This window comes from Strix uralensis, chromosome 29 (assembly GCF_047716275.1).
Source record: "Strix uralensis isolate ZFMK-TIS-50842 chromosome 29, bStrUra1, whole genome shotgun sequence".
NCBI classification, from domain to species: Eukaryota; Metazoa; Chordata; class Aves; order Strigiformes; family Strigidae; genus Strix; species Strix uralensis.
In genome coordinates this window covers 3,009,697-3,270,302 of record NC_134000.1, presented here as the reverse complement: position 1 = coordinate 3,270,302, position 260,606 = coordinate 3,009,697, and the positions used below count along the sequence as shown (strand labels likewise).

The 260,606-nt window shown below is 45.8% G+C and overlaps 3 protein-coding genes across 6 annotated transcripts; 2 read left to right on the top strand and 1 right to left on the bottom strand.

The window, feature by feature from the left end:
- The first annotated feature begins 28,261 nt into the window (after positions 1-28,261).
- On the top strand, positions 28,262-44,276 carry LOC141935878 (1-aminocyclopropane-1-carboxylate synthase-like protein 1). Of its 2 annotated transcripts, none has more exons than XM_074852524.1 (15): positions 28,262-28,953; positions 30,090-30,706; positions 32,205-32,264; positions 35,044-35,114; positions 35,664-35,733; positions 36,886-36,952; positions 37,405-37,502; positions 38,072-38,149; positions 39,947-40,047; positions 40,734-40,823; positions 41,854-41,899; positions 42,047-42,188; positions 42,788-42,930; positions 43,310-43,463; positions 43,683-44,276. In XM_074852524.1, the coding sequence occupies exons 1-15, from the start codon at positions 28,317-28,319 to the stop codon at positions 43,979-43,981; spliced, it is 2,673 nt and encodes an 890-aa protein (XP_074708625.1). In that variant the 5' UTR covers positions 28,262-28,316; the 3' UTR covers positions 43,982-44,276. The 2 variants fall into 2 exon arrangements, with proteins under 2 accessions (XP_074708625.1, XP_074708627.1); XM_074852526.1 differs by lacking the exon at positions 28,262-28,953 and adding an exon at positions 28,995-29,160.
- An 8,460-nt stretch (positions 44,277-52,736) lies between these two features.
- Positions 52,737-134,687, top strand: EXT2 (exostosin glycosyltransferase 2). Of its 2 annotated transcripts, none has more exons than XM_074852503.1 (14): positions 52,737-52,871; positions 54,853-55,412; positions 55,585-55,674; positions 60,669-60,785; positions 65,434-65,629; positions 68,987-69,126; positions 69,971-70,064; positions 91,183-91,314; positions 102,294-102,483; positions 116,199-116,365; positions 123,456-123,599; positions 124,150-124,278; positions 125,477-125,559; positions 131,854-134,687. In XM_074852503.1, exons 2-14 carry the CDS (start codon positions 54,877-54,879, stop codon positions 131,990-131,992), a joined length of 2,157 nt encoding a protein of 718 aa, XP_074708604.1. In that variant the 5' UTR covers positions 52,737-52,871; positions 54,853-54,876; the 3' UTR covers positions 131,993-134,687. The 2 variants fall into 2 exon arrangements, with proteins under 2 accessions (XP_074708604.1, XP_074708605.1); XM_074852504.1 differs by lacking the exon at positions 52,737-52,871 and adding an exon at positions 53,901-54,035.
- A 9,628-nt stretch (positions 134,688-144,315) lies between these two features.
- On the bottom strand, positions 144,316-184,192 carry ALX4 (ALX homeobox 4). Of its 2 annotated transcripts, none has more exons than XM_074852515.1 (4): positions 183,660-184,192; positions 155,251-155,561; positions 147,316-147,444; positions 144,316-145,252 (listed from the first exon to the last, which is right to left on the bottom strand). In XM_074852515.1, the coding sequence occupies exons 1-4, from the start codon at positions 184,063-184,065 to the stop codon at positions 144,929-144,931; spliced, it is 1,170 nt and encodes a 389-aa protein (XP_074708616.1). In that variant the 5' UTR covers positions 184,066-184,192; the 3' UTR covers positions 144,316-144,928. The 2 variants fall into 2 exon arrangements, with proteins under 2 accessions (XP_074708616.1, XP_074708617.1); XM_074852516.1 differs by lacking the exon at positions 183,660-184,192 and adding an exon at positions 179,447-179,556.
- Between the last annotated feature and the right edge of the window lie 76,414 nt (positions 184,193-260,606).

The window sequence follows — 260,606 nt, the reverse complement described above, 5'->3', positions numbered from 1 at the left end:
AGTGACTCTGACACAGAGCGATGGTGACTTTCATCTAAGGGCATTCATATTGCTAAAAGGCACAAAATGCCTGAAATAGCTGCTCTCTGGGACTGTCTTTTGTGGCTGGGAAGGTGTGCATGGGTTTTATCCAAGGGATACAGGCTACGCTCAAACCCATACACATGAGCACGCGCTGACTTCTCTATAAAGTCGCCTGCCAAAAGTACAAATAGTATACAGCTTTCCAGATACCTAAGTGTAGGTCTGTACCTTTATTCTGCTCTCATTTACACTTTTATTTCAGCACTGCAGAGTGTCGAGTCAGTAAAAGGGCAGGCTCAAGCCCGAAGTTGCTCATCAGTTTGTTTCATTCGGACCCAGTTAGCAGTTTGAAGGCTGGGTGCAGGGGGACGATTGGGAGAGCTGAGGTCTGTCTGTTCTTTGACTTTCAGGATCAGGCTTTAGCAAATCACAGAAGCTAATGAGAGGGGAGCAGGAGGGTACGCCTGGGACTTGCATGGTTGTATTGTGTTAGTTTGAGCCTAAAATGGCAAAGGGTGAGGAGCAGTGACTGATGGTGGCTGTACTGGTGTGTAACGTGTCCATGCTGGCTGGAGTGGGGGCTGGAGGCAGCAGTCAGTGGGGAAAGGGGCTTTGATGAGTTTGTGAGAGAGGAGCAGGGAGAGCCTTAGCCATGAGATGGAGAGTGCTTGACTCGGCCGTAACTGGTCCCTATGTTTCAAAAGTCCATGTGATGAGTTGGAGGAGATACGTACCATGAAAAGAGGAGGAGGGTGGGGAGTAGCAGAATATGAGGGCAGTGAAAATGGGTGGGAAAGTAGGAAGGGAAAAGCTGGAGCGGTACACCCCTCCTGCAGAGGGACAGGTCAGGTCGGTGAAAGATTTCCCATGTTGCTTGTTGAAACCTGTGAAAACATCCAAGTTCTTCTAAATATTAGTTATGCATTCAGGCACAAAGGGACATGCAAAGAAGCTCAGGTTTGAGAGTTTTGACTTGTCTGCTTCCCTGTCTCTTCTACTTGTCCTTTCTTCATCTGTTGGCCTCACATTACGCCTGAAAAAAGCTGGAGGTTTCCAAGCTGCTGCACATGAGTCCCGTGTGGAGTAGAGAGCAGGGGGAGAGCCGTGCTACTGGCAGCCACTGTGACTGCTGCCTCCCCTCCTTGTTCCCATGAAGGGACCCATCATTGCTGTGGGGCATGTGAGAACACAGACACACTGGAGCACGCCAGGCACCCTCTGATCCAGGCAGTGGCCTATCAGTTATGTGCCTGAGAAACTGATGACTGAGAAAGAGTGGGAGAGTTGTGGGGGTGGATGTCAGGAGTGGGGGGAGGGAGGGGTGCACTGTATGGCTTTGGTCGCTTGAGATAGCCAAGTGCTCAGCAAGGTGCTACCTACACTTCCTTGCCAACATCCACAACAGATGCCCCTGTTGCCTGGGGATCACAAGCACGGCCATTCCTCTGTTGACCTTCAGCATCCCTATGGGACTATGCATGGAAGGGAATAAAAGCCAAAGGCACGCATGTTCTCCTGTGGTGGACGTGAAGCCATGGAGAAATGCTCTGTAGCCTCATACGAAGGTTACCTGGCAGCTGTCTGACAGCGTTTTGCCCCTGTAGAGGCAAGTGTTGGGTTGAAACTCCAAAGGTGGAATAATGCTCTATTAAGCACCTCCCCATGGAGCTGCCTTGTCTGTCGAGAAGGTCCTGGATATGCCACGCTCTGCTGAGCCCAGGCTGCGTGGCGTGGCTCTTGTCTCATGTCCCTGTAGAGTGTTGGATCCCGGGTGCAGTGGCAGCATCTGGGAAAGGGTCCTTTAAAGGGGCACACCTGCTCCCTTGGGCCTGCCATCAAACAGCAGTGCCTTCCCGTAACGCCCAGGTGAAGCTCACACGGGCTTTGTTCTTTCCACACGTGAAGAGACACCTTCGTGGTGCAGACTCACAGCTGGTTCAGTTCACGGCATGCATCAGCCTGTTATTGTTGTGACACTGCTCATGTATTTCCTCTTCTCACCCACTGCCTTTCCAAGGGGAAGCTGTGATAATGATAGGACTTCTCGTTCTTTGTCACTGAAATTGGGGATAATTGCTCCATTTCAGCGGCTTTAAGAAGTGCAGCAAGGGAACAGGCTGGATTCTTTCTTAAGACATCAGTCAGCTGAAGCATTTGGTAGATGGCACATCGGGGCTGGGAAATGACTCAACCGTCTTTGTTAAAAGCAATCTTTGGGTTCTGGGAATAAAATTAGAGGGAGAGAGCTGAGGGGGGTGCGGGAGGGGAAAGGAGACTTGAGCAGCAAAAAGAGATGCTGTGTTCTGTGCTGCCATCGCAGCACGAGAGTTTCCTTTCAACAGAGCTGTGTCTGAATCATCCCTTCAGTCGAGAAGCTGTTCGTCAGCCAGCCTCCCCGCAGCACAAAAGGCCAAGGTGTCCCAGGGGGCAGAGGTGGCTGGGGGTGCAGCTGGGCTCAGCACAGCCACGCTGACACTGTCAGCAGCACGGGGCTGTTCTGAACATCCCTGTTCTCGGGGCGTACAGGAACCTCCAGGTGAGCCTTCTGCCCAGGGGCAGCAACATCTCCCTGCCGGTGTGCTACTGAGCCGCAGCCTCGCGCTCCTCTCACAACACGGGGAACACCCAGCTTGGGATAATGCTAGCCAGGAGCCATTTCTCCTCCTGGCTGGGCTCACAGAAACCTTGTTGAGTTGGTCTTGCTTGCCTGTGAGTCTTTGCGGGTCTTGTGTGACAAACTGCTGATGGCAAAACAAGCTGCTTCTCAGTGGGCGTAGCAGGGACTGGCTTTGTTTGTTTTTCCTGCTGCCAAGGCCTTGCTTATCTAACCTCCATTTCAGTCTTGTTCTGCCTGGAAATATTCTTATTTGTGCAGCTGGGGCAGAGGCCCTTTTTATTTTAACTCTCTAAGTTTGAACTTGCGGAAGAGAAAATCTCTCATGGTGGATGAAATCCTTCTGAGGGATGAAGTGAGGTGCCTGATACAGGGATTGTACAGATGAGCACAGGTCAGTAAAGCCTGCCGTTCCCTGGTCAGTAATGAGCCGTGGTAATGTTTTCAGTGCATTTACACATCTACTTAAACGCATCTAGCACAGCTAATCCAGGCCTCTTTGGTCCAGAAGTCACCCCCGTGACAGTGACATCAGGCTTCAAGCCTGATACAAGCCAATAGCAAGAAACAATCCCTGCTCCAAAGAGCACTCAGAGGCGGAGGTGCCACCACATCTGGAGGACTCTTTCAAGACCTCAGAGTGGGTCTGGAGACCATGTCCTGGGATGTCACATGCCTGGGCACATGTTTTAGGCCACTCTGCAGTCAGGCTGGGGGCTTTCTGTGAGGGGGCAGGTCATCGAGCAGGCTGTGCTCATAGCTGCTCTCAGACCATATGTGAAGACGTAGTCACGTATCTAGCAGGCCCTATCACTTTGTCCTGCTGTTTCTGGCTTTACTCAGGGTACCAGCATTCCCGATTGCCAGCAATGATTTGGCAATGACTATGGTGACAGCGGGGACCAGATGGTCTTCACGCACTGTTGTGACCTCTTTGACTGTGGGAACCAAGGTGACTGTATTTTCTGTTATAAGTTAATAGAGAATTTAATCATTTGCAGAGCATCTTATGCCTCTCAGGATGCCTATCACAGTGTGAGAGCTCAACGGCCCCGATACTGTGGCTGTACCAAGTGCTGTGTGTTCCTAGGTGGTAGTGTAAAAGGATGCAGAAATGAGATTCCTTTTATAGTCTCTCAATGCACTGCTTCGTGTTTTTGTTTAAATACTCCAAGCTCCAGGTTTGCTTTGTTCAGCAGTCTGTTTGACACAAAAGAAAGTCAGTCATTAGTGGTTAATTGGGATGTGTTTTTCTTTCTTAGCTGTCCCGGACTGTCCAGGTGCTTGTTTCCAAAACAAAGTTGATCTCTGTGGCTCCCCTCTGAAAAGCATCTACCTATGCTAGATTATGACTCTGCAGTACCCAAGGAGCAGTCGCCGAGCTGGCCCATGCTGTCTATTTAGTGTGGCCCAATGTGTTTCCAAGTACTATGACAAATTGGTTAAGGCAGCACGTGTGCACGATTTGCTCCAGCTGATGTGACAGAATTAGACTGACCATCTGCATGCTCAAAGGATCTGCATTGATAAGGTTCTAATGACAGCTCTCATGTAGCCTGTATGAGAAGAAATTGTAATTTTGGGAGCAAGCAGAACTGAATACAGCTTGTTAGGAATGTTTCAACAAAGATGAAGCACTTAGAAAATGTGTATGTGTTGAAGCAGAAATATTTCATGGAAACATATGTGGTTTGACAAACTTTAATTGTCAGTCTTCTGCTGGATAACTCCCCTGTTGTATCGTAAGTTTGATCTCGGTGCTGCACAGAAACACAGCTTCCAAGGTTTGCCTCTGAACTACTGCTCTGTAGTCACAGTCCTGGCATCCTCTGGCTGGCCAAGACGGGACTTCACTTGTCCCGTACAACCTGGAAACTTGGCTCTTGAATGAAGCTGATGTGACTCTTCAGTTTTGTTGCTCACTCCCAAATAAATTTGCTTTTCCTACTCAGTGTTGAGCAGCACTGCTACTGGGAGAAAAACCCCAACTATGGTAATTTTACTCAATAGCTACAGAAGTCCTGGGCTACTTCTGATATTTTGGAAACACCATGTATCAGTGCTTCTGAAAATAAATTTTACAGGATTTCTGTTTCATAGGAGACTTGCAAACCTTTTTTTATGCCTGTTTGAAATTATGTTTCAAGCTATTGAGAATTTCTACAGAAGGGGAATCCTATTATTTAGCTAGTTTGAGTCTGACTTCCACCTTATTGTTACCGAGATTTTGAGCAGATATGGCTGGGGACGTTGTGACAACCACTCCACTCCTAGATAGCAGTTGCTTTATTGCTGTATAAAATACGATGTATACTGAGGTTTGCTTGCCCACGGGCTCTGGAGGCTCATTCAGTGGAGACTAAGTGCAGAATGTGTTTGGCCATTTCTAAAACTCTTTGCAAGAAAGAAAATTGTTTTACAGGCTCTGATAAGACATTGCTGTGTTCTGTCTCTACAGAATGAGTCTGAAGCTCAACAGCAACAAAAAAAATATTAGTATTTTCTACAGTCAGGAGATGTTACTTTCTTGGGAATTTGGTCACAGGTATATTTAGTGCTTAAAAAAACCCCACACCAGAGAACTGAAACCTCTAGGGAAGTTTGACGATTGCCTAAAGAGATCCTATGACCCAACTCTATGCAGCTTTATCCCATTGCAGACTGAAATCAAAGCTGAAATATTATGACTCTAAAGCCATGACATACCTACCACCTTCATTTCCAAGTGGCTTCACAGGACATAGAAATTATACTAGCTGTGGGTTGCTTAGTTTCTCTGTGCAGCAATTTTGCTGCCCATAAGTAAACAAAGACTGAGATCTTAATGAGGTGAATTCTAAGAACTACAGTCCTGCAAGATAAATGCAAAAGTCACCCACATCCATCAGTATTTACCTTCTAGATCAAATCTCGGGTCAAGCTGGGAGGAAGGTGTTAAGGATTAAAGTCCTGCCCCGAGGACAGGCCAGCTGGGTCTGAGTCAGCTGCTCTGCCATCAGTTTTATGTGCAAATTTGGTCAAACGCTTTTATTTCACCTATTCTTGGATCCTCATTTTCAAAGCGGGGGCGGTAGTACCTTTCTGTCTCACAAGGGTGAGAATACAGTACAGCTTGTGACGCACTCAGTCGTTACTGGTTTGGAAGTACAATAAATCCACCTGTTCTGAGTACACAGATGGCAGAGGCAACACAGGGAGTCAGCTTTAGCTGAGGCTGTACTAGGAATGATGGACTAGCTGGTCTAGTCTGGGAATAACACATTCTTATGGCAGATTACATTGCTGTCTCTGCTATGCTTGGCTTTGCATCTGTGGTGCTGAGGAGTTCCACCTAGGAGAGGTTTTTACCTCCAGTTACTCCCCTCTCCTTTACCAGCTGCAGTTTTTTCTGGAAGTGTTTCAGATTAGCTCGGTCATTAGATGCTCTAATTCCTTCAAAAAAGGTTTGTTTTTGCTTTCATATACTGACAACATGCTGATGCTTGTCACTTGACTTGGCTGCATAGCACTTCCCATGACCCCAGTAAGATATTTTGGAAAGACTATTAAAACAAGCATAAATTGGCCCTGAAGGAGAGTGTGTTCAGTAAGTGTGTGTTGCAAGCACTTACGTCAAGGAAGTTAGAAAGCTGTGCAGAATTGTTCTCTCCCCGAAAGCCTTGTCATGAGGTAATTTTTTGAGGCGCTGACTGCTGACACAAAAGGACCTTGATGCTGTTTATGCAAGATCTGGCTGGCTTTCCCTCCAGTATCCACAGCACCCTCATTGGTCCCACGTATCAGTGGAACAGAGGAGCTTTGCTCCCATCTCTCTGGGAGCGTTGCACATCTGCCTGGTACCACGCAACTTAGGGGTCTGACACACAGTTGATTTGCCGTGTTCAAAGGTTGCTGACAAAGTTGCACGTGGTCAACAAAATGTGTGTTTGCCTTGGTCACTGACTAAAGGAAAGAATAGTTAATGCAAAGCTATGAGAGAAATTAAAACCAGAAACATGTGCATGTTCCTTTTTTGCTCCGTCATAGGAGATTTTTTTCTTTTGCTGCCAAAGCTTGCAGTACCTGATTGCTCAAAATGATTCATTAGTTTAGGTAAAAATAAGCAGATTGCTTCAGCTATCTATGGCTGAAATGTAGACCGACCTATTTTTTGATGTTTCTGTAACAAGATGTTTCAGATCCTAAGAGGATCCTAAGAGGAACTGGCTACCAGTTACTGTTGGGATTTCCAGCCCAGTCATGAAGCAGAAGACCCTTTGGTGTGTGAGATCCACGTCCAAGCCTCCTTCTGCAAAGACTGACGCCCAGATGCTTCGGTCACCAAGCTGTTGTGCGATGCTGTCTCTGTTACATGTTGTGATAGCTGTGGATGGGTGGGATGGCTTCACATGAGAAGCCCGAAAGACGTGCGTAGCGTATCCAATGGTTTGGTGTCGGGACTCTCTGATGGGAAGGGCAACCAGGGTGTAAGCAGAGAGAAGTACATGTTCTGGTTCACATACATGAGGTTTGAACTTGGGATGATGAAGAACTTGTACATGATGAAGAACCAGTACCGGGGCTACTCTGCCCTGGGTAATAGGGCCTCTAACCCTCCCCGCTGAAGCTGCTCTACTTCATTTCCAATATCTCCTGAGGTCAGAGGAAATGGTGGCTCCACGGCCAGCTGCTTAGTGCAGCCTGCGCAGCACCACCTCTCTCCTGCAGCCCTGGGAACAGTCTCCCCTCCCTTGGGAATCCAGCCATTTTGCCTGATTCCTTTGGCTTTTGTAGAAAATGCCCCCCAAGGGAAATTATTTGTTTTCCACCTAATAAAGCATTTCACATAATCTGAAGCCAAATGTTTTCAATTTGCCAGAGATTCCAAAATATGTCAGCTTCAGGGGGACCCGCAACAACACCTCCTCTTTTTTTTTTTTTTCCTGTTCCATGACAGAACAGAATTAATTAATTAGTGCCTCAGCCTACCTCCTCTCATGCTAAAGGCAAGGCAGTGAAAGTATGGCAGCACTATCTCCCTCCTTGGAGCAGACAGCCGTGCAAAATGGGCTCAGGCTGAGGGAAGCACTGGCCTGGGGGGAGCGATAGGGGGGCACCCACTGACCCCAAGGGCTAGCTGGAGTTTGAGAGGGTGAGTCACACCTGCCTGTTTGCTTCCCAGTGAAAAAGCCACCCTGCAAAGCAGGAGGCGAGCGGTTCATAGGTTCAGGGCTGTCCTCAGGCAAAGGGGTGACTTTCACAATATCATCTGTCCTTCGGGCACCTTCCTCTCTATCCTCCGACAGCTGAACCACCCAGCTCACGCACCCTGGGGCCACTGAGGTGCTGCTTCCTTCAAGTTATCTGTCTTGTTTGAACAGTATCGAGGATCGGGGTTCCTGCTGTCATGACAGTGACCTTCCTCCAGGCACCAAAGAAAGTGTCCAGGGAAGGATGTGGTGATGCTGTGGCCTCAGTTACTTTCCTCTCCCTGCAGCGGCTGCCTCTGGCTCTTGTGTCCCAGCAACTCTGCCTGACAAGCATGATGCCTGTGTGTTATGGGGATACCTTCACCTCCGCATCCAATGTCAAATCTGTGCTTTTACTCATCAGTCTTTTCTCTCCTCATCTGTTATTTGGCCCGTGATAATGCCCCTATCCTCCTTACGAAGGCTAAATGGGGGGACAAAGGAACACGCTGTCTTCTAGCAATGCAGGAACATAAAGCTGCAGCCGCAATTGCAGTTACCAAGGACATAAAAGCCGTAATTTCTTTGCCAGTGCACAGTCCCCACCCAGAGACAAAGCCTCTGCAAAGCCCTGCTGGCAACCACCCCAGCCAGAGACATCTGCGCGGCGCATCCCTACAGGGGAGTAGAGCGGAGGGGATGATGTGTCTCTACTCTGCAATTAAGGCTTTCATTTTCTCATTTTTATTCCCTTCTGGTGGAAGCCGGCAAAGCGCTTTACTTCTTCCCATCTCCCACTCCCACTGCGGTGCCTTACGGTGCTTGGGAGCTCCCTGCCCGCTCTGCAGAGTGGCTGTCACCGTGTGCCCTGTCCCCAGCCGCCCTAGCAGGGCTGGGTGACCTGCCACCCTGCCCGCCCGCCTTCAGATGAATGGTGCCCTGCCTACCTGCCTGCCTTCAGATTTCAGATCCTTTTCCCTCCCGTCCCTTCTTCTGCTTTCCCGACCGCTGCTGGGAGGCACTGTTCAGCACAGGACCCTGCTGCCAGGAAACCTAAGCACACAGCCCTGCTCAGAGGCGTGCTGCAAAGGCTTAAGTATGTTTGTTTGCTTCGTGGGTTCAGAAGGGCTTCCCAGGCTTTTCCCCACTTTTTGTTATTTTTTTATTTTTTTTTTTTGTTTGGTATGAATCCTCTTTTTCTATGCCTATGATTTAAAGTACTGCGCTGGAGGCGCCCATCAATCCTCTTCTACCTAATGTTGTGCTGCCAGGGAGCTCCGGACTGCTAAAACCTGAGCAGATGGACTGAAGTGCTCAGCTGTTTGGATAGACACACAGGTTTGCTTTTGGGATGTTACCAATCTGGTGGGTTTCAAAGATTTCACAGAGACTGAAATCTGGACAGAGCCTGGGAAGAAGTCAGACCTCCTGCACTTCACTGTCCCATGACATCAACGTGCATCGCAGGTTTTCTCTCTTCTCATCTGAGAGATGGTGTTGTACATCCTTCCTCCTCATGCACAAAGGTCATCTCCAAGCAGAGTTGTACTTCTCAGTGTCCCAAACGAGGAGTCACCAGGCAGAATGAGTCACTAGTGCAATTTTCCATAGTTTAATATAAACTTTTAGGGCCTGATTTCATTACTGTTTCTTACGTTGAGTACTTTCTTCCTGCGTGCTGAAATCAGCAGGATTACTTGGGTGGAAGGTTTTTAAAAAAACACAGGTTGTTTTAGGTCAGGATTCAATTAGGGGAAGAAGTGCTGGACAGGTAAACAGGGCTGGTGATGAAAGCTGCCTTCGCACAACCTTTCCTCTGTCATGTGTACTTTTATGTTACTTAAGCACTTGAGTGGTTTAATAACTTCTGTGATGTCCAGGCTGGAGCAGATGGGCTGGCATGGAGTGGGGCGGAGAGGTGCGATCCAGTGGGCCATGAAGAAATGCCAGGTCTCTTGGGGAAACATGCAGTTTTTTGGAGAGCAGAGAGTTGGATGCAGTGATGTTCTTTACATTTTCTTGCCTGATAAATCCTCGCTCAAGAAATGGAGTAACTTCCCCAGCACATCAGAGCTAGTACTCCAGAAAAAGCATTTAGGTCTTTGAAATGAACCAAGGACCTGACGCCCTTTCCTCACAGCCCACAAAACAGATCTCTGCTATTTCCCAGAGTCACAGATCATTCCTTTTCCCTCCTGTCCCTCCTTCTGCTAAAACAAACCCCATCCCTCTGCAGAATTTCTTAATATCTTGGCCAGTCTAACTTGAAAAATACTCTTGTACTGAAGCTTTCAGACCTACTGTATTACATGATTTTTCTTTAGTCACGCCTTTTTTTTTTTCTTTCTAGTTAAGTCCTTTTCACATGCATAAAAAAATCTTCTGCTTATTTTTGCCATACTTGCAGACTTACTAGCATATCTGTTTTGTCTCTCAGTCAAATGGCAGAGAAAGCTCAGTTCTGACAGTCTAGCTCAGTCCTCTCTCTCCCGTTTGTTTCTATTCTCTGAATTCCCACTTTGACAATGTCTTACTGGTAACGTGCTGCCCATAACTGAACAAGAGTATCCCAGAGAACATCACCCACAGATCTTAACCAGAAGGCTGTCCCTTCTCTCCTTTAGGGCATGATGTATTTTCTCAAATTCTGTCAAAAAAAATCTTTTGCAGAATAACGTCTCTCCCCCCACTACCGCAGATTTGACTTTTTTGGGATTCGCTGAGGAAGGTTTGACTGCGCCAGATCTAGGGCAAGAGACACCTGGGGACAGCAAATCGGGTGCTGGACCCCACTGCACTTGCGCCAGAGCACTGGCAAGGCAGGTTGGCTCCTGTGTTCCCCAGCGAGCTCTGTCCTACTTCCTTTCCTTCCTTTATCCCCTTTTCTCTGTTCCTTTTCTCGTGGCAAAAGCAGTTCAGCCCCTTTTTCTTGAGTCAGTAACTTTTTTTTTTTTTTAAAAAATTCAGTTCAGTCTTCCCACGCTGCAGAGATTTTTTTTTCCATGCTAGCTGTGATATAACTCTGTATGGAGACTCTTCTTTTCCTGTATCCCCTGAAACTGTGGGTGAAAATGATAGCATATATATTCAAATATTTTGAGAAAGCATATAATAATAATAAAAAACTATCAAATTATTATCAGAGGCTTTGATGTTCTAATTGTCAAAGCAATTAGATAATAGAGTAGGTCAAGAATATGCCTGCGCCGCTTTTTCGTTTTCCACTTTCCTTATGTCCTTTCTGTAGCTTTTAATCCTCATAATAGCTAATCCTCTGGGAGTGAGGACGAACCCCTTGAAACTAGTGCACTTGGAAGGCCTGCAGTAGCTTTTCCTTTTGCAAGCACTAGTTTCACCTGATTGCATAATCTGTGTGGCTGTTCTCTCTGGCAGCCTATGTAACCCATAGGACCTCTCAGATTGTTATTTGCCATAGAATAGTTTTGATTCTTAAGCTGAGGCACATGGGTGATGAGTAAGAATTGCCCTTGCACGTCATCCCAGCTACTTACAAGCACTGATTGGTGTTTTCTGTGAGGCAGTAGCAACACACAGGTGAAATCCAGAGTGGAGGAGAAGGGAAGGAGACCAGAAGTGGAACAGGCTGGGTCATGAAGAATAAACTAGAAAAGGGAAAATTTTTCCCACCCGGTTTAGCACAAAGTGAATGAGGGATGACAAGTGGGGTGAGCACAGCCAGCGGAGCTCCTCTTCCCAGGTCTGTGGGTGATGCCTGGGGCTTTGGCAGGTCCCCTGGGGACAGCAGCTGGCTCTGCTTCCTCTTTGGCTCTCTGTAGACTCACAGCTGGAATAGTCTCATGGGCTACTCGGGCTCCATCTGCTCTCTGTTTATACTGCGATACGCTCCGCAGGGCCAGACATGCCATGCACCCATCGAAACAGGGTCTTTGCAGAGGAAGCGTCCCCTGTGACTCGGCGTGCTGCACTACGGGGGACGGGCATAAAGCTGCCGCCTCCTGTCAGAACTTCCGCTGGCTCAGACCTCCCGTGAAAACGCAAAAAGCTCAGGTCAGGGGTTTGTTGTTGCCGTAGGTTTGAAAAATGTTTGTTCGTCTGTGGCTGGTGCCTTTGGGGATCTAACACAGAGCTGTGAAACTGTGCACAGTGCACCGCCTTCTATAATATTTACCAGGCCACAGAAAACTAAAAATCCTTAGAGGAAATGTTGCCCTTACGGCGCGAGTGCCCTGGCCCAGGCAGGTCCCAGAGATGGGGCTGAACTTGCCAAGTTCAAACCGTCATCCAGGGCTTCGTTTGGCTTCGTTATCGCTCTGACGCAACTGTATCTGGAAAGGGGCTTTGGGCAGGTCCTCCTTGCTCATTCTTATCAAGATCAAGACTTTCAGGTGCCTGTCTGAACTGTGACCTGAAATCCCAGGTCAGAGCCTGCCTCACAACCCAGCCCACCCATGGAAATGGGAGCGAAATTCCCAACACCTCTGGCTGCCTGAGCTGCCTGGATATTTACCGAGTTCTCCCACACAAAGTCCTCTGAGAAAAAACCCAGCTCCGGATCTCTCCGCTCTGCACATTTTTTCCTCTCAAAACAGTCAGACTTGATCAAAGCATAACCCAGTTTGACAAAGCATTTGTGAACTTGAGCAGACCTGGCCTTCACTGCAGTTTGTAATGAAACCCCAAACCAGCGGCGCCTCGCCTCGTTCCAGGCTGGGTTTTGCTCGGTTGCTGGGTTCAGGGCAGCCTAAGCCGGTTGGGTTTAATTGCTACAGACGCCGTACTCTGCGCAGCGGGACGCAAAGTGGAAAACAGGCTTTTGCCCCCTTGTACTCTCGACAGACAAACACGAGAGGGGTCCAGTGTCTCCAAAGGGCAGAGGGTTTGGATGGCAGTTGCGGGGAATTTGCAGGGGGAATTCTGGTGGAGCTGGGTTTGCGCAGGGGCCAAGCGCATTCCTGGTGCAACGCTGTTGACGTCAGCGCCCCGTGCCTGGTTCAGCGTCAGATCCTCATTCGTATTTTCTCCTGAGCGCATAGGCCTGGCATCTGGTTTGTGCTTTTGTTACTGCAGCTGTTTGCTGGTCTGGCTGCTTCAATAATTTCCCGGGTCCCTGGAAAACCCACCGGCAAGCCCATCTCTAGAGCTCTGTGATTGCTCTGTTAAACACGCGCTTCCCAGATTGGCTCCCTCTCCCCAGACTAATTCATCTGACTAATTATCCCCTTTGTTGGTGCTAGTTTGTCGTGAATGCAGAAATTTGGTCATTACAATTTGTTCTATTCTTGAAAATTCCAAAGTCGTTGAATAACAATGAATAGAAAAAGCCTTTTGTTAATTCAAATTCAGCAGTGAATAGTGGCAGCCCCTCTGATGGACCTGGCATGTGAGGCTGTCTCTCCTGAAAATGTGAGGCTGGGGCAGCAGAAATTTGGGAAGCTGGGCAGGAGGCTTCCCTGTTGTCCAGTGCTACAGCAGATACCGCTCGCAGGCGCTTTCTTGAGCAAAATACTGGTGGATTCTTGGGAGATTTTCCAGTAGAAAAGATGAAGGAAAACCACTGGGACCTAGAAAAGAAAAATGGATTTCCCTTGGCGGAAGTGGTTTAGAAAACGAAATGTCTACCAGCACCTCCTCAGTGCAGTGTCAGTCTAGCAGGACTCAAGCACAGGAATTGCCACGCTGGCTTAGACCAAGGGCTCATCACTGCGCCCAGCCTTCGTTGCTTCAGCAGACAGCGTAAAATACCATTAAAACGGGCACAGGGTAGCACCATGTTAATGACCATGTTTATCCGCGGAGAGTACTTCCACTCTTTGCATAAATCTCTGCTGGATTCTTTGCATTCCCGCGAGCGCTTTGTCCAAGCAAGTTCTCGAGACAAGGACTGTGCCTTTCAAACTCCCGTGGAGCCATCTGTGCAAGCGTGCTCTGCACATTGTAACTCAAAATACTTTGCTTCAGCTCTGTTTCACTAGTGAGTGGCAAGGTCTGTGGGCGGCTGGGACAGTTTTACCCTTGGAGCTTCTTTAACTGGGTGCTCGCTGGGCCTGACATTTTAAAGTGGGGTCATTACGTACGCCTAAATGATCTCTTCCACAGTTACGTCTGCCCCCTCATATCCCCCTCCACCTGCATTCTTTCTTTTCTAAAAGAATCATTTCTTTGCATCCCTCTGTATGTTTTTGTATGGATAATTTTCCAGCCTTCCTAGTGCCTCCTTTGTCATTTTCTTATTTTGGCCGTTTCTTTTGAAAAAGAAAACTGAACACAGTTATTTCAGAGGATGGACTACTATCATTCCTATAATTCCAATCTATATTCAGTATTATCTTTGTGATCTTTTCAGCATGCCTTAAGATTGATTGTTTTTCACCACTGCTGAAACTTGAGCAATATTTTTACAGAATCATTTGTAAGTGGTTTAATTTTGCTTTTAAAGCACCAGTAAAGGCAGTTTGCCTAGTTTCCCAGTTCTCTCTGAAAGTTAGGACCTTCTGAGACTCTTACAGTTGCCTTTTCGTGATGTCGGGGGTAAATGATGCAAATCCTAGTTCAGATACTTCTATGCCAAAAATGAGTGGTTATGCCAGATCCCTACCTGCTGCATTTTTGCTGAAATGGGCATTCTGAATTTATCTGGATGAACATTCCTGTCCCAATATCACCTAATTATGAGGAAACTGAAAAAAATTATCAGCACCTATTCATGCATCTCTGAGAATAACTCATAGACATTCCTGCTTTCTAGAAGGCATATGGTTACAGTGAGGTTTTGGTTTCATGGAAAGTCAGTTAAAGCTGTAATTCCCTGAAAGAACATAACACTGACTCAAAGTCCACGAAAACATTGTTATCTTAGGACACCTCTGGAAAGAAAGCAGATCCTTTTGCTTCTCTCATGTCCTTGACTCTTTCTTGAGGCCGTAGTGATCAAGTTCTCACCTGGTGCTGTTTAGTGGCAGATCTCAATCATGTTCTTAGGGGGCAGTTCTGTTCCACCCAGAAACCACCACTACAGCTGTCATCTCATTGACCACATCAGAAACAAAAGTGAAGCTTGAAGGAGAAACGGAGTTAATTGCCTTCTGATCTGTAGATGAAAGGTTGCATCCTTTTCCACTTGCCTTAAACATGCTGGTTTAAAGGAGATCATTTTATTATTAATCTATTAGCTCTGGGGCTTCTCTTGGTAGGTCTCTGGTAGGTTTCTTCTTCAATATTGTGTGAGATGCAAAGTGACTTTTGCTCAAAGTATTTGGTACAGTTAACCATAGAGAGGACCTGTGAATCTGGAATCAGCCAACGGTGGGGAAAAAAGACCACTGAGACATGGTAATCAGAAATGGAGAGAATTCCTATGAATGGAAGATTTCCTATAAAAGGCCTCACACTCTTACCTGCTTATTCCCATTTGTCTCCCTGGCAGGTTTGAGATTATGCTGGAACGTACAGCTTTTTCACATTCTTTTCTGTGTATCGTTTCCTCCTCTTCCTCCACCCCCTTCCCCCCATCTCTAATATTTGTGTTTAAGTTGGACACAGTGGGAGAGAGATTGAGAGATTTGAGTTCCCCCCTTATCTTCTCCTCTGATCTCTCATCTCTTATTTATGTCTGTAAATGTTTTGTTTTATTTGATGTACATTTGCCAGAGAAATGCTGGGCGAGCTCCAAGCAGTCTCATTTCCCTCTTCCATCTTGAGACATTCCAGACCTGAAGAGCGTGATCTTGCACAGCTAAATATTTAGGAGAAAACAATGAAACTGTGTCACCAAAAAGCTCTGAATACTCCTCAGAATAAAATGAGATTATTTAGTATGTGCAGAAAAAAGACGTATTACACCTTTTCTATGAAAAGTCTTGGAGCAGACTAGAAAACGCCTATACTTAAGCTACCAAACATTGTGATCAACATAGCATCTCACTTGGGTCTCATATGAGAGAGAAGGTGCCACCATATTCAACTCACTTCTAACCCCAGACCAGTGGAAGATCCCAGTGTGGTGGTGACTTCCTAATCCAGTACGGTTTCAGACCCTCCCGGCACAGATCCAACTTCTTTCACTGAAGATCAGCATCTTTGTGTTTCTTCATTTCATTCCTCTTAATCTTTCAGTACTTTCTATGAACATGGAGAGAAATTATGGCAAAGCACACTTCACTTGGAGCACAGGCACTGTACTGCTCATCTTTGTTAAGACAAATGTCACCTACTGCTGTGAGTTCTGAATCTGGTACCAGCGGCTTCGTCTGCAAAGGTTTCAGAGATTTCTAAACCTCAGAACCTGGTGCAGAAGTTTGCCAGAGGTTAACACAACCTGTACGAGTGATCGTCTTCAGCAGAGGAGTAAAACAGACAGCTGGGACTGTCTGCCTTACTTATACCGCTGCTGCTAATTTTGGCAGAGGCTGTGAACCAGAGCACGAAGTCTGAAGAAAGTATCAGAGGTTTGGAGTAGCTTCTGGACATTAGTGCTTGTACGAATCAAGCTCCAAGCCTTCAGACTGGACATGTCCATGAAAGCAGCTCTTTCTCCTCCATTGCCACATGCCCTGGGTGTGATGGCAGTAGAGGAAATTGAAAGCAAATGGGATTCAGGAGAAGGAGGTCAAATTTATCCTCAGTGATGCTGCAGCAACTCCACATGGAAGCTCCTTCATGTCCAGATGAGCGAGACAAGACAAAGACCGGCTGCCTGTGTGTGCTTGCCCTGCCTGGTAGTGGCTACAGCATGCTGCATCTTCCAGTTGCCTCCTGCCCGTCGTCAAGATTTTTAATGTTTCTCTAATCAAGTAAGGACAACACTGTATTTAATAAGTTGCCTGTCAGCTGGCACAAGGCCTTGAAGTGGTTTGGAAGAGGGAGGACAAACACTGCACACCTGCTTCCAGCTTCTGCCCAAAACACACTCGGCAACATCAAGCACTGCCGTTCCGTTTGTTTCTGAGTTACAAATGAGTATTAAAACAGGGCTACTAGTCACACAGACATACAATATTTTTGCATCAGCCTAGGCCCAACATTTTACTTGGTAGCTCATTGGTCTTATGGGAAACATCTGAAGCTTGGTCATTCGCGAATAAATATTCCCAGTGGATGAGAGGGAGGGAAAGGGAGAGAGAGAGAGCTAAGCCAACAGCCTGACTGAACGCAAATGGGAGAGAAAGAGAACCAGCTCTGCATTGCCAAAGTCTGGATTTTTCTATCAACCTTGTGATTGGTTCTGCTTTTCTTAATGTCCCAGCTCCATGGAAATCAGTGTGTATTTATTCCTATTTAAATAACGCATTCCTAGGTCTTGTGCTTGTAGCGTGAAATGAGAAGTGGAGTAAGTCTAAACTCACTAAGACCCTGAAAAAACACCAAATTTATTATTATTTCTCAAAAAATGGAGCTTTAAGGCAAGTCTCCTGAAAAAGGGAAGTCAGGATGACTGGTTTTGAAAGTTTGCTAACTCAGTACATTGATAATAAAATTTTTGGTGGAAAACAGACGCTGATTTTAATTTCTGGTTTTATTAATTGGAGTGGGGGATACACAGACCTCAGGGAATTACATATTTTTGTGTATATTTTTATACACATTTTTCTTTTAACTGAGCAGATGATGGAGAAAAATCTATGAAAGCTGTAAATAAAACTTCTTTTCTTCCTCCCTTCTTGCAAATTGTTCTGTAAATAACTACGATTGGTTTTGGACCAGAGGCCAGACCTTGACTGCTTAATCAGTGGATCACCTGTGCTTTTTCCTCAGCATCACCTGGGAGCATCTGGTGCGTTCTCCACGTGGAACAGGCACGTGGCTTGTACCTGGGTTTGGAAGGGAGACAGCAACGATCTCTCACTCTTCCCCCAATGGTCTGGAGGACAAGAGAGTGCCCGGTGAGACAATACAGCTAAGAGGTGACTCCCACTTTGGCGCAGGAGGTCTTCCACATCAGTGCCTTCTGCTCCTGGAGACATGTAAGTGATAGGCAACGCTGCCTCCTGGACACCGAGCAACCACTGCCATTTAGCAAAGCCCCTGCCTCAAAGGTTGGTAATGCAGATGAGATTTGGAGTGGTTTAAAACTAGCTACTACTATTAAAGCAGATTAATGTTAGCTTAAATAGACTCTAGTGCTTTCTGAAAGAGGTATCCTTCTGTCTGCAGACAAAGAGGTTTGAAGTGCACTAACGAGGAGAGCTGGTTTGGAAATCTGTGCTGTCTCTCTGAATAGAATACTCTGATTTCTATCTTTTTGCATATTTGAATTTAGTGAAGTTTAAGGAGTTTCATGAAGATAGACTGAATTAAATCCCATCCGTCAGGCTGAAGCAGCCTGGGCACAGGCAGAACATAATTCCATGTATGCTGGCTCTGTTTGCCAAAATATTTCTTGCTTCCAATTGGAAAGAGGCAGGTTTCCTTGTGGGACAAACAGCCTGCTTCAGTCATGACCTCTGGGTCAGTGACAGACTTAATGGTTTTTCTGAGGTATTCATCATTTCTAAATAACTGGCTTGAAATGTCACTAATTTCCTTCATAAACATTACCATAATTTTGGTCACTTCTGAACCAAAGCAGTTTCAGTCAAATTGAAAAACAGGAAAGCAGAGAGAAGAAAGGTGGTGCTAATGCACACATTTCAAAGGGAAGGTTTATGGGTGCCTTCCTTGATAATTACCCTATTCAGTTGCAACAGATCCAAAACTGCAGAAGGGGTGAAGGGAGATGAACTAAATTTGGCCAGTAAGATAATTTTTTAAGGTTGACTCAAATTTGGGTTCAGTTAAAGCAAAGTCTCTTAAGGGTGTGGAATATACTCCTGGAGTGTACAGTCAGATGATAACGGGACAGAGTGAAAGGCTGAGAAACTGGGAATGTGACGTGAAGGGTCTTGTAAGTCTTTGATAGTATTGCAGGTGAGATCATGTTTTCTCTCTCCCACTTGTCCTTATTTACAAAGGATGGAGGCTGCTACTACACTCTTGGTTATAGACACCTGACTCAAATTTGAGCCAAGTAGCTCACATCTTTAACACTGGTGATCTCTGTTTCTTTTCCTGTGTCGGCAGGGGTGATGGTCCTGGACATGTTCCAGTAGTCTGGATGGGAGGTTTGGGTGGAACTGGCCTCTGCTCAGTTTCTCTGAGCACAACTCCCATGGCACAAAAGCAATTCCCTTTCTGAAGTCTTGCCAGATGCACTGAAGACTTAAATAGAGACTGAAAAAATTTCTTTCATCTCTTGCAGTCACCCACAAGCTGTGCAATGATGGCAGGGCAGCACAGGGAAAGTTTCCTTTGTCAGCTGAGCATGACATGCCCCTTCTGGCTGTATTCAGGGCATGAGTACCCTGACTCAGTTCAATGGCACTACACTTACTTACTATTTTAAAAAATTACTTAAAAAAACAGAACAGATTCTTTTGCTCCCACCATGTATCATATTTGGAAAATGATGTTAACATGTCAGCAGCAGAGACTGGCTTTTGGCAGGCTCGAGAGACCCTGCAAAGGGTGCTGGGTCTCAACTCACCAGAGATTTATTAGTTTTGGAAAGAGGGGTCTCAAGTATTCCCTCAGGCTCAGGGATGGGAATTTGCTGTGACAGTCTCAGGTTAGGCGGTGACCTCTGCAGAAACTCTCTAGTCTTTGCAAAGCTGAAGTTAGGGGTTGGAAAACGTAGGTAGCATTGGTGTTCTTCAAGGCACTGACGTCTGGTTGTTACTGGCATCTGGACAGTAGCTGATCCTGTCACTTGAAGATCTAGAAGGATTTTCTTAAATGTTTTTAGAACCTTTTGTGAAGTTCCCTAGAATGAATCACTGTTTAACAACAGCTCAGTAAACATCATACAGTTAAAGTGACTGAACACGGTACAGTCTGAATTGAGTTCTCAAAGAAAAGGTTTGCCAAAAACTGCAAAACAAACTCTGTTCTTTTCCTTAATGCAATAAAATCCCTGTCAGCCTCCGAGGAATCAGATTTTCAGAAATTTCTACCAATAGCTATGATTTCTGAATGTTCTCTTCCACCCTAGAGGGCTCACACCCAACGATTGATAACCAGTGCACATGCTGCTCTTTAAATACTACAAGGAAGGGCACGTGACCCGAGCCAGGGGCGCAAGGACATGGCCTCCGATTGGGAAAACCTTGCAAGGGGGGGTGTGATTCTCACACATGCTTTTCTGGGAGCTCCTTGATGCAATCTGAGTCTAATGAACACACCTGACAAAGTAAACAAACACAAAAAAGAGCACTTCCTCAGCCTTTTTGCCAGAGTTATAACTGCAGCTGTGCCCAGGATCATAAGGCAAAACCTGACTGACTGTCTGCCAGCCAGCCCATTTCTATTTCTGCTAGCAAAGTCCACAGGTAAGAGCAAAATATTAGTATCTTCTTTATGTACATGGTTTCCCACTGTATATAAATACTTAATTTCTTCTGCAATTGCAAAAAAACTGCATTGACACACCCTTACTCCCCCCCCCCCCCCGTTTAGAAAAGACTCAGTGTGAATGAACAGATCTTGCTGGGGGCATGTTAGAAGTATCCTGCCTGGGTTTTAGTCAAGCTACAGGAAACAAGAGCCCAATTTCAGCTTAAGTAGTTATTTCGGGCAGAAGCAGTGTAAACTCCTTACTATTACAAATGAAAATACAGAAGAATTCTAAGCCATGGTTTTATCTAGAAATTTATTCCTGACTGTTTTCTGTATCAGACCAAACATGGAGGTCTCTGTGTCTATCTTTAGTATCAGATAATGGCCAGTTTTTTCCTTCGGCCTGCTTTAGTATCAGATAACAGCCTGCTTTTTTCCTTCCCTTTTGGCTTTTCTCTTTTAAGGCAAATAGTGACAGATTCTGATTATGCCTTACTTGAAACTAGAGGGACAAAAAACCCTTATGGCAACAGAAGGGAATCCACGGAGAGGGATATGGGCTGATACCTGGTTTTGTTGTGTCATTACTTGGATAATTTTATCTCTTGCATTTACCTCAGTGATGCAGTTTTGGTGTTAGCATGTCCTAATTTTTGTAGAACACATAGCAACACATATATCCCTGCAGGTTGTTGCTGTGTTCCCAAGCGTATTAGCTACTCTTTTAATATCTCTTTCAGGATAAAGGATAATACCATCAAAACACGTAACTTTCTGTGATAAAAACAGTAACCTTATCTTATCGAGCTGAGATTTTTGTGATCTGCAGCTGTGAGTTTGGAGGTCACAAGAGGGGCTGAGGGGTTCATGGCTCCGTGTCTGTGGAATCTGAAATGATCCATGTTGTTTTCTGGCAGTAGAGAGGGAGAAAACATTTGCATGTCTCCTTGCAAAGAACTCACAGTACAGACCAGAGCCAGCCCAAGAAGCAGCAATGGCCAAAAAAAGAAAGAAACCAGACAAATAAAAATGCATGACTGGCTAATATAAACAGCATGTCAAGAGGGAAGCAAGTTCGAGTGCTCATTTTCCAGCTAGAGTCAGTATCTCTTCTTTTCCTCTACTCTCTTCAACATGGTTTTCCCCTGCAGCCTTCTTCCAGTATCAGTGACCATGAAGAAGCTGCAAACAGAGGTCACTTCGTCAGCTGCCACACCATGGTGAAGCCTCTCAGAGTTTCTTTCCCTAGGGCAATGCAAAATCTCTGTGTTTTAGAAAGGAGATGTTTCAACCAGCCCTGCAAAAAAATTAAATGTACACGTGAATCTGCAAGTGATGAATGCCTTTGCTTGCCTTGGCCACGAGGTGCCTGGAAAGCCTTAGTGGAGGGATGCACGTGACGTGAAGCACAGCAAGAACTTTCGCTACATGTAGGATGACAAGCGTCAGTGTCATGTGGAAAGTTAAATTTATTTACCCTAATAGACACATCGGGTTTGATTTCTTGCCTGGGGCATCAGACACTGTTACTTCACCCTGAAGAAGAAAACACAGACCCTGTAACTCCCTAGTTAACTGTGGTGTGCTCATCAGTTTAGCAGAAGTGCAGTCTGCTGCTGCCCTGAAATTTGTCACCATTTCATCAGTAGCATAGAGACTTTTTCACTCACAGCTGACAGAAATTGTATTATGGCAGCTGAATCTGTAGGAATTTAAGTATCTTAGAAGAAGAGAATTGGTCTCTCTTCATTTCAGTCCTGACCAGGCATGAAACTGCAGAAGTAGGCTTGGTCACAGAATCAGGATCTCTTTCCTGAATCCCTCTAACATGAATTTAGATGCTGAGGTTCACTTTATCTCTGTTTGTTATTAGTCACAGGCTTAGCCAGTGCTTAAAACACCCCCAACCCAATCACCGCTTCCTGCTCCGGGGAATACCATTCACTAGTTGCATGGGATGAGTAAGCAGGCCTGGCTCTTATCAAAGTAATTTGCACAGAAAGTAGGAAAACCGGAGTTTCTCAGTTGTTTGTGTGGATGTTACACTGACTGTGAGGGTGGAAAACACTCAGCACTTGCAATAATAGCTCCCTCTGTCCACAACGGGACTGTGGGTCTGCCCAGAGTTTCACAGAAAACGCAATGTGCTGTTTAATCAGTCACAAAATTGACACTTGAAAAAAAAAAAAAAATCAGCCCCAGAAAATCTAGGTGCTTAATAACCAAATTCTTCCTTTCTTCTGCAGTTGTTCTTGTCCAGCTCTGCTTTACAAAAGGTTTTTGAAGACTGTCCTACTGCCCTCTGTGGGCTTTGCTGTAAAGTACCTTAAATAACCTTTTGGGATTGAGTCCCTCAGAAACCTTTGCTTCTCTTGTCTCATGTCCATGCACTGAAGCTGCTTATTAAAATGATGTCTTAATTTAACAAAGCCAGCTATACTCCCGCTGTGCCTGCTAATGAAATAAGGAGCCTAAGAGAAGGCATCTGTAATGGTGGTTGGGGTTTGCTTGCTCTGAAAACCAATGGGATATAAACTCATCTCCAAAGAAACAGACATGATGGAAGAATTAATAATGAGTGAGGAAGGAAGATCCTGGTACATACGAGATACTGCCCTAGTTTTGGTTTAGGTGCTTCATTTCAGTCATCATTTTGTGGTTTTCAGGGGCTGGGATGAGTGTTTTTGCAGGAGGACTGAGTAGATAATCAAGATTTATACATCCAAAACTCTCTGTGAAGCAGAAAGGGTGTTTTCCAGCACTTCTCTGCAATGGTCAGTTTTTAAAGAATGTAAAAGTAAATGCTGCTTGATGGCTTCAGCTGCTCAGTGCCCCTTGGCAACCTGGGGAATGAGATGGAGTGCCTAGGTGTGGTCTTCCACATCATCTCTGGCCAGGGCCAGTGCATCCTCTCAGATCCAGAGAAACTAAAAGAATCGAGAGAGTTTCATTTTTTTTGTGGTTTGTTCAATAACATGGCAAAATCTCACATTTATTTATACTATCTGCCAAACTAGGGAGATGTAAGAATGTTTTTGTCTCAAACGGTGTATTTGGATTTTAATTTCTGAGCTGCAATTATTGCAAAGAATTTTTACCAGTGTCATCTCAGGAACTAGACCTGAGTCTGCTCAGCTCATCTGACTCCAAGTCTGTATGGAAAGAGGCATCAGATGGTTGCAGTTTTGGTCAAGGTGCTGCTGGACTTTAAGAAAAGCGCTATCAGCAGCCACTACCCATCCCGGGGAAGTAACCTTCCTCTGATCGACAGCACTGTAAGGGTCAAACCAGCATCCTTTCCCACATCACAGAATCACAGAATCATCTCAGTTGGAAAAGCCCTTGAAGCTCCTCCAGCCCAACCATGAACCTCACCCTGACCGTTCCCAACTCCACCAGATCCCTCAGCGCTGGGTCAACCCGACTCTTCAACCCCTCCAGGGATGGGGACTCCCCCCCTGCCCTGGGCAGCCCATTCCAATGCCCAACAACCCCTTCTGCAAAGAAATCCTTCCTAAGAGCCAGTCTGACCCTGCCCTGATGCAGCTTGAGGCCATTCCCTCTTGGCCTGGCGCTTGTTGTTTGCGTCAAGAGACTCATCCCACCTCTCTGCACCCTCCTTTCAGGGAGTTGTAGAGGGCCAGGAGGTCTCCCCTCAGCCTCCTCCACACTAAACCCCCCCAGTTCCCTCAGCCGCTCCCCATCAGACCTGTGCTCCAGACCCTGCACCAGCTCCGTTGCCCTTCTCTGGACACGCTCGAGTCATTCAATGGCCTTTTTGGAGTGAGGGGCCCAAAACTGAACACAGTCATCGAGGAGTGGCCTCACCAGTGCTGAGTACAGGGGTAAGATCCCTTCCCTGTCCCTGCTGGCCACGCTATTGCTGATCAGAGGCTGTTGAAAAGAGTTGGGTTTTACTCAGCTGCAGCAGAAACTTCCTTTCATACCGAACCATGGAGAGCCACGTACGGAACTTAGGGAAAACAGGTTGCCAGGCACCTGACATTCTGGTTAAATCTCTTGCTCATGCATAAGAGGTAATGGCCTCAAGTTGTGCCAGGGAAGGTTTAGACTAGATATTAGAAAGTATTTCTTCACAGAAGGGGTAGTCAGGCGTTGGAATGGGCTGCTCAGGGAGGTGGTGGAGTTCCCATCCCTGGAGGTGTTCAAGAGGCGGGCTGACATAGCGCTGAGGGATCTGGTGTAGTTGGGAACTGTCAGTGCTGGGTTAATGGTTGGACTGGATGATCTTCAAGGTCCCTTCCAACCTAGATGATTCTGTGATTCCTAGCCTGCCAAGGTCCCCCTGCTTGTGATGTCTCTAGGAAATTCTCTACTCTATTCTGAACGTGTAAATAGAACAATGAGAGGGGTAGCTACTGATTCAGGATTGTTGCAGTCCGAAGGAGGAATGGGAGATAAGGGAGTTACTCCAGCTTTGCATAAACAATACATGCATTGCTAACGACTGTATTTGTGAACAGGAGCTAAAAAGATTGGTGAGGGCAACATCCTGCCCCAGAAGGCAGCAGGGGCTGGATCACTGTCTGAAAAGTCAGTGAAAATCTGCAGTAACTGGGGGAAAGATAAAGGCGGCTGGGGAAGAGTGGGGGAGACTGGGACCACCGACTCAATGTAAGACCCAAGAAGACGCGCTCCCCCTGCTTTGAGTTTGCGCAGGAGAATGGAAAGGTGCTGCAACTTTAAATCGAGACGGGGCATGTTGTTAAGCAGTGAGGGCCAACACTTGCCACGTGTGGGTTTCCAGGGCCACCAGCAGCAGGAGGTTGCAGACCCGGGTGGCCTGCGGCGGTGGAGGAAGGTAGCCGGGGCTGGAGCACCCTCTGCAGGGGCCTTCTCCCATCGCCGCACCCAGGGCCCCGCTGCCGGCCCGGGCCAGGAGCCTTTGTAATTATTAAAAAAAAAAAGCTGCTGTAGTTACAACAAAAGAATTTATTGTTACCATCTGACATTTAATTGAATTGCGAGGCCTCCCTTTGCTTTTGTGAAAGTTTTCCCTACCGAAACCGCCGTGACGGTTGTCACATTTCCCAGCCCAAGGCCTGATACTCAGTAGGCCCCTTCCGCTCAGCTTGCAAATGCGCTGTAAATAAACAGAAATTTCATCTTCCAGCGCTTTTATTTCAGTGCCGTCTGTGGCCATGCCATTGAGCTAGGCTCCAAATTTAATGAAAATTTATTTTGAATGTCGTTGTCTATGGGTGCTGGCAGGAGAGCCCAGTCCCCTGCTCCGACGGCCTGCGATGTGTAGGGCACGCACTCTCGTCCAAGGTTTAGCTGATTGTCAACTAGTTGCATCAATGACTTGGAGACCTACAATAAACTAAACTTAACAAAATAGTGAAGCTTAACACCATTTTTAAAGGGGGTATTTTCAGGATCATATGTCACAGCTTGTTAGAGAAGGAATGGTGGTACGCAGTTTGTTCAGAGAAGGAATGCCCTGTAACTGCGGCACTCAGCTGCCCACGGCCGAGACAAAACCGAGGCATGACATTTTCAGAGAATAAAGAAGGTACTCTGTGATAGCGTTTGGTTTGCACCCCTGAGCTTGCTGCGTGAAAAGGAAAGGTGGAGAGGGGTTATTGTCAAACCAGTGTTAAAAGGATTAGCCTGTCTTAGATTAGGTGGCACCTACACTTCTGTCACGAAAATAGGTGTACAGGCCAGTTCAGAACAGAATGTCTTTCTTTTTGGTTTTGCAGTTCTCAGTGGCTTCTGTGTGCATTTCAACACAGGAACACAGCCGCTGTCAGTCCTCTTTTCCATCTGAATTGGAAAAGCATCTCAAAGAACTGGCAGCTCAAACCATTCTCTCAGCAATATAACAGTATGTGATATTTATTACTGAGTGCCATGTCTACCTGACACATGACTGCGAGGGAAGCTCTTAATTTCATTTAAAAAATCAAGTTTCCACTTCATGTAGCGTAAAAAGGTGGAAACAACTGAACCGTGAACAATAGTTCAATATTTATTATTATTTTTTTATATCATGAGTTTAGGTCCCATCCCTTTTGATGCTTGCATTTTGGAATAGTGGCTCTTTCTGAAGCTGGGGCGTATGTCGAGTTACTTTTGAGAACGCTCTACTGCTGCCTGGCTGTTATGGCCCTCAGGTATAACAGGCTGTTGCCAGGCTCTCAGGCTTCTTTGAAAAGCTTTTAAAAAGACTATTCCCTGCTGCCTTTAATCTATTTATATTTACTATTAACCTTCTATCATCAGTGGCTCTATTCACTGTTGCCCTGGTGTTTGTGTACTCCAGCACACGGTCAATGTAAATGTCCTTATATAATTAAGTCTGTATTTGTAGAACACAGAGTGCCCATGCCATGAAAAACCCTAGGGAAGGAAAATCTTTCTTATGGGGCTGTGGGAGTACAAACTCTAGTTAAGCAGACCTGTGGAAAAAAATCCATGCTGTGAGATCATAAGTTCTTAGGAAAGGTAGTATTTTTAAAGCTAAGTCTTGTCTCTTTTTTCCCCCATAGAGACAGTATTCAAAGTATTTCACACAATATAATGAAGATCAAGATTTTTATTTCTGTTTCACAGACTGAGAAACGGAATCACAGAGGCTGTGATTTATTAAAATCCAGAGGGAAGCTAATGAGTTGGATAAAAACCCTGCAGCACTGCGATGAAGCAGATCTTTCAATCTAAAAGGAAAATCACAAACCTAGCATGTGCTTCGCACCCTGTACGCGGGCCATCGCACCTGTACGCGGGCCATCGCACCTGTACGCTGGCCATCGCACCTGTACGCGGGCCATCGCACCTGTACGCTGGCCACGAGAACTGTGGTACAGCATATGGACACACTGTGTTGCGTTCCATTTTCCTCATAAATTACTGGGTTTATGTTCCTACTCGCTGCCTTAGGGCTCAGTCCTTACCCTGCCAGGCTCGGGTCTGGACTGAAACTGCCAAACCGATGGGTCATGGGGCACGTGGCCTCGGGCACAACACGCTCTGTCCCTCAGCGTGGCTTGAGGCCACCTCCGTGGCTGATGCGGCAGGACAGCTCTGCAGATCCCTGTAGGGAATTTGACCTGCTGGTGTAGAGGGAAAGCAAGAAATCCTGCACGTGCTCGCTGCAGTCAGTCCTCCACCCCATTCAGGGCCGCAGCAGAGGATGGGGTGGGGGGTGCTTGGAAGGATTTGAACCGTGCCACTAAGGGATGGGGGGAGGGGAACAGAGGGGTGAAGGGATGCGATGGCGGGTCCCTCCGTCCCCGCTGCTCGCTAAGCTCGCTGCCTGCGGGGGGGAACCGGGGGCCCGTCCCCAGGCCGTGACCCGGGGGGCTGCCGGGGGCTGAAGCTGCACACTCCGCTCCGCACGCCCCTCTAGCCAAGCCGGGCCCAGCATTAAGCCGGGCCCAGCAGTAAAGCGGCCCTGCCCCCGCCAGCACAGCTCCCGAGGGAGCGCCGCGGGGGGGGGTGTGACACGGGCGAGGCCGTGCCGAGCCGTGCCTGGCGGGGCCGGGGGGGGCGGCGCGGCTGGGGCCCGGCACGGCCCGGTGCTGCCCGCCGGGGGCGGGGCGGGCCGGGGCGGGGCGAGGGAGGGCCGGAGGGAGCCGGCGGCGCCGCGCCGGGCCCGGCACGGCCCCGGGAGCGCAGCAAGCGCCTGGCCCGGACCAAAGTTATCCCGGAATAAGGCTGCACGCATGTGCGTCACCCCGGATGTGAACATGCCGGCCCGGCTCCCCGCTAGCTCGCTCCGCCCGGCTGGAGCGGATGGGCTGAGCCGGGCCGAGCCGGGCCGAGCCGTGCCGGCGGCCGCGCAGCCCGTTAGGGGCGGGGGGAGGCAGGGCCGCCCGGGCGCCCTCAGGGCCAAGGTGCGAGAGCCCCGGCCCGGCGGGGGGCCCGGCCCCCTGGGCGGGGGCGGGGCGGGGGCAGGGGCAGGGCCGGGGGCGCCGCCCGGGCGGGGCCGGGCCGGGCCGAGCGGCGGGCGGGACCCCCGGCGCAGCCCGCCCCGGGTGCCCCCGCGGGGCCGCCGCCGCCGCCGCCTCCCCGGCCCCCCTCGGCGCCCGCTCCCGCCGCTGGCCCGGCGGGGCTGGGCAGCGCGGGGGCCGAGCCCCCGGCCCGCCGGCCCCCTCCCCATCCCACCCCCCGACCCGCCCCGCCGCCCGGGAGCGATGGATTTTCGGGGGAAGAAGTACGAGCGCGGCAGCAACTGGTCGGACCCCGAGGTGGTGGAGCTGCTGCAGCTCTGGGCCGACGAGTCGGTGCAGATGGAGCTGGAGAGCTGCTTGCGCAACCAGCACGTCTTCAACCGCATCGCCGAGGTGCTGCGGGAGAAGGGCATCCACCGCACGGGCGACCAGTGCCGGGAGAAGATCAAGAAGATGAAGCTGGAGTACCGGCGGATCAAGGACAACAGCAAGGCCCCGCGGGGCGGCCGGACCTGGAAGTTTTACGAGGTGATGGACCGGGTGCTGACGAGCCGGCCCGCCCTGGCCTACGGCTCCCTGGGCGGCAGCATGATGGCGCAGCAGGTGCTGCAGGGCAGCATGGTGGAGAGCTACCACCACCAGTTCGCCTCCTCGGGCCTGCCCTTTGGACACTCCCAGCACCCCGAACTGATGGAAATCAAATGTGAGGAGGTGAACTCTGATGAGCACTGCTTGACCCCAGAGCCCCCACCAGCCATGCCTTACCAGCAGGGCTCCCCTGAAGAGCATGAGATGGAGAGAGCCTTCTTGGAGAGGGCCCAGAACGACTCTCCCATCTCCAGGGTGGAGATTCCCATTGAAACCAGTGTTTCACCTTCAGGTAGGGAGAGCCTTTTACATTCCAGCATAAGGGTTCTGCCCGGTTTCCCAGAAAGAGAAATTTTTTTTTCTGGTGCAGAGATAGACACCTGGTTTTCACACTGACGTTTGGATCCTTATTTTTCCACATCCCAAAAAGCTTTAAAGTAGAAGGCTGGTATCTCCATTCATAGTCTTCTGGCCATTCCCGAAACGTATCTTGCTGCAGGTAAATAAAATCTGAAAATACTGTGCTAGGCTAAATACTGTGTATGAAATCCAGAGGGCTGGCATGTCTGCCGTAAGCCGGGCTAGGCATTTGCGTTAGATTTCTGCATATAAAGCTGAGAGCACTTAATGTATTGAAAAAAAATATTTAAAAAATCGCATGGTTTTTGGTATCATTTCAACATCACCAGGGCTGTCTGCGGTCCTCATGCTGAATTGTATCAGGAGACCCTCTTCTGCCATGGCTACGCTGTAAACCTGCAGGTGAAACTTTCCTCGCCACCTTTTAAAATATTTTCCGGATCTAATCTTTTAGGACACTCAACAATGAAGAATACTTGGGAATAGTCATTGCCTGGCTTTCTAGGCTGTTCATTAGGACTTGGAAAGAAGATCTTTTTGAAAGTCACTGGCAGAACCAGCGTATCCGTTTACAGGAGATGAGACTCCTGCGCTGAAAATGCAGCTAGGCTGCCAGGAAGGGTACGGTCTGGAAATCCTGGGGATTTCAAACCAGCCTGGGACGGGCTGATGGAAGAGCACGGCGTGATGGGGAAGAAGAGAGACGATAACCAGTGAGAGGTTAATGTCTGAGATCAGGAAGAAATGCTACGTCCTCTTCGCCATGGTGGTTGCGTAGTTAGTCCAGGGGAGGGAACTGATGGTGGTTCAGGTTAGTTCAGAGGCTGAGTACAGGGCTGGGGCTGGCAGCAAAACAGGGTGCCCGATGTGTGAAGTGAAAAGCAAACTTCAAAAATACTCGCAAACTTCAAGATGTACCCGACAGGTTTTACATTGGTTTTCCTGTAAAACCCTACAGTAGATGGAAGGGTGTTTCCTAGGAAGGGCAGGGGAAGGCAGCAAAGCGTGTCCATGCCACTTTACTTGCTGCACGTTTAATTTTACTTCCTTGCTTTTACGTATTCACAGGTTTCAGTGAGTCCAACATGGCAAACTCCTCACGGATCCAGAACGTGGTTCCCCGGCCTGGCTTCTCCGCCTTGCATCGGCTGAGAAAAAAACGGAAAGGCCAGCGTGTGAAGGACCCGCTGGATGATCTCCTGCTGAAGACCCTGACGTCTCAGCGGGCCATGGAAGAGCGCTTTCTGCAGATGGAAGAACGCCGATTTCAGCGAGATTTGGATGTGGAGGAGCGTCGGATGCAACTGGAGCAGCGCCGGTTTGAGCTGGAGCGGGAACATGAGTTTCGCATGTTCAATGTCTTTGCTCAGATGCTCAGCATCCTAAAGCAGAGCCACAGCGGCTCTTCCTCCTCGCTTGCGATGCCTCGGGGCTTGGACTTCAGCCAGGCACTCTCCGAAATTGCGGGAATGGGAGGAGGAGGAGGGGGCGACCTGCAAGAGTTGAGGGCTCGGCCGCTTACCGAGAGGAGGGTTGACATGCACGGCTTCTGTAACCCCGGTGACTTCCAGAGAAGCCCCTACCTGTCTGCTCGCGGCAACATTGCCAACGTTTTTCGTGGCTCCACTGAGGAAGGGTACAAAGCTTATCATGCTGACAAGTATGATGAAGACAAGAACCCCAATGTGAGTGAGAACCCCAGAGTGTTTTCCTGGCTTTTTTGCTAGGGAAAAACTTCCTTAGAGGTTTGCTGACAGATGTGATGAAAGTGTGTGGGGGTGTTCTGAGCTCAGTAATACACTGCAGGTCAAGCTGTTTCAGGAAGAGAAATAAAAAGCTTTGCAGGTCATCTGTATATCAAAGAGGAACGCCGTGTTCAGCTGAGGTTTGCACGCTCTGATTTCCCTATTGGGGAAATAATAGCAATAGCAGACCTTGAAAGATGTAAGAAATCTGCAGGAACAAACAGAACCGTTCCTCCTTTCACCTCATCACCTCTGCTGCCCACTGAAGACCATCCCTGATTATCTGATTATATCTGATTATTGCAGGTGCTGGGTGCAGGAGATACAACAACTGAGCGATAGACTTTTTTTAATTTTTAATTACTTTTAACGAATACTTTTTCTGCCTGCTTACGCTTGGCTGCTCAGTTGTAAGTAGCTCATCATACCCCCCTTGTGGCACAAAGGCTGAGTGTTAATGCTTCATGGCAAATTATTACTGAGTAACAAATATGCTAAATATAAATAATGATTTATGTGGATTACTTTTAAATAGAACCCATATTCAGATACTGAACTACTTGAAACTTTAAAAATGTTTTATTATTAGCCCTGACTTAGTCACACTGCGTTGGGAAGTGAAAACCAGATTTTTAAGAGAGAAAAACGCAGTGAAGTTTTTGATACAAGGGGCATTATGAGGTGCAAACTGTCTCTTCTACCCACTGTTGTCTGTGTAGGAGGTAGCTTTTTAAACAAGTATCTAAAATTGGACTTGTACTTTTGTAACATTATAAATGTACAGTTGCGTAGATTTCCTTTCTCATTTTTAAAAATTTATTTACCCAACCTCTTCCCATAATGAAAATGTGCTGGTAGATTTGAACTCTTCAAGATCTAATCACATGCTAAATAAACATTAGGGCCAAATCCTAAACCTGGAACTGTAGGGTCAGCTCTCCAGAGGGGAATATTTAGTGTTTTAACCACTTTTCACGACTACATGTTTGTGTGGTTTCTGAGCAAATCAGTGGAGTGGAATGGTAATGACCGATAAACAAATGCTTTTAGCTAGAAGAAATGTGTCCAAAACCTTGTTTAAAACTGCTACAGAAGGGTGAACCTCGGTTTTCTCAGAGTTGTTTTAGGGTTTCTTTTGTAGTTAGATATATACCAGTGAGTGAATTCAAGGTTAAATCAAACATATTCTGTAGAGAAGTATAAACCGTTAGTCCATCCTCATTTACAGACAGTTTATTGACTAAGAAGCTGAGTGTCTGGGATATCTATGTAAACACACACACAGAGTGTCTCCAGTTATATATGGTGAAGTTTATGTGAACTGTGTTTTGACTTTTCCTTGGTAAGTGTTTTGAAGACAATTTAGTGAAGTGGTAGCTAAGGTAATGTATGCACGTGGTTTTTGTGTTGATAAACAATAAATTATTTCTTTTTCTAGGGTATAATAAACTTTGGGACCAGTGAGAATAAACTCTGCTTTGACCTGATGTCTAAGCGGGTAAGTCCTATTCCAAAAAGAAATACTAAATTTGCTGTGTGGTTCCTCCTCAGTGCTTGCACTTTCCCAGAGTTATTGCTGTTGCTCAGGTTTCTCTGGTAAAGTTTTTCGTGGTGAATTTTTTACATGTTGGAAGTCACTTTTGCATTCAGCTATTTGTACATTTCTTTATGTTATTGTTCCAGGAGGATAGGAAAAAGGGTGTTTTTCTCTTCCTCTTCATGATGGGTTTCCCTTTGGGGATGTACTTGGCTCAGAAAACTAAATGAAAATAAGATGCATTTTATTTTCTCCTGCTGACAGTAGTTGATTTAATGCAGAGGTTTTGAACTGTATTTAATTTCAAGAATCTTCACATCTGTCCATTTTGAAAGTCACACAATTTGGACGCCCAGGTCTGAACTTACCCAAATTGTGCGAGGGTGGCAGCTCTTGAAATCTCTTGCAATCAGACTGGGTCAGCTGCTACCTGCTCGCTTTGTTCAGTCGCACCAGGGAGAGGCGTGAAACACGGCACAACTCAAAAAGTAGACAAAGTCGAAAGACAACAACCGAAGGGTGCTGTAGAGGAGTGTTTCTCGATTTCCATTGAAATCACTGCACGGGGCAGCCTGCGGGGCGGGCAGGTGGCAGTTTCTCATACCTGAAGTCGTCTGCCGGGAGGGAAGGTGGCTCAGGGTCGGACAGTCGCCCTCTGCGGTTTGAAGTTCGTGGTTGCTCCCCTTCCACCAGTTCCCACCCTCAAAATGTTCCTTGTTTTATTTCTGCCTGCCACTCCACTGACTTGGGGGGACGCTACCCCGCCATCCGCCTTCCAGCTAAAAGAACAGGTAAGGCAGAGCTGCTGCCTGCACGAATAAGGTGCCTTCCAGGCTGCACAGGTGGTACCTTCCTTCTGTCACTGTCCTTTCCCACTAAAACTTAACACCAAGCCTGCAGTAAGTAGTGCAGAGGGAGATGGTAGTCAGCTGCATCTCAATTAACCTTATTATGAAAACGAGTGAAGACTTCATTGGCTCTAGTGAGATGAGCCATCACGCCTGTGGCAACAAGCTGAACAAAGAGGCTGTTGCCAGTTTCTCAGACGTCGCAGCCTGGCGTTGCAGTATGGGCTCACTGCATGCAGCGCCAGCTGGGACTGTAGGCAAAGACTTTGTTGCTATTTGGGACAATAAATACTTACTGTTTCCACTGAAGAAAGTAATGTATCAGATTTCTGTCTTCAACTTTTGACCTTTAAATCAGAGAATATTTTGTGGGGTGAGATCCCAGGTGGTCTTCCTTTCAGTTGGCCCCTCTGGTTTCCTTAGCCCTTAATGCATTACCTTTAAGGGTTCTCCTCTTTATTATTGCGTAGTAATTTTTGGCCAAGCCTGCTGATACGTTTTATGTTGCATTCTCCAGAGAAGTTTAGGAGAGAGATCTAAGGAGGCACAGTTCTGTGCTACATAGGCTTCAAGAACACCTGCAGCTGAATAAAGGAACTTTAATCCTGTAATATCAGGTTGTAATTCTGCGTGGGGTAAGGACAGTGTCTTTAAACTCCAGAGCTTGGCACCTGTTATTAAAACACCAATACAGAATGTTGTCATTTTGTTATGATGTGAGAAACTTTCACACTGCATGTTGAATTTCCCTCCTCCCTTGCACTATCACCTACTTGTCGTGTCCCCCCACCCTCACCTTTTTTAGCATTAACTCATAGATTTGGTTGCCATTAAATATTTGGAAGGTACATTGTAGTACATAATATTTGTTTATTCCCCTTTTGTTTATGTAAAATATCCTCTTCTCTCTGCCCCTATCACCACTGTGCTTTTCCTTGCAACTTCATAGAACTGGATTATGTGAAACCCTGATATTTACGACCTTGAAAATATTTAGATAAAAGCTGTGTGCATACTTTATCTAAACAGAAATATTAAAAAGGGCTCCGCAGTTCAGGTGCATCTGTCTTTGAGATCAGAATATACTTCTAATAAGGAACAAAGTGCCTGCCCTGGGGAAGAATTATCAAGATAATTTCAGTTTTCTCCTGTCTTTTGAAAGCTCCCGTTATGCTTTAACACTTATCAAAGCTTATCAGAGTTACAGATCTGAAGGAGCTGCAGTAACTTGGAACTCAAACGTAAATGAAAGCTAGAATTCATTAAAAAATGAATATATTGAAAGTTGATTAAAGAAAATGCATATCTGACTGTGATTCAAAATCCTTTCTGTCTCTTTCTGACAGTCTAGACCTGAGCTTTCACAGTTGGGACTTCGTTTCCAGCTGAAAGCTGTTGCCCTCAGAGCTTGGGCAAAATGCTCTTTGGGACTCGTTGGGTTGCTTCGTTTGCTGGGGAAGTCTTCCACAGGCATCTTGGTTATGGGCATCACATGTATTGCCCGTTCTGCATTCTTTTAGTCGATCTCTGTGCAGCGAAGTTTTGGCTGCAATAACTTAGCAGAACTTCACGGAGCCTCAGGTTACCACGGATCAGTTTCCTGATTCTTGCTTTTCACAGCTGCATTAATTTTGATAGTCAGTGGCTTTCTCAATCCAGTTTTTGGATTGACCCAGCGCTGAGGGATCTGGTGGAGTTGAGAACAGTCAGTGTGAGGTTCATGGTTGGACTGGAGGAGCTTCAAGGTCTTTTCCAACCTCAATGATTCTGTGGTTCTGTGAAGTTGCACGTGTGTGTGTCTATGTAGGGATGTGCCTGCACAAGGATCCCGTCTATCTCCACGTTTCCGCTATCAGTGATTGTGCTTTAATGGTTCTTCTCATTGCTCCCAGCTGACACAGACCGATATGAATCTGATGGAGCCTCCACTGCTTCAGTATCCCGACTGGAAGGGACATATGTTGTAAGTCTTCTCTTTTCTGTAACGCTTCTCTTTTTGACTGCTTGTCTGATGAGCAGAGTGGATGAATACAAACCGCTTCTGCTGCACTCACTCGTTAAAACTTTTCTAGGTCATTTAATCATCTTTTCCTTTGCAAAACTGTAAATTAGCTGGCCTACCAAGTTCGTCCAGTTAAAAATCCTTTTATGTGAGAGAAGATGCCAATTTTCTAAAGCAAGCACAGTTTTTAAAGCACTGTATGCATTGACAAATTAGGTGACTCCAAACAGTTCTTTGAAACATAGTGAACACTTGGGGATTTTAATCCATCTCTTCTGTGCCTCGGTTAAAGCTCATCAGAAATGGATGCACCGTTACAGACGTTATCCGCAACACCTTTGTCCTGTGTAAGAGTCCTGTCTGTGGCATGGGCCTGAGCTATCCTGTTTTCCAGCTATTTTCACCAGACTTTACTGCGCCCTGGCTGTATTTTCCTGAGATGTGGACCTGGGGAAGCCCAGCCTCTTGGAGAATAAGCTGAATCAATATTTGCTTTTGTGTCTTTCTCAGTTTACGGGAGGAAGTGGCTCGATTTTTGACCTATTACTGCAAGGCCCCTGCACCTCTTAAGGCAGAAAATGTGGGTAACCCACTTTCCGTTGGTGTCTGTTCTAATGTATTGCCATTTGTTGTCAAACAGTTTCATCTTCTTTTTTTTAAACAAATGATTTGGTAAGATGACAGCCTTTTATCATGTAAATGAGGTTGATTCATAGCCATTTCGGTAGCTTTTGATGCACACTTCAGCCAAAACACTTCTGGTCTACTGTACATTTGCCTCATGCTTTACTTCTGTGTGCCAACTCCTCATGCCAGTGCTCTCAGGGGGGCTTTCTGTTTTCATCTCCTTGTTCAGCTCTGGGACCTATTGTGCCTGTATCCCTCAGCCTTGACAAAGAGTGCCCATTGTTTCAGTCAGGTCTAATTTCGTTCCGTTCTGCTGTTACACCTCAGGACAAAAATCTGTAATTGAGCCTAGAGTAGTTTTAGCCTGTAAAGACAGACCTTTTTGTGGCACTGTTGTGAGGAAGGCATCAAGACCCGAGTCTCTGCAGGACTTGCTGACTGGGGAGAGGTGCAGGATGGGCACAAGTGCCTGTGGAGATCAGGGGGTCCTGCCTCTGCCGAGTGCTGAAGGCAGCAGGAGCTGGGGCAGCCGTTGCCTTTCTGTCAGCAATAATTCAGCAGAAGCCCGTACTTCACGCGAACTGAAGTTACCACCGATCAGTTTGCTGTTCACTGCTTCTCCAAGGCAGCAGATTCTGTCTGATGCTTGGAGTGAAACTCACGGGACCTGTGAGCATCTGTCTTCTAGAAGCAAGAGTCAAACCTGCTCCTGTACGAGACAGTGGTTTCCACTTTTGCACAAATTTGGCAGGAGGTCGGGGCTGCTGTTACCACAAAGAGACGGTAGCACGTATTAGCTGATGAAGATTAGTTTGCTTTTCTAGCAGTTCAGAACTGCTCCCCAATTTTTTCCCTATTTAGAGCCTACTCTTTTTCTAAATTGCTTATTAGAATCAAGAACAGCACCAGGACAAAGTGTCTCTGAAGCAAAGAATAGGATTAAAGTTATTTCTGGTAGAAGTGGGATTTCAGCAGGAAAATTCTGGGAACATCTGTGCTAGAGAACTGGGGAGAAAATGTATTTTAGTGGTATGGTCAGAAATTATTTTATAGTGTTGTCTTTCTATGGACAGATTTATCACTAGCCTCTCTCTTTCTTCTGTAGGTGATTGTTTTAAATGGTTGTGGCTCTTTATTTTCTGCATTAGCTACAGTCCTTTGTGATCCAGGGGGTAAGTGGATGGTTGGGAGATGAATGTGGGGTTTTTTCTGGGCAATAACATTACTCTGTTTAAATGTTGTTTGACAGAAGTGAGGTAGTGGAACTGGCATTGGCCTACTGCAAAGTTCTTGTTTCCTGCAAGATTATGCTGTGAAGTTCATCATCTCCATGGTCTGCAGATGTCATGCACTCACACTTGGTGTCTTGCCCTGTCTGCCTTCACTGTTCTCGTGGTGCCCCGGTTTAGTTTGGTAGAGTAAATGTGGGTCATACTCATGTTTACCTGGGTTCTTGCAGAAGATTAAAGAATTAATGTAAAAACTAAGTGGAGGAAAAAGCATAACATTACAGTGTTTCCAGAGGGCACAGCTGTTAGAAAGCTTTCATGTGTAGCTGAAGTACACGAGAAGAGAGAGAAGGACTGTGACCTGTTGATAACCAATTTTGTTTTCTCGGTTCCAGAAGCTGTTCTGATTGCTACTCCCTTTTACGGTGGTATTACCCAGAGTGTCTTCCTCTATGGTAATGTCAAGCTGGTCTATGCCTATTTAGACAGTAAGGTAAGCTCTGAGGGAAGGGAATACCAACCTCTGTAGTTAAAAAATAATTGATACTAGGAAGTGCCAAGCTTTGGGAACCTCTGAAAGCAGTCCTCAGAACAAGGATAGGCTGAAGCCTGTGGACATTTTCCCAATTTATTGCTGGGAAACTGGGCACATGATTTGCAAGAAAGTTGTTTGAGACCATGAATCTGGATTCCAGTCTTGTCCTTTTCTTGTATCTTACTCCCAGTAATGGCTCTTGAGAGGAGAAAAATGGCCATTTTGAGCCCTAGAGACAGAAGTATGTACTAGAACGGTCCTATGGGTGGAAGACCAGATGAAGATTTTGCATTGTTTTAGTTATTCAGGGATAACCAGAGAATTCTGTGTGTATGGCCAGCCTATGATGAACCTTTATTTGTTTTTATTTATTTATTCTATTTGTAGTATAAGAGCATAAGATGATGGTTGCTAGGTCACTATTGTTGGGTTTTTGTCTTCTTTTGGGGAACATTTCTCAGGGGATTGGCTCAAGGCAGACCCTACTGAAATACCTTGGCCTCTTTTATCTTTGTGATGTCTTTCAGATTACTGGAACTAGCACTCGCCCTTTTCAGCTTACAGTGGAAAAACTGGAAAAAGCCTTGCAGGATGCCCGGGCAGAGGTGAGTTTAGCTGAGCTTCACATTACTTGTTAAGGCTACAATATGTTTGAGATGGCATGTCCCAGAAGTGGCCTGAAGATCAGAACATTTTCAAAACCTAGCACCTGGCTTTCTGGTTGTCCTTGTAGACCACCTGAGTTTAGGCTGCTTGCAAACTCAGGGACAGTCCCCCGGTGTTGTGTCTGTCCAATTTTTGTCACAACAGAAGGGATAAACCAGAAGTACCAGACCATTCACAAAGCACTGGAACCCATTCATATCACCAAAAAAACCCCCATGTACTTGGGCATGCACTAAAAAGTAGGGACTAGCCAGGGTTTGTACTTCAGGAAGGCCAGCTGAGTCACCCCAAAACGACTGTTCTACACAGTGGTGCAGATGAATCCACTAAGAACACCGAGAGTTTTTGCAGGAGGGAGAGAGATGCAAATGTAGAGGATAAACGCAGATGAGTATCACCCTTTTGAAGAGTTAATCTGTAAGTTTTGATGTTCTCCAAAGCCCTGTATATGTTTAGTTGCATCTTTAGATCATTACCAGCTCTGACATCTAAAATGTGCTTTAAATGAGAAGCCTTTGCATCCACATGGCTCAGATTCCCACCTTTCTTGCCTCATTCATGGGCAGTCTTTGGTAATATCACTTTAATTCAAACACTAACAACAACACTACTTAACAGAGTGGGACAGTGAGAAGCATTACCACATCTTGAAAGCACCTCCCCCCACCCCTCCCTTCTTCCCTGGGCCCAGCTTTGTTCCTGATATCTCTACCTCCTTCTCCGCAGTGGCACAGGGGTCAGGGAATGGGGGGTTATGGCCAGTCTGCTGCTTCTTTCACCTCAGGAGAGGGGGGAACTCTGCACATTCTTCCTCTGCTCCACATGGCTTCCCTCTCACAGGAAAACTTTCTCTGGCATGAGTCCTCCCCACAGGATGCACTCTTCTTGAGATGCTCTGGCGTGGGTCCCCCCCGCGTGCTGCAGTCCTCCCAGCGCCGAAATACAACAGCGGGGGCTGCTTCTCCCCTCAGAGCCCCGGACTTCTTTGGGCACAGCCGCCTGCTCCAGCGTGGGGTCCTCCACAGGCCGCAGGCTGTGGCATCTTCTCCTCCAGTGGCCTCCATGGGTGGGAGGGGGCGGCCCTGCCCTCTCACCATGGGATATGGGGGGGGTCTCTGCTCCAGTGCGCTTTCCCCCTCCTTCCTTCCACTGACCTCAGTGTTCACGCAAGTGTCCTTCTTGTAACTCCTCCTCACAACTCCCAACCCCCCTCTCAGATTCCCCTTCTTAAACACGTTATCGCAGAGGCGCAGCCACTGTCACTAAATGGCTCGGCCTTGGCCAGAGGCAGGTCCGACTTGGAGCCAGGGGAGCTTTTGAGAAGCTTCTCACAGGGGGCCACCACTGTAGCCCCCTCCCCTGCTACCAAAAACCCCGCCACACAAACCCAGCACACTGATACAGCTCAGAGAAAGTTCTCTTCCGTGCTGAGAACATCTGAGAGCATCTTCTCTTAATTGGTTGACCAGATGGCAACAGTTGTGGCAGACTCCCTCTTTTTAAAATCAGAGATTCATTCTATAATCTTTTTCCTCAGTTCATTTTGCAAGTGATACAATTGTAAAAAAAAAATCTTAATTTGTGGCTAAAAGTTTTCTCATACAAATCCAACCTCTGAAAAGCCATGGTGGAAGCTTAAGGCGAATCTTGTGTGACACTCACTGCCTAAGTAGAGGAACTGAAAATTTATCCCCTGATAGGCACTCTCTTAACACTGCGATATTTGTATTCTGCAGGGTGTCACTGTAAGGGCCTTAATTCTTCTGAATCCCCAAAATCCTCTTGGGGACATCTACTCCTTGTCAGAGCTACGGGATTACCTGGAATTTGCTAAAAGGTACGTCAGTTTGGAAGGCTGAGGCATCCTGAATCAGATACAGCTTCTAGACTCTGGTGGACTACTCGCTTTCCCTGAATTTATCTGTGAATGTCTTTTAAGTCAGGCAAACAGTCTATGCTTCACACACAGCAGTGGGCTTAAGAGAAGAGAGGAGAGTGCTGGGGACAAGGGAGCATGGACCGTGCTGTCATCTGGAGTGGCAGAGCAACTTGCATCAGGGCATGCAGGTTTTATTTGTTGGTAGTCCTAGCGAACACTATGGTGCTGTGCTTCTCTGGTAGGAAGCTGGGTTCCTTTCCTCTCAGTTTCTCTGTATGTGCAAAGACAAAGCAATATGTGAATATGGGTTCCCAGCTTCATCATGGATCACAGATATCTGAGATTCCGAATCCGTGAGATTCGGAGTGGATGATGGTACAATTTATTCCAATTAATATCCACTAGTGCATTGGAAAAGACTGAATTTTTATCTCATTATGGGGTTGCAGAGGGTGACAGGTGGATGTATCTCAGATCACTTCAGTGTATGCACAATAGACCTTCTGAGTTGTGGAAAAAATGCTTTACTTCTGCAAAATTTGGTGTCCCTCTTCTTTGTATAGAGTCTTGGCAGGCCTGAATTTATCTCTGCTTCTAAACCAGAAGCAGCCTTGTTTTGTAATCTCCATTTTGTCCTTTTGCAGACATGAATTGCATGTGATAGTAGATGAGATCTACATGCTGTCAGTTTTTGATGAATCAGCCACGTTTCACAGTGTCCTAGGCATGGACAGGTAAAATCAGCTCCTACTTCCCTGGCCATCTTCCAGTGACAGTTCAACATGATGCCTTGCTGAGAACTTGTGACTGGAAGTTAAGTCATGAGCTAGCAAATTCTGGATCTGCCTTATGCTGCTTTCTTTTTTTTTTTTTTTTTTTAAATTTCTGAATGGCAAATGCATTTGTCAAGTGCAATCTAGCAAGTAAAAAATGGTGGTTACTTTTCTGTTGTGGTACACTTTTCAATGTGTGCTTCAGTATTCGCTTGTGACAGTCCCCAAAACTGGAAGGAGATGTTTCACTTGTTGGGAGTGAGGCTTTTCTTCCCACCTAAACATTATTATGTCTTCCCCATGTTGCTGTTGATGCCTGTAAAGACTTTTTGTTGCTGTTTACTTTTTTTTTTAATACAGTAGTCACGGATCACAGTGTTATTTCAGACTGGAGAATGGGTTTTATTAGGTATTTAATAAGATGAAAAACTTTTCAAATCTCACCTTTTAAAAATATGGTGTGCTTTTTTGCTGTTTTGGGTTGGTTTTTTTTAAAATTTCTAGTTTTAACCAGTGTTGCTATCTTTCTTTTTGTGCTCAGGAAATAAAATACATTTGGTTAAGTCTTAGCTCAGTTTTGCTGGGTTTGGATGTACTACATTGCAAAAGAACTTCATCTCCCTCTGCAAAATATTGGGGTTTGAAAGAAAGAAAATTACTTTTAATTCTTGGCAAATACATTAGCACAGGCCTGATTTCTAGCATTATATGTAAAAGCTTCGTATGTGCAGGAAATCTGTGCATGAAATATAGCACTCACAAATGTGTGTATATCTGAAATATTTGAAAGTTGGGTCTAAAACTAGTTTCAGGGAGTTCCCAGCTTCTAAAGTTAGGTCAGATTTTAATTTTCCCTACTTGACTGATATTCCGTGCTGCACTGTCTGTCATTGTGTAATGCTGCCTCTCTGTTTCTGCAATGCTGCACTGGTGATCCAAAAGCTTCAGCACCTATGACACTAACTGCCCATCTGCATCCTTCTACATACAGATTGCCTGATCCACAGCGGACTCATGTCATGTGGGGAATAAGCAAGGTGAGTTCTGGTTGCCAACGTGCCGTGGCTTCCTGGCTGACAGGGTTGGCCTTGGTGACCTCAGGTTCCTCCTGTGGGAACAAACAAGGCAGTAATAGGATCCCGGTCTTCCTGTGTAATGAAGTAGTCTCTCTGTGTCTTCTCCAGGATTTTGCTGTCTCTGGGATTCGTTTTGGTACTTTATATACAGAGAACCAAGATGTTGCTAACGCTGTGGGTTCTTTGTGTTATTTCCATGGGGTTTGTGGACCTGTCCAGCACAAGGTGGCACAGCTGCTTAGAGACAGAGGTGAGTCAGTAGCTCCATGTATGATCCTCCGCCGTTCTGTGTGTCTTGGTACTTGGGGGATGCCCTCTCCTTACTCTCCCAAGTGGTCTCCTGTTTGCACAGCCTAACCGACAGTCTTCTATAATCCCGAAGCTGCCCACGTAACACGAGGCTGATGGTTTTGCAGAAAAGGACTGTTTCTGCAGAGCTCCTGATCAGCAGAATTAGAGGAGGAGCTCTGAAGAAGTGTGATAGCTATTTGTATAGAAATAACCAGTGTTGTGTGGAAGCAGAAACAAAGAATACTGGCTTGTGGGACAAGGGAAATGGAACTGGATTTCCAGGTCTGCCCTGGATGGAGTGCTGACAGTCCGCAACAGCTAAGAGCTATGAATCCAGGGAAACTTCCTCGGGAAGGTCAAGAAGATATTCTTCTGCACAGACATGAAACTGCTAAATAGTTCTTTCCCCTCTTTTTGCTGTTTGAGGAAACAGAAAACAAAAAAAGAAGGTGAAGGGTGAAATGGAGAAAGGCACTGTGAGTGTTTTGGAAACGTGAACAGATCTGAATTCTCTCTCAGTTTGTGATTTTTTTTTCTTTATCTTCTCCTTCTGGTTAGACTGGATCAACCAGGTGTACCTGAGGGCCAACCATGCCCGCCTAAAAGCTGCCCATACGTATGTGACAGATGAGCTGAAGACACTTGGAGTTCCTTTTCTCAACCGCAATGCAGGCTTCTTTGTCTGGATTGATTTCCGCAAGGTTGGTAGTCCCAGGAAGGAAGGCTTCTGGGGTGAGGGCAGGCACGTGGTGCAACGGCATCTCGAGGAAGGTTTAATATCGTGATAAGCATTTTGGTTTAACAAATCTGTTGTCACACGAGCAGAGGGAAGGGCTGCCTGGTATTTCTGTCCGTTCTTTTCCTTTCGTCTGTCTGTGCATTTCCCTCCTTGCAGGAATCTTACTGCTCTCAAGCCACTTTCCTCCCCATTTCTTCCTTTATATCACAACTGCTGTACTTCAGAGGTAAAAGGTGTCTCCCCTGGCCTTTGCAGACCTCATGGGAATCACAAATTCATGAGGATCTCGGTGATTTAGCCTGTACGTTACTAACCTCTGGCCCTTCTGCTGACTCTCCTAGTACCTTAGGACAGGCACATTTGAGGAGGAGATGCTGCTCTGGAGGCGTTTTCTGGATAACAAGGTCCTCCTGTCCTGCGGTAAAGCCTTTGAATGCAGTGAACCTGGATGGTTCCGCATCATCTTTGCTGACAAGACCCACCGGCTACAGTTGGGTGAGTAATGTTTTCTTTTCTTTTTCCTCCCACCAGAATTTCTGCAGCACTGTTTCCTCCTCTCCCTAATCCTGGACTTACCCTGTTACTATCCTCTCATCTTCTCTGTTTTCCCTCCGTTTCTTTCCATCCTCTAAACTTTTCTGGATCTGACAGATCTGGGGACACTTTGTGGCTTAAACTAATCCACTAGTGTTTCTCCTCCTCATGCCACTGCAGGTATGCAACGGATCCGCAAGGTTTTGGAAGAGCGGGAGCAGGAGATACTGGCTGAGGAGAAGGAGCAGCCTTGCCAGTCAGATCAGGATGGCAAAGCAGATAGCACAGATGAAGTCATTTTTGTGTCCCGCCACCAGGAGCCTACCTGTGCCGGTAGCTCCAACCTTGGTGACCTCATTGGCCTCCTGCAGCAACAGATGCGTTCGTCTGACTGGCTACAGAAAAATACAGCCGAGCAGTTTGCACAGGAAAAGCCAGAGATCTACGACGTGTTCAGCAAACTGGTGGGGAAGCAGTAAGGGGTCAGTGTGCCTTCAGGGGCTTTTCTGAGCAGTGACTGACCCTGGGCCCCTGACAGCTCAGCAGTGACTCACAGCAAATAATATATTTTCTGTATAGCAAGAGAATCACTTTGTAAAACCCCTCCTCTCCCCCCTGTTTGGGATCTCTAATTTGTATTATATAGGTGCATTCCTTGGATCGGGGTGAGGGTAGGGAATGGTGGGGGTCTCGTTCGCCTGCTGCCCCCTGTCCTGCGGCATCATTGTATTTTGTATTTCATTTCTAATGAATATGCTCTTAAGTCTCTTATAAGATCCTGTGGTGTCGTTTTTTATACTTCTTATTTCAAGACAGAGACTTGAGATTGTTAAAATGTGTACAGTTTCCCTTTTCCTGAATGATGATCAGATGTGACTGATTTCAGGGCCAGAAGATGACTGCTTTTGCAAAGAGGATTTTTTGGGAGTTAGAACCCAGTGTCAGCCCTAACTTAGCTTCAGCTAAGGGTAAATAAGCATGTGTATGCATTCGTCGTCGTGCGTGAGGCTCCTAGGACAGTGGTCATCTAGTCTGAGATCTATAAAGCTTTTCATTTTGAGCTGGTTTCCAGTCTAACCTCAGATCAGACAGTATCCAATACCCTCAGTTGGTGAAATGCCCGTTTTTCTTTCTATACTTCTTTTTTGTGTTCATATAAATAAACAGCATCCGTTGGCCTCTTGGCACAGTGTCCACAAAAGAGCTAAGCAGGGAGAGGCCTTTGAAAGTCGATGTTCTTTCTGCAGCCTTCCTATTCCTAGAAGTCCATCCCTGCTGGTTGGCAGTGAGGTATATTGGCAGGACAATGAAGAGGATGCTGCTTCTGCCACCATGCTAGGTGTACCTGCTCTAAGGCCACAGGCTTCCAAGGTGGCACTTTCCACCGTTATCAGAGTAATTAAGGCAATTTTTTAGCTATGTTTGTCAATTTGCAAGGTAATTTTTTGGCTAAACGGTATTCTTCAGTCTCCTTCCTTCCTTTTCCATTTTAAAAGACACTGTTTCCTGTATGATGGTGATAAAGTATTTCACCAGTAATTCCTGGTACTATAAAATTTTCGGTATCTTAAAGGAATTTAAGCTGGTTTTTCTGCATACATACAAATCCAGAGTTCAAAGAAATTGCCCATGAAAACTGAATGGAAGTGCGCCTTTCTCCTGTAATTTGTTCTAAAAATAACCAAATTTCATCCTGGTGACATGGAATCTGTTTGTATAATGAGTTAGAGAGGAGAAAGATAAAATTTAGGCTAAATTCTGTGCTGTCAAAGCAGTTGGAATTTGCTGATCACAACTGAAGAACCACTTTCTACTCTTCTGATCAAGCCTCCAATCTGAAATTGGAAAGGCAGGGGAAAAATCCTCGGTCCCATGAAATACATGCATCTTGCTTAGCTTTCTTCTCTGTAGATCATTTGGGAGAAGGGTAGGATTGAGAGTTAACAGGAAATTCAGATTATTCTTTGATTCAATCTTCAAGTCAAACAGCTTTCATTTTACAGTTTCTTTGTGAGGTGGGATGTCGGTGACTGGTGGCTCACAGCGGTACCATTGTGGCTCTGTTGGTTTTGTTCTTGGGCATCGTAGATTTGGGCAGATGGGCACATCATAATGAGTGACAAAAGCATTTATGTCCATATCAGAAACCAAATTACCAAGGCGTAAGTAGCAAATAATTAACGTGACTGCATTTTGGTGAGGTGACGGTGGAGAATTGCCTGGACGGCGAGAAGGACAGTCTGAGCAGTGGCTGAGGAGAAGATGGTGCTGCATGTGGTGACTGTTAGAAGTAACTTCTCCCTCTCTCAGGTGCCAGCGATGAGGCAAGGTTGGTGGTGATTGGTAAGAGGAGTATAAGGGATAGTTATAAGCATCATATTTGCTTGTTAGTTTGGCAGTTCCCCATGTACAATATTTTTAAGTACATTCTTTGATTATTATTATTAATTTTCCATTTGCTCTTGGGTGTCCACAAAGCAAGCTGTAGCACAAGACAGGTCTCCTTAACAGAATGGGAGGAAAAACATATGGCCAAAATGCAAATGGACTTACTGGTTTGCCCCCTCTTATTTATGTACCCCGAGGAGAGTCTGAGCAACAAAAATTTAGGGAGAAAGCTCTTTGAAATGAAGAACCAGGTAAGACTGTCTAGGCATTAGTTAAAGAGGTATTTCAGGAGATTCCTATAACAAACTCAACCCATTAACTACTCCTAATTTTCTTTTCTTTTGGTGTTCTGGTCACTCCTGTGGTTGGAGTATGTTAGTATACAACAGTAACAATATAATATGATTTTCACCCGTAGACGTTTACTGCTCAGAAAGCGGGTCTATAGAACGGTCTCTGCGTGGAAGCAGTTAGCAAAGCATACTTCTGTAGGAAAGAGGGTGTAATACACTTTCAAAATCCTCACAGCTAATATAATACAGCTCACAGTCACTTCCATCTGAGCTTGCTGTAACTCAAAGTAACAGGACAGATGCACACTTTGTTGCATGGAATATTTTCCGTGTTTTTTTCAGGTTTAACACCTGCCTGAGGAGGTCTCCACTGAGGAATGTTAGCTCAGTCACAGAAACTCAAAATATAACTGGAAATGAGGCTAGAGAGAAATGTGATGTTATGAGCCTGCTGTTGGAATTAACAACATTTGTTTTGACTGCACAAACCCAATAAATTTTGAAAATGGCCTTTACTGGTTGAAAAGAATTGGTAAACATTTAGAAAGTCCTATGTATATAGGAGTTAAATTGAGGCTTACTTGCTCTAAGAATATACTCTCACATAAAAAACACAGGCTCTGCCTGTACAAATTGTTTGTTCCTTCTGCTACCTCCATGTTAGATGTTCTCTCTGCTCACTATTTCTCATTATTATTATTAACGGCCTTTTTTTTTCCTGTGTGTCAAATCTCTTCAGAGAGGAAAAAAAAAAAAAGATAGAGAAATGATTAAGGACTGTCCCCCTCTGCATTTCTTTCTTTTACCAGCTTCTCAAAGCAATAGGCAAACAGAGCAGTACCTGAAATGGTGAAGCCAGTCAGATCTATATTTTTAAAAATTGCTGCATTTCATCTAAAATAAGAAACGGCATCAAGATGAGTATAACACTGTGCCTTCATTGCTTGTGTCCATTGTAATTAAACAAGATGATAAAATCCACTTTGCATATAATTTTTGTGTTCAGGTTATCATTCATTTGAGCACAGAGAGGATCCTAGATAGTTTCATAGTCCTTGCCATGTTCCAGCCTCTCTCTCCTCTCCCCCCTGATTCTGTCTCTACTCCAGAGAAGTGTTCAGCGTTCCTGCCTTAGAGGTGGGAATTTCCTGTGCAGCACTGCTCTCGGTCATAGAAACCTCCCTAACATACATCTCAGGTCTACCCTTGATGTGTCCATGTTTGTGGGAGAGGAGAATCTGTGAGCCTCCAAATTCTTAACCTGTGTTACACTGCAGTTAAGCAAGCAGCATAGGTGGGGCCCATTCTAGATAAATATTTATGAAGGATCATGCATACTTAAAGAACAAATCTGTGAAGATGTGTTTTCCCTTACAGAAATTGAATAGATCCCAAGCAAAATATCTGTAAGGGAAAATATTTGTTAATAACTTAATAGCTCTCAACTGAAGAAGAGCAGCTGCTCAAATGTACTGTACAATAGACTTTTTCCTAAATAAATGCTAATACCTTAATTGTTGTCTTCCTCTCTTAGGATGCATCCACCAGAGCGTACAGCTGGGCTGACTGCTGTGTGCTCTCCCCATCCCCATAACCACCCAGTTTCTTAAAACCTGCCTCGGGGTCAAATTATCGTTTATATTGACAATTTCTCTGCAATCCTCCTCCAGTTACTTGGTTACAGAACCCCTCTGTCGCTCTCGTGCCGCTGGCAAAGCGGTGATTGCATTTCGTCAGAGAGATGGTGGCACACAAGGGCTGGATAAAAAAACCTTCTCATGGAGGAAGCCACGTGAGTCACACCCCCCGAAAATTTCTGCATCTAAAGCATCAGGCATGCGAAAGGGTAAAGCTGCTTTTGCACTTCTGATTGCATACGCAGCTATTTTTGTAAGATTGGCTGACCTAACAGGCATTGCTTTGGTTCTTTCTGAAGCAATTCAGACTGCACGATGAACAGGGCAAGGTAACCTACAAGGATATATATACACACCAAAAGGTGCATATTCTGTCTGAGAAAATCAGAGTGGCAACATACGCTCACTCCTCATTCCAATTAATGCTTTATTTATTACCAAGCTACATAAAACACTGGCAACTGACCAATGACAAGATCCTAGATTATCTGCAGCCAACAAATGTGCTAAAGGGTCTGAGATGGTTATAAATAATCTACTTTCTGTCCTCAGTTTGCTGGGATTGGTTATTTTTAGCAAATAGCCAGTCGACCTTATCAAAATGAAGAATCAAAAATAGTCTGGAAAAACACTGCAAGGAAAGGCTATTTTTAGCTCTCTGTCTATTCCCTGCTGCTATCCAGCAAGGTCTGATGGCACAGCCCATGCAAGAGCGCTTCGTTATTCTAGGCGACCGCTTGTCATGACCTGTTCCTTTCCCGAATACCTCACTGCAGAAAGCGTTCAATTGATTAAAGATTAATGCATCTGCAGACCGTGACAGCTGAAAGCTTTAGGGAGGGGGGATCGTACACTGACAGAGCGTTTCCATCTGCACGTTTCTGCCGTATTGTAGTTTCTCTGAAGGGAACACTTGCTTAACGGCATCTCCTCATGTCTCACATCCTTTGGTGGGAGCTATAGCAGCAGACCTCCAAAATATATTTACATTTCTTTTTCCTTTCAGTTCAGGAAGGCAGTAGAGGACGTAGAGTTACAGACATCAGGCAGATCACTGTGGTGACCATCAGTCACAAACCAGCAGCACTGGAGGTGTACGACAGACTGGCTCAAGAGATAAAACCATGCAACTGGCTCCTAGATACAGTTTATTGATCAATCTAACTATAAACTCAACTGATATAAACGAGGGTATCATTTGGTTGAAAGACATAAACCAAAATAGTGACCCCAGGCAATGACCTGGCTGTTTCAATATCCTGCCTTCTCGTACTAGAAACTCTTTCATTTAGTCCAGTACCTTATATATTGGTAGTAGCCATTAACAAATTTTTCAGAAGAAAAAAATGAGCTATGATTTTTTGGTTATGCTATGCCACAGGTTGAAAATAAGGTGGAAAAGATGTCCCCAAGCCATGAGTTTTCCCCTTCATATTTGCCTTTTAAAATCATCTCCTTTTATTATAAAAGTGTTTCCAGAACGTGCTGCCTCCAGCACCGACAGTGTAAGGTGCACCATAATCTCACAGGCAGCTGCTTTACCTGTGTGGAGACACGGTAGCAGAAGGCTCTCTGAGCGTTTCTTTCTCTTCTGTAAACTGATCATCCCAGCAGAAAACACCCGATGCTGTACGTGACAGCAGGCAAATGTATGGCGTGATAGTGAGGTCCTTGAAACAAATTCCCCGACGACCCCCAAAGAGTCACATAAGGCAGGACATAAAAGGGCAAAGCAAAGAGAGGTAAAATATCTGATTTCTCTTGTGCATTTATAAAAATTGATAGCCCGTTATCCAGATGCTGATGAATATTTTTACAAGCTATAAATGGCAACCTGGAGTCTAAAAATAGACACTGTGCTGCAGACTTGTCTGGCTTAGCTACATCACTGGAATATAAACAGGCTCCCTGATGTGGTTTCAGGGAAATCTCTATCAAAACAGACTACATCCTCCATTTTTCTAGCTATTTTGAAATAAAATAGCTGATGCTGTTTGCATTTCTTTAATTCTAGCTTTTAATAAAATTTCACTGCTTTCCAAATTTTCCTACAGGGATGAAACAATCCTCAAGCCTCTGTGAGTGTTTCAGCTACAATTGATTCGACGCGCTTTCTTCTCCCCGGCAGAGCAGGGAGGCAGAGGAAGCGCCCGTGGGCACTGCGTGGGCTGGCATGGCCCGTGTTTGGTGGCCCCCGCAGCTGCACGTGGACCAGCCAGTGTCCCTGTCATGCGACAGGGCTGTGGACCCCCGTCCCCGGCTCGGTCACATCCAGGCACGGCTCACGCTGATCAGTCCTGTGGCTACAGAGGTCCAGCACTTGTCCCCGGCAGCCCCAGCAACATGAACGGTGCCCCTTACGGTTCACAAAATCAGACACGGTCCATTCATCCTCCAGAAGGAGAGTTCCTGCCTCTGATCTATGAACGGGGCAGCTCGCAGTGATTTCAAACTGATGGGTTAAAAACAGAAACATGATGTGCTCTAACAGACCCTAGTAACTTGTGCTAGGGCGGAGGAACATGCTAGTACCAGCACTCAGAAAGGATGCTTTAAGATCTGTGAGTCCTTTGTGTTGGTCTGAATGTCACGGGCGGGATGAAGAAGGCAGCAGCGAGCCTGAAAAGAGCTGTATCACCTGCTATGCAACGTGTGTGAGGAGAGGTTGAGAGAAAGAAAAGAAAGCACTGCAGTGACAGTGTTTCTCCTTTCTTGTGGGAGTACTGAGCTGTCTCTGTGTGCAGGGATGGCTTTGCAGAAAGTGGTTTTCCCAAGAGCAGGTGAAGTGAAAGAGAAACAACCCATTGCTGACAGTCAAGAGTGCTTAAGGACACTGTACTCTGTGTGAGAGGGAGAGAGAGACTCAGTTTAGAGGTTTAGAGCAGGGACAGGTACGAACCCCCCATCCTTTCACAAACACGCGTTATAGGATAGTACACCATCACCTCACCATTGTGCATAAGATACCAAATATATAAAAATGGATACAAGCAAAATTGAGGAGGGGAATAATACATTTCAGGCCAGCAAAAGCTGACACCGTGAGATACGTGTGGTGAGAGTCTTTTGAACATCCAGAGGTTACAGGATAGGACCAGAGCTGGCCTGCCATGTATCCCAGGCAGCAGGGAGCAGGCAGCAGACTGGAGATGCTTCTGGCCCAGAAATCAGGCTACTGAAGGGGCTGCAGCAAGCGAAGTTAGCATGGCAGGACATCGCCGAGCTCTGCGAGCTCCATGGCTGTTACAATGGTCCTTGGAGACCTGCGGCTTTACAAAACAGAGGATTTGCTCCTCAAACAGTCCATATCTGTCCTCAGATTGGCAGGAGAGGAGAGCCAGTCAACAGGTGAGAACTGTTTACAGATGGGAGTTGTAAAGTCATCCTTGTTTCTGCCTCAGCAGCACTGAACATAGCCAGGGTCGGCTGCTGACAGCCCAGAGAGCAGAGAAAGGTAAAGGACATGGGTGCCACATGCGGGGACACTACACTGCTACCGCTGAAACGTCTCCACTGCCACACACCATTGCAGTGTGTGTGGCTCAGCTGCAGCATCTTAACTACTTTTTTTTATGGAAAGGGTCAGTTTGCCTACTAAGTTAGCACCTGATTTGGGGAATGAAACCAGTGTCTGTGATTCCCGCACAGCTTGAGTTTTGTGCAACAAATCTGTCCTGGTCTGTCAGGAGGGGGGTTGGTTCACGTTACTCTTGAGAAGAGTTTGGGAAAGGTGTGGTGTTGGGTTTGGTTTGTGGTTTTTTTTTTTTTTTTTCTCTCTGTCATCCAGCAGGTTGGAGAGTGACACACAACCCAAAAGTCCTCAGTCAATGAGAAAGCCCAAAATAGTTTTGGAAAGGCGCACAGAACTGGAAGAAAGGGAGACAGGAATGCAAATCTATGGAAAACCAGGGCTCATCAGTACAAATTTTGCACACTCAGGTAAGCACGAACACTGTCCCAGGACCCTTTGTGATGGGAGAAGCGGCCCTTCAGTGGGGAGAAGCCTTCCCAAACCCTGCAGCCAGGCTTGAGTCACTGGGCTAAATCTGGTGCAGTGTTGGAGGGAAAGTCACCAACAGCGGAAGAAACTCCCCAAAATGTAAAGCAGGCTTCAGAGGGGGCCAGGGTGAGGAGCGTGCACTGCGTGGCGGGGCGGTTGAGGCAGGAAGGAGGAGGAGGAGGAGGAGAGGGCACGGCCTTCTCCTGGGAGTGTTTGCAGTTTGAAAACACTGTTCAGTTTTGGGCCCCTCACTCCAAAAAGGCCATTGAATGACTCGAGCGTGTCCAGAGAAGGGCAACGGAGCTGGTGCAGGGTCTGGAGCACAGGTCTGATGGGGAGCGGCTGAGGGAACTGGGGGGGTTTAGTCTGGAGGAGGCTGAGGGGAGACCTCCTGGCCCTCTACAACTCCCTGAAAGGAGGGTGCAGAGAGGGGGGAGGAGTCTCTTGAGCCAAGGACCCAGCGGCAGGCCAAGAGGGAATGGCCTCAAGCTGCGCCAGGGCAGGGTCAGACTGGCTCTTAGGAAGGATTTCTTTGCAGAAGGGGTTGTTGGGCGTTGGAATGGGCTGCCCAGGGCAGGGGGGGAGTCCCCATCCCTGGAGGGGTTGAAGAGTCGGGTTGACCCAGCGCTGAGGGATCTGGTGGAGTTGGGAACGGTCAGGGTGAGGTTCATGGTTGGGCTGGAGGAGCTTCAAGGGCTTTTCCAACCTCGATGATTCTGTGGTTCTTCCCCTGAAAAAGCGCTGAGGTCAGCGGCCAATTCCAGACACTGTTACGGCCGGGCCGCGGCCTCCCCCTGCAGCTCCGACCTCCCGCCGCCAGGGGGCGCCCCGCGCGGTGGCGCGGCCCCACCGCGACGCTCTTCCGCCGCGGCCTAGAGGGGTGGTGCCGGAGCGCCGCGCGCATGCGCAGACCGCGCCTGCCAGGCCGGGCGGCGGCGGCGGGAGGCGGTGGCGGGAGGCGGCGGGGCCGGCGGCGGGCTGAGCCCCGCTCCGTGGGGCCGGCAGCGAGCTGGCGGCGCGGGCGGTGGGGCCCGAGCGACTGCGGGTGGAGGTGAGCCTGGGCGGCGGGGTGGAGGGCGCGGCCCGCCCTGGCCCCGGCGCCGTGTCGGGAGGCCGGGCCGGGCTGTCGCGGGTGTTACCGGCAGCCTCGGCCGTGCCGCCGCTCCGCCGGGCCGTGTCTCCTGCCCCTTGCCCGCGGCGGACTGTCCGCTGGGCTGCCGCGGGTGGGCAAGGAAAGCCGGAGGTGGGGGAGCCGCGGCGGGGCGGAGGGCCTGGCGAACCGGGCGGGCTGGGCCCTCCCGAGGCTCCGGCGTCCCTCGAGAGGCGCCTGTCACCGCGTCTCTTACATCCCGTCGTGTTTTTTGCCACCTCTCTGGCTGCTGTGGCTTCTTCCTGTTACTTTTAATACTCCAAATGCCAGCGGACCTTGTCTTGTGCCTGCAGGTTGCCCAGGGGGATTGTGTGCTGCGGGAAAGTAATTCAACGGTTCCATGGATGAGAGTTACATTTTACTGAGGTTCCCCCCTCCCAGGCTTATGTCTGGGCAGCTCTGCTGAGTGACTCAAATGCTTGCTGCAAATGTGTAATCTTTGTCCTAATGCAAGTGGTTCTGGTGCTATATCAGGAAGGAGGAATAACATGGTTAACAGTCAGAAGCATGTGAAAAGTTTTTAGTTATAAAACTAATAGTAATGTAGCGTTCTGACGTCTGTCCTGATAACAACGTCACGCATGTGTTGTCCTGTGCAGTAGGCTTTAAGCCTGTCTCCAGAGTCAGAAGGTGAACGTAAATTGATGAGAGCAACTGTTAAAAGTGGAACGTTTATGAGCGTCTGAGATTATTTTTGTGCTGCTGTAAGTGCAGTCGCTTCATGTGCTAGCCACCCCATCCTGTCTTTTGAGAACTGTCAAATGAACATGACCCAATTTGTTATAAAGACCATTTAATGCCTTATTGATACTTCTTTTATTTGTACTTGTTGTCTGCTGTACAGTTGACTGTCAGACTTTATTTCGTGCTTACAAAGATCATTTGTCCAAAAGGAAAACACGTAATTATGTTATCCGCATTCTTCTTCAGGAAAAACTTGCTTACTACCTTTAAAAAGCTCCCGCTGTGGAGAGTTCAGGTTGGATTTATTTATTGCAGAAGCTTTAGTTGAAAACCGAAACAGGATTTTGCATTCCAACAAGTAGCTGATTCTTCGATCTGCAGGTAATATAAATTGCCTCTTGCTGGAACCACAATTCAGTGTGTAAAAACTTGTAAGAAACATCAAAGATGACAACAGTTGTGTGACTCTGTGATACTTTTATTGCATCATGTTTTTCACTACAGGTGTTATTGGGGCTACAGTGAACTTATTATTTAAATGCTTTTCTTAATGTGGCTGCAGTGGCAGCTCATAGAACACTTTTTTGCCCCAAAAGGTGTATTGAAAAAGATGACAAATTAATTCCTTTTTCTTGCCAGAAGTAGTTTAACATTGTTCTAGTTGGATGTGGTGGGGCTCCTGTAAAATTCATTTTGAAAGCACCTTTACATTAGAAGCGTTATCATGGTCCTAACTTCTGTGTGAAGCCCTGTTGTCAGCCCTTTGTGGGGTATCCAGGTTGTTTCTCTTCACTTGTAGATGAGCATTTTATTTTTTTTTTAGTATTCACTATGAATACACTTACACGTAGATAGAGTGGCCCCTACGAGGACTCGCTATATCTGTAGCGTCCGAGGTTTCTTCCTCCCGTTGCTGCCCAAGCCGCGTCCTTTTCTGACTTGTGGTTGTTAACTGGCCAACATCATTTCGTTCTGACCAGGCCCAGCAGATCAGCCTCACGTTGTCCTTGCCAAGTGGCAGTCCCAGTTGACATCTTACGTTCTGGTGGGACATGTGAGCATCTGAAGAAGTTTTATTGTAATTTGCTGAGGCAAAGAACCTGTCTCGAAAAGCGTTAACTGGATGTTTCTGTGCGTTGTGATAACTGTGTAACTCTTCCAGAGTTCATCCTAGAACCTCTCTCTTCCTGTTTTGTAGAGACAAGAGATAATTGATTCCATTATGTGTGCGTCGGCCAAATACAACACCCGGGGTCCAGCCCTCATCCCAAGGATGAAAACCAAGCATCGCATCTACTACATCACTCTCTTTTCCATCGTTCTGCTTGGCCTAATTGCCACAGGAATGTTCCAGTTCTGGCCTCACTCCATTGAGTCATCCAGTGACTGGACCGTTGAAAAACGCAGTGTCCACGACGTGCCCGTGGTCAAGCTCCCTGCTGATAGCCCCATTCCTGAGCGGGGAGACCTCAGCTGCAGGATGCACACCTGCTTCGACGTCTATCGCTGTGGCTTCAATCCCAAAAACAAAATCAAGGTATACATCTACTCGCTGAAAAAGTACGTGGATGAATACGGGACATCGGTGAGCAACACCATTTCCAGGGAATACAATGAGCTGCTAACTGCCATCTCTGACAGTGAATTCTACACTGACGACGTCAACCGGGCCTGCCTTTTTGTGCCATCCGTAGATGTCCTCAATCAGAACGCGCTCCGTATCAAGGAGACAGCTCAGGCTTTGGCACAGTTATCCAGGTACTTACTGAAACTTCAGTGTGTGAATTTAAAGAATGCACAGTGGAAAAAAACTAAGGTTAAGGCAGGAGGGGAGGACGCAGTGAGTCAGTGCCAGAGCCAGGCTTTGACAGAACTTATCATCCATCTGTAGGGAATGCCTTTCTAATTGTTGTTTGTTCTTTTGCCGTAGGTGGGATCGAGGCACGAATCACTTGCTCTTCAATATGCTGCCTGGAGGGCCACCAGATTATAACACTGCCCTAGATGTTCCTAGAGATAGGTGGGTGTTTTGCTGTGTTTGAACGCACAGGTCTGGGTTTAAATGCCATCGAAGAAGCAACAAGCTCAGGAGTGCAGCTGATAGCAAAGGGCGTGCTCCTTAACCGTTACAAAGCTGGAATATGACTTCCTCTCTTCTGAAAACCAGGACGAAGTCCCTGTCTTGTAGACAATGAGTGTTTGCTCCCGAAATCTGGCAGTTTAGCCCCAGCCTTAATTTTATACGGGATGTGGCTGACAGCGTTTCCTCTTAACTGTTGGGCTTGCTGTAAGGGTGAGGAATCTTGAGGTTAGACCTGTACCTTGTGTGTTTCTGAACCTGAACACTTTACAGAATGGCCCATTTGATGCAAATTAGAAGTTCAAAGATGATTGTAGCTGCAACTTTCTGGTAGAAGTCAGGTGCTTCAAGGGCATTTTAAAGCAGCTGCTCTACTTGACAAAACTATGGTGAATTTCAATAGTTTCTGTTATCTTAACAATTACACTTGTATTAGTAATTGAACAAATGCTCTTAGTTATTCTCTGGCAAGTGTGTTTTGAAAATATTTGCCAGAAACTTAAAAGGCATGAATCCTTAGCTCAGTTTTCACTTACAGAATAATTTACTTTTGGAAGACGAAAGGAGGTTGTAAGGCAAAGAAAATTTAGCTTAGATACTGTTACTGAATGTGTTTCTACTATAGATTAGCCTGTATGTGCTTAGTTCTGCTGAGTTAGGCCCCGTTTAACCAGTCCCTCTCTTGAAGGTCAAGGTTAACTTTCTTCTGCCAAATGTCAACAAAATCTTGCCTGAGATATGGGATCTTTGCTAAGATGATTGTGCATGGAATATATCTTGATTTCTTTGCACCAAAGATGATTTAAAACATCCTTCACTGCCAGAACAGAACATGTCTTTTCTGGACATGTTTGAAGAGTAAGTTTACTCACTGTAATTACATTACTGACTGTAAAGTAAAGCTTTAGTTTTTTACTTCCCTGTATGAAATATGTTATATGCATGTGGGTTAGCCTGAAGAGGGCAGTCAAGCATCATTCTTACATAACCAAACCTGTTAATCTGTTAGTAAATACTTGTATTTGTTATCTTAAGATTTAGACTTCTTAAAGGGAGTTTTCATTTGACAATGCTCTGCTTAATGAAATGGACTGCTCTGGGACTGTGTGTTTGTGGATGCGTGTGTCTGTTGAAGAAATAGATTTGTTAATTGAGTGCAGTAGGTTTCTTGCACTGCACAACTTTTTTTTGACTTTATGTCAAATGTCCGTTTATATTTAGCCTTAGGTGTCTTGGCTTAGTATGCAGGAAATGTATTATTTTGGTAGGTGTTTGTTCTAAGTGTTTGTTATGCTAACCTAGAAAGCTGACTGATTGGAATTCAAAAAATCAAATCTTTTTGTGGCATACAGGTGCTGTTGTAGCTTGTCAAACTGGCTCACTCTGCAGCTGTATGGCTCTAATGCATAAGAGAGGCAATAACAATGCTTGGGATGGAGAAAAGGTGGAAACTCCTTTTTGTAGGCAGCCAACAGTTAGACTGTATTCAGTGTAGCGTAAAACCAGTACTACAGGTCACAGGTGTGAAGAAAAGGGACCTGTGAAAAAGTCTGTAGTGGGGACCTAGTCCTGGAAAGGCCTGAGTGGTGCAGTGTGAGGTTACAGTATGATTTTGGAGACCTCTGGAGATCTTAGTTCCTGTCTAACAGAACAAGAGTGTGTTTTCTTAATCTGAGAATGTCCACGTGTGTTACAGAATGGGTAGTTAACAAAACACGAAGGACAGTTGTTTGTAGCATCACAGGTGAGAGGCTGCAGGCCAAAATAAAGGTACGTTGGCAGAGTTCAGGTGGTTTTGAATGGCTGCTCTGAACTGTATCAGTACAACTCCAGAAAGACTGGATTTGTGGGATTTTGTGGATAACTTGTGAAATACAGGGGTAATATTTGTGAAGTTTGCACCAGGAGTATGGCCTGCCTTCTCTATTTGGCGCATATCAGAGATCATACGTAGCTGAATGGTGGTGGATCATGAGGTTTAATAGAGTTGTGTTCTGTTGATTTGCTGCGGAGTATTAATCCAGGTAAAATAAGACCTTATACACAAAGAGGAATTCAGTTATATGACATTTTTACATCTGGAAGAGTCTTTAGCTAAGTTACCTCACTAAGGGGTTATTTGTTTATTAAATCATTAAATCCAATTTCCAAAGACAGTGTAAAAGTGCTTTATTCCATCATTTCAAAGATGGAAGTCTGCCTTGTGGGCATGGAGGCTATGTTGCTGGTATTAGCTGCCGTAACATATGTAATCTCCTGCCATAAAACTTAAAAAATAAGCTCTTTATTATTTGTTAATAACCGCTATTGAATTTGGTACAATAATGAGGATGAAAGGATTTGTTTTGCAAAGCTACTTTGTAGCTGTAGAATTGAACATATGAACTAAGATACTTTTTCATTCTGCTTCAGTTAATGAATTTGGTTTCAGTGACTTGTGAAGTTTGGCAGAAAGCTGCTGCTGATGGCAGCTGGGCAGAAACATTTAGAGTACGGACCAGTTGGGGACTTCCTGGAGAGAAAGAAGGATCAGTGTCTGAAAAGTGGTGAAAAGTTGCTCAGGAACAGGCTCATTCCTCACTGATCAGTGCAATTTAAAGATTATTTGTCTTGAGTACATTAGGAGTTAATATCTCCCTTACTGCACTGTACGATGAAAATCTGAGCGGAGTTATTTAACTGGTGTTGGTTCCCTGTGGGTTTATTTAGGTAAAAGTCTGCGTGATGCACACCTGCTTTCTCAAGGCTGATGAGGTGCTGTCATGTTTTCACCGGATCCAATTAAAACAATCTGGTTGTAGTTTCCCAATTAGGAGGGGTTAAAAAAGAGGAGGGGGATATGAAGTGCAAGAACAGCAACACCCAAAGCCAATTTTTTCTCCCTGCTTGTATCTGAATTAACGTGACTAAGACACGGAACATGCAGCTTCAGGAGTGAGACCTAGTCATAACAGCATTGTACGTGTCATCAAAGCAGGGCGGGCACTGGAAAGGAATCCAACATAATCACTTGATTTGGAACATAAATTCTCACTCAGCACATACTTGATTTATCATCCTGTTCTCAAGTTGATTTCTGCTCCTACCATAGTTTGTGTTGCGAGTGAAGAGTAATAAAGGGCAAGTTGTTTCGATTTTGGAATTGTCATCAAGCTGAAATGCATCTGTAATCCAGAGCCTGGGATCTTCAAAGAGCTTCTTAAACGACACTTAGGACTGCTTGGGTGAAGGCACATTTGTGGCGAAGTGTGATTGTAGTGTTTGAACGCTGAACAACTGTGCTGCGGGTCAAAGCAGGAAGTGAAGTGTCCCGTGGGACATCTGATGGGGGTTAGAACAGGCAGAACATCCGCTGGTGTTTATCCGGGGTGTCATGATCTGGTGGGAAAAAATGATAGGTCTTGGATGATAATTAGGTATAATGATGATCTGTGGTATAACAACTGTAGAAAAACTGCTTCTCCAAACACTATACTGAGGATTTCATTCAGTGATATCTGAAAAAACAATATGAGCTAATGGGTGGTGAGAGCCTCTTCCAGTCTCACCTTGATTTTTTGTTCTGATGTGTCTGTTCTGATTACTGATGTGCCATGTGCCTGCTCCAGTCTGAACCGTGACCGTATGCAAGCTTGTGATAATAAGGCTTTTGGCTGAAATCATCGCTGCCACAGTGGGTGCAGCTCCTCAAGATCCTTTCTGTAGTGCCTAGTGTAGTGGTGTATTTGTGTTCTGCTTCTTTCCACACAAGAGAGAGACTGGGATTGGAGAAATATTTTTCTCCAAACTGCTTTGTATGGTCCCTTAAGCAGACGCCGTATCCCTGGGGCAGGTTAAAGTGTAGCACGCCTGCTGCTTGCTGAGGTGGGACTGAAGGTTTGATCAGCTGTTTGAGAAGTCTCACTAAAGCTGAATCTGAGTCTCTTTTGGAAATAGGATGATGTGTTCATGGTGCCACCTGGTCACTGGAGATGAAATGGCAACTGAAAAGCTCATGTCCTCTACTAGCATATTTCAAAGAAGCCTGATTTGGGATAGGAGATAGTAACAAGCCTGTTTTTTCTGGCATTGTGAATGATGCATTGCTTTCTTCTGTACACATTGTTTTCTTCTGCTTCTTAAAGCTTTTCTGAGTGGCAAAAGGTTGTCCCTTCTAGGAAAAGCCACAGACAATCAGTCACCCTGTTGGGAGGTTGAATTACATCTCAATTTATCAATCTTTGATGATTCCCATGCTTTCTAGCACAGTGTCCCAGGCAGCCTCTGCTGATGGAAGTTAGTTTCAGAACATACAGAGTTGTTGTTGTCATGTTTTCTGTTTATAGCATTTTTGGTGTATTATAAACATGAAATGAATTTCACTAGTTTGTATGATCACTTTGAAGATACAGCTACAAAGAACTCTATTTTGTTTCCAGCCATGAGAAGTCCAGAGTCACTGTAAGCTGCCAAAATACTACATTATTGTACCTGGACTTGTATCTGAAATATAGCTTGTCTCTAACGCTTCGAGAACTGTGCTATACCCTGTTCTAGTGCAGGCATCGAGGAGTATGTTAACTAGTATAAATAATTAAGAATGTATTTCTTTAATTTAAACTTGACTTAGGACATATAAGTTTGCAAAAAGGCAAAATTATCATAATGACTGCAATAGATTAAATTTCCCTAGGTTAATGCAAAATGGTCCATTCCTCAGTGATCGTAGGCAGTCGTAAGCATTCTGTGGATGACTAGATCCAATCTGGCCGTAAGACCAGTTCATGAAAACTAAAGTGAACCAAGAAACTGCATGAAAAATGCCACTGACAAAAGCTGAGGGAAAAACTTATCTCAGAGCATGTGTCTTCTGGGTGATGACAATCAGTAAATCGCACTCCCAGTTTGCACGGTGTACGGGCTCTGTTTAAAGTCTCTTTCCTGTATTTTTTCAGAGCTCTGCTGGCTGGTGGAGGCTTCTCCACATGGACTTACCGACAAGGCTACGACGTCAGTATTCCTGTTTACAGCCCGTTGTCAGGGGAAGTGGATCTGCCAGAAAGAGGACCCGGGTAAAGCATTTCCCATGGATTGGGCAAAGTATATTCAATATTATGCTTAATATTGATGCTGATAAAATACAAATATAGCTGCTAACTTGTTGGTGGGCTTGGGCGATTTCCTAAGAGTTGCTTTTAACAGCTCTTGCTATTAAAATATGTGATGGTTTCGGTGCTGATGGCCTTGACTCATCTGCCAATGTGTGGTTTAGCTAGGAACTGAGGATTTTTTGGGACTGATTCTGTTTTTCCCACTGCAGAAGCTGAACTGTGAAATATGACAGCAAGACAGTGTTTCTAGCAGAATTAGATTCAGTGTTTCCAGTGAGCTGATTTCTGATATAAAGTAGTTGTTAATATGTTTGGTTTCTTTAAACTGTGAGTAAAGCAAGGCAGTAATTCAAAGCAATATAGATTCCCTAATAAATGATTGCTTCAGACAGTTTATTTTAGGATACTTGAAAGCAAAGTAATGGCAAAAGATCACTACTGCAGTGATAAAAGAAGTGTGCTATACCTCCATTGTGACTTTAAAGAGGTAGAAGGGATCATGGGGATCAACATGAGTGCCTCAGGTGCAATCAGCCAGTGCAAACTGAATGAGGAACAGGAGAATAGGAGCGAGGATGTGATCTTTACCTCTGCATGTCTTATGGATACATTCTTTGTAAATCGGTTTAGGTGTTTTTGTGGTTCTGAAGTCCTTTCAGAATGACACGGAGAGTTTGGAACAGGAGAAGCCTGTAAATACAGCTCTGAAGGGAAGAAGTTCTTGCAGAATGAAGCTTAAGGAGGTGGTTGTGATTAGCTAATGAAAAAGAAGAATGAAAGCTGATTTGGTTATGGGAATAGTTACATCCAGAGCTTAGAATACTGAGTTTTATTTTTTTTTTTTAAAGTAATGGAGTAAGACACAAACAACCCCCCCCCCCCCCCCCAACCTTGTAGTTGGAAGTAAAGCAAGACAAGTGGGAAATAAAGCACTAATTTTAACAGTGAATGTAATTAGCTATTAAAATGAGCTACCCTGGAAGGTGGTGGTTTCTCTAATCCATTCATGTCTTCAGAACAAGAGTAGGTGTAAGTCTGGAAGACATGTTTTAAGTGATTATGGCTGACTGCTCTTTTAATGTTTCACAGAATCATCTAGGTTGGAAAAGCCCTTGAAGCTCCTCCAGTCCAACCATGAACCTCACCCTGACCGTTCCCAACTCCACCAGATCCCTCAGCGCTGGGTCAACCCGACTCTTCAACCCCTCCAGGGATGGGGACTCCCCCCCTGCCCTGGGCAGCCCATTCCAACGCCCAACAACCCCTTCTGCAAAGAAATCCTTCCTAAGAGCCAGTCTGACCCTGCCCTGGCGCAGCTTGAGGCCATTCCCTCTTGGCCTGGCGCTTGTTCCTTGGCTCAAGAGACTCATCCCCCCTCTCTGCACCCTCCTTTCAGGGAGTTGTAGAGGGCGATGAGGTCTCCCCTCAGCCTCCTCCACACTAAACCCCCCCAGTTCCCTCAGCCGCTCCCCATCAGACCTGTGCTCCAGACCCTGCACCAGCTCCGTTGCCCTTCTCTGGACACGCTCGAGTCATTCAATGGCCTTTTTGGAGTGAGGGGCCCAAAACTGAACACCATAATCGAGGTGCAGCCTCACTAGTGCCGAGTACAGGGGTAAGATCCCTTCCCTGTCCCTGCTGGCCACGCTATGGCTGATACAAGCCAGGATGCCATTGGCCACCTTGGCCACCTGGGCACACTGCTGGCTCGTGTTCAGCCGGCTGTCAGTCAACCCCCCCAGTTCCCTCTCTGACTGGCAGCTCTCCAGCCACTCCTCCCCAAGCCTGTAGCGCTGCTGGGGGTTGTTGTGGCCCAAGGGCAGCACCCGGCATTTGGCCTTATTGAAACTCCCCCAGTTGGCCTCAGCCCATCGCTCCAGCCTGGCCAGATCTCTCTGCAGAGCCTCCCCACCCTCGAGCAGATCAACACTCCCACCCAACTGGGTGTCATCTGCAAACTGACTGAGGGTGCACTCGACCCCCTCATCCAGATCATCAATAAAGATGTTAAACAGGAGCGTCCCCAAAACCCAGCCCTGGGGGACACCACTCGTGACTGGCCGCCAACCAGATTTAACTCCGTTCACCACAACTCTTTGGGCCCGGCCATCCGGCCAGTTTTTTATCCAGCGAAGTGTGTGCCCAACCAAGCCATGAGCAGCCAGTTTTGCCAGGAGAATGCTCTGGGAAACGGTGTCAAAGGCCTTACTAAAGTCAGGGTAAACAACATCCACAGCCTCTTAATTACAATAATTTCATAAGCCTCTTAATTACAGAGCTGAAAGTGTTTCACTGTAGCTAGGTCTTACCTCTGTTATGTTTTAGAAGTTGGGCAGACTGAGGCAATGGGAGTGACATCACATGGCCACTGATTGTGAAGATCAAGTTTAGAAATGCAGAAACTTTAGGTCCTTTTTTCTGAGAGCATCCTGTGGAAAATATGAATTATTAAAGTTGAAAACTGTGATTGAAAGGGTGCTGCCACTATCAGACACAAAAAGTTATTGTACTTTGGCTTCAACTGTCTTCTCTAGTAAGGGCAATGCTCTGGGCTGCTCCAAGTCAGATGCTGCAGCCAGTTACAGGACAAACTTGTACATCAGTGGTTGACTTTGCTCACACCCTTTACATTCCTGCTTGTGATGCTCCTGGACCAGGCCAGCATCAGGGCATCTGGTTGCATCCCAATTGATTCTTCATAGATCTCAAGTATTATTACAGTCCAGCACAGAGTGAATTTTGTATTTCTGTCTGGAAAGCATGAATGGGATGATAAGCTTCAACATGTGTAGAACCAATTGTAAAGAGAGATGCCATCATATTGTTCATGTCCATGTAGTCAGCTAAATGCTATGTCGGGTTTCAGGTCGGATAAGAGAAACTGTTGTGTGGGAGCTGATGCAATAAGGTGTTGGAGCTTCCACGTTCTCAAAGTTACCGAACTTTGGTTTCAGTTTTGGGTTTTTTTGGTGAGGAGCAGACTGTAGCCTCTGGAGTACCATCTAGTGGCCAGCCAGCATTACTAATTGAGACACATTCACATCTCTGCTTTATGCAGGAGGGGTGTGACAAGGGAACGATGCTCAGAAATCAGGCTTGCGTGGGATGGATTACTACGTTCCACTGCACTAGTGTGTTACTTCTGGGAGCTGGGATGTACTTTCTTTTGTAGCAAGAATTCATAGCTAGATTGTGAGTGTCATAGGATGACAGTTTCAAGGCAAAATCTGGTTTTAAAACATATACACAAACCTGCATAATTTTCAGCTGGTTATAGACATTTATGATCACTCATCTGCAGCAGTGGTTCCTTTTTTTAAGGCAAATACTTCTTTATTCCTCCCACAGAGCTGAACTGAGGGAGTTTGATTTACTCTCTTTTTTAGTTGGATTGTTTAAAATATATTAAATCCACCTCTGCTAGAGATATATATTCTGTAGAGCTGATAGTAGCAAGTTGGTAGCAGCTGGAGGCTTGGGAAAAAGAATGTGTAAAAAAAAAATTCTATGCAAGTCTCATCTGTTAATTGGAGCAACTAAAGTGACCAGCGTGAAAATGAGTAGAAGAGGTGAGAAGAGCAGCAGGAGAGGTCTGACTTTATAAAGTGTGTGTTTGTATGTGTTTTCAGAGCTGTAAATTAAAGATAGCATCACGTGGAGTGGAACTGGAATCCTAAGTGCAGGCCTTGTGTTTCCTGTGGTCTTTTGGCAGCGTGAGGGCAGGCACTCGCCGTGTGTCCCATCCAGTGGGGAGCAGTGGAGCAGTCTGACTTCACTGACCCGTTTAAAAAGGAAACCAAAGTAGATGCAAATGAGTCTAACAATTGTATGACATGCTATTTTCCAACATTAAGATAACTCTTTTAAGCAGTGAGCATCTGATTTGAGACTGTATTCCTGTGTGGTTTACCTCCAGTGTTAATTAGTGTCTTGAAACACTTCAGTATTACAGCACATTTTAAATACTCCTGGTTTTGGAGCATGGTACAAGTTGAGAGTGGATGGCATAATGGGCCTTCAACTTTGTCCTGGAAATGTTGCCTTTCTGTTGCCCAGAAGGGTCAGAACTGAATCACAGCTAATGAGATGAGCTTGTCCTGTTGCTGCTGTCGCCATATCAAGACTAAATAAGCACAGGGTAGCCGAGTTGTCCGTTCAGCATCTTTTTTCAATTAAAGTTGATGAGAAAATATACGGGAGGAGAAACTAGCAGCAGCATTCAGTGTCCTATCTACTTTGTTATAGTAGACAAACACCAACAAAAGAACAATCCTGGCATCAGCAGCAAGCTGTTTTAATATGTAGCTACGTAGAGTTTATTTCAGTTTGTAACAGAGGTTCTAATGCAAGCGCCTATTCTAATGTAATAAACACTCTTTCCAAGTAGAAATTTATTCAAAGCTGTAAGTAATGCTGAGCCACTTACTATCCAAGATCTAATTGTATTGCATCATTACCCTTTCCAACCTCATCTGAAAATATGGTCTTGACAGTGTGTCTGCATTTAGTTAATCTTGCTCTGCTTTTCCAGGATAGAAGGAAATGAGTTCTGGAGCATCTTGGAAGTGAACTCACAGTGCTGTCAGCTAACCCTGCTGTGGTTTTTCAGTCCTCGCAGGTATTTCATTCTGTCATCTCAAATGGCTCTGCACCCAGAATACCGGTCTGAGTTGGAAGCTCTTCAAGCGGAAAATGGGGAATCAGTGTTGATCCTAGACAAATGCACAAATCTGTCCGATGGGGTACCTGCTGTTCGCAAACGCTGTCACAAGAATCAAGTCTTTGATTATCCTCAGGTGCTTCAGGTACGACTGTCTCTCCTGCAAACTTCCCTTCCCCTCGGTGACTGTCTTAGCTGTGGAGCTGCTCCTGGTTAGCACTGGTAGGGTACTTCCTTGTGTTTAGTTAACTTGCTGGCCATGTTTTGAAACTGCATAATTTGTTGTGTTAGCTTGGATATTATATCCTAACTTTATTCTTATTTTTGAGAGGGCCAAGAACCATGTACTCAAACTGATAGGCACACTACGCTGCGATTTGAAAACACTGCTTCATGAGATTGGTCATGGTGGTCTTCTAGTAACACATGACAACATCATGTAAACTTAAAAGATGATACAAAGATACTGCCAAAACCAGCAGCAACGGGAGGAGAAACTTTTGGAGGCCAGACAAAATCGCTTACTTTAAAACTGGGGAAGAACACTGGAATCTACACCCTCCAGAATGACTGGCAAAATGACCTTCAGCAGGCATGAATTTGGAAATGATTTCTCATATATGACAGTCCAGGCCTTGCTAGATGAAGCTTGGAACAGAGGATGGCTTTGTCAATTGGAGGGAAGATTAAAATGAACTCTAAAGAGCTCATGTGTGGATTTATTTGGGGGGCAAAAAAGAGTGCTGCATTTAAGGAGAGTTGGTCAGATTATATTTTTTTTATACGCAACTTAGTAGTTAAACCCTACAAAATTCTCTGTATAGATATGACGGACTGAGCTGGAAGACTTGTCAGCATGCAGCTATGAAAACATCTAGGTGAAATGTGTTTCATGGCCTTGGCCCAACTTCCAGAGGCCTTTTGATGTGTCAGTGAAGATAAAACTAGATAGCGTTCTCAGACCCCTGTGTCTCTTGGCAGTGCACTAACAGAGAGGTGCTTTGGCATGCAGTGTGGTGAAGTGAGTTATGCCATAGGCCACTGTGCTCCGTCTGTGGCCACCAGCACATAATCTGTCTTTGAACTTCAGCAAATGATGATAAAATAACAAACAAGCTGAGGAAAGGCAAAGTTTCCACCCCTCCTGTTATGTTTTGTAGGAAATATGTTTAAAATTCCTTGTGGAGGAGGGGGAGAGGGAGGAAAGGGTCACCCTGAGTCCTAAACTTTCAGCCAAAAGGGGAAAAAACAAGGTTTGCTTTATTTCTTAAAATACAAAGTGGATTGCTCAAGGATAGCAAGTCAGGGTATCTGTATCTTGCTGTATATGATTTTATAACCCAGAAGAGAGCTGGCACATGCAGAGATTGTTAAAATACTTTCCTTCGCAGAGCCCTGCATCTCCCTTTGGAATGTCTGGCTGATAACAGTGGTGATGCGAAGAGATGTATTTATAGTAACCTTTGTCTAGACAGGAAAAATGGTTATCTGGGAAGATGAGCATGTGTGTCCACATATGGGCTGCTTTTTTTTTTTTCTCTCCCAGACCTTACTACAGTCTTTTCCACCTGCTGCTGTGTGATCGAGTGAGTCTGTGGTTAAAATGTGTGTTCATTCTCCCTGTTCTTCCACTCCCCGCACCCTTCTTTTCCTTCTCTTCCTGTCTGAGAGTGGGGGAAGGGGGACTGTGATCACAGTTCATCCTTTCCAGGGCTGCCTTTGCAGACTTCCTACTAGACAGGCTCTTGGGCTTCTGGGTTGCTAATGCTTCCTGTTTGCAGTCTTCTCTTGGAGGAGATTTCCAAGCCTTTTAGTACTCTATGGATATGAACAAGGTCTTACAATTGCATTAGGAAACAAGTGAAGAGCCAGCAAGCTCCCCTGTATTTCCTAGTTCCATTTTGATGTTTTGCTGCCCTGCTGAGCCTTCTGGCTCCTTTTCCTCAGGCCACAGAACACAAACAGGACAGATGTTTTCTTATCTGTAGGAGCCCCTGTATCAACTTTATAATTTTTCTTTCTTAGACTTAGGGATAATACTGACTTGGGCTTTTTCCTTGTTGCATAGCTGAACTCTACGAGCATTTATTTTGTGATCTTGACTCTGTAGCAAGATCTGTCAGTGGCAGTGAGAAGTAAAGTCCCTATTTACAGGGTGAGCGCAGCATAGTCAAGAAGTCTTCTCTGCTGCAGTTTAAGCTTTTTGTCTTGTGTGTTGTGGATATAAGTGGATTATATTCTCCCTTTTTGCAACAACTTTTTATATCTTTGAAGTTCCCTTTAGCCATCTTCCTCCTGCCCTCACCCCTTCAGAGTAAGTAGTGTTGAAATAGTCAATCTTTCCTTGTAGATCATACTTTCAAGGTAAGTAATCATCCTTTTTTTTTACCCCTGGAATTGCATTGCACAAGACTGAACACACTGCTCTGTCTGAGGTCTTTCATTACTGAGAAGAGTGAGTAATTCCTTCAGGTCTCTTAGATTGTACTACTTTTTGCATTCTAATACAACCTGTGGGTGGAATGACTTGTTTTTTCAAGAGCACAACATTGCTGACACATGAATACCCTTTCTTTCCTGCCCTTTTGCAGGAAATGGCTAGGTTTTGCACTTTGCAGAAAAGGACAGTTAGTTTATGCTTTATGTTTGTGCTGTTGGTTATTTTTATCCAAGTGTTGAACCCTATATCGGTATTTTTTAGTCAAATTATCCATATAATGTCAAACTCTAATCCCGTTACCGATTTGCTTGCTAATCCTACAAAATCATAGGTATTGTCAGATCTAATAAGTATGGTCTTAATTCTTCTACTTGGTTAACTAAGGGACACATTGAATACTGTTCCACCTAGAAAAGGTGGTTTAGTCCATCACTGTTTTACCTGAGAACCACCACTAACTGCTTTATACTTAGAGTTCTGTAACTATAAAGGCTATGAGGGCTTTATCTAGCCCATGATTTCTTAATTTGCCTATGAAAATGCTATCAAAGATGATGTCAAATGCCTTTTAAAGTTGAAATAGGAGATCTGTTACTTCTCTGCTATCCACAGAGCTGGATTGCCCTATAATGGAAGAAAAGTAGCTTGGCTTCATACAGTTTGTACTCAGTAAGTTCATGTTGATTGTTGCTCATCTTGTTATGCCAAACTTTAAAAATGTTTGATTTATTTTTTCCCCTTGAATTTTCTCAGTTAGAACTCTGAAGTTTGCCCATTAAAATAAAACATAGAATAGTCCCATTAGCTGATTTCTTATCTCTTCACTCATGGTATTTTTGTGCTTCTGGAAGATAAAGTTGTGTAATTATTTTGAATTAGCTAATAATTCAGAATACATTGGTTGCACAGAGCAAGCCTGTTTTCCTTTCGACTTGTGTTTCTACAAGGGGGAGGGCAGGAAAGCGTAATGCATACATATATACATAACCACACACACATATACAAATCTAACATTTCCTCCTTTTTTCCCTCATCTGTGTGTTGGATACCATTTGTTGACAGGAGTCTACGTTCTGTGTTGTTCTACGTGGAGCCCGCCTGGGACAGGCTGTGCTAAGCGACGTTCTTCAAGCTGGCTGTGTCCCAGTCATCATTGCCGACTCCTACATTTTACCTTTCTCTGAGGTTCTGGACTGGAAGAGGTCTGTACCCTCGCTGTTGTACATCTAACCACTGCACAAGAGACTTCATTGCATTCAGTGATTTGAATAAAAATTGTGTGATGAGTCAAGTGTACTGGCGTTTACGGGGAATAGAATAGAGAGTAAGATACCTGCAGTCCCTGGATATATTATGCATCAAAAATAGGAGAGGAAAACAAATGAGGCAGAGATGACAGAGCATTTGGTTGTCCTGTAGCTGATGATATTTTTTTCTAAAACAGACTTTCTTTATTATCTTGTGCTTGAATTCAGTGAGGACTGGTCTGCATTCAGGCTCTTTTAGGAAAAGTATATGCTAAAAATTGCATCATGTAAATGCTAAATTCTCTATGTTGTATCATGATTCCTAAGATCACCTGAGACTGAAAGGTATAATTATTTTGGAGCTGACTACACTGTCAGATTATTTTCCATGTATGTACTATGTCCAGTTAGGTGATCTTAGGATAACACATACAAAAGCAGTGTGTATGCTATTACTGTATGGTCACTCCAAAAATCTCAGCTGACAGCAAGTCTGTGGCAATCCAGAGATGAGAATTCAGGATTTCTGGGTCTCTGTCCCTTTCGTATTTATTATTGTCTGTACACATCAGTCCACAGACTTTTGTGCCATTATCTGTGGGCGGACTGGCTGGTGTGAAAGAACTGCTACAGAATCATTAATTACACTGAGAGAAGACTGTTTTCTTTCTGCTAATATCTTCTGAATGTGTCTTATTAGAATAGGACAAGATTCTGGGTTGGAAAAGCTGTTGACATCTTTTAAAGTAGAATGTCTTTCTTCTCAAATACCATTTGTTTTCTGTTTTTTGCTTATAAGGGCCTCTGTTGTCATCCCTGAAGAAAAGATGCCTGAAATGTACAGTATTCTGCAAAGTGTCCCCCAGCGACAGATTGAAGAGATGCAAAGACAGGTAAAATAACGTACTGTGTTTAAATTATTTTCTTTTATGGTTGGAGTGTAGGTTCATATACCTGCCTTACTGTGAAATCTGTTGGAAGGCAGAAGCATCCATTGTACTCTGATGTTAATATTTTGATTCTTTAGCCCTCTTTCTTTGTGCTAAACATACTCATTCACTATTACTTTCCACTGTTGCGTCTGTCCATCACTGGTGCAGCTGGATGTGTTGAACAGCAGCTGTTGATCAGTACTACATTACCTGTCAGGTCAGCAGGTTGAGAATATTGCATATGATTGCGACTGCAGAAGAACACTCCAGTAGGCAGACTTCAGTTACTCGGGGAGGGTTTTCTCCAACCTGCTATGTTAATGTGCATGCTGTCGTGAAATATATTCTAGGGTCTTTAACATCCACAGTGAGCAAAGCCTCCCCATCCTGAGTTGCAGAAGATCTGAAATGTGAAATTGAGGTTCTGACTATCTGCTTTTTCATGTACAGATCGTGTGGTATTTGCCGTTGAGTGGAGACTGCCAGTTTCTACCAATGTAGTCAAACTCCACTTTCATTGGTTTTACTTTTTCTTGTGTCCCCTGTTTCCTTAGCGTACCCTGGAATAGAAGCTCTCCCTGAGTGCAGGTGTACCACCTCCTCTCATATATTAGCATGTTTCTGATGAAATCACAGTGTATATTTGTTTCTTTTTTCTACGTGGTATTTAAATTGTATTAAAGAAGTTCAAGACTGTCTATCTCAAGAGAAGCTTTGATTTGTTGATAAATTTTAATTGCTCAAAATGAGGGAAGCATTAAGTGCAAAATGTTTTAAATGTTTTAAGTTGATAATTCCTCCAAGAGGGAAATTTTGCTTGCTTGGTGCCTGGAAGAGCTGAGATCATGAACTGTGCAAACTCGTGAATGGAGTCTGTGTCGGCTGGGTATGTAGTCAAAAGGAAATGTCTTCTAGTTCACTCCAGTTGATGCTGATTTCCTGGTTTGTATTAGCTTTGCTGTTATGGACACTATCATCATCAGTTGCTTTAATTCCAGAGCTCCCCCATAAAGTGCAAGCTAAACAGATGAGGAGTGTTAGCCATGTGAGCATTTTCGGGGTGTGAAGAGTTTTGTTGTCAGATTAGGGAGTAGGATTCAACCATGTTGTCCTTCTGGTGATTGGAATATATAGATTACATTTTTTTGTCTGACAAAAAAGATGTTAACATGTATTGTGAACTTTCATCCTTGTCACCTTATTGTACCTGAGCATCTATTGTTGTACGGTAGGGAGATACTGTTATCATTGCTTTTCCTGATGAGGAGCTGAGGCGTAGAAAAAGTAAGAGATAGACACATAGGGAAAAAGTAAACTCTCTGATCTGGGGTAACTTTTAAAGACACATGGGATTTCTGTAGTCGGATTTCTGCAAGAATTGTGAAGGCATATTTCTGAAATTCCCTTACACGGCCTTAATGATGGAGTCATCTTATGTGTAGTCCTTGTAAAAAGTGACCCAAGGCATGGTTTTCCAGGGTGTAGCCTGCAACGCTCTAGTTACTTCTACCTAGCCAGTGCTAAAAGCTGCACAGGGGATATTGATCCTGCATATGTGTGGAGAAAGGAGACTCAAATTTAGCAGTAAATCTGTTTTCATGCCCGAATTGTGTTGCCAGCTTCACCTCACTCTGAACAGAGTCTGCAACCATGGCAGCAGCCATCAGGGGTCTCCTTCCTCTCAGTCCTTTCGCACAAATGAACCGTTTTGGCCGTGCCCACTGACAGCAGCAAGTGGCCACCAGCGATGGCAAATGAAAAAGCTGTTACAGCTCCTAGAAACACGACCTTGCTTTATTTTCTTTTTTTTCTCTGACATGAATGTAGAGACGTTAACACTAGGGAGTTCTGCCTGATAAAGCTTTAAAACTGACATTAATAGTCTGTTACAGTGTACACTGATTTTCTTGTCCATTTTACTAATATCATAAAACATTTCAGGATAGTGTGCTCCTTCTACAGAGAATGCACTTGACAAAAAAACCCCAAACAAAACAGCACACAAACCCAAATAACCCCCCCCCAGACATTCTCATTGAAACAAACTAGCAAAACCCGCCTTAATTCAGATGATCTGTAAGTTGTCTGTGTTATCTATAACTCCATAGAATTAAGTCAAAATAGAAGATATTTTATTACCCAGAATGCAATTCTAGTCTGTCTGGAATGATTTTTTTTTTTTTATATTAGAGATGGTTTGCAGTAGTCACTGTCATTGGGTCCAAAGCATCACTGAACATATTTGCAGACTGTGATTCTAATGACTGAGGGTTGGAAGTATGTTCTTCTAAAGCTTCCTCTCACATCTTCATGCTTTTGTTGAGGTTATAGTTGTGTGGTTTGGTAGAAGGAGTAGTAGGATGAAATTACAAGGTCTGTCTTTCTCTTGTCTTTGTGAATTTATTTCTGTTGGCATATTGAGGATACTTAAACATGTTATCCATACAGTTCATGTCCCATCAGCCTTACTTACAGGGTGAAGTCCCGAGATAAGCATCTGTGAAGTCCCCTTGCTGATACTTCGTTCTATTGTGCAGCTGTCCCTAGTAGTGAGTGGTGGTGTGTGGAATACCAGTAACCTGATTGCTTTTCCTCATTGATAAATATGCAGTAATATTCCACTTGTGCTACAGATTTTTGTTTCCTTCCTCCTCATCAGTCTCACAGTAGGGAGCAGTTGCACACTTGTTATCTTTCGATTTAAATGGTTTGGGAAAGTGTCATAAGACTTTATGGCTAGCCAAAAATGTTTTCCCAGTTTTTTTCACTGTCTTCACTTCAGCGACAATGTACAGGAATTAATGAACAAAGATTCACAAAATAAAGCTAAAGTGATGATAGGAGAAGAGAGATTTTGAAGTTGGAACAAACCTTTTGAGGAGGCTGGTGCTAAGGGTAGTTCAGAAGCAAAGTGAATTTGTCATAAGTGCTCTACGTTGTCTCTCAGGCAAGGAACTACTAAAATGAACTCAGCTAATACCATCTACAGAATGAATCTGCAGATGAACTGGAGTGGTTTATACATGTTTTCAGATGTGATCTATAGCAGTTGTTTATTCTGCTTGGCCATAGAAGGGCAACAAAAGCTTCAAAATATTCTGATTTTACAAGTAACCCGTATTTCTCAATAGTATTTAAAGCACTTCCCTTTGCTGCTTCAACTTCAAGTGCTAATGATGCTTAATATGCAATATTTTGATGCTTCTTTTTTGTCAAGTGGAAGAGGACTGACTGAAACTGATCTTGTGGTATGTTTGGATTTTTCCAGTCTGTTCTAGCTTGCACTGAGCATTGCTCTTACCTAGATGGTGAAACAAAGAAATTAACTCAACAGTCAGAATCCAATAGAACTGTTCAGCAGATATTCTTTTATTGGCAGCGCTGGGGTCGCCCTGGGGATTCGCCACCATAAGGGCTCCCAAGAATTAGCAAGGGACATCAGTTTACATACACACAAATCATACATATTCATTAGATTTCCTAGAAAGGGGTGTCTTATGATAATGAGTTCCCAGAATTCATTTGCATAATCCGAGCATGCGTAGTGAAAATAGGGTGAGGGTCTTTGGTGGTTGGGGGAGGAAGTAAGTAGTCTTCTTCACAGTGTTGGCTAGTTGGCCCTCTTTCCAGAGCACGCGCTGTGAAGTAAAGTCCAGGTGTCTCCCTCCTAAGGCAGCAAAATCAGTTTCCCTATAACAGGGTCTTGTGTCTCTTTGTTAGAGTCCCCCTTATCTCATTCTAGAGTTGCCCAAGTGCCCACTGAAGGCCTTCAGTCTGCTATTGGTGATTTCTGTAGGGAGCCAACGAGCGTTTCAATCTTACCTAAACAGACAAAGGGACCTAAGGAAACAGTTGAGGAGTCAGGAGTCCTTGAGAAACAAATGAAGCAAAGCACAAGCAAAGCTTTCATACATCACATCACAGTTTAGTCTTAATAACTGTTAGAAATTCACTTGTTTGAGCCCTTTTATTCCCTTTCAATGGAAACAAAGATAGTTAGATCAGAATGATCATGTTCTTTCTTGTTTTTACACTGTGAAGCACTTGGAGTTTGATATAACAGTTACAGAAAGATTGGTCTATAACTGGCGTTAAAATGAGGAAAAAGTGATCTTTGCAAAGAGCTTTTTTTAAAATTGGTATGAAAATTGTTTTACAACATCTCACCATTTCCTTTGCAGTTAGGATGTGTTTAGGTTTTATGTCAAAAACTGGTTTTGTGGCACATAAAATTCCACTAGGGGAAACAACGTTTTTGATAAAGACTTGTGAAACATACTTTGCCAGTACCTGCTAATTAACGTACTTTGTCAGTAAATTAAGAAACCAGTTGACATGTTCTGACATGAGTATGGTTGAGATCATCCTCTTTTTAGCCAAACAGAACAAATACTTGCTCTAAATTTCTCCCGGTTTTTAGGAGGATGAAGCATGCATTCATCATGCTCTTCAGACTTTGAGTCTGATAACCTTTGTGGGATTGGAGCCTCGTGGTCCAACTGCTTTGGTTTCAGTGGTTGTCTTGGTTATGACAGGATTCTTATCCTTAGTTGGAAAACCTCACAATGAAAATAAATTTTATTGTAAATGTTAGCTTGCCAGCTTTCTTTGTTGATTAGGTGCTCTTTTTGCAGTATATTATCACAGCTGATTTTCTGGAGATCATGCATCAAGGTTTTTATAGGTATACACACATATGTATATGTAATTTTTTTTCCAAGTTCAAATAGATTGTCTGCTTTTAATGAGTAAACTTTTCTCTATGCTTAATTGCTTTGTTTCTGCAAGTCCTTCTAGCTGTACATCTGCTGGAGGAGAGAGGAAGTCTCTTAAAGAGAAGTCATTGCATTTAAAATATGTAAGAACCCGTATTTGAAAATATTTTCTTATAGTTTGTACAATAATTGTGATCATCCTACAATACTGTCATGAAGATGATGAAATACAGGTGCTTTAGCTTTGAGTCACCATCTGCTTGGATCTACAGCTGGTGTGACCTGGGCTGTGACTTCCTAAAGTACAACTTTGTTTTGGTCAGTTGTTTTGTCAGACAGTACCTGGTATAAACCAGGATAGAGCTTTACTGGTTAGAGCAGAGCTGGAGTGTGGGAAAGCAGATTTAATTTCTACTGTCCTGCATTATACCTGATTGTGCTGAGATCTCTGGTGATTAGCCATATTAATTTAGGCTTTTATTGGTCAAACTTGCAGGCCATTTTGCCGTCAGCAATTCCTGGTTCGGTTTCCTGTCTTTCCTCAGAAAAGGAATAGTTTCAGTGCTCGTGGCCTAGCCTACACTGTTGTGAAAAAATGTTACATATTTTCAGTACTACATGTACTGCCTGTGTCCATGAGAACTGGAGACTAGCATATGATACCTCTTACAAACTCCAACACACTGACCATCAAAAAGAGCCTCTGCTACTTGAGCTGCTAAAATTAATAGCAGTCTGGATGAAACTTCTGCATCTCTGGGATTGCTGTCTTGTCTGTTTTCTACAGTACTGTTGTCATTCTCGTTTTCTTTGAAGCTTCCTTGAACCATCCCCCTCTCACAAATAGTTCCATATGGAGTCTGAAACACTGGCTGAAGTGCCCAGAGGCAAGTCAATAAGCGGCTCAGCTGCACAGCTACTGATCCGACAGACTTTGTGCTGCATCCTTATGCTTTCATTTTCTCTGCACCACAAACCAGCACCCAGGTAATAGCAAAGTTGTAGAAGTGGAGGGGCAAGAAATAGAAGTCAATGTAATAGACGTGTGTGATAGAGAGTGAAATTTGAAATTCCCTCTTGCTCCTGAAGAAGAGTGAAACAGGTAAAGGAAAAAAGCAAAACGAAAGTTTGTGGGTATCTGCTTATTTCGTGCCTTGTATAGTTTTCCTCCCAAGGGAGTTTTTCTAGCGTTTTGCTTTGAAAGCCCGTTGATCTCTAGAAATGTATTTCACTGCTGTAGTTGATACATAAATGTCTTTAACTTATATAAAAGTTTTCCACAACTTACATCTGAGCCCCTGTGCCTTTTTTCCTTCTTTTCATGAGATGAATCTATCTTGAATATACGGATATTTGTAAATGTTTTTCCTCACTAAATATCAACAACTCAGAAGTCTTAACACAGTCTCGTTAAGGCGTAGGGTCAGAATGGGAATAGAAGAGTTATTTCTCTGATTATTTAGGCATTCTTTCTCACTGAACGGATTTTAGGTGAGGAGTTTATTTTCAAAAAAAAGCTTTGTGTGCCTGTTCCTTTTTGATTTACAACCCTTCTCACCTCCCAAAAATAAAAATTTTGAATTAATGGTCTGGAAGATTGGTTGACTGTGAGCTCTAATGGTATAAGAATGAAGAGTTGGTGTTCTGGAGTGCAGGAATTCTTTTCATCCTGGTTTCGTAGGGAAACAAGGGTATGATCACATACAATATGCATGCTGATTTCTCTTCATTTCTGTTATTGTCTGGTTTCAACCAAACTTACAGAAAGGTGGAGATCTTGGAGATGATAAATTCCATAAATTGTGTAGAAGATGAGCACCCGAGAAGAACATGGCCTTTAAGGGAGAATTTGCAGCTCAAGCTAACAGTAATAGAAAAACCCCTCGCAGCTACCCATTATGAATGATTCTGCTTTGGGAAGGGTTTTATTTGGAACTGGCACATCTTAGGCCAAAGAAATTCAGGCATAGCATGACCAAATGATAAAATGACAAACAAAATTCACTACAGATTAAAGAAAGGGGATATGTGAAAGGAAAAACAGTCTTCTCGTAGGCAGTGATGGCCTGTCAGCTAGCTGCAGTCACTTGGAAAAGAGTTCTTAGAGCTGTAATAAATAGTTATGTGAAAATAGAAGTTTCGTGGTCAGTTGTGGTCAAAAAAAAGTAATATAAAGAATTTTTAGAGAAGAGGTTGAGAACAAAATGGAAAATACTCTGCAACTGCATAAATCTGTTGTATGTCTTCACTCTGAATACAGTTCGTAGCTATAGTTCTCCTATCTTAAAAAGGATATAATGGAACAAGGCTGATCAGAGGTTTCAAGAGAGGAGTGGTTAAACACTAACACTCCTGATCTTGAAGATAAATGACTGGGGATGAGGACCAAGAATATATAATACAGAACTATAAAATAAGAAGGTCTTGAAGAAAGTGAATGGGCATGACAACATTGTTTGACGCAATTTAATTTGATGTTCCCTAGGGCTTGTATTATTGGAAATCTGGTCTAAAAAAATAAAAAAGGAGATGGTTTTTCCCAGAACTAGTAGGTAGTCCGTGTGACTCACTGCTTCAGCGTTCTGTGCGGGTGAAGGGTTTTTATTGGTGTAAAGGGTGAATGAAGAAATGCAGAGAGGAAAAATCTGTCAGAGATGAATGCAAAGGTATACCCTCTGGCTTAGGAAGTTCCTGAGGTGCTTGTGGAGGCCAGAGGGTACTTTGGGGAAGTAGTGGCTTACACTTGCTGTGTCTGGGGGGAGCAGTCCCGAGCTACCTGCTGCAGACCATTGTCAGAGGCAGAATACAGGAGCAGAAGGCCGTTTGGTCAGCGCTGGGGTGGTCGCAGTGATGCAGCTTCAGGACTCAGGTTTGCAGGAGACCTTGGTATTATAATGCATTGTGGATAACCTTGTCAGATCATCAGTGGGTTTTGAAATGCATCTGAACTTCACTGGCTGCCAAACACTTCGGTGAGAGAATATTGACAGTGATATATAGCCTCCTCCTTTGTACGAATGGGGAATTCACTTTCCTGAAGCCCCACAAAATACTCTCTCAAATAGTGGCCACGCAGCATTCTTCGTTTGTATTAAAGTTTCAGATAATCACAACCTCTTGTCTTTTCAGCCCATGTGGACAATTAAAAGCTAAAAAGGGATGTAAATTCAGTTTAAAAAATGTGGATAGGAAGCGTGTAGTTTGCAGCGTTGGTTCCCACAGTCGGAATACCTGGACAAGCTATTACGGTTTTTCCAGTGCACATCCCGTGTGCCTCAGCCCTGACCTGAAGAAAGTTCAGACTCTGGGTCAAACAGAGCTGAAGACACATGCATAAATCAATGACTTGTTTTAGTGCCATGTTAAAACAACATGAGTGGCTGGCTTTTCAGACCCCTCCTCCATTTCATTTAATGTGCTTCTCTGGCTCTTCTTTAAAGAGGGCTCTGTAGAGTAATTTCAGCTCTTATCAGCTTGCTGACAGCTATATGAGCCTTTCTGCTGGCTCCAGGCAATCACTGCCCGTGTGTGAAACATCCCATTCTTACAGTGAAACGGTCCTGGATAGAGTTAAAGCAAATGGGTGGTGGGGTTTCCCGTGGGTGGTGCAGCTCACGTAGAGGAGATGGGGTTTAGTTCTTGTTAGCCAGTTAAACAGAACTTCATTTCAGTGTCTGGACGCTGGAAGCTCCTTGAGCATAGTTTGATTTTTACAAGTTCCTTCAATGAGAATATTCAACCTCGAGCTGCAGTTCTTTCCCTGACAGGGGACAGCTTCTGTCTCAGGGTTCTTTAGACTCATCATTATCAAATTTAAATGAACTTTCATCTGTCTGCCATTTGTAGCATTTTACGGAGTGCGATTGGAGAGGCTAACCCTGCTTTAATCCTCCCAGAGTGCTTCAGTGCAGCTCCGGGTCCCCCATAAATGTCAGGCCTGGACAATTTGCCATCTTATCAGATGCAGTGAAGTTAGTTCCAGCCCTCTCACCCCTCCCCCAGAGGAAAGATTTGTTGCTGCAAACAGCAAAGGAAAGAGAAAACTTTTTCCTGGCTTACTGCCAGGATCACCAGGGGAGTTGTAGAATCCTTGGCATTTATATATGTGACTTTCATTGCTCCCCCCTCCCTTCTTCATTTCGTGTGGAGAGTATACTTACCCTAGAGTTCTTTTTTTCCTGTTGTCTGTCCTGCCCTCTTGCTTTCTAGAATGAATAAAACTGTTTTCATGCTTGTTGTATTACAGAGTGGTCTTCGTGGCATCTTGGAGAAAGAGCTCAGAAATTTGAGAGCAGTCAGCACCACAATGAATAATTTTGGTAGGATGCAGTTGTGCTGCCTTTGTATCTAGGTTTGCAGCCTCTAAACAACAGAAGGTTAAACTTCAACTGTAAGAGGGAAATTATGCTATTTTAAGACTATTATTTTTTTGTTCTTTAGATTTTAAGAATCTGTATTTCAAGAGTCTGTATGTTGTTGCAAAGAGAACTTTGGGTACTTACCCTTTACAGATTGCTTTACACAGCTTGGATAGACTACAGATAAACCCAGACGATCCAGAAATTGGAAAAGCACGTACTTCCTTTTAGAAAGAATATTTGAAAATGTTCTGTGTCATGCACATGAAGCAGTTAGCTGCAGATAAATGGATGATTAAGCATCTCTCCTGGTGTTCCTCTCATTCTTTGTTACCCTGTGCTGTCCCTCTGCTGCTGAGTCTGCACCACATCACATTTCTTTATCAAATTCACTTGCTTCACTTAACCCTCCATTATTGAAAGTGTTACAACTTTAGCATTTATCTATGTAGTATAAATACACTGCATTGCTGTAGTAATTTGCATGTGAGTATATTAAATAGTAGTAGTAAATACACCTTGGTCTTGTATCCATTTTACTGATGAGTGGATAGAAGCATAAATAACTTGTACAAGGTCCAATTATAATATTAGTAATGGAATTTAGAAGTCCTGGATCCTGTTTTAGTGACTACATCAAATGTATCTTACAACACAGTAGGAACGTTTGGTTTTTAAGTTACAAAGTTTTCACATGTTCTAGAGAAACCATCTGCTGCCAGATAATCTTTAGATATCTTTTCCTTTAATCTTTGTCTGTAAATTGTGCAGATATATAGCAGTTTCTTAGATGCCTGTATATAGGAAAATTATGTATCTGCTACAAATGGAAAAAATGGGCTGTGCTGGGAATATCCTATAATGCCCTTTGGCTTGCAAACAGTGTAACTTGTATGTGGGGGTTGGCTCCTTCCTTTCCCCTCTGCTCCTTTTTTTTTTTTTTTTTTTTTCCCCTTATTTTTCCATTAGCTGACAAGTTTCAATCCTCTTTAGAAATGAAAGTGGCACCTGGCATTAGCTATCTTTGAATACATTTCTATCCTGGTGGCTTAATTCTGTACAGATGCTCTGCAGAGGAGGATTATAGAAGGCGTGCGTATTCCAGGATACTAATAGTGGAGTAGGGAATCATGGATAGAAGTTGTTAGATTATGGTTAAGTTTAAGAAATAGTTACCCGCAACCAGACTCAGCTGGTAATGGAGTTCTGGTCCAGGGGGTCCACAGAATAGTTTATCTTGGTTCCCACCCACCCAGACCAGTCTACCATTAAATGTTTTCCAACACTGTAGCAAACAAAGGCAAAAAATATCAATGGTGCCTGGTGAAGCATTGGGAAAAACTCTCCTGATCCTGAATCTGGTGATTAGGTTAAGCCTGAGCATGAATGTGATGCCCGTTAAGCAACTGTCTGTAAGTGCTTCAGTAATCTAGCAGCACCAAGCCCAGGCTCTGTGCTCTTCCTCTCACCACTTGCTTTGTTTCTCAGCTGTTGCTTACCAGTGTTTGGTAGCCAGTGCTTCGGGGGATCTCCTGAGATGGGAGTTCCATATATTACAGGTGCCGTGTTACATATGTATCGAGGGGAGAGGGAAAGCAACTCCTTCCTCACATTTTTAATACTTCAGGTGAAGCAAAAAATTAATACAGAACAAATGTGCAGATGCTGGTCAGTGGTGTACTTTCCATCGCTTTTGGGGTAGCAAGGACTTCTGTAATAAGCTTTAATGTTTATCTTTGAGTTTACTTCTCTTTTTTTACAAAATTTGGCTTCATGCAGTAAAGAATATTCCTCTTTAGCATGCTATTTCACATGATTTCCAAGAAGAAATTGATGTCTATCACTGATTTTGTCCATGTAAAATTATTTTCAATCCTGTTCCATTAGAGTGTGACCACCACATAGTATTATCACAACCAGCAATTATCAGTCACTTTCATCAGACAGCCATGCACAGTTTGAGTAACGAAGGATGAGGTATTTTTACATAGCTTGAGCTAAGATCAGTTATTTTTAAGGGGTGGAGGAAGAAAGCATCACCATGTCCTAAACTGAATTTTTCCTGTAGGTATGGAAAAAAACCCCATGACTGCCAGTCTGTCAGCTTTTATCCTCGTATTCAAGCAATGCTGGCAGTAATGTCTGTGGTTAAAGCTGTCCAATGTTGAGAACTGTGTGTGTGTGGGTATGTGTATGTTTATGCTTATATAAAATAGAACTATGTAGCTTACAGGAGACTGAGAAAAGCATGTCTTCATCAAAAGGGCAAGTTCTTCCTGGTATAGAGCTTAAGCTCTGAGATTGAGGTATGTGCTGATTTTTGACCGCTATAGTATGGTGGTAACCCTACCTAGATTTTTTTTTTTTTTTCCCTTGCTTCAAAAAGCTGTCCTTTCATGTGTGTGATTGGCACTGGGCTTGCTTTGTGTTTAGCTTCTCTAATCAAGGGAATTTAAGCTTCTATTCTCCCAGCATTACTACAGCAGTCATGGGAAATCTCAAACAAGACAGATCTTGTTGCAGCAGTTGACACAAATAAAAGCAGTTGTGCTTTTATTTATTTATTTTTGATGCTGGATGCTGATTAAAAGTTTCCAAGCATCCTTTAGCCATGTTATAAAGCCAACCAGCAGAGAGCAGGGCAGCTGCTGAGGAGGGGAGATGCTGGTGGACATAGGACAAGATCACAGTGGGAAGCATCAGTGTGTGTAACTCAGAAAGCTGGGAAAGGTGTAAACAGATCCCCAATTTATCTGTAGAGTGGGCTCTCCAAACACTGTTTTATTGGCCAGTGGCTCCTGCTTTACTAACCTCTAACCTCGGCAATACTCAGAGGTGCTGCCCACCAGCCAGCCTTGTCTTTGAACCTCCCTTGGCTCCTGCCACCTCAAAGGCTTGCAGTCAGATTCCTGTGTTTTGCTTGGGACCTCACTTCTCAGCAGGATGCCTGCAGCAGGGAAAACCGATCTACCCTGAGAACACAGACATATTTGAAGGCAATACCCCTAGGACTAGAAACCTATTGCTTTCAGTTTCAGGAGCTGTCCATCATTTGTCAAGAAATGTGGCTAAAACGTCCTCCCACCCCCCCAACTTGTGGTCATACAGTAGTTAAATGTTCCCTGAAATTGCATACACGTATTTGTTTTCTGTTATTTTCTAGGCTGCTGCTGAATCAATGATAGCGTAAGTCTAGCTCACTGTAGGTCTGATTTTGTGTTAACGGCGACTGCACAGAGGATAAACTTATCATAAAAAGGATGGATGATACAGATCCAGTTGATTGACTACTCAGGTTAGGTGTGCCTGCCCCTTCACAGTAACAGCCTGGTGAAATTGGAGTAATTAGGGAGCCCTGCAAATTCCTGGAAACTGGAGGGAAGAGAGTGGGCTATTTTTTGTGTCTTTACATCATTATCAGTGATGATTGTGTAGATATGACTATCTGGAAGCCAGAGTAGGATCTACATTACTCTTAGAGCTGTGTTATTTCTGTGATGTCAACACATGTCATTTGCCTCTAAATAGGAAGACAGAACTGAAAACTCTTTGGGAGCAAAGGGAATTCTGTAAATGGGAGCCATTTTTACATTACATGTTTTTAAAGGTTTAAGTCTGACACTTTGCTTTTTTTCCTCATCCTGCTGCTGTCTTTGCTGGCTCGGTCTCAGTGCTTTGCGACAGTATTCCCAGCCACAGCTGAGAATGGGGTGGTTCCTTGCTGCTCGTAGTGCTGGTATCTATTTGTTGGCACCATAACTGAAATGTGATTTGGCAGTGGATTTGTAGGGTGCCAGGGCAGTAAGTCAGGTTTCCTGGCTGGTGCAATGTTGCCTTCTGCAACAGACTTGTAAAGTTGACGTGCTCATTAATCAAAGAAGCAAGTTTGAGGTGCAGAAATATATGGAGGGAGGGGAGAACATGGGTGCTAAGTGGTATTTTTATCTATTCAAGTCTTGTGTTACTATCACTAGGACAAGGAATAGCAGAAATCTGTATTTTAGGGGTCAAGATAATGCAGGATTTCAAAACCATATAAAATGTTACCGTTTCAAGAGAGAATGAGAACTATTCTATTGAAAATAGCTTCTTCTGTGTCGTATAGTTGAGCCAGTTTCTAAGCAGAATAAGGCTCTTGTTCATAACAGAAGATTAAAACCTTAAAAAACCCCCAACAAATCAAAAGAACCAAAATTGTGTGAAAGTATGGAAGCAAGACTCAAAATGTTAACTTTAACAGGTATGCTGCAAAGAACCATTCTCATTCGTGCGTAGTATGTGGTGGTGTACATACGGATTATTATAATTGATGTAAGTGATTCTTTTTAAAGCACCAAGAGGAGAGCCTGAGGAGTACGGCAGTGCAAGAAGCTTAAGATTAATATCTGCGCTTGCACTAACATTTTCCTTTACCCTTAGCTCTTATGAGTCAGCGTTTGTCAAGTAGTTTACAGCAATAAAACTGAGAGCCAGTAGAAGTGAGTTACTCCCAAGTGGCTGGTATCCGAGCGGTAAGACTAGTGTTTTGAACTCTGACCTCTGTCCCCTTATGAATCGGCATCTTCAAAAAGAAAAAGGAAAGAAATTTGGATAGTGGAAAGACTTAGTTTTCACTCTCTGTTGTAGCTGAAGTAGGCGAATGTCCTTGTTTCATGGCTGAAGTTACTACAGTGGAGATTGTTAAGCCAGGTGATTAAATCCACCTACTGCTTTATTTTTGAAGAGATATTTTTTGAGACTGAACTACAATAAAAACCGGCACCTCGAAATGTCTATCTAGAATCTCTTTCTTAAAATATAGGACTGTAATGATACAAATTGTTTTGCTTGCTCATCCTGCAGAAGTGTCTTGTAATTAAGGAATATTCCTCTGTAGGCCACTCATATAAGTTAAATAGAGGAATTGAATATTTTCAGGGCTTTACTCGGGAATCACGCATAGCTCAGAAATAAGAGTTGAAAGATGGAATGAAAATTCAGAAACAATATTAGAAGGACGTTGTCATGTTCCATTAGAAGCAAACCTGAGATAACTGGAAACAACTGCATGTGCCTTGCATTGTTCTACTGCTCGTTCTTCTCTTTCCCTTGTAGAGAAACTTCTGGTTTGAGCTTTGGGAGAACCCAGTGTTGAATTCTGGATAAGTCTTTATCAGAAGTTATCAGACACTTCCAAATGTGCAATTCCTTGTTACCCCCATTTTTCAGCTTTGGAAGTGTCATGCTGATGTTATGAGCACTCCTTATACAATACCTACACTACTGCTTTTCTTGGATATGTCCTTGTGGACAAATAGACACAACACAACCAGCCTAGGTCAAATTTGAAAGGTGTTTTTAATCTGATCTTCTATAAAACATGAAAATAATTCAGAAAACTTTTTGGCTTTAGGCAAATTAGCATGATTTTACCAGTATTCCATTGGTTTAATGGATTACCTCTTAACGTTCCTACCTAGTAGGAACATGTATGGGAACAAGAATCTAATTTTTCCTTTCAGATTGCAGTTTCTAAAGAGGTGACCTCCAGTTTTGGGTAATTGTACTGGCACCCCACAAGTGAGCCAACTTTTCAGAGCATGGCTGTCATATTTTTCCGTAGCCTGAAACACATGAATTAGTTTTGAAAAATGTAGCCTACGTTCTTGTTTGTTCTCATTTCAAATCTTTGTGCCTCTCTGGGAAAATGAGAGGGCCCTCAGAGCATTTTTGAATATAAGGCTTTAGGAGGAAGGATCATGGCCCACAGCTAGTCACTTACTCTGTACTCTCTGCTCCCTTAATAAGCAGAGAACAGATTGTTCAGGAGGTATTTTAAGGTACCAGAGCTCTAGATTTCCCTCTGAATGACCCTATTTTTTTTCCCACACTGATTACAGAGGGGAAATTGAGCCAGCCAGCTTTAGATGCGTTGAACTTGATTGTGTTATTGCTAAGGGTCCTGAACCAAATAAGCACTTTTTTTAACCCAAATTCTTACTGCTTTCTAGAAACAAATTACTTTCTAGAACAAATTGCTGTCTAATTCTTAATAGTATAAAGTCTTCTGAGGACTTCTTGTAAGCCTGTGTAAAGAAACAAAGATGGCCCTGGTTTTAGCTGACCCCTCTGGTATCATCTTTGCTGAAGAACTGCATTCTAAAAGTGGTGTGTGTGATCAGCAAGGAAGTTGTTGGAACAGGGAACCAGCTGTAGAAACAGTAAAGCAGTCGAGAAAGAGGGGGCAGATTACAAAAAATTCATAGGCAGAAAAATGTGGGAATTTGAGGTTATAGGGTCCTCAGTCTGAACCCAAAATTTGTACTGGGAAACTTTTTATAAAATGCTTGTTTCTCCAAAGGAGGAACTTATGCTCTGTCTTCAGTCCCATTTTACCTTGGGAAGGGATAGGGGGCTTGAGAACTCGAGCTTGCTCTCTGGTTATTAGATATCATCAGCTATCCTAATCTGCATCTTTAGTAGGGGGCAAATATATAATAATTCAGTTTATCTTGACCCTCAGTGGCCTATCTGATCCTACTGAAAGAACTTGGGGGAGGGGTGCCTATGGCCAATTACAGTAGCTTGCTCGATGGGCAAGAACTTGTTAAGTCTCAGTAACTTATAAAACATTTGATTCTTTTACAGTATCACATGTAACTGAAGGGCCTGAAGGTCATAGTGGATGAACTTCCATGCCCAGAGCTGTTAAATGCACAGCAGAGCTGTAGGTATTTCTTGTGATATCTTTTATATCTCTGCTGAAGGTACATATTTTAGCAAAGGATTGCCGCAGTCAGTTACTTTAGCAGCGTTGGTTAGATAAATATTAGTTTTGTTAATTTAAGGTTTCTTTTTGCAAATAATGAGCTGATAAATTTATTCTGTTCTATTCACCTCAGAATTTGGAAGGTCTAGAATGGTTAAGTCTCACAATATCTCTGTGAGTTGAATATGACACATACTGCTGAGAGTCTGAAGTAGAAGCAAGAAACCAAATTAATTAATGTCAAGCATTTATCTGTAAATAAGTAACAGAACCGGGATTAAAATTAAGATCACTAAGCTTCCAGGCCGGTGCTGCTGCAGCAGCTAGGCCATTCTCTTTTCTTTGGCCAGACTTCCCAAACCCAGCTGGTCAGGGAGTGAAAACCAGGAACACCAAGAGCCGTTGAGAAGGGAAAGCATTTGAGTCACCGCAGCCAGTGTGAAAATGGTTGTATTTCAAGGCCTCGTAAACCTTTTCAAGGCATTTTGGAAATACTGAGCTCCTGCAGTGGGGCAAAATCTTACAGCATCATGGCGCCTGACCTAAAAGCTGAGTGAAGTGGTGGTTTATGGGCAGTTAACTTTTACTACACTTTTGCGAATCTTGTTTTTCCCCTTTTGCTAACTTTACCAACTCCCACCAAATCATGGACTGTGAAAAAACAGGAGGCTAGAAAGTTCCTTTCATGAGCTGTTTTCCCCTTGATCTAAATGTTACAGAAAGTATTCCTTTCCTTGCCTCATGCCCTGTGTTTTTCTTTTCACAAACTAATCAAAAGATTTACATTGATCTGACTTGCACTCTACACTGGAGCACCATTAGTGGCATTAACACTAGAACTTATAAACATTATATGAATGGGCTCTGTAACCTGATTCTATGCTGGCTTGTAAAGAGCTTATAAAGAGATGCTAGGCCCCCAAGTGTGTTTATTTCTAAGGAAAATAACACCTTACCTAAATAAATGTTGCTTTCTGTGAGTAGGCTACCCTATGGCTGTGTGGTGCTGCCTGTTGCCTCCTATGAAAATAACTGCAAATGTTTCCATCCTGAGGTCTTGCCTGTGTCAGTATGTGCTGAGTATTGTCAGTTTAGTTTCTTCATAGTCCACTTGAACAAAATCCTGGAACTGAAAACAAGTGGAATTGAACTTTTCATTTGGATGCTTGCTTACTTGGTTGAAGGAACACAAAATCTCCCATACCAAACAAAGTTACTAAACTTTTTCTTCTGTCTTACAGATACTGCTCGTGTTCCTCAAGGCGTGCATATGTATTTGTAGAGATGAATGAATACTTCTACAGTATATTAAGAAACTTTAGCCTTTGCAGAAAGTGGTGGGTTTTCATGGCTGATCTAATGAGGATGCAGCAGTTGGAAGTGGAGTGGGGACAAAGGAAAGGGAAACTTAGAACTACTTACTGGCATGGCAGTGTTTGTGACCTTGGTCTGCAGAGCTCGCCACTTGGAGGGAGGGGAGAGTTTGGTCTCTTGATTCCTTCCGTCTTTGGCTTCTGTAGTGAAGCTGTCTTGGCTTTGTAAAAATTTCTGCAGAAATTGAATTCGGGTGAACTCATTTCATGGGGAATCTATTGTATTATAAGAGATTCCAGCCACTTCCAACCCAATAATATAATGTATTTCTCATTCTCAGTCAAGTCATTCAGTACTCTACATTTGACTCTTCCACATGTTGGCAAAATGGTATAGGAAGTAATGCTTTTCTGCTTTCATCTTAGATCTATCCTAGATTTTCTATTTATCTAGAAATTTAGAAGGGGAAGAGAAGCTGTGTTTCTTAAATACCTGTTTGCAATTCCTGGTAAGCCATACAGCCAGAACAAGATCCCATAGGTTAACATACATTCAGCTGTGTTGTTTTGGCAGTTGTACAAAGTACAGGTTTGATCTCTATTTACAGTTTAGATTGCCTGTGACCTAAGCAATATTTAGGTGTATACAAAGTTAGCATTCTCTGCAAGTCTGTGGTCCGCATAGTGTGTTTCCTTAAAAAGTTCTGAAACCTCACCAATCAGACTACTAGAGTACTGGAAGTTTAATTTCAGTTCAAGTTGAAAGGCATGGTAGCCTGACCATATCATAGTTGTAGAGTGTGTATAATCAATGCTGTGTGGAAGACAAGATCTGTAATTATGGATCATTTATTTCAAGATCCTGAAAGGCTTTAAGGTAGCTCTAATGATTACGTTACTATTGCCATACCTTACAAATATTTCCCAGTGTATTGAACCTACTTTAGAGCATATAACCTTTAGTCTTCTGAATTCATAGATATGGAAAAGAGAAATGGACAGCTCAGAAAAAACTATGTAAGAATGCTAAGGAAGTTGGCATAGGAGTCAGGAACAAATATTTTTTTTTTTTTTTTCTTGGGGGGATGTGTGTTGTGTGTTTTTTCTGCTGTATCCCAAACATGTGCATGGGATTTTTATCTCCCCTGTGTATTTGTTACATTCCCACATAAGCTTTTCAACCACACCAAGTAGAGCAGAAAATACATTTCAAATGGAATCGACATACATCTGCCCAGTAGAAGACTTTCCCAAAACGGTTAGTGACTTAGCATGCTGAGCAGCAGACACTAGCAACCCATGCTAATCAGTTCTGCTTTATAAAAGCAAACAAGGTGGGGAGGAAGTAATGAGACCCTGAAACATCTGTTTGGAGACTTTGAATCCCCTTAGAAGGTTTTGAGTTCTGCCTTAAAGAAACACAGCTCCAAAAAATTACAACCAACTGTGGGAACACTTTCTAGCTCTTTACAAAAAATTAATTACATAAATATTAGTTTATAAAAAGTAAATTCCCTCTGCCTGCTTCTCTGGTTTTGCTTCTGCTATAAAGGTGTAAACTTGCCTGACATTGCACGTATTCTTTCAGAGAAGGTAGACCAGATCCATCCTAGTTTTGCTGAAGGAGGAGAACCAGCTTTGATGGTTATGGAGCTAGCTAACAGATATTGCAGTATTAATAAACAGTCTTAGAGTTAGAATGGTATAGGAATGCTGTTATTTAATAACAATGAAATACACAGCCCTGTGTGTATTTCACACAATTAATATCTACTTAATTGCTTTATAAAGTTATATGTTAGAAGGCTACATAAAATAATTTAGCTTTCCTACTTAGTGCTGCTTATAGCACTGGTTCTAAACTGTTGTCTAATGTTAAAATGAAATTTGAAATCTGTGTTCTTACTCTTGTTTATTTAGGATACTTGAGAGGTTAACTCTGTTGGTATTTTAGGATGGCAGACGTTATTCTTACCTGTTTATATAATTCTTCTGCTTTTACAGTTGGGTGTAATATCCATTTTGTTCTGTGTTCTTGGTAATTGGCATGTTATCCAGCTGTTAAATTCTACCAGGGAGAGAAATAAGGAGAGGAAAGTGATTTCATCCTAGAATGAAATTGCTTTGCGCTCTCTCTGGATCACAAGCTCCAGAGAAGTGTAGTGTTTGAACATACTCATCAGTCTCCTTAATAAGATTTTGAAATACTCTGAAATAGTAAGGCTTATGGTTGTTAATGTTTTCTCACAATAGAAGTAGTGCTCCAGAGAGCACTTATCTCTTCGCTAATTTGCTTTTTTAATTGTAACATGGATTTTTTCATCTTAAATTTTTACAGATCTATTCTGAAGAACCTGTTTTACAAAATACCCACAGAGTAGAGTTTTAGGGCTACAAGAGGTCTCTAGTTCTGAGTCCCATAGGTTACACTCAGAGTAAAGTACAGGGTGGCATATGCTTGAGTATGTGTAAGTTATCTTGTGAATTTGCATTTTCTCTGCTTGTAATCTTTCCTGTACACTGATACTTAGCCTAGGAATGCTCCAGCACAAAGTGTATATGTAGGAATCACTCTGTCTTCTAGTAAAAAGTAATGACCTGCAGTGAGAGACACTGGCAACTTGTAAACAACATCTAAATGAGAGTTATTTTTGGTTCATCTTAAAGCCTGTACCTCCAGGAACTTCCTACTCCTTCAGTAACTTAATATGCTAAAAAATAATATTGCATATTCTCATAGCACATGGTTAAAAACACCCTGTCTGTAGAGCATTTTTGTTGTTTAAGGAATCCATAGCAAGAGTAAAATAGCACTTGCTCAAATTTGTGTGGTGTTGTATTCTTGGTCTGAGAGCTTCTAAAGCTTCCAATTAACAAAAAAATGGTTTTTGTTTTAATTGTTCTATTACCTAGATGCAAACACACACTCTTTTAGTTGATACTGAACCATAGGGAGAATGCAACAAGATGCTGGGGTTTCCTAAAGAAAAATTTGGTTGAAAAAATTCTTATCTCTTGGGCCAAAACTCTTGAACTACATTTATTGGCAAAGTGTGTTTCCTTCTGGGTTGGATGGGGTCCTACAGGATCATTTGATGGTTCTAGGCATTTAAAAAGTATGTTTATGTCTCTAACAGAGAATCAGATAAGTCAGCGTTTTCATTTCCAAACCCTGCTTTTCTTCCAGCATTTCTGTCTTACACAGAAACTGGGACAAGATTGAAACTTGCCGAACAGGACCTTAGCTTGAAAATGACTCACCTGGGAAATTCAGTGCATCTGTCTATAAGAAAATCACATGCTTCATTTTAGCACTTTTATGCTGCTGGTGGTGTAAATTAGCCTAGATGAATTATTGTAACAAATGGGCATGTGCATGTACTTTTATGTAAAAATCTTAATATTTACTCAAATAATTGCTTTCCGGAAGACGTGGGAAGGTATTAGTTCTTGAGTACTGGAATTCTCTAGCTGATCAGCTGTCTCTAATATTGATATTAAAAAGTGACTTCTAAGTTCCACCTAATAGGCTGCATGCTTTTATTTGGCTGTTGAGCTGCACTGTGGATTCCTCTGCCTTGGCAAAACTGAATGTAACAGCAATTTCTTCTGTTCTATGGTCAAACTGCTTTTGACGTTTTTCAAGAGGAAAACATATGATAAAAGTGTGAAAGTAACCGATTCCTTCAAGTATTCTCATTCTGTTTAATCACTTGCAAAATAACGCTGCTGCTTCTTTTTATTGGCTGTAGGTCCTGGTTTTTTGGGGGGTAGGGTTGAGTTTGAAGCCTTCAGGCTCCCTGGAAATATCCTAGCTACAATAAACATGCCTCCTAATTTAATTTCCACCTGACATATAGACTGCAGATTGTGCATGGTAAGCCAAAATTGATTATTAAGCACTGGATCTGTGCAATGTGAAAGTGAACTTTATTATCTTTACAGGCAAGGTGGTTCTGGGAAGCGTATTTTCGATCGATGAAAGCAATTGCTCTTGCTACTCTTCAGATTATCAATGATAGAATTTACCCATATGCTGCCATTTCTTATGAAGAATGGAATGATCCTCCAGCTGTGGTAAGTAAATTCTTTGATTTACTCATAAAACAAATTGTGGGTTTGTTTTTTTTTCTCGTATAAAAGGTATGTGCTATGAAACTTGGTAATAATTCTGTGTGTGTGTGTGTTTGTGTGTGCATGTGTTGTGTTGGTAACTTGCACAGATGAAGCTAATATATTTTATGACAACTGGCAAAATAACTACCAGTTCGTTTTACGTCCTGGCGGTGAAATGCGAACTTTCAACTTTTGCTATTGCACACACTAAATTGTTTGCTTGTTTATTTATTTATTTTTCATGCATGCATACACACATACGTCTTTATTTCTGTTAAACTTTGTGTGAGCTTAGCGCTCATAAAGTGCTCTTAAAAATGAATAACTGCAGTGGAAATGGTGGAAATACTGAAGATGTTAAACAATCTGCAAGGCTCTTCCATGTATTTCTGATTAAATAGCTAATTATTGCTGTGCCTACAATTTTCTACATGTTATTTCTATGTATCTTCTCTTATCAAGAAACTGATGTTCAAAGTTTTGCTGGGGCATTTTTTGTTTTCTTAAAAAGAAGAAGTTTCAGTGCTTGAACCCACCTCTGTTAAGAAACACTGGAGTATTAATTAACCTTCTGCACCAAGCAGCTGGTTCTGATTTTTTACTATATAAAAGCCTGCAGATGATTTTCTCTCATAATCAGTTAATTTTCTCTGTGTCAAAATATAAAAAATAGTTTTGCTTTACTAATAAAAACAAACTTGTTAACTGTCTCACTTTATGATGGTTTAGAGAGTTTCTCTGAAAGCTGGGTAGGAGCGCTCAGGAGTAGATTGTGTTTCACTTTAAACTCTTCGGGCTGACAGTGTGAGCAGTTGCTGACACAGAGTTAGAAGCTGGGTTTCAGAAGATGATTTTCCATTGCCTAGCCAAAGGCATTAATAGCCTACTGTTGTCATTGCCTGGAGACAAAACCTGGGATTTACCAGTATTTAAGGAAGAAATTAAGCTGCACAGGATAGTATGTACTCTGCAAGAAGGGGATCAGGACATCTTAATGCTTTTAGGTTCTGCTAGCAACACAAGCACCTTGAAACACCTAGTGAAATGGAGAAGATTGCTTTAGCATTACTCAGTCTTTAAAGGGAATGCGAAAACATCTTCTGGGTTCTCTCTTGTACTGGAAACCTATCCATTTCTGGGGAAGCTAATCTTACTGAGCAAGAAGCAGGCTCCTTTTTTGTTTGTTTTTAATATATACTTGGAAAAAATATTTATATTAGTCATTCAACCTAGAGGTTCTTAAGCAGAAAGTTTATGACCACAGACACAGCAACACACAGACCAGAACCCGGGAACTGTGGAGGAACATGGAACAGCAGCACCATGCTAGGCCACTACAAGGAGTAGGCAGGAGTATTGTATCAATGTGCAATTGCAGAGAAAAGTGAGAAAGCTGAGTGCAACTACACAGGCTGGAATTTGTCCAAGACGTTGGAGTTAACACCTCATATCGGGACTCTCTCATGCCACGAGTGGTCAGTTCCTTGGTGGTTTTATGTCTCAGTTGAAAGAATTTGATGTTTATCCTCGTCTATGAAAATTGCTTAATATGTGCATGAATTCATTTCTTGCTTCAATATGAAACAGAAATGTCGTTAAAAGTTCCTTTATGGGCTGTGTAAGCTCCATATTAGCCAGCAACCCAGAGTGCTTGTGACCCTTCCTCAAAGGGTCAGTTAATGAAAATAGAATTCAGATCAGGAGTTGTTCAAGAGCAGTTAAATTTGTCGAACAGCAGTACACAGTCTGGTGATATCTTTAATTGGGGATTTTGATAGCTACTCTGAGCAGGTATGAAATTTCCTTCCATCAGGGTCTTTTTTCTTTTTTTTCTTTTTTGTTTGAGCCAGCTAATACTGTTTGGTTTTGACCCTCGTTCTTTCATTCGAAGCAAATAACTGGAGCCATCTTCAATTTGTCTTTGAGATTTATTTTCTTTTTTCTGGGCATATACTTTATCTCTTTGAGGTGAGAGCATATTGCAGTTGTGGTCTACAGGGGAGCATATTTTTCAGGACAGCTGATTTCTAACCAGATAATTTAGAAGGTGATGATATATACACTATCTGCTAGTAAATTTAATAAGTCAATGAATTGAATAGTAATTTTAAATATTTTTTTAAAAATAATTGCGCTGGTCAGAATTCCATAGTTAGTGTCTGCTTGTCAGCGGAATGATGATCCGCTTGAGCCTGAGTATGATTCTCATCTAAGCTGGTGCCTAATGTCCACTCATAGCACTGTTACAATTTCCAGTAAGTCTGGATGAAACTTTATAGTTGGAAAGCAGGTACATGTGTACATTTGCGGTAGCAGAAGATGGCAACTGTATCCCCTAACTCTGATAAGACGACAAAGTAACTAAAGATGACTTGAATGTTTTCCCCATTTACAAGAAAATTGTAAATAAACTCCAAGACCGAAGCTTTCAAAGAAAAATATTTCAGGTTGGTCGCCGGGCCAGGATATAGGTAACTTAAAATGAAGCACCTGTGAGTTAGTGTGAATACCAGTGTGACATGTGCTAGTAACTGGGCCAGAGCTGTACCTCCAGGACTTGCCACGTGTATTCTGCCTTCCGACTCAGCTGGCTCAGCATCCAGTTCCTCTAGCTCTGCCTGCTGTTCGTGTGGTGATGGGGTGGTCAGTAAGGATTAAATGCAGAGCTCTTCTATATGCTCTTGTTCCCGTCACGCAGTTTAGATAGGAACATGGAGTTGCAGAAAGAGTGTGTAGAAGCTGTAGGCAAATGAACAGAAGGTGCAGAGGTGCAATCACCATTTTAAGGCAAGGGGCTCACTGCAATTAGCCAGCGATTTCTTTAGTCAGTACAGGGCTGTTAATAGAGCTCAGATCCCTGTGCTCTGAGTAGTGAGGTTTTGAAAATGAGAGCATGGATTTGCCTATGGAATATTAATACAGAAAATGGCTTTATGAGCTTACTTGCTAGGACAAATACACGTTTCTAACATAAAGAAGAGCTTGCTGTTTGTGCAAGATCGTCCTGCAGAGGAGAATCCTTAGCTAGAAAGAATCCTTGGCCATCGTTGCTCACCTGCCTGCCACCTTGGTTTAAGGTTTCTTTTTCTTTGTGTGCCTATAGGGGTTAATTTTGCTTATTATGTTGTGAGGATCCTGAGAAGTAATAGAAAAATAGAGCTCAGTAAAATGTCCTGGTTGCTAATTGTTTTGCTGCTCAATTGTTACAGCTGCTTCAGGTGTTAAATAAAGCAGTAAAAACATCATTTCTACTTTGACAATTAAGATAGCTCACAGCTCTCCAAGGGGCACATTTTACTCTGTTTAGCTGTTTCAGCCTTATGAGTTTGCTTCCAGTTTTAAGATTCATCATCTGATTTCAGTCTATTTCCTGTGATTTCACGTACTGCCTGTTATGATTATAGTGCTTTTTGATTATAGTACAGTAGAATTGAATCTATTTTGAGTTAGCAAACATTTAACAGATTATAGCCTGTAAGTTGCTAGATAAGAGATTTTTAGGGGCCTCAAATATTTGATTAAGTTTGTAACAACAGCACCTATGGGGAGAAAGCTGCACCTTTTGCAGAAGGCTGCCTGAAGTTTGTCACTTGCAAAGTAGGACTGGTAGGAATTTATGGCTATTTTCTGAAGATTTTATTTTTGCTTTATTTGGAACTCTGGGACTTCAGATTAGGAGTTAGGACATATCTGCAAACATAATAATGATTACATTCTCTTCTCAGCAAAATTACATTGATCCTTGTATCTGAGGGGGTGGTTGTTATCTTGGACAGTCAGCATGAAAGTGGTATTCATGCATTTAAAATCAGTGAAGCATGTTCATGGCTAGATCTGCATACAGATAAGCTTTATTCCTGTTCCCCAGATATTTTTCAAGTCTCAACACAAAGAAACACCAGCCCACCTTGCGTTGTCTGTAGTTTCCCAAACACTTTAAACCACTATAAGCAGATACTGTTGCCAAAAGAAGCAGTCCTGCACTCTTCTACAGTTGGATGATGATTTCTCTGTGTGCTACCTTCTTCTTGAATTTTCTAATTCACTTGTGGTGAATTAACCAAAATAATTTTCCTTGTGTAAAACTTACCCAGCAAAAGAAGAAAAAAAAAAAAAAAGGGGATGGGCGGCAAGGGAGGCACCGGGTGGCTGGAAGGCTGCTTTTTTTGGAGTTAGTTTGGCTTATATTGGCTCAAAATATTAGTGAGACTGTTGCCTGAGTATCTTCACCACAATGTGGATACAGCAGCAGTACAGGAGGGTGTTTTTCCAGCAGGAGGAGGGGTGTAAGGTACACAGAAGATAAATGCATATGCAGTTAACTCCATGCTTAGTACATTGCATTGAGGAAGTGATCCAGCAAATTTTATGTGTTTGTATGGGTTGACTGAAGACTGGTTTAAGGTTTTTTTTTCCTAAAGAAAAAACCTACATTGTAAAGTGGATTATTTTTCTACTCATCCACTATCCTGTTGAGGAAGTGGAAGACTAGTAGCGTATAACATGCTAGTATGTTATGGAACAGTACTTTCCATAAAAATGCACTACAAGGTACTTCCCTCTTTTAAAGAAGAGGGGCAGATAATGTTTTCGGGGCCTGAAATTCGTTCCTGACCCACTTGAGTCCTTTATGTCTCAGACGGTCTTTTGCTGCAAGCATGGCAGTTTCATGCCTTGCGTGTTTCTTGGCGCAGCCACTACCCATCAGGCAGGGGCAATCAGTTACGTTCAAGTAAGCCCGAAGATGACCGCTTCTGCGTGTGCCTTCTGATGGCTGCCAGTCCGGGCTGGGCTGGAACTAATGACCTGGGTTTGAGATATGATCTGCTATCTTCAATTAAGTGCTTTGTTATGCTCTAATAGATGTGAATTGCTTTCTCACTTTGTGGATTATTTAAATTCTCCTCCTGCTTTGCCTCATGCCTTGCTAACATATATATATGAGTTTCTGAAAAATGAGTAAGATGGGGTTTTTCCAGATTTCTTTAGCTGCTTTTGTTGAAATTCTTTCAAGCCTGTTTATAATGTAGACCTATAAAACATTAGAGGGTTTTTTTGTCAGGGGCTGCTTTTGAGCTTTGACCTTGGATGATACAGACCATAGTTTAGTAATCACTTGAGAATATCACTATGCTGAACAACAAACATACCAGATTTCATTTCTCCCAGTGAGACAGAAAACAGCACCATCATTTGGTTTAAACCAAAGTAGGTAAATTAACTTAGTGCAAAAAGTGCTGTTCATTTAGCAAAGCCTAAGTAGGATGTTCATTTACAAAATACTTTGTGGGCTTCTGCCAGTTACCAGGCAGTTGACACTTAAGACTCTTTCTAAGCAATTTGACTAGTGTTTTACAGCCCTCAGGCTCCAGATAGTGCCACTGTTATAACTGTACTTCCATCCTAGTACCATTCCTCATCTTCAAAGCATTAAGCAAATATTAACATATACTTTTTTAGTTACCTGTAAATGAGAACAAGCTAGCACTTTTCTGGGCAGTGCACACCCGGTATTTTTTCCATTGAAGAATATTAGGTTTTTGTTCCTGCTGTGTTTCCAGCTACCTTGTGTGATGGTTTGAATCAGCTGGGTGAAATTTTGCTTTCTTTACTATGTTAGAAGATAGGTATTCTTCCTTACACTAAATAAATTTTGGTTTATCGATATGTTTTTCAGTGTTGATGTTGAGTATACCACATGTATTCGGCTATAAATAGCGATATTTTTGTGTCTGTGTGTGAAACTTGATTTAACAGTTGGTTCTTTAACTTCCCAGCCCAGATATTAGGATACTTCTCTTACACAGTGATAGATAACCTCACAGTTATCCTATGTTGTGTGGCTAGAATCTAGCATGTAGGTTTATTTCCATTGTAAATGATATCTTTTGAGACATGAACAACAAAATTTTTTGTTTTGTTGACAGAATCGGAAGCTGGATTTCATGTATTTTGCTTGAATGACATTTTAGTTCTTAAGACTACACCTAACCATTTAATACTGTTGGCTTTTATTTTCTCTAAGAGCTTTTTACTTTGTCTTTTGCTTAGAAGTAGACACCTAAACATACAAGTGAGAGATATGTTTTTAATCTTAGCAAAGCTGGTTTTGAGATGCACCCAAAGAAAAATTTTGCAGGCCAGAGGTGAGGGTCTCATCACTGTTGTTCTTACCTTGTCATTGCACTGCCTGGTGCCTCCTGTGGCTTCATAACTGTGTAGCTTTATTGTATGTAATGGGAGCGATTAACTGTTTAAAGAAACAAAAAAACCCAGACTGTTGCTTTGTCCTCTTTTCAGTACTCCCCGTCTTTTCTGGCTTTGGGAGCATGAAAGGTATTCCATTACTCAAGAATGAATAAGTAGAAACGCCTGTGTGTTTTGTGCCTAAAAGGTTTTTTGAGGAGGGTTTCTAATCTTCATCAAAACATGAAATGGTGGCCACTGCAACTTGGCTTGTGATTCTGCAGAATGTAAGCACTGGGGTTGGCTCTGGAGAAGTAGAGGGGGTTAATTCCTTTGGTTTTGCCCTATGACCACTTGAGGATGGGAAGCATGATGAAATACTTTCTCAAAGTATTCAATAGAAACTTATCATGAATAATTGAACCAAAATAGAATAAATCAAGGCTTTTTTTTGGTCTGGTAATTCATAATTGAAACCACATTGAGGTTGGTTTGATACTCAGAACAACCCAGCTGAAAAAGCCTTGCCCACAGAGGCAGGGGATATATCTCTGTTTTGCTTAGATGTGTAGAAGAACTGCTTAGCTACTGTTTCAGTTCAACACAGTGTTGTCCTTACCTCTGCTTCTAAAAGACAGTGAGTTATTCAAACTGTGTGGTTTCACTAATACGTGGTTACATCAAGCAGTCTAGTTGTTGGAAATAAAATTCACAAGGAGGAAAGCCCACCGTCTTGTTCGTGAGACAGTGAAATTCTATTCTTAAGTGCTGTTGCTGAGTATTCTCACTAAGTGACAGCTGGGAAATACTTTACTCTTTCCTATAAATATGGCACATCTTACACAACCTTGTTCTCCTAGAGGGCATTCTGTGATGCAGTTTGTAATGTGTCTGCTGTGTCTGTCTTCAAGTCTCTTTGTGATACTCAGTGTACACCCAAATAAGAAGTTTTGGGGTAGGATCCTGTCTTAGTTATGTCTGGTGTTTTGCCAATACCTTTGAGGCTCTGTAGCATTTATTATGTTCTCAGTCCAGTTATGTTCATTGATGTCCCAAAGCTCCCATCTATCTCTCTTCTGTATCCTGCTAAGAATGGTCTCTTTAAAGCTTCTCTGCTAGTTGAACCTGTGGACTCCACATCGAGTCCAGCCTTAAGCGTCCCACATAATGAGAATTCAAGTCCCTTGATACCTTGTCCTTAATGAATTAACTTTTCCTAAAAGAGAATCAAGTTGTTTTTAATGACCACGTAGGAGGGCAATATTTGATGTATCTATAGTAAAGGAAGGTGCCTTATTTCTAAGGCATTATTACACATGCACACGTGTGGAAAGCAGGCCCAGGACAGCTGCAGCAGTCTGAATCCTTCCCTGTGTACGTACCCATTCCTGAATTCTCCTCTCTCCCCGGCTTCAGGCTGTCCCTAAGTTCTCACTGTCATTCAGGTCAAACTACTTTGGATTTTCATGTGAACTGCAAAGAGCTGTCAGACAACTGAGACGGTGAGACTTAAGTGACATGAGATTACTCTTAGGAAACTGGCATTTGAACTTGATCCTTTTTGCCCATAAAAATGATTCACAGCAAACAACCTATTAATCTTAGATTAATTATCCCGTCTCTTCTAATGATATTAGCTGGGAGGGTGAGAGTGAAGGTTGTCTTATCCATAGCTGAGTGTCAGCACATTGTTAAGGAAAGGTGATGGATGATCAATCCACTGTTGCAGTTTGCTCTTCTCTCAGAGAGTGAAAGTTCCTGTGAATTTCCATCAAGAATGTTGTTAAAAATGGGACTGGAGCAAATGTTCCTTCACCACTTGGTGTCTTGAGCAGTGACTGGGAGAACCCATCCCTATGTCATTATCCATTTCATGCTTTGCTGCTGTAATGGAGATTTAATTAGGTTGCTGTTGAATTAATTGCCTGTATGGTTTGCTTTTTCCAAGCAGAAATCTGGAAGACTTTAGCAAATTATGGAGGCTTGAATTTGCCCGATTTCCTGCAGAAAGTGGGGTCAATAGGTCTCAGACTGTAGACACACTCTTCAGGCAGGCAGCAGGGGGTTGGCTCTTAATGGCACTTGAGAGATGCTTAATTGCCTTTTTGAAATGTTTTTCTCAAATGAGAGGCATGATTCTCCCATCCATTAGTGTGTATCTACAGGCTTTTCCCTCCCTCCATCATGCTTTAGTAGATGCATGAGCAAAACCACCTCAAAAGTTGCCTTATTTTTCCTAAACTGTAGCCAGCAGGGGAGAATTTTCATGCCTTTGAAAGTAGTAAAAGTTGGAATTTAAGTACTGTACCTAAACCTTAGGTTTTTAAGAGAAAACGTGATGATTTTTTAGGCATGTATGCATATGCTCACACATGTGCATCTATTTTTTTTTTCCTGTAAGTACCTAAAATAGTCTTAGATGATAGAAAAGGAATAATCCTTTTCCAAGGATATTATAGCAAGTAATTTGTTGCGAAATATTGTGGCTAGAGAGAAAAAAGTTGCTAGAAGAACTTCAAGTGGGAGCCATTGATTTAGGTGGCAATACTCACCCATAACTAGTAAATACAGCACTGTCTGTAGATGACCAGTTATTTCTTCTTGTAGGGCAGAAACACAAGATTTTCTTGGTACACGACTGAGTATGATGTTAAACCTCTGCTTCAAGTATTAATGAAAAGAGGTTTCTGAAAGTTGTTCTAAGAAGCTGCTCGACATTACAAGGGTCATTTGGGTAATAGCAGTCTTGGGGTGGGGGTTGTGTGGAAACGAGTCTGTAAAGCTTTAGTGAGAAGGATTATGCTCTGGTAACATTTAGATTGTGATTTGCTGTAGGAATTATCAAGGCTGGAGCAAAATCAGAACTCTGTCCCCATCTGCCACCAGTTGTCTTGTAAAATTAACAAAAGTATATATAAAAGCTTTAATTTTAGAAAATATAATAAACTCTGCTTTCAGGTTTGTCTCTGCACATACCAGTTGCTAAAGTAATGTCTATTTTCTGAATTACTGAGTGCAGTCCTCTGCTGTCACAGGTAACCACGTCCCTGTCGTGACTCTAAGCTCTGTATTATACTGTTACTATTTCTGCATTATCCTATTACTCCTGTTGGGTAAAAACTGGAACTTCATGCTTTCATTAGGAACCTCCCCAACAGTTTATGTTGAATGTACCAGACCTGATAAAGGATGTGTAGTTGAAGATTGGTCTGCCTTTCCAACTGTTTCAGGAAGTCTACTTAAAGGTATTACTCCTACACATCCTTGCCTGGAACATCTCCTTAGACCATCCTGAATAAATAGTGTGCCAATGCTGTGCTTAAGTGTCTCTTTTCCACCTCGCATATTTATCCCCCCTTCAGCGTTGATACGTTCATACAAGAAAATCATATTCACACCGTACTCTTTTCTTCTTTACTAAAACGGTCGAAATGTTATGATCTCTTCTAGTAAATAGGCTTTCTATTCTGCTCGTCTTTGAAGTTATTCTAGTTAGAGGTGTCTAACCGCTAAACATGAGGAAGGTGATTGCTGGGTGTATAAAATAACCCAAAAACTAAAAAAGGAAATGGAAAATTGCAGAGTTTATTTCCTGCAAATATGAGCTGATAACTTTTGAGTCTGTAAAACTCGCTTTCCTCCTGATACCAGCAGGCTCATGGTATGAGTTTAGCTGGAGATTCTCACAGTATTTCTGTAAACTGCTGGCAGTTACTAACCTCTGATGAGTGTTCATGGTTTTTACAGGCTAGGATTCAAGACTTCCCTGCAAAACAGCATCACTTAGTTTCTGCTTTCCCAACTCCCCTTTTCACCTCGTCCCAAAAGGTCTTGTTTTTCCCTTTGCTTCTGTGTCCAACCCCTGCTTGGAACATCAGCTGGAATGGAAAAGTTGAGACTGAAATGCTGGCGCTGTCATTCCTGTCGAAGGGTCCCTTCACTGCTTCCCGCCCCGTGTTGGCGGCTCCAAAGGAGGCTGGCACATTCAGTGAGAATTTAGTTGTCTGTCTTGCCTTTTGCCAGCTGAGCTGGCTTCCTTATGCTGGCAGTGCATTGAAGTAAGACCTTTAAAGTCTTAAAAGGGATGCCCTAGTTAAAATTCACAAGGAGTAGATAACTCTCTGAAATTCATCTTTGCATCTCACGCCTCTTTTATTTTTTTAATGCCATAGGTGGTTTTTTTCACCATTGAACAAACACAGTTTTGTGGAAGCTAGTACATTATTCCTCTTAGTGCCTGCTTTTGCCTTTTTTGTTTGGGTATTCATTTTATGCCAGGTTTATGGTTTTGCTGCTTTGATTTTATTGTTAACTCTTTTTTGCTTCTGAAATTGTAGTGCTGATTAAGTTTCTCTTTGTTTATTGCATCCTGACTATAAATATAAATGTCTTGAAATAATGATTAGTAAATGAGAATTGAATCATGCTAGCTGGGTTCAAAATTCACTTTGGTTTTCCTTCTCCACAAATCTGTCCGCCTCTTCCACTTTATTTTTTACCTAAACCAGCTCGTTTGCAACATTACAGCTAGGCAGAAATGAAAATTGAATTAAGAAAGATACGGGAATGAAGGTTTTGAGAAATTACTGAAGTCGACCGTTGCCATAATTGGAGAGTCAGTGTGTTTCATTGAGCAAATTCCAAATCTGTCAGGTCCTGGCTATGTGAATTACTCCCTACTGTAATAATTACTCCTTACTGTGATAAGTCACTTTAATCAAATTGTTTTCCTGTTTTCTTGTTTTCCTTCACAGAAATGGAGCAGTGTAAGCAACCCACTCTTCCTTCCACTGATCCCACCTCAGTCCCAAGGTTTCACAGCCATAGTTCTGACCTATGACCGGGTGGAGAGCCTTTTCCGAGTCATCACGGAGGTGTCTAAAGTGCCTAGTCTATCCAAATTGTTAGTTGTCTGGAACAACCAGAATAAGAATCCACCAGAAGGTAAGACCCCCTGGTGGGTGAGGTGGAGGAGGGTGAAACTGCTGGTAGGATGCCTACTTGCACCTGTTACAGAATGACCTCTCTTCTACTTCATTAATTTATCTTTGAAAAGTATTTAATGGTTACTTTTGAAATAATAAATGTGGATTTTTTTTTGTGGCACTATTTTTGAAAGTGAAATGAGTAAAGCCAAAATAGATTAAAAGAAAAAAGCACATCAGTGGTTGTGCTGCTAACTTGTGACTCAAAGGTGGCAGATGCAGTAGTTACAGAAACATTTCTGTCCTTAACTTTATTTCGGGGAGTGGTAAGGAGAGACCCATCTTTGATTTGTCAGTGCTTGGGTTTATCTCTCTGTAGACACTCTCTCATAGCAGTGAATATGACTTTTGCTAGACTGTTTTCTAGGGCAAATGTGGTTCAAAGCAGCAAAGTAGTTTGAATGCTTGGAGCTATAAAATAAGTGAATATTTTGACTAATGAAATGAAAACTTGGGATATTTTGGGCGTCTGAAAAGAAGTTCCCACACCACCAGAATATCTTGTGAAAATGCTACAGCTAGCCCAGGAAGACTTTTTAAAGATGTTTCTGTTTCCAACACATGTGGTACTCTGTTGCTCTTTATAGTCTTTATGAGTGAGTCTGGTGAAGTCTACATGATAAATTTTTTTATTTCATGGTTATTGTAAAATGAGGGCACATTCACAGACCTTTTCCCAAATGATTTAAATGTGTAGGGTTTGGAAGAAGATGTGGTTTCAAGAGCACATTAATGACTCCAGTGTGAACTCAGTGCTGTAAATCTCTGAATTAATTTGTTTAATTTTCAGTAGCTGAGGTGTGCTTTGCTGGCAGGGGTACCTGCTGGCCTGGCATGCTGCCATACTGTATCCCCTCGTGCCAGGACCTCAGTCTCCAGTTGCCCAAGCCTCACAACTTGCTGCCTACATTTTCAAACCCAGGATCCTAATCCCAAGTTCCTCTGTCTCCTTCCATGTAATGCCACTGCACGCACCATGGCTGCTCTGTCTCCTACCAGCTCCCTTTTTCCCCAGCCCTGGGCTGTCTGCCTCACAACACCATGCTGCTCTTACTCTTCTCCCAGGTCCTTAGCTGGAAGCACAGGTCCTGACACTGGTGAATTCCTTTACAAAGTCACCATGGAGTAAGTGGGAGAGGCAGGAGGCATTGCCCCATGTAAAGGCAGGCAGCTAGGCTTGGCCTGTGGTAATCCTCTCCAGTGCCAGACAGCCACTCCAATGCCACTCATTTTATTTCCATGCTTATTGCTTCCTATTTTGAGTTTCTTCCAAGTTCCCAACACTAAAATCCTGAGCATTGTTCTGGGCAATTAAAGCTGCCTCTTGTCAATCTTGATTAAATATTGTAGATAAGTAGCTGTAAATGAGTTTGTTTCCTGTATGCTGTACGTATAAATCTGTCATTCTCATCTGAAATTGTGGTGATTTTGTGGGACAAGAAGAGTTGCCTTCTAGGAATATGTGCTCACAAAACAATGCTATATTGAGGATTCCTTTGTCTTCTGTAGCGAACGAAGCGTGTCGTTAGGACTCCTCGCTTTGTAGTTCTCTTTTCAGAGGCTTCAGCTGCTGCAGCTTTCCACTCCTCAAAGTTAGCTGCTCTGCATAGCGGCAAGATACAATGTAAAAATTAATCCCTTGTCTCAATTTACCATCTTCTAACAGCTTCTTAGAGCCAAGCTATTGCTATCATTCGCTTGGCTCATTTGCCATTTTGGCAGCTTGCTCCAGTTTAAAGCAGAGTAGCTTTATTGTTTGCTTTAAAAACTGTTCTGTAATACTGCTGTGCTAAACACCTCAAGTTTAGTGCTTTATTAAAGGTTTTGCAGTCCTTCAGAGTGAGAAGTGTGGCGTACAAATTGATGGTAACTGGGATTTTTGCAGTAAGAAGCTTTTTTCTAAAAGGAAAAATGCTTGGTCTTATATTCAGTTACGTGAGCGCGGAATGCAGGTGGATTTAACCCAGATGGGTTGTTTCCACATTTCCTTTGAGTCTGAGATACAGGAGAGTGGAAGCAAATAAATCATTAGAATGGTCTTTTTTGTTAAACCATTCTATTAATCTTGCATTTAGAAATTCTTGAAAATTAAAGTGTGTGTTAATTTTTTTTTAGCTGTAGAGCTTAAAATTGCGGGTTTGAGAGCGCAGTTGAAAACATTGGCAGTTTTGCCCTTACCTTGGCCTAAGCATCGCTCTGAAGCAAATAACTATTCGTTTCTAGAGTTTCTTGTCCCTTTACTGCTGTTATAACCATTGTAATCTTTTGGCCTATGGCTAGAGAGAGGTCAGTTTGATTAAATTAACTTGTTTTATTCCAGATCCATGCAGGGCATTCCACTTGGCTCTTCAGCCAGTCTCTCGTTCAGTCTGTCTATTAGTGATCCTAATCCTTGGACTTCAAAGCTTCTGCTGTTTATAGCCTGTTAAAGCCAGGAAGTTTCTGATGGATTAGAGCAAGGAATGAGTTTGAAGTTTGTAATGTGCACCACTGTCACTGATAAAGTCTGGTTTATTACCCTACAGTAGTATCTGCACTTTTATGGCTATTCACTTTTAATTGGTTATAGTAAAGCTGAGGTGCTTAACCTCCTAGAGCATCAAGTGCTGTATTTCCTGGTCCTCTCTGCGTAAGGAACACGTTTTGGTACAGAAGCAAATCTTGGCTTTTGTCGCTGCAACCCTTTGTGTGGTTTTGTTTTGCATGGGTAAGTGGGGGGGGGCTGGGTGAAGTTGTCTTCCTTACTGATTATGTGTGGTAAATTGAGAATTGGATTTAGGTCTCCTGAGATGTAGCTGGCATAGTGCCACACAAATACGACATGTGGCTGCTCCTTTGTTTCCTCTGTCAACACCAGGAAAATATAACTGAAAGTGTCGTTGTTATCAAAGCAATATGTATTGGAAACAGAGGGAATCTGTCCCTAGGAATGGAAAGTTTTGAAGTACATGCATATTCTAAAATTTAACATTGGTTCTTGGTGGTGGTTTTTTTGTGAATGCTTGCGTACTTGTAATAGTGCCTTTATGTAATGAAACTCGGCAAACTCAGGACTTAAGAGGAAAACAGAATAAAAATGAAATATTCTACTCTAAATATTGTACAAAATTTAAGATGCTGCACCCCTCAACAAATGCAACATTCCATAAGATAAAACTCCTTTTTTGCTTGTCCTCAACATTTAGTAAACTTTGAGTGAAAAGATATATTTGTCAGCATGCCCTGAAAATGAACTACTGGTGATATTGGTCAGACAAATGACGAGGCTGAATTGTGCTCCCTCAGTGCCATCAGTGCTGCTGAGCATCCCTGAGTGCAGTAAGAGGCTGTAGCTGATCTCGGCTGCGGCGCTGCGGAATGGTAACGAGTGTGGGGAGTGTGCAAGGTGTATGGACACCAACTCCTTGCAGATCTAGGCCTCTCGGGGCAGATGCAGCTCTGATAGGACTCAGAAGTTTTTTGTCACATTGGCTGATAATAAAGTAAGCAAGCAGCTAATAGGGCAGTGGATTAATGGAATGCTTGACTGGAAAGTTTTCACCCAAATAACATACAGAAGTATAAAGCTGGAGAAAAAGTAGCTACATGCATATGGGCTAGAAATCAGTAACAATTTAAAGACTGTTTTTCCCTTTGTCCTATGAGTTTGCAAGGCCCACTCATGAATTAAAATGTTTGAGAACTACACGTGTAGTCTGAGCTCATCACTCTGCGTTTCCTTTAGCACCAGTGAAAAGCAACCAACACCTCCATTTAGCCTGCATTAGGTATTTATTTTAGGGTAAACTAAATCATCCTTCCAGAAATACCCTTTTTTCCTCTACTGAGTATGAAGGAAACACAAGGTGACTAGTACAGGCTTAAATGACTGATCTTTAGTCACGCAGCTGTCTGCCCTGAGTTCCTACTTGTTTTGCCATACTGGTACCTGAACACAGTGAAGGACACATGGGCTGTGTCACAAGGTTCTCGAGAATTAAAAATTAATGAGCACTAAAAACAATGTTTCAATTATTTTTCTTGGGCAGATAGTTCTTGTAGGCGGGACACTGACCAGACACAACTTCTGTCTGCTGAGTGGGAACTAATTTCTTACTGATGCTCAGTTTCTTTGTCTATAAAATGAATACAATGGTACTGTCTTAGATAAAATGCTTTGAGATGTATGGTCTAAAACTGCTATGTAAGTAGTGTTATTCATGATGTTATTATTAGATAGGTGCTGAGATTTCTAATTAGAAAGTTAATGTCTACTTTGAAATCAAAATATAAATAATAAAAGAAACTGCTTTTTATAGGTTTAAGTTAATCTGAGTACCTTCAAAACATTTACAGATGTGTATGTATCCTGGCTATATGACCAGCAGAGTAACTGGTTATTACCATTTTACAGCTCTAGAAACTGGAGTACGCAGAGGTGGAGTGTTCACCATCACTCGGTAATTCAGCTTCAGGGCAAGGAATTGATTCAAGAAGGTCCTGTGCTTCGGCCTTTCTTTTGCCTGGTTGAACACGCTGCCTTCCCGTACTTTTTATTTGAGAGATATCGTAGACGTAGGTATGGGTAAAGGAGTGGAGGCTTTACTGTGCGTTTTAAGGTCATTGCAGAATCTGTGCGCTGAAGTAGGAGCACTGTGCTTTGGCTGAGATCGGAAACCAGGGGTCTAATCTCTTGGTTTTGAACCCAAAATATGAGCAGTGTCTTAGGAAAAAAAATAGAACTGCAGCAGATGAATCTGTGAGCAACACAGCTGTTTGATGCAAACATTTTGAAGTTTTCAGAGTGCTTATGATGGTAAAAATCTTATATGTGAAATAGCAGAGAGAAAATATCACATACGATGATGATTTTAATCTGGAACCTTAGAGCTTTATAGAATCATCCTGCTGATCTTAAGTGCTCTCTGGATTTGGGGGATGTGATCTCTGTTCTGTATTTGGCTGAATTTTGCATATATTCTCAGCCATGCAGGGCATGCAAGAAGCCTGTCAACCCATCAGTAATGTCAGCAGGCCCATGACTGCATGTATACTATTAAAAAGATTAAAAGCTTTAAAATATTACAGGAAAAAATGATTATTTCTTTTATCGCTTACTCCACGTCCATTAAAATAAACATTGTGGTCCAAGTGCCTGCTGCTGGGAATATTTGTGTAGACAGGGTGTTTTTTCATTTTCTCCATCAACCAGATACTTTTGCCCTTTCATTTGGATTTGTCTAAATTGCTAGTTCTGAAATTCAAGGAAATAGTCTGTGATAGAAATTTCCACCAACATTTCATTACATTTGTTTCAGACAATTGAAGAAACCATTTTGTCTACCACATAAACAGTATAAAAATGGATAAATGCATTACTGCTAATAAATAGGCAACAAGCTACAAATCATATGTGATAGTCTGATTCCTTTTTAGGTTCAGTTTTATAAAAATGAAAAGTGTGTTTTAAAGAATGTGTACTTTGTGTAGTTGAATCTGTAGTGGTTCCTGGAGCTAAGGTGCGGATAAACTTGGAATAAGATACAGACTATGAGGCTTACGGGTGTTACTGCAATAATCGTCTTTGTATTTCAATTTGGTGCTAGTAATGGACAACATTGATACAGAGCACTGGGGGTAAGGAACCTGAATATCCTATGGATTACTGTATCTTAAGAAAGTGTTAACTTTAAAAAAATAATAAAAAATCTTCAGTGGCAGGTTTTTTTGCATACTGTGCCTTTAACAGTCAGCACCAGTGGAAATGTTTGTTTTAACTTCTTTTTTGGTTTTGAATTAATTTGGCTTCTTGACCATGGACTTAATGCCATTTTCCTTGATTAGCTAGAGAACTAATTTATGGTGGTTTTAGTCTTCCATGAATCATCTTACAAACATTTTGCAATGTTATTTCCCAAGGAAGTCTAGAAATTTAGCTTAACAAAACTGGGCTCTAAATAATGTCCTAGAAACCAATATTCTGTTATATAAAAGAGGAATTCTGTGCATGAGTGTAGACCAATCTAAATATTGTAATGTAAGTAGAAAGCACCTGTTTTGAACAGATAGCTCTACGTGGAAGCAGTTGAAGTGCCTGGACAGACCTTTTCAGTCAGCCATTGTTGAAGGAATTCTGGTAATAAATAGATGTAAACAAGCAGGTGATGTTGTTTCTGACAGTTTTTTGAAACTTCAGATTCCAGCTAAGTTCTGCCTTTCAGTCTTGGAGGCTGAAAAAATACTTGCTAGGCTTCCATCATCCATGTTCAATTAGTTGAATTCATATAGACTACTACAGACGAATTAGAATGAGCATCAAACAAAAGATTTTATAAAAGATCAGGTGTGAGAGTTGAGCGTGGTGAATGGGATTCTGTGCAACTGCAGGTACGTAGAGAGCAGTGTGTTTAGAAGTGTTTCCTGCCATTTTTTTATTGATCTTAGTTACCTTGCACAACTTCTGGAAAGGTTTTTCCTTTTTGTAGGTCCAAATGGGCTCCTCAGAAGTTGTGGGAAGTCTGAGCTTAATATGGGTTAGTACTCCAGTGCCAGGTTACCAGCAGTCCTGAGATATTCCTAGCTGGTGTTACTGAGGAAGTAAAACAGGAAAAGCATTGTATGAGTCATCAAAATGCCATTATTTTAACCAATAAGTGGATCTCTTTCTAATTTTAATTTGTCATACTGCTCTTAATACTGGCAAGCATTCAATTCTTTCCATCAAGAGTGTACACTGGATTTCATCTCCTCCTCATTATCTTCACCTGCTGCTTCCAATTGCAACAAACCGTCCGCATTCAGGTATCCCTTGCTGTTTCTGAGCTCGATACTGCTCAGAATGGGTGTCCCAAGAAGACTGCTTAGCTCTGTACAGCAGCTCTGTTGGTTCTCACTTTCTTTAGGTTGGATGCTGAAACTGGAAATGGATGGTTAATAATCAGAGCAAGTAATTTCCTATATAAACATATTTCTGTCTGCTGGCTAGATAGATAAGAATGCATCTGTTGCTAAAGGACCCCTTCAGATGCTATTAACTTCTGGGTTTCTTAGAAGCACGGATACAGAGAATGATGCTATTTAACAACATGACGGTGCCATTTCTCTTTGAAAATAGGTAATAGGCTCCATAGAAATATTAACTCTGTTATTTTTAATGATCCCTCTTCGATGTAACAGTTCATTTAGAGCTGAGAAACAGGGATGGATTTCAGACTAAGAATTTATTCTTATATATAAGCATTTTGCAAACTTATGTCACTGACGGTTTTGTTACAAACACGTGATGGCAAGCCTAGGGATTTGTGGAAATTTAAAGGGTTTTTTGGTGTGAGAGGGTATTCCTTTAGGTTATAATGAAGTTGCCTCTCTCTCATGATTGTCGTCCCTTCTCTTCCTTAAGCCTTTCATGTAATTCACTGGGGGTTGTAGCTGAGAAATGCATATTTAGTGGATGGGGTTTTTTGCTGCACTTCTGTATGTGAGTGTTTTAAATGGGAATGTAATTACGGCACTTTTTTGATCCTGAAGTTTGTGGAAATCATCCTGAAATCGTGCTTGAAAAACTCCCTGCGAGATGGAGACTTGCAGGACTTAATGGTGGGATTGTGGGCTGGCCAGAAATCCAGCCATGTCTGTGGTGGTTAGGGGTGGGAAGCCCATTGGAAGTGGAAGCTGCATTTGGCAAAGTTGGGAGACTGCTAATTTTGTGTTTAGAAGACCACACGCTGTTTTCTGTGGGCAGCTCCTGCAATCAGTGCATCAGTAGTGCTAAACAGGACGAGGTGCCAAGAATGCCCTGAGTCTTGTTGCCAAAGAGCAAGTGTAAGTGGTGTTCAGTCTTCTCTCGTAATTATTTCATATGGTGTGCAGTAGGAGATGCTTGTAATTCTCTTCAGACTCTGTACATACATAGGGTTTTTTATATACACTCCAGAGAGCTTTATTTATATATTTTACAACTGTCTTCTGCCGCATCACAGAAAGTCCTCACTGGTTTTAAAAGAACTAAGAATAATTCTCAGTCCAAACATGCATTTTTACTTTTGTATGTTTAAAGGTTCTCATGCTGTCACATAAGACTTCATCTGCCTTCTTGTCTTGGGCTTATTTATATTTATATTTATATTTATATTTATATTTATATTTATAATTTACTCTGTTAAATGATGCAGTGTCCTCTTACTGTAAGAATAAAGCATGTGTTTTTACCTTGGTTAGAATAAAGTTTACTAAACTGAGAATTTCCTCCATATACGTTCTGCTAGTTCTGAGGCTTCTCATAACTTTCCAAGCAGTATCTGAAATTTCAGAGCGTGGTATTACAGAAGTGGCAGACCCTGTCTCTGACTTCTCTTTAAGCCACATTCCTCCTATGTGTAAAAAAGTACAAATACTCTTGCGGTCTTAAATATGGACAGTTTTAACCTTCCTGATAGATTCTGAAACTTTGACTTCTGAAGTAGCTGTTGTCTTTTTTTATTGACTATATATTTCTTTTGGAGTTCCTGCAGCAGGGCTAGTTTTGAATACTTGGCTCTGGTTGGAGTCTGCTGTCCTTTGTGATGGTCATTCTTGGCCAGGCTGCCAAAGCGCTTGCCCAGGTGGTGTGTCATGACTTCCCCCGGGCGCTTCCATCTCTGAAGGTGCAGCACCCTTCCGTATCAGATCAGCCTCTGGGCACCGAGCAGCTTTCGTGTGCTGCACGGTAACTGATCCCCTAACGTCTTATTCAGAGTTTCTCCAAAATGCTGGTATTTTCTGTTCATTGATTTAAGTCCAAATTCAGAAATTTTGTATTATGTTTCTTGAAGCACGTATATTTTGCAGTCACAAAGCTCTTTTTGAGAATTTGTCATTTTGAGACACTTTCCAAGACTTTAGTAGATCATGTGGATTAACAGGGTTTGCTGACATCTGAGATGCGTGTTGATTATAATTAGATTACACCTTCATTTTTCATATAATTTTCATTGTTTTTTCTTCTGTTACTTATTTTTATGCAAGTGGCATGTGTGTTAGTAGGTTATCAAATGGTTGATTTGTCTGAAGAGCTAGAAGTTTAAAGCATCCATGCTTGCTTGCTTTTCTGAACTATTATTTTTCAATCCGAGTGACTTTTCAGTTTCAATTTTTGCTTCAGTGTATTCCTTCACCAAAATAAGATCTTTGTTGAAACTGGGTTGCCTTTTTTTGTCTGTGTAGCAGATGTGAGAGGAGGAAAAGCCCCAGTAAAAGAGTATTTAACGTGTATAAAGTGTAAACTTCATTGATACTTATAAATACAAATTTAAAAATGGGTACATACCTATGGCAGTTCTGATTACTACTGAAACACTTGTGACAGAGAGTGTTTTGGGGATCTAGCAGGCTGCTTAAAATTATTGGATACCAATACTGAGATTGTAATTGGATGATTATAGGCAATTAGCCAAAGGTCTTTAAGGAGCTTGCAAACATCAAGCAGTCTACAGTCTGTATGAGGCCATGATATGTGTCTTTGTGAGGTGCCTGAAACTGTCTTAGAAATACGGATACTTGCATGTTGTATGGTAAACCAGTAAGAAAGCTGTGAGTTGACTTGAGAGCACTAATTTGCAGTAGACGGTTCCAGTCGTTCAGCGTTTCTGCCTCCTGAGGTTAGAATGACTACTAAGACTAAAATTTTTGGAATTTCAGTTGTGGCCTGCTGGAATCATAGTTTCAGATTATGGTTCGAGCAGGGGATTTCAAAGACCTTACAATGCTGAGAATAAAATGAGCTCATTGCACTGTAACTGGAATCCATGGCTCTTGAACATTTTTGTTGTGGCCCCAAGGCACTTGCTGTATCTCCCCAGCTGCTGCCTGACTGTGACTTCCATTGAAGCCCACCAGTAACGCGGTTGAATCCTTCCGACTGGCTACTAATCAATATCCCAAGCCATGCAAGTGTGCATCAGTGTTTGGGCTGATGCCTCTCACCTTCTACTAGAAGGAAAAGAGGTGAGTAAAACTGGACAAGAACCTGCATACTTGTCAAATACAGGCCATGGTTTACAAGACCACCCAGATAAAGGTAGAATTTTACAGTCACTCTTTCAATCTCACAGGAAAAACCTCGGGGTAGGAAACTGAAAACAAATTTTGCCAGTAAATATTACTCTGTATTTCTTCTCCTTTCTTTTGGCCACCCATGCATGCCAATCCTTCTTTCTAAAATACAGCTCCAAGAAAAACTGACTTTTGAAGACTCTTACTGTGGTTTGGAAGTACTGCTTTGTTTTCCTAGTGAAGCAGTGTTTGGACTCTGGTGTCTTTAAGCAGTGTGCAACTGTGTTTTATTTAAGTGTTGTGTGAGCTGTTAAATCTGAGAGGCCCAGTGGCGATGAGGACGTGGACACTCGTTCCAGGGAGCAAGTTTTACATGATGGAGTGGAGCAACTTCTTTTCTGGTAGTAGCTATCTTCCTAGGCAACAGGCTGACAGTGGAAAGAGGGCAAAGCTGGCTAGGAAGTAGACTTGATTCTGGGTCATTATGGAGTTGGAAGTGTGTGTGCCTAATTGTATCATGTTGTAACCCATTTATTTTTGGTGTTGTCTGTCATCCAACATTCTTCAGATCCTTCTGCTGAGAACACTTCCAGAATTTGATTGCATGTTGTTATTTACAAACTAAACCCATTTTCTCAGGATTTCTCTTATCTTGGCCCTTACAGTGGCTTTTTTCATTGACACCCATTTTACCTCCTTTTCACTCTCAAAACACACAAGCAAGGATCTTATTTCCTTGTGCTATTCTCTGAATTTCTGTATTTGCTCCCCATGTCCTAGTAGTTTACATTCAAGCTTCTTATTCTCATCCTGATGACAGCAATCTCACTGTTCATAGGTTCACGGTTTGAGTCAGAAGGGGCGGTAAGGTCATCTGGGTTGACCGGTAAATCATGAGTCACCACATTACCTTTCCTTTCAGTCCAGTGGTTTCTAACTTGAGTGCATCTTCTATAACAGTGCCCAATCTTGTTGGAAGACAAGATGTACAGAATCAGCTGTAGTCCTTGTTAACTTCTTCCAGAGGTTAACCACTGTTACTATTAAAAATGTCTGCCTTATTTATACTTCGAATTTGCCTGGATTCAGATTTCAGTCATTGTTTTTTGTTATGTCTTTCTCCAGTTGGTTGAAGGTATGTGGCATTTTTCTTCCTGTGTAGACACTTGTACATGTTAATCAAATCCACTTTTGGTTCCTCCTTTTAGTAAGCTAAACAGATTGATCTCCAAGTTCTACCATAGGCATTTTCTCCTGCCCTCAAATAACTTATGTGGTTCTTTCTTGCACCATTTCCAGTGTTTTAACATGATTTGAAAAATACGAACACCAGAATCAGTGTTTTAGCATCTGTCTGTGTCTGCATACAGGGAGAATTGCCCTCCATTCTCCCCGTTTCTTACTACTTACCCATCTGTGTATGCAAAAATGGCATTAATCCATTTTGCCCCAGCAGCGTGCTGAGAACTAATGTCCGCTCTGACCCCTTAATCCTTTTCAGCAGCTGCTTTTAGGGAAAAAGTTGCCTTGATCCTGGTGCTTAACTGTGTGTTGAGTTATCTCAGTCTTTTTTTTTTTTTTTTTTTTGTTCAAATGCACCTACTTTACGAAGCAGTCCAAAGTACTCAGTATGACCTTATTGTCCTCACTATTTTTCACATCTCCGGGATTTGTGTCACTTGCAGATTGCACTGGCAATTTATATATATTTCAGACCACTGATGAAAATTTCAGTGGCTTCAGGCCCAGGGACGGTTCTTACAGACTCTTACCACAGAATCACAGAATGGCTGAGCTTGGAAGGGGCCTCGGGAGATCTTCCTGTCCAACCCTCCCGCTCAAGCAGGGTCACCTCCAGCAGATTGCACAGGATGATCTCCAGATGGCTTTTGAATATCTCCAAGGGTGGAGACTCCACCACCTCGCTGGGCAACCTGTGCCAGTGCTCGGTCACCCTCACAGTGAAAAAGTGTTTGCTCAGGTTCATGGCGAACCTCTTGTAGCTCAGTTTGCACCCATTGCCTCTGGTCCTGTCGCTGGGCACCACTGAAAAGAGCCTGGCTCTGTCTTCTTTACACCTTCCCTTCGGGTATTTGTACATACTGATGAGACTTCCCCTGAGCCTCCTCTGCTGCAGGCTGAACAGTCCCAGCTCTCTCAGCCTTTCCCCATAGGAGAGATGCTCCAGCTCCTTCATCATCTTCATGGCTCCAGCCTGTCCATGTCGCTCCTGCACTGAGGAGCCCAGAGCTGGACACAGCACTCCAGGTGTGGCCAGTGCCGAGCAGAGGGGAAGTGATCCTTCCTTCAAGGTGTATCACAGAATCACACAGAGATTTCTTCTACACATTTTCATTTGACACAGAGAACTACTTATAAATTCTGTGAGCAGTCACTTTGTAGTTGATTTAATGTATTTTTCCTTATTTTTCTTATACCATTGTCATCCCCTCCATTTCACCAGTGTAAGAAACTCAAGTGTTCATCTATCTGCTATTCACAAGGTACTCAGTCTCATCTTACAATGCTCTCTTTTTCCTCAGGTTTTCATTAAAATATGTTTATGTGAAAGCTGGAAGAAACCAACAAATCACTTCTATCCTTGTTCAGCTATTTGTTTAGCTATTAATTAAACTACTTTTCGATGAATTGGTGCTTTTGGGACACATTGTACTGTAATAATGGCTACTGTTAAGCTTTGTGCTAGAAAATGTATATGGTTAAATATGTGCATTTAGAATTAATGTCTAATATTTGGTCCTTAGTCCTATTTCTTTTAGCTTGGTGCTCTATACTTTTGTAGGAATAGAATAGGATTTTGAAAATTTCTGAATATATGCAAAAGTGGGCAGAAACTGTTAATGTGAAATTAAGGTGCTACATGATAAACACATAGCAAGAAATGCAAATCTAATCCCATTGTAAAGTGAATTGGATCCAGTTTTGTATCTACAGGTTTTTTTGTTGCTAGTTAAAGCATGGTTTGGCTTGTGAATTTTCATGATTATGTACTCCAGTGCATTCTACCTGTAAGGATGCTGTAGGGCACAAGTAGAATCCCTTTACATTTATCTTGCTTAAATTATCACTGTGATTTAGCACTTTGAAGATGAAAGAAATTTCTCATCCGCAGAATCTACTCCTTAACTGTCAACAGTGATTAACATTTTAGGTGTATCTAGGTTTTTAATTGATACCATAAAATTTATTTTTCTCAGCACTTGGTAGAACTAACATTCTCTTTCAAATTCTTTACGACCCTAGACTTGCGGTCAGTGATCGCATACTGCTGCTTCAAATTCTTTTAAATAGTTGCAGTTGAGTACAATGTCTTTTCTTGCTGTGTGTCCTAAACCAGTAAATACCTAGTATCACTGACTCTTGTTATGTGATTACTGCAGGCTGCTGTTTTGCGCAAGCTATTCCCCGTATAGCTGTCTGTGAAGGTCGCTGTAGAGAGAAAAAGAGGGAAATGTAGCTGAACTTCTGTCTCTTGCCTTCGTATGCTCACGTTTGCCTAACTGAAAGTCAGCTGTGAATTGACCATTAAGAAGCTTCTGTTTAATATGTGAAGAAAAAAAAAAAGAGAAGCTAAAACAGCTGTGCAGACCTGTTCAGAAGTAGAGTATAATACTGAATTCCATTTCTTTTACTTTTTCTCTCTAGATTCCCTCTGGCCAAAGATCCGTGTTCCCCTGAAAGTTGTTAGGACTGCAGAAAACAAACTTAGTAACCGCTTCTTCCCCTATGATGAGATTGAAACAGAAGCAGTGTTGGCTATTGATGACGATATCATTATGCTAACTTCAGATGAACTCCAGTTTGGCTACGAGGTAAGAGAATTGGGTTTTCCCTGTCTCTTAGGCTGTCTGCTTCAACGCTGCACGTGTATATAAAGTGGCGGAATCACTGCATAGTCTGTTGATTCAGATTGTTGCATCTCTCTTTACCATAACAGTTCAATGAGGACTGCAGTATTTTTACAGATAGTCACTACTTTATGGAAAAAACTGCCAGCTAACGGAAAACTTTCAGTAACTGGCACAGTAATGCCAAGAGACTCCAGAAAATGTTGTGTAATTGGTGTAATGGAAGCAGTCTGGAGACTGAATTGCATTCTTCTTAACAGTTTCAAACAGTTTTCAGACAAATCAGAAGTGCTATCCAAGTTAATGTGTCTTGATGGACAAGACAAGTTTCAGAGATTAAGTGTTGGGAACAGAGGAGGCCCCTTGAGGACAAGCCGAAGTACGGTGGAGTGCAGTGAAAAGAGGAACTGAAGAATGTCAAGGAGGGGACGCCTGGGTCATATGCCTGAAATGGCAAAGCTTCAACAGCTGCTGTTGTAATGAGGGTATCAACAAAAAGAGAGTTTGTCCAAATCAGTTACCCATGGCAGGACGAAGAGGTGGCAGTCTTCACAGGCATTTGAGTTGTTTGTTAAAAAGTGCACTCACTTAAAGCAACACTCTTGTCTTCCTTCCAGAACATTGGTTTGAATGTGTTAATTTTTGTCTTCCGTTTGTATTTGAGTATAGGACACAGTCCATAATCTGATGTTACTGTTATGTGTGTATTTAAGACAAACACACTATATTTGTAAATAAATCAGAAACATTAGAAAATGTAATATCATATTTTAAGAAAGGTTTGAATAGTTTAGTCACACCTGTACCTGCAATGTCAAGAGCAAAACAACACTGGGCTTCATACATGAGAGCTAGAACGTGAACCTGTTACCTAAATTGAGAGAAACAATGAAAACCACTTTTCTAAAAGGTAGAAAGTAAACTAAGTATGGCAGTTGTCTCATTTTTAACAATCTTAAATGTAGTTGTTAACAGAAGAAGATATTTTTTAGGAGATGGTGGAAGTGTTTCTTTAACGTGAATACATATGTGGTAAATACACGGCTCTTTCTCCCCCTCAAGTGAAAGAGACTGTTAGCAAGTGCCGAGCTTTTGGACTCAAGAAATGACTTGTGGTAATGTAGGTATGCTGATGTAATAACAAAGATGTTAAGTAGTGGAGACAGAGGTTTAATCTATCATGTGTGTCTCCAGAAAGGAAATACTTCCCTTGCCAGGTTAAGAGTAACGGGTTAGTACATGAAGTGTGAAAGATGGAATGAAGAGAAGACAAGCGAAGGAAGGGGGTTTTTTTGGCCACATTTGCCTTCTCTATACTCCATTGTCTACACTGAGTGTTATCAGCACTGCACTGCAGCAGCAGAGCAATCTATGTGTTGGCAGTTCTGCAAGTTGACTTACTTTTGTCTGTGTTGGTGCTTACAACTACTAGTTTTGAGGGTGAACTGATGGGATGAAAGATAGCAAATGCTTAATGTGCGTGTGGTGTAAATCCTGGCTTCATCTGCAGTTTGATTTTCATTTTCATCGAGCTGTCTCAAAGTAAATAAAAAGCGGTTTTATAAAAACCTAAGTGACAGCGTAAGTAGTTTCAAATGACTCTCTGCTACTGGCAAAGCAGGCTTTGAAGCAGCGATTCCAACTGCAGCTGAGTTTCAGCTGGGTCAGCCAGCAGTCGTGAGGAGTAGGACTGTGGTGCTTGTGTGTCTGAAGCGTTAATTTAAACATCCTCAGTGGAGAATATCTGTAACTTCACATATATTGAGTCTGGTCACTGAGGCAGGAAAAGATTATTTATCCTCATGAAAAAAAAATGAGACAAAGTTGACGTGAATTCCCCTGGAGTCGGTGTGATTAGGTGGCAGTTGGGACTTACAGCTCCTCACGCCCAGGTCTGGCTGTTGCACTGTGCTGGCTCATTTATTGGCCTTCTGCGGACCATGTGCATTGATTGAGTAACAGTCCTTATAGTCCGCGTGTGAATGTGACTGGACACGAGATTGTTTGGTCTGGCAAATGAAAAACTATTACATTTGCAGTTTTTTGCATTTTATTATAAATCCTATTCCTTTTTGAGCCTGTGAATTCAGCTTACTGCACAGCCACATTGATGGAAAATTATTGAGCAGATAGTTGAGACAAACCTGTGGGTAGTTTGAATCCTTGTATTTTGAGATGGCTTTTTTTCCCCTGTTAAATAAATGAATAGAAATGTCTTTGAATTCAGAAGCACAGCAGGTTATTTTATAAATACACAATTTTCCCCTCATAGAGGGGGGGTGATGTAGTTCCTATTCTTTGGCACAGAAATGAGGGGTTGAAGATTGATCTTTCCTGTCCCTGAGTGTCTGTGACTCGCTTGACAGGCCTGAGCTGGCTCCCAGATGTTTAAATTGTCCTCAGCTTGTGATAATTTATTTATCTGTTTATGTGTGTTACCAGGAAAGTATCTCTCAAGCTCTTGACTCATTTGCAGGGGAATCCAGAGGGAACAGTAGCAGCATATAATGTTACTAGAAAGTTTTCTTTTAAAAGTATGTCTGCTTCTGCTTTGGTCATAAGAAGGGCTGGAAACGTGACATTCAGTAATTTTCTTTTCTCCTCCTAACATCCTTGAGACTTTACATTTAAACATGTGGCAAAACCCCCTCTGTCACAGACTTGTCTGAATGTATAGAGCAAGCCTAAAAAAACCCAGAAAACTTTGATCTCTGTACACTTTCAGCCATAAAAAATTATAGTAACACTCAAAGTGTCAGACATTTTTTACTTGTTAAAAGTGAACTATTATGGTACAGTGATTTATGACGTTGTGTAAATCTGTTGGAGCAAGCAGAAAAATAGTCCCTGTGTGCTGCTGTATTAAGGTAGCAGAAGAATGCTCATGACATTCTGACTTTGAAAAAAGTATTTCTGTTAAGTTACATGATGAAATCACAGGCGTGACTTGGGGCGCTGGAAAAAAAACTGTTAGGCTAGACAACTTTTTCCCCACTTACTGATCTTTGTTGTTCACAGAGGGAGTATCTGAGAGACCCAAGAACAGGAGCGAGTATTTAGATTATCATAATCTTAAAAAATTGAAGCAGAACCATTGGCTGCTCCTGAAGTGTTTGGTGTTTGAGACTGAAAGCAGCGGTTGTAGAGTTCCCACCTCTGTGTCTCAGATGGCCTCGGGACAGATGGCTTAGCATTTCTGTCACCCTTGAAAGGTGGGGATAACAGTTTCCAAGTAGGAAGGTCATGAGCATTTCTTACTACGTACTTATGCAGCACTTTGTCCTTACAAAAACGTAGTATTTTTATTACAGCAATAATAGAAATAATCTAAATTGGGTTTATTGTCTGAGTCCATGGGTGTTGTTCATAGAAAACACCGCCCGGTGCATTGCTAAGTTTGCGTGTTTGCTGTTGGAAGCTTTTTGCCTTCTGCTAGGAGATGATCTTATTCTGTCTCAGAGCTGTTTTTCAGTGCTTCATGTCTCTGGCATTCTTTTAAAAAAAAAAAAATCAACTCTCTGATGAATTGCATATTTCACTAGGCTTAAATCATCATCAGGTTTGAACGCTGCCTTTGGAAGAATTTTTCCTGACCCGTTTGACTGTTAAAAGTATATTTTTCAGCATTCCTTTGTAGGAGGAATAATCTTAACTCTGCTTACCAGAAGACTTACCCATGGGTAATTGTTGGCCACATTCAAAGTTTTTCTTCAAATTGAAGTTATTTTACAAATTGTGTGCATGTGAAGCATCCTTTACGTTTTAATGGGCTTGGTGTTTCCATTTTGCTTTGTTGTTTAGTAAGAGCACAAGCCCTCCCTTTGAGGACCAGGGGATAATTAGGAGTGGATGGGGCTCTGGGAGGAGAGACGCGATACAATTGGTTGGGTTTTCTTTCATTTGTAGAGGATAGTCAGTGTTTCATTCTTACAACGTTGCCATGGTAACTTTGGAAACACCGATTCTTTTCCTGTTTATTACATTAAAACATTTTCTAGTTGTAATTAGCCAGTTCCTGAAGTGTCATGTGACTTAATGTAGTCTAATAAATATGATGAATAAATGTTGGAGTGTGTTCTGGAAAAGGAAGTGCTTCTCTGTGCTTCTGGCTGCATGGAGAATGAATGGTGGCAGCTGTGCTGATGGCGCAGCTAAGCAGCACAGAGTAGTTGAGCCTGGGAGGCAAAACTTGCTGTGGAGAGGTGAGACTGGAGGGTGTTTTAGCTCAGCTGTTCACTTGGGGAACTCAACTTGGAAACAAAATTACTATCATTTTCTCTTGGTGTCTCTTACAAGATTTTTAGGGAAACTACCAAGTCAGAACTTCTGTTTGACTTTTCATCTGGGAGATGCTTCGTCCAAAACTATTTATCTTCGGGGTTGTCTAGCAGAGTCGTTGGAATAGCATTGTCCGCAAAGAAGCGTACCTCCTCTTCACTTGGCAATATGTTTTTCCTTGGATGTGTCCCTTACCAGTATTAAATCAGGCTATTCTTCTTTAGTCTGAGAAAAACTAATAAGATCACTGGCTAAAATGGAATGTATTCCTAACAGACTAATAAATTATAGGCAACCATCAAACAAGAAAATGGCTGGTGGTACAAAATAGAGTAGTATAAGAATCATTACTACTGTTTTTATTCTGAAAGCTTCCTTATAAGCAGTAGCCATATATATTAATTTTGGCACAAAACATATGTATGGATTTGGGCAATGAGCTGGATGCAGCTATTTGGAGCCTTTCCAGAATTACCATTGAATGAGCTAGTGATGAACATTATGAAAAAGCCAAGCTTTTCCACTGACTTTGATACCATTACTTTTAAAAGGAATCTTTGTTTAAAGCAAACAAGTTATTTTTTCAATGCATCAAACTGACAATTTTCAGAGGCCAGAATTAGGATAGGGTTGAGCTTGATAGTGATACAAAGAGTATGTATGAGTAACATGCCTTATGGTTGGCTTTTATTTTATGTCATTTGCACTCTTGGAAGATGACACTGAGGGCAAAAACTAGAAGGGATATGAGTCTTGTGAAGGTACTGAAGTCCCTTGGGAAGGCAGTAGCTGAGTTTAATCTTTCTTTCAGCTGCCTTTAACACGCATGCCATTCCCTCTACAAGAATTCATAGCCCAGTATGCTGCAGATCTGTAGTGTTCTGTCAAATCCTTTGTTGAGCCTCGGTAGCTTATGTGGTGGTGCCTTCCAGCAGCTGGGAGATGGGCATTTTAATAGTCAGGTTTAAAAAAATATTAAAATGAAATCATTAATTTTTTGAGTCTTGGAGAGTGAGGAATAAAATTTTGGAAGAGGACGTGACTGTACCTTTGGGTTTGAGTTCTTTATTAATGTTTTTGACATCATGTCAAAATGGGTATCTCAAGCCCTCACTGGCTTGCCTGCCAAAAATCTGTATTTTTTTAATTAGCTGATGGCACTAACTTGTAACAATGTCCTGTGAATCCTCCTCTTTGAATTCCAAATCATCTCTGCTTTCAAGAGCCCTCTGTGTTAGAGCGTTGTCATATCTAAATACGATCCCAGTACTTGTGCCCTAGAACTGTCTAGAAAGATTGATTTCTGGATAAAGTATGAGTCGGGGAGTGAGAAGATCTGGTTCCCATTCTTGTTTCCTGTATGATTTTTGGCAGGTTTCCTCATCTGTACATTTGAAATAATAACTGCTCTCATCATGGGATTCTGAAGCTATATTAACTGACAGCAATAAAATGTGTTGAGATGTACAGATGAAAAGGTATATAGTAATACAAAATCACAGAAATGTAGATATAGAAGCAGTAACTTAAAGCTGATTGTTTTATCATATTTACTTTGACAAAATACTTGCATAGAGCCCTTACAGTCCAGGCCTCCCAGCTGAAACGTACTGGCACACAAAAAGTGCCCACAGGGAACTGCTGACGAGGTGAGGTTTGCAGGATAATGGAATACCAGGTAACACTACTGCAAATTCAACTGTAGGGTTCCTTTGCCTTTTGTACAGAGAAAAGAGGTTTGCTAGTGAAGTGATCATCGGGAATTCATGAGATACGGTGTTGTCGATCTTGCATGCACAATGAAATTTGGGGTTGTGTGTGTTTGTTTATACACTACCAATCTGAAGGAGAAACTCTCGTGACCTACCATTGTGTTGGAGAGTCAAGACTTGTATTCTTCCAACTTGCAGTTATTTGGATTAAAGGACAAATTTTGAGTAATTTGTCTGCAAATAATGCAGATAAATACTAACTTTAAAAAAACTAACTAAAAAAACCAGACTGTGTATTTAGCAAGCAAATAGCGCTCAGACCCTTCTAATTATACTCTTCTAATTATAATCCTTTCTCCCTTTTTCCTAATGCAAAAATTGTCCATTATTTAATGTGGCCAGCAGTGTGGAGAACTGGGGTTGCGTTAATGATGCCCTTCTCCTTGTTCTTGTCTACTGTGTTTGATCCTGTAGTCAGCTACAAAATAATGTATGGAGTGACAGGGATGGTATCTTGATTGTATCCAGCTGTCTGGAACAAGTCAAGGGCAAAGAGGCCTTCCATGTTGCAGTAGATCCATCCAAGCACCCACTAAAGAATACCAGAAATATTAAAATATAAGCCTGTTTTAAGCCTGTTCCTATCAAAGGAAGCAGGTTGGTTAGATCCAAAGCCAGCTGTGAAAGCAGTTAGGTTGTAGCCATATCTACTGAAGTTAACATCAAAAGTTCCCTTTTAGTCATGCTTGGTTTTGGTTAGTGTTAAAATTTTTTTGAATGGTTGGTTGTATTTCTCTACAACAAGGGAGCTGCTCTTGCTTTAGAGGCCTTTTGCTGTGGGGTGTGGTTTCCCTGAGTTGTAGGGTCCTCCCAAAGCAAGTTTGGGCTTTTTTGTTCTTCTTCCAGGCAGCTTCCTATTCCAAGAATTGGGACTTAGAAGAATTGATGTGATCTTTGCACCACTGTAACCCTAACCTCCCAAAGCAGATGTGTTGCATCCACACGTTCGTGTTTGCTTGCTGTGCAGGCCTGCTTAGCAGCGTGTCACGTCTTCTTCTCTTCAGGTTTGGCGCGAGTTCCCGGACAGGCTGGTTGGATATCCAGGCCGCCTGCATCTTTGGGACCATGAGATGAACAAATGGAAATATGAATCAGAATGGACCAATGAAGTTTCAATGGTGCTCACTGGGGCAGCGTTTTACCACAAGGTAATATAACTTCTAGTATACCCATATACAACATGAACCTTTTTTAAAGAGCTCTATGTGTTTCTGTCGTTGTTCTGTGTGAATACACAACACCACAAAATGTGGTGCCATGATTATGTTTTCTACAACAGTCAGAGAACCAATCGCAAGCTTTTCCTAAGCCTCCTTCAGTGGCTGTGAAAACAACTGATTCGTCTCTGCCTGTAAAATTAAGCCATTACCTTCATGAACTTAGAGAAGAACTCCTGCCAGTTTGCATGACCTGTAACTACACTGCAAATTTTGCAGTGAACGTAGCTTTGTAGATAGCAGTTTAAGAAAAGAAAACTGATTGTAAAGAAATTTGTGTGCTGGTCAGGAGAGGAGTAATTATGCAATTCAGCATCCAAAAATTGTTTTCTCTCTGCTACAGTAGTCCTTGGCTGAAGGCAGTATCACAGTTTGTCCATAATCCATCCTTAGCTGCCTGCTGTTCTGTGACTGAAATAGTCTTATAGTTACTGCATCTGTATTTAAAATTATCTTCTCTCTCTTTCCCTCTATCCTGCAGTATTTCAACTATCTTTACACCTACAAAATGCCTGGAGACATCAAGAATTGGGTGGATGCTCATATGAATTGTGAAGATATTGCCATGAATTTTCTAGTGGCAAATGTCACCGGCAAATCAGTCATTAAGGTGGGACTTCTTTGCAGTTTAGCTTCACAAAGTTTAAAAACATGTACATACTCATATAAATTTATTTAGTAGGCTTCAGTATATTACTTAATCTTCCTTTTTCTCTCACTTACCCCCGGTAGGGTGTCTTGTTCTCCTTCCATGGTAGAAAGGCCCTTTTGGTAAAACTTTTACGCTAACTGGGAACAGAGAATTGTCTTTTACCAGTTGTTTCTGGTAGGTTTTTTAGCCATCTAGATGAGGTATGAAAAAGGTAATTTAAATGATAGCTATATATATGTATGTGCGTTTATATATATGTATACACGCCCACGTACATATATTTTAACTATTTGAGATCACTAGAGGAAAGAAATTGCCAACTGTCCACAGCTTGCTCTGTCATAGCCTGGCAACAGCTGATTTATAGGAATGTTAATTGCAAGAATGTTAATTGCAAGATCAGCTTTAAATGAACTTTTTATCCCTGAATTAATTTCCTGACATGTTTCGACACGTTTTCAGGTCTGGACATTCACTCTGTACATTCATTTCAAAGTGTGTCAACTTGGAATGAGATTTAGAGGCCACCAGGCGTTCCTTCAATTAGCAAGGTCCATTTTCCCATCTGTCCATCATCATTTACTGGGACTGGTGGCTGCATTTCCTAGAAAAGTCTTTAGAAGATAAAGTGTGTGATTTTGCTGAAAACGTTTTTGAGCTGTATGAGGGCACAGCAGAGTAATTTGGCACCTCTGTGCGATTCGGAGAGTCTCGCAGAGTTTGCCAGTCAGCTATTAACTGGAGCGAGCAAAAGAGCGTCTGTTGGATTAACGTTACGGTGAAGTATGGGAAGCTATATTTCATCGCTGTTATGGCTGCAAGAACAAATGGTGTTTATACAGGGACCTTGGCAGTGAGAAAACAGTCATTAAACAGGAATTAAGGAGCTTGTCATCGCTGCTTCTTTTCAGTTACAGAAGGAAAAACCCCTCCAAGCCTTTTTTATTGGGCCCCTGTGAATTTCGCAGTCAGCTGGGCCAGATGGAGCTGAATGGAGGAATGGAGTGGCTTTTTTTTTTTACACCCCCCCCCCCCCTTTTTGAGACAGCTCAGCTTACACTGCAGGCATGTTCAGAGGTATCGCACTGCTCTCTGTGCAAGGAGATTAATGTCCCTTCTGTTGATATTTGATGATATCTGGCGTGCCTTTCTGCAGGTGACCCCACGGAAGAAGTTCAAATGTCCAGAATGCACGGCAATTGATGGGTTATCACTGGACCAGACACACATGGTGGAAAGGTGAGTGACCACCGTTTATTCTTCTGATTGCCTTGTTCTAGATCCCTAGAATCTTATCCTGTGTCTCATTAAATTAGAATCAAAAATGCTCACTGATTGTATTTCTGTAAATTACTAATTTTGAAAGAGCGTCGTGTGGATTCGATCAGCATAAGTCATTCCTACAATGGATGATGTGACATTGACAAGTGGACTACTGCACGAAAGGACTTCAGAAGGGCACAATTTATAGCAGCTTTGCTGCGAAGCATATAGGACACATATATGGAATTCAGGTTGTTGGCAGTACTTTCAGTAATACCACATTTCTGTTTTACTGTGGAACATCGACTGTAATGAGTATGAGATTTATTTTTTTAAACCAGACAGTTGCTAGCTTACCAAAGAGCAACAAGGATATAAATTATTAATAATGTTATTTGAATTGGTGTTTGTACATTGTCTTTCCTCCAAAGATTGTGAAGCACATTGCTTCCACTAATGAAGGACATTTGCCTGCATGATTGTATGTCACATTTTTTAACAATGGCAGCATTATGATATTTTTATGAGAATTTAGTTTTGAAAAGAAGTATGTATTTGGAAAGGCAGTGAGCATTTAGAGTGAAATACTGAGAGCTGGTAAGTAGAAGAGTTGCATTCCCTGCTTTACAGTAAAATGGCTTCCCAGCCTTGACCAAGACACTAAACTTCCCTCTGCCTTGGCTTCTGGATGTGTAAAATAAGGGAAAGTTTCTTCACTTTTACAAAGTCGTTCAACACCCGTGTTTGAAAAGGGCTATCTGACAATAAGTGTACATACTAGTTATTAGGTGGAATTAACCTGAGATCTAGGACTGACAAAGGCATTACACCTTAGGTTTCTTGAGCTGTTGCATCTCTCCTGCAAACTTTGGGAAAAATAATGAGCAGCCATAGAATTGATGGGGTAGGTAAGCAGGGGGTAGCCATAGTGCTGGAAGAGACTACCAGAAGAGGTGAGAAAATTAAAAAAATCTGACTTGCATTTAAAATAGGCCATTTCAGATTTGCACTAAGACATAACATGGTTATCTTACCAGTTATCATCTTAATATTGAGATTTTTTCTGTCCTCTGCAGTTCTCAGCAAATTTAAAGTGTTGTATCCATTTACTGGCCTTTAGCAATGTAAGTGATATTTATGTATTGTAATATATGCAGTGAACTAATACAAAACTGGTTAGTGGGTTGGGGGCTTATTCACAAGAAGAGTGCATACGTGTGTCTAATGTGTAAATACGCGTTATACAACACAAACACGTATATGGCTTGGCTGATTGATTATTAACCAAGCATCATGCCAGGTATTGAAGACCGTGATCGCCAAGGTTAGTGACAAAGTGTTTAGACTGGATGTATAATAAGGCTTGATTAAAAAAATGGAATATGTAAGGCAGAAGTAAAACGTACCCCATTAAGATGGTAAAAATTACTCTGCAGAAAACTTCTTAAGAAAGGGGCTGGAAGCTTTGTAGATGTTAAACGTTAGCTGAAGGGGAAGCACAAGAGGTTGTCCTGTGTCTAGTAATTTTGCACTGGCTTACAGGATGGACTACCTGAAGCCAGCTGAGCTCTCCTGTGATCATGCTAGTAGCATTACAACAGCACATAGGAATTTCGGTCATGAACTAGGTTCTCATTAAGGTAAACACTGTAAAAACAGAAGATGAAAAAGTGCTTTTTGCTCCAAAGTGCATTATGACGCAGGGCAAAGGTCATGTTTCCATGTCTATAGCAATTCTTGTATCCTCAGAGTAAAGTATCATTGACAGTTTATTGAGAACATGTTTAAATTGTTGCTTTGCTTCTCTGTAGTTTCCAACAGTGGAGATAACTGGGTTGTGGGAAGTGTTAGATTGGCTGCAAATCCACATACTTTTATACGCCCGGCCAAAGGAGTACATGGTGGGATAGAGTCTGAGTGCAGGAGAAAGTCTAGGGGGATATACAGTTTGGGTGTATTCAGGCTTAATTCTGAAGTTCATTAATATCATACTGAAACTGCATGCTACACCCAATACCTTCTTGCCCTGCGTTGTTATTATCTACCTTCAATGTAAGGGAGTTATTTGAAAATCTGAAAGGGTTTCTTTTTTTGAAATCTTCTAAGCTAGCTGTTAATTTTAAGTGGATAATAAATGATAGCGACTCCTAGAGCAAATTTTCCTAAGTTAGCAGTAAGCAAGGCTCTTACGGCTCGTGTGCGTGTGTATGTATATTTGTGTGTATGCACACACACGGGGTATTCTCAGGGTCAGGAGAGAAGCTCAGTGGAAGAAGTGCATGCATCGGGGAATCCTTCTATTATAAAAGAATAACTTTCTGTACAGATAACTTTACAGTGTTGGGTACCGAGAACAAAATACCTGGGGTATCAGGGAGAGCCATTATCAGCTTCACTTGCAGCTTCCCAAAGTGCCTGACTTCTTGGTTTTTAGCATTCAGAAATAGTGAGCAGGTAGTGTGAGCTAATTACTTGCCCAGATTTCCAGGGATCAGCCTACTTTGTGAAACAAGCAGGTTATCAGGGTTGTTACGAGCATGCACAACACTTGGTGTTGGGTTTCTGGCTCAGAAATGGCAGAGAGATGCCCAGCAACTGCCTGATGATTGTTTTGTAAGCGTAAAAGTTTTGAGAAGTCGGTTGTGGAGATCTGTGCAGGAGGGACATATAACTAACCAGTTCTCTTGAGCCTTTTGGCACTTACAGCAGAGACAGAGGAAAGATGGTACAGTTGTGCTCTGTCTCTTATTAAGAGATTTTTTTGACAAATACTGAAGGATATTTACAGCGAATCATGGGAAAGCCAACAGTGCCGTTCTTCCTGCTGTGTAATTTCTCTGAGATAAATAAAAGACTTCAGTCCCCAGGGTTATCGAGCTCCATCATTAAAATACATTAACGAAAGAAAGCTTTGAACCAAGAATCCCCTTCTTGCCCTAGGTTAGCCTTTATATCAGGTCACGGAAGAAGCTGTAGGAGGATCTCATAATCCCTGTATTTACAGGTGCTGTTTAAGTAGCAACAAGTTTTCTGCCTTCAGCATCTTTGCATCTGGCTCTCAAAAATGGAGAACTCTGTAAAATGCAGCCTAGAGGGCAACTGCCTGTACAGTAAATACAACAAAGGACTGAGCTGCTTCTGCAGCAACATTAACAGCAGTGTCTTGTTTAGGACATGTAAGTGTGTGTTAGAGTCAATATAGGAAGCCATTCCCTTCAGAGACAAACTGACCAGGTAAGAGTTGGCCAAAGGCTGCAGGTGCAGAGTCACCCTGCCAGAAAGTATTAGATTATAAGGGAGAGGAAACTGAGAGAGACCTTAACAGACATGAAGTTCACCCAGTCTGCCAGGGGCAAGAGGGATCTCAGTTTCTGAGTTCACACAATCTTAATTCCTTGTTGAGCACAACCGCATGTTGTTGGCACTGCAAGGAAAATAAAGAATAATTCTTGGAAGCAAACATGCCTCTGTTAGTACAAATTTGCAAAACCATCGACACAGCCAAGAAAAATACCTTCCCTCCATATTAAGGTGACATGTTACATTCTCATGGCTACCTAGCTTTGAATGTTTAATGTTCTGGATATCCTTTCTGGTTTATATTGTCTGAAAGCAGCAAAGGCTTTGGAATTCAAGTGATTTAGTTCAGTGTAGGAGATGACATTTTTGGAAGGAGGCGACTTTCCTTCAAACACATTTTGTGACTTGTGTATGACATTTCTTTCATCTAAAAAAGCCTGTTTCTGATCTTTGAATTTGGTATTTCCTGAGGACTAACTTTTCTCATTCAGCCAGAGTGATTAGAATGTAACTGATTTTTCCATTTTTCATTTTTTCATTTCTTTATCTATGAAGTGGTTTCTTGGTGGTTAAAGATAGTGTACTGGTATGCTTGAATGGTCTTGTCACCAGAATAAGTTTGGCTGTAGAAGGATTCCATCTTGATATTTTCTCATAAGACCTCATCTTTGATTTGGGAGTATAACCTCTGGAGGGAAGAGGTCAATTTTGTCTCCATTATCCATTTAGTTTTTTGTCTTTTGCTCTGAGGGTGCCACTTAGTTCTGGTTGTGACAATGGCTGATCTGATGTGGACACCTGCCTACCCGGCAGCAGGCTGAGATAACTAATTCATTTCACACCGGCCACCAAGCAGCTGTTACATTACAATGTCCTTCAGTCATCACTGGCAGAGGCAGGATTTGACCCAGTAGACTGGAAGTATTCTTGTATCCCAGAAACCAGTGAGGGCCAGCAGCTGTGCAAACTTCTCACATGCACATCTCCCATTGCATCTTCCTCCTCGCCTGTGAAGTTTGTGGTTTGCCTGCCACAAGGTTTCTCCAATACGTGCAACTTGGATTACAGTTAGCCACCTTTCTCAGAAGTAACAGATGATTTGGAAGTCTGACTTTATCTGAAAATGAGATGTGTTTAAGGTATCTCATGTTGGGCACCTCGTGGAGGAAACTGCTTATTGTTCCTGGAGAAAACACTCGGTTCCTGCTCTTGGTGTTACCGTAGCCTTTCTGTGCCTAGGGCCCAAAGCTCACCCTCCCAATTCCTCACCTTCTTACTGCAGACGCTGAACAGCTACTTGAGTCTCTTTGCTTCAGTCCTGGCTCACGGCTCCGTTGCTGTTTCAGATCTGTGCTACCCTGGAGCAAATGGTGCTTGTGCCAGGTCTAGAGGTTGCTTCCCACTGCACACGGTTTCCTCTTACACTCTAAATTCCTTTTCATTTGTTTCCTAGTCCAAAGATTTGAATCTGGAGGTAGGAGGTAGTATGAGGGGATGAGAAGGTAGCAAAAAGTGAAATATCTGCATTTACCTGCATAAATATTTTATTCAAGTATCACCCCATATGAAGTAGTTTTCTGACACTTCTCAAGCCAGAAAATGGCCTGAAATATGACCATTATAGCTTGCAACAGCTATGTAGAGATGTAGCACTTTAACAACCTGGGCTTTGTGTTTTCCAGTCATTTACTCTAGTTAAGGAGGGAGCCATGGGATGGCTCAGAGGCTGAGGAATTAGTTTTGAAAACCAGTCTTGCTGTCCCATCTACTTCAAAAGAGTGTTTTGGGGCAGTGTTGAGCAGTCCCCATCACAAAACTGTCACACTCAGTTGGTGTGATTGACCGGGTCTGTTGAGGAAAATTATCCTGGAGCCATAGTGACCCCCTAACCCTTCAAAGGGGTCGGGAGAGGGTGCAGTGGTTGGAGAGCAAGAGACCTGCTCTGGGACTGCCTGCAGCACGTCAGCCTCTACAGCCGAATTAAAGTTCTCCTTTCTTTTTTGTTTTCCCTTGTGAACGGCAAAGGAACCGTGACCCGTTTTCTTGTAGCTGTCTCTGTTATGTGCTGGGGACTGTTGTCACGATTCTTGGTGTCTGAAGTTCCTAGAAGCTGTTGTATAAAGTACACAGCTGATGTTAGCTGAGGGCTGGCCGAGGTGAGATAAGCCAAGTTTTCCCTGCCTTGCTTCCGCAGGTACCGTGCCTTTCGGTGAAAGAGTTAAAGGAGGGATGTAAGGTTAAACATCTGTTTGCTTGTTTTTTGAAGCACATGGCTGTTCCCTTCCACAGCATTACTGACACCTGGGATTATTAAAACTGAGTCAGTCATCAGTGGTCCAATCTTTTTTGTACTAATGTGATGCCCTACTGTTCAACATCTCGTTATTTAGACAAGTAAAATAAACTAGTTGGTTTCACTTTATAGTTTTAATTCAGCTTCACTTTTAAGTTATGGTATAATCAGTGCTGCCTATACACTGAGGCGTGTTTATTTTTGTGGGAGAAGATAGAGCTTCTGAAGAAGCCTGAAAAAACCCAGACTTTTTAAGAACTCCATTTTCACAAAGGCTTGGTTTTTGCAAAACCTTTGTTATGAGCCAAATTGACCCAACAGTGGCCCTTTAAGAGACATGTTGGCAGTTAATCTGTTCTGGTTTACAGCATGTACATTGCTTTAAGAATGACTGGAATTCTAGGGGGAGGGAGAAGGGAAGCTTTGACCTCCATGTGCACATGTGCTGCTGCCAGCATCCCCTTGCTCGTCTCTGTGATTAAATGGATAAATCAAAGAACACCAGCTTCTTTTCAGTTCTCTCTGCAGTGAGGCTCTCTTTTTATTTATTAGTAGCCAGCACGGCTGAAATACTTCCAAGAGCAAGAGGGAAGGTTTCTACCAGTGATGTTGGTGTGGGAGCTGGTAGCCAGCCCAGTTGTTGGGGTTCTTAATTACACTGCTTTCCCTTTCACCAGATCGGAATGCATCAATAAGTTTGCCTCTGTCTTTGGGACCATGCCTCTAAAAGTGGTGGAGCACCGTGCTGACCCTGTCCTGTACAAAGATGACTTTCCTGAGAAACTGAAGAGCTTTCCCAATATCGGCAGCTTGTAAAGGCAGCTGTGAGACAAACCTGAGTGATGAAAACAACAGCTGAAAAGGTGCTATGAGGAATACAAGGCCCTGAAGAAAAATTGCTAGAGAGTGGGTTACATCTGAGGGAGTTGGGAATTACTGTTGTATTCTGGTATGTTGTCTTCCCTTTACATTGCACAAAGATGTAATGGAAAGCTGAACAACTGCTGCTCTGTTGCCCACAGAGGATTGAGTCTATTCACGAGTCCTCCTAGAAATGTCACACACGTGCTTTTCTCCAGAGAAGGCTACACACCTGGAAGAATTAAACAGAACCTCCCTCTCTGTGGTCTGACTGGCATGACTGACCTCTTCTATCAAATGCAGCAGCTCTCTGGTTTGTAAGCATCCATCCATCCAAAGCAGCCGTCTGCAGTGTATAGCTGCTCTCCTGTGGGAGGAGCGTGCTGACTGCCTGTGCGGTTGGTGAGCCTCTGTCTTTTGAGCTTAATTGTGGGCTTAAGTAACTGTGTAACAAACATTTTCTTCTGCATGGTGAGACAAATGTTTATTTTTTTACATCATCAGCAACAAAAATCTGTGTCGTGACATGGTTTAAAGGGCAAAGCATTTTGTGTTACTTAAATTATTCTGCTGCAAATTGAGACACAGCAGCTCGGAGGATGGTCTCCTTCAGAGCAGAGACCTGTAGGACAGAACTCCAACTGCTGCACCTCTTCTTGCTGCATAAATCTCAGGTTTTCTGCTGCATCCATGCAAGAGACTGTGACTCTTATGTCAAAACTAGTTGTACTATACAGAAAAATATGTATCTTTCAGTCTTACTATGCTTTTTTATTTTCACTATCAAAACAGCGGTCAGGTTGCAGTTTTACATCGTAGCCGTACTTGGGAACAACAACTATCTGAAGTAAGTTTTTCACCACTGAATCTTTGTCAGCAAGTAGTGTGTTGTAGTACTGGTTTGTAAAACTTAAATATACAGAAATTTCCCAATTACAGCTTTAATGTGCAGGGATATGTGTATGTACGAGACCCTATTTATGCACACTTACAAACTCTTGTAAAGTACCATTGCTGGAAAAACTGTTGGGTCTTTGCTTGTAATTTAAGGAACCCGTTGCCACAGGCTGCCACTGAAACATACAGCTTAGGAAGGCTTGTGGAGAAGCTTTACATTTCTTACGAGCATTGGAGTTGTTTCTCAATACTGAAATTAACCTGAATGAGAAAACTAAATGCATCAAAATTAGAAATAAAATTGCCTGGACTGTTACTCTTGCCCTTTGATATTAAAGATGAGCCCAAGTTGTGCTGAGAAAGGAATCTCTTTTCCAGCTCCACTGATAAAATGTTTGTTACCAGATGATTTCACTGTCTTTTGAAACCTCCGTTGCTGCCAGTTAGGAGACATCCTACTTGATGGGCTGTTTTTCTGTTACACTGCAAGCAACCTTATTCCTCAGATTTTGCCAAACCCCAAACAATAGGACAAGTGTTAGGCATCACGGTTCACCCCCTCTCCTAAGCTGGATACGCAGCAATGACAGAAACCAAATGAAAGTCAGGCTAGAAACAGGAAACATCTGCTCCTATTTGTCTCACCCCCACTAAGACTTATCTTATTGCCCAATGCAGTGGATGTGCTGTGAATGAAAATCATATTGGAACAATAGCTCTGAGGGGATGCTTCACTTCATAAATCCCCTGGGATGTGCCTGTAAACTGCATCGTCCGATTCTCTGGGAACATTTAATTACTAGTAAATGTTTTTCGCTGCAGTCTTTGTTTCATTCCTAAGTTGCTGTGGGAGGGGGCGTTGGGGAGCTAGGAGGATAGCTGTTGCAGTGACAACAACTGCTGTCTGCACAGTGGGTAGCACAAGATAGAGGAAGGTTCGTCGCTCGCTATTTCTCCTTTGCAGCCTCTCAGGTTCACTCTCCTGAACTTTTCTTTCTGAATCTTCCTCTTGATTTATGTCCTGGTGCTTGAGCATCGGGAGAGACCAGCATGTTTCCCTTGAGGAGTTTGCTTTAAAAGAAAGAGTAGCTGTGACAGTGCGGTAGTCACTTCAGTGTTGGCTGATCTCAGCTTTGGCAGGCTGTAGCAGTTTAACTGCGTTATAACATCTTCCTTACCCAGAGTTGTGAAGCTGCTGTGATTTCTTCATTCTTTCTCAGTAAGCCAGTAAAAAGCGCACGCTTTGCACAGGGTCTTAAAAGACACGGAGGATTTGAAATAGTTGGTGGAATATTTTTAGGTGGGGACAGTCTAACCAACCCCCCTAAACTGATCTTATAGTCTCGGGTCAGTAAAAAGGCAACAGGTCCTTGTGCCTGCATCCCAAAGCATCTGAGTGGATTCCCCTTCCACAAAATGCCCGGTGACCCCTATCAATCATGCTTTGTCTTTTGGCATTTTACAGTTGCTTTTATAGGGCCGTCTCTTTTAGGTAGTAATTTGTCTCTGGTTTGTGCCATGGAGAAAATCGGGCAATTGACTGGAAAAAAAATTTTAAAGAAAAAATAATAAAAAGGCCTACTTCTCTAAGTTTATAATTGGGATGTTCTTGATGCAAAATCTGTAAAGGTAAGATGTACCTGTGTGTCTGATTTGGAATGGGCTTGTCTATCTTTAAGATAATTTTTAACCTTTCATTGTATATATGTTATTAAAAAGAGGTTAATATTGGAATATTAAAAAGTAAATCCAAGGAGTGTTTGTTGTATTTCACTTCTGGCACAGCACAAGGAGCCATGGATGCATTTAGAAGGGAGAATTGCAGTGACAGGCTGGTTTGCTGCATAAATCTGTGTTAAACTTGAATATCCACAGTGTACTTTAGAAAGATCTGTCGATATTTTGTCTTTCCCATAACTAGAATTGGATGGTTGTCTTTGAAGTGGAAGCTTGCTCTGCACGAATTCATCCCAGTCACCTTTTTGGGGAGAGTAGTTGTTACTCTAATTTTCTGCCAAGATTTGACAATAGCATTTATCTTGGAGAAATAGGGAACAGATCCTTTCTCTTTTTGTGAAGAGAGACAGCAAATATTGAAGACCTGTGCTTTTGAGAAATGAGCTTCAGCTGAGTCATGGAGATCGTGGAATCCAGCGTGGTGGCAGCTCTTTGTTCGCAGGAGCGCCGCAGCGCGGTCCCTGCGGAGCGTGCCACAGAAGGGCGGCGGGTGCGCGTGCTGCGCCTCGCTCCTTGTGCGTGGCAGGGTCGTGGTGAGTCTTAGGGATACATTTTTAGCATCACCAACTCACCCTGCAACGTCTTGACTCTTTCCTTCCTCGCAGCTCCACTATCTCATTACAGGACGTGCCAATTCAAGCCTTGATGTTCTGAATTTCCTCTCTCCTGCCATCTCCAGCTCCTGCCATCCATAGTGCTTCCGCTGCTCCGGTTCAAGTATGCTTTACTGCAGCAGCTAGTTTATCCCTATTAATTATCAATTCAAGAGCCTTTTAAACTCACGGGCCAAGAGACACAGGTATCCAAATTGTTAGGTGGGATTTAAGAGATGCTCAGTACTTCTGACTCATTTTCCTTTTAGCCTCTGGAAAAATGCTATACTGAGACACATGAAAAATGGATTTAGGTGGGCAATTTTAACGTTAAAAATGCCTTCAAGATTTGGCATGGATGCCCTCCATAATGCGTGTCTGGTACTCTGGGTACTTCTCACGGGTAGAGCATCTTTTGATCAGGAAGGATCTTGGAATGGTTAATCAGTGCTGCGTAAATCTTCTGCCCAGCCCTTTCACATGGCAGCTGCTGTTGTAACAGGGCTACAGTACAGGAAAGAAAAACTAAATTGATGGTGCTGATGAGAAAATGGACTTTAAATGCCCTAGCCAGATATCAGACAGGGTGAGTACGAATTTTTTCATCGTTGTTCTTAAAGGCTTGCATGTTTAAATTTTTACTAGGACTGTTGCAAAGCGTGTTCTTTTGTAAACTGAAATGTAAACTACAGGTAGTTCTTGGAATCGTGGGTAGTCTCCTCCATGTACTTAAAGCAAGAAAAAAACATTCTGCAAAGTTGTATTAGATTAAATATATGCTAGAAAGTGAGCATCCAATTGCTAACTTCAGTCAGATCCCAAAGAGTTGGGAAGAGCAGAGCAAATCCTAGGCAAGTGTCCCACCTAGATTGTCTTTTCTCTTTAGTTTTTAGGCTGGAAGAAGTAATTTCTGTCCAAAAGTGCCAGAAAACTGAACACAGTATTCTTTGCATCTTTCTGTAGGATCTGAAAGTTATCCCACGAGCAGGTAGTCACTTCAGATCTCTCGCTAACATTGGTATGTAGACAGAGATGGCATTTGCTTAGCGGAAGAATCAGCTGGAACACTTTTGCTTTACTTTTGAGTTGTGGATCCTTCAGTTGTATCTGATGCTGTTGGGAGTGCTCGTAGGGTGGTGTAAGTTTTTGTTATGCTGCCTGCCACTGCTGTGTCTGAGCACAATAGATTGAGCTTCACAGTCCTCTTGCTTGGGCAAGATCAGCCCCTTGCCTGTAGCTGCAAATAAGGAAATGGAGAGAAGCTGTCACATACCCAAGGCCTTAGGGGTTGTGTGGGTAAAACCAGGACTGAACACCAGTATCACAGGTGTGTGTTTTAGCAGAACGGCCACACTTTTGTCTGAACTGTTGTTTGGAGTTTGGGGTAGCTCAGCACCAAGGTAGAGGACCGTTAGCCTTGACTTTCAGTGTCAGCATGCTTCAGCCTGCCCTGGCTTGAAGCCATTTAGTGACATTCCTGTGCACTCTGTGTAATTTCAGCCTGATGGAAATGGCTGTAATGCAGTCCCACCTCTGCTGATCTTCAGGATTCCCCTGTCTGCAGCTTCTTGTGGTTGCTTTGAAAGCGAGTTATGTTTCCCATTAAAGGATAACAGCGACAATTGAGGTAATTAAGTGGAGTGGCATGGAGCTAGCAGCACGCAGGGAGCTTTCCGACTGAAAACAGTGCAGCTCAGAGGTTCTCCCTGCAAGGCTGCCTGTTTGCTGTCTTCATTTGTCTGGAAAAGGATCCAGTAATTCTCCTTCAAATTTCCTTTACTCATTCTGAATGCCTGTTTGCATGAATAGGAAGTGCTCCTGCTCCAGACAAGCGTGACAGCTCTGCAGTGTCTGTGGACTGAGATCAGTGCAACTTGGCCGTGATTTCATTAGTTCTGTGAACTTGAATCAGTGCTCAGTACCAGGCTGTATGCAGGGGGGAAGACAACAGATAAGGTGGGCAAGGGGAGAACCAGGTGTCTCTAAAGAGAAACAATCCATGTTGTGACTATTTCTACAGAGTCATAAGAAAAAGAAAATACCAACGTAATTATTAAGGCACATCGATTTTTAACCTAAATTTTAGTTGGCAGGGAACTGGAAAAAGGTGAAAGCTGGACCCTTAAGCCAACAAAGATGTGAAGAACTTGGGATATACAGACCCACATGAGGTGAGATGTGGTTGCTGTTGCACCCTGTGCTTTTAAGGATGAAGCTCATCTCTTATACTCCCCACCCCCATTCTGTGGCACAGTGGGAACTTGTAAAACTAAAAGCCAAAGCCTGGGACTGACTGAAAAGTGCCACTCGGGGCTATCTACCTGCCCAGTGTGAACACCTCGCGCTCATCCAGTAGATAAGCCTTGGCAAAATATCTGAGGTTTTCAGGCCGAATTCTTTACGTTTGCTGCCGCATGTCTGTGTAGCCCTACACTCAAGAAAAACACCGTTTCTCACCTGGTGGTCTGGCCGTTTGAAAACTTACTGGTCCTTCTTTTACAAAACCTTTCTTTCAAAGGGAGGGCCAGGTCTCAGCCGGGTGCTCGGCACAGTTAGTGCTGGGTGCCTGCGGCGGAGGGCTGGCCAGAACAACACCCCCTTTGCCACGCTTCCTACAAGCAGGCAGGGGAAGAGGTTCGAAGCAGAGAGGACCGTAAAATGAGATCCAGGAATTCAGCAAGGCTACAGCGAAAGGAGCAGATTGCTAACTCAGAGCATCTGTCTTTGCCCTGTGAGTAAGTTACGAACTGAAAAGCAAGAGAAAGTGGAAGATCCTTTCACAAATAATAAACACTTGTTTGTCTCAGATTAAATGCAACACCTTTACATGTGGGCCCCAGCTGGCCGTAAGTGGATGCACCTTGCATGGCTGTTACCTTCCTTGCCAATGAGAAGATTATTGTACATCCATCTGCTTAAAGGTTAATAACCTGCTTTTAAAAAGAGGAAGAAAAAAGACAAATCTGTTTAGTTTACAGGAAGAAAAAATTGTTTTTCATTAAAACGGCCCGAACTTTGCCCTGCCTCAAAGTCGCATTCCCCAACAGAGAAGGAACGTGTTAACCTAGGTGCTGTGGCCACATCTCCCAGAGAGAAATTTTTCCATGTGTTTTAAACAACTCCTGTAATGCCAGTAGGAAAGTGCAACTTTGAGAAAAGAATGCACGTTTCTAATCCGGGCCCTGCCACTACCTAGAGTTTATAGAGAGATTTTTTAGCTCCTTGGCAATGTTCAGGCCAGGAGCGATTTCTGATGTAAACCCATACAACCAGGATGTTACTGAAACTGGCTTTAGGCTCTCAACAGCCTGAACTCTGCCAACATCTGGAGATTCTGGCTTTGAGTGCTCGGGGAGGGAAGGAATTTTTCTCCTACAAGTGAGAGGAATGGATAAGCTTGCAACAGCACCTGCATTATCCATTTCTTTGCGAGATGGAAAACAGCCACGCTCCATCTGAAGGGAGCTGATGCTCCCAGCCAACTGATGGAAAGGCCAGAGGCGCTCTGTGGGTCTTGGTGGGTTGTTGACAGCTGCTGGGCACCTTCTCGGCTCTGCCTGAGCACGAAGGGCACTTTCCTGTTCACCCAGCACCTCGGTACAGGGCCTTGGGCTCTTCCCTGGTGCCCAGGCTGGTGGGTCTGTGGAGTCTGAAGGAATCGGGGTCACAGCTGAGTTTATTCACAGAGTGAAAGCAGCAGAAAGGGCCCTCCCAGAACGCAGTTTTCCCCACGTTGGGATGGGGCAAGAGCTGTGCCCTGGGAACCCGTGGGGCTGAGACAAGCCCTTCCCATTGCTGCGGGGAGAAGTGAAGCTTGGAGGGCCCGTTCTGCCCCACCGCCTGGTGAACAGCGTCTGGCTGCTCCCCTCCAGGGAACCCGGCAGAGCCGCGGCCGAAGAGAGAGTGGGTGAGGCTTGGAGGCCTCTGCCCGAGCGGAGCCGGGAGCGGGGGAGTGTGACTGCACCTGCGGGCACGCGGGTGAAAGGAGCGCTTTTAGGGGGAAAGGTCCCCCCACTGCCAGCCCTGGGCGGCTTCTCTTGGGACTTCAGGAGACCTCGTGCCGCCGTGCCCCGAGCGCGACTGTGCTGTGTCAAAGCGGCGGTGCCGTAGCACGGGGAGCCGGGTGGCTCCATCCTCCTCTCTTCCCTGTGGCCAGCGGCGATGCCAGGCGAGGGCGATGCCAGGCGAGGCCGAGCGCACGGTCAGAGGCGGAGATGCCCTTGTTAGCTGGGAGCTGGCTGGCAGGATGTTCCCGCGCCTGGCTGCTGGCTGTTAACCATCTCCTTTGTACCGGGAGAGGCAGCGGCCTGTGAGCTGCCACCTGTTGTTAATCTACCCCCGGCTAATCCATTCTGCACTGCGTCAGCAGTTCAAAAGGGCACTGTTAGTATTTTTTGCCAACTTCAATTAACGTGAGATTTTGGAGGCCCCTCTGATCACATTTCATCTGTCATGAGTCAGGAACAAACCAGCCAGATTGCAGTTGAGAGGAGAGAAGAGAAGGAGTTTATTGCAAACCAAAACAACAACAACAGTGTTTGTGCCCCCTCGGCCGGGGTGGTTGGGGAGCAGGGTCCTTCCCAGCGATGCCACTCCTTGCAAAAACTGGAAAAATGAAAATTGGGGCCCAGAAATTCCAGCCCTCCCCACCTCCCAAAAAAAAAAAAAAAAGGCAAAAAAAAAAAGCTGCAAGTGCAATAACTTACTTCAGAAAAAGTTAAAAAGAACCAAGCTGCAAGACTGTTTGTTCTTTTTTAATATTCCACTGTAATGAACTGGTAATACATGGCTGCATAGGCAATAACATTGCATGGCACAAACCTCACATGGCAACATTTTTAATGATTTTTTTTATTCTTTTTTTCCTGAACTTTTTAAAAACTTTTTTATTTTTTTTAATATGTTCTACCCCAGGCTGTTAAGCTAAAGAAAAAAAAAAAAAAAAAAAGGTTGCGTTTATACAAGGTTACAATATTTTACAACAAAAAACCAATAATATTGATTGAGGTTTGTTTTCTTTCTTTCTCCCAGTCTCTTTCAAACACTGCACACCTAAACCGATATATTATTATACATTGAAAACTGTCCTTCAAAATCAGTAGTATAAAAGTCCTAGCTCTACCTACCTACCTAGCTATGTGGGGGGAGTGGGGAACCGTGTTACCAGCAAAGAGTTAAGGGGGTGCAAGGCCGCTCCGTTGCCTCTTCCCAGCTCCCTTTGGGAAGCTGCAAAGGGCTGAATGACTTTCCGTCCAATTCTGCCCCCCTTCCCATTTGGGTTTAATTTCTCCTTCGCTCTGTTTGCTTTTTGCTGTGTCAGTCAGAACAGCAAAATAAACACGGGGCTCTGCCTCTGCTTGATTATTTTTTAGACCTTTTCCAGGAAACTACCTTTTTTGCCTTTGTTTGTTTGGAAAGTGTTTTACAACGTGCTGCCCGGTCCGAGCGTACTCTGGGAATCAGGGAAACGCGCCTCCCCGCCCCAAAACACCTCCAGCACCAGAGAGACCCAGCCGGCAGCCCCGCTTGGGCAGCACACGGGGTACACCCGGCCCGGGTCGGCGCTGCGTCCCCGGTGCAGGTAAAGCCACGTGTGCCACAGCTCTGCGACCTGGCGTGGGTCTGTCACTACACGTGGCCTTCCCCGAACGCCCTGCCCACGCTCACGACTCGGGCCAGGAGCGCTCCGGCGGGGAAGGGATGCGCACGCACTCACACGCTGCTGTAGGCTCTAGAGGAGAGGGAGGCTGCTTCTCCTTCACCTTGCTGTCTCGGGCCTCTTCCCCGCGCGCTCTAGGTGCTGGGGCAGCGAGCCCCAAACTGAGTAGCCTATTCCAGAGGAGGCTGCCGGAGCGTGGCCGCTGGCCAGAGAGCTTGCCAGGAGCACGGGCAGGCTGGCGGGGGGCTGTGTGCCGGGGGCTGACCTGGCCCCTGTCTCGCTCCTCTCCATGAGCTTGTTCAGGCACTTAAGAGCTCTTAAGAGTTTCGACCCTGCAGGGCCCAGCAAGCTCAAGCCTGGCTCACCACTGGTTTGCAGTTGCTACCAAAGCACTAACTGCTGCTCGTAGGCAAGAAGTGCCTCTGAGTACTCAGCAGCAAGTGGTACCCAACTGCTTTTAAGCCAGTGCCGGGAACCTGTGCCGCTCTCACTATTTATATCCTCCTCGTCTCAATGCGCTGGGATGTCTCTGGTGTTTCTAACCACGGGCAACATAGGGCAGCCTCCTTGTAGGGTGCCTGCTGCACAGCCAAGGCCAGGACTGCTCAGGAGAACATTTTGCTACCTCCATGAGGCTGGAGAGGGCAGCTGGGTGAGCCCAGCTAGCTGGGTGCTGTGGGTGCTGCACCCACGGGGGATGCCGCCACGGGCATGGCTGGTGTCGGGGCGGCTGGGACTTGTGAGACATTTTGGTGGTGGCCGGGGACGAAGCTCGCAGCCTCAGAGGCAAGTCCAAGCCAGGGAATTGCAACTCAATGTATGGACAGAAGTAAAGTACTAAATAAGAAATAAATAGAGAAGAAAGTCATAAATAGAGTTGAAAGGTATTAAAATAATAATAATAATTAAAAAAGACATCATCATGGTAACTTGAGATTGCAAGAACAGCACTGACCCTGTGACCCTTAAGAAATGCAGTAGCCGCAGGTTGGCTAGATTAAGATACATATATATATATATATATATAAAAAAGTATATATATATATTTATACAGTTTTCTTGTTAATTTAACAGCTAGTTTAAAAACCCCTTTTAAATTAATTAAAAAAACGTGTGTAAATACAGATGCGCATAGCTTAAATCTGCCTGAATAACTGCTTTCGGAGGCTTCTGAGGAGAGCACCTTCCAGCGTGACCCATGGGTGCGGGTGCTCCCTGGGGCAGCACCCAGCGAGGCGAGGCAGAGCCCAGCAAGCGGCGGGGCTGCTGGTGGCAGGGGCTGGGAAGGCAGCCCTGTGGCAAAGGGGCTCTGGGGAACAGCATCCCCCCCACCTCGCCTCGTGATGCTTCCAGGCAGGCTCAGGGCCAGGCACACGCAGTGGCGTTTAAAATAGATTGAGTGAGTCCAACATGTGCTTTGCACGTGGATTTTAAGGTGAGGGAAAGCGGGGGACAAGCCTCTGTAAATGCCAAGTCTGCTGCCAGGAGACGCTCCTCTCTAACAAGACAAGGGATACAGCACTTAATCCTCTGGGCTGTTAAACAGCTCGGTTGAAATCCTGGCCCCGTGGAAGTCCGCGAGGAAGAGCTACCCTTTAACTTCAGTCAGGAGTGCAGCTGAGCTCTTGAATGGCTGCAGCCCTCCGTTGGAGCTGCCTTTGGTACCTGCAGGCCACGCAGGACCCGTCCCCACCCACCCCACCACCCGCTCCTCAGCTCTGCCTGCTGCTGTCTTGCCTCGGCCCTTCGCGGGGTTGCCCGCTGACCGTGGGAAGCATCACGCTCCCCAGCCTACCTGGGAAAATGCTCTCAACACTGTGCTCTGCTGTCTGCACAAAATCTGCCAGAGAAACCGCCTCTGCCGCTGGTCTCTGGGTGGCTCAGGACCCTCAGTGGCATCTGGGGTGCCCAGTGGGGGTGACGTACACCCCCGACTTGTCAGCGTGATCGTGTCTGGTTCAGTGCTCAGCGTCACTTTTAGCTCCTAAGCCATCATGCCTGATGGCTCAGCTGAATGTTTAAGCTGGGACATAAGTCCTGGCTACTTGTGATGGGAGAGGCCTTGGTCGTACACCTGGTGTTGTTAAATGCATGCTGGTTCCCTGTGAGTAGCAAGGAAGGCAGCTCTTCGCATTTCTGAGGAGAGAAAAGAGACAGTACTGCTGGTCTTTCCTTAATCCGATAAATATGTATTACACTGGATCTAGCAACGGTGTCTTGTTTAGGTCGTGTATGGCAGTGTAGGCACTACAGAAATACTGGTCTACCTTGTTAACCTGAAACCTGACATTTGGTTGTAGCTTATTTGGAGCCTTTTGCAAGACCACTGAATATTCCTGGACCTTGGACTACAAGATCCTGAGCATGAGGGAGGAGGGTAGGGTGACACGCAAATTTTTATGGGAGTAAAATCGTGGAGTTCCCTTGCGAATCTCAGAGACGACTGCCCCAGCTCAAGCTCAGCCTGCATAGCTGCACCATGTGGGTGATAGTGCTCAGCTGACCTTCAGCTTCTCCTCGGTGATAATTCAGTGGGGTAAAAGGATGTTCCAAAATTATTCCTAGCACTGCGAGATCACTGAAAAGCTTGTAAAAGATTTAGCCTTGCAAAGGTCTGAACAGTTAGCGCTGTGCAGGGAAGAGCACTGGCACGGAAAAGCAGGGAGGCACATTGGCTCAGGCAAACCAGGCAAGTTCTGGTGTCTCCTGCTCCCTCTCTGCAAGGTGAAGAGGATCCGAGGTGGCTGGAGACAGGGCAGCGTTGCCTCGTCCAGACTCGGGTCCCTTCCCCGCCTGCTCCCTGGGCCGTGCCCCACATGGAGATGCCCACAGCAGCTGTGTGCAGCAGGGCCCTGGGGCCGCAGGGATGCAGGGAGGGGCTGTCACCGCACGGATCTGACCCCAGGACAAGGCGTGTGAGGAATTCAGTGGCCTCACACAACCGTGGCTGCGTGCTAGTGCTTGGGCTGTTTCTCAGAGCAGTCTCTTTGGGGACCTGTGGATTTACGCAGGAGCTATACTCCCCTCCCATAGCTGCTGCCTCTAAATTGAGGGTAGTAATTCCAAACATAGTGAAAGCCAGGGAGAACGCTTTGCTGCCTCACCACTCATGGGAGCCTCAACATCGACCACGACCATGGCGAAGCAAACCCCAGACGCTCCCTGGGGCAGCGAGCCGTGCTGGGAAGCTATCGTCTGCCAGGGTGCATCTCTGGCTGGGCGACCAGAGGGCTGGCAAAGACTCCCAGCATGGTAGCACCATGCCATGTTGGGAAGAGAGACATCCCCTTCACAGGCCTCTATGGCTCTGTGCTTCATCTCAGACTGCAAGATGGAGAGGAAGCAGGGTGGAAGGAGGTGGGCTAACGTTGCCTTCTTTCTAGCCTCGGGTATCTTCCCAGCCTTGTTCCCCGCTCAGCTGTGGGGAGTCGTGGCTCCCGCTAAGAGAACGGGAGCAGCCTGAGAGGTGCCTCTTTGCTGGTGCCAGAGTCCCCATCCAGTCCCCTGCCCGGGGCAGAACAGATCTGAGCAACACTGTTGACAAATCAGGAGAGGAAGACGTGTGTGTGTGTGTGCGCGCGCGCGCGTGCACGTGTGTGTGTATGAGGGGTGGTGGGATGGGAGAAGCCACTGAAATGCCAGCGGGCTCTTGCTCTTTGGAAAGGCAGATCTGGTGTCAGAAAAAGGAGTGGGGAGAAAAAATGCCCAGGTTATTGGGGAGGTGGCGGTGAGAGGGGATGCATCCCAACCCAGATCTCCCTGGAAGAGGTGCTGCTCCACAGCCGCCCTCTCCCTGCCTGATCCCAGGAAGCTGGGAGCTGCCGCGTTCATGCTGGAAACACTCCACTTACGTTAACATATGTACTTTATACGCCTAGGGTAGCTAAAAGTGCTGCATTCAGATCCCCGAGGAGGCAACTGCTGTCTGGAGTCCAAGCGGATGGATTTATTCGGCTGTCCCCATGTGCTCTCTCCGTGTCGCGTGGGCGCTGGGCTGCAACCCTGTCATGTCGCCCAGGAGATCGCGGCACTGTGCTCCTTCGCTTTCATCCTCAGGGCAGCGATGCTGGAGGTCTTGCGGTCCGGCTCGCTGTTCAGCTCGTAGCCGTTGAGGCCGGGGCTCATGCCGGCCGTGCCGAAGAGGCCGCCCATGTGAGTCTGTCCCACGTGGCTGCCGGGGCCGGAGACGCCGAGGAACTCGGAGACGCCGCCAGCCGCGTGGGGATGAGCATGGGGGGACATGCAGGAGGGCACCGTCTCGCAGGGGACGACGCAGGCGGGCACGGGGGAGGCGGCTCCGTTGTTGCCGATCCAGGAGGGGTTCTGAATCTGGGGGTGGGAAGAGAAACGTCAGGGCTGCCCCGCGCGGGACGCAGCCGGTGGCTGGCCCTGGGGTGGGGATACAGCGTGTCCAGCCCCGGCCCTGCTGCGTGAGGCACAACTGGTGTGACGGGGGGACAGCATGTTGGCCCCCGCCAGCAGCGGGACCCACAGAACCCCCAGAGCCAGCAGCTCCCCTCCCAAATCTGTATGCCAGCCCGGACAGGGGCAGGGAGTGCGGGAGATTAACTCATAGGGGAGCAGATTCCTCCTCTGCCATAGTGTCTCTCTGTTCCCCCTCCCAGCCATTTCTCTTTTATTTTTTTTGCACCATGAGCACTTCTTAGAGCAGGGATGCTCTCAGCACAAAAAACCCAGTGTCATTCGCAGTGTTTCCGTGGGCCTACCCACTCCAGAGGGAACAGGCAGAACGGGATGCTGTAAGACTGCTGATCTGCCCCTCCTGTCCCAGCTCGGGGCTTTTTCGTGCCGCACAGACGTGCCCGTCGGAGCTGAGCTGCCGGCAGCCCCAGCGCAGGCAGTTTCCCTGCCCCTCTCCCCAGTGGTGCTCGTTGCCCCTTGAGGAAGCATCACCCACCCCGCTGCAGAGCAGAGCCCTGCGGGGCCTACAGCGTCGCTCATGGGATGATATCGCAGCAGAAGAGCGGGGGGCTCGGCGTCTGCTGGAGGTGGGGGGGACAGGAGCACACAGGACGAAAGCAGGGAGAAGGCAAGTAGCTAGCTGGAGTCAGAGAGCAAAGGGCCCTTCATCCCAGTGCCCCACTGCACCGCTCACCCTTGGGCCCTCTCTGAGCTCTTACCTCCTGCAAATTTTGTGGTTTTTTGATCTCTAGGGCTGGGAGGGGAGGGCAGTATGGCAGGAGGGAGCAGTATAAGTTACAAAGGCAAGAGAAGGGAGTGCTGAAAAGGCTGCTGAGAGTGTCCTCTGCTTGAAAAGCTGCTTTGGCATCTCTCAGCTGTTTCATAAGGGCTCCTTGTTCAGTTCGGGGGAGACGCCAAGCAGGAGAGAGGTCAAACGCTCTTGGCTTGGCTGCGGGGGAGCTTTGGTGCGGCGCTGGCTGGGGAGGTGGCTGACAGCCGGGGCGTCAGGGTGGGGAGGGCTCCAGCCGATCTGCGAGGACAAGTCGGGTTCAGAGCATCACGCCCGCAGAACTGCACCCTCCAGCAAATTCTGGGTGGCGGGAAAAGGAGTCGGCAGGGCGGAGGGAGCACTTTGCGGGGGCAGAGCCTAGCCCTCGAGCTAATGAACGCTCGTCTGCCCTGGCATGGGCTGAAGGCAGTGTTGTGAAATGGGGGGTGGCCCAAAACTTAGGAGGCTACTGTGGTAACAGGTTTCCCAGGAGAGGAAGCTAAGGCAGGGAGGCAGCTGTGTCACCTGCCTCCTGGGCCAGGGCAGGAATGGTTTCCACAGGCCCCGGGAGCAGCCCCATATATCCCAACGAGGCTGATCCCACCCTTCCTTTGGAGCAGAAACCCACGAGTCCCTTGGGAAGCATCCCTAGACGTCACTGAGTGCGCTGTGGGTACCGCAGCCCAGCGCTGGGAGACTTCTGTGGGAATTTGCCAAGGGAAAAAAACCCTTTTGTCCAACTGCCTAAAGAAGGGACATGGAAACCCAGGCATGGCAACAGGGAGCCTTCCTGGGAACTGCTGGTCTTTAGGCCCGAAACAGCCTTTTGGACCTTTTCCAAACCACGAGGAAGTTAGTGGGTAGCAGCACACTTGATGGGAGAAGAACAGCAGAACGTGAGCAGGGTGACCTGTGCCCAAACGGTGGCTGCACAGTGTCACTCAGGGCTGGGGTCGGTGCCTGCTTTTGAGATGGCAGCTCCAGGCCAGGGCACGAGGGAGCCAGGCAGGTCATACGGCTAAATAACTCCTGGCCCTTCAGTGCGTGGCCATATGGCCCCAGCCCCAGCACTTTTACAGTCTTGCCTGAGGGCAGGAGGATGAACCTGAGAAGCAAAGTGTCACCTGGGGGGACTGGGAGCAGAGGTGGTGTGTCCAGCAGGCACTGGAACCGTCAGGCCAGGCTGGGAGGATGCACTCACCTGGGCGTAGTTCTCAGCACGGGTGAGCAGGGGCAGCTCGTAGGCGGTGGAGAAGTGGGTCCGGACCTGCTGCATCTGACCGAACCGCTCCCGTTTGCGCCATTTCGCTCGCCGGTTCTGAAACCACACCTGGGGAGAGGACGACAGGGGGGCTGTGAACAAAAGGGGAGCTGCTGGCTGTGGCTAGGAGCCCGGCAGCCCCCCAGGAGCCCATTGGCTCCACACAGAAGCCCTGAGGGGGAGCAGCATCCTGCCCCGCATCCCTTGGAGGTCTGGGGCCAGCCTGTGCTCCCACACTGGGAACACCCCAGGCAAAAGGCGATGCCCATCGTTCGGTGTCCTGCCTGTCTGGGGACGGTCACAGCCTGGTTTGCCCTGGCACAGCCCATCTTCCTCACACCCCTAAGTCAGTGTTACCCGGGTGCTGCCCGTAGCTCTCGTGCCGTCAGCCAGGCTCAGATGAGAAGTGTGAATGCATCCCCATGTGCTGCTGCTAGGCTGAAATCAGCAGTGCTGGGGCTTTCCCCAAGCCTAATCCTGGCTGTGATGATGCCACTGGCTGAGAGCTTGCAATTCTCACTGAACTCTCAGTCTTATTTTTCTTAACTGTGGGAAAAAAAAAAAAAAAAGCATAACACCCCTTCTCTCCTTAGCTGCAGGAAAGGACAAGTGCCCTTCTACGGTGTTGCGTGCCCTTTGCTTTACATTGTGTTTTCTTTGCAGGGTTTGCAGCTCTGCTTCACAGTGCTGCTCAGATGCCTTCAAGGCAGAGGAAAGACCAAAACTCTGTTTCTGCTCTTATTTTTACTGGCTTGACATCAGTGTGGATTATTGCACTGTTGTCAGCACCACTGCTCCTGATTTGCATCAGCCTAAGAGAGATCAGAGCCTGGCCCAGTGTCTTCAAAGCCTCTTGAAGCTTGTGAGTCAGGGAAACACATCAATCAAGAGCCGCTTTGAAGGCACTGAGAGATGCAGGCGATCACCAGGGGCTGGGTTGTGCAGGTCACGCCAGTGCATGAAAGGAGCAGTCCTAGAGCCGCTCGCTTCTGCTTCGAGTTTTACACGGTGACTTGCGGAGGGGGGGACCGACAGCTTGGCCCTGCCTGCGCCTGGCCGTGGGGCAGATCCGCTGCTTGGCAGGCGGCTGGAGAAACCAGACGTCGGGTGGGAAGCTCACATCTTCGGAGGATAGCGGGGCGAGCCGGGCACTTGGCACAGGGTGGGGCAGCGGGGCAGCTTTTGGGGAGGGCAGGAGAGCGGTGGCATTTGCAGCCTGCGTCAGCAAAGCTAGGAGCTGCTCCAGGGAGAGACGGGCCCGAGGGTCTGTGGTTTCTGGTCTGAGCTGACCTTCTTGCTTGTGCTGGAAGGGTTGTTTCAGGATGTCCTGGTTCAGTTTCCCCCTCCCCGCCATGGCGGCAGCCTCGTGCTGGTCTCTCGCAGCTCCCCACCGCCGCCAGCCCCGTGGTGCGCGTGGGCAGCTGAGGGTCTGGCCGTGCGCTGCGGCCTGCCTGTGCGGGCTGCCGATGGTGCGGGGTTTAGTGCCCGTGGCAGTGCCACTGGGCCATCCACAAGCCAACCCGACTAGCCATACCCAAAGCAGCAACCTGATATTAACCCCCCACCCCGAATCAAAAACCCCGTGAGGATTTTCAGCAGGTGCAAAAAGCACCAGCAGAAAGGTCTTAACGTTGTCCCAGCTGAGCACACGCTGCACATGAAGAGTGTCTTACTGGAGCAGGTTTGATGCCCCAGGCATCTGTCTGTTTTTCTTCTACCTCTTCTTGGCACAGCCGCTCCAGCCCAGCTGCAGGCCAGTCCCAGGGCTGGCCCAGATCATGCCGCTTTGATCTGCAGATTCAAAGTTAGCGGTGGTGACCCGGTTCCTCCTCGGGCGGAGGAGGCCCCGCTGTGCACAGAGGGGTGCAGAGCAGGTAGGGAGCAGAGCGCTGGCTGTGCACGAGGCCGGGGCAAACATATGCCAGGCATATGCGGCCGTCCCGCTGCCCGCCGAAGGCACGGCTGGCCTGCCCGCACACCTGCGCGGCCGTGCAGGGGAGCCCGCCTGAGCATCCCGCTCTGCAGCGTGACCTCCGAAGCCATCGGCGCGGGGTCTGTGCGCTTGGCTTCCCCGGCACAGCGCGGCAGCCGTCCCGCCAGAGCTGCGGGGAGGTTTCCTGGGGCTGGCTGAGGCGGAGTGGGGTCTCCACGGCGCAGGGTTTTGCTCCGCTGCTCCTCATTTAGGCGTTGGATTGAACTGGCGCTGGCAGAGCAGAATGGTTTAAACTGGCAGTTCCTGAATGGCAGCCTGGTGGGCCGGGAGGCTGTGGCAAACTATCGCATTAGCCTGAAAAAGAAGAGTGTCTTCAGTTCAAGTGCTGGTGCCCGGGATGCTGGAGGCACTCCGAGGGCTGGCAGTGAGCCACTGGTCCAAAGTGCTTGTGACAAAGTTGGAACCACTTTTTGAAGTTCTCCTTTCTCCTCTGGTCCAAGTCCTTTTAGGCTGCTTGGTACCTTGCAGTCGGGTTTCTCCAGACCCCCACAGTGCTCCAGGGAAAGCAGGGCAGGCGAGGCAATGTGTAATGCAAAGACGTCAGCAAAAAACCAACTAATCCTAAGTATTTCCTTAATCTTAGAAGACACCTGCTTTTAAAAAGCAAATCTAAAACCCAACAAAAGCCCATTTTCCTTTCATTGTCTGTCACCTTTTGTCAAGAGAGGCTGCTATGGGACAGGGATGTGACAGTGGAGGCTGCAGCTCTCGGTGCAGCGTGTCCTCGGGGGTCAGGACGGGGTACTTCGTGCAGGGATAAGCAGTCACTGTGGGCTGCATCTCAGTGTTAACAATTAGAGTGGGAGTGTAGGGTAATGTCATGTATCTGACTCCTGCAGACAGTGCTTTGATAAGCCCTGACGTACCAAATCAGCCCTATAAAAATCTACAGAACAGAAAATGTTTCATGTCTCCATAAACATTCAGCCATATGCTGGTACCTAAATCCATATGCATACACAACTGACGTGCTGCGGGGGGTGGAGAGGCCGGGGACAGCCTGAGACAAAGAAGGCAGGAGGCTCCTGCTCGCTGTCTCACTGCCGCCACTACCCCGGCACCCTGGTGCTCCTGGTCTGCCCCTGCCACCAAGCCCCAGGTGCCCTGCATGGGGCACAGGTGGGTGGGCTGAGCTGGGACCTCACCCAGGCCCCTCTGGCCACGGCTGGATAATTGGGAACTGCATCGCTGAGTTTGTCCTCCCTCCAAGTTAAAGAAAAAGGTGATTTTTTTCTCCTCCCTCCTACCTGCCCTGGTGCAGTGGTGGAGGGTGAGGTTGGCCTCTGCACGTGTGGTGGTGGCCCAGCGGCAGCTACGGGGCCAGATCCAGCCCAGTGCCCCACGCCCTGTGCTCAAACCCCGCTCGCTGCATCGCTGCCCCGATGCACATGAGAGCTGCCTGCTGCGTTCAAGCCTCTTGTGCTCCCGCTCTCCCCTGGCAGCCTCACAGCATCCATTCTCCCCATCCCTGTCCTCTGGCCCTGCTGCCCTCCTCCCTCCCTCCCTGTCTGTCTGTCTGTCTGTCTCCAGGACCCCATCCCTCTGCGAAAGGCCAGGCCGTCTCCCCTCTTCCCAGAGATGGCCACCAGCCCTTTGCTTTCCAGCCTGCAAGAACAGAGCCAGAATTCATCCTTGAGCACTGAAACTGGACACCATTTTATCAGTGGCCTGGAATGGGAAATTGGAGCCTGGGATGAGAGAATTGAATAACTCGAGCTTGTTTTCATTTCATGTTTAATTTCCTGCAGGCTTAGCTCAGTCTTTCCGCTCCTTCCACCAGCCTCCCAGGGTTTTATGGGGGAAAAGGGATCAAGATATATTACTTCTTGCTTTGCTTTGCTTTTTTTCTTTTCTTTTCTTTCCAAGGCGGTGATTTTGCTACAGCGGAGTTTGACATTTCCCTCTCACTTTCAAGCCCCCGCCGCATCACAGGGTCACCGCTGAAAACATTTCATTAACGGTCGCAGCAATCATAAGGCTGGCTCTGAGGGGGGCTGGCTGAGGGGTTATATTCCCTGGCTGTGAAGCCTCCTTCCAGCCCCATCTCTTTCCTCTCTGCCACAGGGCAGGCCAGGAGGCAGAGATACTCACAGCCCAAGGGAGATGAGCAGCCGGAGCCATGCTGGCATGGGCTTGGGTTGTGTATGTGTGCATGAAAGGGGAAGGAGCCATGTGTGAATAATACACGTGTGTGTCTACCATGTTTCTCTAGTGCCACCGCCTCAGACATCTGCTGCAGCCCTGGGTGGGCTCAGGCAGTTGCTGGTACGGAGCAGGAGCTCTTCCTGGGGCTCTGCAGGCCCAGACGTGGAAGAGGAGGAGAAAGGAATGGGATATGCACTCTGCATGATGAAAACATCCCCTTGCAGGTTTGTTTCGGAGCCCTCGCAGCCTCTCGCTGGCTGGGTGGCTCTGCCTCTGCACAGGGCTTACGCGTGGATCCCGCTTCGGAAAACAGGGACGTGCAGTAGCTTAATAGTATTTGGCAACAAGAGGCCAGGTTGTGGGGGGCAGGCGGGGAAAACGTTGCATTGCAGCACGGGGGGAATGTGACATTGTCGGACATCAGCACTGACAGCTGGAAACCAAGCAGAGAAATGGAGCAGGAGAGGGGCCAGGCTGTGGGATGCCACCGCTCCACAGACAGCGTGGCCCGCCCCATGCCCACTGCTGGCATGAGCTCTTCTCCAGGCACCAAGATCTCCGGCAGCTATTTCACTAATGAAGCGTGAGCTTGGGAAAGGGATGGAAAAAACCAGAGCTGCCACTTGCCTGTCTGGGCTCCACATCTGCTCCCGCCTGCAGCGCGGCGGCTGGTTGCGCTCCTCAGGGAGCCGAGCCTGGCCGGAGGGGACGACCTCCAGCCAAAAGCTGGCTCAGCCGTGGGAGGGAGCATCACACCTCAAACCGGCTGGGCGCCTCGCCTTCCTGCCGCTCCGCTTGGCTTCGTTCAGCCTTGCAGGCAGCTGGAGATGGCCTCCGTGAAATCGTCCCAGGACACTCGCCGTCCCTTAGAGGACTTGGGAGACCTTCCTTGGGAGAGGGACTGTTGAGCAGCCAGAGCCCCTGCCAGCTTAGCAGAGGGTTTCTGAGTACATAGCGGCTATTTGGCTTGCAGGAGGAAAGAAGTAAGGGGCTTGTGGCTTTTTTGTGATTTCCACCCTCTGCCTTGGCCCTTGTTAGGCCCTTGGGCCTTGCAGTAGGCGTTTGCTTCGCCATCGGTCTCCTGGGCTGCTGCCTCGTGCCCGTGCCCTCTTTTCAGCTGTGAGCTGATGGCTCTTGCTGCTGCGGTGCTGGCAAGGGGAGGCCCCAGCAGAGCAGAACTGCTCAGAGGGGTGGGAAGGCCAAAGCCAAGCCTAAACACTCTATAACACAACCCAGAGCTGGACACAGGTGCTAGGGTGATTCACTAAGGCCCTGGCCCGAAAGCCTCCCTCGTGGGAAGCACAGCCCTGTGCCATCAGCAAAGAGCCCTGTGCCACCCCAGGCTGTGTCCCCACGCCTCCCGGGGGCTGCCACCACCGTGCCAAGCCTGAGCAGCTCACTAGCCAGCAGCCCTGGCTCCCTGGGCACCCTGGGGTGCCCCTGGACCTGCCAAGCAGCACCCACGGCGCTGAGCACTGTGGTACGAGCCTGCTTGGTTCTCGCTTGCCAGTGCCAGCGAGTCTGTGTTTCCACTGGTGGCACGGCAACCCTGCATCACAAGGCTGGGTGCCAGCCCACAGCCCAAGGGACGGGGTCCTTCCCAGCAGGGCTGGGGGAGTGAGTGAAATGCATGAGTGAAATGCAGAATCACAGAACCACAGAATCATCTCGGTTGGAAAAGCCCTTGAAGCTCCTCCAGTCCAACCATGAACCTCCCCCTGACCGTTCCCAACTCCACCAGATCCCTCAGCGCTGGGTCAACCTGACTCTTCAACCCCTCCAGGGATGGGGACTCCCCCCCTGCCCTGGGCAGCCCATTCCAACGCCCAACAACCCCTTCTGCAAAGAAATCCTTCCTAAGAGCCAGTCTGACCCTGCCCTGGCGCAGCTTGAGGCCATTCCCTCTTGTCCTGGCGCTTGTTACTTGGTTAAAGAGACTCCTCCCCCCTCTCTGCACCCTCCTTTCAGGGAGTTGTAGAGGGCCATGAGGTCTCCCCTCAGCCTCCTCTTCAAGGACTAAGGCTCTTCTCGGCTTCTCATGGTGGGGGCTGATGGGCTGCTTGTCTCAGGGCAGGGTGAAACCCCCAGGCTGCCCCTGCCCTCTGCCAGATTTCCTCCCTGCTGCCTGGGGAGGTGCTTCTACCCTCAGCTGCAGTGTTACCCAGTGGTAAAGTGGTGGAAAAAAACCAAACCTGAGATTGTGGGGCATATGTACTCAACTTGTGGCTTGCATCTGCCTCGCCTGCCCTGGCTCTGCTAGCTGGCCCTGCACGCTAGCTGCGACGCGCTAGCTGCACACCCTGGCTCAGAGGCGAGCAGGAGGAGCTCGACACCCTCCAGCACCTCATTCCCGAGTGAAAGGGATTTCATGCGCTGTGCAGTCGGTAACAAACTTTCCAGGAGACCCCATCAAGCACTTGTGCTGTGGCCCTGGGAAATCAAGGGCTGCATCCAGTGGCAGAAGGAAAGAGCTGACATTTGTAGCACTGCCTTCCCCTGCCCATCCTGCAGTGCTCAGCACGCTACACGCGGGACCAACGGGAATCACACTGCTTTCTACTGAAATTCAGCTGTGTCCGGCCTGAAGAGAAACAGCTGTGGGGGAGAAGAGCACACCGGTCCTGCAAACCAACTTAGGCAAGCAGAAAAGAAAACCCTGCAGCCAGTTGAAACTGGAAGTAAATGTGCAGACTAAAATGGACTTAGGCAAGGATGCTGGCCTGAGTGCTTCGACTGTTTGCAACAACTACTTGTAAAGGTTAGAGCAGAGGGCAAGCCAGGCTGCCTGGCACCTGGGAATCTTTCTGGTAGAAGAGGTACAATCAGATGTCTCCACAGCCCAGATATTCTTGATAGTAATGCAGGTTCTGCAGGTGGTGAGCTGATAAATGCCTGCAGATGGAAGTCATGGGATTAGCTGGACTGGAGAATGAGAGCCTAAACTTCAGCGGGACCTTTGATGGCCATCAAAGCGTGAGCTGCAGATGTCCTCTCCAAGTGATGGTGCTCCTTTTTGCACGTGCTTCTGAGCTCTGCTAGGCCCTCGGTTTAACCTTGACTCGGAGGAGAGAGCGGCACTCATAGAATCGTTCACTCCTTCAATGCAGAGTTTGGCTCTGCTGGACCCCCAGGTTAGCTCGGGGAGCCAGTTCATGCGGGTGTGACTGCAGCGCGGCTGTTTGACTCCCCTGCTCCTCACGAGGTGGTGGGAGCACCTTTTTGCTCCAGATCACCAGGCTCTGTGCAGTCTCAGCGCCCACTCAGCTGAGCAGGCGACAAGGGCTGCCTCTCCTGTCTCACCTCACACTCACTGGTACTGAACATCCTGGTCACCTCTGCAGCCCCATCTTGCCAGATAGAGCCCATACTGTGGGAAAGCTTGCTCCCACTCAGACTAATGAACCTGTGTCCCCTGCTGACTCTCCTGAAGAAAGTATTTTTTGTAATAGCTTTGTTTAGGGTGACGGTGAAGCTTACCAGCCTGCCACCCCATTAGTTCAAGGACAGGAGGCGTCTCTGTGAACACTGGAGCTCAGGACACCAGCCCAAATAAAGGAGCTGACACTAGTGTCAGACACGGACGTCCCTCCCCATCCATCCCTGCTGCAGAGGTGTGCCAGCCTGTGGCACAGCAAGGGACAACAAATTTGCAGGGCTCGTGGTTTCATTCCCCAGAGAGCAGGGGCTTGTTTGCAGCTCACCCACCCCTCGCCCAGCCCCAGCCCATCCTCTGTTACCTGTACACGAGCTTCGGTGAGGTCTGTCCTCATGGCTAGCTGCTCCCTGGCATAGACATCTGGGTAGTGGGTCTTCTGGAAGACCTTCTCCAGCTCCTCCAGCTGGTAACTGGTGAAGGTGGTGCGGTTCCTCCGCTTTTTGCCCTTGTTGCTCTCCGAGTCAGCCTTGTCCATGGGGCTGGGAAGGTCCGTGCTGGCCCTGTCCTGGGGCACTTTCACCCCGGCCTCCTTCACGCTGAGGTAGCTGCTGTCCATTCCCGAAGGGTCGGAGCTCGGCTGCAAGTCGGCCTCTCCCAAACTGCTCTCCTTACCTATTTGGGTGGGGACAGAAGGGCAGGTTTGAGCAGGGTGGGGAGTGGGGGAGAGAGAGAGAGAAGAAAACAGATGTAAACCTTTTGACTAGTTGATTACTTCACCCAATTCAAGCTAGCCATGGCAGCTGGTCCCCAAATGCAGGCAGAGAGACTACAGCACCCTGGGCAGAGGAAGAGGAAGGAGGCAAGGCAGAGGGTTGCCCCGGGTGCAGGAAAGCTGCTGGCCTCAGCCTCGGTGGGTGCTGGAGCTCAGCTCAGGGGTGGCACAGGCACCTAGCTGGGCTGTATTCAAGGGAGGAGGTGGCTGTTACGGCACAGCCCACGGATGCCAGCACACCCAGGGAATGAGAGGTTGGGGCAAGCTCTGCCAGCTCATCCCAGTCCCGCTCCAGGATGAGCCCAACACGCTCACCGGCAAGACCCTCCTTCGCCATCCCACCGCCCACAGTGGGACTGAACCCCACAGAGCACTGCATTCCTTGGTCCTGGCCCCAAGAGAGGACAGAGGCATCCAAACCCAGGCCTCGGATGATGGTTCCCAGTCACCAGCCCGTCTGTGCTCCTCTACTGAATAACACACGGTAGGAAACCAGGGGCACAAAACACACGGTTGAAAACCATGCAGCCACGCATGGTGCTCAGTGGGATCTGTTTTCTGCTTGGACATCCCCAGGTGATGGTGGTGTGTCAGCAGAGGTGTTCCTGACTGACCCCCCACGGTCACCCCCACAGCCTTCTGTGACTTGCACTGCTTTTGGCAAAGAGGAGATGAACGGCACTTAGTGCCACAGAAAAGGTCGGTGTGAGACACCTACAGAAACACCCCAACTTGTGTGCAGGGCAGGGAAAAATGAGAGGAGTCTGGCAGCAGCCTGGGAGGCTGTTGCTGCCTCACTGCCCTGAGCAATTAATAACTAGTGGGCCATGATGTACGAGAGCAGTATGGTGATGCAGGAGGCGGACATTTCAACCACTGCAGTGAGCTGGTTCCTCTCTAAGGCTTAGCAGCTGTGAGTAAAACCACCTTTGAGCTTCTGTAACGGGGCATATGTATCCTTAGGGACAGGCAAAGTGCTGTGATGGGGCACCCTCTCCTGCCCACCTCCTGCCTCCAGTGACAGTGGTGTCCCTTTCATTCACAAGTGTGCTGCTATGCCAGCAGGACCCTGGTGGGGACCCGTGGCAAGTGGCCATGGCTCTCGCTTGCCTGCTGCCACTGCTTTGTGCAGCAGGCTGTCCCCAGACCAGAAGAACAGGGACTGGCATGAGTGACTGGGCCGCCCGGCATATGCTGCCCAGCGCAGTGTCACACCTGCCCACGTTTCTGGCTGGGCTCTTTGGACAAAAAACCACGGTAGCCCTACTGCAGGGTTTAACCTTGAGGCACTCTGCTAGGCTCCTAAAGGTCCGGGAAGGGAAGGGTGCAGTGGTACTTCCTGTCCATGCTCTCCTTACCAAGCCAAGATCATACCAACTGGCTAATCTTTTTTTTTTTTTTTAAATTTCGCATTAGCCTATTTTTAAATGTTCTCAGTCCAGGATCAGTCTTTCTGGGAAATAGCTCCACCATCGAGTGATGTCCCCACAGGGAGCTTTTCCCTAGCAGTGTCATATCCAGGGTTATTAATGCCAGCTCAGGCATCTTAGCCCATGCCTTTGGAAATCCCCATTTTTTCCAGCACTCGTCCCTTGTTACAACACCCTTCCACCTAATTCCCTGTATATTTACAGCTTAGCCCTTCTGTGAACAGCTCTGTCATGGCTTCGCAGCCAAAAGCCCATGAGTGGGCTTGTGAGGAGGTGCACATATCCTCGCCCGTTTCTCATTTTTGCAGCTGAAAGGCTGTATTGGGATGAAAAGAGGAGAGAAAATGTACACATCACTCTTGGGCATGAGGGCAAGGAAGGCCCAGGTTTAAGCTTGGGAGGATGAGCTATGAAAGGGATTTGAGAAAAAAATTGCCTGGATGAAACCCAGAGAAAAAAATGGATGAAGGCACCAGAGGTGCAGGAGCTATATCTGCCACTACCACCCTACTGTGTTTTCACATTTATTGCTGTCTCTAATACTGTGCCCTCAGGCTTTTGAGGAGCTCCCTGTAAAGCTCAGCAAAGTCTGATGGTGTCTATCTCAACTCACTTTGCTTTGATCCTTAGGAACATTTTGCCAAGGTTTATGCTCCCTGGGTCCCAGGACCACTGTCCGGGCCAGTGGCTGCCACCCTGCCTCCTCTTCACAGCTGCACCCTCCGCTGCTTCCAGGGGATGCAGGTGGACAGACCCATCCAAAATGGGCTGGGACAGTGCCCTGCCTCACAGCCTGGGTACGTCATAAGCTACAGCCATGATATTTATTATTTTCAAAACTGATGATAATAAAACAGTCCCGAAAGTCTGCAGCAATGGACTACCGCCTATGAGAGTCAGTAGAGTTGGAGTAATAAATAAATAAAAGTATGTCAGGAAATCTTTTCCTCCTTTCTTCCTTTTTTTATTATTTATGATGTCAGGAAGCTCAGTAGATTTCCCCCCGTGCCTTTGTGCTGGCTGCCTCCCTAACTCCCAGGTCCCCTGCAACTCCAGCAGCAGCAAACACAAGACCTGAGGCCTTTCCTTGGGAAACTCCTCTGCCGTTTCTTATCTGCTCGAGCGGCTCAGCTAGCTGGGGAAGGGTCTGCACAAACACACACACACAAAAGCTCTGGCTCTCATCTAATTTCCTTGGCTTCATGGCTCAAACTGCAGCTGGGAGCTGGGCTTTCAGCAGCGATAGTTGTCTCTACCACAAGCCATCAGCCCCGAGGAGCAAGCGACCTGCCGCCAGCCCAGAGCCCTCGGTGCTGGCACAGCCATGCTGCTCGCATGCTCCTGCGCTGCAGCAGACACGGGCTCATGATTCTATGATTCTATGATTCTGTGATCCTTTCCCTCCCACCCCTGCGGGCACGGGCAGGAATGAGCTGTCCCCATGAGAGGAGCAGCAACAGCGGGAGGGAGGGCCGGGAGCAGGGAGCACGGATGGCGGCGCAGGGAGAGGATGGTGTGCATCTGCCCTCGGCTGAGCATCCCAAAAAGTAATGCTCATTCCCTAGAAACAGGGTCCCTGACCTCCAAACAGTCATGGTAACTGCTGAAGTGAAACAAATTGCATACATCTGCATATGGATATGCCCAGACTTCCTGTAACTGGAGATGGCCTCAAAGTTTCAGCGCAAAGTTTGGGGTGTCTGTTTCTAATCAAACTTAGAGAGACCTTGAATTACATATTGTGAAGATCTCCATGACAAGGAGGTAATGTGAGCATCACTGCACCCTTACGAGCCCAACAGGACCACTTGGTGCCTCCTTCACTGCTTACAACTCCGTCCTTGCCCTCATAGCAGTAGAATGAGAATATTTTCTGGCTTCCCATGCTTAGACCCTGCTCTCCCAGAGCCTTGGCTGCCTGCTAGACCATCGGCACTTCCAAGACCTTCCCTGAGTCATCCTGTGTCCATTGCCAATGGGCAGGGACAGCCCAGGACAGCTGGACACACAGGCCCCAAGCATCACAGTGCTCCCTCCCTTTCAGGCAGGATGGCTGCCTGCATCCCCAGTTCACCTGGAGGGGTTACACCTTTCCAATCTCACCACATCTGTCCTGGGAACCACATGGAGGAGGAAGGGGGTGCAGAGACAGACCGTGCTGCACGCGTGGCCATGCGGTGATCCCCCGGCACGGGCAGGCATCTCACTGCTCTGCTGACACCTTCCTGGAGGGAACGGCCGTTTTCACCATGCCATCACAATGTTTGGCTTCACAACTCCTATCCGTTTTGTTCCTGAAGTGTGTTATTTTGGGAGGGTGATAAAGTAAAATCTTTGCCATGTACGATCGTATCCATGAAATTTAATTTAGAGCAAAGTCAGCTTGGTGCATCTACATGGCAACGGAGAATGGGAAATGTCAAATACACGACTTAAGGCCCAATTTGAAATGATGTCTCCTTTGCACAGCACATGCATGACAAGTCACAGCTCCTTATTGACAGACTCCTTCACATAGATCCTGTGATTGCAGACCCACAGACTACAAGGTTCCAAGACAGCTACATGGCCAGCAAAACCCAAGGACACAACTAGCACAGGACTGTTTCCCCCAGGCTCCAGGCAAAGAACCCTTCAGGATCTGGGCATTTTTCATGTACTGCTGTGGCAACATCTCAGAACCACAGAATCACCTAGGCTGGAAAAGACCTTGAAGCTCCTCCAGTCCAACCATGAACGTCACACTGACCGTTCTCAACGCCACCAGATCCCTCAGCGCTCTTCAACCGACTCTTCAACCCCTCCAGGGATGGGGACTCCCCCCCTGCCTTGGGCAGCCCATTCCAACGCCCAACAACCCCTTCTGCAAAGAAATCCTTCCTAAGAGCCAGTCTGACCCTGCCCTGGCGCAGCTTGAGGCCATTCCCTCTTGTCCTATCACTTATTACTTGGTTCAAGAGACTCATCCCCCCTCTCTGCACCCTCCTTTCAGGGAGTTGTAGAGGGCGATGAGGTCTCCCCTCAGCCTCCTCTTCTCCAGACTAAACCCCCCCCAGTTCCCTCAGCCACTCCTCATACGACATGTGCTCCAGACCCTGCACCAGCTCCGTTGCCCTTCTCTGGATCTCATCCAAGCTATTATGGTCTCAGTGAGGAGCACCACGCTATCCCAGCCCTGGGTGGCTCTGAGCATAACCTGGGCCACCTGGACACCTACCAGCACATGATGGCTCACAGAACCTGTCCGCCTGTGGCTGACCCACGGCCAAAGCACATGGCATGGGCAGCATGCGGCTGCACCAGGCTGCCTCTCTGCTCTCATGCTAAATAGGGGCCTTCTGCCTTCCTGCCCAGGTGCAGGCATGGGGGTTTTCTCCCCTGCCCATCCCCAGATCCCTATGGCCTCCTATGAGGCCATTTCATGCTGCCTTTCCCTGCCTGCACGGCTGTGGTCTGGCTCTTACTTTTCATAGCAACAATGCTTTTTCAAAAAAAACCCCAACCCACAAACCTCTAGTGCAGATGTTTAAGAAGACTTTTTAAATCCAGTTCTGGCTCTTAATGTCATTCTCTCAACTCCTGCTTAAATATCAGTGCTAAAAAATTTGCCTAGATAGGGTTTGGGCAGTGTATTCTACACTTCTTACCAAGGAAGATTTGCACCACAGCCCAGCCAACACACCTCCAGGACTTGGCTGGCCGTAGTAACCTTATCCAGTCCTTGTGATCTTGCCTTAACACATGCTGAAGCCATTATAACTTGTTCCCAAGTTGTCTGTTGCAGCCTTCTGCCTTCTGTCTGTCATTGCAGTCTAGAAGTCAGCACAAGGCTACCATTTCAAAAATATTCACATTTTGCATTATATAGGATAAAATGGAGAGGCTGGATTTTAGACATATAAAGGCCAAAATCTCTAGGTTTATTTCTGTTCAGGGAGTCAGGGCTCTTGCAGCCTGCTGATGTAGAGAAGAGTTTAAAATGGAGAGAAGACCCAGAATTTTTTAGCTGAATGTGGCATCATTGATTTTATTAGCAATGATCAGATATTTAATATACCTTCACTCCTGGGCCCAACTGAAGTGTAAAACTGGGCAGCATTCATCTCTTAAATGCAGGTGGTAGAGGTCTACATAAGACACAAGCCATTGGCATCGTTCTGGAAGGTGCAGTTAACCTGGCTGCTAAGCACAAACTGGTTGGAGCGTCTCCATTTCAACTCTGGATAAGGACGAACACATCACCTTGTGTCCAACCCACCAGCAGTTCCCTTTTAAGTTTGCATAAAGCAGAGCAGGTTCCTGTACGATAGCACATCTGTCCATCTATCCCAGCCAGGGAGCTCATTTGGTTGATCCTGTAGAACCTGAAGGAAGGCTGGGACATGCTCCAGGCAGCTCCTCTGCTCACAGCATGGCATGCACCAACCTCCCGTTGTGCTGAGGAGACCATTGCATGAATGTGCTCATCCGCATGGACACCACCCACCTCTGCTGAGCCCGACCAACGCTGCTGGCGCTGCTGCCCTGCTGCCTGCAGCCTCCTGAGGCTCTACAGCAAAGGGGGGATATAATGAAACCCACAGCTAAAAACAGCTGTGCAATACCTGGCCACCTTGGGGAGCTAATTACAGACAGAGCAAATTCCTACAGAAAAGCCTACTTGTATAAGGATGAAAGGGGGAGCTGCGCTCCTCCTGACCACACCAAGGGTTCCTCTCTTCAAGAAGAGATTTATTTTTCTGAGCAGAGCATACAGCAGGAACAACCCTAAGGCCTAGAGCAGAAAGGTCTCAAAAATTCCTTCTGTTCCAGAACGGCAGTCTGGGGACCATGCCAAAGTTGCCACACAGCACCGGTGGGGCCATAGGCTTTTGATGGCAGTGCAGCCAGCGTATCACTTAAGTCACTGACTGTCCCCACTCTGTGTGCCTCGGAGATGCTTCCCTGGTAGTCAAAACCGCCTCAGTCCTGACTGCACTTAAACCCTCTTGTGCCTGGCTGGTTACGTTTGGGAACAGACAGCTTGATAAATATTAACTCTAGTGCTGCTGAGAAGTTTACATCACAGCAAGCCTGGGGAATGTGTGCATGCGTGTGTTATTTGTTTGTGGAAGTTGCTGTTCCACTTGCTTTTTTTCTGAACTTGTTCTTTTTTTTTCCAGTACAAACATCTGCTTTCGAGGGCACGTATTGCTTTATTGTCTGATTAGCTGAATTCACACACCCTGTGGCTACTTGGGGAGAGACCGGCATCATGTGTACAAATGCAACACGCGCTGCTTGCTTCTCTTTCATGTTATTTAAAGGACACTAACAAGACTGGCTTTTATATAAACAAATCAATTCTGAAAACTCCATGTAGAAGCTGTGGCTAGAGTAAAAAGGCACAGTTTATGTCCCAAGTCCTTCTTCATGTGGCATGTTCATTTGAACAGCAGGAAAGAGCTGACTAGCAAATTTTGAAGGCACAAAAATGCTTCTAGCAACCTGCTGTAATTGCAGCTGACTTTCTGCTCCCAGAATGCGATACAGGAAAAGAGAAAGAGCAAGAAAATGTACTGCCATTGCCTCCATGGGGAGGAAATGAAATGGCTCAGTTGCGTACCAGGGCTTGCTCACTACTGAATGTGAAAGGAGATTATTGTTTATGCCAAATATTCTGGAGCTGGGCATCTTGGTTCTCTCTGATGAACCCATGAATTTCTTTGTGACCTGGCTCTCTCCTCTCTGACACCTGAAAGTCTCCAGTGGCTGCAGGGGATGACACGCTGCCTTGGGGATGTGCTCTGCCATGCCGGGACCAGCCGCAAGATGGGTTTTTAAGTGACAGTAGGGAGCTGACACTCACCTCTGTGCAGCTCAGTGGCAGCCAGACCCTCAGTAGATCCCACACAGGCAGCCCCAGGCACAGGTCTGAGGGTTTTCAGTATGCCAGGCTACATGCAAAGTCCTGCTTGAAACTATGACAGTCAAGATAGGTCAGCTACTGCATTTTAAAATGTCTTTTTATTTCCCATTGTGGGCATGTCACAAAGCTGGGAAATAATCGTGGATTCCTGCTATGTCCTACTCGTGTCTCTGCCTAAAACAGTGCATGTGAAGCAGAAGTCACCTAGTACCTCTGATATATTGCCAGTGCTTGCCTGCCAAGGAAGATGGATGAGGCAGACAAGGATTGGAAGGGGGCTTGAAAGGGCTTTCAGTTTTCTTTTGGCTCTGAATTTGATACCTTCTGGATAAGTAGTCTCCTCCTTCCAAAGCAATCCTGCATTGCCTTGCCATGGCTGTGGTCGCCTGAGGGTCTTGGCTTTTCTCGTGTTCCTCAGAACCAGATGGGAGCACCTAACTGCTCTGAAGACAGGGCTCAATGCTGGGTAAGACAAAACATGGGAGCTCATAAAGAAAAAACAGTATCACTACTATAGGACAAAGTGTTGAATGGGATCGTCTCAGTCATAGACTCATACCTACGGACAGGCCAGTAGCTGTTTATTGGGAGTTAAGGCCAAAAGGGCCCACAGACCCTTGGGTAAATGAAAGGCAGAACAGGCAGGTCCCTGTGCTGTTTGCTGAAGTCTTTCCTTCTCCGCAGACAGGCAACACAGGGTTTTGCAGACCTCGATGCACTGCCCCAAGGTGGGGGCTCTGTCCTGCTCCCGTCTGAGCGGAGTGTTACTACCTGGCCATCAGCATCTGGGGAAGCACCTGCCCCATCCGCCTGCCTGCCTTACTTTAGGATCTTCCAGTTCTCTCAGGGTTGTGTTTCCTTTAGAAAAATCTAGATACATCAAGGTTGCAATGTCGCTCCTCCCCTGTTTGGAGGTTATCTCCAGCCAAGTTACATGGCGACAGTGTTTAAGGTTAAGGGATTCAACCTCGCTCCCTGCTCCGAGGCGTTGTGCAGTCAGGCTGTACCTGCAGCAGGGAAGGGTGAGCACTGGGGAGCTCTGGGGCTGATGACAAGCAGTGCCGTTCAGTGCCTGTGGAAACACTAAAGGTTGTTCAGATGTGAGTGACAGATGAGGGTGATGCAGGGCTTAGGGCTAAGCTCTCACTCTGAAAGGAAAAGCATAAGCCTCCCCATCGGATGCAGATTTATGTATTCATCTTAACCTCACCCTTGCCCTTTGGCCAAGATACCTTGCTTAAGCACTGCAAGACAAAAGGGGGGTTTTCACTGCAAGTTGTTATCTCCTCCAGAGCTTTCACCCACAACCAGTCAGCACCTCCCTCTCCCCCACAACACGCTCCGGACGTTCCCCCTACAATTTCCATCCAAAGCTGGGTGGTGGCTGAGCAGGGCACCCGCTCTGTCAGGGTGAGAGGGAGGCACGAGGCTCCGGTGCAACCTTCCATGGTCTCAGTGTGTGTTGCCTTCCATGTAACCACCTGCCAAGCGAGGAACCACCGGCCGTCACGTGTGACAGTGGGTATCAATGAGCCATCTAGTTAGAGGAGAGCAGGGGGACGTTCCTTCCAGCTGGTGGGGAAGGCCGGGGAGGCAAAACCGCCTGAAATGAGTTGAGCCTTGCTCTGATGTCTGGCTATGGCACCGTTTAATTCCCTGCTGCCAGCTTGGAGAGTGATTCAGCCCATCCTATGTGTCTGTGCCTGCCCGGACAGTGCTCATGCCGTCGGTCGGTTGGTCGGTCCGTCAGTCTGTCTCTCTCTGCATTCTTCTGTCTGCTTTGCCAAAGCAACCTCTTCGCAGCAGAGGCAGCAATGCATTGCTGAAGTTCAGCTGCCTCCCAGAGGTGACTTCCAGTTGCCTGTTTTGTGCTGCTGGTAACAGGGCTGGAACTGCAACCTGAAATAACCGGCAGAGCAGAGGGGCAGGAGGAGGGAGGTTAGAGCCATTTTGTCACGAGTTGAGCAAGAGCTCAGCTGCCTCTGCATTATGGAGTCCTGGTTCAAATTAGTGACAGACGAACTTCAAAAGGCTTGCAGGCACCGGCCGGAGAGGCGTCTGAGCGGGCTCTGCCCAGCTGAAGCAGCCAGCCTGCGGCTCTAATCCAGCAAAGCACTGCAGCATATGTGTGTCCTGGACTACCCTTAGGTTTAAAGTAAAGCGTTATGTACTTCAGACAGGCAGTCAGACAAGCCCCAGCAAATTCTCCCAGCAACGCTCCTGTGCTGCTCCTCCTGCTTCCCAATCTGGGCCCCCCGGTGCCCCCGTGGAGAAGAGCTGGGGACCCTGAGTCTGATGAGGTGCTGCGGCAGCCCCATCGCTACCCAAGCGCAGTGCACCTCAGGGGGATTGGGGTGCTAGCATTTTTGTGTGGAAATTGGAAAGCAGGAGTGACGGGAAAGCTGGAGTAAAAACAGAAAACACCCTAAGTTGGCTGAACCTCACTGAACCACGGAAAGGGTTGAGTTTAAACATTGGGCCAAAGTTTGGGCCAGGTTCTTTAACAAAATAGTTCTGCCATTCTTCAGTTTTATACAGCTGATTAGTAAAGAAAGGTTGAGACGAGGGAAGAAAAACATTCAGCCTTCCCCAAACCTGCCCATTGTTGGAAGCACAGCTAAAACTTATTTCCATTCTGACTGCACATTGCAAAACTCAAGGCCAGCCAGGTCTGGGAATTGCTAATGTTCCTACGAGCACTAGGCTTTTAGAAGTATTCCAGAAAGAAATTAGGTTTCTGGCTACCAGTCCCAGCATTTCACAGTCACTGGGGCTGGGCGACAGACTGGCATCAGCTTTTACTGGCAGAGAGAAAGAGGGCAGGAAAATCATAAACTGAAGCAAGAAGCAACACAATCAAACTGGGAACTTGCCAACCAAGAAGGAAGACAAAACAACTAACAGCAAACCTGAGGGCAGCAGGTTGTTTCCCCCAACCTCTGCACCCCTCCTCACTCCATTGCTCAGGTCACCCGCTGCAAAAAAATCTCCCTGCCGTGGGGTCACAAGATGGGGATGGTGCTGCAGCCCCACGGGGTCTTCCTGCTGAGGAGATTCTGGTGCCTGGGGAGAAGGGGGACCCTGAACTCCCGACAGGGTCTGAGGGCAGCAGACACCCCTGCTAGCCAGGGGCTGTTGTCCTTGGTCCCCATGAGCCCCCCATGCTGTACAGGGGGTGCATGGCAGCCTCAAGGTCTCATTGACCATGAGAGCTGTTTCCAGGTATTGGGGGGGCATAGCTGTGCTGCGTGGCCTGGCTGTGAACCACTGCTTGTCTATGCTATAGCTGAGGAGAAAGGGCAAAGAAAGAAAAATCTGACTTGCCTGGAAACTCCAATTGCCCCTTACACAGTCTAAACAAATATTTATTTAAATTACTCAGAACGCCCCAGTCTTCTTATATGTGTCCCAAAAGAGTGTCATAAAACGTCTGTAAAAAGGACTCCATTAACCTCTGCTGCCCTGCATTAGAGGCACATATTTCAGCTCCAGTTAAACTGAAGTTTAATAAACTTTTGGCCTCTGTAGGATCCCTCCAGCCTCTGTGGCAGCCGGTCCTCCCCTGCCCCAGTCTGGCTCTGGGTCTACGTCCACCACTGGTATTTGCCGTGAAGAGCAGCCACCACGGTGGGGAACCGCCAGCACCGCTCCAGCCTCTGATGGGAGCCCACCATCAATCGTGGGTGCTACACTCTCACGCCTGGCATTGCTTTCTGTTGGGGCCATGAGGGGTAGGGAAAGGATGTTTGAAAATCCCCCCATTTCTCCTCGGTGCCAAAATTTAACCCCCAGCTTACTGCATTTCTGTCTCTGGAAGGTTAGCTCCACGTCCTTTGTGTCACAGCAGAGAGAAGGGGGTTCCCCGTGGGGGCCAGGGTAATCTAAGTCTTTTGAATGATACCAATCGCTGATGCAAGCAACTGTGCTCAGGAAGACACTGGGAAACCCTGCTTGCTTCATGGTTTAAGTGCAATGCTTTCTTCATCCAAAAAAATATATATGTGTAATACAATAATCTCCTCTTAATGAAGTTTTGCCAGATTATCAAGGAGTGAAAATGATACTACATGACTTGGCCAATTACTCTCATGAGACACGCAAGAGCCCAGGCACACGGATCGCAAAGGAAAGGGATGAAAATGATTTACAGAAGCAGTGAGGCAAAGGTTTATTGATAATGAGGCACTAAGAGGAAATGGGATTAGTGTGTGTAAGATTCCTCTAGTAAATGAATAATGAATAGTATTTGCAGCCAGCAACTCACGTTTTTCCTTTTGAGTTGAGAATAGAAAGATGCAGGGCAAATGACAGTTATTAAGAAAAACCCATTAGGTAGTACTGAGCGAGGAAAACATCCACGAAAGTGAGATCTTACTTGCGAAAGCAGAGTCGTGACTCGCTCAAGGGGTAAACTGCTTGTCAAGTAGTTCAGAGCACTCTGCACTCCGAGGTCGGAGAATGGAAGGGGGATTTCGTTTCACTCGAGGACTACTTCACCTTGCAACACATTTAATTGTCACCAGGGGAAAAAAAAAAACAACGAAAAGCCAACAGAAGTAGGTTTGCATGAACCAAGAGAATTTGACCTTTACTTTCTTTTCCACCTCTGTGGTTCACTTCTCCCCCAGACAGCCCACGCCCGGTGAGCCACACTCCCACAGCGTCCGCCCGTCCTGCACATGCTCTCCGGGCACTTGACCCTGACCGCTGAAGTTCCTGGGGTCTGGCCACTGCACTTGGTGGTGACCGCACCAGGCCAGGATGTGGATCTCTCATCATCACCTGCAGCACTGGGTTCCTTTATAAAGCTAGTCCGGGATCAAATTTTTCCAGGGACAGACTGAACGGGAGAAGACATTTGCCCCCCGTGCTGTTGTGACTGCAGATGGCACCCAGCGTGGTGTGGCTCCACTGGCACTGATGGACGGCCTCTGCTAGCTGGGGGTGGCACTGGCTGCTCAGCACCACGACTACACCCAGCACCAGGACCAAACATATCTGCTGGGCACAGGGGAATGAGCAGTGAGAGCACTGTGTGCAGGGCTTTTGTGCCTTTTCTCTTATTTCTTTTCTAACATACTTCTTGCTTTGTGGGTCCGTACTCCTGAACAGTTCTCCATTTTCTTCTCATCATCCAGCGTGTGAAGGCAATCCTTACTGCACAGCATCCCCACCCTGTTCAGCAGCGTCCTCTGGGCTTCCCACAGCATTCGATATTGAGAAGGTCGCACAGAGATGCCTGAGCCACAAAGCCCGGGGAGATGTTGTGTGGATGGCAAACTGAGACAGAGCCACCAAGCGCACAACAACCACTCTGAGATTTCTAAGCCTGAGTTTTAAAGAGTACTTATCATTGTCTAATCTTTTTGCAGTTTGGAGACAAAGGTCAGTGAGAATGGTCAGTGTGACGTTAATGGTTGGACTAGATGACCTTCAAGGTCTTCTCCAACCTAGATGATTCTGTGGTTCTGTACTGTTGGCCTCAGCAGGTGCCCTGAATCATGCAATACCTTTGTATCCTGGTCACCCAGTCCTAAGCCCCCGTTCAATCCAACAAACTCCCCAGTCTTCAGACCAAGTTTCTTCCACATCCAGATTTCTTATCCCAGCCTTCTGCTGCTTCCCCTGATACAGCTTTTCTTGTGCCTGTAGTTACATCAAACAATGTGCTCCCCTACTTTGCCCGGGTCCAAGCAAGGCTGGACCATCTACTGAGATAAACGGCAACTGCAGGAAGGGTGAGCTCAGACCTGGCTGGAAACATGCCCAGAACATGGGAACTCTGCAGTGTGTTTAGGTGTGAAAATCAAAGCTGTCGTTACTGAGTGAGTGAGAGCCACAGCTCCTTAAGGCCTGGTCTTAGATAATTTTTCAGAGGCAAGGCACAAGGCACATTTCCTACCCAAAGCCCAGCTCCACTGCAAGTCTGACGATCTTCCTCCACAGCACAGTGCACCAGAACTTATGAAAAAAGACATCATCAGATTTTTTTCTGACATGAAGAAATCAAAAACGTGCTTAGTTTTAGCTACATTCTTGGAAACAGCTTAATTGATTCAGATGAACTTTAAAAAAATTAGTATTATAAAAACAGTCAGAGGCAAACAACTGCTGTGGGAGCTTTTAGGCCAAATCATTAAGTTTTGATTAAGTTAGAAGCAACTGGAGGCAGAATTTTGGTAGGAAGCATCAGACAGTAGACACAAACAACAGTGACTCTGGTAACACACTTCCTAACAGAGAACAAAAAAATCATGACTCTTGGAAACAGTGAAGCTCCTGGAGCACCACTAATTCTCAGCAGAACTGGATGATTACGTGAAAGATGATTACCATGAAAATCAGCCTAAATTAAAAACTGTGTCCACATCAGCTGAGCTCGTGCTCACTTTTGTGTTTGCTTCCAGTTAACATTCCAGGATGGGATCATACAGACATGAGTGACTGCAACTGTCAGATAAACATTAGCAAATATTTACAGGAATCATCTTTAGGAACTTGTGAAAAGGACTATTTACCCCAGAAACCTACTTCTGCCAGTGATGCTCATCCAACGAGGGAACAGAAAAGACTTTTATCTCACGTGTCCGCCGCGTACCTACCTTCCACTCACTACCACAGATCACCTTTCCGCTGCGCACCCCTTGCACCAGTTCACACACACACACACACACACACACGCGCGCAATCTGCTGACCAAAGGTTACTTGCAAACATCATCCCAACAGCAATCCTGCGTCCCAGACAGACCTTGAAAAATCATACCTGGTTCATAATTTGCAAATATAATGCAAGGGGCATTCATGCCCCCTGTCTCCCAAAAGCACTCCCTTAGGGGAGCCCTTGTTTTGGGAGATTTCTGATCTCCCTGTGGGTGTCTGTGTGCTGACACAGCCCCCAGCTCAGAAGGGCTCTGCCTGAAGAAGACACCATCCCCACGCCAGTGCCACAACCAGAGCTTCGGTGTTTAGAAGTTGTCTTTTCTATCAGGGTGGGAAGCAGTGGGAGGCCTTAACAGCATGTGGAAAGGGCAACTGCAGGCAGGATAGCCTAGAGAGGAGAATAAAATACAGAATCATAAACATGGGCTGGAATGAATACGTGTCGAAGGCATGCAAGGTACGTACTGTTTCAGAGTTTTCTAGCTGAGAGTAAGCAAGACCCCTTTTCAACCGCTCTGTCTTCCCCCACTCTTTAGAAATCAACGTGTCTGCAAAGGTCTGGAGAGAATGGAATTTGGGAAGACTGGATGAAGACTTCAGTTTCCAATGTCTGAGGCCTCCCAGCATTAGTGGGGTCACTAGGCACCAGCTGGCCTCTGCGTCCCAAAGCATCCCCAGCTCCTGGGGTCAGGGCGACTGCAAAGGAAGCTGCCGGAGCAGCAGTGGGTTGCTTTCTCCTTCCTTCTCATCTCAGACTAGGCTTCCCACACACTGTCTTCTCAGATTTACTACCTCACTGTACATTTGGGTCATAATTTTGCAGACTTCACGAGAGGCAAACATGCCTGTATGGGAATGTGTGTTTTCTGCTGCAAGTCATTTTGCTCTCAGAAGATATACAGTCGGAATAATGGGGCTCCAAACTACAAAGCAACCTCAGTTATGAGGCTGTAGCTTCCAACAAGTCGGGGTTTCAGAGCCAAGGTTTTAGTGCTAGGGGAAGTTGTGCAAGTTCTCCATCCCGAAGAAGGGGTTAGAGAGCCCCTCTGCTGTGCCTGCTGGAACCGAGAGGCTTGCCTGGAATTAGGGACTCTCTTAAGTATTTGCAGCTCATGTCCTCTGTTTTCCAAAGCAAAGATACATCTTCCCGAAAAAGCTTAAATCACACCGTTCTTCCCAATTGACACCTCCAGCAGCTGATGAAGCTGAGGCTTATAAACAGGGATAGCACGACTGTTATACAGTCCAGTTTGCTTCAAACTGTGGTACATACTGGACTAAATAGCCTTCCCCTGTAAAGTAACTCCTTTGTAAAATAACTCCCGGCTGAGAGGGATGGGGAAGTGTGTGTATGTGTAACTTTGTCAAGAACGTTATCTGACATAAACAGAAAAGAAAACTTTGGTGCTCCACCTCCTGTCAGTAGATGGATTGTGACGTTCAGATGCTATGGTAAGAAGCTCTATAGGTTATCACCAGCCGGGGACAGTCTCTAGTCAGTGTGTCATCTCTTTATTTAACGGGTCTTGCTCCCAGGAGAAAGCTCTGCCAGGAGAGCTGGGGGCTGCAGAGCAGAGCTGCTTGCCTGGAGAAGGGGTGGCCTGGCACAACGTCCCTTCATGCAGGACACGACAGGGTGAGGAGCTGGCAGAGTCAGCCCTGCTGGGCTCAACCATGGTGCTACACCGCTGTCCCTGCCATGCTGCTGGGTGCCCTGCTTTCCCCTCCTTCCCCCTGCCCTAGGTGTACCTAGCCAGCTCTGGGGTGTGCTTTGAGCAGCCCTCGGTGCCTTCATCTGCTGCTTTCATCATCTTGCCCACAGTCGGTACTTCTGGCATGGGGCTCAGCAAAAGGGAGCTGCTTTGCTCACCACCACCAGACACCCCTGCAAAACCACCCAGGCCAGAAGAACCCAGACCCATGGACCTGCTTCATCTCAGACATATGGGGAGGAAGAGCGTGAGAGCAACCAATTTAGCTATTTACATACTCGTATCTTGTTTTCCCGTCGGGCCAGTTCAGACCGACTCTGCTCCCACTGGGATGTCACTCCAGGCTTTCAGCTGCTACTCCCTTTCCTTTTGACTCCCTGAGAAGCAGTTCTCAGCAAAGTTTTTGGTTTTAATGAAATCTGTGGGCTAACCCATGCCATTCCCTATTTTTGCCCTGTAGGGAACTAATTTCCATCAGACTCAACATCCACAACTGTATTCTTGGCTTTCGGGACCTTCTCAGTTCCCCTCTTAACTCCTCCTGGGCCAGGACCCGCTGGCCTTTTACGTGTTAACGCGTGTATGTGGTCACTGCTACACACCATGGTTTATCTGCTTTGGGCTCCTAATCCCTCCATCTCCATGGGCTGTGGAATCAGCTGCCTTTCCACACAGAAGCCTACATCAGAGAACATGCATGTTGCCTGAGGCAATATTCACATTTGTTTTCTTCTAGAAAAACCTGAGCCGTTCTGCTTGAGCTTTGCAGAGTCCAGATAGGCCAGACCAGTGCATGTCAAATGGCCCAAATTTATGAACTTCTTTCAAGGAGTGTGCTATGTTTCCTGGCTAATGTCTGAAAAGGAGAACTGGGGTCAGACTGCACGGCTTCTCTGAGAGGCATTGAAATCAACAGAATAGACAAAGGGCTGGATTAGTCCTTTTGTGGTTCTCCTGTAAAGTATCTGGGGGGTGATTCAGTTGCCCGCTCGTAGTTTTCTGGTGCTGTGCAAGACACACTAAGGTCTCTCAGATGCCGACATGGAGCAGGCAGATGCCAAGGCCTTGAGGAGCAGCTCCGGCAGACCAGGCAGTGTAAATGGGGCCGAGTGTCATGCAGTTGGCTCAATGTCTCCTCCCAGTACCGGCCAAGCTTCCCCACTCCACCATCCATAGGATGCTGCGTACCTCCTATTGCATTTACAAGCATCTGACAAACCTGCCGAAATACTTTGGCCTCAAAGCCTCTGCCTAGCTGCATGCTCCTCATATCTAGGGCCCCAAATATGGTGAAGAATTCATCCCTTAGAAGCTTGGTTGCAATCACAGCCTCTTGGTTCCTTTTTGGGTAAGCTTCAGGTCATTTTCTAAAGAAATCCATAGCTACCAACAAATATTGTCTGGCAGATTCTATCTCAGGCAAAGGCCCAACAACATCAACAGCAATGAATGGCAGTAAGGTCCCCAGGAGACACTGCTCAGTAGGGTTTCTCCCCATCTTCGGGGACCCACTTTTGAAACACAACATATGCAAGAAATGCATCACATTTCCTGTGGCAATTTTCCATCGTCTGTCTGCGTTTTCCTCAAAACCAGTTCTTTCTTGGCTTGACTAAGGGTTTTGCAAACTCAAGATGTCCAATGGTTTTGACATCATAACAAAACCTCAGAACCTCCTTTTTGAGTGTTTTGGGTGTAATGAGCTCTCATGAATACTCATCACCCATTGTTTTATTTCCCCATCTCCTATACAACATTTCATCTTTAAATTCCAAGCTTTCCCACCATGACCAGAGAGCTTTTGCCCTGCTACTCTGAAGAGAGTCTATACTCAAAAGCAGACACAGTTGCCAAATGAGGGGTTTTTTTTTTCCGACCACACCTTGTTTTGATATCAGGAGCCTTTCTGAGGGACAATTTTAGCTCCTTGAACTCTGCTCTTGCAAACCTACGTCTACTGGATGAAGCAGGAGCGTTTTCATTCCTGCAGACTGTGAAAAAAAGGAGGAAAAAAAAAAGAGGATGCAGTCTCAATCTTTTCTTGCTGTCCTGCTGTGGGAGGTGTCTGCCCCAAAAAAGGCATTTGAAAAAGGCATCAGCAGAACTAGCCTTTGGTGACTGTGGTCTCATGTCAGTGCTGTCCCCACCCCACAGGCACCCCCAGCTGTGTTCAACGGAAACTGCTTCAGCTCTGAAAATGCCCAGCCGCTCTCCTCTGGCCACCGCGATAGCTTTTTCTTCTCACAAGGAGCACGTGGAGCTTTTGTAATCCTGGCAAGTCTGCGGCTGAGCCCCCAGCAGCAGGATGGGTGCCCTGCGAGGCCAGGCGGGCTGACAGTGCCGTGCTCCCCTCCCTCGCATCAGCGAAGCGCTGCCCCATCACCCCTGGCTGGGCATTTGCCCAGGGTGTATGTTACGCCTCTTTTCAACAGGTCACCTTCTTCTGGGTTCCATTTCAGATCGGCAACCTCGAGCCCATGACAGCCCTGTTTATAAAACATTATCAGTTCCTATTAAGGCTCTGCATACACCAGGGTATCCTCAGCTGTAACGCAGGGGCTGGGTGGCTGGCTGTGCAATACCTGCTCTCTTGGTCTCTCGAGTGAGGGCTGCCTTACGCAGGTGATGGGAGACCCACACTACAGTTTGCTACGGACTTGTGCTAACACGAAAACCATTTTCACCTCCAGATATCCACTGGGGAAACCAAAATGAACCTAGTAAGGCACATGCCAGATATTATCTATTAATGGTAAGACATAAGCACCCTTTGATTAATATCTTATACAGCAAAGCTCTTGCTGGCCTTTTTTTCTAACCAGAACAACAGATGAAGTCCAAGAACTGGCTACAAGCTCAAAGAGACGGCTCAGGGGCCTGCCCACAGAGGCAGGCGCCGCAAACAGATTGCCCAAACCTCTTTCTTTCGCATGAGCCATGTCTCTAAAGGAAAACACCACAGGCTGGAAGCCCTGGTGCTCCCTGACCAGGTCCCAACCACAGTGATGTACATGCCGAGCATTAGTTCATCTCCCACCTTGGCTATGCCGAGCATTTTCCTGAACCCCAGCAGTCCAGTCTCCCGCATGCATTTTTCCCCAGCAAGGACATTTTCCCCAGTCCCTGCCTTCCCTCGTACCCATGGGGTGGCTCCATTCTGGATTGGCCCATCGTCTCCCTCTCCATCTAGTTTCAATTACAAACTGCAGTACCTGAACGAGCGTCAGCAATGCCTATAAATCACACAGGCAATAAACCCCTCTCTTGCTGCTTGGCTTCCCTCATAGCCCTCCCTCTGAAGTGGACCATTGCCAAATGGAGGCAAATAGGTTGTTTAACCAAGAAATCCAATTTTTGCCACCAAGGCCAAGGAAAAGGGGATTCCCAGTACAACCAGCCACAAAAGTACCCTGCTCAAAAGCAAGCGAATTAAAGGCTACAAGGGCAGAGCAGGGTTCTCTGAACACCAACATAATATCCAGACCTGTGCACCACAAAACCTTGCTACATCCTCAACCCTAACTTAAAACCAGCATCATCCAGCTTTGCATGTGCAGCTTCAGGTCCCCCTGTTTCCTGAGCCAGGTTTGGGCCTTTCAGTAGATTTTTATGAGTCTCTGTCCTGACTAGCCATATATTTATAACAACTCTCTCTGTGGATATTTCCCCTCCCCACCAGAGCTGCACTTAACTGAGCTGCTGCAGTCATGTTTGATGTTGTAGCCAATCTCCCATTGTTTTCTGTCCTGCACAAGTCCCTTTTTTCTAATAGCTTGAAATGGTATGAACTGGATAGAAATACTCTCTAGCACAGGACCTTGCACCTCTATAAAGCAACCAGCTTCCCTCTCTTCCAGTAGCAGCTTTCCAACTTCTGTTCAAGGGCTGAAACGCAATATTTAAGCTCCGCCATAAATCCCACAGCTTCATGGAGTGTTTCTGGCCTCCTGCACAATCTGCCTAAGTGTCTAGCAATTGGTCCATCGGCTATTTATCTTGGAAGTCCTCACTGGCATCTGGAGACGTGAGGAACACAAAACGTCTGCAGGTCCTCTGCCAATTTAGGTGGGTCTCTTCTTCCTCTTGCCTTCTAGCATTTGGCTGCGTCCTGTCTAGCTCAGACTGATATCTGGCTCCAATCTGCTTACGAAGGTTGAGACCAAATCTTGATAAGCCAGGTTATGTCTATAACGCAGTGCTTCTCAGCTCTCAGGTATGGGTCCTTGCCACAGCTGTGCTCCTGACTCCTCTCCAGGATGAGGTCTGGGCATGCACCATCCCAGGGAAGGCTGAAAAAGAACCACACAGTGCTCCAGAAGGTCTCGCAGCCTCCTGAACCAGCGACCAGCACCACGGTCCAGGCTGCAGAGTGTAACCCTGCCCCAGTGTTTGGCCTCAGGCTCTTCTCTGTGAACGGCAGAGCAAGGCTCCGTCCAGCTCCTCTTTCCAGCTGGCCACGCAGTGGGAACGGACATGCATCGGCCTCCCATGGGCTCCTTTCTCGAGTGGCATCACTGGGGCTGGAAAAAACATGATGCTGTGCCCCCCCCTGTGCTTGCTTTACAGAGCACACATGCTGGAAACGTCCAGTCCCACAGGTGACCCAAGCCCTGCCTGGGAGGCCCAACAGCCTGAGACCAAGTCCAAGCCCAGCAGGCTGGTACCCCAGTGAGCTTTTGGTTTCCTTTTCGAGATGGTTTTCTATTCTGTCAGAAACGTTGCTGTGGCTCAGGCGTCCTATTAACTTTCAGGCTGAATAACATTTTCCCATTTCCCCTGTTTTGTGAAACATTTTCTGGCCCGTGTCACACACTTCCCCAGCACCTCGCGGAGTCACGGTCTTGCAGCTGGGCCTTTGGATCTCTCTGGTCACTGTCCCAGCACAGAATCATTCTCTGATTGTTTTCCACCCTTTCTGGGAAAATTTCCGATATTGCCCTCTCTCCCTGTGCACAGTTTACAACTCTGGGGTTTTTTTATTTGATTCTGGTGTGAATTCCTTTCACTTTCCACTGCTCCTGAACAGGTTAGATGTCTGCAAGCACCTTTGTTATCTGATCCCTCTTGCATCAAAAGAATGAATACAGTTCCCTGTTTCCCTCTTTAGAAACTGCATCCTACCCCGACACCAGTGTTACCGCTCCCGACTGAAGCGGTCAGTCAGTATCTGAAGTCCTGAGGAGGCAGCTTCCACTACAGGGAGGAACTGGTGAGACCTGAGGTATCTCTCTTACGCAGCAGTGCTCGCACACACAGCCCTATCTCCCGAAACACAACAGTAATCAGAAGTTATTTTGAGACGAGTTTCTTTTATTCCCCCTAGACAGAAGCCTGCCCCAAATGTTTGTTCTGTCTCTTCCTCAGGTTCCCCATTTCCCATCCACTTCTCTGATGGGCTTTGACTTTCTGTTGACTCTCCCCACATTGGTTTTGTCGTGTTTTCAGACTTTTACTGAATAAAGGCGGTTGCTATCTTCATAAGCCCCACAGATTTTTCACCCAGCCTCAGCGTACAGCGTGTCTATCAGTGACTAATCCAGCTTACCTTTCAGGCTCTATCACCAGCTGAAAACCCACTTGCCTTACAGCTAATGAACACAGCTCTTGCTAATAAAGAATATATTTAGAAATAATACTGATTCAACCATCTGTTTCCAGCAAGCGGATTACTGCAACAGGATAAACCCTTAAACCGCATCTTCACTAAAAAAAATAATTTATCAGATGTAAATAGGCATTTAAGTGCTGAGTTAGGCGATGCAATGATCTTCGATCAGCGCAGATAAGGAGAGACCGTAGCTCATGACATACCAGCTTGTCATGGCTAAATCCTGCTGGGACCTGAAGATAGCAGCTCCTAAATGTTGAGTCACAGCTCTTCTCAACAGAGAGGGAAAGAATTTGATGCTGGTGGATTCATACTTATATAGTCCATAAAATCAGTTGCAGACCACCTTCCGTAACAGTGCTGAGGCTGCCACTGCTCATCACCTGTCCAAGATATCTCCTCTTCTTCTTCCCCTGCCTCTTCTCATTCATCTCTGCTCCTTCCTCCCTCCACCCCTCTCCTCTGTTCCTCACTGACCCATCTCTCAAAAAAAGGCCCTAGAATATCATGGTGATCCCAATTGCTCTTTCACGTCATGTCTACTTCTGTGACAGTCAAAATATGAAGATGATTTGCAAGCATGAAGGAAAACACGGCCAACAGATTCACCGGTACGTATAATAACATTGATTCATCTGAACTTACGCAGAAAATAAAGTAGAGGTCATTTATTTAATATACGTAAGTAGCTTTCCTCCTTTACTTATGAACTTTCATTTACAAGTTGAGGCAGCTGTGAGACGTGTAACTATGGTAAATTACTCTAACGCTTTACTCATATGGAATGTTCTCATCCATCTCTTAGTAAATGTTTCTCAAGTCACAGGGGTCCTATATTAGCTATGTTACTGCTCAGGCTTCTCCTAATCCAAAACTATTTCTTTTCCTTTTGAAAATGTATCTACATGAAGATATTAGACCTATGCTTTCCAAGCTGGTTAACAACTGAGATGGGATATTTATTTTATTTCCAAATGTGTAGGAGGAATGCCTCAGAAATATATGACTTTTGGAGCAGGGATTTCTCAGCATTTTCTGAAAACCAGGGATGAACCCGTACCCTGTGTTGGGCAACGTAGGTTGCCCACACTGAGAAGTTGCTTTTTAAAGATGAGAGCATTAATGTGGATTGGCAGGTTGAGCCTATTTTATGTACTGAGAGACCTGAGCATATGAGAACACACCAGTCACTGCACTGAAGAAGGACCTGACTGTCAGGAAACCTGAGTTCAGTCCCCCCCCAAATCAAACCCAGGACCTCTACTCCATGAGATTTCTGACTCCGGCAGCGGGCTCCTTCTCCGGCCCATGGACAGCCTCCTTCTGCCGGAGCCACGGCCCTGGGAAGGTCACACTGATGCCCCTGAGTGACAACAGCTTCACCTCGCACAAGCCACTCGCAGGTTCTGAGTCTCAGTTCTTCCAACCGCAAAATGGGAAGAAAAGTCTTCAACTGCCACAAGATACGTCGCATTTTTTACCTGGGAATTGCTACAGCTACCCAAATGCCCTGAACAAGATAATAAAGCGGCTTAAGGACTCCAGGGAGGGAAAGTGGCTAAAGAGCTGGGAACTAGAGCAACCGAATGGACAGGGCTGTGGCTGGAGATGTCCTTTAGTGGCAGACCTTGGCTCCGGGCCTCCCAGACACCACCTCCCTCTTACAAGGGAAACTCATCACGCCTTTGAACGCAGGGCTTGGAAAAGGAATAAATCTTCAAGATCTGAGGGATTGAAGTCTGCGCATTAGCTCCCCTTAAACCCTGAGTGCATTTAACTTGGGAGGTTAGAAACCACAGCCAAAGAAATCTCTTTTGATTCACAACTTGTTTTGAGCAGTCACCCATAAAGCAGCCAGTGAATCACTCCAGCCAGTTAGTCATGCAACCACACTGGATGTACACTCAAAAGGCTGCACAAAATAAACAGCCTGCAGCTCCAGATAACACACACACAGCTCATCTGCGCTATCTGGCATCAGCATATATCGTTAATAGGACTCCTACACCAAACCCTTAGGAAAAGACGCACTCCGTAAGCGCCTCCAAATCTCTCTCCCCATCAGTGTTTTTTTTTCGTCTGCTTCGCGCTGTGTTGCTTTCAAAACAATCGAGGCCAGTAAAAGTTTTAAGACTCTTTCTCTCTCTTTCCGCACCCTTCTTGTCGCTGGTAACGTCCTGCTGGGGTTACAAGCGGCGGAGGGCTAAAGCGGAGTTAATCCCCATCAGCAGCGGACAAGTCGAAAATAAACAGCTCTGGTGCGAAAAGAAATCTGCCTGCAAGGAGGGAGCGGCGGCAATACGGGGGGAGGGAGGCTCCCGGTCCTTTGACACATGAGTGTTATAAACAGCTCGGGTCAGGAATCCTAGAAAAGCCTCCAGCCAGATCTACCGCCCGAGCCGAGGGAAGCGCAAAACATTTTTGGGAAGAGATGCGCAGCCGGGGTGGGGAGGGGGAGCCCCTACCTTCGCGTTCTGCTCCCTGAGGAAATCCCGCAGGTTTCCGCGGAGGAGATCCCGCACCTCCGAGTGCCTGTGCAAACAAGAGGCTTAGCCAAACTCCCGGCGAGAGCTCCCTCCCCTCCCTGGGAGGGTGCCGGAGCCCTTGAATGGCAGATCTGGTGGCCCTATTGTGGAAAAGAGAGGCCGATTGCCAGGGCGGCGTCAGCAGCTCGCCGGGGGCCGGCGGCCGAGCCTGGCCGGGCAACCGGCCCCGCCGCACCCGGGAAGGGGCCGGCCCCGCCGCCCCCCGCCCTCGCTGCCGCCGCTCCCCGCCTCTCCGGCCCGCTCCCCCCCCGCAGACTTCTCCCCCTTATACCCGCCTGCTGCCCCCCCACGGGGATCAGGGCAGCAGCATCTTTCCCCCACCCCCCCTCCCCGCCGGAGCGCTCCCCCCGCCTGCCTCCGCGCCCGCGCTTTTATCCGCGGGGAAGGCGCCGAGCATAACGCTGCGGGGACCCTCCGAGAGCCCGGTGTGGGGGCACGGCATCACCCGATGGGGGGGGGGGGGGCGAGAGTCCTGCAAGAGTCCCCGGGGAGAGCACACGGCCACGGGTACCCCCTTCCCGCCGGGGGAAGGAGGCAGATGCTGCCGGTGCCCCCCCCCCGCCCCGGCGCACCGGGAGCTCCGCAAAGCCCTTGACGGGGCCCGAGCGGTCTCTCTCGGGAGAGGAGGGGGACACACCGGCAGCGGGGTCATGTGTGCCGTGCCTGCAGTTTACATTACGTTAGGGGAGGAGGAAGAGGAGAAATGCATTAAAAGTGTCATTTTTTTTAAAAAAAAAAAGCTCGCAGCGAGCCCCTGATTCCGACGGCAGTTGCCTTCTGCGCTTCTATTAACAACGCACTTTAGGCTGCGCTTTTTATTTGCTCGCTAAAAAAAAAAAAAAAAAAAAAGAAATGGTCGTTATTTGCATAACCCGGCACTTAAAGAATTTCCTCTGTCAGAGAAAGCCCCTTTCCTTTCTCCCGTTTCCTCTGAGCAAACATCCCCATCACATTTCGCCTTCACTCCCCAAAGGATTTTTTTTCTTCCAGCTCGTATTTCTAGGCAGCGATATACGCGCGTATTTGTGTGTGTAGATGGCTGTATGCGGACATATGTTTCAAGACATGTAACTTACTTCAGCTCCACGCAGTAGAAATAGCAAGTCAGATTACTACAGCACATAAATCACCCGAAAGCTTTTCCCCCCCCTAAACCAAGATATATAACCTGCTCTGAGGGCTTTTATTTAAGATTTCGGCTTTAATTGCCGGGGCCGGTCTGCGGGATAACCAGCACCCCTATTTACGGCAGAGGAAAGCCGGCCCGGCGGCGGGGGGGGGCCGCACCGGGACCCCCCCCCCGCCCCCCCCCAGGGCCAGGCCGGCAGCCGCCGCTCCGAGGGGGCCGCCCGGTGCCACCGGCAGCCGGGCTGGAGGCTTCGGCGGCTGCCGCTGGTGTCCTGCGGGTCCGCAGGGCCGCAGCAATCCCGCGCCTATATTTATCCGTACAACGCCGTGGAAAGGCTTAGATCTAGAAATAGAAGCCGAGAGCAATAGATGGCAGGCACGGGCTTTTTATAACTGGGAACGACTTGTTTATTAAGGAATTAAAATAAAATTAAACATTTAAAAAAAAAAAAAAAGAAAGAGGCGGAGATACCCTCTCCCATACGCTCCGCGCTGGGCTCTCCCGGGGCCTCTCCAAGCGACGGGGGGGAAAGACGGAGGCGAGAGCCGGCTGCTGGTTTTTATCTTTTTTTCTTTTTCTTTTTCTTTCTTTTTTTTTTTTTTTTTTTTTTGGGTGCGGAGTGTTGTTTTTTAAATTGAGGGACTTACAGGCACGGCCTCCCACCACCCCAGCATCCTCCTCAACCCGGGGCAACCAGCGTTCCCCGCCGCTCTCCTTCCCTTTCTGCACAAGGCGCACGGCAGTACCGGCCCCGGGGCGGCGGCGGGGGCTGGCGGGGGGCGGCCGCCGGCTCCCGGTTCCCCGAGCAAACCCCTCCCGTAGTTCTCCACACCCGCCTCGCACCCTTGCCCGTTAGCCGGCCGCGCTGCGGGGGGAGAGGAGGGCTCTGTTCCCCCGCTCTCACCCACGCCGAGGGTATTTACCGGGCTCGGTGGTTTCCCGGTCCCGGTCCCTTTAGCCGGGGCACAACGCCTGAGCCCGGCGCGGTTTGAGGAGAAGGCGGCGAGGAGCGCACGGGTGCTGCGAAACCCCGATCTGGCTGTTATGAGCGAGTCTCTCTCTTCAATCGTTAACCATTATTATTATTATTGCTATTAATTATCCTGGCGGATCCATGTGTCTCTTATTACGGCCCACCGTCCCTAGCCACATCACAAGGAGCTCGCAACGAGCGCCGGGCCACCCGCCGCCGCCGTGAGGCTACCACTGAAGTCAAACCCGGAGCCCCGCTTGAAAATAAATAAGGGGGGACCCCGGCGGTGTTAAGGAGGGTGATAAACTCGCGTGGGTCTACCGGGGGTGTGTGTGTTGGAATGTGTCATCACAGGCTAAAGCCGGCGCCCTGGGCTTTGCAACCTACAAAAACAAGAGAGCCGGTTAGCGGGGAGAGGGGCGGCAGGGCGGCCGGGAAGGCACCGGGGGCTCCCCACCGTGCCCGTCCCCCGAAGGCCTCCGCGGATGCGGAGCGGGCCTTGGCGTCCGCCCAGGGCGAAGGGGCAGGGGAAGAGAGCGAGCGGGGGACGAGAGGGGAAAACCCCCAGCCTAAGCCCCGGCCGGAGCGAGCGGGTCCCGGGCACGGCTGCCGGGTGAGGATTTAATGCCTTTTTTCCCGGGAAAAAGACGGGGGGGACACCCCGAGTCTGTGGACCTGGATCCGGGGACACTTGGGCTGCACGCAGGGGGTGATGGACGGCGCCTGACCTCGGCCCGGCGGGGTTTGGGAGATGGGCCGAGGGACGGCGCCTCTGCCTCCTTTTTAAGTCTAGAGATGGGGAAAGGGAAAGCAAAGAGGGCCAAGAGTACCCAAACGACGGCGAGAGCCTCGAGATGGGATCGCCGGCCTAACCCGGGCCTCCACCGGCCTCCCCCGTCACCACCCGTCTTAGGGGCTCCCTGGGGACCCCGGCACGGTCCCCTCGTTGTCCCTGCCCGGCGGGGTCATCGTGGACAGGCGCATCGAGGATGGGGACACAGCCGCCCCCCGGCAGCGGCGACGCGCTGAACCTGGGCCGGGGCAGCCCCTCTTTGCCGGCACAGAGACCACCGGGAGGGAGGGGAAGAGATTTCACTTCCACTTTCTCTTCTTCGGAAAAACAATTTTTTTCTAAATTTGTTTGGTTGTTGGCTTTTTTGTAGGGTTGGGGGTTTTTTTTTGGGGGGGGGGGGTGTTGCTTTGTTTTGGGTTTGTTGTTTGTTTGTTTGTTTGTTTGTTTCCTAATCGCCTCGATACAGCGGACACCTCCCGGAGAAGCCTTTTAAACCCACGCTCGGACGCGACACGAGAAGCGACCCCGTTCCAGGCTGCCCTGCCGAGCGCCAGCGCAAGGGAGTGTCTTAATTACCGCTAATGACCCGCGGAGATGATGCGAGTGGGTTATCTGCAGCCGGGCAGAAATCAGTTAGGGGAGTGGCAATTAGGGACGAAAGTGAGAGCCGGGGAAGTGGGAGAGACCGTTACAGCGGAAAGTGAGGATTTCGGTGAAATTTCCCAGAAATTCTCCCTCTGGAAGAGGGTCCCCGTAGCGCATATTTGGCGCAGCCCGGCGCTCCGCTCCTTCTTTCTCTTTCTGTTTCTCCCCCCGTTCGCTGCGGATTTCCCTGCTTTGCTCAAGAACTAACGCTTCCCGGCAGCGCGTCGGCCCCGCTCGGAAATTACGATTAAAATCACCGCAAAAGCGGGACAAGGGGTGGGAAACGCCGCTTCCCTTGGGCATCGCGGCCTCTAGACCGGCTGGGGGTAAAGATATTCGGGGCGGAGGGGGGGACACACATACACACAGGGGACACAGCGGCCCCCCCAGCCCCGCATCACGGCGGGACGGGGCTGCCCGCGGGTGCGCTGCGCTCCGCGGCCGGCAGCGCTGGGCTCCTTGAGCCCGGGAGGACTTGCCCCCCTCTCCACATCCTCCACCCCCCCGGGAGGCCCTTTCCAGACCCCGGCGTCTCTCTCTCTCCGGTCCCCCCCCCTCCTGGTGCTTCCCCCGCCTGACGCCAAGGACTCACCGTAACAGGAGACCTGCAGAGCTCCGTTGTGGCCGCTGCTCTCTTGCAGTTTGATGTTGCTCTCCGGGGGGGTTTTGCAGGGGCCTCGCTGCATGTAGAGGTGCGGGGGCTGCTGCTGCTGCTGCTGCGGAGGGTATTTGTTAAAGGAGGCCGGAGCCCCGGCGGAGCCGGGAGCCTGCACGCTGCCATCCAGGGACTGACATTCCTGCTGGCTGTAGCGGCTCCGGCACTTCGTGCTGCTGTCACCAAAGCCTTGTCCTTTGCTGGCCAGGAAAGTGGGGCTGAACTTGTCACTTGCTTGAAATGCCCTAAAAGGCGAGGAGCCTTCTGTGCCCTGGGAGGCTGCGTTGTAGTAGGAATCCATGGCAGCCGGATCACAATAAGAAACACAAGTATCAGCATTCATTCCTAAAATTAAAAGGCCCGAGTGTCCTTAATGCGCTTGGAGGGGCACCAGGAACCTCTCTTTCTCTCTCCCTCTCGCATACACACACACTCACAGCTGGGCCAGGGAGCTCTAAGAGGATTCAGATGTTCTTGAAAGCTGACCAGATCTCCAAACCCCCTTAAGATCTCGCACAGTAAAAGGGGTCTTTTTCTTTCCCTCCCTCCCTCTCTCTCTCTCTCACACACACACACTTGCCCTCCGTCTCTCCCTCCGAACTATCTACACTCTAAAGAGGTTCTTCTCCGCACTTTCCCCCCCACACATAGGGGAAAAAAAAAAAAAAAAAAAAAGAGAGAGAGACCTCTCCCCCAATTAATATGTAGATGATGACAGTGGAGGGGAGGGGGCCCAGGAAGGGGTGTGTGTATGTGTATGGGGGTGTGTGGAAGCAGAGGGGGGTGGAGGTCATAGCTTTTGCGTTAAAAAAGAAGAAGAGGGAAAAAAACCCCAACCCAACCACCCCAAAAGTTTTTATGATTAAAAAAATAGAAAATCAAGCAGACGGCACCGAAGGGATGGATGTGGGATCCGCGCAGGCGGAAGCACCGCGGACGATTTAACGGTCGTGACACGCTCGGTTGGCCCCGGCCCCTCTCGGCTGCTCACTGCCCCCAGCTGCGGGGACCCCCTCCTCCGCGCCCCCTCCTCTGTATTAAAGGCAATACGGATTTCCCCCGCAGCTATATGCCTTTAAGCCCCCCCCCCATTAACCCCTTCGGGGCCGGCAGCTCTGCCAGCGCTGCCGTGAGCCGTTTGCCTCCCCTGGCACGGCGGGGCCGCGGTCGCCCATGGCCAGGCAAACTCCCCGCACGTTTCTGATCGTCGTTTTTTATTTACCTCTACAAACGTGCTCCCTCCAGGTGTAAAACCACTGGATCAAAAGCGGGAGGGCAGCAGGGAGGGATTTTAACAGGGTCGCCGAGCACAGAAAATTGGCCCCGGCTTCTGGGACTGCCAGAGGTGAACTTGCAAAGGGACAGAGGGTGGCAGGAGCCCTTTTTGGTTGGAGGGGTCAACTGCAACCCAAAAAGGGCTTAAAAATAAATCAATACTCACCTTCCGTCGTGTCCCCGTCCCCCCCCCCCCCCCCCCGCCATTCAACCTGATTCCCCTCCTCCCCTGGTTAACTCCTGCTACCCCTTACACTTACTCTTACCCTGCCTTCCTCCCATCCCCACATCTGGTTTCTATTGCTCGCTTACCTTGAAGTTTTCAGTAATAAAGATATTACGCAAACTACATCCACAGTTCTTCAGTCAAAAAAAAAAAAAAAAAAAAAAAAAAAAAAGAAAGGAAAAGAAAAAAGAAAGAAAGAAAAGGAAAAAGGAGAAAAAAGAAAGGAAAGGGAAGAAAAGAAGGCCCTTAACCCCTTCGGGAGCGCGGGCCGCGGCGGAGCCGGCTGCGGGCGGGGAGCGGGGGCACCGGCGGCGGCTCTGGGCTCCCGGCGGACTCCCCCCGGCGCCCGGCCCATGTGTCCTCCCTGCTCCCCCCCACCCTGCAGAGAGGGGGGAGAGTCGTGGTTTTCATCTGGGTGCGTGTATCGGGGTGCGCGGGGGGAGCAGGATGCGGCCTGGGGGGAGCGGGGCGGCAGGGCGGGGGTGCGGCCCCCGGGGCGACGGCTCCGGGGGTCTGGGGGGGGCCGTGGCCGTGGCCACCGCCGCCCCCCAGGGCTTAGCTGCAGGAGCAAGACCGGCACCGCCGTTTTCATTAGCTCGGATCTGACAAAAACAGCCCCCCCGGCCCTCGCCCCCCCAGATGTAGAAGGGATTTCTAGCGAGGTCGTCGTTAAAAACAGCCGGAGACGGGTTCATTTACTAGATTTCAAACCATTTTCCGAGTCTCCCTCAGAGCAGCGCTGGGCTCGCTCAGCTTTCTGGTCCAAGAAAGCTTTCAGCGGATTTGCCTGCCTTAGTCTCTTTATTACCTTGCTTAATTCTTTCCTCGTCGTTTCTCTCTCCCCTCCCAAACCCCCCCACCACAGCCCTCTCTCTCTCCCTCGTCCACGACTTAATAAAAAGCAAACCGACTTAACGCGTGCGAGTCTTTCTAAAAAACAATTTCGGGGCGGCCAAGGGAGACGGGGCGCTGCCGGTACCCCAGTTCCGCGCATCCCCGGCTCCGCCGCAGCGGACTCGCAGCCGCGCTCATAGAGAGGCGATTTGGGTGTGCGAGTACGTTAAATACGGGTTTTTCAGCCAGTTACTTCCCCGGCAATTATTTTTGGCGAACGAAGAAGCAGCCGGAAAGAAATTATGTGAGGGGCAGTCCTCGCTGCTGCGGCCGTTATACCCGGCCTCGGGATTTCTGTTCGGCAAAGCTAAATAACAGCAAGAACAAAAACTAAAGGGAGAGAGTCCGGGATCGGGCAGGAGATGATTTTTTTTTTTTTTTAAAATATATGTATATAGAATTATTTCTTTTCTTTTCAGAAGCGCTGCGGTGCCGGGGCTCGCAGAGGCACTCCGGTTCGGCCGAGCCGAAGGAGGGTTGCCCGGGGTCTGCCTCGGTCGGAGCTCTCCGCCGGTCCCTCCTTGCATTAAACTGTAACGAAAAATCCATTAGTCCCCAATCAGGGCTAATCCTCAGCCCCGCGGAAAAGACCGCAATAAACCCCTCTCTCTAATGGCCAATTTGTGTCCCTGGGAGCGGGAGGTTAATTCGGGAATCGTTACCGGGGGAAAGGGTGCTCGCAAATACCTGGCGATCTGGCGGGGCGGGTGAGGGGGAATAACCGGGGAATCGCTTTTCTTGACGGTTTTCGTTTCGCCTGGGTTGGCTTTCGCCTGAAGTCCTCTCAGCAAGTTTGACGGGGGATTCCCCCAGCCCCCGTTAGCTGGGAGCGGAGCTTTGTGTCCAGCAAAGCAAACGGGGAGCCCGCAGCCGCCCCTCCCCGTTAAACGGGGCTATGGGGCTGCGGGGGGCTGCCGGCTCCGGGGCGAGGGAGCATCCCCGCCTGCGGGAGCGAGGATCGGCGGAGCAGGGGCGGAAAGGGACACGCACCGCTTGAAACCCGATCTCACCCTTTTTTCCTCCGAGTGACCCCAAACCCGCCCTGTCTCGGCACCGAACGCGTCCGAAAGGGAAGGGCGAAAGAGCGGCCGAAAGGTCTGCGCTCCGCGGCAACCGGTTGCCGGTTCCGTACGTTTATGTGCTTTATATCGACCCCCTTTCCAGGTACAGCCGCTGCTGGGTTTGGGAGGGGTCGCTCCCGAGGGTGTCGTCTCACTCCGGGCTGCGGGAGCCCAACTGGGAGCCGACTGGTCCCGCGTTTAGGGGTGGCAGCTCCCACCTAGCAGGTCCCTGCCGGGGGAAACGCCCGGGGCTGCAGCTCGGGGCCATCCAGGTGTCCCCTCCCGGTGACACCCCAGGGAGAAGGGAGCAGCCCAAGGCAGTTTCCGAGGCTTGTTTCCGAGGAGCCGTTTCGCTTCCACCGGGGCAGGAGCGGGCATCGCTCCCGGGTGAGGACCCGGTGCCAGGCGCAAGCGAGAACGGGCGGACCCCGCAGCTCGGTCTGTGCGAGAAAAAAAAAAAAAAAAAAAGAGGCTTTATTCCCCTTCGATTTAAACACTCAGGCTTGTGTCACGTCCAGGGAAAAGGCAGAGGTGCCCGCTGGTCCCTGCACACCGGGCTGCGGGGACCAGCCCGGCTCTCGCAGGGGGCCGGGGGGGAGGAGGGAGAAACGCGCTTCTCCGCTTTCCCAGCCACCGCCGAGAGAAACCCGCCGGGTGTTCCCCGTGCCCCCCCGTCCCCCCAAGCCCCCACCGTCCTCCCGGGGCTCCGGTCGCTCGGGGCCGGGCCGGGGCCGGGGCCGGTGGCTGCGGCCGGGTGGCTGGAGAGAGGCAGGACGGGACTCCGGGGTGCCAGGTCCTGCACCCCGGGTCCCCCCCAGCTCCCTCCGGGCGGTGGGAGAGTAAATACCTCGGTTCAGGGAGTGGGGTCATTTCACTGGGGAGGGGAGTGGAGGGGGGGATCTTTCACACCGTTCCCTCCCGGCCCTTTGGCAGAGCCGCGCTCTTGGAAACTGCCGCCGGTTTGTTTCCCCGCTGGGCTGGTTTGTGTGGTCACTTCAGAGCTGCGGGCTCCTCTTGTACCGGGCCGAGATCTGAAGGCGACCTATTTATAACACCACTGCTCGGGGGGAGAGAGGGGAAAAAAGTATTCGTGCTAATCTCCCCCCAATTTTTGGTTTTTTTTTTTTTTTTTTTTTTTTTTTTCCCCAGCGTTGCATCTTTCTCTCGGGAGTGGAGCTCGCCTAGCCTCCCTCTCCTGCCCTCGGCGCCGTTCCTCGGGGATAAATGTATATGCAGCCTATATGCAATGATGTCGATTGTTACTAAAACACGTCCCGCGTGTCGCGAAGAGGTTTGCGGGGGACCCGAGCTGACCCCGCTCCGCTCCTTCCCGGGGAAAGCGGAGGAGGAGGCCCTGAGCCGGGCCAGGCTGGCCCCTGCCCCCCCGGTGTGTGCGGCCAAAGCTCTTCTCCCCACGTCCCCCGGGGTCCCCCCGCCGCCTCTGACCACCCCCCGGGCTCCCCTTCCGCAGGCTCTGGCCCCGCAGCGCCCGGCTCCCCCCGGCGCCGCTGCCCCCGGCCCGGCCCGCCCTACCGCTGCGGGGACAAAGCTTTGCCCCACGCGGGTGCGGAGGCGTGCGCAGCCACGCGTGGCTCTGCACCCACAACAGCTTCGCACCAAAAGCGGGCACCTGCTTGGGGCGCGGGGCAAACCGGCCCCGGGACGCCCGACGGGGCCCGGGCTGCAGGGCGCACGCTGCGGGGTGCCGGGGGTGCCCGCCCGGGGAGGAGGGGGCGAGCCGGGGGCCCCTCGGGCCCGTCCCCGCGGGGCACGGGCGGCAGCAGGGGCCCGGGAACGCCGGTCGGGCTCGGCGGAGCGCTCCGGGCCGAGGGGCTCCGCTCAGGCTTTCTAGCCAAGCTATTTTTTTTCTTTTCATTATCTTTTCTTTTCTTTTCTTTTCTTTTCTTTTCTTTTCTTTTCTTTTCTTTTCTTTTCTTTTCTTTTCTTTTCTTTTCTTTTCTTTTCTTTTCTTTTCTTTTCTTTTCTTTTCTTTTCTTTTCTTTTCTTTTCTTTTCTTTTCTTTTCTTTTTTATTTTTTCTTTTAACTTTCTTCCTTTCTTTTCTTTTTTCTTTTAATTTTCTTTTTATTTTTTTATTTTACTTTTTCTTTTGTTTTTCTGTTATTTTTTCTTTTACTTTCTTCTTTTACTTTTTTCTTTTCTTTTAATTTTATTTTTCTTTATTTTTTAAAACTTTTTTCCTTTTAATTTTTTCCTTTATTTTTTTTTTAATTTATTTTTCTTTCCCAGGAAGTGCTGCGCTCGCTTCAAGCTGCAGGCGGCGGAGGGCATTTATTCACCCACTTCTGAGTGCAGCCCCCGAGGCCGCCGCGGCCGGAGAAGGGCTGCTGGGCCCGATCCGGCCAGGCGAGGACGCGGCCGGGCGGGCGGCCGGGAGCGGCAGGGGAGCCCGGGATCCCCGGAGCAACCCCAACCCCTCAGTCCCGTCCTCCCCCCACACCATCCCCAGAAAAACATGGAAAAATCACTGCTTTTGGCACCGCGCTCGCGGGGGCCCCGGTGACGCCACTCCATGAGAGCCAATGGGAAGGCGGAGCAGGGGCGGCCCCGGCGCCCCCCGCGCCCCGCTCCGCGCCCGCTCCGCGCCCCGCAGCCTCGGGTGGGCAGCGCCGGGCGCGGCGGAGCGCAGCCGGCCGACACGGGTGTCCCGGCCCGGGCTGAGCCGGGCGGGGGAGACTTAGGCCGGCGGCCTCCCTCGGACCCTAGTCTGGGTTTAGGCGGTTGTGCCGGGCTGGACTAAAGCCCTGCCGCGCACTTCGTCCCGCTTCCAAGTCCCCCTGAACATGATCTGGGGGGGGGTGTGTGTCTATATTTAATATGCCATCCCAGGACTGAAATTTTTAGTGGCTATCTGTAAATTCCTTCCTGCGGGGAAAAATCCACTTGCTATTAATTTCCTCGATATTTTCCGTGTGCGTGTGACCTTGCCAGACCTCGCTCTGAAGTCAGGGGTTATTTTTCGCTTGAATCGGCAGCCCCGGCTCAAGGGGAGGCAAAGCGGCTGGCCGGGCTAGCGGCCGGGGTTGCCCCGAGGCTCTTCCCGGGGCAGGGGGGGTTGTCCCCCGGGAGGGTGCAGGGCAGAGCCCGGGGATGCGGAGGGAGGCGGCGGGCCCGGCGGGGCAGCGGGGGGGCTCGGGGAGGCGGCCCCGAGCCCTGGGTACCATCCCGGCGGCCGCGCCGAGCTGTCGCCCCGGGGATGGGACAAGGGCAGCCCCCGGCGCCGGGGACCTTTCGGGGCCGGGATGCGCCGCGGGAGGAAGGCATTTCCCGGTGGGGTGCGCCGGTCTGGGAATGTCCTCTGTGCCCTGCGCCCGAAACAAAGAGGTCGGGGAGGAGGAGGAGGAGGCTGGGGGCCGAAGGCATCCAGTGGCAGCTGGTGCACCTGTCAGCGCGGCGGGAGCGGCTCCCCTTGACCTTGAGGAGCAGGGCAGAGCCGGGACAGCCCGCGGCGGCGGCGGGAGTGGGGGACACGCTGGGGCAGGCCGAGCAGGGGAGCTCCCCCCGCATCCCCTTCGCCCCCGGCCCGCTGCTGGGAGCCCGTTCCAGTCACCCGGGCCGCGGGGACGCCTGTGCCCCAGCCCGGACACCCGCCTCCAGCATCCCTCGGTGACAAGCAGCTGGTGGCCGCCCTGCTGCCGGGAGCGGCTGAAAAGCGCTCCCAAGGACGCGTGGATGTTTTAAAACGACACATATGAGGCATTCAGGGCAAGGCGACCCCAGGCCGCGGAGAGGCGGCGGCAGACCCGCGTCCGTTCCCGCGCCCCGCGGTGCCCGGCTCGGAGCCCCAGTCACCGAGGGGCCGGCTCAGCCCCGGCCCCGTTACCGCCCCGCCGCTGAATTTCGTTCGTTCCTCTCCTTGCCTGACGCTCTGACAGATATTTCCACCCCGGATCGTTTGTCAGAAATCCACCTTTCTCGTTGTACAACAACAAGAACGGATCTCCTCACATAAAGCAAATTCTGATCCACTGCTAAGAATAATAACCGTTATGACTTTTTTTTTTTTTTTTCTTCTGATTACAATCACGTCCCAATTACAGATAGCACAGCAACATGTCAGGCGGTCAGCGCACCATGCACGAACTTATTTTCCATGTGATTTGCGCCAAAATCGACTCGACCCACCCCGGTTAAAGCGCTCAGGGCAGTGGCTGCAGCGTGCCACGGGGCTCCTGGCGCTCCCACGCGTGGCTCGGGGCCACGGCAGCGGCTTTGTCCCCATCCCACTGCCCGGAGCGCCGGTTTCCACCGGAGGAAACCCCCCCCTTTCTTCAGCAGGTTCATTCGGGGAGGGGTATAGGAAAGGGAACATGTTTGGGTTTTGGTTTTGTTTTTTTTGGGGGGGGGGGGAGATGGGCGCGGGAAGAGTTCAGGCAAACGGTGGAAAAGTCCTTTGCAGAAAAGTCCTGAAAAGGGAGAGGAGCAGGATAAGGGGATTTGCAAATAACGGCTTCTTCTCCCGGGACGCTCCGCAGCCTGCCCGCCGCCCCGCCACCCGCTCCCCGCCCCGTTAGTACCGGCTGCGGGGCCCGGGCTGGACCGTAACTGTGACCTTTTCTTTCTGTTACTTAGTTGCTTCCTTATTTTTTTTAAGCCTTCCAAGAACCCTGCTTTTCCTTTTTTTTTTCCCTTTGTTTTTTTTTGAGCTCCCACAAAAAATCCAATCAGGGCTGATTGTGTGAGAGCCATGCCTAATTAAGGGGGAACCGGTTCACACGGTTTGTAGATTCCCTCCACAGGATGGCCCAGCGTTGCTCATTCTTACAGAAAACACCCAAGAAATTTTGCAAGCGGTGGAGCAGGCTGAGGGGCTGCCTGGTTGTACATCCCCTGAGGATGCCACTTATTTTTTGTAAAGTCTTGCACTGAGGGAAGCGCCCTTGTTTTCAGGCAGAGAAACTGAGTTTCGAACAAGCGATGGTCTGAACTCACACTAAGCCACAAAATCTGCTATCGACAGGGGGCTGGGAAAGAGCCCAGGAGTCCGGCGGGTCCCTGCCCCTCTCCCCCAGCGCCACTCAGCAGCACCAGCCACCCTCCCAGGCGAGCGGCTCAGCCAGCCGCTGAGGTTCAGGCAGAAGTACCACACGGGGACACACAAGTGGCTGGGATTTCCCCAGGTCCTGAGCTTCTCCAGTTTCCCCTGGAGCCAGCGAAAGCTACAGCAGCTGGGACGGGAATCAGGCCTCTGCAATTTAGATGACTGAGTCAGAAACCCTGGTGATGTGCACCCAGTCTCCAAATTGCACGGCCAACAGTCCTGCCCAGCCACGGCCAGAGACCTCTGCCCAGCAGCCATCCTCAGCTTTGAGGAGTCATCCACCCACAAAACCTTCTCATCAGGACACAACTGCAGCCAGGACAGGAGAGAAGGCCACCGAGAAAGTTCAAAAAGGAGATGTGTCTGAATGACATCATTAGGAAACCCACTATCAAGAGAGGAGCAACGACTCAGTGTGACTTGTTATCTTTGGTGGCTTAAAGATCGGAAGGATGAAAAAGAGGGAGGAAACCCAACAGCAACAACAATAACAGCAGCGAAACAAATGCAGAGCCTCCACAGCCGTTGCCGCCTGGGATGAGACAGCCCGTGATGCTGAGACAGGAGGACAGTCAGACGGGAGGACAGACAGACAGACCTTCCCCGAGTCAGAAATGACAGTCGGGTCAGCTGAGCCCCAGGGCCACCTGTGTCCTCCCTGCTGCTCAGATTTATAGAGTGTAACATTTTAATAAAAAACACACACACCTCTCCACTTTGGTGCATTAAGAGATTTCTAGCAAAACACAGTAATGTTGCTATAAATTTCCCTCCCAGCACCCTCACAAGTAATAACTCAAGCCCCAGCATTTTGTATTTAATGTTTATTTTGATGGCTGCATTCCAGAAAGAAAAGGGAAAAAGAGGCAAAATCTACTCAGCCACTCTCCCCATTGCTATTAGCCTGATGTTTTCAATAAAATTTAGTGCAAACTGGGAAACAAACACTTGGAAAAAGAAAGGAGGAAAACAAGCACACTTGGGCAAAATTCTCCTAGACATCTGCCAAAGCCTGGGTTCAAATCCTGGCTTAAATTACAGATGTCCTGCCATGGGTTCTCATTACGTCCTCCTCCCTTGGCATGTTTGAGCAGCACCCCAGGGGCTGTACCTGTGTTAGCAAGGCTCAGTGATGGGATGCTCCAAAGGATTGAGACATATGAAGGCTGGAGGCTGAAATAGCCAAGTCTGGAAGTTAAAGGCTGAGGCTTCTTGGCTAAATAATGGAGGGCAGAATACTAGGAGTGCTGCCAGTCATGTTCGAAGTACGTGGCAGAGCTGTTTAAAGCTTTCAGAGCACCTGCTTCTCTGTGAAGCCACCAGTCCTTCGCGTGAACCAGCGCCGAGCCCACACTTGCCACTGAAAGAAGACAAAACGTGCGGACGGATGTTGGTACACCCAGACAAGCCACGGGCATTTCCTAACCGGTGTGAATGCTCCCAGAGATGGCTCCCGACTCTGGTGAGAGCAGCTTAAACCCTCATGCGACGGTGAATATTTACCCAGATGCGATTCAAACTTCTGATTGCTTACCCAGAAGTAGCAACCCTTGAATCCGACTGGATTCAGATGTGGTTAACGAAAATGTGCTGAGAGCAGCAGCACTACGTAACCAGGTTGCTAACTCATGAGAGAGGTGTCCCGGGCTCGCAGTGAGCGCACGTGTGTGAAGTCTGCACGAGCTAAGCCTGGAGAACTGCACATCCAGAGCATGTGAAACCCATCTTTGTGCATCAGCCCAGAAGAAGCCAATGGGCTTAAGGAGCAACCAGATCAAGTGTTGCAGAAGTTTTTGGGTTGCCCTTCCCGCAAGGCACGCTTTGCCTTGCATGCCCTGGCTCATGCTGGGATGGCTGTATCTCTGCCTTTGTGTGGATTAATCCAGCTGTGGTTAGAACTGGATTGTCCAGGTTTCCTTTTCTCCCCAGATCACTCTAGACCCCAAGCAGATTCAGAGACTGACCATATTGCTACCGTGATGTTTCACTGAACCGTCAGTTCCTCCACACACTCACTTAGGACAAACTCCTCTGGTCCCTGAAGGCTCAACCAGCTCAACCAGTTCTCCCCTTTCCACAGGGTTTCTTTGGTCTCTGAATACTTATATATGATGGTATCAACTTCTCCCCACTTTTCAGCAGAGAAATCGGAAAGATTCACTGCCTTGGGTCAAGGGCACTGAATTGTCACCAACCAGTTGTGCTTTGGTGGCACAGGGGTGATTTCAATCCCTTCCTGCAGTCAGGCCAACCTCACTCTTGAGCTCACGTCCAACACTGAGTTGTCTATGGACAAAATTACTCTGTAAATTGAACCTCCACTGTGATGTTTGGCTTATGACACTAGGTTCATTGGGCAAGTGGTATCTAATAAATTATATACTATGGTCAATGACTTCCAGAACTGAAGGGATCTATCATCTCACATCAATTCTTATATTTTGATGTGTGCAACAGATTTGTGAGTAACTGTTCAGAGCAGCTTACTAGGTCCTGCTTCTCTTCAAAGGGAGTCTGTGCTGTCTGTGACTGAAATTTCCATGCCATCTGAGTGGACTTCTGCATTGCATCCTGTCGCATCAGGAGATCAAAGGCAAAAAACCCCCAAATCTCAGAGGGCCAAAATACTCACACCCACAGTGTCTTCCAGCGGGCCTCTGCTTTTTTCAGTGGAATAAACCAAACATCAAGAGTCGGTCCTGAGCACACCGATCAGGGTGAAGGTGTCACTGCACATGAGGGTCAATAAGGCTTTCTGATCTCCATTTTTGAGCTAATGTGATTATTTCCATTTGAATTAATCCTAGCCACACACACGTCACACGAGGTGTGCATATGGTGTGTGAACTCACACCTACTTTACTGGAAGCAATAGGCTCAGGGCGATGGTGAGCTGCCCACCAGCAAGCTCTCTGCTCACAGGAATGGGAACAGCTCTTAGTTCATTGCCAGTGACTGTCAAAATTATATTTGCAGCCAGAATAGGGCTAGAAAGTGTCAGATTTTTCCTTACTTCAAGTTGTTTGCTCTATTGACTTCAGTGCTGATGGGTGGCTTCAGTGGGGATAACACTAGTTTTACACCTAGAAGCTGGTACTTTGCTTTCTTTTCACTCCTGAACAGAAATTTAGTTGAGCAGCCTACAACTCTGTAGGGCAAGGCTGTTAAATATGCCAGCAAAACACTATTAATCAAACATGACTTTGCTATTAACTGGAGAACATCTGCTCAGTGAATAGTATTTGGGACTTTTGGACTCATTTTAAGTAATGCATGAGTCTTTGACCTCATGGGTCTGAAATATGAACCTGCTGTTTCTAGAAGGGTTAAGACACATCTTTTTACCTGTTCTGTATTTCCCCATCTTCCTTCCCAGCAGAATTCTTAGCGCATTGAATACCCAGGGTGGTGTTTTACCTCATAGAAATTGGCATGGCTCTGATGACATCATGGTGATTCACACAAGGCATTTGACTCCTCCGTATTTGTCTCAGTTCAAAAAAGGAGAAATCTAATGATGCTTAAAAAGGCTAATGCTTGTTCAGAAGGAGGGCTGCATGGGGTTGCGCTGATTGCGTTCCAACAGTCAGGATCAGCAAGACTCCCAGCCAGCCTGGACAAGAGGAGAGAGTCCAGGGGTGTGTCCCTCTGATTTCTTTTTTTATACAACACACGGCACTGCAAAATATTGGAAGAGGTATAGTAGTTCCTCTTCAAGGCCTCAAGCAGCACAAAGGAAATATATTCACTAAAAACCTTAAACTGACCCAGTGGACTGATAGCCAGTTCCAAGAAACTCAGCATTTTATTCTGTATTATTATTATTATTTTTTTTACTAGGTTAATATTCTTTTTATAAGGAGAATGGGAATAACAGTTCACTCTGGATGACTGGCGTGATTTACTTCAACTGCATCAGCACTCTTCCAGCTCATATTTGAGGCAGCTCTTGGGTGATATTTCCGGGAGGGCAATGGACTTGTGTGATGCCATTTAAACAAAACAGAAAGCTGAAATATGATTTTTTTAGATTTCTTGAGGGACGAGAAGAGATTTGTTTTAAAAACCTTCAGTCGCCTTAAATCCATAAATTTATTTTACCTCGGGACAAGCAGCAAGGATGAGATCACTGAACTGCACGGATGAACAGAGACCTCACAGATACCACGGAAACAAGAGTCTGGTTACTTCCACAGTCGAGGGTGAAGCGAAACACGCTCTGTTGCCTTGTGTCCAGCTCCCTCTCCCTAGGGACACCATTTCTGTGTTACCCTGGGTGCCAGCCTGGCAGGCTGAGCTGGTGCCCTGGCTTTGCCAGCTGCCCGGGAAACCTGCTGCGAGAGGCAGCGGGGATGATTTGGTGGTGCCGTCTTGGATGCTTGGCCCTGACCGCTGTTTCATACCTGCACAGGACAGGCTGCCAGGCACTCTCTTGGTTTGTTGACAGAAGCTAGCCTCGGTTTGCTAAGCTGATCCTTTTAGACTGTCTTCCTCTGAAACTCCTAAATGACTACAGCAGCAAAAGAAAAATGGTGGGGTTTTGACCAGGGCTGCAAGATTGTGTCCTTGTCCTTTGAGTTGCAACTATGGTCATGGGGAGCCAAATTTATCTGGACATTAAATTAATGCACTGAAGAAAAAAACCTCCAGTAAAGCTCAACACAGTGATGCTGCTATTCAGGTCTGCTGAGGATACACCACTCGCGTTGCCTCCTTACAGAACCAGAGGCCAATTCCAGGGATTTGTACTGATTTTTAGAAGTCTTGAGAGATTCCTCTGTTAAGAGTACAAAGGCCTCCCTACAGTAGTGGCTGCTCACCATATTAAACCAGTGACCTGTAAAGAGATATCTGAACCGAAGGGTGCAAGAACATTCAACAGTTCTGACAAGTGTTCAAAAAACTCATTTCTCCAGCCCCATCTTTCCAGAAAAAAGTACACATGCACATATGTGCAACCAGTACAAGCACGTGGACTTTAAAGTTTGTTTTTCGACCTGCTAAAAAGAGATGTATATATATTTTTTGGAGCTGTCCAGGAAACATATGTCCAGGTCTGTGAGGAAAGTTGAGTTTTGGGAACTGTCTCCTTCTCTTAGTCATATGAAACTCTAGTGTTTCAAACATTAGGGTGGACGTGTTTCCAAAGGGAAATCTTCTCCCCAACCTCCTGAGGCTGCATTCTGTTGCTCACACAATCTACATAGTGACTTGTCCTAATTTCCGTGTGCCTGGCCCAAACTGGCCTGCGCTAAAGTCAATAAAAGTTTTGCTGTTCAGCTCCTTGGCAGCAGGATTAGACTTTCTGTTTGTATTACTTTTTTATCTGTGATTTAGTTTTACTGCCAAGGCCTCTAACCATTGATGTCAAGTGATGATAGGGAAGGCGAGAGGAGAGGGAGAAACGGTATTTTTTTACTTGAAATACTATATATTGAGCATTTAAGCATCTTACCAGTTGTGTACAAAACTTACAGTTCTTTACGCAAATGCCTCGCTTCCCAGATGAGAATAACTTGGCAAAGTTACTCTGTACTTCACCTTTGCACTATAGCTCTTAAAGATATTTGTACATCTTAAGCCCTTTGAGTATTATGCAGATTGTTTAAGAGCCAAAAGCAGGAATATGCCCATGAGTTTTTCTTCAAAAATTGGGTACAGAATAGTCTGAAGTTAAAGTTAACTTCCTTTCATCTCTCTCTGTGCCTCATATGGGCCATAAACCAATGTCCACTGTTCTCCAGAAGCAGCAGGAGCAGTGGATAGTAGCATAAACATGCAGATATTAAAATCTGAGCTCATTCAACCATAATTGACCAAAAAGAAAACGAAGCGAAAACAAAAAGCTTAGTTACACAGCTAAGAAACGAATAATGTCTTTCCCGAACACAGAAGGGTACCTTTCTCTCTCTCTCATTAGAAATCCTCAGGAGATTCAGGTTTCAAGTGGGGTTAAAAGCTTTATGATTTGTTTAGCCAACACATGTAAACCCAAAGGCTATTTTTGTCCGGGAGCGTATCCTTGGCGTGGGGAGCATTTGCAAACAGACAGTGACACCGTCCCCTCGGTGCTGCTGCCCAGCTGGTACATGAACGTCCTTTCTGTGCCGTGCTGGGAGGCAGCGTGGGAATGGCAATCGTGGGAGCGGGTTTTCTGCATGGCACGGGTGAAGACCAGGACGGCCAAAGGCTCCTGCAGTTGCTGTGAGGACACCGTGCCCTGGCTGGGGTGGCTGAGTTAGTTGCCCCCTGCCCTGCACAGCAGAGAAAGGAAGACCAAAGGCCTGAGGGTCACCTCTGGCTCCCAGTCCTTCCTCCGGGAAAACCTCATGGCTGGTACTGGGCTGGAGCCTTAATGCAGCCCAGCTCCCCAAACCTTTTGACAGACAGATGTTCTTATAAAAAAAATCAAAGGACAAACCCAATTTTCTCTGACAAAGCAATAGACTTACAGGCACAGGAATTTCTTGTGGGTTTGGATCATTTCTGCAAAATATTACTGCAAGAGTATCCTTGCTATGTCCCTTCTCCATCACGTATGGTTGGACAGAACTGCTCCCAGTTGCCCAGACTGGGCTCTCAGTTACACAGAGGTAAATCTAGGGCAAATCCACAAGACTCCAGGCATAAACAATACGAAGTCTGGGAGTGAAAGAGAAGACTCAGGGAGCTATAGACGTAGTAGTCTGATATCGGTCATGGATTAAATAGTGCAATGGTTACGATGAACAGCACGGACAAAAGTCTTTTGCCAATACATGGCTTCACAGGAACGGGTCTTGTAAGAGGAACTGTTTGTCTTTTCCAAACAGGAATACAGCCTGCTTGGTAAAGCCAACTTACATTAACTCTGCCTACTCCTATTTCTTGACAATGCCTGTCTTAATACTGCCAGATTAAAAACTTGTAGTATGTGGAATTAAGATGGAACTTTTTAAAGTAAAAGCAAATTTGTTCATGGATTTTAATGGAAATACTATCAGTGTGACACCAGTAGTAATGCTGCCTATTTCTGGGAGCAGAGACTGTACAGGGCTTGGTAAGGCTGCTACTCAAATGTTGCACCCAGTCCTGCTCTCCTGTGGCTGTGCAAGCGCTGGAGGAAGTTGAAAAGATTTTTGACAAGGCAAGCAAATAAATCTCATAGCGGGAGGCTGTGTAGAGCACGATCCAGTCATCTTATTGGAGAGAAAAGGTTGGGAGATCACCAGCTACGCACACTTGCAAACAGAAATGTCTACATACATGGAGTTTTTCCATCCTGCAAGCAAAAATGCATTCTAAGATGCAATGGCTGGATGCTGGAGTCAAACAAGTTCATCCTTGGAGCAAGGTATCATTTCATTGTCACTGAAGACATCTCTGCCTGTTCCGGGAGCAGAGGGGCTTCCTGGAGCTTGGAGGCTTTAAGCTTGGGCAGTTTTCAGAACGACGCACTTTAACCCAGCTTCTGGGAAAAACCTATTGCCTGTGTAATACAGGAAGCAAACAAGATGATCACAGCAGTCCCCTCTGGTCTGGGAGCCTGGGAATAAAAGAGTGGAGGCGCTTTGCTTTTGCAGTGGCATGTGGTGATACGAAAGCTCCTTGGTCATTTAAGTATTTTGGGGTCTTTATTTTATAGGCAGGGATAATGTCTAAATACACATTATTTTTTTAACACCACCACCCCCTCTTGTGCTTTGTAGAGTCCCAAGCTACAGTTGCAGAGCTGTGGTCAGGATAAAAGCCGACAGACCAACCATAAATCAGCCAGAACCGAGTTCCTTAACCTTTCATATTAACCTCTTGCATTGACTTGAGTTAGGTGCTACGTTCTGCTGCTATAAATCATCCCGCAGTGAATTTATGAGCTTCAGCACAATAAAGGGGTTTTTCTTTATCCCCACCCCCCCACCCCTTTCTCTTAGTGCATTTTAGAAATTATGCAGGAAAGGCCTAATGACTGGGATCTGTGAATATTGCTAACTCTCCTTCCCTACCAAAGGGATCTGGCAGGAAGATGTGGGGGTTGGGAGTGGAGAGAGAGAGACTCTTAATTTCAGTTACTGGTGACACGATCAGGACAGCCTGTTCTAAAAAACCCAAGAAACCATTAGCTGCTCCTTGGAATAGGGGAAAAAAAAAAAAAAAGCTAGTAATGAAATCTGTTTTGGGGGTTAAAATAGCAATCTCTTCACTCAGATGCAGTCATCTCCCTTCTTTCCCCTCTCCCCAGAGCTCTCGGTGCATGAGGACAGTGGGTCGCTTTGCCCTGTGGACCCTGAGCGCTCTGCTCTGGGCACCCTGCATGCTCTGCAGGAGCAGAAACACTTTGCTGGGCTGCTGAACCTGCGGCAGCATGAGGACACCCCCTCAGAAAATCACCTTCCTCTCTGCATTTGTTCAGCAAGGCTGTGGCACTGGAATGTAAGCCAGGAGGCTTTCGTGCCTCGTTGCTCCCAGGGGTGGCATTTGGGGAGAGAACCCGGGGCTGGCACCACCGAAGGAGGGCATGTAGATGGGGATTGCTCTGCAGCTTTCTGGTGCTACCAGGAGGGAGGAGGTAGTTTTGCACGGACACCAAACGCCACGGATGCCTTTCGGTGCGAGGAGGAGCCTGCCAAATCCTTCCTTCCTGCCGTTACTCTGTAATGCTCCGGTTTGCCGTCTGCTGCCCTCCGTCCCAGAGCTGGCTGAGTTTCTGTTATTCAGAGGTTTGGAAGTATTTTGAGATATTTATACAGTGATAAAGTATGTGACTCGCATCTCTGTCCTGGCATCTTCCAGCCTGTCTATCTGCAGTATTTCCATGGTGTTGGCGACTGCAGCATCTGACCCAGGAGTTAAGGAGGTCGGTGTCACTGCCACTGGGTTTGCTCCTACCTCTAGCTCTGACACTGCAAGGCAATTAACGTCGATGTGATCATCGTAGGGACGCCCAAGACCTGCTTGGCCTTGCAAAACCAATGACCCTATGGCCAAAGGCAACACATTGTGCCCACTGAAGCTTTTGAGGGTTTCTGCACCCTGCTATTTTGATGTCTGACATGGGAGCTGCTCTCCCGTGCAGGAATGCTGCTGGGGCTGGGAGGGCTGGAGGCATAGCCTCGGCGTTTCCAAACCAGCACCCCTGGGCCCCACATCACGAGGTGGTGGGGATCAGTGGAACCGCAGCTGACTCTGACGCAGCTACTGGGAGCTGAGCGTTGGCATCAGCATGGCTCGCTGCCTTCCAAAAGTATCCGCTTTTCCACAGTCCTGTCGAAAACGAGCAGCCTTCTGTCCTACCTGTGGGACACTCTGTTTCAGTGGCTCTTTCAAAGATAAAATGGCCACTTCAGTTAAACACAACTGCTGAGCTCCAGAAAGCCTTCTCTTTTTCCCAGGGGAGGTGATTTTATCCTATTATTTGTATTTATTAGTACAGCTGGTGCTCCCTAAAACCAGAGTAACTTTGCTGAGGCACAGGCAGCCAGCCAGGCTCTCCTGCCCAGGGGATGTTGGGGAGCAGCGGCTGCTCCCCAGAGCCGGGGTCGGTTTGGGGGATCGGTGTGGTGCTCCCTACGGACAGGAGCAATCCCGAGGGCTCTGTTTCCCGGCCCGGGAGAGCAGCGCAGCTCTTTCACGGCTAACCGAGCAAGTGAGGCAGTGTCAGGGAGCAAAGAAAAAAGAATTAAAAAGAGCAGGTTTTCTGGTTACCTGCAAGGCAGGGGTAAGGATCTGCATATTTTTGTGTTTTTGTTTTTTTGTTGGTTTTTTTTTTTTTTTTTACAATGTGAGAAGCAAACTGGAGAGGGTTTGGCTGAAAGTTTTTCTCGTGCTTTCTGTTTCTCCTTCCCTCACCCCTGCTCCTGTGTTTCTGGGTCTGCCTGTGAACTTGCTGCTTCTCACCTACCCCAGATTTCCCTGGAGCATCCCAGCGTGTGCCCTCTCGTCTCTCACCGGGATATGTCAAACTGTGCCCCAGCCCCTCAGCCCCCCTGGGCCGTGCCAAAGCAAGCGGGCAGGGGAGAGACTGCAGCTTGTGAGGGTGAAGAAATACTCCCATTCCCCCGTTATACGGTGGTCTCAGTTTACATTATCCTCCTTGGTGTGCTAAGGAGCGTCTCGCATCTAAAAATCTGGGCTGCCCTCCCTCGCTCGCGCAGCTGGGCAGCCTCTGCTCGGCTCCCTGCAGACCCCAGCATGGGGGGCACCCCTGCCTCCCTGCCTGCTAATGGGGCAAATGGCACCCCAAAAATAAAAGGGAAAACAACAAAAGGGCAAACCCCGCTGGTCAGATCATTCACGGGGATATTTCTAGTTCCTCATTTGTTTACCTTATAGAAAAGTTAATTGGCTCCTTTTGATCTTACAGTGAAAACCACAAAGGAAATTTTGTTAGAGTAGGAGCAAACCGAAGCCTGTGAGTTTGTCTGCTAGCTCTAGATATTCATTAAAACAATTCTGTTTGAGTCCTAATTTAAAGAAAACATTAATTTTTCCCCCCTCGCTTATTATTAAGAGCCCACTAGGTCCCTAGGCTAAAGCGCTCGCTCCACAAATAATCCCGACAGCTGCCAACATGGTGCAGTTTATAACCTGCCTTTAGAATATATATATATATATATACGTGCATGTCCATGTGTATACAGAAAGAGCTGTGTTTATAGTGGTGTCGTCTTTAAAAATTGCCAAGTAGGCGATTCAAGATTATTAGAAAGCTTAACGGGTAAAGGAAAATCACGATAAGTTTAGAGAATGCTCTTTTATTTTTTAAAATGGGAGTTTTCCCAGTGTGCTGAATTTAAAACAATTTTTAATTCCAAGTTTGAGGCAATTAAGCTGAATATGTGACAAGAAAATATTTCTTTTTTAAGGTCTATTTAATTAGCAGAGCTATATTAGGAAAGCAAGTAATGCGATCTATTTATGGACAGATGTATCGCTACATAATAACAGACAATAAAAATAAATTAAAGAGAATCACAAGGCAAAAATAGCTGATGCTTTTTCTCAAGTCTCTTCTAGTAGTTTCTTGGTGGCAGTAGGCAGCAGATCTCTGCTGCTTGTATTATTTTTGTTTCATAAAAAAATATTGCCTCCTTTTTATGAAATCTCTATTTATGAAGATAGCTGAGGGCAAAACCGAGTCACCCGGCAGCCGCCCCCCCTCCACATACGCACATTTAAAACGATATTGTAGACCAGTGAACTGGGTTTAGTGAAAATATGATGACAAATGATGACACAAAACAAACAAACAAACAAGATCTGACCCCATGCTCAGAGGAAAAAAACCCCACGTTTAGACCAGATAAAAATCTGAAGGGACAAACTCAGAGGAAGTTTTTGTGCCAAACGCACAAGCCCCGATGGTAAAACAGTACGGCTTGAAGGCAGGGAATTAATGGAGTGGGTTCCTGAAGGATTTTCTTCTCCTCGCTGTAAAACTCAGCTATATCCTCTGCCCATCACCCTTTCTATGTATACACGTACAAGGGGACAGAGCAACACGTATTTGTAGCTCTTTGTCTGTACATATGCTACCGTACAAATGCAAACTCTTGTTAGAGAAGAAATACTCCGAAGACAAAAAATAAATTACCGCATAGCAAAGCCACCGCTGCGTGATTATCAGAGCAGAATAAAACAGGGGGCGATTCTTGGAATGGGAACGAACGCGCTGCGCGTAATTACAACATCATGGTCAAGACCTTTTGTTTTCATTTTAAAAGTCTACACAATTATTAGCCAAAATGTGACAAGTAAGCACAGCATAAATACGTAATATATTAAAGAGAGCTTTATAGCTTTCTTATTATGTTTTTCCCTGGTAATTTTTGAATCAACAAATGGGACATATCAGCCATTCAAAAATAAATTGCAATATTTCTCCCGCTTGTTTTAACATGCACGTGTAAGAAATATGATGCTGTCAAAATATAGTTTTAAATAATTAAAACAATAAAAGTGGAGCTAAGTTTGATATTTTTTGTATCAGGAACAGACTCTTTAGAAAACATCCTGGAAGATGTTACAATTCTTATAAAAATTTTTAGGCTGTGTTTGGCATTTCCAGTTGCCTTTTCCCAACCATGAGTATTTCTCTTTTTCAGTCAATATAAAGATACCCACAAACTATTATGCCAAGTAAAATAAAGACAATGAAATATTTTTGACTGGCAAAACGGGAAGGTGTTGTTCCATTTTTTTAGTGAAGAAATCATAAGAATGCATAAATGTGAATGCTGTCTAATAAGAAACAAAACCTATTTGACTCTTGTTCTGTTTAAAATGAAAGGCAAATAAAACTAGCTGGAGCTCTTCAGATTTATCCTCTCCAGAATACTATTGTAAACAGCTTAATTTTTCCTGTTTTCCCCATCAGAGACAAGTTTGCAGAATTACTGAGAAATAACTTTTTTTTTTTTTTGGTAACAGCAGAAGAAACAAGGAAAATAAAATTTTCTGTAAGTTGATGACTAGAATGAGATAATTCTTAAGAGGGAGGGAAAGAGGGAATGAGAGTGTTGAAAAGCACAATCAGGCAGCAAAATGCAAGTGTCTCTCTTGCCAAATCCAGCTCAGCCTTAAAGCAAATAAGTTACTCAGCAAAGAAGGAAAAGTTCGGACCCTACCTTTGTCAGCTGAAAAGTAATGGGGAACGTCTTCCAAAAGTGGGAATGACCTGCACTGCCTATACGGTACGCCTTACCTTAAAATCTATACATTTCTAACCAAAACAGCTTGGAGCAATTCACATAAAACAGACCCAAATGTTGCCCATTCCATGTAAAAGATCAGGTTTCTGTCTCAGCTCAGCCTGTGATATCAGACTTGGGCTTTTTTTTTTTTTTTTTTTAAAATATGTATTCTTATGTTTCCAATCCTCCGACACACTTTTTTCATCTCGGTAAGTTCTCTTTCTTGGAAAGGGTGTGTGGGAAGGTTTTCCAACTTGTCAGGGCTCTCTCTTTTCAGTACAATTAAGCTTTCACTTGATCATTTTGAAGGCCGGAATGATTTGCTGTGGTCACCGGCTCTTTATTATTAATATTGTTGCAGATACATAAAGTTTACTGCAAGCTGTAAATATGTCAGGTTTTGCCATGGGGTTTACTAATAAAGAACTCTTAGAGGGGGATTATTGATGGGAAAGATAATCTTTTCAATAAGGGTTCTGCTTTTTTTTTTGTTTTGTTTCCCCAGGCGAGTGCGGTGTGGGGGCACTCCTCGCCGGGGGACGCGCCGAATCTCCAGGGGCTTCGCTGCAGGCAGCGTGGGGGACAGCGGGCAGAGCACTCCTGCTCCTGCCTTCCTCCCTGCCTGACACGGTTCTGTCTTTCAGCAGGATTTTAAATGCCCTATTAGTTTTATTAATACCTTTGGTGCCACGTTTTTTAAAACGGGTTTGTGACCATAAGGAATTGATTGATTGTCAAGTGACACTTCCAAGTTATTTCTGTAGGTGTCACCTTGGGTTAGCGCAGTGGTATTAAACATAGCAAATACTTTTGTTTCTTTTGAATTCTGGCCACATAATTCATCTAATTAGTTCTTTTTTTAAACAAAAAAAAAGGAGGCAAATATGTTTGAATTTCTCTTCTGCCAGCATTTCTCTTTCTTCTTTTGAAACATCCTATTATTAAATATGTATATATTTGGTCAAGTCACAATAAGTGTTCTATCAATCATTCTTAATTCACTTTGGTATTCACTGTAATAACAATAAACAATTTTTGGCTCATCTGGTGTTAATGTGGCTGTCATACGGCTGCCCAGAAAACTTCTATGCGCATTCACTATTAATTAAATGCATCATTATGAATTGTGAAAAGAGAGAAGAGAAGAGAAGAGAAGAGAAGAGAAGAGAAGAGAAGAGAAGAGAAGAGAAGAGAAGAGAAGAGAAGAGAAGAGAAGAGAAGAGAAGAGAAGAGAAGAGAAGAGAAGAGAAGAGAAGAGAAGAGAAGAGAAGAGAAGAGAAGAGAAGAGAAGAGAAGAGAAGAGAAGAGAAGAGAAGAGAAAAGAGAAGAGAAGAGAAGAGCACATGTGGAACTTTGTCTGGTCAGAAGTGCTTTCCTAGTTGGCTTATGCAGTATTGGGAAGGAGGGGAAATTAATGGTGAAATAAGGCTGTATTACTTCAGCAGTTGCTTCAAATCCAAACCTTAAATTTTACTGTTATCCAAATAAAATCTAGCCATCACAAGAGTCTCTAGATTCTGCAAGTCCATGTATGAAGACCTTCTTCATACATAAAATAACATCAGAGAATATGAGGCAAGGACAGGAGTGCTTTTGACACTTCCTCTGGTTGCATGCAGTTGATTGGTTGAGAGGTTGGGAAATTTTAAAACTCACAGGGCAGGTGGAAACCGGTTGTCTTTTCCCAAGAATGAGGGGTGGGCTAGAAAATAGGCTGCTTTAGGTAGCAAGGGCTTTAGGGTCCTAGCTGGGTGCATATATGGCCCTGTGCCTGGTGACCAGGGAGGGCTGGGGGGGAAGCGGGAGCCCTGGTTCTCTGCTGAGGGGATGGGAGGGGATGGGGTGGTACAGGGGACACTGGTGCACCTGTACCCTGCAGTGTCTTTTGCTGCCCCTCTTCCACAGTGGTCTGTGCCTTCTCCTTTGCAGGGGGCTCATAGTGTTGGCGTGTGTGACGCTGTAATGGGGAGAGACTGCAGCTGATGGCTGGGCAGGTGGCGTGGATGAAGTGTGTTCTTGGGGATGGGCAGGGACCCCTGGCATGCTGGAGCCAGGCAGGGAGTATGGGACTCTCAGCACCCAAATACACATCCAGGCACCAGACAGGAGAGCCCCCAGGGCATTTCTGCTTATCTAATTCTGCTTATCCATGTGTAACTCTCTGTGTCCCTCAAATTATGGCCAAACATGCAGACCCCTTGCTCCTGTCTGTGGCTCCTTGCCCCGATGCTGCCTGTGGCTGGGAGATGCAGAGGAGGGAATGCAGCCTCAGCTGGGTGCTTGGGGGGCTTTAGTGGCAGGTGAGTGGCTGTTTGGCACCCCCAGGCATCCCCACAGGAGTGGAGGCAGCTGAGGAGCTGGTGCTGTGGGAGGAGCGGGGTCAGCGTGGCTGCGGGAGTGGAAGACGTGCCGGAGCTCACTGAGTGGGATGAATTGGCAGGGGCAGGCGTGCAGGGGGGACGGCACGGCTGAGCTTGCCATGATGGAGAGAGAAGCAGGGGGATTGAGCTCTGCAGGCAAAAAACCCCAAACCTCAGCTGTCATCGGGATAAAATAATGAATGGCTGAGACCCAGGGTGGGTAAAGCAAGCGTGTTCAGGAAAGCCTGTAACCTCATGCTTGCTTTTAAGCCCCACTGGTGTCAAATCAGTGCTGTCCTGAGGAATGGTAGATTTAAGCATGTACTTAAGAGTTTCCTGGATTCGTGGCCCAGGACGAAGGCAGCTGGCTGGAGAGGTTGCAAGCTGCAGGCATGGGTTTTCTCCACATGGTCACAGCCGCAGAGAAGCAGAGCTGAGCCTGCTCAGAGTCAGCTCCGAGTTTTGATGTATAATTGCAAGCAATTCCCATGTAGGCTCAGGAAAGCTGAACAGGGGCCTTGTTTACTTTACCCTTCTTATTTTTTCCCCTGAAGGCAAGCAGCCAGGGTTAGGTTTCAGCCTGGTGGCTGCTTGGGCCAATGACGCAAAGGAACAAGGGCTCGTTTGCGCCGTCCTGCTCAGCCAGTGATAGTCTCTGGGTACTACAGCCTGACTCGCAATGTTAATGAAGTCCCTTAACATAAACACTGCTTCTCTAACACACTCCTCGGGGACATGGAAAAATCCCTTGGCTTCAGCTCAGGAAAAGGCTGGGGCAAACAGAGACACATAGCGGGTATAATCCACCGGAGAAAAAAACCTGATTATTTCCAACACGTCTAGGTAGTTGTTTAAACAAGATCTTTGTCTCGCTCCCTCTCTTCCCAGCTGCCTTATGCTCATCCTTGTAGGGAGCAATGAATTAAACTGATGCAACAAGTTGGCTTCTTTATATTGTCCGCTTACTCCTGATGGGGTTGTGGGTGGCATTGATGCTCTACTGGCACAATGATCTCACGGAGGTATCAGGTCTGACGTGCCTTGCACCAGAAAGGCATCCTGCTCTTCTAAACCAGCCTCTAAGTCCCTGTTGTCAGACAGAAACTGTTTGAGAGATCGTCTGTTGTTGTCCCAGACAAAATGGCATGCTTTCTTTTCAGTGGAGTGAACCAGGACTGTCTCTTCAAACGGTAAATTATAGGGAAAAGGGAGTTCTGAAAAGGCTAAAATTGTTTCAGCTGAAAAAGCTGGATGAAAAAACTCACAAAATGTCAAAATAGGACTTCTTTTTTAAAAACTTTTTTGTTTTTTGCAATGGTATGAATCATTTTAGAACTGTAAAACTGTAATGCAGTTTAACAAAAAGACACAAGTTGAAAAATGAAAGTGGGGGAAAAATAAATTAGGTATCTCCCAGTCTCTTTGAGTTGGAGGAAGCATTTGGAGCTGGAACAAAACAAAAGATGGGCAGATTTTCTGTTGTTCCCTCAAAACTTAAAAATTTTTAGCTTGATGCCAAGTCATCAATTTTAACCTAGCCCAAATTTCACTTTGGCATCTGAACTGAAAAATCCCTCACTTGTGCAGTGCTAGTACTGAGCTAAGTGGTCTGCCCAGATGTACTCAGACCTAGGATTCACCTCTCTAAACAAAACTCTTCCTGAGGTTTTACCATATCTGACTTATTCCTGGTGAATAACAGCCCTCCCCTGGCCCAGCTATTGGCATCTGTCAAAGCAGAAAATACCTCTTCTCCTGTACATTGGCCACAGTGGGGCAAGGCTGAAGGTCCTTGTTCCAGGGATGGAAACAGGGCATGGGGGTGTAACTGGAGTGCTCTGGCATGGCAGAAAGCACTAATATTTCCCATCAGAGAAGACAAACTTTCATCTGTGAAAGACACATTATTTTCCTGGTCTTGTACACATCCACACGGGCTTCCTAGAGACCTGGGAGAAGTAGACAGGCCAGAGTCTTCAGTGCAATGTGATGGTCTTTTACTACCTTGCTGAGTGCTCTAGCTGTAGTCCATCTGGCAAAATTAGGAACAGCCCAGGGCAAAACAAGGTTTGTTTTCTGGGAATGAAGAGCAGAATAAAAAATGGTGGGGGCTACCACCAGTTTGAGCCCTCACATCTGAGAATCTTAAAGTCCTTGCTTAAGTGCATCCCCACCTCCATCTCACCTGTCTATAACAATACTCGCTGCTGAGCCAGGAGCCTGACCAAAGCTAGGGGTCTGTGATCATGGGGACAGGGTGACACGGGGAAGGGGTGACCACTCTCCCTGTGGAGGTGCCAGCTTCCCTGCGTTGACTGGACAGGGAGTGTGCAGGGGCCTCCCAAGCTTTTGGCCCCTTATGTCAGGTGAGGTGACTCCCTGCTGATGTGACTGAAGGGAAGGGATGTAAAGACATATCTGAGCAAATAAGAGGAGGGTGAAGTCTTGAATATGAAAGGACTGCTCAGCAGAGGATAAATTCCTTTGGCTGGCTGGTACTATGACCTGCAGAGGCTGTGGTTTGTGTCCTGTAAGTTTATGTGTTGTTTCCAACCTGAACAAACTACCTCTTTGGAGGTCTTCAGAGTAGCAGTGATAAGGCTCTGTTTTTCATGACTGATGGGTTTTATGCCTCTTGGGAAGAAGGGTTGTGAAATTTATCTTCTCACCAGAATCCGCATGAAATCGGTGCATTTTCCACTTGAGAAGGCCCCTGAAACTGATAGCCGTCACCCAGAGAGGCCATGAAATCCTCAGGCTTGCTGTAATGCATCAGTCCTTCCCCTCTGAGAGAGCAATCAGAGGGAGCCCGCGGTGCGTCCCCGCATCCTTCGCAGCCTGCCTTGGCTGTGGTGGTGGGCAGGGACTGAGGTGGGCCATTCCCGGAGCGTGCCGGAGAGCAGCAGCACTGCCTTGCCACTTCCCTGCGGAGAGCACGTGTTCGCCGTGCCACGCTCCCCAGGGAAAAATGAAGACTGTCATTGGCAGAGCATCTCTGCTGTGACAGCATTAGACCAATTCAAGATAATCAAGCACATGAAATCCACTTAATAACCTTGCTTGGAGAAATTCCAATTAGATTTCTTTTATAATTCTTTTTTCATTTCAAAATAAGAATTTTGAAAAGAATCTGATCAGGTACCTGAAGTAGCCAGCTGAAATTAAACCCCAAAGCTATGGGAAAAATAACCATTGACAGGGTCTTTTTTTTAACTTCTGATGTTCCAGCAGACTCACTGATGTTTTAGGTGGTTCCTTTTCCTGTCATAGGTTGAAGGGACATCAAGGAAATACATTATCATGATAATTAATAATGATATTTTTGTGGCCGCAACATTAGACTCTATGCTTTGGAATCTGGGACTATTTCTTTATCTAAAGACATCAGATGCTTTATCTGACATCTGAAGCACATGTCGGTTTTGGAGCCAGGACAAGAGGGTGCCAGGACTGCTGCTCTAAAATGGCAATTCCTACATTCCTATGAAAACATTCAAAATGTGAAATTGTGACATATTTTAATGAAAATATACATTTTTTTCTTGCAACAGCCAACTCCCCTCATTAAAACCAAATAAAACAGACATATTTTGACCAGCTTGAGCTGTGTGCTTCTAGTACATTTAGCAAAAGAATGATAAATTACCTATTTTTGAAATAATAAGACCAGGCAGATAGCTACTGAAGGAAGTTAATGAACAAAGAGGCAGTGTATTAGTGCAAAGCTCAATGGCTCTACAATTAATCACCTTCTGTTCAAATCCCTTCCACTGAAGAAGGAAATAAAGGCATCATGGGGAGCAGCCAGCTGAGGGGACACTGCGCGGGGACACCTCTGCTTCTCCGTGGCTGGCAGCAGAGGGGGCTTCAAGAAGCCACGTCAGCATCTCCTGCGTGTGGTGCAGACCCAGGGCAATACTGTCACCTGCAGAAATGACGGCTCTGAGGTGTCTCTGCTCAACATAGGGCGTGAGAGTACAGGCACAGGGGAGATGACCCCAGAGGAGTGCGGGACTAAGGGTGTGGGAAGAGGGGCCAGCAGACCTTTCCCAGAGGGGATACGCTGGCTGGAAAGCAAAGCTGATAAATGTAATAAAAAGGGTAAATGGGAGCAGGAAGGTGGGCCGGGGGATGAGACACAGAGCAGAAAGGGGAAAGGTTTAACTTCAATTCATGTGCAGTTTTGATTTCTCTGCCTTTTGTCCTTATGGACATTTCTTAATAAATTCAGGGGACACTAATTATCCTTCTTGAACTGTTCCAAAGATCTGATCTTGAATTTCTTCTGCAATGAAAGTCTTGAGCTGACGCTCAGTGCCTCCCAGAAGCTCCCAGAGTGAACTGGAGTGCCAGCCTTTGGTTTTTCCCCAGGTCCTGAGGTGCTTCTTCTTGTTTGCCTGGTTTCTGACTGTAGAAATCCTTGTGCTATATCTGATGAACTAGCTGGATGAACAAACTGGGTGGTGGCCAATGCCTACTGCTTCGTAAGAAACTGGGAAAAAAAAAATTTATGGACAATTTTTGGGCTAACTTTCTGAAGAGGTTTGTTTTTTCTCCAGACCTCAGGCAACTGGAATTTGGCCTGTCTTGAAGCATGCTGTCCCTTATTGTTAATTACCTTAGTGCCATCTGGATATTCTTATTATGAATATTAAATCTCCCCTTTTGAAGGGGGTAGATAATACCAGGCACTGGAATGAGTGGGAAGGATCCCACCAAAGGGTCCACCAAATCATACTTATCTGCAGAGAAAGACCTAATAAGAAGTGAAAATAGGAGCCATGATAATTTTAAATAAGAGCCGATTAATATATCTACAGGGTACTTGACGTTCAAGACTTGTATAGTTCCAAATGGGGGGCATTGCTTAATGTTGGCATTTCATAAATTCCCTCCCTTTGAGCTGGAGAAGCCACCTCTTTACCCTTTGGTGGCAGAACACACATGTACTGTTTACAGCCTCGACTGACTAAAGCAAGCCACAAAGTCAGATTGTGGCACAAGGGATCACAAACCAAACACACTGGAACATTTTGTTCTCAAAACACTGCATCAATTTCCACAGTCAGGTTTTCTGCCCTGCAGTAGTGGCCACGACGATTCCTGCACACAGGCAGGAGCCAGCACTTGCAAAGGAGTAACCTTGACTATTCCTCTCCACTCTGACTGTGGACATCTCTGACCTGCAGCAACACTTCTTGTTTCAGTTGTGGGTTCTGTACTCACAGCACTGCCAGCAGTCACTACTCCGGCTCTGCAGCTCCTAGTCTAATGGAGCTAATTCCCTGTATGTACCTGGGAAATAAACAGATACGCTACTGTGTCAAGGTATGCCGTGTATACATAAACATGGGCACAGATAGGTAGCCTTGAGCAGCAAAACACAAGCCAGCTGAAGATGAGTAAAGCAGTGCTGAAACTGCTCAATTTGGCAAATGGATGCTCTTTGCACTGGCACCCAATCAATGCACCGACTGCTGACACGGGATGACCTTCCCCTCTGTAGGTCTTTGGAGAAGATGCCAGGGAAAAAGGCAGGAGCTGCTGGTATTTGAGACAGTCATGTTTTTCTTCCAGACTTCTGGGCCTCACTCCCACGCTGACATCTCTGCAGACCTTAGCCCAGCGTCTTTGGGCAGACCTTCTATCATCTGCTGGATTTTCAGCTGTTTGAGCTTCCTTAAGATGTGGGTGATTGTTTTGCTGATAAGACACATAGTGTAGGATGGGTATATTATTACTGTGTCATTTTACCTCTGATCATTTCATTAAAAAACTTTTACAGCTCCATCACAAGCTTTTAGGTCATGGGTTAAACCGGGAGGAAAATATGCCCTGGCTTGTGGAAGATAATTTGTTTACAGGGTAAGGGGAAAGGCAGGTGCACAATGAGGAGGTAGCAGCCAGATGAAGGGGAACATCTGGAAGCGGTGTAACTCTGGCTTGTAGACTGGCTACAGAAATAACTTTGTTGGTCTTGTAAGAGTTTTTATATGTTTAGAGGTGCCTTGTTACCATTTTGCTTTTAGAAGAAACGTTATTGCTCTACGTCTGGAGGTGGGGGCAGTAACATCATTTTCAGTGCCAACAGCCTTCACTCATCAATTTCTGTCCTGGATGGCGGAAGGTTTTGCACATTTTGAATTGCACCTGTGTTTTCCCGAGGGATGAGATGAGATGTAAATACTGCACCGGTCTCGTGCTGATTTTTGCCCCATTTCATGTGGCGTTGGCCATGTCGCTTAAGAGATCCAAACGTAGATGAACAGGACAGTTTCATGACCCATATTTAAGATGAGTTGTGACTCTTGAGATGGCAGGGGGAAACACACAGCAGGAAGGAAAGACGTGGAGGATGATATAAGTACTGGGGTATTGTTTGTATGTTTTCTGCTGTGAAACTCAGCCTCCAGTATCAATCAAAACCTACAAACCTACCACCTGATCTTTTCATGCCTTTTTTTTTTTTTTGTTTTCTTTATAATTTAAAACCTAACCAGCCCCTCAACCCGTCTTTTAAAATCTTGGATGTGGATGAATCACTTGCCTCTTTATTTGGGCTGTGCCATAAATGTACTGTTTCATAGTAGGCAATTGGCCATAAAAGATGAACTGTTACAAGACAGACAGCTGTGGGCTGTGTTTCAGGCAGTCCTCAAGCTACTTAGAGCCGTTTAACACACTGTGGCATGAACTGTGAATCGACATGTTTGTTCTGCCACTTAACCACCAGCTCCCCCTAAACCACTTTCGGCCCCTCCTAACCCGACTGCTTAGAAAACCAGATGACGGTCAATGCTCCTATGTTCAGCAGAAATAAACACAGGGGATTATTTTCTCTTCTTACAAGATACCTACCTCCTTCTTCCTGCCCTCCACTTGCCTCCATCTACAGAATCTAAAAGTGGTAACATTTTCACCCAAATGTCACAGAAAGACACACAGTCTCTGTGTGACTGATCTTCTCCCCTTTCTTCTAAGGGCCCTAAACCTTCTGAAAATGTGCTAAATGCCTGTGAATGATAACAGTTCATGCCAGAGGGAAGAGTTTGTTTGATGGCAGTGCTCACTTCATATCTAAGTAGTTTCTGCATTTTGTCTTTTTATTCCAGTGAATTGGAGGATTCACGAAGAAATTTCACAGGCAGATTCCTTCCTGCTAACCCACTGTTATGGCTAGTGTGATATCGCCTCCCTTCCTTCCTTCCTTCCTTCCTTCCTTCCTTCCTTCCTTCCTTCCTTCCTTCCTTCCTTCCTTCCTTCCTTCCTTCCTTCCTTCCTTCCTTCCTTCCTTCCTTCCTTCCTTCCTTCCTTCCTTCCTTCCTTCCTTCCTTCCTTCCTTCCTTCCTTCCTTCCTTCCTTCCTTCCTTCCTCCTTTTCTATCCCTCTCCCTCCCTCCCTCCCTCCCTCCCTCCCTCCCTCCCTCCCTCCCTTCTTCCCTTCTTTCCATCCCTCCTCGTGCATACATCCGCAGGAAAAGTAGGACCACAGCCTCACAGCCAGCCCCACCAGTCCCTCCTCCTCCACCTCCCTCCTTCCTGGGGCAGAACCTTTGTTCTCCCTCCACAGCAGAGAAGAGGGGTAGAAAAGAAGCTTACGGCATAGTTTAACTATGTTGAATTTTTCTGTTAACTAATACAACATGTTCAAAGCTTTGACATTGTATAAGCAGATTCATCCAGAAGAAAAGAAATGTTAGGAAAAAACAATTGTGAAAGATAAAGGAGTCACTTGAAAGTGATCTGGCCACGCTGTGCTGTGGCTGTCTCCAAGCAAAGGAGAGTCTTTCTGGGTCTGGAGAAAGTTAGCAAAGTGTAGCACTGCCTTGCGGGAGGTGAATGCAGAACCACATATGTTAATATCTGCTCTTGACAGAGTGTTGACCTGAACGGCAGAATTCACATGTGGATCAGAATCATCACTAAGACATGGTGTTTTAGGAGACCCCAGTTTGATTTAGGAGTGTCTCTGATGAAAGAACTCACTTTTGAACTTTAGCTGCAAACCCAGAAGCTCTGTTAAATATATCTAGGGTTATGTTTTAGTGACCATCCGCAAATCAGCAGAAGTTCATCAAAAGGCTCCCAGAGGTTCATGAGCCTTTTTGTTGAAGCTGGCTGAGTAAAACCTGGAGAATTGGAAAAATTTACACAATATAATCTTTGAACATTGTGGTTCAGCAAAATCCCTTCACTAAGTGAAATGGTAAAGCCTGGAAAGTTGCACAGCTTGGTTACATACGCAATAAAGATGCCATCTCTGCCCCGGGGAGCTTATGGTCTAGGCTGACATTTGGGGCCCCTCAGCTGTCTGCATTTCAGAGTACTTACTCATGGATAAATATGAATGACAACATTAATTTACCACCCAGGGGTTGGGAAGACAGATCTGATAGGGCTTGTGGGGGGTGGCCCTCTATATTACAGAAAGCATAATGTCAAATAAGGGAAACAAGCTAATCACATCAACACCTACCACAGAGCCTGTATTTACTGTGACTCTAGAGAGGTGGGGGGGCTCATTAGGGACAATTAATACTAGTGGGGTTACAATGTAGTATTGATCAGCCTGTCAAATTTTGGTGGTGTCTATAGAAATGCAAAGGGGAATTAAAGAAGCTGCAAAGGAAGAAAGCACAATGATAGGAGGGAATCTTGTGCATCCCCATGTTGATGGGACAAATGCTTTAAGAGACTGTCATGGGGACGTTACACTGTCAGACCCCATAAAGGACGGTTTCTCGGCAGCAGGACCACGTGTTTAGTTGTGGGCAGTTCTCACGTCAGACCCAACTCTTACACCGCATAAAGTGGAGACACTCGCTCAAGTGGAAGCATCAGAAGAGGAGCCAGGAGTGAGGAGGATGATGCAGAGGAGCTGGCATTCACCCCACAGTCTGAGAACTCAAATGGGGTTGCTGATACCCCAACTCTTAGATAAGTCCCTGAATGTGGCAAACGTGACAACAGCTTTTAGGAAAGGTTCCAGGCATATTTAATAAAGTACCATAAAAATCAATAGAAACTATTATGCATAAGAATAATATAATGAGCCACATGACTTTTGTAGAGGGAAAGCAAGTCCTGCAAATCTAACAGAGTTCTTTAAAGAGTCAGTAAGCACATGGAGGAAGGTAATCTAGCAGACCTAAAGCACTCAGATTTCCAAAAGAGCATTTACAAAGGCTGACTAATGAAAATAAACTCTCTTGGGGCAATAGGGAAGCTCCTCTCATAGATTAACAGCAAGTTAAAGGACACAGGGAAAAAGAATAGTCACATGACTACAAACGACTAGCTATAAAATAGGAAATTAAATGTCCCAAAAGTAATATATATGGAAAAAGTCAGTCCTGACCAGACAGACCCAATGGCAGATTTTAACTGGCTTATGACCCCACCAGCTATGATAGCTACCAGAAAACAACAGTGGCAGTCAGGAAAAAAAAGCAACTATTGTATGGATGGCCCTGTAAGGGATCTGCAGCCTACTGCTTTGAGGGAAACATCCAGAAAACTCAGCTGGAGAAGGGGAAGGAGTGGAAGGAGATGCTGTGCAAAACAGGCAAATGTTGCCTTTTAGAGGGCAGCAGCTTTATTTGCTGGATTTTGGGCTCTCAACTGCTGCTGGATCTGATTCAGCTGAGCACATGCAGCAGGGCTGTAGAAATAGTTATTTCTGACGACCTTTCTTCCCTTACGGAGTGAGCGTTACTGTCCTTGCCTTATAGCAGGGTGCCCTGAGCGAGCAGCTGTGTGATGCTTAGTTGCTGGCTGGGGTTAAGCCATGACATGAGAGAAACGAGGAAAATGAAGTGGCTCGACCAAGACCTTGGAGTAAGGAGGGGATGCAGTGGAGTGGGAATGCTGAAGTCTACCTCTCCCAGTTTTGGGGCCAGAGCACTGGATTTCTTTACCCTCATTGCTCTTCAGATCTTCCTCTTCATGGTCAGAGACTGGGGGAATTTCCTGGCAGGAGAATTAACTCAGCTGCACGATGGTGACTGGGAAGGGGCCTTGATGTCATCAGGGGTTTCCAGTCCTGAAAACTGGTGCGTAGTTCTGAGGGATCTGGAGCAACATATGTGTTTTCTGTTCTGTGTGCACAAGTCCTGTAAGCTGTGTCCTGGCTGCGCAGCTGCGGACATGAGAGAGGAGAAATTGACACTTTTAATATATAAAAATGAACGCCACTGATTTCCATTGCTGTGACATCTGCTTTCAGCAGGTCAGAAGAGTCATCTTCTGGGACTTTCCTTCGTCTGAACTAGAGTCCTGTCCACATCTACTGCTAGTAACGTGTGGGAGAGTTGAGCACAGGGCAGACTCTGGGCTTAGGCAAAGCTGGCAGCTACCTACAACACACTTTGGCTGCCACATCCTTTGCCTGTGCCACAGGTTTGGAGAGCCAAAGATACCGTTGTTTTCGTATGTTGAAGGAGATGCACTGTGTGTTTATTGTAGGAGTGAAGTTGATCCCAGAACCAGCCACTGGTGCCTAACCCCCCCCTTCTCCCCTTCCTATGCAGCAGAAGCAGCCAGCCCTGCCTCTCCAAGGCATATCCACCCCAGCTCCACTCTTTTCACCAGCAGAAAAGCCGGGTTTAGCTTCAGCCCTAGATCCATGGGGCAAGAACATGCACTCTGGCCTATACTGTCATGAAGCCTTGAGGTCCTGTGTTACAGCGGGAAGGACCACAGACTGGACACGCTGCAGCATGGTGGAGCTCCATGCAGGCTACCCACTGGCACTGCCCCTCTTCCAGGCTTCCTTTGCATCCCAGACAAGCCCCAGACTGTTGGAACTACACAGCCACCAGTATCTGAGCTAAGTGGTTTAACTCCACGCTGGAGAGTTATACACGAGCTGCAGTCTCAGCAGCAGTGCAGCCTAGATGGGGACCAGGGAGGTAACAGCTGATTCAAATGGAGTGACTCCTGGAAGAACTGTATGGCCAGGAGCTCACGAGCCACTCCAGGCAGTGGCAATACCTCCTGCATACTAGGTCCCTGCCTAGCCAAGGTGTAGATCACGTACCACAGGTCATGCTAACAAAAGCGCTCAGCATCCAAGACCTCCCACTTGCATCATCAGGTTTGTAAAAATACGTGCATTGTGGGGGAATGCTGTGAGATGTCTGGAAATCAGGCCATTTCTTGAAGGGCTGTAATTGCACCTCTGGACAGCTGAGCTGCTGCTGTTGTTTTCTGAAAAAATTGAGCCTACTGTGTCCAACTCGCCTACCTGAAGTGAAGAAGAGCAGTGGGAAGAGGCACACCTCTTCTAAAACCTGTCTAGGCAACATGAGACAGGCATTTTTCTCATGATGTCATTGTCCTGGAAACTTTTGAAAGCACATTGCAAAGGAGGAAGCCTTGTGGGTCTGAACTCCCCATGAGCCTCTCCAAATGGGCCAAGCTTTGATGAAACCAACTCATTATCAAAAGCGGGGAAAAACATGTTGGACGTTGTTTACCACTGAGATCACCCTGGTGGTTCTTCCAGCTGCCTGAGGATATTGGTGAAGACAGAAGGAGGGAGGGATGGAAAGAGAGAAAATGCCCATTTTGAAGTTTCCATCCTCAAGGTGACATGTTTTCTTTCAACTTCCTTGCTCTAAAAAAACCCCTTGAGAACACATCTAACCATGGTCTCTGCATCTCGTGTTCTGGGTGAAATCCATAGTCTGAAGTTTCTTCTGGGAAAAGTTGTTTATCCTTGAATCTTTTTTATGACTTTGCTTTCCCTGTTTGTCTTGGCATTGGAGCGGATAACACTGACTATAAGAAAATGGATGTAATGATTCCCATACAATTAGGGGCAACTTCAAGTTTCAGCTTTCTTGACATTATGGTTCAGGCCCAGGATTCTGAGCTCTGTACTGCTGGAAGTTGCCACATTCTCATGTTGAAACTCTGGAGGATTTCACAATCTATGGAGCCCATCACAACAGGGAATGAGAGGTTGTTTCCTGCTGTATACACTAGAAATTATGAGAAATGCAAGCAAAATCCTGCTAGAGGTCTCCAGTCATCATGTATTTAACATCTTTTGTTGTCTCCAAGTTGGTTAGAAAACAAGAACATGATGAGGCTTTTCCAGTTCTTTTGCCAATGGTTATCTGAACCACAAGGTGACTCAGAAAGGGCCAGGCCATGTCCCTGTACTCTAAGCAAACCCACTGACACCAGTGGATTTACTGAGCACATTCTATGTCTGAAATCATTATCTGTATCCTTACCTTCTTTAGGGGGGGTCTTCCAGACTGACCTGTACTCAACCAAAGTTTGAGCTTTTTCCAACAGGGACCTGAGGGATTAGCACTCGAAGGAGAGTCAGAGGATGGAAAATATGACGAGGGCTCAAAATCTGATCCTTGACAAATTATGCAAAAAGCAAAAAGTTTCTTTGGGAGTGGTCATACAAAAGCCTACCTAATAGAGACACAATGAAAGCCAAGGGGTGACTTGATTTTTGATTTTTGATTCTGGTTTCTCTTCCCCAGTCAGTATCAAAACCAGACAAGATTGGTTCTAGCTATTCCTTGGCAGTCTGAAAAGGGTTGAGCACCAAACTTCCAGTTCTCAGAATATGTCCCCACTACTTTATCAGGAGACCAAGTAACAAGATTCAGGAGCAAAATTTTAAAACTTCAGGGAACATAGAGGGGGTGAATACACTTGCTTGCATTAAGGAAGGCGCTTGCCCAAGTGACTGAGTGACTGACAACCCCAACTTCAATTGATGGGCTGATATCTGGCCCGCTGGTGCGCTGAAATGGGTAGCACCAAACTTACCCTTTTGCTGGGCTCACTGGAATCTCACAATAGGTCTGATAAGAGGAATCTGGTGACAGGTGGACCTTGCTGCTTTGGATGTTCATTTTACACATGCTCTATGACTAGAGAAGATATTTGAAGAATATTTAGTTTAAACATAAGCCAAGAAATGTTACAATCATAGAATATCTCAAGTTGGAAGGGACCCATAAGGACATCAAGTCCAACCCCCTGCTCCTCTCAGGACTACCTAACACTAAACCATATGACTGTAAGAGCTTCGTCCAGATGCTCCTTGAGCTCTGACAGTCAATGGCTTAGCTATGTATCTATGTTTTTTCATGGATGTGCTCCTTACACTTTGAGATTCATCAATAATGCCATGCAAACAACCTTTCTTCTGGGATCTAACCAACATGTCCTCTTTCCACCGGGCACTGGCTAGGGAATCTACAGACATTTTCCACTCTCTCTGTATACTTAATTTTCACCTCTAGATTTTGGGACCCCTGAACTACTTCCTTTTAGAACTGTACATAGTTTATTTTACTTCAATTTGCATTAGTTATTACTCAATAATCAGTAAAACAGCAAGATTTGGAGTTCTTTTGTGCTAAGCTCTGTATAGACACACGGGAAGAACTCATGGTCTAAGTGGGTAACATTCAGAAAAAGTACTGGATTTATGCTGATTAGGAAACCCTATCATTAGGAAGAGATAAAATTTTTCAACATGCTGATCCATGAATGAACAAAAGAATACAAAGAGAGATACGAAAAAAAACCAAGAGTGTCTTTATGCACCAAAAAAAGCTGTCTGAATTATTTTACTTTGGTTTCTTAAGACAAAAAAGGGTAAAGCAGGAAATCTTTGTATCATTTCTGCTTTGCAGGAACTACAATCTGTTTGCTTATAGGGCAGAATAGGCTTGATAGACAATATGGTTCTTATATGCATCAATACAACCTGAAGGGATTTTTTTCTTCAATTTCCCTTTCTCTTTTTCTTTCCCTTTTCCTTTTTCTTTCTTCTCTCCCCCCTCCCCCCGCCCCTGCATTTTTACAAAAAGAGTTAACTTAATTTCAAGAGCTTGTGTGGTTTTCATTAGGATCACAGTCTTTTGAAATGTCATAAGAACACCCAGCAGAAACTGAAATTGATATAAAAGGGGTTGACCCACATCACCCTCTGCACCCTGCTATCTTGCTTCAGCTTGATTGCTTTTGGGTTGGAAAGTAGGGGAATGACATTGTGGGGGAAGAAGAGAAGAAAGGAGAGAAAGGAAGGGGAATGAAAGGGGGGTGTAAACCAATTTTCTCCTTTTGCTTTCTGACTTCATTTGCTTTCTGACCCAGCATGATTAGTATCAGTGCTCTGAAGAGTATATCACCGCTTTGCTGATCTTTGAGGAAGAGTATTCTGGATGAGGACTCTCCAGGGATACAGCATGTAGGAATAGAAATGTGGTTATGCAACTTAGGACATGCAGCAAGGATGTAATGTGACAGTATAAATCTTGCTGGAATGAGACTTCCTTGAGCAAAGCCTTTCACCAAGTCGTCTAAGCTTAGAATTTGCTTCCCAGTTTGGCTGGGAATGAGGTACAGCGTGATGAGCGTGACTGGTCTAGTGGGGGTGTTTATGTGAGCATACATGTGTACATACACACACACACACATGCACATGCATAGCTCTTCAGCTGGTGCCTGAGCTGTCACAAAACCGGTATTTTTTTTGAAAAGAAGGGGCTTGTTCTTGGGCACACCATTTTTCCCACTTTTCCCCGGTCACCCAATGGCAGGCACATCTCCACTCTGGCTGGGGAAATGGGGGATTTCTGAGCATGAAGACAGAATCAATTTGTTACCTCCCACATTCACTCTTAGGGCCTCATCTTCAGCTTTTTCCATATCCCTGATGTGTTTTGCCCACTTACTAGGCAGTGGTCAGCCATCAGCTCAGACAACAGTACTGGACATGGAGTATCATCGTCTGATGCACTATGGGCCCTGTATTGCTGGCTGGGGAATGCTGTCAGATGAGAGTGAAGGATGCTCAGCTCCTTCAAAACTGGGCATGAGATGAGTTCAATCCACCTGTGGTAGAAGGTGCTACTTTGCCTTCAGCCTTCCCCCATACTTATAAACATTTAAATCTGGCCCCGTGGCAGCTGGGAAATCTCTTTTCTCAAAGGTGTAGAAAAACAAGACTGGTGGCTGGCACTCACAATTATAGAAGCAGCTTCCTGTCTCTCCCCACTCACTGTGTTTTTGGAATATCGTGGAAGGCAACATGTAAGAAAAATCCTCATCTGGGTAAATATCAGCAGTTCTGCCCACGGCCATCTTATACAACTCAGTCTTATGGGTCTCCCCAACACCACCACCTAAGGCAGAGCAGCCAGAGCTAACATGGGAGTATGAAAGCCAAGAAAGATCTACCAACAAAGAAGATTACTGTGACTGGCCACTGCTGCAGTACAAATATCTTTTTTGGAAAATGTGTCCTTCAACTTCTTTTTTTCTTTTTCTTTATTTACCTTCATGGTTTTGCCTTTCTTTTGCCTTTTAAAATCTGAAATTTTAATCTTGCAGAACTTGAGCAGATAGTTGATTTACTCATTCTTTAAATAAAAGCTGGCCGAAGGTTCCCCTCTGCTGTCCTCAGACAGCAAATTCCCATCCACAGAGCAAAACCAACAGGGTAAGATCACACCCACCTTCATATTTTGCCCTCACTTCTGGGCCCATTCTGCAAGACCTCTTTGGAGTTGATGGCTCGAGATTGGTGGTTATGATGGCAGTCTGCGAAATTGCGACGTAGTCCGCAGGTACTAAGACAGACCCACAATCAGAAGACAATGCCTTGCTATTGACATTTGTGCCTTGGGACCCAGTTTTGATATTTCTGTTCTTAGCTCTAGAGCCATCTCACCCCAATTACAAGGAGCAAAAGGGGGGCAGTGATCCTCAATAAGCAGGAGACATTAGAAAGGAAGACCCCCCCCAGGAATGCACTCCCAAGAGAGGTGACATATTAGAGGCAACTCTTGCCTCTACTGAAGTCAGTGAGAAGCTTTGATGGGCCCAAGCTTTCACACATGTGACCAAGGAAGATCGGTCTCCAGCTGGGCAGGTGTGGTGGGCATGGGTTAGAGAAATACAGGGTTTGTTTGTTTTTATTCAGAAAGTTGATGGTCACTAGCATGATTTTATCACTCTTGAGAATGGTGTCTGGGTAATAGGACCAGGAACATGTGTTTGCACATGGAGAGGTAGAAGCTGGCTCTGCACAAATGAGTGCTGAATGTGCAAGCAGCGTGGCCACGTTGGCCTGGGGGCAACACTGCAGAGACTGCTCTGCTTCTTCAGAAGCTGTGCTCTGCCCTGGCCCCATGCCGTGTTGTGCATGTGTGCACACTGCCAGGGACTGGGGCAGGTCAGGGGTCTCTGTGTCACGCTCCATTGCACACAAAAGCCACAGCCTTGGATGCCTCTTCTCTCAACTGGCTGAATTTCAGAGAGAAATTTGCACCCTTAATAAAAACTTGCTTCACTGAACACTGGGTCTGGCCTCAGAAGGATACTCAAGCTGCCTGTTTTCGTGTTCCAGGGTTACAGATCCAGCCATTTCCACTGTGGAAAAAGTCATTTGAGATGGCATGTTGTTTCTTCCAAACTGTGTTAGTCATGGGGAGCAGACGGCATGCTACCCAGAGATCCCAGGGCCTGTTAAGGTAGAGAAAGAACACAGTAGTCCTTCTCTGCAGAGCATACAAAGAAACATTTACTCAACATTTGCCTCTAATGCAGTAAAGGCGCTAAAAAAGAGAGAGGTAAAGGGAGGACATAAAGTATAGGGAGCAAGCCAAATGAGAAGACAAGGAAGGGGAAATGAGATTCCTAAAACCAACCTACATCTTCTGTCCAAAACTTTTAGGCTTAAGGCCTCTCTAACAGGGTGTTCTCCTCTTCTCGGGTGGTCACAGACCCTCAGCTCTTCAGGCCTCCAAATAACAACTCAGATGGCCTTTCCAATTAGAGCTTCTTGTAATTACGACTCAACCTGTGATGAGTTGTCACATACCTTTTCTTTGCAGTCTCCTGATGGACCCATGCTTTGTAAATCCTCAGGCTGAGTGAACAATAAGCACTTCAGGAAAGGGGATTTAGGAATCTGAGATAGAGGGAAAGACACAGCTGCAGGAAAATCTTTCTTTTAGCAGAGATTGGAGAAGCCCATGCTGACAATGAGATGCTGTGATATAGAGACCGACACCCTGCAGTGTGGTTGTGTGGGTCTGCGCTAGAGAGGAGCAGGAGAGATGCTTTGAAAAGACCATTAAGTGCAGGGGCCTGCATCTAGCTAGCAGAGAAGGCTGAATGGACAATAACAGCGCTAAGAAGGCTCCTACCTGGCATGATAGTTAGAGTTTAAACAGAAGCATCACATGGCATTTGTCATTCATTTGTCCATACTCATTCCTGCAAACCACAGCAGGGCTAATAACCTCTCCAGCAGCTGCAGGCATCTCTGGGCCACCACAGAGGGGACCCTGGCCAGTGCTGTGACACCAGCTAGGTTCATGCCTGTGAGTCCAGGAGCAGCCTCATTCCACCAACAGCTGTGGCCTGGGGAGTTCGGGATGCACCAGTGGTTTTGATTATGTTTGAACTTCCTCCTCTACAATTGACAATTGCCATCGTCTGGAAATGTTTCTTCCTAGCAGTGCACTAGGCAAAAAAAGATAAATAAACTATTTTTGTGGTTTGTTTTAGTTGCTGCTGGCATCTTAGGGGTCCTGAAGCAAGGGGCACAGGACACAATAGGGAAAAGAACAGACCAGCTTTCAGGGACCGGCTGACCTTTCAGACCTCTTGAGCCTTCAGAAAAACCTTGCCAGTTACAAACCAGCTGTGGAATCAGGAACTCCTTTTGACGTCACTGCTGAAAAGTCCTAATTAGATAATTTCCCAAACCATGTGGGTCTCAAGTGCCGCAGCTTCACCTTTAGCCCTGGACCAACTCATCCAATTTAGTGGTTAAAGGTTCAGTTCTGTGTCAGGTCAAAGGCGTTCTTGAGAAGACACCTATTGTTTCAAAATGGATTTTGCTGCCTGATACTATTTCAGGATACCTCCTTCCCTGTGTGCTTCCAGTGCCTCAGCATTCAGCCCAGCTGCTTTAAGGAGAACAGCAGCAGACCTGAACTGTCTCTCACCTTAACCATCCAAGCAGCCTTCACCTCCTAAGCAGCCACGAATACTACCCAGATCCCCAAAAGGCATTTGGAAATGCTACGGTATATTTGTATGTATATGCCATTGCAAGGAAGCTGATAATAGCAAACAATAAAAGCAATAAGCCTGTCTCTTGGCACAAAGTCTAGTGATGTGCTGTAGAAATGGTACCCGTTCAACTATAAACTTCCGGGTGCATTTAACAGATCACCAGCAGCACAGCGAGCTTCTCATGTGCCTCTGACACAGATGGAAAATGCAGCTGTGGCTCTTGAGACACAGAAATTGATGGCACGAAGAAAAGACGGATACCGATATCAATGAAAGCACAAGGACTGTGCTTCTTGTGAAGAAACATGTAATAATATAAAAAGAAATGAAGATTCTCCCTTCCTTCCACTCTATTTTTAATATTTCCATTTTTATCACCTGGTAGATTGAGTCTAACCTTATGAAATTAATTTTAATTCATTACTCCACTCTAATATTAATTCAATGAAATAACTAATTTTACTTTCCCCCCAAAACAACACAGAATAAGGTCCCTGTTTTTAACACATTGCCTTGGTTACAGTAGTGGTGTAAGGGGTGTAGCGTGCGCCTGCTGTCATGCTAAATTCATTTAAACTCAACCCCAGTAAGCCACAAGACAAAGAGGAAAGGTAAAACCACTGTGATCACAAAGAAAACCCTGGGCCTTCATGGGGTACAGGAGTGAAAAGGGAGCTATGTGATGGTACCATCACCGTGTTTATTTGGGGATTTTCTTTTTAGTGAAAATGAGAAGGGCCTGCCAGACCTCTGTGCTTCAGGTTAAACACATTTCTGATGTTTATTCTTGTCTGCATTCCACTCATTTTTTCTGTACGCCTTAAAATATCATTTGAAGTTTATTACAGTCACTCTAAGAAAGGTCACGTGGTAGATTTGGCCTGATGTCTGATTTTTCCTGTTCCCCCAAACAATGGTATTTAGTGGTTGATCTGCCTCCTGTGAACCTTTGCTTCATGTTGCCTCGCTGAGTTCTTGCAGATAGGCAATTTGCCTCTTTAATATGACACTTATTCCCCTTGTCCAGGAATGGATAAAGGGCATAAGACACTGTTATATTGCTCTAAAATATCCTCTGGATACTAAGCATATAAAATCTGAGTCAGCATGTATGTTTTAACAGCGTTTGACATTTTAGCTATAGAATCAGAAATGCTGCTTTTAAAGCAAAGCCTCTACAGGGGTCCCTGGGTCACACAGGCAGATCCCCTAATTTTAAAAGGCATAAAAAGAAAATCTCAAAATCACTGGGTGGAGAGATACCTAAATTTGTTCCCCACAACATGGTACTTCAGAACAGAGCTGTTCTGCCACCTGGGCCCTGCAAAAGGGCTGAAGAGCAGGAAAGTCCCAGGGGAGAGCAAACAGACTGCAGACCTGCTTGGGCTCGCTGGTTTGATGCAGGACTCCCAGTCTCACCTCAGCATGGGCAAACCTGAGTTTTGCTGCCCAGGAGTGATGGACTGAGTCTCTCCTGCCACAGGAGAGGGAAGAGGGGAGACAGAGTACCATGGAAAGCCTGCAATGGTGATTTCTGCAGGTTTCTGGGAAGCAGCATAAACCAGCCCCCCAGCATCTGCACTAGCCTGACCCAGCTGCAAAAAGCAGCTTCCCCCTTTGCCTGGACTTAGAGCCCACCCCAGGCCTGGTGGTTCAATTTATACCTCAAAGACCTCTTAAAATACAGCTGCTTTTTTTTTAAATAAAAGGGGTAGTGGAGAGGATCAGGCACCACCTGAGTCCTAAATGAATGAGATGGTGGGCAGGACCAAAGAGGAGGTATGAGCCACAGCTGTGCTGAAACTTCCCTGAGAAGGGCGCAATGCTGCTGCTGCATTGTCTGGGGGGTGTCTGCTTATTCAAAGACAGGGGAGGCTGCACTGCAGCTCTTCCCCAAGGGCCCTTGAGGCAAGCAATTTTCAAGAAAGTCTGAGTAAGCACGTGGATTTCTGAAGTGCTTAAAAAAACTGTCTGTAAAACAGTGAATCTTGATCTTTAATTACGGTGGTGTTATTCCCTCATTATAGCTAGCGGGGTGTGTGTGGGAGTAAAACTCTTCAATTGCCTCTGTCTACCTGAAACTTAAAATAGAGAAACACGGGAATAAATAGACATAACTACACAGAAATGCAAAAAACAGCATTTGTATGTGTGCATTTGTATGCATCCGTATTCTGATTTGCATTACGATCACTTTTCTTTTTTCTTCCGAGAAGACAGCCTTCTCTTCCAGACCCCAACTGTAAATTTCCTAAGGCATTGACTTAATCTTCCCTCGATCTGTCCTCATCGCTGGGATCGCTGGGACAGAGTCTTGGAAGCGAAGCATCCAGGACCTCACAGCCAAAGCAAAACAATGGCTCCTTTCCCCCAGCCTCCTAATAAGTTCAAGAAGTTATGAGAAAACAAACAAAGCGGTGGCCTGGTCACATAGCTGAGCGCTCCATCTCCTGCGCCATGCCGTGCTGTGCCACGCTGCTGGGGTTGGAGAGCCCTCTCCAACCTGCAGGATGCAATGGCTGTGGTGGTACATGTGGGGTCTGGTGGTGAGCTGCCTGGTGGGCTTGCTGATAGAGACCCCAGGGATGTGAGCCCCTGCATCATCCTCATTCCATGCTGCTCCCGGGGTCTGGGCTGGGGGTGGCATCCCTGCCCACCTGCGTGATGGCATGCTTGGTGTGGAGGAGCGGTGGCATGGCTCATGTGCCCTGCACTGCTGGGCCACCGAGGTCTCCAGAAATGCAGAAACACGTCCTTGAAGAAGGCTGGTGTTGTCTGGTAACATAACGAGCTTTCCGGAACAAATTTTTGCTTTATTTTTCCATAAAGTCTGCCTGATTTACAGCACTCTGAGGTAATTTAGTCATAAGGACTCAAATGAGTTGCCGTACATGGCAAATCAGAAGAGCAGTATTACTGCACTGGATGGCTTTTGGAGCATGCAGTTGTTTTCTTACAATTGTGTAAGCCATCACAACACAGTTAAGTTAGAGTTACTTCAGCTGGTGTTCCCATCAGTATTATATGCCTTGGTTTGCTCTGTGTGTGGTTTGGAGGAGAACTTGTATCTGTGTGAAGAAAATCCTTTCAAGCAGACTTTGTGTGATGCTTCCAGACCCTAAAGATCACAAATCTCACAAGAGGAATTCGTTGCACTCTGCTGTGTCACCCGCGTGAGCGACACACCCGAGGAGCTGGGAGGGACAGAGTCATCACCTCAAGCTTGAGCATCTCTGCAGGGTTACCAATGCAGCTCCCAAGGCAAGTTAACACGTCGAGGACATGGCACTGCTGACAGCAGTGGGAATTTTGGTCTTTTTAGCAGAATTACGATCGAAGAGTCTTTGGGGGTTTTTTAACATTCACTTTGAAAAAACCCCACATTTTCAAAGAAGCTGTCTTTCCCCGAAAAAATATTGTTGATGTTCAAGCTTTGCCCTGGCTGCTCTGACCTGATGATGAGTGGAATCTTCAGTTTGGGCACAGTGCAGCTGCCCATCAGTAGTCATTCAAGAGACAAACCAGGGAAGGACCATGCCTAGTGGCTGCAGAGCAGATGCTATGGCACGGTACGGGCTGTGAGACAGCCCCCAGCGTGCTTGGTCTGCCCTGGGAACGCCTGGGTTTGGTGTCTGAGCAGAAACCAAGGGCCTCCCAAAATTTCCCTCTTATTTTGGAGTGCCAAGCATGCTTTAAAAAAAGCGCGTTCTAATACGTCTGACTGGTCAGCCCATGTTCAGATGGAGGAATTTGCTGGAGGGCCTGGCTGCCGGCTGTGCCATGCCGTGGCTCTGTGAGCCTCAGCAGCCCCTTGCCCTTCTCTGAGCTGGCTGTACTGGCCAGACCTGTGGGGCTGGCAGTGGCACCGGCACTGGCTCTGGCACCATGGGGGATCCCACCCTTGCCCCGACCTACCCGCGCATTCCCGTGCTCATCTAGGTGCACTCCGCTCCTGCCTGCGTGAGAGCGGCTTTGCCGCAGCAAACACTGACTTGTGAGGCCAAGTTTACATTAAAAAAATTCATTTGTGCCCGAAGGAATGAATCCCACATTGTTTTTTCACTTTCCTGCTGTGCTGCTATTTTTTTCATCTTGTCCCTTGTTAAGCATCTCCCTGCCGCAGCGCAGGGAGCCCTTTACTCCCCAGTTTCCAGCTATGTGGTGTGCTTTATAGTTCTTCTCAACTACTGCGTGAGGACTTCCAGATGAATTCTTGGAGTGAATGCTGCCTTCAAAAGCGCCTGCGAGATTAATTAATCTTTCCAGTAACCTCAGTAGGTGGGTCAACACCTCTGCTCCTGTTGTAGAGAGGGCAAGAGCAAGTAGTCAGGGGTCTGAGCAGCTTGCCCAAAGCCGTGGAAGAAGTCGCAAAGCTCATTTACCAGGCCTGAGGTCTCACTTTCCCGTTTGGTCTGGAAGAGATGGTTTTCTCTGAGCTGGTTTCCTTCAGCATCTCTTCTGAAGTGCCTCCAGACTGGCCCAAGGGGTGTCTGAAACAGGGAGGAACATTTTCCTGGGGGTCTTCATACTCAAGCCTTATTTCTTTTTGATACTTGCCTATCACGCAACCTCAGCTTGCTGAGGACAAGGGTGGTTTTGTTATTCATTAAAGGACTTAAATTAACTGAAAAAAAAATTTCAGACTCTTCCTTAAGAAGCTTATAATTTAATAGGTGAAATGTCAGGGAAAATCAATGCAAGCCTGTTTCCTCTCTGCTTCATTATGCACTCCATTAAACAGCTTTTATGTTCTGTTTATAGGTTGGTTGTGTGTTTCTTCTTTTTTTTTCTTAATTTTTTATTTTTATAAAAGAAACATTTTTACATTTATGATGTAAAGCAAGCTGGGCTGAGAACCAGCACTACAAGAAACGCGTTTGGCTTGAGCAAGGAATCTGTGAGACCACAAACATCAAGAAGTCCCTAGCAAGAGGCTCCATGGTGGGACACCGCGGAGGGGAGGCGGGTGGGGAAATCAAACACGTTCCAGGCAATTTGCTGATTGCAAATCTTCAGAGGTATAAAATGTCCCTAAATTGCTATGTCCCCCCCCGCGGTGTTAAGAGAGGTCTGATCGCCCAACCTGGAAAGAAAAAACCACAGCGACTTGTTAACGTTTCTGTCTCACCCCTACGGTGAGGAGCGAGAGAACGCCTTTTCCAGTTCGTAAACACCGCCTGGTTGACTGGAGGGATGTTCTCGCCCGGATGTGGCAAATTTTATAGCCGTGTGAATAAGAAACAGAGCACGCAAAGGAAAGTATTACAGTTTAGGGGGTGATAAAACTTAATGCCACCCTGCTCCGTTCCCCTCCTGTCCCATGTTTTCTCAAAACGTCCATTGGGAATCTTTGGCTTTGGTAAGGCTTAGGGGACAAAGAGGACAGTAAAACAAAGCTTGGAGACCAGTAGAGATGTCATCCAGGATAATGCTTTTATTTTCCTTGAGCAATGGAAGATAATAGCTCATGGCTGGATCATGAGGTTGAGAGTGAAGGTTTTCTTTTTTTTTTTTTCCTTTAATTTACCACAGGATTGCTTGGCAAAGTTATTTTGTTGCTGGATGTCTCAGTTTTTCCAAATGTACTGTGGGGACAAATCTTGCCCAGCTTGGACCAAGGCTATGAAGGTTAATTTACCATTATTTGTGAAGTGCTTTGCGTCACCAAGGGCAAAGCCCTGCAGAAGAGTCCAAGGGGAGAACTGACACTGATAACGGTGCTGCCGTTATGCTGCTAAACCACCTCCCCACTGCAGGGCCAGCCCCTGCGCTTTCATTGCTCTTCCCTTCATTTTCACACATTGCCAAGAGTATTTTAAAGTAGTGGTAAAGCCTACGAAGCTCTCTACCATAGGAAGACAAGCAAAGGGAAAACACTGCTCAGGCAGCTCTAGTCGGGGGAACTGGATGGTCGTCACTCCCCAACAAACAGATTTCTAAACAGAAGAAAAGACACTGGAGCATTCCTGGAGTTATAAGGCAGAGAGGCAAGTTAGTGAGAGATAGAAGGGTAAAGAATGGTGAGTGATGGTGATAGTGATGACTTTATGGGAAAAGTTTCAATAGCAATAACTAGGATCATTATGGTATGACATGCCTTAAGGAATGAGTCAACAAGATACCAGGGAAAGATTCAGGAGAGAAACTACTAGGGAAAGACAGCAGAAAGGAAAGGAAGCTACAGAGAGGGTTGGGAAGACCTCTGCTAATGTAGAGAGGGTTGGGGAGGCTGCACTGCTACTCCAATCGCTGTCACGTCACACCATCAGGATGTTTGGTGCTATGACAAGTAGCACTACTGGGGAATGCACTGTCTATAGCCTACCCCCCAAATCTGCGCTTGATGTTAGCCCTCTGCTACTGGAGGCTAGAAATGCTTGGGACCAACTTGCAAATTACATCTAAACCCAGCTCAGCTCAGAGAGCTCCAGCCAGATCTCTCACTAAGAAATCTCCAGACACGGAGAGAAAGGCATTCTCTTGTTTCCCAAGAGCATTTACAGCCTGGAAAAGAAAAAAAAAAAAAATAATGGGAAAAAAGAATTCATAGATTTAAAGTCCAGAAGTAGAAATACACAAAATAAGTCTCTTCTGTGTGACTGAGTTGCACCAAATGTTTTTTATGAATTTTTATCAGTTTCACTGAATTGATAACTCATACAGAAAATCTGAAAAAAATAAGAAAGAAAATGTTGTTTGAGAAGAAACTAATTTTTCCACCTGTTGACAGAGAGGTCCTGGAAAGGTGCACCTGGTCTCCTTGTCACTAACAAGTGGTGCTAGAAAGAGCCATGGTTTTGAAATTGTGAGCAGTCAAACAACTGTGCTTTTTGTTGAGTGAAGTTTGGATCATCAGGGAGCACTGAGCATCTTTCTGAAAGATAAGAAGGTAGAAAAAAAATACATATTAGACTATACTGTATAAAGTATATAGTAATGGGAAGTTACACAGGCTTTCTAGGGATGGCCACCAAAATATTGAGGCGTGTAGCATTAGTGTAATGGTTATCTGCTTGGCTTTCATCACATTTTCTTTTTTCATTTTCTGTTAGGGAAAAGATTCAGACATGTCGATGAATGGAAAACACAATGGATCAGGATTAATTAAGCAAATGCAAGGTCGTTCTCTGACTCCTGTCTCCTGCACCATACCTGGAGAAGTTCATCTCTGCCAAGGAAAAGATGGTTAAATCAGTGGTCACATAAAATATTCATTAGGAATTCATGTCATTGGCCAGCTAGGGAATTGGATGCAAATTAATGTTCTTCTTCAAGAACATTTACCAAAAACATTTAGTTCACTTTTTTTGTTTCTTAAAAAAAAAAGACAGACTACAAAATCAATCCCTTTTATTTTGTTGCAAATTGCAACTATAACTTTGATTCAAATCAGAATAGCTTTGTTTCAAAACTACTTTATTTGACTCGATTTTTTTTAAAAAACAAAAGACTTTCCAAATGAGACAAAAGAAATGATATATTTTATTTTAAAGCATTCTTTTGTCCTTACTGACTCTTCCACTTCCTTCCCCTTGAATGGGGAGATTAAGAGTAGCTATGCTTCCTGATATAAAAAACAAAAAAATCCTACCCCAAAACCCTTGAAAGGCAACCTGGCCCTGAAGACTAAGGGAGAAAAGCTTATTTTCCATAAGATCCATTCATTTTCATAGTCCTTTTCTATTTTTAAGCTGCAAAACCTGAGTCCACACCTCCTTGTTGCTGTGCTTTCTTAAATACCTGCTAACAACCTCAGGCAGTAGCACCTTCCCGTGACTGTTAGCAGGGGCAACGTTAGGAAACAGTCCCTGCGGCTGGGGGCTCCCGTAAGTATTGCTCAGGACTGGTGGAGTGCAGAAACCATCCTTCCTACTGGATAAAGTCCAAAAATCCAAAAGTCTGGTTACATGATCTGACAGGCAAGGTACAGTCCAAATCTAAACAACTTCTCTAGTGCCTTAAATGACTTTGCTTGTACACCCAAGAAATATGGAAACACTGGAAGGAAAGTTAATTGAATTTTCCCTCCTCCTTCCTCCATCCTCAAACCCCACTGCATTCAAAAAAAAAAAAAAAAAAAAAAATCCCTTTTTAAAAATAACTATTGGAGCTGGAAATTAAGTTCACATGAAGTGAGTTAGGGATGAGAGCAAACTCCTGATTAAATTTACTTGGAAAAAAAAAGAAAGTACAGCTGAAGATGGGAGGCCAGACTTGCGTAAAGCAGCCTGGGGAGAGCATGGGCTGAGCAGCTGGTGGGTGCTGAGCGTTGGGGCAGTTGAGCGTTGTTCTGCCGTCACCCATAGCTCTCTCTGAATACTGGGGTGAGTCCTTATCTCCTGTTGCAGTATCTGAGCTTAAACGGAGGCCTGGTTTTCTGTGGGAAAGGGGTTTCCCCCTGCCACAGGCCGCCTGCTTTCGCTGGCGTGAGAACCGGCTTCCTCCCTTTTGATAACCAACACTAGCTAAGGCAAAATTTCTGCCTAGTGTGCATTTCTTAGCGCTTTGTCGCTATGATTGAAGCAATATTCTTTCCACTGCTTCTCCTGAGAGACTTTCCAGTGCTTGATACATCTGACTGTTGAAGTGTTGCCTTCAGCATCCTCTAATTATAGTTTGAAATTAAGCTATTTTTTTTCCACCCTGGCTTCTGCTGCTCTGCTGCTGGGATGATGTTTTCTGGAGTAATTCTCAGCAAATGAGTTTCAGAAAGGCAATGACTACATAGAGGAGGGTGGCAGACCCAGCTTCTGCTCTGAACAGACACTTTCCAGTTTGGGATTTTTCTGTGTTCCCTTCATAATGCTAGCAGTGCCTCTGCTACAGCGTCTCACGGGCATCGTACTCTTCTCTGAGCTTGTGAACAAGCATGAGGACTGGATCTCTGTGTCTACATGTGTCTTGGACCACAAACATATCTTTCTGACACCCCTGAAGTGCCTGTGTTTTCTGGTTGCCCTGTTCCTCCCCCTGTACACACATTGCCCAGACGCAATCCCAGCCTCTAGGCAGAACTCGTCTCAGCCTCCTGAAATCGCTAACTCTGCTTTCCCCACAGTGTTTGAGAAGGGGGCCAAGACCAATCAATTAGTGTTTTTTTAAGACTGAAGACAAGCACCCATGTTTGGGATGTATAATGGGACCGCACAGCTGTAGTCTCCAGTTTCCCCAGGGTGACTGGTGCATGCAGTTTTGCACAGGGATACCCAGGGACTGAATACCTCCCTGGGACAATCTCCCTGAGGTGCTGTTGGTGAGAATTAGGCAGGAAACAAAAATTTTAAACTGAGAGCATTTCCTGAAACCAAAATGTTTCCGGGCTTTAAAAATGTACTTTACTGTTGCACAGCCAAATGGAAAGTAGGCCACACAAATATTTTTTCCAAAACCATTGTCTACCTTTTTCCAAAACCCTTGTCTGAATTTTCCCTTTTTCTCTCCCCCTCAGAAACAGAGAAAACCAGCCAAACATTTTCAGTAAGCCTGGTGGTGAAGTGCCTACCTACTGTGGATTTAAATCCTTGCTTAACCATGGCACCATGGCTCCATCTCTTTCACTTTTCCAATGAATATTTCTTTGACATCTAGCACCTTTGGCAGGAGAGACTGCTGGCAGGCTGGCAGCAGGGGCAGTAGCCATAAGTCCCAGGAGGACAGAGCGGGGCCACATCCCGCTCTGTCCAACTCTGTCCAAAGGAGGCCAAAGAGGGACTGAAGGTTTGCCACAACTGGGGTTATGGGGCCATCCTCCCTTGAACTTCTCTCTATCTCTTTGCAACTACCATCAGAAATTCCATCCCATGTCTGAGAAATGCTCTTTGTAAATGAGCCACTTCTGATGAAAACCCATCTTTCACCCCAAATTTCCAGCCAACCCTCCCATGGCAATGTATGACACCACATCGCCAACCCTGGTGTCAGCTTCCCATTCTCTTTGCAACCAGACAAAAAGATTTTATTTGAGTAACAATCTGAATGGCTTAAAAAAAGAGCAAAAATCTAATTTTAAAGGGATTATGGTGAACCTCTTGTAAACTGTGTTCAATAAGAAGAGGACTTAGAACAGGGCCTGTAATGGGTCTGAGTGACTGTGCTGGGGAAACAGGTAATTTCCTGATGGTTAACAGCTAATTTTTCTAACAATCGAAATGCAGGGATCATGCATATGGGTTTCTAATGGACACTCGTGAAATGGCAAGAGGACTGATGAATACCAGGTGGCCAACATTCACTTTCCTATTATCAAAGACTCCATTTAACTCAGCAGGCACCAGGATCTCTGACCACCTGAATCTGTAAGGTAGTGTATGGGCAGTTCATAGCCTTATACAGTTTATATCACCCCTTCTGGGAAATAAAAATTATTGATAAATGGCATCATTGCAATAACTCCATTAGAAACAGCAGCATCAAATCTATTCTGTCCCAGAACTCATTCCCTTAAGCATCCTGGAGTCACCAGAGACACCACTGTCCGTTAACTCTGTAATTGCTGGCCCACCACGTTGCTTTGCCATGATGGTCCCCCCTCGAAGCAATGAGCCAGGAACACACGCTCCATGGGATCGTCAGCGCTTGGAGGGGTGGCCTGCAAAACTCACCACTGTAGGACCAATAAGGGAAATAAATACATTAGTACGGCTTTTAGTCCAACTCTCTTATCATTTTGTATGCTGTTGGTAGTCCTGTTCTACATGAGAAATGTTGTTTATGAGTTTTATGTGCTGCTATCTGTTATGGCATAGTTTACTACAATTCGTATTACTTGTAATGAGATTAAGTTGGGGTTCCTTTTCCCGACAAAATCTGGTTGCTTCTTGTAAAGAGAGACTTTTTTCCTATGACTTTGAAAATTTCCATTTGCACAAGTTTTCCTAATGCTTTATATCAGAATTTTGTTTGAAAAACAGGTTGGTAGATTCAACATAGTATTTTTCATTCAAAATACAGACACATTACGAGTTTGCAACCATTTTTCCCTTTTACTGGCCATTTCTCTAGCATTCAACTTTTGCTTGCTTACTGACAGTCTGGCTTTGAGTCCTGGAAATGGATCTAGGAGACTTCTCCTGAAAAACCTGTAAAATGTGTCCTTATCCTGGTGCCAAATCATACAGGCTTCTCCCCTTTACCATATGGCTCCCCATGAATTTCCAGTAGCCGGTAAATACACAGTGATATGTAGCTTCTGAAAATCCTCCTGAGATTTCTGCAAAGTGGAAAAACTGACACTGACTAGATTTCTTTGGACTAGGAATCTAAAGAGAAATGAATTTCTGATACAAATTCTCTGTATAAAGCAGCTGACGAAGGTACAAGATGCTGTACAGTTTTATTATACTGTACTACATGATAAATTCAATGGGGACTCATGCTGGGATTTAAATCCGCAGTGGTTAAGAGCTTGGCTTCCTGGGGACTGTGACATTTCCAGATGAACTGTGTTGCCCTAAGTAGCTGGAAAGCCACAGATATTTTAGGGCTCTTCCCCAAAACTCTGAGTTACAGAAAGAAGTAACTGGGTAAAAGACAAGTTTCCCTTTTTAAAGACATGAAAAGCCAAACATCCGGGGAGGCTGTGGGAAGACAAAGGGAGACATGAAAACTGGAAAAGAGAGAGAAGATCACCGAGATCCAGGGCAGATGCAGGAACGTGAGACACATTCTGCTGCCCACGAACAGTAAGGCAGCAATCATCGCAGACTAGGACTTTGCTCCTCTGCCTCTGCCTCCCCCATATCCCTCCAGTGGAATTAATTCCTCATGTTATGTAGCTGCCTCTTGGTCCTTTCTGCTCTTTCTGATATTGTACAGATCATAGTGTAGTGGTTAACACTTAAGATTGGGAGCTGGGGTTCTTGGACTCTGTTTGCAGCTCTGTGACTGATATATTGTGTGGCTGCGGGCAAGCTACTTCATCTTTCCGCACCTTGGGTCCCTCATCTTCAGAGGATAACAGTACCAACGGGCCTGCTGGAGAGATTATGGGGCTTAACTAAAGTGTCTTTGAAAAGCTACGTCTGACAACTTGGATGAAGAGCAAATTGGTACTAATGCATATTGCTCCTCATGATGTAATGCAATTATTAAGAAAACATGTTTGCAGGCTCTCAGAAGGGTTGCGGAAGTCCCAAGGAAAATTATCTAAAGAAGGGTCATTCACAGGCGTACCAAAGGCCAAGTTAAGCTTTTTTTCAGTTTGCCAGATCTTACGAAGGGAGGAACATCTGGACAACGGATTCCAAAAAGAGCCAGGCCCAAGCCAAATAGTTCAGCGTAGAGTCTCTGGGAGTGCAGTGGGCATTTTCTATCTTACACAAAGGGAGCTCAACCAAGAAACAGTTTTTGTGTTTTTATGCAAGAAGACACAAATTTAGTCTAAGAACAGCTGTCAAGACCTTCATGTGCTTGAACTAAGGATACATGTCCTAGTCCTCATACGCCACCAATGCCGCAAGCCTCTTGTTTCTCAAAGCTGGAAGCTGGGGTTCAGAGAAATAAAGCTGGACTTTGAGAGGGTCTAATAACAAAATTCCTCCATATGCAAGTGATGAAAGGAGCCAAGTACAGCTGCCTCACACCAGCCCTGCAATAACAGCCTTTGCTCTGCTAAACTGTCAGCAATAAAACTATATGTGCTTTGAGCAACACCTTGGAGAATGGAGTGAAATGATTTTTTAAGGAAATAAAACCTATTTTGCAATATGTATTTATTGTACACACTACCTTCTACTAAGTGGTATGGAGTAATACTAGTATCAGAGTGCTTTGCACTCTTACAGTGCTTTCCACTGGAGGATCTCTGCCTGCCTTGGTAAGCTTACCTCCGTGGTGCAACAACCCCTACTCCTGCCCTCTCCTTGCTGATGGGAGATCACACTCATGGCTTGGCCAGGGGCTTTCTCACCCTTCCCTAATGCAGGTCAATCCACGAGCACACACAAGCCATGCAGATCACCTGTGGTGCCTGCTGATTTACCATTTGAAGGCTAGGAAGGAAAAGTTTTTTCCCCCTCTTGCAGGGATGTGCCTAAACCTGCAGCCCCTGAGTGTGCCCAGCCCCTGGGATTGCTGCCTCCATGGGTAGCAATTGCAAGTCTGGGCACATTTGTATCACTGTTCTCTTTCCAGAGGTGCATAACCTTAACACAAGGGAGATGGTAATGCAAAGAGCACATGCTGATACCGATTTCTGTTGTGTGACCAACACCTTCCTCTGCACCTCATTACAGGGGTATGAAAAAGGTGGAAAACAAGCTGGTAACTGGCCACATTTACATTAGTGTTGTACTTGCTTCCCTTTCCCTTTGTTCCGTACATAAACACAGAAAACACACAGTGAGCTTTGCTGATCTGGGATCTCACAAACCTCCTGTACTGTGTGGTGGATTCACTAAACCCAGCAGGGCTCAGAAACATTTTTTTCTTTAACAGAAAACTGCAGGGTCATATGTCTATGTGCACGTCTGTACAGATAGGAGATTCTGGATATCACAGAGGGCACAGAGCATTCCCTGGGTGTATGATTGTGCTTATGTGCTTTGCAAATGTTAACAAGATATATGTGGTTTTAAAATAGACGTGCAAAGCGGACATATAGACAGATCATGACGGGGAAATAACTTAAGGTTCTGTCACAGCAAGCTTGGATTTAATGAGGTGTATGAGCTTTTCTGAGCAGAGGTAGCTGCTCCTCCACCTGGGAGGCTGGCTAAACTGGAATGTAAAGTAGTCCATCTCTTCACTAGTTGGCTGTTTCCTGCAAGGTGTGTACTTTGTGAGCTGTGGCAGTTCAGTTTGCTTTATATCTCCTTCACAGAACAGTAATATCAGGTAGCCAGATCCCTCTATGGACATATTTCTGATAATTAGGGGCCCGTACTCCATGATATATTGGCTTGAGAAACATATTAAGTCCTAACTTTGTGCAGGGGGTTGCAGATAAAGAAACCTAAAATAGAAATCTCTCTTGAATATGCTAGCTGGTCTGGTGGGTACAGATAAAACGTGTGTCTATGGTATACCTCGGCTTCATGAAAGCTTTCAGATATCCCTCCATGTGAACAAAAAAGTATGACCAGGTTGAAGACAGCACAGAACTGGTTAAAAAACCCCAGGATCATGAGTCAACAACATGATGCAGTTGCACAACAAAAAAAACCCCACCAAACAGATTTTGCAATGTAGCAAAATGAATGTTTTATGCAAGGTAATTACCCTGTTGTACTCTGCTTTTGTGGCCAGAGTACTAGGGAAGTCTTTGTAAGGCTTAGGACATAAGGTCTCACCTTATTCTGGATCTTTCTAAATGCTGGGCACTATTAATTTAATTGTAAATTAAGCTCCTGGCTGAGTTTGAATTGGGGTTCCTCGATAGAAGTCACGCAGTTTCTTTACGCAGCATTAGCTGAGAGACGCTGATGTGCTTTAAGCAAATGGGATGCTTAGATATGGCTTTTGATTTATACCCATTTGGAAGACTCTCTGGTTTTAGGTATTGCACTTCAGGAAAGATGTAGTGAAGAGAGCCCAGAATAGTAAGAATTAGAAAACACAACTGCTGGGAAAGAGTAAAGAAATTCCACATGTGTCCTCCAGAAGAGAGAGAAAGTGAGGGTGATATGAATGTCCTCTGATATGTAAAGCTTCTTCTGAAAAGAACAATGATCTTTTATGCTCCCTGATATTCTGGGTAGAAGTAGAAATGATGTGTTCAGTTTGCAGTGAATAACCTGTTCGAAGCTGAGTAAAGCTGTCTAAGCACTTCCAGTTAAGCACGGGGAGAGGCTGGCGGTACTGGGGATCCCCTTCTTGAAGGCTTATAAGAAAAAGTTAAATGACGATTGGTCAGGAGTAGGTCAGTTTAATCCTGGCTTAGATATGAGGGTTGGGCTAGATGCATTCCTTGCTTTCATCCCTGCATTTATTTGCATGTTCTGCTTGGCTCCTTAGTCTGAGGAGCTGGAGAGCCCTGGAGGCTGGGTTGGCAGAAGAAGAGAGCCCCTCCAGGCTATATAGACTGCGCTGACTGATTTGTTGCCACTACAGTGCATTTTGCCTCCTCTCCCTGTCCCTTTTCCAATATTCTTTTCTAAGTGGCACAGTAAGCAGCCAGTGTGGGTTCGTTTCCCAGGGCAGGACTCCTGGAGCGGCTTTCAAAGTCAGCCTGATGTATCAGCCCGTATTGAATATGTGCAAACGTACACGTATAGCAACACACAAAGCTGGGAAACTGCTTATTAGTAAGTTTGACTAACATTTTCTGTTATAGGGTCCTTCTTTCACTTGTTTATAACTTTGACAGCTTCAACTGTTTGGGCTTAAATTTTACGTACAGAGTGTTTGCCTCAAACTGAATTATTTACGGAAATTTCAGCCAAAATGACATAGTGTTTCTGAGAAGAAGCCTGGAAAAATACATTGTTTGCCTTGTTTCTTTTTTTTTTTTTTTTTTTTTTTTTAATAACTTTGTATTTGGAAAGCCCTAGAACCCCTGTGCTTTGGAAGTGCAATCGGACACTTGGCAGAAGAGGTGGCTTTTGTGTTGGGGTTGGGCCTTGTCTGTCCCTGTGAAAAACTACCCACATTTGGCCAAGTTGTAAGACTTAGAAAACCACGTGGAGAGGATCTGTTACTTCTGTTGGCTTAACTCCCAGCACAGCAGCATGCAGTAGAAAGTTGCTATCTTGATGTCAAACCCTGTAGATGTCCACAGTATGACCACATCGGCATGTTTATACTACTGCCTAGCTTACTTTAAAACATAGGAAATCAGGCATCCCCTGTGTTAAGTGAACATTACCAAGGTTTTCAAGTTGATCACTCAAAAGTCAAGAAATACCTGGATTGGGTCTTCATATTAATTCCACCCTTTTGTGCAGAACATTCATTACATGCTCAAACCCTTTCCTACAGGTGTCCTGCTGTGCTCCACCAAACAGGGGAGGCTACCAGCCCCTGGGCTCCTGCTGCATTTGTTGAAGGCTATGGAACGTGAGTGGAGCAGGATGAGCAATGGGAGGTCTGGGGCTGTACCAGACCGAGCCGAGCATTGCTGCGAGGATCGGGGGCTTTGCCCTCGCAGATGTTAAACTATGCCACCTACAGTGAACTTTTCACAGAGGGGCTCCTTATTATAGGTTGTCATTTTCTTGGGGACACAACCTGGGGTCTCAGCTGGGACTGAGGTTGGCAAGAGCACTGCTCTGAACATCTGCAGTGTTAGCTAATGACAAACAAGAGGAAAAATCAAGACCTAGGCATCTCAATGACAGGATTCAAAATTAATGCCTACCACGGATCTTGTAGAAGCACTGTTGACCATATGGCTATGTCTATACTGTCAAAGGCCCCGAGGCCACCTTCAAGACTAGATTCAATTTTGTAAGTTTGTGAGCATGGCCAGGGGGTCAGGCAGTGCACACGCTGAAGCCAGATGTAGCCTGACAGACCATGCAGGCACTGCTTGAAGCAGTCGTGGGGCTGCAGAGGACACCACAGCTTTAGTAAACTGCATCCATGATTGTATAGACAGGGTTTATGCTTTCAGTTCAACATTTGGAGAATGAAGAAAATACCAACTTGCCTCCTGGGGCTGAAGCAAAAATAGATGAATTAATCTTTATGAGGCACTTTGATACTATTGTCATGAGTGCTATAGAAAAGCCCATGAGAAAACAAAATGATGTTGTTTTCAGAGCAGGGTTTGAATAGTGCGCAGTCAGTAAGGCTTGAGGTCACAAACTGAACAATGAAGAAAAAACCAAATCTTGAATAGCTGTTCCTGTAGTGAACAGTATCCATCCTGAGCACAGAGTGAGGCAGCCATCCCATGGAAAAAAGCCGTGTCCTCATGCCATGGAGGGCTGTGTCATGAATAATGCAAACACATGAGGGAGCCCTCCTAAAGGTGCACAGGTAACCGAAGTGGAGTATGTAGCTTCCACCTACGTGGTTTTGCAACCTTGATTTCACAGGTTTTTGCAGACACGCAGCCCCCCTGCCCCCGACATGTGCATGTATACATTCCTCACGCATCAAAGGTCAATGGCAATGTGGTTACTAGGCAAATTTTCCCCATTAAAACGTTACCAAAGGCAGATGTTTAGGGGCCTACAGGATTTACAGATTTGCTTTCCAAAGAGCATATTAGGGAAGATGACTGTTCTCCTGTTGGGTCGTATGCTGTGTTTTTGAAAGCCTCAGTGCCCACCCCAGATTAAAGCAGCATGTTGCTGGAATACTGGGCCTCCAATGAAGATGCCTTTCAACAACGCAAAACCACTAATGAGAAAACATAGACAGAAGGAGAGCCAGCCCCTGATGGCCGCGTTTCTCAGCTTTGAGTGGCTTCCAGGGCCATCGGTGGCACTGGCCTGATGGAAGGTGAAGTCTTTGCTCTCAGCAGCTCTGATGTTTTTCTATAGTTGGAACACAAAAGGCAAGAAGGAAGGAGAGCAAGTGAGAGAGAGAAGAGAGGGAGAGATCCTGCTTGGCCACATACCATACATGCAGATAGTGTATTGCATTTTTGCAGACTAGGGAGACCTCCTCTTCCAAGTCTTCCAGTAATTAACCTCACTTTCTTGGCTGGTGTTAATTTGTTCCAAGTATTTGGGCTTTAGATCTAACCATGGGAATCTCATTCCTTGCAGAAGTCTTGCCAACTATTACTAGACATTTTACCACACACATGCAGGCCAAAAAAAGCAAGGCTAATTACGCTGCTTTTTTACAAAATGAAGTGTATTTGTTATAAGTTCAACGTCTCCTAATAAAGTAGAGGAGGGGGAGATGCCAAGGCAGCATCTTTTTGTGTCTGCCCATGGGAGGAGGGGGCAGAGAGGAACAGGGAGCTGCCTTTCACTGTGCAGTACCCGCAACGTAAATCCTCTGTGAGGTTTTAGGAACCTAGGTGTGACGATCCACCACATGAAACCAGAGAGGAATGGTGCTACCAAGATTTTTAGCTGTGAATAACTGAGTTCAATTATTCGGTACCAATGGGAGTTCTCTAAGTAAAAATTTAAATAGGAGGAATTATTCGAACCAGATGTCGATTTCCCAATACTTTCTTTTTTCTCCCCCTTTTGTGATGTATGTGCTACCTGTTAAGGAAAGAGTGTGTATGGGAGGAAAAGCGTGTGTGTGAGAGTGTGTGTAGGGGCTCTCTCTGACAGCATGACAAGCAACAAAGTCATACATGACAACACCTACAGCAGAGGAAATAGGTTATGAAAATCCTTATGAATTTTCAAGTCCAAGTGCCTGCAGTTTTTGGACCCATTTCACACTGAAGAGGTTTTAAAAGGGCCAGCAAGGTAAGAAGGGCTGGAGAGGCAGCCACAACACCAGAGTGTTGACATTTGGGATCTTTTATCAGGTTAAGTCCTTAATTTTACTGAAAGATTTTTTTTTTTTTTTTTTGCTGCTTGTTATTAATTTTCTAGCTTTTGAAATTAACAATAAAATGTAATAATACCTAGTACTAACACAAACCCTTTTATCCCTAGACCTCAAAGCAGTTCATAATGGTGAGTCAGTATTATTATCCACAGTTTAAGCCCATCTGCAAATAAGTTTCTTCAGGGTCTATCTCTAAATCTGATTTTGTAATCCTTTGCTTAGTGCATTTAAATTTATTTATTTTTTAAGTGGGTAAATGTAAGTTGCTCAGACAAGTTTCTTTCTAACTTCTCTGGGACTGAGGTTGTTGAGTCTCAAACAAAAACTAAAGCAGACATCTTCAGTGTTTGGGAAGGCTAGAAAGCAGTGAGCAAGTAGCAGGCAGCACTGACCTTTTTTCTACAAGAAATCCAAGCTTTCTGAATAATAGGTCAGTGGAGGGGATGAAATGCTTGCTTCATGAAAGAGTTCAATATCTGCGAATTTGGTTCTGCTCCAAATCTGAGCAACCCTGCCCAGGTTAAGCTCTCTATGAAAGAAAATTCTGCAGAAAAATATATTTGGGATTCATTGAAATATTTACTAATGATTTTGGATTTCTAATTTTTAACTGTTTTCTAATTCAAACTACAGCATGAATTAGAAAAAAAAAAAAAGCAGCAAAACTTTGTTTCAAAAAAGCAAGTGGGATTTTTCTGTTCCAAAATGTTAAAATTTCTTGTGTTTTTTACTGGCATTGTTGAAATTCCTTTCCTTCCCCCAGGTTTATTCTTCATACAACAGCAACACTATCAGCTTTATCTTGATGGAAGGGCATATTCTTGCAGCATGTAATTCCATCAGCTTTCTCTGACCAGCGTTGGTTGCCAGCTTTGCTCTTCTGTGATTTATATTAAAAGAAAGGCTGAGGTTACTCCCCTATGATCCTCATTCTCTTCACATTGAATTGCTCCCCAGAAGAAGGTCAGGCACAAGACTACTGTAAATTAGCACAGCTCCACTGAAACCAGTGTGTCATACCAGCTGAGGGTTTGGCTCAATAGCTGCAGTTAAAGGAGTATATTTTTGCCTCCATAAAGGCTGAGACTGGTCCAGTCAGTCTGGTGAAGCTAGGCCTAAGGAGGGGTCAGAAAGAATTTTTTTATATTCCCGGTAATCTTTTAAAATCAAGTGTGTGTTGAGCTTTCCAGCTTATTTGAAGCCAATGGGGAATCGATGATGAGCCAACAGTGGTGGAATTGGTGGGCCAGTGGTCACACCAACCTCCATGTGAGGTGGATGCGCCACGTCTCAGTGCAAGAGCAACCACGGGCGCAGCCATCTCATCTCTCACACACAGCCTCGGTAGCCCCGACCAGCCTCTGTGCTGTTGAGGAGCAGACACTTCCGAGCAGGCATGGGACAACCTCTTCCTGCCCTCGGCGCTCTCCTACTTACTGGTAGTAAATGGTGTGTTTAAGCCCTGAAGTATAATGATAAGTGGAAACCAGTCATGTCTACTGCTTCCACATATCCGACTCTGCAGTCAGATGTCCTCACACACACGTTTGCTTGAGGAGTTTCCAGTCTCTCAGCTGATGCCTGGCCATTGGAAAGGGAAAAAGACATTTTCATGAAAGGCTTGGGAAAAGTGGTAAACCTCTTATATCCCATACATTGCCTGGAGAATTTCTTCATCAACAGTACATCCACAGCATGACGTTCCCCAGTTCTTCCTCTTCACCTCTTCCCTCCATCCCCAAATTTTTGTCCCTTCACTAGCACCAGATAACTGCTTATCTGGATGAACTTTAACAAAGAGGTAGGAATGGTAAATGTTTTTCCCCAGATCGCAATCTGGCTGTGGATGGTAGGCAAAACAAGACCTCTCCTAAAGCAGGGAGCTGGAGAACCTTCTTGTAATGCATTCACATTAGGTATTATATTTTGAGTAATTCTGCTATCTCTGAAAATATCCAGCCTCTTTTGAATCTTGCCATATGTGGACAGTCAACAGGAACACATGTTGATTGCAAAGATGTCTCTTTTTGCGCAAAATATTGCAAGCCAATGTCTCCCATAAAACACATGTTTCCAAACACCAGTGTATGGGAAAGGCAAAACCCCAGAGCCTGGTGGGATGCTCAGGTGAGCAGCTGCTCACCGCTGCGGTGTCCCACCCTGGCAAAAGAAGGCCAGGAGATTATACTGGGGAGAAACAAAAATCCTGTGCACAGACAGCAGAGGAATGGTTTGAATGAGACAGCCCTGGGACGACTGCACAAGATTTTGGCTTCCCTCAGGGCCATCAAATGGCGAGTGCAAACCTCTGGAGCCTTGTACGGCTGAGCTGAGATGAGAGGAATTTTTCAACACCCAAAGCTGGATCAAACCCTCCTTCCTGCCTCTAGTTCATAAAGCTTTTTAACTTTTGAAGGGGAGAAAAAGTGATCCCAGATGTACAGCCCTAATTACATACTTAGATGAAATTGGATTAAGGTGGCTGCTGCCTGTCCTTTTCCTCTGAAGATGGCTGGGACTGGTGAGGGACTGTGGGTTGCTGGTGCTGGAGCACAGACAAGGGGGATTGGACCCAGCACTGCACTCAGTGAAAGCTCCAGCAAAAGTTCCCCTCTGACTGAGGACCTGGCTTCTAATAGTTAGGGTCACTATCTTGACCATGGAGTAGATTTGTAGTATTTTTCTAAAATCTGCCCTCTCCCCCATGAAGTTACATGTGGGCATGGAGGAAGGGTCTGCTACAAATTGATCTTCCTAGTGACACAGACATTTTCCTGAAAAAAAAAAGAAAGATGATTACCCAGTAACAGTAAGCAGGGGCACAATATGCACCAGTACTTTTAATGTGCTTAACATATGTCTACTTATTTTCATTTCCACTAAATCAGTCCAATGTTACATATCTCTATCCTGCCTGCCTCACGCCCATGTGCAACACATTTCAGTCAGCATACGTGAAACTCATGGGAACTGTGTTTTCTTGCTGTAAGCTGAGTGGCAAGTCACCGTTGAGCTGCTCAGTGCAAGCCCACAGCTCCCTGGGGGACTGCGAGATTGCTGACAGAAGGAGGACGTCAAACCAGCCACATGGATCTGATATGGGTCTGACAAACACGCAGTATTGGGGTCCCCCTGCCCACTCGCAGCCGGATGGTATTAGCAGGATACAAATCAGTCTGCTCTATGCTCCCTGTCTGAGCAGGATTTTCTCAAAATGAATATTTATGGTGTTTTCATATTTCAGATAAACCCCTCGAGTCTCATAATGTTGTTTGAATCCAAATGAGGCTGATGGTTGCGGCACAGTGCCCTACCACAAAAACCAACTCTTGCAAATCTGACCCAGTTCATAGAGGTTTAAAGCTAAATCAGTGCAGAGGTTTGAATGATCCCGTGGTCACTGCCAGACCAGCGTGTTGATGGGCCCCCTATGGAAACATGGGCTGGGGTCTACAGCTTCAGGTAGGTGATCTCAAGGCTACGGTTGTCAGTTCCTTGAAAATAGAAATAACTCCTCCTCTCACCTCCTAGTCACTTGTTCTGATATATATTTGTATATTGTACACCAAAGAAAGGTGAAACTTCAGCTCAGGGAAGCTGTTCTTAATGTTGTCTGTTTTGATGCTGTTTGAAGCACACAACTGTCAGAAATGCTGCACTGGAGAAAATTATTAAAGTAGAGATAAAGGACAGAGGTGTGAATAGCTTTATTGAAACACAATCTGAAGTTCATAGGAACAGGGTTTGAGGTGGGTTTTTTTGGGAGGGGGGAGGCCTGGTCTTGCATCCAACACAATTTTCTGGGACTTTTAACCTGGGAACAGCTTTGAGTGAGAAAAATCCCAGTGTCTGTGAAGGTCGCAGTGCCATCACACTCATCCATGTGGCAGCTGTGACTTCAAATAACCTCTAGTGGCAGGAACAATAATTCCCTTCTGGACAATTATTCTGTTTTACTGCAACTATCTGGCTAGCATAATAGGGGACAAACGATAGTCCTGAGAGCCTGAAGACATGGAGCTGGTGGCAGTGGAATAGTGATAGAAATTTGAGAGGTTCTGAGTTTCTAGAATTAAAGAAAATAGCGCTGGAAGGGGCCTTTGGAGATCATTTAGGACAGTGTTTCTCAGCTCAGGGTCAGGGGAACAACTGCTGATCTTAAAGGCATTACAAGGCGTTTCACAAAACCACTGGGGGGGAATAAACCTTCCTCCCTCCTGATATTCTCTGGCATCTGAGAAAGCAAGCAAATGCAATGGGCAGCATTACAAATCACTAGGCAACTCCTAAAGGTCAGCCTAATTTGTATTTGGTTGGAAATGGGAACTACTGTGGCCCATGAACTTTTTTCTGGAAGTTTCATTGAGCTAAAAGCCACCAATGCCACCCAATCTCCCGCCAGACTGTGACCCCAGCTCAGTCAGTCATTTCCTTTTGACCTTCCCAAGTAACTGCTGTAGCTGCCTGCTGTAAAGTCCCTCCGGGTTGAGCTGCCTGTGCACCAAGGAGCAAAGCCCGGCTCTGATGTGACACAGCTGCATAACCTTGACTCAGACTGTTGAGGAAGAGCTGTGAGAAAGTCTGTAGAGAGGTAAGAAAAGTAAAATTACTGGCAGTGGTAGCACTTTTGAGATGGGTTCATACATAGCTCAAGGATTCAATAGGGACAGCACCACCATGAAACATGTAAACCCCTAAAGCTAAAAAAAGCAGTAAACTAACAAAAACCAAGGGAGGCTTGTGAGGAACTGTAGGGTGCCTGTGTGGAGAAGTCAGCATGGTTGGTGCCAATGGTGCTGGTGGAAGATGGCAACTGAGCAATGCAGAGAGGTAGATCCCAGGTGCTGCAGAGGCCACCGCAGCCCCTCCTGGCTGGTGCCTTCCTGGTCAGGGTGATGGGCACACCGATGCTAAGCCTAATGGCTAATGAAATCCCAGCTATCTTCTCTGTGAACCAGTTAATTATTGTGTCACAATCTGAAGCTGTGTGCGTTCTACGGTGCCCAAAAAGCCAACCCCAAAGAGGGGCTGTCGCCAGGTGTCTCCATGTGGTAGGTGGAGAAGAGGAAGCGACCGGGGCAAGAGAGGTCTGGTGGGCTGAGTTCCTGGCGGGTGCTGAGGTTCAGCGCCAGCCCCAGCGCCTGGAGTGTGAGCTTTGGGAAGCGGGGAGCACAGCGCCAGCGCTCTGCTCTCCATATGGCTCCCAGCCTCTGTGCGCAGAGCACAGGATAACTGTGAACACAGTGGATTTGTCAGAACTTCCCCACCTCAGAGGGGTGCATTGTGAAAATTAATCAGTTTGTGTTTGACTTTTTGACTTGGCGCTCCCTCAATAACTTCTTCACACACAAACCCACAATAAACTAATTAGGCCTATTTCTCTGACAGGCTGTTAAAGAAGAAAGAGAAGAAGGATGTGTCTAAACTGCTTGAAAGACAATATTGGATATATATGCCAAGTAGCAAAAGGCATCAGTAGCTCTTTAAATTCCTTCACTCTGAAGCTCTGATGAACAGAAATAGCAAATGAATGGCTTCCAGAAATGATGGGAAATAGTTCTTGTTGCTGTTTGGCTTGTGTTTCTCTTTAGGGGGTAGGGAGAGCTGGAAGGGGGGGAGACCTATGAAAGAATTAGTTTCAAAGAAATAAAGTATGTTAAACATATTTTGAAATAACCTACTCGATTTGAAAAATAGGGTAATAGAGGCCATGCTCACAGCTCAATTTATGCATATAAATATACATACATGTATATTGTGCAGAACACAAAATAATTCCATCTGGAGAGTTGGGTATTGTCTTGCACAAAAGGCTTCTACTTGAGTCATTAATAGTATATTTTATTAAAGGAAAATTGGCTTCAAAAGTGGTTGGGAATTGTGGGAATAAAATTGGGATGAAAGTAATTATCCCCCTGCCCTGTCTCTTCCCTTGTGTTCATTTTTGTGTTCCAGACACAGACGGCAACAGCAGCTCCTCTGTCTTCTATTCCTTCCATGTTTGATCTTCTGCCTGCGCTTTCTTCTGCTGGGTCCTGGAGCCCGTAGGAATGAGGGTATTGTGTCCATATTGCATGTGATGACATGTGTTTGAACCAGCACCAGGGCAGCCTGGCAAGAAGAGCTGGAAATCCAGTGGGACTGAACAGCAGGCCAGGTCCCAGCTGGTGAACAGCTCGGCCACTTCTTTAAAACCCTTTGGGGATAAAAGATGTAGGAAGAAAAACTTGAACCTGCTGTGGCACCTGCTTTTTCCTTCTGCCTGGAGGTTTGAAAAGGTCAGGGATGAAATAGGGTTGAGCACGTCAGCCCGGTCAGAGGCTGTGGCACATCAGTATAAAATAGGATACAAAAGCATTTCCCATTACGGGGAAGCAACGTGGGGAGCCCCACACCAAGACGGATGTGCTGAGTACTGGAGAATGGTGGATTATCCCAAATGCCTTTGTAAAGAAGTGGGAAACAACAGGTGGCAATGAAGGTCCTCCTGAGCTGCATCTGGGCAAGGCATTTTGTGTCGAGCTTTTGTAGTCCATCTTGGCTGTCCTGTCCCAGGAGACAGCCAATGCAAAGGGACTGAAAAGCCATTTCCTTTAGAATTCAAGAAGAAAGTGAGTGCAGTTCCTGGGTGGTAAAATGTCTCTGTGGTTGAATAATTAACTTGGAAAGGCTACAGAATGTTTTGCCTTTGACACAGCTAACCCTCTTTTGCTTTTAATCAATACAATGACTTATGGAGTGAAGTATCTTTCCAAAATGTCTTCCCCATAGATTACTGTTCCTTGCTGAGAGGGATGGTCATGAATTCTTGACGATAGTGGCTTTCATTTCACCCAAAAAAACATTGTGTGTCATAATTGAGGCAATAATTAATGCTTACTGGGAATGCTGGATACTGGTTTTAAACAATAAAACTGTAAACCAATGGAGCATAATGTCACGTGGAAAAGACTATTTGGCTCAGCAAAAAACGGGGAGGAGAAAAAAGGGAGAGACAGAAAGAGGAAGAGTTCAACAGAGAGACAGTGACTCTTGCACAAGGCTCAAACTGAGAGGGAAGTGGGAAAAATCACTTTTCCTCTTGTTAAAATAAAGTAATCCATTCAGTTAATATTAGATCAGGACAAAAGGTCAGGGATCTTCCCGTTGTTAAACATTGTAGTTGGAGCACATTGTCATAGCTAGGGGGAATATACAGCAAGTATTCCAAGAAAAAAATAATCCACTCACAAAATTAAGGAACAAACAAATAAATAGAGTGTGTGTTAACTCAAGTGTCAGTGTGCACGACACTGCCTCTGCACTAAGGGGTATTTTTATTCATAGCCCAGTTGTACCCAAGATCAAGACCCAAGTTCTCTCGCTGCTGTACAGATGTACGGTCAGAAGTAACCTTTGCTTGAAACAAATGCTCCAGCCATAATGTATGAAGAGACACGCAATTATCTCCCTTTTACAGGTGGATAAAGTGAGGCAGAAGGGCACTGTGGGCCTGATTGTAGGAGAAATCAATGAAAATTTAGGAATCAAATACCTTGATACCTTACAGGTCTGGCCTTGCATGATTTGCCTAGGGTTAAACAGGAAGCCTACGGCAAAGCCGAGAATTGAATCCAGATCCCCGGGTTACTCAGCCAGACCCTTTTCCAAAAACCCAGCTTTATATGCGTATGCGTAAGCCGCTGGAAACTCTAAGTGAACTCTCATTATGTCAATTAATTTTTGCTTAATTAAACAAATCTTTCACAAACATATGCGAGATGTCAGCTCCCTTTCTGTATAGAAAAGAAGACAGACAGCTATATGCACAGAGGGATGGGCTGGTAATTAACTTTAGTAGCATAATCATTGATGTAAAACACAGCAGCCTAGCTTGCAAGGGCAGTCTGCACAGCTAGAACTGTGTTCAGTTTTGACCTTCTATGCATGGAACAGCCGGATAATCTAATGCAGCCAGGGTAGCCCTATGAGATCCTGGTTATTGAGCAATATGAACTTGTTTCTCCACAACATAAAATAAAAGCTGGTAAAATGCAGAAGGCAACCACTTGCAACCATGTACCACTTGCAGCCAATGTAGCATTTATGTGTTGTCCGCATGGGAATTTTGCAATTGTCACCATGCCTGGCAGAATCAGCTGGTTGCTCTGGGGCAAGATCTGTCAGCCAAACATAAAGCTGGTGTCTAGACAGGGTCTGGAAGCCCCCACGTTTGTAATCCTGCTCCAGACCCTCCCTTGAATGGGAAAGCTGTTGCAGGGGTCTATTCCAGGGGTCTTCTTGTTGTGGGAGTGAGAAAGGGTCTCTTTTAGAGGGTGGTGGGAGAGACTAAGGACTTGAATTTGCTGTCTGGTCTCCACTTGATATCCCACTCCTCTAACTGCTTTCTCTGAATGAAACTTGGATACCACTTGCTACAAATGATGGGAGTTATGGAGATGTAGGTTGTGTTAAAGATCTGCTTTAATTATTTAGGGGTTATACCTAATGACAATAATGGATGGCAACTGTAATCTCTGGTCTGAGCATCTACACCCTGCTTTAGGATTGAGCTGAAGACCTAAATCTTCACAGATTTTATGGGCTGGAGCAAATTCCTCTAATCCAGTCTCCTCTGAACTGACTCAGAGAGAATAAATCAGCACACAGGAAGTATGAAGCCCTATGTCATGATGGTAAGACTGCTCCTGGTACCTAAAAGAGAAAGTCCACGCTCACTTTGGGAACTGTTAACTTCACTGCAGTGAAGAAAGCTTGTTTTCACTGTGATTTGCACTCAACAAATGCAACTGAAGTTACCACCATCATACCAGGACATGAATCATTAGCAAAACCACATTGGCATCTCATGATCTACGTAGTTTTGCACATAAACTTTGCTACATCTATGAAAAGTCTGCATGGTTCCGTACTCAGCTCATGTGTGGCCATAGAGTAACAAGCACACAAAAATGCTCCAGAGCATACTTTTCCTAAGCAAAGTGTAGGCATGGTCTTCATGCTGGGACATACAATTAGAGTACCTGTAAGTGCCAAACTGGTGTTTATAAATGTGAGGGCTAGACCCCTTCACATGTGGCAGCAACCATGTTCATCAGCTGTGCAAAGGCAAAGCTGCAGACTGGTGATTTGAGGTTTTCCCTTGTGTTAGGGTACTAGAGAGGGGAGAAAAAAATTTTCAAACTTCACAAAAATTTCATGTTAGATCCTGGAATATTTGTTTGCCTTAAAATAGATACTAGAGACTAATATCATTGTTAACAAATATAAATGAAAGAAATTGAGAGAAGCTTTTTCCAAAATCTCCATCTGGCTGATTCCATCCTTCTCCCTTCCTTTCTGACCTTTCTCATACTATGCTAAATGAACCTTCCCATTTCTTGGTTTGGAAACATCTTCCCACATGTGTCGCTTTTTTTAAACTCCAAAATAATAGTGAAGAGCTATAGCACTCACTAAAACTTCAGTGTAACTCCTCTTCTCAACTGATTTCAAAGGAAAATATTCTGCGCAGATCTCCTTAAATGAACTGTCAACAAAGTATGCTTCGGGCGGCCAGAATTCAGAAAAGTCACCCAATGAGCTGACTGGGGAGTAGAAAAACAAACGAGGGAGCTGTTCCCCCAAAACAAGAGGAGACGAGCCTCGTCCCACTGGAGCAGCTCTGAATGCTGAAGGTTTCCCTTCGTGCCTGGCTAAGGAATCCAACCCCTCACCTCGCTAACTTCGCCCTCGGAAAGGTTATCTTGCAATCAGAAATGTTGCGTTGCGTGACTTGGATCCATTGTTTATAGAATCGTCTAACTGACTTCATATGTATCTGGTCCAGGGAAACTGATGTTATTAAAACACAACACTGAGACATTGAGCTCCGATAGCAGTTCAACATGAACAAATAAAGCAAGAGTTTTCCCCAAAGTAAAGCAAAGCAAGGATCCCGGCCTTCGTGTGAACTGCAGGGATGAAAGGAGGATGTGATACCATCATCTGAACGTTGACCTTTTCACTGTTGTTGCTTTTTCCAGCTCCAAGCCCCAGTCCTGGGTCTCTCCCACTCTCTTTTATCCCCTCAGTCCAACTCTAGCAAACCCCTGGAGCAGGTAAGCTATGAGCTGAAAAGCTTTTTCTCATGTTTTGACTCTATTTATTGCTTTTGCAGGCTGGTCAGAGAAGTGCCTGGATTGTTAGTTGTGACCTTTAACCCCCAGTATCAACTCTGCATGAAGAAAGTTCAACAGCGATGGTTGAAATGGGCACATGAACTGAAAGGCAAAAGCACACACTGCTTGACTATATTTGTGACCTGTTGATATCTCATCAGAAACATCTGACTGGTTTTTTTCCATGCACTTTGCTCAATATTAATATCAGAATTTCTGGAATAAAAATCTGTTATGCCTGATCAATATGAAATAATCTCACTGAAGTCTCTGATAGTCCTGCCTTTGGTTACAGCGACCTCTAATATTAGGCATTGCAAATATCAGAGAAAACCCACAGTAAATCCTTAAAATGCTGCCTGCTCCTATTCTAGAGAAATACTGCCCATGGAGCTGTACTGGAAAGTGGAGAAAGTTTGATGTTCCACAGAGAGGTGCCACAACTGTTGAGTGAGAGCTTTAGATGACTCAAGAGTTTGGTTTGATAAAAATAATTAACTGACATATATCTAGGAGCTTTCATCCAGAGATCACAGAGCTTTTAGAAATGGAGGGCAGGGGAAATGCTTTGGGTATTTCAGACATCAGTGGAAAGCAGACAATTTTGGGGTGTAATATTTTTTTCTAACAGTGCACAGCAGGAGTAAATAATAGCCTATGCTTTGCCTGCACTGCAGCAGAAATTTCTACAGCAGCAATATGCATCAGCCCAGATGAAATCTGGCCGATGCATTTAGTAATGCTAATACCCACGATCCCATGAAAAAAGCTCACCATACCTGTAATGAGCACAGGTTTTGCCTGTGAGTCAATATATTGCCACTAGACTGTCTGTAGAGGCAGTTAGTAAGAAGTTGGGGCTACCAAAGGGAATGGCATCACTGTGCTTGCTTTGCGAAAATCGAACTTTGGTGGTCAGGACTGCTCTCTATTCCCATACCACTTCAAAACAAACCAACCATAAACTCAGTCAAGACTAAAGATAAAATGGAAACTTTCCATGTCAGAGTCCCCTGGAGGGAAGAATGGAGGGAAGAAGAGCCATCCTTCTGCATTTCCAAGTCCATGCTACAGTACAGGGTAGATGGAGGGCAGGGGCATAACCCCCACTGTTTACTGTAATTTTGTGCCCGAGAGATGAAGAGTATGATAGGTGAAGGCACTAATTTTCTCTTAGGAACAGAAGCTAGTCTGAAAACTCAGATTGCTTCTGTGCTCAAAACCAGATGGATTGTAATGGTAATAAATGAATTAAATCTTTATCATCTGGCAGCAAAGCCAAGAGGAGAAGGAAAACTAAGCTCAAAGGGTTAGAAAAGGACTCCGCATTCTCCACAGAGGAAACAGATGTAAATCTGGCAAGCCGTCTTTTGGAGATCCAAGAACTGTGGGTTGAAATGAGGTCTGGGTTATTCAGCCAAGTTTATTGTCAAGCTCAATGGTAATTATCATTTTAGTGTACAAAAGATTGCAGTCCTGAAATGTCTGGAGGTCTTTCTGCACCATCAAGGGGTTATCAGAGCCCACAGAGTGACTACTTTACAAACTTTTTTGTGTTGTGGTACAACAACTTTTTAAAGTTACTTGTTGCTGGCTGATGCACTTGCGAAAGACAGATGTCAAGATTTGATATTGGTGGAGCTGCAAATGGCTTGATGCTATTCCAACATTACTTGAGAAGTCCCACTATCCTATGGAGAGAAAAAAAAAAGCCCATGGTATTAGTAAATGAAAAGACATGTTGAGAAATGTAGGATGTGAAAAAGCAGTAAGTCAAATCAGTGTTTTTCTTGAACTCACTGCACCAAGTCTATCAACACCTTTATTAAGGAAACCTTCTTCGCTTCTTAAAATGTACTGCCGTAATTACTTGTGCTCACAGAAACACATGTCTTGGTCTCTAGCTTTCCCTCAAATATTTTGCCTCAATGTTGTTGCACCTCTGTACGACACCAATAAAGTACTTAGGAGGATAATTCTTGCCTCTCTTGCAGGAGAGAATTAGGAATAACAAAGGATGTCGAGTTAGTTGAGGAGATTAGTGGGATTGAGATACAGAGATTTCTTTGGGTGCTTACAAAGTGTCAGTCCTTCACCACACCCATTAATATTTATAACCATTTCTGTAGGTTTCCATGTTCTTGTATTGCTGTCTATACAAGGACAGGGTGCTGGGCTGGCAGACCTTTGGGCTGGGCTTGCCTGGCTACTCTGTTATTTTTATTGCAAGGACTTGGAAATCACTGCATGAGAGTTGCTGATTATCCACTACTGCAGGATGTCTTACTGAAAACAGTTAATCCAGCTCTCATTCACTCTGAGAAGCCTCCCAGGAAGAGTGTGTATTTATATATATACACAGACACACAAATATACACACGCATAGCCAAGTACCCATGCCATATTCCAGTCATGAACACACTGTCTGTAAGGTAAAACTCTGCGGAAAAAAAAGCATAATTTCAGTCCTATTTCAGCCCTCTGAACAGAGCAATGGGCTGCCCTTCTACTGTTTGAAGGTAGTATCACCCTTCTTTCCATGACTGGTGATTCTACAGAGGGTCCTTGTATATACGTTCAGGAAGTCAAAGGGAACCCAATGAGGGGCTCACAGCAAAGGGTAAAGCATTCTTTGAGGTAAAATAATATGAGGCCCTCCAGTCTGGCAATAGCTTTGGTTTCATATGCTGGTGTCCAGAAAACAATGGTTCTGTAAAAGCTCTTGAAAAGTTGCCACTGGGAATGCTCCAGAGATAAGGCTTACTTCTGCTAAGGTTTCCTGGGCCTCTGGGGAGGAACGGCTGGGTACTGGCCATGGACAGGTTCTGCCCTTCTGTCCTGAGGTGAAGAAGCTCTCTAACATCTCTGCTTGTCCGTGATCCACGGGAATATCAAACACAGATTTGGTCAATCAAAACGTTTTTCTTGGATCTTCACTTCGGTTGTATATCAATTAACAGTGGGAGAACCCTTGCCTTTTCCTGCCAGAGATGCTGAAAGAGGGTAGAAAGACCATTGTTTCTCCTCAAAGTTCTGGTCTTCAGACCAGAAGAGTCTTTGAAATTAGCCCTTTCCTGCGACTGAAGTTGTTCTGATAAAACTGGAATTTTCCAAGGGATGTGCGCGTGAGTTTCTTCAGAAAATGCTCCCTGCACTCTTCCCCAGGAAGGCAACTGTTAGCTAAAGCTGCCCAAAGGGGACTGTACCCCTAGATGGTCCTTGTTTGTCATCACAAGCTCAGCCCATCTCCCCGAAGCTGAACCTGGCTGTCACTCAGAGCCCAGCACATCTCAAACACCATTTGCCTTTGGCTTTGATGCCCCTGTCATGGCCCTGGAGGCAAGCAGGGCTGGAGGGGCAGGAAGGCTGAAGAAGATACTGGAGGAAGAAAGAGCTATTGCTCATGGGGCAAAAGAGTCCTCCCATGGCACCAGCTCCTGTGGCTTGCCTGCCGGGTGGTGATGGGGACTCTCAGCAGCAGACAGGCCTCTGCTCCCATCAGCATTAGCCCAGAGCTCTCCAATGACTATACGTATTAAATACCCTCTCCAGGCTATTCCATCTGGGCAAAACAGTGGGTGGTGAAGCAAAACCAACATTTACAATGTTTAAGTTGTATAACAGACCTTTTAGTGTAAACCAGGGCTCTCCTCCTCACTTCCCCTTACCCTGCACATCTCTTCAAAATTGCTTTTGTCAGTCAAACATTGTTTTTTTTAATATTCATGCTTTTCCCTCTTTGACCTGGTTATCTTGGCACTCAAGGCACAACTGCTTGCCAAGGTAACTAAGTCTAATCCATAGATCAATGCGCCATTCCCAGCTGTCAAGATTTAGAGAAAAAAGGAGGTGTGAGAGAAATTTACTGAATATGCATTTTAAAATATATATGTTTGAAAATGCTATTTTATTAAACAAAATGATCTCTAGGAAGAGTTCATGAGAGGAAAGGCAGTTTTTTACCAACAGGTGAAGGTGCTACCAAAGTATTTGGGGATCTGCTACTATAACAATGTGGTGTTCTTATCCATAAAGAGAACCTCATGAAGATGTTGGCACACCGTTGGCCCATCAGATAATCCTACATCAGCGCTGTCATCCATCCCAGCACCCATGGAGCTTCACCTGACTTATATCCCAGAAGCTGAAGCCGTAGAGGCGGCTGTATGCTAAAACTGCGCAGAGTCATAATGCAACATCATTTCATGACAATGCCATTTAGCAGGACAAACTAATCACCAGATTACCTGGCATTTCAGTTGTGGTGCTGAGGCATCATGTTGTAAAGACCCAGCGTGGTACAAGCTGTAGTGGTGTTTTGTTGCCTACTGGGTGCAGAGAAATAAAGGGAGGCTGAAATGAATACCACACCTCGGACTAGCTTCAGAGTCAGTCCCGAACAGCTGCCTTGTCCCCACCCTGCACCTCCAGTTTTGCTAGTCACTAGGGGAGACCAAGGCAGGAGGTCACTCACTCCAGTGGGGAGCTGCAGAGGACACCAGCATTTGAGGCTCCCACAGTTTTCCAAAAGAAATGTTTTTCTGTAAACCAGATTAATATACTGGATAAAGTGCATATTTCTACTTAGGTCAGGAGTGAGTCAATACAATCTCTATTTGAGGAAATGCAAAGAGCAGGCTAGAGAGAAACTCAGGGGAGGACAAGATGGTAAGTGAGCTTGACTGAGCATCTTCACGGTTTGCTTCACTCACTCAAAGGGCAGCCATGGACCTACCCTGTGCAAGGTGTGGGGCGCATCAGCCCGTGGGCTGTCTTACAGCCACTGACTCCTGTTGAAAGGGCCCCAGGTTACACCTGGAGGGATAAACCAGCCATCAGACTGCTTTGTGCATCCTGCAAGGAAATGCTTGCCAGCGTCTTACGACTCCTGAACCTCTTGAGGCTACAGGCAGCCAGGGTTTCTTCTGACAGCCCCTACTGCTTGTCTGACCATCTCTGAGGAAGTAGAAGTCTTTCTTACTACTCACCGTTCAGTTCAGTTAAAAACCAAACAAGCTTATGCATAAAAAAGGCATCTTGTCTTCTGGCAAAGTGAGGGTTTAATTTCTTGGTTATAAATCTGGAAACAAAGTTACAAAAAAAAAAGAAAAAAACAATGAAGGCAATGAAATGCTGACTAGTAACCTGCCTCCTACCCATCCCTTTTTCTAGCTTTCAAACAGGGTATGCCAGCTGTTGAAGCACAGGTGTCATTTGGAAAACATTTGTTACCTCTCTGAATCTAACTTCCTTGACACTTTACTTATCCATGCAAGCTAGAAGACCACGTCAATATTCCATCCTAAATGCTATCTTCCTTTCTGTGATGGCTTTTAAAGCTAATTTTGGGGGAGCTGTTGACTTTGGCTCACCCATCTCGACTGCAGGAAAAGACTGCCCTGGGTAGACCTCCTCAGGGCTACCTCCTTCCTTGCCCTTCAGCCGAGATGAAACTCTCATTTCTCAATCCCCTTCTGTCTTTTCCCAATTCTTCTGTCCAACGGGAACATAACTACCACAGAGCAGGACTGCAGTGATGATTTTGAGTCAGATGCTGGGATGAAACCTTTCCAGTAGAGAGGGTAGCAAAGTGCAGCCACAGACTGCCTGGGGAGGCTGCAGAACTTCTATTGCTGCAGTTTTTATGGAAAAAGTTGGACAACTGTCTGTCAGGAATGCCACAGAAATAGCCTGCCTTCCTCTGGCACAGGCAGTTGGACTGGATAATCCTTCAAAGCCCCCTCCAAGCTACTTCTTTATGGCTTACACTTCCAGGCAGTCTCTTTTTTTCTCTTCCAGTCTCATGTGATGGCAGTGAATCCAGAAGTGTTTTGCTTTAAGACTGACAGAATGCATGTTAAAAGCCCCTCAACGTTTATCTGGCAGAAGTACGCTGCAACATTTTTCTGACTGTGCAATGCCAATAAACCTTATATTGTAAGATGCAGCCATCATGCATCCATTTTACCAATCTCCAGGTCACCATTAGCTCTTCATAAAGACCCACACATGACATAGGAATCATGCGGATGACGAAGTTGGTGTTCAGAGCGATTTTCAAAGCCACCACCATTTCTGCCTTTTCCTGAGTTTCAGGGTTAATCCTGTCACATAAACAAGGTCTTCTCACTTGGCCCCACCAAAGGACTCCAGCCCAGCACGTACTAAGTGTACTCTCCCAAGACTGAATGCTGCTCCCAAGGAATCTGTTGTATTTCAAACGCCAAAATCAATAATTGTAGCAAATATACATGTACCATGTATAGATTTCCTGCCTTCTTGTCCATTCGTCTGCAAACCCACAAGTAAAACAGTCAAAAAATACCAAACTGAAGAAGTTTGTACAAATGATCCCCTTTTTTGGGTTTAAAGGCATGGACAATGAAAAGAGTCCAGGCTGGTTTAGAAACTACAAGTTCTTCACGTGCACTTGTATATATGAGCATATGTATAGGTGTGCATATAAAATAAAGGAGTGCTGCAAACATAAGAAAGAGGAAGGGAAGAATGAGACAGAGTGTGTGTTTCATGTGCATACATTTGAACATATGCACATTCCTGGGTATTCAATGCAGAGAGAGAAAGTTAAAAAGGAAATACAGAAGTCAAGTTTATAAAGGAAAAAAAAAATGCACCTTTGGGGAAATGAACATGTTTATGTGAGCAAAACATTAAATGTCATACAGTCAGGCAGTCCATTGAG

Bases quoted from the DNA above. Each gene is read 5' to 3' on its own strand.
- LOC141935878 (XM_074852524.1), top strand. From the start codon at position 28,317: ATGGATTTTCGGGGGAAGAAGTACGAGCGCGGCAGCAACTGGTCGGAC. The intron at 28,954-30,089 runs GTAGGGAGAGCC...ACGTATTCACAG, and splicing joins AACCAGTGTTTCACCTTCAG to GTTTCAGTGAGTCCAACATG. The intron at 36,953-37,404 runs GTAAGTGGATGG...TCTCGGTTCCAG, and splicing joins AGTCCTTTGTGATCCAGGGG to AAGCTGTTCTGATTGCTACT.
- EXT2 (XM_074852503.1), top strand. From the start codon at position 54,877: ATGTGTGCGTCGGCCAAATACAACACCCGGGGTCCAGCCCTCATCCCA. The intron at 102,484-116,198 runs GTAAGACCCCCT...TTTTCTCTCTAG, and splicing joins GAATAAGAATCCACCAGAAG to ATTCCCTCTGGCCAAAGATC. The intron at 124,279-125,476 runs GTGGGACTTCTT...GCCTTTCTGCAG, and splicing joins CCGGCAAATCAGTCATTAAG to GTGACCCCACGGAAGAAGTT.
- ALX4 (XM_074852515.1), bottom strand. From the start codon at position 184,065: ATGAATGCTGATACTTGTGTTTCTTATTGTGATCCGGCTGCCATGGAT. The intron at 147,445-155,250 runs GTAACAGAGGAT...TCCTCTCCCCAG, and splicing joins TCACCGAAGCTCGTGTACAG to GTGTGGTTTCAGAACCGGCG. The intron at 145,253-147,315 runs GTGAGTGCATCC...TCCCACCCCCAG, and splicing joins GTGCTGAGAACTACGCCCAG to ATTCAGAACCCCTCCTGGAT.